At 39.2% G+C, this 288,358-nt stretch overlaps 4 protein-coding genes across 8 annotated transcripts in view; 2 read left to right on the top strand and 2 right to left on the bottom strand.

The window, feature by feature from the left end:
- The window catches only part of pola1 (polymerase (DNA directed), alpha 1), a 430,119-nt gene extending 369,741 nt beyond the window's left edge, over positions 1–60,378 (bottom strand). The window contains exons 1-19 of the mRNA XM_039745606.1: positions 60,222–60,378; positions 51,192–51,304; positions 50,042–50,138; positions 48,540–48,620; positions 45,728–45,846; positions 45,375–45,437; positions 42,284–42,388; positions 38,408–38,582; positions 36,728–36,896; positions 36,110–36,288; positions 34,668–34,780; positions 26,636–26,752; positions 15,045–15,119; positions 9,410–9,548; positions 6,387–6,541; positions 2,567–2,651; positions 1,384–1,445; positions 1,026–1,115; positions 548–664 (exon numbers count right to left, since the gene is read on the bottom strand). Of these exons, the coding sequence (XP_039601540.1) occupies positions 548–664; positions 1,026–1,115; positions 1,384–1,445; positions 2,567–2,651; positions 6,387–6,541; positions 9,410–9,548; positions 15,045–15,119; positions 26,636–26,752; positions 34,668–34,780; positions 36,110–36,288; positions 36,728–36,896; positions 38,408–38,582; positions 42,284–42,388; positions 45,375–45,437; positions 45,728–45,846; positions 48,540–48,620; positions 50,042–50,138; positions 51,192–51,304; positions 60,222–60,276 (2,109 nt within the window). The 5' untranslated portion in view covers positions 60,277–60,378. The remainder of the gene's footprint in view (positions 1–547; positions 665–1,025; positions 1,116–1,383; positions 1,446–2,566; positions 2,652–6,386; positions 6,542–9,409; positions 9,549–15,044; positions 15,120–26,635; positions 26,753–34,667; positions 34,781–36,109; positions 36,289–36,727; positions 36,897–38,407; positions 38,583–42,283; positions 42,389–45,374; positions 45,438–45,727; positions 45,847–48,539; positions 48,621–50,041; positions 50,139–51,191; positions 51,305–60,221) is intronic.
- A 35,552-nt stretch (positions 60,379–95,930) lies between these two features.
- On the top strand, positions 95,931–194,693 carry pcyt1bb (phosphate cytidylyltransferase 1, choline, beta b). 2 transcript variants are annotated; one of them, XM_039745605.1, is made up of 8 exons: positions 95,931–96,522; positions 141,028–141,127; positions 143,187–143,303; positions 148,343–148,494; positions 168,204–168,282; positions 174,045–174,187; positions 181,843–182,031; positions 192,281–194,693. In XM_039745605.1, exons 1-8 carry the CDS (start codon positions 96,460–96,462, stop codon positions 192,494–192,496), a joined length of 1,059 nt encoding a protein of 352 aa, XP_039601539.1. In that variant the 5' UTR covers positions 95,931–96,459; the 3' UTR covers positions 192,497–194,693. The 2 variants fall into 2 exon arrangements, with proteins under 2 accessions (XP_039601539.1, XP_039601538.1); XM_039745604.1 differs by lacking the exon at positions 95,931–96,522 and adding an exon at positions 104,015–108,052.
- Positions 194,694–199,869: 5,176 nt separating this feature from the next.
- Positions 199,870–248,911, bottom strand: pdk3b (pyruvate dehydrogenase kinase, isozyme 3b). The gene is made up of 11 exons (XM_039745599.1): positions 248,571–248,911; positions 227,800–227,941; positions 223,343–223,414; positions 222,665–222,849; positions 219,106–219,195; positions 214,139–214,216; positions 210,660–210,736; positions 207,339–207,440; positions 205,732–205,842; positions 204,896–205,009; positions 199,870–202,626 (listed from the first exon to the last, which is right to left on the bottom strand). The coding sequence occupies exons 1-11, from the start codon at positions 248,674–248,676 to the stop codon at positions 202,483–202,485; spliced, it is 1,221 nt and encodes a 406-aa protein (XP_039601533.1). The 5' UTR covers positions 248,677–248,911; the 3' UTR covers positions 199,870–202,482.
- LOC120523900 (protein ALP1-like) lies at positions 247,944–255,194 on the top strand. 4 transcript variants are annotated; one of them, XM_039745603.1, is made up of 3 exons: positions 247,944–248,272; positions 250,111–250,402; positions 253,552–255,194. In XM_039745603.1, the coding sequence occupies exons 2-3, from the start codon at positions 250,179–250,181 to the stop codon at positions 254,441–254,443; spliced, it is 1,116 nt and encodes a 371-aa protein (XP_039601537.1). In that variant the 5' UTR covers positions 247,944–248,272; positions 250,111–250,178; the 3' UTR covers positions 254,444–255,194. The 4 variants fall into 4 exon arrangements, with proteins under 4 accessions (XP_039601537.1, XP_039601536.1, XP_039601535.1 ...); XM_039745602.1 differs by lacking the exon at positions 247,944–248,272 and adding an exon at positions 249,033–249,113; XM_039745601.1 differs by lacking the exon at positions 247,944–248,272 and adding an exon at positions 249,110–249,148.
- The last annotated feature ends 33,164 nt before the right edge of the window (positions 255,195–288,358 follow it).

The following is a 288,358-nucleotide window of genomic DNA, read 5'->3' as shown; positions in this document are numbered from 1 at the left end:
TATAGCATAGTGGAACAAAAGACAATTTAACACTGTGATTAACGCTAATTAGCATTAAAAGAAGATACATTTCTTTGTATTTACTTTTATGGCATTTTTATTTTATTCATCATCATGTTTTTGTCACATTGTTTTGTTGGATATTCTGCCTGTGCTGTATTTACACAATAGTGTGCCCTAGAAAAATAAACTGAGTTAAGGTCCATCCACTACTAACATACAGCATCCACTCACCTGTTCAACTATACATTGCCCAGTACTTCTCCCATTCTTGTTTCTCCGATACAGCCAGAATTGTCAGAAACTTTTATTACAAACATTAGCAGCATATATGCAACACACATTTTTAAACTTACCGTTTACAAAATAAAAAGTCAAGAAAAAATATCACATTTACACCAAAAGCAAAGACACTCAGGCTTAACATGTAATGTTTTCTTTTCTTCTGTTATAGAGCGGTAATTGAGTTCTGATTTAGAGAAAAAGACCAAATAATTAACCTAAACTCTCAATGTATACAAACAAACATTTGAAATACGTGACTTACCCCAAGTTTAGGCATAATGGATCTTCTTAAGCGGCCTATTTTAGACCAGTGGGGTACTTTGCAAGCAGTGATTCTCTGAAGAATAACTTCTAAATCAAAGCCATATATGTCATGGCCCTACATAAACCAAAAAAATAAAAGGGTATATATTAGAGATAGCATACTATGACCTGTTCCTTTTAATGAATGGCTAGTATACATCACCACTTGTCTGAAAACTAACAAATACATCAAGTCAGAATGGGTAAAAAATAAAGTGAAAAACAGACAAAACATTACACAACTCTAAGTATATTTGATGAGAGATCATTGTCCATGTATACATTTCTTATAACTATCAAATATATAAATATTCACAAACACATATGCCTATGTTCTGTTGCAGAACTTAAAACTACAGGAGTGTATTCTAATACAATAATCCACCAGAATTGCATTATTCAATAACACATGAACAAGTTAGATTTATGGTACTTACTACAATGACATCTGGGTCAATCTTGTGTATTTTTGCTAATAGCAGACCAAGCAATGTTCTTTCTGTTGCAGCAATCTCAATTTTAGCATTCTGAAATATGTAAAATGTGTAATTGAGAAATTGTAATATTATAAGTTCTTACCATATTACATGTATTCCAACATGTTGTGACTTTTTTTTAATCATTGACTGCAATATAAATTTAAAATTCCATAATATTGTGTTTTTTCTAGCCTTAATGACAATACATATCGAATGAGAGTTAAAAAAATAATTTTCACCAAAACATGAACAGATTTAACTCATGTAAGAATCTATTCACATAATCAAGCTTTAATAAAATATTTAAAAAACTGACCTTTTTTGCAACAGCATCCTTGAAATCATAAGGAAAGATACAGTCATTTGGCTTGCTGATCACTGGAAAGAATAATCAAGTTATTATTTCAATAATCTACACAAATAATATCTAAACATAAAGCAATAAAACTGCAAATTAAATAAGATTAAATCAACTTTATTAATCCCATGGGGAAATTCAAATGCATACAGTAGCAGAAACATAAAAAACAAAGATACAAAAACTCCAAACCACAGTAGACAATTAAAATATAAATGTTGCTCTCAATTGGTGTAGCAATATATAACAATGGCTTAGACTGATTGATTGATTGATTGGATTGATTAGATAGATAGATACTTTATTAATCTCAAGGGGAAATTCATATAATCCAGCAGCCGTATACTGATACAAAAAACAATATTAAATTAAATAGTAATAAAAATGCATGTAAAAGCAGACAATAACTTTGAGTAATGTTAGCATTTACTCCCCCGGGTGGAATTGAACAGTCGCATAGTGTGGGGGAGGAACGATCTCCTCAGTCTGTCAGTGGAGCAAGACAGTGACAAAAGTCTGTCACTGAAGCTACTCCTCTGCCTGGAAATGACACTGTTCAGTGGATGCAGTGGATTCTTCATGATTGACAGGAGTTTGCTTAATGCCCGTCGCTCTGCCACAGATGTTAAACTTTACTCCTACAATAGAGCCTGCCTTCTTAACAAGTATGTCCAGGCGTAAGGTGTTTCATCTTTATGCTGCCTCCCCAGTACACCACCGTGTAGAAGAGGGCACTTGCCAGAACCATCTGGTAGAACATCTGCAGCATCTTATTGCAGATGTTGAAGGACACCAACCTTCTAAGAAAGTATAGTCGGCTCTGACCTTTCTTACATAGAGCATCAGTATTGGCAATCCAGTCCAATTTGTCATCCAGCTGCACTCCCAGGTATTTATAGGTCTGTACCCTCTGCACACAGTCACCTCTGATGATCACAGGGTCCATGAGGGGCCTGGGCCTCCTAAAATCCACCACCAGCTCCTTGGTCTTGCTGGTGTTAAGGTCTAAGTGGTTTGAGTCGCACCATTTAACAAAGTCTTTGATTAGCTTCCTGTACTCCTCCTCCTGCCCACTCCTGATGCAGCCCACAATAGTAGTATCTATTTAATAGTGTTTAATAGCTATGTAAACTTAACTTACCACAGAAGTAGTTCTGAAAAGGAGGCTGAGGTGGTGCTTTATCCAGTGGAAATTTGTGATGAACAAGGGCTGCTAGAGACACAATCTATATAAATAAAAACAAGATTCTTATAATGAACGAAGTATGAATGCATTCTGCACACTAGTGAACTTTAAAAGCTTATTTGTGAAATGCATTATATGCTGCCTCAGCCAAAGATTAAAAAAAGATCACTTATGTTTGATCACTATAACACCTCAAACACATTTAGTAGGGCAAAATAACCAATATTCATCCATCCATTTTCTAAACCCGCATATCCAAGGCAGGGTCATTGGGAAGCTGGAGCCTATGGCTGACATATGTTCTTTTAATAGCTAAGGAGTAGCAATTAAAATATTAATTCAATCACAAATGTTCAATAATGTTTTCAATAGAATTTAAACTGTGCACACAAAAAGCACCAAGTAATAAATGTTTACATTTATTTTCCAACATCTATATATTATTTTTTCCAACTACAGATAATTAATATGATTTTAAACATACAAAAAAATAGAATCAAGAAATGTATTTTAATTAAAAACTGTCTATTCAGTAATGTCAAGCTAACAAATCTTCCACTGGTTTAAAAAAAAAAAAAAAAGAATCATACACTATTAGGCCCAAAGCAGCCACCTAACATGATCTGATGACAAATCAATCAATTAAAGAGTAGGAAGTGGCATTAAATGACTGACAAGTGTCAGGAATTATTTTTGTTTTGAGAGTACTGCATGCTAAATGGTGGTAAAATGTTCAAGATAACAGCACCCTGTTAACTATACTGAGAGTGAGAAAAACACAATATTAATACAGATTGTTTTATTGCAAACATATCAATAAATCATATGATAATCACACAATATAAAATTTGCCACATTGTTATTTTTTACTTACTCTGATGAAGGTCAACGAAACAAAATGCTGAGGAGGGTTGACCTAGCTACCCTATTCTTAAAAATGTCTTTTCAACACCTCTATAACATTCTTATGCTTGCCGAGCTATATTATCCCTGCAGCATGTCCTGGGTCTGAAGATGCATCATTTTCCGGTCAGTCATGCCATTGACTCCTCCCAATCTAAATAAGGAGCTGTTCTATTCCAAGGTCTTTCTGTAATGCTAACCTACTCATTCAATTTCTATACAGATGTACTACAAAATTATCATAAGCACATTATAAAACACAAGGCTACATGTTTTAGAAAATGCAGCAACACTTGAATTTCATAATGTAATATGAATGCTAACACAAGAAAAATGTGTACAAAAAATATTACACTGCATACCATCAAGTTCAATGACATATCTACCAGCTGAAGAAAGTAAGGTGTTGGCAGAAACCTGGATTTCTAGTTTTTAAATTGTTTAAATTCCAGAAACATAGAATTTATGAGCAATGTCGCACAACCCCTCACTGACAAACTAGCATTAAATACTTTTAGCTGACTAATTATTCAACAAAAGCGAGTCAAAAAACACTACTGGGCCTCCTCTATACAGATAGTATGGCAATACACCTTTATAATGCCTCACCGAGACCTCTTTAATTTATTTTATTATGTGTGAGTTTAAAGTTATATTTAAACACATTTTCTATCTAATGTAAGGAGCTAAAACTTTTCAGTACTCAATTGCATAAACAGTTGAGCAACTCCATGTGCTCATAAGCTTCCTGCTGTGCTTCATAGCATCTATTTAGTAGATTACGGCTCATTTGCAGCCCAACAGAAGTACGTCTCGCACAAGAACACATTATCTTTCTTGTAAAAAATGTGGAATTTAAAATGACATTGTAGTTTAATTACACAAACATGCAATGTGCACCGTTTGCATTTATGCAGTCTTTAATTGTGTAAGTAGTCAGTGACACTTTTCTGAAAAATTGTTTAAAAAAAGATCACATTAAATTTTCTTTTTAACTTTAAATATTTAATGTTTGTCTTTCATGTATATGGTTTAGAAATAACTGGAATACTTGCCAATTTAAAATTTAATGACATTTATAACATCTAATTTTACTACCTCAGTAAAAGTATGTTTTTTATCAATGTAAAAAACCAAAAAACTATTGACTGCATTTAAACTTCTTTACTTTTATTGTTTACAGAACTTCACTCTTTTTCACAAAAGACTGTACTACTTCAAGTATTTGCATTTAAAGACTAAAATTTATATTTGTTTCACAAATAAAGATTTTAATGTGTGCAGAATTGCAATTTATTTAAAGAGGTTTTGCAATTTATCCTTTATAACTCAAAGAATACACATATGGAACATGTTAATCACCCTCATACATATGCAATCATGATGACACAGAACTTCATTGACTGGTAGAGCAGCCTCCTACCTGATGCATCAAGACACCACACCCTGCATTCAAGAGTGTTAAAACTGATAGCACAAGATCATGCATGGCATTATAGTGCATTCCCTTGTATTCTGCTGTGTCAGGGAAAGGCACAAGGTGCCAGGTTATTAGCAAGTTGCTGCTACTATCTTGCCGATGTAATGACATGATTGCTGTTACAATGAATAGTACAGGCCATATGGAAAACTCAAGATTCAGCCAGTTACCTTACCAATAAAATCAGACACCGCAAACAGTACCATCGCATCTGTCAAAAGCTAAATGGATCATGGGCTGACCTAGGCCACTGAATCAAGACGTTTTCAATCTTATCTTAGCATCACATATGACTTGTTCATTAACAGAATATCATTGCTCATGGTTAACAAAAGCAGCTTCATTCTCGCTTAAAAAAGTCTGATAATATTAGTTATAAATATACATGTATTTGACTAAGATTTAAGTAAAACTAAATACTTACACCATAGTATTATTTACATATAAAATCAGTCAAGAAAAGGGCATGAGCTACCTACACTTACTGTGTACCCATATTAAACATAGCAAAATCGCCAGAAAAAAAAGTCAGAAAAAGTGCTACTAAAATCTTGCAGAAGGGGGGACTCTGTTTGTTGGGTCTAGGCAGGCAGACAGACAGACATATAACATCATTTAGTCTGTGGAAGCAAGAAAATTGCTTGTCATTAAAAAGGCAAAGATCTTATTGAAAACTAAATAAAGGCATGGACCCAACAATGATCAGGACACTGCAAGCTCACTGTGTACTTAAAGTATTTCAAAATTTATATAAAGAAAAAAATCATAACAACTTCATTCATATAGCATTCTACCTGTCTGAGAAATTATGCCTCTCAAAGTACTTCAAAAACAATTTCTCTTTCTGGCATAGTGACAAGATTTTAACTACATAGCTTTACTGATACTTAGTTTCATTCGCAAGTCAAGAGCTTTGCGGATTTTTTTTTCTTTGGATACATGTTTCTTTGTTGGGTATTTTGTTTTATCTGAAATCTCAGACTATCTACGCAAAAACACTCCAAGCAATTACTTGTTGTGAATCTCATTTCTCTCCAATGGGGAGTTACCATGCTGATATCAAAATGACAGTGCCCATTCAAGTGGAATGCACAGAATGATTGAAACAGATGAGAGACTAACTAATCGTGTTTAAACCTGAAACATATAAAGAAATTACAGTCTCAGCTCAAATGGAAATGTCACTCTAGTATCCACTCTTGTTGGAGGAAATTGCTGATTGAACCGATAGTTCCAAACAAGCAACCTGCTAGCCCCTCATGCACATAAATGACCAGGCAATCACACAAGTTACTTGCTTGATGTAAACAGAAAAGACAGTAGGTCATGAAAAGTGGAAATATTTGCAATAATAATTCAAGTCTATTGACAGGAACAGCATGATTTGCTTACCTCGTTTTGATGGGATTTTGCATTCTGCATAGTCTTCATGCTTAGGGAAAGAACAACTAAAGGAGGTGGTGCAAGGTCTTTTACTACAGTTACTAAATGACTCCTCACTGCAACAGCCTCCACTTTGCACCAGCTTACAGGCTGGCTGGACAGCTCTATTAAAAAAAAAGAAGAAGTGTGTCTATATGAATATAAAATACAAAATGGATTAAATAGTGCTAGATTACACAGATGCTTCGTTGATCCTAAGCCGAGTCTACATTGTCATAGGAAACTACTGTACACATATTAAAAGCAGCAAGATGTATATACACATTCATACAGATGAGAAAGAGGGAGAGAGACAGACATATATAAATTAGTCTCTCTACGCCGTATAGACAGACAAATGTGTGCATGTGTATTTTCATTTATAATACACAAATAACGTATACTGTATAAACACATTATGTTCTCATACACAAACACAAAACAGTAAAATAAACAAGACCACATTCTATTAAAATGTAAATATTAATAAGTCAAGTCAGAGGATATGGAGTAAATTCACACTGATGTACAGTATGTGAAAAAGACCTTCTGTAAAACTTCCTGGAACCCAATGGCATTGTGTGTAAGTTTAAGATGTTAAGTCTATTGCTCTCCCATCATCGCTGAAGAATCCTGATTACTCTCCACAACACTGATAACCTTCTTGATTAACTTGGTAGGTTTAGCTGGCATTTCTGCTTAAAATGTTCAGGTATTTCAGCAAAGAAAGCGAAATTCATTGAAAATCAGTGGAAAAGGAAAAACTGAACTAGGTATGAGTGGATTATATGGGTTCAATTGTCTTTTAATTTTCCCCAAGGACATCTGCCAACTACTTTGGGCATATTATTGTGGCCAAAAATGTGACAGGAGATGGTTAATACTGTTCTTCCTCAAGACCAATATCAATGCACCTTTTAAAAGGCACTGGAGAGCACCGTAAAATATGCTTATCGCATAGCACAGTACCATATAGCAACACATAACATATGACACTAGCAGTGATTTCTAAGGTTGCTAAGGTTTTGCTTCAAAATGTCACTGTAAGCTTTCTTTCGCACTCATCTGAGCAATATATCTGCCCATGAGAGAAGCAGTTTGAACATTTATGTCTAGCTGGAAAGTATGGACTAAAACAGTACTGCAACATAAAATTAGAAAGGGTAATTTAATGGGATAAGAAGAATCTGTGTTATACAGTAAATATAGATTCTTGTTTATCACATCATACAATAATCATGGCCACTCGCTCTGCTAAAGACTCATTCTGATTAAACTGCTTTTCACTTTCAATTAATCTGCTTTAAAATTGGCCCCACACATCATAAAGTTCAGACCCAATAACAGAAACCCAACAATATCAGATTCACCAAGTCCACCCCACGTCTGGACCAAGGTACCTTATTTGTTTTGCAATTTAGCAGGCAGGAAAATATACAGGTGGCTACTCCAAACCTTGCTATAGCTCTTGTGTGAGTTTGTGACAAGGTCTTCAACTTTTGTTAAACTAGCAGTTGAGGTGGTCTGTCAATTGAGTTTCTATATCCCTAAAATGAAAATCTGAGGATTGCCAGTTTCCACTCATACACCTTGACATAAACCATCTTCCAGACAGTTAACTGAAACAGAAAGCTTATTCTGATCTCATGAGTGAACTCTTTTAATCTATAAGAAAAGATTGGCAACAGAGTTTCTCAGTCGATGTCAATGCATTTTGTTAAATTCAGCGAAATTCCTAAACATTTCCACGATTTCACCAATTTCATGGCAAAGCAAACTCCACAAGTTTTGCAAATCACTAGTCTTAACCTAACATGAAAATTAGCAGTCCATATATTAAAATGCATCTACCGTATTACATGGCGAAAGCTTTGATTGTGCATATTCTTGGTGGGATTTACAATGATCAGGCTTCTTTAAATATCCAAAATGAAGAGCAGGAAGACAGAAGAATAAATCATATGGTAACTATGAAAGATGAAAACATTTAAAAGAAAAAGAAAAGCAAGGCCAATGTCTTGTCTTCTTACACATCTACTTGTTGCCAGTGCCTAGCAAATTAGTTTTACCATGATTGTAGAATGGAGAGAGTGATTACAGTTCTTCTTCTTCAAAAATTATTTTTATGGGGCATTGTAAATCTTTATTTTAATTATATTTTTATAGTAGTGCACATTTATGACTCATGATTCCTGACATTCATCTAATGCACTATTTAGAAAAGGTACACAGTCAAGTTAAACAAGCGATATCTTAAATATCGAGCCAAGAACAACAAATAGCATATTTGTTCACCTCTTGATTGAAAGAATTAATTCATTAATGTTAGGAATTAAATAAACTATAAATAGATAAGCATGCCATTTAATAAATGCTGTACATCTTCAAGTGTGAAGAATTATTATATGTAAATAGTACAGTATTACAGTAAGTTATAGTATATTATAGTAAGTAATGCTTAATTGTTAATATAGTTCCTAATATAATAATATCAAGCAGTGCAGAGTATTACTTCAAAAAGTAGTACTTAACATGTAAATTAAATTATGCTGATCAGCTTAAAAGTATCTTTAAATGTAATACTCAAAATCACTATACAAATATATGTTTATTTGGGAAAAGAAAAAGTTCTTAACTTATTAACTAAGTTAATACCAAAATAACGTCACAGCAAGGAGGGCTACACATCTCTCGCCACACATCTGCAGCTGGGGGCTACTACTGCTGTCACAATGGAAATTACTAAATGAAAACATTTGTGAGGCAGATACTCATTTGTGAATAGGCGAGTGAGTAGGACAAAAGCAACCCAGATCAGCAGCATTCCCAGGATACTTTATAAGTGCAATGCTACTATATGATTGGCCTACCTCTCTTGGTGAAGAGAAGGAGTATTCAAATAAAAGGCAACTCTCTTAGCATTCCTGCTCTTTGTGCACCAAAATAGAAATCTGAAGTCCAAAAAAAAAAAAAAAAAAAGAATTCAGGCTTACGTGGGGTTTTCACTTCCAGCCAAGACGGTCCTTTAAACTTTCTGCTCAGGAGTAAGTGTTCCAGCCCAGTTGTATTTGTTCCAAATACATGAGAAAATGTTTCCCCTTTAAGATCTTGGGGAAGTTGTGGTAATTCAGCCTGCAAAAGTATGTAGAGACACAAATAAACGTTTAGGTAAAAAAAGGGGAATCTCTGCTGAAATTTTAAGGAATCTTACTGGATAAAACAAAACATACTAAGAATTGAAAGCTTTTTCTTAGTTTACACCTGCATATCCAATTAGAACATCAGAACAATTATCACCAGAACTGGCCATTCGGACCACATGCTTGCCAATCTTGCTCATTTAGTGTGCAACCATGTCCCTGTCCCTGTGTCCCTGTTGAAAAATTCATTTTAAAATAACAACTGGGACCCACTGTACTATTTTTCTTCATAATTTTCAACACTTCAGTCATGTCACCTCTTACAGTAGTTTCCTTTTACTTAAACTAGCAATATTCAGCTCCTTAATATCAGCCTCTGCATTGCATTCTTACAATAAAAAAAAAACATCTTTTGGAAATACTGTAAATTTACTTTAAAATGAGGGTTATGAGAGATATGAAAGATTTTTAAGTTAAGAAGTCAAGCAGAAATTAACATAGAAAACATAATATCTGTAGTTTTCAGTAGCTATAGAAGCTTCTATCACATACTCCAAATAATCTGCTACATTATAATTTGACAGAAAAAGTTAAACTTACTATTTATTACAGCATGAAATGTGAAATGCTGACTCCGGCACCAGACCTTCTACGTACTTTAAGATGTAAATATAGTTTACTTTCATTTTTACTGCAAAAGCTTTTATTTATTTTTGACAAAATGATACTAAACTTTAACAGGGCTAGAATTTCAGGTTGGTTATATTAAGCCAGGGTGGCATAACAATAATAGCAATAATCAAAATTACCAATGGGGACAGTTATACAGCAGAATGGAGAAGGATTGCAGCAAAATGTTTAACAGTTTAAATGCTTTTAAATTAAAAATGGTACAATTTACATTTTAACAAACTACATTTTTTTAAAAGGTTCAAACATTTTACTAGTAGCCTAAAGAACATGGAGAAGTACAAGGTACTTTTATCCATTTAAACAGTGTCACTCTTCATTTAAACCGAACAATTACATTTAAACAAACATTCAACTGACAGAGGTAGCCTATAAATAACACATAAATAAGTAAAAGGCTACACATTGTAGCTGCTTATAAAAAAACAGCCACAAATGTAATGCCTTAGAGGAAAGCATTCTGGGTATTGTGTTTAAACTGTGACCACTAACTCTTCACACTTGAGAATTTAACAACTACATTTTTTAATGCTAACAAATAACAACATCATTCACCTTGCCTGGCTCTCCTTTATCATTTGGTTTGAAAACAGAATTAATCCAATGCACAGATATCACATTTGGCTTCACTCCTTTCTACTATCATTCTAACAAAAATTCACTAACATAGCAACTTTTCTCTGAGGAAGTTGTCCCAAAGGCACTGTAACCAAGGATAGAAAAAGCCCAATAATCACACTGAAGAACATTACTCAAAGACATCAGTTTTCAGGGCTTTTGAAAGCTTGTAGTGTATGGGGACATGTTTGTTGCAGCCGACTGATCAAATTACAGTGTCTGACACACTTATGGATTGGTTAGTGAGGTAACATTCATTACATACACGTATTTGTTCTTTATAACCCAGCACATTTTTGAAATGAAGATTTAAATTGCTACTGCTTGATTACATTTTACCAATGCAGGGTGCTAGGATCCATTTATATACATTTCTTTTTTATACAAAAGAGAACATTGCTTAGGAACAATTCAGATGTTTTCTTTAATAGTAGATGACATTTACATATACTCTTTGGCAGATATCTTTCCAATGTGTCTTACAACATTTGAGATACAATTGGTAACATTTCTTTGTTTTTTTTCAGCTGGAAAAGAGGCAGGTGAAGTGACTTGCTCATGACCACACAGTGTCAATAGTGGGATTTAAAACCACAACCACAGTTTTTGACATCAAAAGCCTTAACCACTATGCCAAACCTCCCTATGAAACACCAGACATGAGCAACAAGTAGCTCTTTACTTAACTACAGAATATGCACAACAATGTGATTTTTTTCTCTCATTTGAAAAAACTCAGATTGCAGACAGAGGGGCAGAAACTTTTGTACAAGACACGAGTGAAAAAAAAAATATGAAATGCGGGAATAATTCAGTTCAGAATCAAAAGGAGTGTACAACAAAAATTATGCAAGTGATTCATTTTATCTGGACAACAGGGAATTAAATTCCAACTAAACATGAGGGCAATTTTTGGTTTTCCAGAAACTCTGCTGTAAAACAAAGTAACCTTCATGAATTGCAGAAGAACACGTAGTGAAGTTCACCCAGCCACATTGAGTACAGTGGCTATCAATTCAAAGTGAAGTGACAGTAGTACACTAATCCCTGAAAGCCCCAAGAGATGTGCAAGAAAATATAGCTGTAGTTACTTTTCAAATCAAAGTTGTTTCCCAGTCATAGCATACAGTAAATCAATTTGCCATGGGGAAATGTGGGTTCTTAAGTACAGCATTTCTTTAATTTTAAAAATACGGGTTTGTTCTAGCACCTTACAATGGCATCTTTGGGGCAATGCTCTAAACCTGAAAACATTTTTGAAATATATTTGTCCATTTTCAAGCCAAGAATTTTCTCAAATATTGATCTGTATCTTCTCATAAATATTGTAAAACAGTATCTACTGTATGTCATTTTATGCAAAAACATTTTTGTGAGGTCCTGTGAACATATCCAAGCTCTTCACCTCATTGTATTTCTTGCTTTACCCCCATAACAAGATTCCCTGTAACTCATTTAACAAATGCTGCAATTGGTGATCTTTTTGAGATTTAGGGCACAGCCAGTGCTAAACGTTTCTATACTGTACAGTATGTGGGTTAGTTTTCAATGTATGTGTTTATATCATAGCAAATAAATAAAAACTGTTTTATAAAAAAAAAAATGTAAAATGGGGTGCATTTTTGATTACTACAGCTGAGGCAGTTTCAGTTCCCACACTGAAGCCTTAACATAGCAATATCACACATCAGTCTGGGTGCAGTCTTCCTATCTAAAATTAAGTGTATTTTTTAGCTAAATAATAAGCCAACAATGTATCAGCTGTGTTATTTTAATAGTCTCTGTTAGCTGTATGTAATGATGAGCTGTACTACTGAAGAATTAATCTTGAATATTTGGTTTTATTTTATATTCTTCTCTTGCATGACCAGTTTATTCAATGCTGTTTTTTGGGTTTTCTGTATGTGTGACATCATGCACTTACAGCTTCACTCTTACACACGATTAATAGATAGTGTTTGTTTGGCTTTAGGCTTATTGAGTAATATTGCTACACTGCAGCACTGCATTATGCAGGATGAAGTTCTGTTTGCTCTAGTCTGTTGCATATACATATTCTAAGGCATATCTATTGTGAATCAAAAAATACTGTGGCTTTTATTTTAATCCCAAATCATCCCCCTCTAAAAAAATATAATCCCACCCTATCTTAATTTGTTGTGGCACTAACCATTCCTTTGGGTAAGATTCTTCTCAGGATTTAGACAACTAGACAGAATTTAGACAACTAAGCTGTTGTTTTATACCCACTCAAACTACACACCTAGTCAGTTTTATTTGGCATCAGCAGTTCACCTAACCTGCAAGCCTTCCTTTGAAAAAAGTTAAAATTATACATTTCCAACTTCCTTATAGATGAGACTGAGAGATGACTCCTTTCTGATACAGTAACATACTCTTACTGTTATGTAGCCAAAAAACAGCAGCAGCTGCCCAAAAGTCTAACTAAAACTTCATCTAGTATAGTAATGAGCAACCAGAAACATGTTAAACCTGTTTCTTTTTGAAAGGTTTTGGAAATAAAGTCATAATTAATAATGTTAAAGTATACCATGGTCTCAACTGATATATATACACTTTACCTTATTTAGGTGGGGTATTCACTGAAAAGGAGATCCTTCCATTGTTAAATCAGTTTTAGTGTGTCATACAAATATGGATTCAGTACAAAAATCATGGAATCACCACATAAAGCAAACCTTAATTGCAGAACAAAGGGCTTTGTCATGAACAGTTTGATTGTAACACAACACTTAAAGTGAAAATTAAACAAAAACTGAAGAAAACCTACAAAAATAAAGAAAGACTGAGTTCCAGCAAAAAATGTGTGTGTACAGTATAAAGAGTCACTGATATTGCACAAAGACAATTAATGCGCTTAGTTTACAGGCAAGCTTTAACCAAATACAAGAACATAAAAATGATTAGCCACTAGATGGCAGTAACAAGATAAATCTATTTATGAGAATTAAAAAGTTAAGTTAAAAATTATGCAGTTTAATAATAAACACTTCCCCAGTACAATTTCACTCTCTCACAAATGCCCAACCTCCCCCACGCATATTCTACGTTTTAAAGAAAGGCCGTAGGTTTTGATCCAGTTTAAAAAAATGTATCTGATACCACGCTTAACTTCTATGGAGCTGTGGCTCTCACAAATGGCCTACTGAAATAGATGTGCTGAAACACCATAGCTTTGAAGAGGTCCACAGCAGATGCTGAGAGAGTGCCAAATATAATACATGCAACAGCGCCATGTAGCTTAGCCACGCAGCATGAAGAAATCACCTCTCAAAAATGGCATACATTTAACCAAAATGTGAAACATCTAACTTTGAAACCTCTTTATTAAATATCTGACAACTCTATTTCTCTCTGTAACCAGACATTCTAGCATATAAAAACCATGTTTAAACTGATCTTCTGCTCTGCCTTAATTTTGAAGCTTATCTTTAAATGTTTACAATATGAAAAGTGTCTTGTCTTATATTCATATCATTTTCTGGTTAAAGCGTTTTCTTTGTGTCTATATACATTTCTTCCCATTTCCCTCCTAGATTTTGCCTTTGGGCTAATAAAGTCTACCTAACCTAACCTATGCTGCCAAAGACATGCATTTCAGTTTAATAAGCAATGATAAACTGTTGTAATTTTAGATTTGTGTACAAGAGGGCTTAGTGTACCCTGTCCCCTCTTAATAGTTCTGCTAAACTGGATTAAGCTTGTCTGACAATATGTGCATGTTTGTGTTTTACGTCTTGGTCAAAAGAAATGTATTACCCAGCAAGGGTTTACATTTGGTGTAAATTATGTATTTTCTGTTAATTCGTCCCTTGACTGACATTAAATAAAAAAAAAAAATAAAAAAAAAAAAAGTTTTTTCCCGTTGCTCAGCTAGATTTCCCACTTTGAACAATCTAAGAAGCATTCAAATGCTTATAATAAGCACACACAAGTTAAAAACTCTTTAAATTTAAAAACACAATGCCACCAAAAAAAAAAAAAAAAAAGAAAAAAGTTAGACCCAAGAAAATTAAACAAAAAACTCATTTTTGGCTGTAACACATATAGAGCACATAAGAAAAATTTAAGATTTTTAAATCACCCAGTTGATAGCATTAGAATATATATTTAGGGATAATAGACAGTAATTATAATTACTTTTGATATAATTACTTACAGAGTATCTCACTTCTAAGTACTCAGATTTTGCAGGAACATCAGGAATTTCAAAAGCATAGTTCTTCTCAACTTTCTGAGGAAAAAATAAACAGAATAATGAAACAAAATAAATTCAATTCAATCTTATCAATGACATTATGTTTCTGAATCATTCATCTTGTCTAAAAAAATGGGTGCCAATTCACTGCAATTTAATAAAGAGTAGGAACTGAAACTGAATAAATAACATGTTGTTTAAATAATGTAAACAAAACATAACATACAACTGAATGTATACATTGGACACTTGGGAGAAATACCATAACTATTTTAAGTTTATAAAACCTAACATGTTAATTGGGTGTAACACACGTGCACATGGGAGGCAGCTGAAAGGCCTGAACAAGAGCAATTCCACGAGCCTATGGAGGAGGACCCTCCCAGTTCCGCCCTAGATGACATAATTTCCTTTGCTGGCCTTCAAAGCCGCCATCTATAACATCAGTTCTGTCTTGAACTCCGATCTGTACCATAATTCATAACCTTTCACAGCCAGGGAACAATATATGTATGGATGCCCCAAACCTTTGTATGATTCATTGGTCAACTTTGTGTGACACTGGCGTATCCAGCAGGATGGAGGATTCCCTCAAGTATCAGGACCTTGACCTAAAGCACATCCATGTGAGGAAGTACCATGGCTGAGTTTTCGAGTAGGGGTGCATCCCGCAGTTTGGAAAGACCCAGTGCAGGCTCCACTCCCAAAACACTTGACCGGGCAAAATAAGCAAAATGGGGAGTGCAAGGGAGGGGCTCAAAAGATTGGGCTGGTCCAGCTGGGGAAGGCAAAAGGGGCTTATTATGCTTTCTTGAAGGAGAATGTCCTCCTCCCCACTAAGGCAGAGCCCTTAGCGAAACATGGGGATGCCCCAGACTGGCAAGTAAAGAAAGTGAAAGGGTGGAGATTTGATCCTGAGCGGCCAACCTACCAACAGGGTTTCACCCTGTGGGAAGAAGTAGGGGCAATGGCTAAGGCCGTGGGACAACCATGCCCTACAAATAGTGAAACAGGTGGCTTGCTACCTGTTCCTAACTCAGCTTCCAAAACGGCTTCACCCAGCCGGTCTAGGGACAACAATTTACAAATATGGTCAAGCTCAAAGAAAAATATAGGACAGCCTCACAATCTGGGAGGGCAGAACCATCCCTTACTCAAACGTTTTGGATTACATCCCAAAATTTCAGCCCCTCTATTGCAAACCGGAGCCTGTGCCGAGGTCCTCCGATTTGCGGGGGAACAGTTTGGGGACAAGGAGGAATGCAGGAGGAGTGGGATAAAGGGTTGGAGTGCACCGATTAACTTTTTGGCGATTCCTCATACAAGAGTGGCGATTTTAAATGGGTATAACACTGAGGCATGTTCGAATTCTGCTATATCGGGTAGTGGAGCATGAGGGGGAGATGTGGAAGCTGCTGCTAGTTCCATGAACCTTCCTGCAACAGGTTTATGAATTAGCACATGATCATCTCCTAGGAGGCCATTTGGGCACCAAGAAAACTTTGGAGAGGATTCAACTCTGGTTTGATTTGGCCGGGACTTAATGGGGAGGTTCGTCGCTTTTGTACTTCCTGCCCAGAGTGCCAATTGTGACAAATTCCGAGGAGGGACCGTGCTCCTCTCATTCCCATTCCCCTGATTAATGTCCTGTTTGAAAGAATTGGGGTTGACTTAGTAGGACCCCTAGAGCCCTCAGCCCGAGAACAGAAATATATTCTGGTCCTCGTAGATTATGCTACCAGATATCCGGAAGCTGTTCCCTTGTGCTCAGCTACATCCAAAGCCATTACACAGGAATTGGTAGAGGTCTTTGCACAAGCCTGCATCCCTAAAGAAGTCCTGACAGACCAAGGGACGCCCCTCACCTTAGAGGGAAATTCAGGGAAACTGCCAAATTACTGAAAATCAAGCATCTAAAAACTGTGGTTTATCATCCTCATACCAACAGTCTCAGAGAGGTTTAATCAGACTCTCAAACAGATCCTTCCAACCAGGCTGACCACCTAGCGAAGTAACTGGGATCAGCTCCTCCACCTTGTTCGTCTTTGCATATCAAGAAGTCCCACAAGCCTCTACGCGGTTCTCACCATTTGAATTATTGTGCGGAAGACAACCCCAGGACATATTAGATATTTTAAAAGAAGGGTGGGAAGAAGAAGCCCTTCACTCCACAAACATATTACAATATATCATGCAATTAACAGATAGATTTTGAAAATTTCATCCCATCCTAAAACGTCACATGGAAGAGGCTCAAGCAGAACAGGCCCAATACTATGACTGAGGCACATCTCTCTGAGAATTCCACCCGGGGGATCGATTCATGGTCCTAGTTCCTACCTACCATTCTAAATTACTTGCCCATTGGCAAGGTCCAGATGAAGTTATGGAGGGGAAAAGACTCGTCAATTATTTGGTAATCCAATCGTCGACCAAGTGAGTGGGTCTATCCTGTAAATCTGCTGAAGCCATGGAAGGACAGGGATCCCGATCCCTCCTACAGCCAGCCCCGCTCACTCTTTGCTCTCAGGAAGAACCTTAACTCCGGTGCCGATTTAAATCCCAGACAGCGGCAGGAGTTAGAATCAGTTATCCTGTCCATCCCGGAGGTAGTGAGTGAAAAGCCCAAAAGGACCTCTCTGATTGTGCATGATATTGTGACAGAACCCGGGGTTATAGTTCGAGAACTCCCCTATTGTCTTTCAGAGGCAAAAGGAGCTGAAGTGGAATTTGACATCAAGCGTATGTTACAATTAGAAGTAACAGAGGAAAGTTCTAGTCTTAGTCAGTAAGCCATATTGAAGTTGGAGGTTTTGCAATGACTTCCATCGACTTAAACAAGTCTCCTAGTTTGATGCCTATGAGATGCCATGAGTGGACAACCTCCTCGAGAGACTTGGTTGGGCTAGATACTTGACATGACAAAGGGGTATTGGCAGGTTTTTTTTTTTTTTTTTTTTTTTAAACAGCCCCCGCGAAGGTTAAGACTGTGTTTAGTACCTCTAGTGGGCACTGACAGCATTGTGTCCTTCCATTTGGTTAGGACCAAGGGCCCCTGCAACTTTCCAATGTCTGGTGGATAAAGTGCTTCGACCTCATAACTCATATAGTGTTGCCTATGACATTGATATCTATTCCAGCACATGGAAGGAACTCGTACAGCATGTCCGAGCGGCATTGCGAACATTTGGCGAGGCCAGGCTTCAGATTAATCCCAAAAATGCTTCTTTGGATTAAACAAAGCCAAATATTTAGGCTACCTAGTGGGTCGGGGTACCATGAAGCCAGTGTTTTAAAATACAAGCCACTTTAAAATGGCCCTGTCCACAAACCAAGCGGCATGTCCAAGCCTTTGTCGGGTTAGCGCCGCCGTGAGTAGCAGCCTTTCCAGCAGCTCCGTATACGACTTTATCTTTCTACCTTTTTCACTATCTCTCTGATCACTTCTACCACTTTCTTTTATGTGGACTCGTTTTCCTGGACACTTTTTACTATTTGGACATGGATTATTAAACGCCAAGACTAGTCTATTCAGGTAGTCAACTTTTAGCGCGAAGAACAAAGGCCCATGCCGGTGTGGTTCCCTATTTACCTAATGAGGTAAGGAGGTATCACGGCAGCCGAGACGGAGCCAAACGGCTAGCAAGGAAGTGGCGATACAAGCCTTCGGTGCCTTCTGTGATTCCCGGAAATGTGAACTCACTACCAAATAAGATCAACAAGCTGGCTACACTGGTGAAATATGTCAGGACCTACAGAGAATGCAGTTTGTTGTGTTTTGGTGAAACATGGCTAACGACTAGCATTCCAGATGCTACCGTGGAGCTACCCGGGTTTAGCACAGTTAGAGCAGACAGAGACGCAAATACCTGCAGGAAGTGTAAAGGAGGAGGACTTGCTCTATGTGAATACAAGATGGTGCAACCCTGGCCATGTAAATGTCAAAATCTCCACTTGCTGCAGGGACATCGAACTGTTGGCGATAAGTCTGCGTCTGTACTACTTGCCCAGAGACTTTGGACATGTCATTGTTGTTATTGTTTACATCCCGCCACGTAGCCGTGTAGATAGCGTGTGACATCAGCAGCCTGAGGCATTTGTGCTAATCTCTGGAGATTTTAACCATGTGACGCTGGACAAAACATTAACTGCCTTCTCCCAGTATGTGGATTGTAACACCCGGGGAAATAGGATTATTGACCTACTGTATTCAAACGTTAAAGACGCATACAGCGCCAACCCTGCTGCCTTCACTTGGGAAAGCTGATCATAACCTGGTTCTGCTTCAACCTCACTATAAACCAAGAGTGAGTGAGCTACATACAACCACATGCTCATTCAGGAAGTGGTCTCCGGAGGCAGAGCAGGCATTGAGAGATTGCTTTGGAACTATGGACTGGGATATCCTGCAGGGGACACATAATGAGAACGTTGAGGAAGTTGTTGACTACACTACTGATTACATCAACTTCTGTATGGACATTGTAGTTCCAGTAAGAACAGTACGCTGCTATGCTAACAACAAGCCATGGATTACACGTGACATCAAGGGCCTTTTGAACCAGAAGAAAAATGCTTTTAAATGCAGTGATCAGCATGAGTTTAAGGGCGAGCAAAAGGAACTCTGAGTCCAGCTCAGGGCGGCGAAAGAGCAGTACAGGAGAAAACTGGAGCAAAAGTTGCAGAAAAACAGCATGAAGGAAGTGTGGAATGGGATGAAGATCCTCACTGGCTGCAGCTCAAAGCGGGGTGCCTCCATCGAGAGAGACGTGGAGAGAGAAAACCTGATGAACAACTTCTTTAACAGGTTTGACCACATTAACCCGCTCTCACCTCAGAGTACTGCATCCTCCACCCATCCTTCTGCTGATACCAGCATAGGAGAAAGTTTCCCCCTACCCACAATTACACAGTTACAAAGGTATCATGTCCTGGTGAGCTGAATGACTTCAGGCCTGTCGCCCTGACGTCACATGTGATGAAGACCACGGACCGGTTGCTGCTTCATCACCTGAGGCCACAGGTCCGCCACGCCCTCAACCTTCTGCAGTTCGCATGCCAGGAGAAGGTGGGAGCGGAGGGTGCCATCATATATATGCTACACCAATCCCTCTCCCACTTGGACAGAGGCAGTGGTGCAGTAAGAATTATGTTTCTGGACTTCTCCAGCACCTGCAGCATCATCCAACCTCTGCTCCTTAGGGACAAGCTGACAGAGATGGGAGTAGTTTCATACCTGGTGGCATGGATCGTGAACTCTCTTACAGACAGACCTCAGTATGTACATCTTGGGAACTGCAGGTCTGACATTGTGGTCAGCAGCACAGGAGCACCGCAGGGAATTGTGCTTTTTCCCGTCCTGTTCAGCCTATATACATTGGACTTCCAATACAACTCTTGAGTCCTGCCACGTGCAAAATTTTGCTGACAACACTGCTATCGTGGGCTGCATCAGGAGTGGGCAGAAGGAGGAGTATAGGAACCTAATCAAGGACTTCGTTAAATGGTGCGACTCAAACCACCTATAACTGAACACCAGCCAAACCAAAGAGCTGGTGGTGGAGGAGGCCCAGGCCCCTCATGGACCCCATGATCATCAGAGGTGACTGTGTGCAGAGAGTGCAGACCTATTAGTACCTGGGAGTGCAGCTGGATGAAAATTGGACTGCACTGCCAATACTGATGCTCTGTGCAAGAGGGCAAAGCCAACTATACCTCCTTAAGAGGCTGATGTTCTTCAACATCTGCAATAAGATGCTGCAAATGTTCTATCCGAGGGTTGTGGCTAGCGCCCTCTTCTACGTAGTGGTGTGCTGGGGAGGCAGCATAAAGAAGAGGGATGCCTCACCCCTGGACAAACTTGTGAGGAAGGTAGGCTCGATTGTAGGCATGGAGCTGGCTCCTGTCAATCATAAAGAATCCACTGCATCCACTGAACAGTATCATCTCCAGACAGAGGTGCAGCTTCAGTGACAGACTTTTCTCTGCCTTGTATTCTCCTGACAGATGCTTTGGACACAGGCCTGGGAGCTGTGCCGAGTCAGAACATCGATAGTGATGTTATGTTACCGATTTGGAAACCGTTGAAGTGTGAAATCAGGTATGCGGCGGTGGAGGAGTGGGAGGCTTTAGCAATCAAATGGGCGATTGCACAGCTGGGGTACTACTTCTTTGGTCGGGAGTACACCCTTGTCACAGATCATGCACCGTTACAGTGGATGGCCTTGCACAAGAAGTAGAATCCACAAGTCACCAAGTAGTTTCTTGAACTACAGCCTTACAGGTTTTTGCTCGTTCATTGTCAAGGTTCTCTTCACAGACAGACAGACTAAGGCTAGGCAAGTTAATGTGTTATAGCATTAATGCATTAATTAACGGCGACAATTTTATCGAGTGTTAAGTTTTTTTATTATTATTATTTTGAAAGCCTCAGTCTCGCTAGTGCTCTATAGAGATCAGTGATCTTCTTGTTACAGTAATTTTCAATACGCTTTTGCTAGAAGTTAGCTTTGTTGATTTGACCTCGATTCCTTGTGTGTGCATGAGTAGCAAAGAGCAAACAGCTTCTAAATTGGCATGTGGAGAGATACTAAAGTGAATGCTCAAAGCAAAACATTTTTCATATTATCACTGAAATGGACTTTGATTTGTCGGACTCTAAATTTGATGCAAGTGATCTGGAGATATAGATCGAAAACAAAAGTGAGGTACCAGCATCAGCTGATTCCCCAGCTGATCGTGGTGCCGAACACGTTCGTGTAGCTGATGCACCTATGGCAACGTTTGCCTGGGAGGACAGAAAGGAGGTACAAACCATATTGCGTCTCACTGCAATTGCCACACCCGTGCACCTGTTTTACAAAGACAGCCAGCCCACCATGCATTCCTACTGGCTGTCGAGCCGCTACATACTGCAAACAAGCGCCGACAGCAGGCACAACAGATAGCAGCAAACTTATGTTGATTTATGTGTGAAACCATTGCTTTGTGCGCTTCTCAGAAAACTGAGTTTTTTGGAAAACATATTAGCCCTCAAAGAGTTGCTACTGAACATAGACTGTTTATGCTGCTCCCTGATAAAAGAAAATGTTTCTGCTGGTATCTGTTCAGATAAAAAAAGAAAACAGATTTAGAAATGTTAACTTGATCATGGCTCTGGACTCTGAGGGTAACTTGTTTTACTATAGCAAACTAGATAAAATGTTAATGCCCTGGCAGTGGCAAATAGCTTTGGTTTTGTATTTGATTTGATTTGATTACATTAATGTTTAAGTTGAGATTTACAAGAAATATTTTAACTGCTACTATGTAAAGGGAATACTGCTGTTAAAAAGCACCTTATTTGTTTAAAGTGTTTGCAAACCAAATACACGCAATACACTACTTTTGAGTTCATTATTGAATTTTGCATATAGCAATGCAATTGGTGTGATTGTCTAAGATTAACCGCTGCCCAGCACTAATACATATATACACATACAGTGGTGCTTGAAAGTTTGTAAACCCTTTAGAATTTTTTTTATTTCTGCAAAAATATGACCTAAAACATCATCAGATTTTCACTCAAGTCCTAAAAGTAGATGAAGAGAAACCAGTTAAACAAATGAGACAAAAATATTATACTTTGTCATTTATTTATTAAGCAAAATGATCGAATATATATATATATATATATATATATATATATATATATATATATATATATATATATATAATTCACTAAGGCAAGACAACCATGGAAAGCACGCCGGAAGGGGCGTGGACTCACTAAGCCGCCGACAAGCGAGACATCTATGGCGTCCGCAGGAAGGAGCCACGGCCACCAACTCCAAGACCATTGGATACAACGACAACTCTCAGGGCCACACCCACCAACTTGGACGCGACAACACAGAAAAAAATGGCGTCATTTATATTCGTCTGTCGTAGAGGCCACATGCAGTGCAGGTCAGCTTAATGTCATGTGCAAGTCATGCAACTCCGAGCTACGTTGACTGTTCATAGAGGCATGTTTCTCGCAGAAGTGAATCGCCATATGCAGCGTGTGAAACTGTTTGCGAAGGGTATCCCATGGGATCCTTAAAACAATCCTTTACAACTGAGGTTAAAGCACAATGAAGTAAGCAGTCTTTAAAAACCAACGTTTCGGTTACGACACACAACTGCGTGCACCCTAGCAAACTGTTTTACACGCTACATACAGCTATTCGCATTCTGCGACAAACATGCGTCTTCTTGGATGCTCCTGCAGGAACACAAAAGACGTTTTCCTGCCCACCAACACTCCTTTTTCACCGGCCGGCGTCTACCCTTGCTCTCTAGGCATTCACACTGCCTGCCCATTTGCTCAGAAGCAAAAACTCACCGACCACCCAGTCCCTTTCGTCTGTGGCAAGAGTCCACATGCACGCCTGAGCTACGCGGTGTTTGTTATGCCGCGGGTTCACTATTGTGTTGTATTTTGCTCTCTCCAGAGTTCCATCTTTTCATTCGCTTACTGTTGTATTCTCACACCAACCCGTTTTAGACATCCATGTCTTTCCAGAAGGGTTTAGCATTCAATAAATAATTATGCATGAGATTAACCGTGTGTCTACCCAGCGCAGAGAGGCGTGGGTAAGCCGTTGAACCCCATTCGGGCTGCAAGCCGTGGAATTCCCACTAAGTGTGACTCATACGCTCCCACTCTCATACGTCCCTACCCTTTGTACACACCCCCCTCCTACTGTGGTCGGGTATCTTGGTGGATTATACAGTACAGGCCAAAGTTTGGTCATGAAAATAAAGAAAACGCATTGAATGAGGAGGTGTGTCCAAACTTTTGGCCTGTACTGTATATAGAAAAGCAGCCAAAACCGAGGGGTATCCCATGGGGTCCTTAAAATATTCCTTTACAACTGAGGTTAAAAACACAATGAAGTAAGCAGTCTTTAAAAATCGAGTTTTCGGTTACGACACACGACCGCATGCACCATAGCAAACTGTTTTACATGCTACATACAGCAATTCGCATCTGCAAGAAACATGCGTCTTCTTAGATGCTCCTGCACTTTGTTCACACCCACCTCCTACCTCGCTACTACAGTGGCCGGGTGTCTTAGTGGATTATATATAGAAAGGCAGCCAAAACCGCACAGAGCAATGAAAAGTCTACGTCAGTCACAGGTACATCAGGACTGTGTAAAGACGACGACTCAAGTGACGAGTTGGAGGTGGGCACATGAGCGGGCAGTGCATACTGAACGAAATCGGCAGACTAGCCGGACGGAGCTGAATGGACGTCCTTCTCCTCTCCTCCCGTTCCACACTCAACGCCATGCACCCCCATCCCTCCATCTGGCAGGAGAAGGCACAAGGACAGTTCGGCAGTTTTCAGTCACGGACGATTGTGTTGGTTCGTTCCGTACATTGTTACAATGTTGCTTTTCTTGCGGATTTATTACATTACCGATTTTTCAAATGTTAATTTTCTCCCTGTGCTTAAAAATCATTAAAAAACCGGCCTGATTATGCGGCGTATGGTACAGTGAGTAGCAAAACTATGTGAACCTTTGCTTTCAGTATCTGGTGTGACCCCTCCTTTGCAGTAATAACTGCAACTAAACGTTTCTGGTAACTTTTGATCATTCCTGCACACCGGCTTGGAGGAATTTTAGCCCATTCTTCCGTACAGAACAGCTTCAACTCTTGGATGTTGGTGGGTTTCCTCACATTAACTGCTCGCTTCAGGTCCTTCCACAACATTTTGATTGGATTAAGGTCAGGACTTTGACTTGGCCATTCCAAAACATTAACTTTATTCTTCTTTAACCATTCTTTGGTAGAATGACTTGTGTGCTTAGGGTCGTTGTCTTCCTGCATGACCCAACTTCTATTGGGATTCAGTTCATGGACAGATGTCCTGAAATTTTCCTTTAGAATTCTCCGATATAATTCAGAATTCATTCTTCCATCAATGAAGGCAAGCCGTCCTGGCCCAGATGCAGCAAAACAGGCCCAAACCATGATACTACCACCACCACCATGTTTCACAGATGGGATAAGATCCTTATGCTGGAATGCAGCGTTTTCCTTTCTCCAAACATAACGCTTTTCATTTAAACCAAAAAGTTCTATTATGGTCTCATCTGTCCACAAAACATTCTTCTAGTAGCCTTCTGGTTTGTCCACGTGATCTTTAGTTAACTGCAGACGAGCAGCAATGTTTTTTTTGGAGAGCAGTGGCTTTCTCCTTGAAACCCTGCCATGCACACCATTGATGTTCAGTGTTCTCCTGATGGTGGACTCATGAACATGAACATTAGCCAATCTGAGAGGCCTTCAGTTGCTTAGAAGTTACCCTGGGGTCCTTTGTGACCTCGCCGACTATTACACACCTTGCTCTTGGAGTGATCTTTGTTGGTCGACCACTCCTGGGGAGGGTAACAATGGTCTTGAATTTCCTCCATTTGTACACAATCTGTCTGACTGTGGATTGGTGGAGTCCAAACTCTTTAGAGATGGTTTTGTAACCTTTTCCAGCCTGATGAGCATCAACAACTCTTTTTCTGAGGTCCTCAGAAATCTCCTTTGTTTGTGCCATGGTACACTTCCACAAACATGTATTGTGAAGAGCAGACTTTGATAGATCCCTGTTCTTTAAATAACACTGGGTGCCCACACGCACCTGACTGTCATCTCATTGAAAACACCTGACTCTAATTTTACCTTCAAACTAACTGCTAATCCTAGAGGTTCACATACTTTTGCCACTCACAAATATGTAATATTCAATCATTTTCCTCAATAAATAAATGACCAAGTATAATATTTTTGTCTCATTTGCTTAACTGGTTTCTCTTTATCTACTTTTAGGACTGGAGTGAAAATCTGATTATGTTCTAGGTCATATTTATGCAGAAATATAGAAAATTCTAAAGGGTTCATAAACTTTCAAGCACCACTGCTATACCATATATGTGTATATATATATATACACACATACACATACACATACATATACATATATATACACATATACTGTACATATACATACATATACATATATATACACACATCCATAAAATTTATTTTCTTATTTAATAAATATAAAAACGCACACACACACAAAGACTGCTCTTAAAGGAATTTTACAATAATGAACTAATCTTTGAGAAGTTGGAAAATGAAAGCAAAAGTAGTATGTGAGAGAAATTAAGCAGCAAATTCTTTCCTGATAACATGAATCTTATAAAATATCAAAAATTACAAAGTGACTGGTTTTTGTAACAAACCTGATGTTATTATAAAAAAAAAACCAACACTTTAGTTTTTGTAAATTATATTTTGTAAAAGTTAATAATCATGTATTTACTATTTAATGTAATACTCATACACAGCAATGATGTTTGTAATTTGATTTTCTTAATATCGATTTATACAGTACAGTATTTTCAACTAGCAAAAAGAAAAACATCTGTGAATACATTTAGTATGAGCAAATTAAGATAAATGATGCCCATATATTTTTTTTTATAAAAGCCACTGTCTTACAGATTTAATACTTTATATACCTTTGATCTGAACTTCATTATCTTGTATTTTTCTGCAATCTTGTCATTGAATTCCTGGTAGACCTGCATCATGGTAACTGGGTTATCTGTTTCTTCGCCAGTTTTAAGATTTATTTGCTAAAAACAAAGATACATAAAGACAGCAGTTATTTAATAAATTTATAAAGTCAATGAAAACATCAAGTAACATACTAGGTACATTTTGCCATTACAGAAAATTTTGCTAGCCAAGATAAACTTTCTACTTTACTGTGTTATCAAAATGTAGAACAATGTACGTGTAAATGATATTTTACTTTCAGAACAACACAACATATTCCATTCTGCATTTACTTATTTATAAAAAAACTGTATAAAACTCAGGTATGCAGGTATGTTTTCTGGGATATTCACATACATGGATCAATGTATAAGCCTTTCCACAAAAAATCTGGTGCAATAATTTACCTTGACATGATGCTGTGCAGCTTTTAACCACTTTTATAGAATTAATCATTTATAAAGCAAAAAAACTGAAGAGCTATAGTGGCAATGCAATTTTTCTCCTCATAGACTTCTACATCATTTATTTGAAAAAACATACAGTCATGGGCGAAATTATCAGCACTCCTGAAATTTTCCCAGAAAATGCACAATTTCTCCCAGAAAACTGTTGCAATTATGAATGTTTTGGTATACACGTTTATTTCCTTTATGTACATTGGAACAACACAAAAAAAAAAGAGAAAAAAAGCCAAATCTGACATTTCACACAAAACTCAAAAACCAGGCTGGACAAAATTATTGGCACCCTCAACTTAATATTTTGTTGCACGCCCTTTGGAAAAAATAACTGAAATCAAGCGCTTCCTATAACCATCAACAAGCTTGTTACACCTCTCAACTGGAATTTCCGACCACTCTTCTTTTGCAAACTGCTCAAGGTTTCTCAGATTTGAAGGGCGCCTTCTCCCAACAGCAATTTTGAGATCTCTCCATAAGTGTTCAATCGGATTTAGATCTGGACTTATTGCTGGCCACTTCAGAACTCTCCAGTCGTCAACCATTTCTGGGTGCTTTTAGAGGAATGTTTGGGGTCATTGTCCTGCTGGAACACCCATGACCTCTGATGCAGACCCAGCTTTCTGACACTGGGTCCTACATTGCACCCCAATATCTTTTGGTAGTCTTCGGATTTCATGATGTCTTCAATGCCAGAGGCAGCAAAACATCCCCAAAACATCTTAGAACCTCCACCATGTTTGACTGTAGGTACCGTGTTCTTTTCTTCGTAGGCCTCATTCCATTTTCTGTAAACAGTAGAATGATGAGCTTTACCAAAAAGCTCTACCTTGGTCTCATCTGTCCACAAGACGTTCGCCCAGAAGGATTTTGGCTTCCTCAACTACATTTTGGCAAAATCCAGTTTGACAAAATGCAAACTCTCCAGTCAGAACAGCTTGAATATGTTTTGAAGTTGATTGGGGCTGTTTATCCACCATTCAGACTATCCTTCGTTGCAGTCTTTTATCAATTTTTCTCTTCCGTCCACGTCTAGGTAGATTAGCTACAGTGCAGTGTTGTGAACTTCTTGATTATGTTGCGCACAGTGGACAAAGGAACATGAAGATCTCTGGAGATGGACTTGTAGCCTTCAGATTGTTGATATTTTTCCACAATTTTTGTTCTCAAGTCCTCAGACAATTTTCTGCTGTTCTTTCGTTTTAACTTGCTTCAGGTGTGATTGCCAGCACCCGTTTCTTGCCACAGGCGAGTTCTACCTGAGGACTGTCTTTTTAAAATATATATGTTATTTCTTTATATCATTTGAGAAACTGGAGCTGTCCACATTAAAATAATTAGTGATGAGCCTAGAAAGAAAGAAAGAAAGAAAGAAAGAAAGAAAGAAAGAAAGAAAGAAAGAAAGAAAGAAAGAAAGAAAGAAAGAAAGAAAGAAAGAAAGAAAGAAAGAAAGAAAGAGAAAGAAAGAAAGAAAGAAAGAGAAAGAAAGAAAGAAAGAAAGAAAGAAAGAAAGAAAGAAAGAAAGAAAGAAAGAAAGAAAGAAAGAAAGAAAGAACTTCCTGTCAATGTCAATTATAATTTTATTGTGACAAACTAAATACGTGTGCCATGTAGCCTCATAAACCAGTACATCTATAGTATACAAATGTACGGAGACAAACAATCAAAGAAAATATACAGTATATTTGTTTTAGAACAGAACAATGCATGTGCACAATTGTTACTTATAGATTATTATATTGTCACCGATTCTATTCATAACTTTTATGGACAGAATTTCTAGGCACAGCCGGGGTGTTGAGGGGGTCCAGTTTGGTGGGCTCAGGATTGGGGTCACTGCTTTTTGCAGATGATGTTGTCCTGTTTGCTTCATCAGGCCATGATCTTCAGCTCTCTCTGGATCAGTTCGCAGCTGAGTGTGAAGCAGCTGGGATGAGAATCAGCACCTCCAAATCTGAGACCATGGTCCTCAGCCGGAAAAGGGTGGAGTGCCCTCTCAGGGTTGGTGGAGAGATCCTGCCCCAAGTGGAGGAGTTCAAGTATCTCAGGGTCTTGTTCACGAGTGAGGGAAGAATGGAGCGTGATATCGACAGGCGGATCAGTGCGGCATCCGCAGTGATGCGGGTTCTGCACCGGTCTGTCGTGGTAAAAAAAGAGCTAAGCCGTTAGGCAAAGCTCTCAATTTACCAGTCGATCTACGTTCCAACCCTCACCTATGGTCATGAGCTATGGGTAGTGACCAAAAGAACGAGATCGCGAATACAAGCGGCTGAAATTAGTTTCTTCCGCAGGGTGTCTGGGCTTTCCCTTAAAGATAGGGTGAGAAGCTCAGTCATCCGGGAAGGGCTCAGAGTAGAGCCGCTACTCCTCCGCATCGAGAGGAGTCAGATGAGGTGGCTCGGGCATCTGATCAGGATGCCTACCTGGTGAGGCGTTCCGGGCACGTCCAACCAGGAGGAGGCCCCGGGGAAGACCCAGGACACTCTGGAGGGACTGTGTCTCCCGGCTGGCTTGGGAACACCTTGGGATTCTCCCGGAAGAGCTGGAAGAAGTGGCCAGGGATAGGGAAGTCTGGGCCTCTCTGCTGAAGTTGCTGCCCCCGTGACCCGACCCCGGAGAAGCGGAACAGAATGGATGGAGATTATTATATTATGTATAGCACAATGGACCACACATTTTTAAAATTTACATTTATTTACTACACTACATACATTTGGATTTGAACCCAACATGCTGCTTCTAAAAGGATTAAATTACTATATACCAGTATAGAAGGATTATTCCGTACTAATAACATGAACTTACTTTAAATCAGAATGTTGTACTCAACAAAGGTGTCCATTATCACCAATGCCTTTGACGACAGCCATTGGCTATTCGTATCCAGAAGAAACCAGAGATTCAGGGGATTATTAGAGTAGGAGTCAAACAGAAAATATCACTATACACAAGACGGTATGGTGTTTTATATACTGTAACAGTCCATAATAATCTGTATCATTAGTCTTAAATGTGTGAGGAGAATTTCATAAGTTCTTTAGATACTAAATTAACTGGAATAAAAGTGTACTTTTCCAATTATTTCCCATTATTATTATCATAATGGATGGTGGTTCCTTACCTGGCCGTGAGGCTTTTATGCCACAAGGACAGTGGCAGGTGGCCCCCCAAGAGACATGAATTCTCCTTGTATATAGGGTGGTAGCAGCAGCATGGGAACTGTAGTCCTAATGGGCAGCAGAAGGGTATTTCATTGTTCTAGGGAAGTCCCACCTGACCCAAAACTGCTTTTTGGTAGAAATGTTGTTGCCTCAGAAGTACTCCTGAGTGCACGCTGAAAAGGCACTGCTCAACCTCTCCCAGGGGAGTCAGTTTCTGGCAAAGCTCACTTGGGTGTAGGGCTGCAACGATTAGCTGACATAATCAACGACGTTGACTACAAAAAATCGTTGACACGGATTTTATTGTCGACGCGTCAAACGGAACCTTCAGTAGAGGCTCCAGTCACAAAGAACCACATTGGTTTTTGTAATTGCAATGCACTACATGAACGTCTTGGGGCAGTATCGTTTGTTATTGTTTGTCAAGGCTGCACACAGTCCTACCAACAAAGAACGACGTCTGAGGAGAAGAAGAATGTACAGAAAAATAAATGTGGTTGCAATGGCGAGTCAGATAGAGGAGGGGGAAGGAGATGGGAAAAAAATTGGGAAAGAAACTTTCTAAAGTGTGGGAGCACTTCACCGAAAAAGAAAAAAAGTTGAATGCAGATTATGCGAAGTGGAGCTTTCTTTTCTGTGCATATCAAGGTTTCGACAATGATAGTTAACCCTTAAACCGACACATACTTGGGGGTAAATGCACCCCTGGACGGCAAATACTTTTAGCTGCGCTTTTTAAGTAAACTTCACAATTCACAAAGAAATTGTGAAATTTTAATGGAACACGTACTTTTATCATGCAAAGAGTGTCACAATTACTGCAACACTGTTAATTTTACACACTGCAAATAAACTGTAAAAACTATTAAAAAAACTACTGCAACAATCTATTATTATATGTTCAAAGTGCAACTGAAGCCATTGATGAAATTAAGTAAATCTCCGAACCAACTGTGCTTGAAATGGTTTCATGCAAACACACAGAAGTAAACGCTAATGATTGCAGGCTCGTCTAATGCAGCAGCTGAATCCCAGTGACAGTGAGGCTGCAGAGGCCAGCAATGTTCACGAGCTGGCTGCTCAACGAATATACGCAGTGACTGATCAACTCTGGCATGCTGCCAAACTGCACTGAGAAACAACTTTAGCCGGATGCAGAGTTCAATGAATGTATGTCACTGCATATACTCGGCTTCAGCGTTTTTCCAAATTGCACTGGAAACCGACTCTAGCCAGTTGCGGCGGTTTAAAGGTTAAGTGCATATAACTTCAGCTATGTTTGTTAACATGTTTGAAGCTATAGTAAAAGAGTGGTGAATAGGAGTAGCTGAGCCATCCTAGTTTTTTTTTCTTCTTTTTTTTTGTATAATATTCGAGTTCATATGAATAGTAAACCATCTCTAACTAACATTAGGTAATTCGTGTTTTGGAATATATCAGTAATTAGCTTGTTGCATATTTTAGTCCGTTATTTTTTATTTTGCCATAATATGGTACATGATGTGATAAATTACAACACTTTTCCTTCAGAGTGTGATGATTAAAACATCTTTCTCTGTCTGCAAAATCATTCTTGTGTATTCCTGCCACCTCTACTCCCTCAGAGTGTCTCTTCTCATGCAGCTGGGAACATAGTCTCAAAGAAGAGAGGAAGCCTCACACCAGAGCATGTCCAAATGCTCACGTTCCTGCACTGCAATCAGGAATATATTAACTAAATCTTTTATAAACTTTGCATCATTGTTTTATTTTATTTGAATTGAAGCTTTACTTAAAACTTTTGGACTTTAAGACACACCAGTGGCCATTGCTGGTTAAGTTAAATGCACTTTAATTGTTTAAAGACTATGTGCACTTTAGTTTATATTGTTTAATGCATTTCTCTTATTGTGATGGTCACACTAATATAAAACATTGATTATTTTCAAATTCATGTTTCACTGGTTGTTATTTTAATTTGATTACTTTTTATTTTTAATCGTGTTAATGCAGAGACATCAGGGTGACATTCACAGGTGGACATACGTGAGCAAATGAGGTAAGATGTGCACTGGAGCCCAAAACAGGATGTGCAACCACAGGTCACGGGCATCAAAATGGGCAGGCATGAAATAATCGTGACTAATCGGGGGGAAAAAAAAAGTGAATGAGTCGTCGAATACCAAAATAATCTTTAGTTGCAGCCCTAATTGGGTATAGTGAAGGTAAAGGAGAAAAAGGAAAGAACTGTGTGGAGAGCCTATAAAAAGGTATTTTGTCAATTAATTAAATGGTTTATTTGACTTTGAGACACCCTCTAGAGCTCATAATATATACAATCAACAAATCATTCTTTAAGAAACCAAACTAAATTAGAAGATTATTCATCTAGAATTCGAAACAGTCAGATCAAAATAGGATACAATAAGACACTTCTCACCACTTTTTCATAGATTAAGGCAGATTTTCATAACCACAATGTATTTGGATTTTTTGAAAAATACTCTCAAACTAACTTTCTAGCTACAAACTTTTTCCTCATAAAAAAATGAGAAATTTTGTTAAAAAAGAAACCTACCCAACTTTGCACATCTCACACCTATATAAATTACAGACACAATACTGGTTAGTCTTGATGAAGACTCAGACAGCATTAAAAACAATATATAAAAATATTGTAAAGAATCTACCCTTTAATTAGCCTAGGGATTGGTTTGAAATGCACCATTCAATTAGCATCTCAGAAAAGGAGTGGAACTCTGTCACAAATGGAATACAATCTGCTTTACTTTGTGCCAAGCATTCAATGATTCAATTAAAAATCTTTAATCTGTCCTATTTTTCTCATTTAAAAGTATCTAAAACACTCCCTAGTCAAGATCCAACTTGCAAGGATTGCCATTTAGCTCAAGTATCACTAGGCCATATGTTTTGGGAATGCATTAAACTAACAATTTTGGGAAAATCTTGACCTAGTTCTCAGAAAGCTTTGCTTTCACAATCACCCCTAACCCATTACCTGCAATGTTTGGTGTACTCCCAGAAGGCATTAAATGTGCACAGGTAGAAACAGATGGTAATACCATATACCACACTACTGGCACACAGACATATCTTGCTCAAGTTGAAGAAACCCAGCTCACCTTCTATAACTGAAGTTCTCAAATTAGAAAAAAAAAAAAAAAGTATTCTTTTAACTCTTTGAGGGCTGAATATGTTTTCCAAAAAAATTATGGTTTCACACAGAAATCAAAATAAAACTTCTGTTGCTGCATGCTGTGGCTGCCAGTTTGCCAAGAATGAGTGGCAAGCTTGCTGCCAGGCTTTCTTCACATGGCTGGGACAGCGGCAGTGGCAGTCACGGTCGCAGTGCATTACAATCAGGTATCTACCTCTTATCATGGTTAAGTGGCAATCCTCCCTAGTGAATACTGTCAGTACCACGGGGGACCGATCAGCTGAACCTGGAAGCTCACATTCATTTCGATCATTTGTATCAAAATCTGAATCTCGGTCAAACCAATGAATCTAACTTTCCTTCTAGCAATGAGAGTCCAACGTAATGGTTGGTTTTGTCACAGTTAATGGTTGATTACCATTGTCAACTCTTCCTTTTGACAAAAGTTGACATCAGCCCTGAAAGAGTTAAAAGGATATGTCCAAACCTTTGGCTTTATTCAGGTTTATTTTTAGACATAGCAAAAAGGTATCAATATAAATTTATTATATAATCAATATACAGTATATAATATATACACACACACACACACACACACACACACACATACACACATACACACATACACACATACACACATACACACATACACACATACATAATATTCACAATAAAATGTGCCAAAAGTGAAAGGGTCCAAATATGTTTCAATCCACTGTATATAAAGGTTTAATATAAGCTTCAGAAAGCATTGTACTCTGGAGAAATTTCCAAAGAATGAAAGTTAGCAAACATCATCCCATCAAGTAAATAAAGGTAGTCGAGCCAATCAACTCTTATCTATCATCATATATGACATTCTGCAGTACTGGGTCTTGTTAAAAACAATTATAGTGAACCCTGATCTTGTACATGGTCAATTAATAAAAGAACTGGCCAAGAATATAATTCTCAGTGGAAGCAAAAATGTATTTTATCATAATGCTACCATATTACTGAAATAAGACCTCTCCCAGCTAAACCCATCCCTTCTATTTGCCATTATAGTCATACATAATACTTTTTCCCCCAACAGAGACAAAAGTCTCTGAGACAAGGCTGAGACAAAAGTGTGTACATTCCATATTATCTACTTAATATATTACTGCTATTGAAGTAAAGGCTCCTATTACATGACAGGCACTGCTACAATGCAAAAAAAAAAAAAAGGTACCTTTTCCCGTGGAAGCAAATACACTGTTCGTTCAATATTCTTCACAGTAACACAGCAGCTAACGTACATCTCTGCAGATTCAATCCAAACTTTACCAAATAAATATACAACACCTAGGTAAAGATCAGAAAATTGCAAATATTTAGAACCCACAACTAACCAAATGTTAGAGAAGTATTTTCTAATGAAATTCAATGTAAGCATAAAGGTGCCTATTAGTAACTGAAGAGGAAACACCAACTAGTATGCTACCTTATTTTCATTAATGAGGAAAAAATAGTAAACAACTGTTTACTGTAAAATGAAAAATATTAATATGGTTCACATAAATAAGTTTAATAAAGCATCCATCCATGACATGTGCTGACTTTGTCCAACATATGACCACAGAGAATACAGACCTGTCTTGGCAGAAACAGATGTAAGGTGGACACCAAACCCAGATAAAGCATCAATTCATCACATGGCATGGCACATTCTCCCTCTATCACACACACTCGGGATTAATTTACAATCAGAACTTGACACTCATTTTTTTAAATGTGGGAAGGAAACTATGGTACCTACAGAAAAATATGCAGGTTACACAGGCATAGCACCAAAAACAAGATCTGACCCCACAGCTCTAAGGAAATGATATCACTGCAGATCTTTGCATTCACAAAATGAAAAGGGCTTTATAGCTATTTATTGCAAACCCACAAAGAATGCTAAGAGAGAGAAAAAAAAAATCTTAATTTAACAAAAAAGGGATGCTATAATTCATTATATACCACACATACAATGACCAGGCATAGGATTTTAATCTGGATGCTGGATATATAAGATGGCAGTGCTACTCATTATACCACTGTGACATCCTAATAGGGCAGAATGTATATACCTGCTGCCTTACAGCTTTAGTGTTATAGGTGTGCTTTCTCAACCAAACAATTTATATGACCCTTTTCAGGAGGCATTGTTTGCATTACTGCATCAAACATCCTGCATGATGAATTTAAATCTGCATGATCTCTTAATATGTGAATGGATTTTCCCTTGGGTACGATTTTCTTCCTGCATACTGGTTAGATTAACTGCCAATTCCAGTGGCCCCAGTGCGAGTGCAGGTGTGGGTGTGCACTCGCAATCCCTGAAATGGACTGCCACTCTGTCGGGGACCACTTTCTTCCTACTTTACGTCTAGTGCTAACAGGGTAGGCTCCTACCCACCATGACCTTGAACTGGATTAAGCACTTTTAAATGTTACATTAATCTTCCTTCCATATCTCAAAGATGTACAGAACAAGCTAACTTTTAATATGAAACTGCTCTACTATGAATACAAGTATGGGTGTGTGCAAGTTTCTTGTCTTCCACCTATTACTTTTTGGAAATGCTACTACTAAATTCAACCCTGAATATATTATGCAGGTTTGAAAATCTGCATAAGTCATTATACCTGGCTGAGTATATTGGTCCTCAAATGCATCCAGCCAGTAAAATCGGAAGACTTTCTCTCCATCGGCACCAGTAACTAATGGAAGCTGGCTGGAGTCTACTTGTACTTCTGAAACTGCTGAACTACCATCTCCCTCAGCCATACGTTCCCAGCAAGTTGTTTCTGGAGCAGCAGCAGATCTATAAATAAAAAAAACATCTCCCTGTTAAATATGACTTTATAAGCAAAGAAAAAAAAGTCACTAGAATGCAACTTTGTTAACACAAAAAACTCTACATATAATTGAGGCAAAAAATATTTTTTTATAGTAGGTGATATTATTCCATCCCTGTACTGTATACCATGCAAATATATTTTACTTTTTTTATTATTTACAAGGTTATTAATTGATAAACCAGAACCAAAAAGTAGCCAAATACACAACATTTAAGATTCTGAACATTGATTTGAAGATTTTGGATTCTCTTTATGAAGGTTGATTTTAAACACAATAACAATATTTTCTTTACTCATTAGGATCACAACAAACTGAGCACTAAAATTGAAAAATATATCTTCCTCTGAAGTCACCTGCAATACCTGAATCATTACATAAGAGGAAAAAGTTAATCATCTTACTGAATTGCTGTCTCTTTAGTTTCTGGCTTGATGTCAGCCAAGGTATTCACCACGGGTTCACATTTTTCATCCTTGGTATTCTGTGGTACAGCCTCTCCGTCATCTTCTGCTTCCATTGGATCATCAAAGTCACCTTCATCAAATACATGCTCTTCCATTTTTTCAGAAGCTAAAATTAGAAAGCAATTTTCACAAATTACTTTTCAATACCAATTTTGAGTATTGATAAGTTGATTTTAAATAAATATAACTGAACTTGCAGCCTGTTACTTAAAATGACCACTTTATCTGCTTAATTTAATTTATAACCTAAAAAACAAACAACTCTGAAGTACACTAGCAGATACTTCTGGGAGTTTACATACAAGATTATAATGGGTAATTTATTTTTTTTCTTCAGCTTTTGGAGTTTTTTTTTTTTTTTTCTGTCCACCCTGGCCATCGGACCTTACTTATTCTATGTTAATTAATGTTGACTTATGTTTATTTTTTATTGTGTCTTCTATTTTCCTATTCATTTTGTAAAGCACTTTGAGCTACATTTTTTTGTATGAATATGTGCTATATAAATAAATGTTGATTGATTGGGTAATTTCCATGTCATTTAGCATGTAATTGAATTTAGAGAACCTACATTAGGAGTACCACCCATGACAGGTGACTCTGACAGCCAGGAGTAGGATAGTGGTTTAGTTTTTAAATGTATATTCAAGAATAAATTATCTATGATTTTACTTTAGAAAGCATGGCAAAAGGCAATGCCACATTAGATGACTTTTCAGTTATAGACTATCTACAAAACCTGAAGGATCTGGGGCATGTTGTGGCACTTTCCTGCGACTGCCATTCATCTAGTCAGACATATCCAGTGACTCAGCCCAACTAGTCTGGGACTTGCTGTGATAAAAAAAAAATCAAACAGGTTTGATTTTGCCTTAAGGTGTAGGAGCAGGCTTGTGCGCATGACAGCTGATAACCAATGAGCACTAACTCAGAATTGCAATGCAGCAACAAGGATAAAAAATGCAAGTGTTTTGGATATTGCAAACAGAAGAAAGGTTTGTCTCTCTGATGATGTGTGTTTTACGTACCTCAACAGAATCAAAGGGAAAAAAAAAAAAATCATTGTTACAACCTAAACTTTTTTTTTTTTTTACACAATAAAAGTGTGGTAATTTGAAAGATTTCATTATATAAGCTTTCCTGGACAATGACTCACGCCACATATGTGATATTGGCTAAATAGAGGAACACATTTAGAAACCGAATGAGACAATTGCAGTACTTCAAGGAGCATTATGCGAGGTTGTTTCTACTCTCAAGCATCAAGCTGTGTAATGAATAACCTGGGCCAAGGAGGTACTGTTCTACGATTACTGATTTTTACTGAGCTGGTCTAGCAGACGTCTTAACAGTCAATGATGTTATGTGCAAAATGCAGTGCTATCGTGTACTATGAAACTGTAACTTTCAAGTATGCACAATTCTAACCACTTTACACTTAGTACCTACTTTCAATTTGTTAATGTACTTCTAGACAATTCTTGTTATATGTGTATTTGTACCTTGTGAGCATATTTAAGATTATCATAATTCTTATTATATGTATACTTGTGTCTTTCTCTGTCTGCTGCTGTAACCCTGTAATATGTTTTTGGATTAATAAAGCTTCTATCTTACATTGAGATGGATCTTCCTCCTTAATTTTCACGGATTCTTCTGTTGCTACACACTTTACAGTGGTAATCTTTGCTCCATTCTGAGCCCCCCGATTGCTTTCTATTTTCTGAAAGGATGAGCTGGGCGGGTGAATTTGAGAGGGTATGGGTTTCATCACAGTTGAAGATGTGGATGCCTGAGGAAAAATAAAGTGAAAAAGCAGAAGTTTATTTAAAAACCAAGAGTGATAAAAACTCCACAGGCAAGATGCAGTAATTCAGTTAAAAAACACTCCAGTAATAACATAAGAGCAGTGAATGGGCATTTCAAAAAATGTGCACAATATTTTTGGTACTGTATATACCAAAAAACATTTAGCTTTATGTGTTACTTCAAAATATTTTGAAAGTTAATTTTTGCCAGGTTTGTTCGAAACTCTAATTACAATTAAGCACAAATAACACATTTTTTTAAAGGTTCATTAAAATGAAAATGAGTGCCCCAAGTCGTGTTAAGTACATGAGGGAAGTGAGCACAATTTGTAGCCACATTATTTATTAAAAAAAATAAATAAATAAAAAAAAATAATGCTTCAAAAGTATTAAAAACCTTTAGTTAGGAACAACCTAGTTTGAAGTCAGAAATGGCTTTATTTCAGGTTTTGGTATTGCTGTGCATGAAAGTTGTAACTATTTTAAATTATTAATGTAAAGATATTCTGCGTTTTATGTTCAGTTGTACTTAGAGTATTTTCTTGATAGTACTTCCAGCATCTTACAGTCTATAAAAATTTTAGTAAACTTTGTTTGAATATTATAGAACGAGCAGCATAAATAATTTGCTGTTGTTGTAAATGCCAATGCTTATAGCAAGTTTAATTATTACGTCATCCATTTAAAGAAAGAAGATGCCCGGTGAGGACGCCCAAGCCTGGCCACGACGTCCAGTGTCGGCTCCATCTCTTTCATACAAGAAAGATTCAGAGAGCTCTGTGGTTTTGTTTTTTTTGGTTTGTTTACTTAAATGAGGAAACCTGGATTGTACCTAATGATTTCTGCTGCCTTTCTCTAGTCTCTCCACCAGTCACAACTGAAATAATTTAACTATCAGAGCCAAAAGAAGACTAAGACTGCTCATATTACAAAGAAGATATACAGTGCATCCAGAAAGTATTCATAGCGCATCACTTTTTCCACATTTTGTTATGTTACAGCCTTATTCCAAAATGGATTAAATTCATTTTTTTCCTCAGAATTCTACACACAACACACCATAATGACAACGTGAAAAAAGTTTACTTGGTTTTTGTAATTTATTAAAAATAAAAAAAAACTGAGAAATCACATGTACATAAGTATTCACAGCCTTTGCTCAATACTTTGTCGATGCACCTTTGGCAATGATTAAAGCCTCAAATCTTTTTTGAATATGATGCCACAAGCTTGGAACACCTATCCTTGGCCAGTTTCGCTCATTCCTCTTTACAGTACCTCTCAAGCTCCATCAGGTTGGATGGGAAGCGTCGGTGCACAGCCATTTTAAGATCTCTCCAGAGATGTTCAATCGGAATCAAGTCTGGGCTCTGGCTGGGCCACTCAAGGACATTCACAGAGTTGTCCTGAAGACACTCCTTTGATATCTTGGCTGTGTGTTTAGGGTCGTTGTCCTGCCGAAAGATGAACCGTCGCCCCAGTCTGAGGTCAAGAGCGCTCTGGAGCAGGTTTTCATCCAGGATGTCTCTGTACATTGCTGCAGTCATCTTTCCCGTTGTCCTGACTAGTCTCCCAGTTCCTGCCGCTGAAAAACATCCCCACAGCATGATGCTGCCACCACCATGCTTCACTGTAGGGATGGTATTGGCCCGATGATGAGCGGTGCCTGGTTTCCTCCAAATGTGACGCCAGGCATTCACACCAAAGAGTTCAATCTTTGTCTCATCAGACCAGAGAATTTTGTTTCTCATGGTCAGAGAGTCCTTCAGGTGCCTTTTGGCAAACTCCAGGCGGGCTGCCCTGTGCCTTTTACTAAGGAGTGGCTTCCGTCTGGCCACTCTACCATACAGGCCTGATTGGTGGATTGCTGCAGAGATGGTTGTCCTTCTGGAAGGTTCTCCTCTCTCCACAGAGGACCTCTGGAGCTCTGACAGAGTTACCATCGGGTTCTTGGCCACCTCCCTGACTAAGGCCCTTTTCCCCCGATCACTCAGTTTAGATGGCCAGCCAGCTCTAGGAAGATTCCTGGTGGTTTCGAACTTCTTCCACTTACGGATGATGGAGGCCACTGTGCTCATTGGGACCTTCAAAGCAGCAGAAATTTTTCTGTAACCTTCCCAAGACTTATGCCTCGAAACAATCCTGTCTCGGAGGTCTACAGACAATTCCTTTGACTTCATGCTTGGTTTGTGCTCTGACATGAACGGTCAACGGTGGGACCTTATATAGAAAGGTGTGTGCCTTTCCAAATCATGTCAAATCAACTGAATTTACCACAGGTGGACTCCAATTAAGCTTCAGAAACATCTCAAGGATGATCGGGGAAACAGGATGCACCTGAGCTCAATTTTGAGCTTCATGGCAAAGGCTGTGAATACTTGTGTACATATGCCTTCAATTTTTTTATTTTTAATAAATTTGCAAAAATCTCAAGTAAACTTTTTTCGCGTTGTCATTATGGGGTGTTGTGTGTAGAATTCTGAGAAAAAAAATGAATTGAATCCATTTTGGAATAAAGCTGTAACAAACAAAATGTGGAAAAAGTGATGCGCTGGGAATACTTTCTGGATGCACTGTACATGCCTTAAAGAATGAACATTAAATACCAGAGGAAAGTTATTCCAAGAAGTTTACAGAATGTAGCTGCAAAATGTGATTTCTGATTAGAATACAAATACATGCAAGGTCAAGACAATCAGAAAATAAGTGACAAATTGGAAAAGGAAAAACACCATTCTTCTACTGTACTGCTTTAACCTTATCCTAAAAAATGTTCACAGACAATTAGAGTTAAACTCAGTAGAACTGGAAAACAATCGCTGCGGATGGAGAGAAAAAAAATCTAATGACAAACGACACAAAAAACAAACACACTTAATGCAGCCTAGAAATAGTCACATTCACCGTATTGCTTAAACCTGAAAGGCTTTCCTTCTGAAGAAGCAAAGAAACTGCAAAATAGTTTGACCACTTTAAATTACGACACATTGTTATCTCAATAAAGTCGCACATTTACTTAACCACAAATCATATCTGTGCATGTTTCAACAATGCTTGATTGCAGAACACATTAGAAGCAGAAGAAACTGACAAACACTTGGAAAATCTCAGTCTTTCTTTGGAGCTTTTAGCTACTACTTACCATGAGTCAAACCTAATCTCCTGGCACTTCCCATAAAAGTTGCTTTTTATGCCAATGATGTCTTGCTTTTTTTCTCTGCGATATTCCTTCTATACCATGTTCTTAAATTATTTGGTGCATTACAAATCTATGCCCGGTTACAAAATCAACTGGTTCAAGTTAACTCTATTTCCCCTTAATTTTTCCAGTAGTTAGCCCTGTTCCTCCTCAGCCACATTCCTGGGTATTAATATCTCCTGTTCCCTTCCCTACCTTTCAATAAGATATAATCACATCCTCAAAAATGCCAAAGGCTCTCTCTCCACCTGTCTTAGGGGGTTTCATTGTCCTAGTATAATGTACTTCATTGAGGTCCGTTAGGATTATTCGTGATTTTCACTTACTTAATAAAAACCATCAAAAAAATCTGAATTCCATGTACATGTCAACACCTTTCTGGTTCTTTACACAGAACTTATTCAAAACCTAATTCAAAAGAAGGTAAACCAATAGCTTGTTAAAAGCACAATCTTTGAATAAGGAGAGGGGAAAAAAAGGAGAAACCTTCACAGTTGATGTTTTCACAGAAAATGGATTTAAAGGCACTCCTACTGGCTTCTTCTTCTTCTTCAAAGTCATCACTGGTGGTGGAGTTAGCAGTGAAGAATTCTAAAATAAATAATGTTAAATTAGTCAATTATTCTGAAAATCATAACCGCAGAAATACTATATTGTTTATTGCTCACTGAAAGCAAACTAAAAAAATGTAAAGATGACTAGTGGCAAAAATATTGCTAAAAGGTAAGAATCGTTTAATTACATGGACGTAGACTACACTGAAATAAATTAAAATTAACATTCTAAATGAATAATGAAATACAAATAGCTAACTTTGTATATCCATCCTTAACAGAAGAGAAACAACTGTAAACCAAACTTCATTATCAACAAACAATTGCAGGTGGACATACATTTCAACCTAGCGTTTACTGCTGGTGAAATGTTTCAGTAAATGTGTTTTACTCAAATCATTATCCCCACTCAGATAAGATTATTTTTGCATAAACAGATTTACAAAAATAAAAATTAAAATTCTGTTGCTGCAAAGCTACTTCAAAAGCCTGCAACACATTATCTACTGTATATACACTGATTACTTATCCTCAAACCTGACCTATGCATCACAAACCCAGTGTATCTGAAAGCTAGGAATGATCTAGTGATGAGTGAGGCTGATGCAGTGATTGCATAAGTAGCATAATCTGGACATTAGACCACTATAAAAACTTGAAAAATTTTTAGTTTCAAAAGTGTTTATTTACATTAGTGTTTTATTATTTTTGTTTTTATTCCAAAGTTTCTTTTTTGGCTACAACTTATTTTAATTAAACTCAATACTAAAAAAATGGGCATAAGCATAGCATTAATATGCACCTTTAGTGAAAAGGGCTACGTAACATTCACAAGCCTATTCAACCCAATTGAGGGTCACATGGGAAGCACAGTCTTTCCAGGTGGGACTGGACGTGATGTAGAAACCAACTCTGAACATGACACCAAGTCCATCACAGAACCTACTAATACAAACATCCACATTCACATGAGACCAATATAGAGCAAACAATTAACTTATTATACACATCCAAAAGACTGTCATATTTACATTCTAACCTTTATAGGACTAACGGGGCATGACCCACTTTGGGAGGCTTTTAGTGGCACATAAGGTCTGTTAAGACAGCAGATTTAACAGGGATATAGACATTTAGCAGCACCCCCTGCATTCATAAGTTAACACTAAACCGAACAGGCATCCAGGCTTTAGGCTTCTAACCACAAAATTAACTCTGGATGTGATGGACAAAATAAGGCACCTATATACCTATACTGTATCTATAATTGATTCCAATCACCAGAAGTTGCACCTTTCATCTAAAACTAGCTGTATTTATCATTTGTTCTCTTTTGGGGACTGAAAGCTGACAAGTCACTCACCTTGGGCGAGAAGCCTCCCACTATCTGCCAAGAAAAAGGTCACAAACTTTTTCTGGCCTAGAAGATACTCTCTATAGAGACTTGAAGATGAACACCCTGAACTAGCTCCAAGATCCACTCTGCCACTGGTATTGAATGAGAAGACTGAAAAGCAGCCTTACTTCGAGAAGGGTAGTAAACATAAAAACAGCAGAATGAAAATCCAGCCATGTCATAGGATTGAGCAAAGCCTGATCAGTTCCATTTGTAAACAGCAAAGAACAGTGACTGCATGGAATCCCCCACTAGATCTTACAGAGATATAGACAGTAGACGTCTGGATTGGTTAAACAGCATAAGAATCACTTATGAACAGTTTGAAATTACGTTGGCTATGCAATTGCACCCTGCAATGAACCAGTATACTGCGTTTGCTTCTTGCCTTACACTCCGTGTTTCTTTGATAACCACTGCTTCCCTGTGACCCTAAACTGGTTTGATTAAGTTTATCCCTCAGAACTGGCATGATTAAAAGTATACCTAAGACTTTTATTGGGTTCTTTTTACTGTATTTGACTGCACACTATGCTATTATTTAACTTGACTCGCTACCTGTAACCAAACAGCTGGAGCACTCAAATGCACAATGTTATACAGTAGCAGGCAATATCTTAAAAAAGTAATACTTGTGTGAAGTAACACAGTATTTTTTATATGAACTTTCACAGTAACTTTTTTTTAAGTAACAGGTGTATTTTTATTTCAATAAAATAAGTTGTGTTAAGTTACCCAATATTTTAAAATGAATATTTTCCAGAAAAGATTGTTTTAAATGTTCACATTCCACTTATCTGTGGGTGATGCATTTTACACGGTATTTTGGTTAAAAATACAAGAGATGGCATATCTGCGAATGGGCTTATCCAGGAGCATATACGGTATTTATTTATGCCGTCCTTAAGCATATGGAGCTTCCGATTGCTTTTAGGATACCACTGTATCTTTCTATGATTGCTTCATTCCAGCTAGTAATTAAAGGAGTGTCTTTATTGTGTTGCATGATTATCTTTCATTGTTCCCTGCAAACCTGAAATTGACTGGCAATCATTAATCATGCAACTATTGCAAATATAATGGAACATGAAAAAATAGAACACACACACACAAAAAATACATAATTTTTGCACCTTAATTGGCCTCTTCCAGTTTTCATGTACAATCTATATCCACAAAGCATATTAAAATATTATACCCTAAATGGTTTATAGTTTTTTTTGCAATTTCTTATTAGATTATACAGAAAAAAAATCTTAACATAAAACATACCCTGGGGTGCATGTCACTTTTAAGCAAATACTTTTTTTCATAATCCTTACTTTAAATAGAGACTAAACAAAACACAGAATAACATACAAGCACAAATACTACAATGCGTCTCATCTCACCAGCTCAAAGTAGTTTCAACAAAATACAATACAGCTAACCTGTTGCAAGAAAAAGATAAAATTTTAAATTACCAGCAAATAAACTCCTACTATAAATAGCTAAAAGGTCAGTATAAGCACAGAAACTAAAAATATCCACCGTAACAACTGATATACAACTATTAATCTGTAGGAATCATTAAAAAAAAATGTTAAACTCAATTATAAATCCATACATAAAATAAGAAAAACTGTACCTCAGAATGGAGATCCTGCAGTATGTCACCCAGAAGGTCATCCTTTGACAAATCAATATCTTTCTGCAGTAAAAATAAAAATTGTTTCAAACACAGTCAAAGGAAACAATGAAAAAAAAATTAAGATCAATCATTAAAATTTCCCCTTGGGATTAATAAAGTATCTATCTATCTATCTAACTAAAACTCTTTGCAGTCTTTTTTACATTATAAAATAAAGCAAATCAAATTGTTTGAAGTTTCTTTTTTAAAATTTTTTAACTGCAACTATATAGCAAATATATACATTAATATAACGTAACTGTATTAAAAAACACACTTTCATTTACAAATGTAAATTTCAAAAAGCTGACCTCTGAACTCTTTACTGTGCTGGCCAGAAACATTGATTTGATGCTATTGGGCTTTGAAACAGATGTCTTCTTTACATTTTTGGAGTCCTTCTTCTTATTCCCTTTGTCATTTCCTTTTCCTACATGGAATGAAAGTAAAACAGCTATTTGCTAAGTATTATAAATAATTCAGTGGAAGCCTAGCAATAGTGTAGTTAGCAGGAGGCAGATATAATTGGTACATTGGTGTCCAGTAACGTTCAAGGTGGGTATCCATGGATCAGTCTTGTTTTTCTAGTACATTCCTCAGATGCTCGATCACATTGACATCTGGGAATTAGAGGCCAAATCAACACCTTGAAATCTTTGTCATGTTCATCAAAACATTCCTAAACAATTTCTGCAGTGTGGAAGGGCACATTACCCTGATGGAAAAAATGCCATCAGGGAGTGCAAGAGGTCTGCAACAATCTGGGTGGACAAATCAGTAGTCTGGACGCCAAAGACTATCAGTTTTTAACCAAACTACAAACTCGCTAAGCCCAGAAGACTACCAGATATTTAGGATTAGTGTGAATTCACGAAATTAGCCAATGCGCTTTTCGCACAAAATATATGGTGTTCAGTCTCTCACCTTGTTCCTAGAATATTTTCCTGGAAATTCGACTTGCGGCAGGCTTACAGAAAGATTTTCTCCCCAGCATGCAATTATGTTTTGGAAGGCCAGTGCGACATCACCGAGCTGTAGCAGTCATGCACAGAACTTTCTGGTGTACTGCAATGAGAGGTCACCCAATCTGCTTTATAGATGATGCATAATAAAAAAAAATTTAATACCCTTTGGTAATGCAATCGCAGCTCCCAAAACAGTATTTTAATATGAAGGGTCCATTAGCTGATTATAATGAAAATATTAAGAGTACTGTCACCATATCCTGTGAGATCCCACAGTCTTTTACACAGAACCACTATGTCCTGTAGGACATCCCGAGGGTTCACAGGATCCCCTTGAAGTTGCTGGATTTCATGGCCGGCCTATACACTGGTACTGTGAGTGCTGTGCAGAGTGGAGGCAGAACCTCTTGTGTTTTTCCCAGTTGATTCTGGAGTTTGTCAGGGGTGTGTTCTTGCTCCTACTCTGTTCAATGCTTGTATGGACTGAATGTTGGGCAAGGTCATGGGGTCCAGCAGCTGTGGGGTAGCTGTTGGTAAAGAAACATTCACGGATCTTGACTTTGCTGACAATGCTGTGATATTCGCGGAGTTAATGGAGGCTCTGATCGGGGAGCTTGAGAGACTGAATGAGCAGTCAGAGTGTCTGGCCTTGCAAGTGTCCTGATAAAAACCAAGATCCAGGCCTTTAATGACCTCTTGGGCACAGCCATCAGCAGTGTGTCTGTCTGCAGAGAGAGTGTCGACCTTGTCGAGAGGTTTACTTACCTCGGCAGTGACATTCATGTCTCGGGTGACTCTTCTTACAAGCAGTATTGATACAAGAAATGAGCATAATAACCTTTTTCAGGAAATGTTTCAAGCAGTCAACAATTTAAAAATAAATTTGAATTCATATGTGAACAATAGTGTAAAGTAGTCCGGGAGAAGTCTTGTGTTGATCGGTAATTGAAAAAGGTCATAAAAAAGTCCATGATTAAAAATGTACTGAAGTGTACAAACCCTGTACAAGCCAATTTGTCCACCCCTATTTAGAAAGGTTGTAAATGTCAAAGTAATAATCACATGAATGGCAGGATCCAAAGTTTCCCAGCCGAACATTTCCTAGAGCACTACACTGCCTTCACCAACTTGCCTTCTTCCTATAGTGCATTCTGCTGCCATCTCCTTCTAAAGCAAACAATGCACACACACCCGGTAACCACATGTTCTAAAAGAAATAGCGATTCATCAGACAAGGCCATTTTCTTGCATTATTCTATGGTCCAGTACTGATGCTCACATACCAACTGTAGGTGCTTTCAGCAGTGGACAGAAGTTAGCATGGGCAGTCTGCAGCTATACAAGCCTATATAATACAAAGCAAGCAGTGATGTACTGTGCATGCTGACACTTTTCTCTCTTTGCATTCTTTAAGTTTTTCTGCAGTTTGTGCTACAGTAACTCTTTTGTGAGATAGGACCAGATATGCTAGCCTTCTCTCTACACATGCATCAAAATAAGCCTTGCGAGAAAATGACCCTGTCATCTCTTTACCAGTTGTCCTTCCTTAGACCACTTTAGGTCGGTACTAACCATTGCATGCCTATTTTGGAGATGCTCTGATCTAGCCATCACAATCTAGCCCTTTTCAAAGTTACCCACATTGTTACACTTGCACATTTTTCTTGCTTCAAACATGTCACCTTCAGAAACTGTTTTTTCACTTGCCGCCTAATATATCCCACCCTTTGATAGGTCACACTGTAACAAGATAATCAATGTTATGCACTTCATCAGTTATTGCTTTTAATTATGTGCCTGATCAGTCACACACAAACATACTTTATTCATGTTTTTTCAATTAAAATGTTGTAAATAGAAACCAATTAAAACAGCCCTCTACAAGTATAACAATGGATGTTTTAATAGCAGGAGTAACAACAATGTCAAAGTCATTTTAATAGACCAATTTTAAAAAAAAAAAAAAAAAGAGAGAGAAGGTAAGGCTAAACTGGTGGATGCATCACTTAGATTTACAACATTGACTGCATGCCAAGTTACTAGAAGGTACAATTTTATATTTTAATAATGTAAAAACTAAGTACTTCATAATTAAATGGTTTAAAGTAATTTTAATCTACAATCACTTGACATAAAAGAAATAAAACGTGTAACACACCTTTTGAATTTGTGTCTAATGCATCTTCATCAAGTTCTTCATCAAAGATCTCTCTACCATCTTCTACATAGCCAGTTCCATCTTACATTTAAAGAACAAAAAAATGGTTAAAGATGCTTTCATCTCATGACAAATTATTTTAAACTGCAGAGGGAATTTAACATTCAGTATATTTAGATACCTTCACAAACCACAGTAAAGACAATTAATACAATTATAATCTATATTAAAAGTAGATGGTTTCTTAACAATATATAAGGAACTATTCATGTGCATATTGGGACAGAAATACTTAATGTGAAGTATGTTACAGTAACAAAAAGTCTACTCCTTTTACACATAAACACCTTTTTCTAAGACAATATGTTGACCCTCCTCATGGACTTTGATATTTTATTTCAGTACAAATGCCAATGTATCCAAGTTATCTTTTGACTTCTATTAACATACTATATATTGATCTTTTATAAAATATCCATATGCAAGCAATTAAGTAAGTAAATAAATAATAAATAAATATTTATTCAGCTTATAAATACACACCTACAGCTGGGGAAAGAACCAATGATCTTTAGAAGCTATGGGTATTAGATGAACAGACTGAATTTAACCATTCAATTTATAAACACAAATGATAACAGAAAATGAACAGGACAACAGTTAATGAAGAGGTACACTGTGCCTGCATCCTTTTATTTGGAGACAGTTAAAAGTCACTTGAAGGATAATTTAAAAAAATTACCAATTAGCCTAACATGAATTTCAGTGGATTTAATTTTGCTAACCAGTTAAAGTGAATGAGTATGTAAGTAACTTGGATGAGTGATTACTTGGATCAGAGAACAGAAAAGACACAAATACTGTTTGGTGAGCATTACACAGACAAAGACCTGCCAATTTAACCTAGCAGCTCTAAATCCAAGTGTCACTGAATCAGCACTCAATTCATTCAGTATCTATTACAGCACTCTCTTTAACAACAAACATTATAACAATGTTTAATACTTTCTCTTTTTTTAAAAGCTTAAAAACATTTTCAAAATACGGAGAACATAATTTTGTCATGCACTTCGTTCTGGCAGAACTAAAGTACAAATAGAATTACCGATGTTAACCAGGGCTATCCAGGATTAGTATAAAATCTCCACTCCCCTTGTAGGACATAAATGGTGACTAATTGCAAAGTTCTGCTCCAATACCCCCAATGACGACAACCCAATGATGCAAGTTACAGAGCAGCTCAAACAACACAAGGACACCTCATCTACCTATGCCAAACAGAAAATCAAGTGTCTTGGACAAACCATAAACATGGGAAAGCTGATTTATTATGGTTGGTGGGGCAGTGTTTGATGGCAGGAGATATGAGAGTGAAGAATATACACGTAAATGCCATTTCAATATACCAATCACTCCCTTTCCACTATTACTCAAGGTTTGGCTGAATAAGCAATGTAATCACATTTGTCAATCAAATTTAATTTAAAAATAAAATCATTTACCATCATCAATGATCCAGTCATCATCCTGTCGCTCACGAACTAGCCTTGAATACTGCTCCTCATCCACTTCCTCATAAACACTGCTAAAATCTTCCACCTGAAAACACAAGCAACGTGAAAGCACTCTCATGGTAATTTTTAAATAAGAAAATATGAAGCTCACCCTAATTAATGCACAACATCAGCATAGGTAATCAGTGGGCAATGCCCTACAATCAGTTGACTTAAGGCTTTGTAAGGATTATCTGACTCTCAGAAGCGTCTGAAAGATGAACACTTCATTTCTTTCAAACAAAAATCAGTATGGAGCATCATATAATTAATCGAAATATCGTAAAATTAAAAACTGTTACTTTTGTTTTACACAATTTGATATTCAGTATAGTTTGCATGTTCTCCCCGTGTCTGCGTGGGTTTCCTCCGGGCGCTCCGGTTTCCTCCCACAATCCAAAGACATGCAGGTTAGGTGGATTGGCGATTCTAAATTGGCCCTAGTGTGTGTGGGTGTGTTTGTGTGTGTACTGCGGTGGGTTGGCACCCTGCCCTGGATTGGTTCCTGCCGTGTGCCCTGTGTTGGCTGGGATTGGCTCCAGCAGACCCCCGTGACCCTGTATTTGGATTCAGCGGGTTAGAAAATGAATGGATGGATGGATGGATATTCAGTATATCCATAATAAAGGCAAAATAAAAAAGACAAAGGTCATTTAAGTAAGTTACATTTTAAATTATCATAAGGTTAATGGTGACTTGAAGTAAAAAAATTTGATATCTTGAAAATGTAGGCTTTAGTTTTTGGATAAAAAATTATAATATCATGGTTTAGAGCTTGCAAAACATGCATGTCTTAAAAACACTTGACCTAAAGCAGAGCTGATGATAAAATGAAAACTTAACACATAAATATTACAAATTACTAATCAAGACAGGCTATGCTAACAGACACATTTACCAAATGAGATCCAGTATACTAGTTAACGCTGCTTATAAATTATCATAACCTGTAAGATATGCAGTTCCATTTGGCACAGAATACCTAATGAATAACAGCATCTCCTCATCCTTCAAAGGTTTGTGAAAGATTTGCAGCAGTTGCAACACATGATTTAATAAGCCTGCAGTCTGGAATCTGTTCTTATTATGTACAATTTACCTCATATTTGATCTTTTCCCCAGCTTTGGCTTTCTTCAATAAGTCAAGAGCAGACTTTCGACCAGTTTTTTCCTTCTTCTCCCGTCTTGATCGAGATGTGGCCAGGCCAATGTCTGACAAATTTTAATACAAGAAAAGCATTACAAAAGTGAATAACTGATATAATGCAACAACAACAACATTTATTTATATAGCACATTTTCATACAAAAAGTAGCTCAAAGTGCTTTACATAATGAAGAACAGAAAAATAAGACACTGTAAGAAAATAAAATAAGTCAACATTAATTAACATAGAATAAGAGTAAAGTCCGATGGCCAGGGTGGACAGAAGAAAAAAAAAAAAAACTCCAAAAAAATAAAATCTGCAGGGATTCCAGACCATTAGACTGCCCAGTCCCTCTTATTTATATGCAAACGCATAAGTAAATAAAGAATCTCATGCATAAAACACAAGTTATTATTTAATGAACTAAAGTATGTTGTGCGGGGAAACTAAAATAAGCATGAAACTTAGGCACATATAAGTGTCTAATACACACATGAACCACATGTCAGATTTTAGATATAAAGAACACAAAACACACAAAGGCTCGTAACATATATTGCTGCACAACTGCATTTTCCCCATCTATTTTGTTGACACTTGACCTACAAATAACTAATATACACAATAGTACTCCTTCCAAAAATCAAGGTTGTCAAAGCTTAACGCTGCCTTGTGGAAATAGCGATCAGTCTAAACAAAAAAGAAGGTAAAAAACAAGGTGATCAAATTGATATACTTAAAAAGGTACTGTCCTGTTAACTGAAATTTTTTTTTTTAACTGGGAACTTTTTTTTTTTATATTAACTTTAACAGCATTCAAAAGATAGTTATAACTAATATGTTGTGTTCACTGATTATGTAACTATTTCATAAAAAGTGGTCAACCATGTTTTTAATAAAATAAATCAAGAAGTTAACTTTAATCAGTGCATTAACAGAGATGTGAAAAACTAAAGGACAGTAAACTTGTTAATATAACAATTTGCAAATCATTTTTGCTATACATAATGTCATTTAAGCAACAACAGTGAAACACTGAATTCTGCAATTATTCTATGTCAAAAAATCACCATTAATGCAGTATCCTACAGTAGAAAAATGAACTGCAACATCAAATTAATCAACCTGAAATCAATGACAGCTTGCATAAAGTGCAAATAAATATGGAATCAGTTACTTGAAGGGCCAGGTTCATTATTAGCATTATTATTTGGTGGATGCCTTATCCAAGGCAACTTACAACATTTGTGATACAGGAGGCAGTTGAAGAGACAGGCTAATGGTCGCACAGTGCTGCTAGTGGGATTTGAACTTGGTCACAAATTCTGTTCAGATTCTGTCACAGAGGTGAAAATAAATCTTGCGATATTAAACCTCAAACCAAAAAAGGCAGAAACACAAAATGGCTAGGGCAAGCCCTGGATCTTAATGTTATTGAACTTGAGCTATACATGCAAGAAGGCCCTGAAGCAACACACAGTTAAATCAGTGGTCTGTTGTGTATCTGGCTAAGAATTTTCCCCAATAAATGCAAGTGACTGACATGTAAAGAACAAGAAATGCTTAGGTGAACTTCTTTTAAACTTCCTAGTGCCAAAGTACTGAATCCACAGATGCACAGTTGATTGATTGAGCAATACATGGAATAAGCATTCATAGGTTTTGAGGAAACTAATGACGAAAGGAAAAAAACAGATTTGTCACTGCAACTGCTTTATGCTAATTCAGAAGCTACAAAAGGTATAGTTTAGCTTACATTCTCAAAACCACTTAATCTAATTCTAGGTCAAGGGTGTGGACATCTAGTAGAAAGGCAAGACAAATTCCTGGACAGGGAGCAAGTTATATCACAGGGTCCACTCACACAGAAGCAATATAGAGGAGTAAATTAGGGGAAGTCTAAAAGAATATGGGAGAAAACCCCATGCAGAAACAAAGAGGAATGGAATCACCAAACAAACAACCAAGGGGGACAGTGGACATGATGAAGCATTGGTCATCGCCACCTTCTCACATGATGTCACATTAATGTAGACATTCAATAGCAAAAAAAATTTGCAAAACTGATCAAGACATCCTAAATTGACTGGAGCTGCTTAGACAATGTCTTGTGGAACATATTCAATGTCAACGTCAATTTATTTATATAGCACATTTAAAACAACATAGGAATGCTGTGGCCAAACTGCTGATATTTGTAACCTAATTTTGTATGCCAAGTCAGAGCTTGCACTGAAAATATCCATTAATAGAATTACTGGCAAAAAGGCATAATGCTTCATTACTTATTTGAAACGAAAACGCTTTAAACTTATTAATGAAATGACAGCAAAGTAATATTATAGTACTTTACATCGCAAAATACAAATAATTTAATTCAAAATGAACCACAGGTATGTACAGCATGGTAAAAGTATGCCTTAACACTATACTGCTTTTCATAATGACACAGTACCTTGTAGAGTTGGAAAGTATATACATTAATCCCTCCTCGATCGTGGGGGTTGCGTTCCAGAACCCCCCGCGATAGATGAAAATCCGTGAAGTAGAAACCATATGTTTGTATGGTTATTTTTATATATTTTAAGCCCTTATTAACTCTCCCACACTGTTAACATTATTAGAGCCTTCTAGACATGAAATAACACCCTTTAGTCAAAAGTTTAAACTGTGCTCCATGACAAGACAGAGATGACAGTTCTTTCTCACAATTAAAAGAATGTTAACATATCTTCCTCTTCAAAGAATGTGTGTCAGGAGCAGAGAATGTCAGAGAGAGCGAGAGAGAGAGCGAGAGAGAGAAAAGCAAACAATCAAAAAATCAAATACGTGCTTTTGGGTTTTAAGTATGCCGAAGCACCGTGATAAAGCGGCACTTTTTAAAGGAGCGTCCGTATCCTCTAGGCAAACAGCCCCACTGCTCACACCCCCTCCGTCAGACAGAGAAAGCGAGAGAGACAGAGAAAAGCAAACAATCAAACACCACACGGGAAGCATATCCTATATCATTGAGGAGTTTTATTTAATATGTAATACATGCTCTGATTGGGTAGCTTCTAAGCCATCCGCCAATAGCGTCCTTTGTATGAAATCAACTGGGCAAACAAACTGAGGAAGCATGTACCATAAATTAAAAGACACATTGTCCGCAGAAATCCGCGAACCAGCGAAAAATCCATGATATATATTTAGATATGCTTACATTTAAAATCCGCGATGGAGTGAAGCCGCGAAAGTCGAAGTGCGATATAGCGAGGGATCACTGTAATGAGGGCACAAAATCCAAACACTAACTGACAAGTGATCCTTCAGTAGAAACATTCTATGATTGTCAAGGGATCGCTAAAAGTGTCACTCCAAGACCTTATCCAATCCCTGAATGGTCTGAAAACCTGCTTTCTTCCATTATCACATTAAATAAATTGTATTTCCAGCTAAGGACTTAATTGTTATCAGCTCCCCGCACAGATACACACCTACCACTGTAACTTAAAACAAAATTAAAAACTTTCAATTTTGCTGGCGAGAGTCACAGGTGACTGACGTTTAATGAAGTCTGCCACAAATGCCCTCAACGCAGACAATAAGATTATCTATACCTGGAAAAGTCATGTAGTATGACAGGGACTTAAGTGTCCCACTCCCCTTCCAAAATCTATACTCTTTAAAATGAGAAACATGAGATGCACACTTAGGATACTGGGAATTACAGGCAGCTGCTGATTGAGCTGCTTACCTAAATTTACTGCCAGTTACATTTGGCGTCACATACGTACAGCAGCACAAAATGACTTAAAGTGGCCACAAAGTCAATAGGGTGCAGTAATATTTCTCACCTTTAGTGATAGCTGCTATGAATTTCTCCAAGCCAAAATTAGTTTGCTTTGCTTGTAAGCAAAAACTTAAAGTTACTAGATGAAAAACTCAAACGGGAAAAAAAACCTGAGGTTTTATCTGATTATTCGCAACTGCAGAGAGGGGTTGAGAGCATGCGCCGATAGCTCATTCCTGCACCCACCGCACGCCGAACCACCTGAATTGGGACCCAAGTGAAGCAGGCGACACCTCAGCACCACACTGAACAGTGTGAGGTTTTTACAGTGGCTGGAGTGCCAATCCTGGCATCAACCCCCAAGTTTCCCTGCGAGATGGAGGACCTGCTTGTAGGGCTGGATGCAGATTAATATCATACCCAGAATGAGCGCCTACAGAATCACCGTAATCTAGGGCTTGTTTGTTTCGTGAAACATGTACACATATTGGCAACTGCTGTAATAAAATAAAAAAACAAACACTTAAAAAGATGATTAATTTGTGGACCAAAGCTTTGGACATTGAGAAAATTGAACAATTAACATCCCATCATACTTCATGCCATGTATAAAAAAAAAAAAAAGCTGACAAGGGCTAGTTGTGCATTACATTGGCAACCTTGGCATAAAAAAAATAAACAGTCTAAGCAACTTCAAAAGAGGGCTGATTTTTGGGGCACACTGGGAGTGTTTCCTGAGACATGCCCATTAAAGTGATGTTTGCATTGAGGTTAAAAGGTAAAGTCTCATCTACTAGGAGCAACTGTGGATGAAAATGCAAAATATTGACAGTACTGTACACTGAAGTGCAAAGAAAACAAGCTGAAAAATATCATTTGGTCAGATAAGTCATGCTTCACACTGTTCTCAGCGCACATATTACAATTGTGCCGCATGCTAAAAAGTCATCTGCAGGTCCAATGTTGGATGTCCACAGGGTTCATGTAGCTCTGTTACAGTGTGGCATGCATTTTATTGACACTGGTTAGACAAACAGTGTATGCAACAAAAACAACATTTATTTATATAGCACATAGTGCTGGGAGGTATACCGGTTTGTACCAAATACCGTTTTTCAATTTTGCTATGATATGGATTTGTCTTATACCGCAACACTGATTTAAATTGCCTAAACAATGCTCGGAACGTTGCACAGCGGGAAACTGTTTAAGGGGGACCTTTTTCACTGCTACATCACTAAACACGCATACAACGGAGTACATGCGTTAGTGGAGGTATTGCGCAGTGAAAATGGACAGAGAACATTCCAAAACTGAAGCTGTAACAGACGATAAAGTAGAACATGATGACACTGAAGAACTTTTACCGAAAAAAGGAGCCTTGTTTGCTGTCTGGAGATACTTTGGTTTTAAAAGGTCAGATGTGGACCAGACAATATTTACTTGCAAATACTGTCGAGCTAAAGTTGTCAACACGAGCAATTTGCTGCACAACCTTAGCAGCAAACATACTTTGGAGTACCATGAATGTATGGAACTACGATTGGCACCCTCTACGTCCTCAGGTAAAACTGAAAAAGCTAGAGGACACTCGAGCCAGACGTCACTTGTAGACGGGTTTGCTAGAGGTACTGTTTACGACAAAAAAAGCAAGCAGTGGATCGAGATAACCAACGCCATTACAATCAATACAGCTAACACGTCAGTGGACACAGATTAGCATTAACATAAAGTGTACAGTAATCCCTCGCTATATCGCGCTTTGACTTTCGCGGTTTCGCTCTATCGCGGATTTTATATGAAAGCATAACTAAATATATAACGCGGATTTTTCTCTGTTTCGCGGGTTCTGCGGACAATGTGTCTTTTTACTTCCTGTACATGCTTCCTCAGTTGGTTTGCCCAGTTGATTTCATACAAGGGATGCTATTGGCGGATGACTGAGAAGCTAACCAATCAGAGCACGCAGTTAAGTTCACCTGACTGAGAAGCTAACCAATCAGAGCACGCAGTTATGTTCCTGCTTGCTGAATGCAGTGGTAACCAGGAAGTCTCGTCTCGGTCATTCAGCATCAACATGTTTCGCTGTGTAAAGAGTTAACTTTTGTGCTCTTTTGTGTTTATCTTTGTGCATAGTCAAGCCCTTCATTATGGCTCCAAAACAATCTGCTCCTGCTACTGCTTCAGGGGCCGTGCCCAAGCGCCAATGGAAGATGTTACCGATTGCCGAAAAGGTAAACGTTTTGGATTTGTTGAAGGCTACGATTCTTTTTATTTAAAAAGTAGGAAAGGAATATAAGATCTACGGCCGCAGTGTCCTTTTAACCAGGGTGCAAAACAAGTTGTAAGTGGATGTAATAAGGCAGTAGTCTGGATGGAATCTGCTTTAGGGATTTGGATTGAAGACTGCCAGAAGAAGAACAACGGCAGTGCTACACAATCACCTTAAGTGGCTCCTTTAAGAACTGTAACGCTCTCCTTTGTTGTGCAGTAAAATAAAACTCATTGTTATCGGACAAGTCATCGTGTCATTGTTGGTGAGTAACCATAATTTTCTACTTACAGTACTTAGCACATGTACGTACGTTTAGTGTCACTGTACACACACATTTACTGTATACTATTTTTGTTGCATTGTACGTATTTATTGCTGGTGGAATGTCTATCGTAATGGCTGTAACATGTGATATCGGAGACACTCAATATCTTTAAAATAATATTTAGGTTTTACTGTATATAAACAGTGTGTTTATATACATAATTTCAATGAATCTTACCTAATATCTAAGAGAATACAAAGGGATTTGCTGTATAACTCTGCGGGGAATATTTATAAACAGTGTGGGAGAGTTTATAAGGGCTTAAAATATATAAAAACAACAATAGAAACATATGGTTTCTACTTCGCGGATTTTCTCCTATCGCGGGGGGGTCTGGAACGCAACCCCCACGATCGAGGAGGGATTACTGTAGTTGGTTTACAAAGAATATTTATTATTTGTTCAGTGCAATGCAACTTTTGACAAGCACCTCTAAATGCCTCTTTGGATGGTTGAAAATATGTTCTCAAAATTATACTTTAAGTTGCTTGCAAAATTTGTTCAATTAAAGGTTCTGTATTCTGACCGCAACTGTCATGCAATGTGATTCCTCCTCTTCATTAGTGCCACCTCCTTGAAAACTATCACTTTATGGGGCCATGCAACCCTGTAATAATACTTGTGTGCACATTAAAATGTTTTTTGTACAATTTTCAATTCTCATGACATTGGAATTGGTCATTCTTAGCCAGTCTACTGCAGTAATTTCAGTGGAAAATGGGGTTAACATCCACTCATGCATGGGGAAAAAAATACCATAGAATACTGTGAAACCGGTATAATTTTGAAAAATACTGTAATATAGAATTTTGGTCATACCGCCCAGCACTAATAGCACATCTTCATGCAAAAAGCATAGCTCAAAGTGCTTTACATGAAGTACAAGGAAATATTTACATTTGCAGAATTCATACATACATCCATTTTCTAAACCTGCTTTATCCTGAACAGGGCTGCAAGGAATCTGGAGCCTATAGCAGCATGCATATGTCCAAAGGCAGGAACAATCCGTGGACATGGTGCCAGCCTATCATAGGATGAACATACAGAGACACACATGTGCCAATTTAACACTGCCAGTCCACCTAACCTGCATGTCTTTGGGCAGGTACAGGAAACCCAGAAGGAATTCAGGAGAACAATTAAAACTCCATGCAGGGTGGATATGGCTTCCGTTTTCCAAGGCAACAGCGCCTCCAGTGTGCCACCCCTACATATGTACACATATGCACACACACACAGACACAATACAAATAAGTAAGTAGTATAAATGAGAATCCCAAGGCATTGCCTAAATCATTATTAATAATCAATCAGTCTTTAAATCTTAATATTGGAACATATTTAAACCAGACACATTTTGCAGAATCTATGCAAGTCACACCAAAATAAAAGCATTAGATTAACACGATTTTACTCCTAAAATATAATTAGATTAATTGAAATGCAAGTACAAATAAAAAGGAACAAACACTACATCTTTCAAAGAATGAGGTAGGCCACATTTAATTAAATGTTCTTGGACAGCATAAAAAGGTACTCAGTAGACCTTTGCGCAAAGCTTTAAAGTAAAATGAAATGTAAAATGACTCAAGTATTTGCCACTCCTTGTGTGCTAAATTAGTTTAAACTATTAAAAGACATTACTATTCAGCATCAAGTCTAAACACTGGCAAACAAGAAAAAAAAGAACATTAACAGAAACATAATGAACAGATCTTTACATTTATATGGTGATCAAATTGTACTGTTGCCAGCTATTCACCCTTTTATGAAGTAGAAAGAAAACAAAGCGTACCTCACTGTGTCAGCCTGAAAAAAGTTACATACCGTAAACCCTGCAGTGTAAACGTGTTATCATAATAAAAAATGTCATCTTGGATCATTAATATAATTTGAATTAGAAAATTAAAACTTATTTACAGCTTTGAACTTTTTGTTTATCACCAAATCATCATTTTAATATTTACGAAAGGCACAGTTGTGAAGAAGCAAGTGCTCTTATCCCAAAGATGTGCATGGGAGATAACAACAACGCTAACAACAGTAAAAACTGCCCCACTAGAACAGACTTTGTCCTTTAGCAGACTGACATCCCATTCTGGGTATGCCCAAAGCGACTGGGTCAGATATCGGATGCCCATGACTCAAAACAGGGTAAGTAGGAAGCTACTGCATACAATGAAACATTCGATAGTTCATGTTCAACAGAACAAACTCATAGCAATGGCTTAAATATACTTCCAACTTTGCAGCTCCTGAAGACACACATAGCTATCAGGAAAAATGGGTAGCTTTCGGTGCTACACTTGCCCCGAGACGCCAAAAAAAACACCCAGTTACACCGATAACAGAACAATACACTAATGTACAAATAACTCCACGTCCAGTTAGACGTTATATTAAGTTAGTGCAGAAATATAAACGTGTTTAAAATCAGCTTCTTCTCCCCGTTCTATTCCATCCTACACCTGCCGCTTTTTACAATATGCGAAAAGCTGAATAGGCGAAAAACTCAAAATACACACGTGCCATGCGAAAAGCATTCCTCGCTGTCAAAATATAAACCTTCCCTCCATAATAACTGCGCACTCGTCACTCTACACTTACCCTTATCCTTATCCTGGTTATCAGCATCCGTATCCGAATTCGACACAGGCGCCATACTATTTAGCGTTTGTGATGAAGTATGCTGTGATTTCTTATTTCAAGGTCTGACAAAACTTTACACTTGCACTCCGAGACAGCATAGGCTAGGCGCGGGAAACTTGCACTGCGGAAGTGACGATCTTTGCTATTCCACCAATAAGCTTCATGTATTGCCTCGTCACGTGGATGCTCCGGTGCTGCGCAAGGACGCTTCGAGGCGATTGGTCAGTTGGTAAACGGCAGCAAATCGACCGTCTTCCGTATCGTGTAGGTGTAGAAAGTGCATGCGCGGTGTTTTCTTTCGTCGTTGCGAGCTTTATTCTATTTAATGTTTGAGAACACGATTCTTTAGAAAGTCCATTACAGGCTGTAGCCATCTAGGACAGAGAAGTTTCTTTGCTCGCCTGTTATATCAGATTAGCACTCGCGACACTGGCTACAAGGACTGTTTTATGCAAAGGTCATAAGGTTACTCATCACTCCGTCATATTCATAGTCTTACTTTTACAGTACGGTATATTTGTTTGCGGGTGGGTGTTCATTTTGCATTGTTGTATAAGTTGTATTTTTATCTAATGCTGATTTAATATTGCTCTTCTCGATCTATTACTAGATTTACGGTTTATGCAATTAAGCATTTCATTGAAATATACACATAGCCCTACCAATAAACTTAAAATGAACTTTGGTTCCCGTCGTCTTTCTTTAAAAAACATTCCCTTACCTAGATAATTGATCATTTAGCGCCGGAGTTCTTAAACTTTTTAATCTGAGTACCCAAATAAGAAAATCAATGCCATTCTGGAACAATACAGGCAATAAATTAATTATTACAATAATGCCAGAGAGCCAAAAACAGACAAAATAAAGATGGCCATATAATAATATGAATAAAAGTAATGTTTTTATTTCTTTTTTAGCATATTTCTCACATAAAATTACAAAATAAGGAAAGTGGAAGGTAAATTTTCTTTTTAAAGAAACTAATTATTCTCAACAGGGAAATGATTCCTAAACTATAACACAGCCAGCATAAGGGCTTAGTGTAAGCTTTTGACAATAGACAGATAGAAATTTATATGACACCAGGAAGAAATAATCAGAAGATCTTTAAATAGATAAATAAATATATATACAATGTATACACACACAATATGGTCTGAACCTATATCAGAGGGACTAAAAAGTAAGAAAATATAAAAAAAAAGAAAACTTCTGATTTTGCAATCCCAGTCACAGTGAGGCATTATGCAGGCGTTTTGCTGTTGGTATTAAGGAGCCCCAATAGAGTTTCTTGCCTCACTTTTGCTGAATGTACTCAGTGTTAGCGTGTCAGAAAGAGGATATGCAGCATTGTTCATAAAGGCACTCAGTTTTGTTTTCATTCTCTCCTTTGCTACTACAGTGTGCACCACATAACTGAGCCTGCCATTTTAATTAGCTTGTTGATTCGATGGCCCTCTCTTGAAGTGATGTTACCAGCCTAGAACAGCACAGCGTAGAAAATTTCTTATAGGGCAAAACCAGAAATTAAAGTTGAGGAATAAAGGGGCTGCTACATGTACAAATGTTAATTTGGAAAATTAGCAAAGCAACAATAAAGAAACTAAATAAATAGTAGATTTCTACAAAACCAGACACGGAAAAATATTCAGAATGAGTCAAAACAATATTTAGTTTACAATGAATCTTTCTATTTCTTTTGATATACTGTACTTTGTCAATTTATTCTTATTGAACACTTTTAAGTCACTTTTGATTTGATTATCAGCATATTTTAGTTCTATTTATCAGGTAAATAGCACTTTATTTCTCCTGCCACCATTTACAATTGTACCAAGGGTGTTGTGAAAAATATGTTTGTACAGTTTGAGTATACATGCTGATCCTCTGGCACGGGCCTATGTTTTGAAATATGCAAAGAATGCAACTAGATGTGCTTTTTTAAAGAATTTATCAGTTTATCCTCACTGATCTGGCAGTTGAAACAGTCTTACAGTACTTGCTTCTGTCATTTTGCCTTTGGACTATTGTAATGTGGTTTTTGTAGCATCTAACAATGAAAAAAATCAGGTTACTGTGTTTTTAAAAAATTAGCAGTTCATAGCATTGTAAACTTAACTAAACTGGAGCCCTAAGCAGAATCTTCTTGGGGGACCCCACCCCGTCCCTGCATCTCCCTGAATCCACTACATTATTAGTATCTCTTATAACAGCTTTAATTTAAACAATAAATATATAAATAAATAATAAATAAACAAAGAAGTACACATGGCAAACTTTACTATAACTTTTAATGTCAAATACAAATATTTTTTCAAAATAATCAAAACTTGAAAGCGAATGTTTAGGGGTTTTTTCAGTCTCACATCTATACTTTCTGGAGGTAAAGGTCTCTATGAGGTCGTCACACAACAGCTTCTGTCCAAGGTCTGAGTGATGCTGATGATCGCCAAACCAATCTGTTGTTGCACCATGGATGACCTCAATTATGTCATGATGAGCTGACGTTTTGAAAAACTGGTAATTGGGAGGGTTCCTGCAATCAGGAGTGCAGCCCATAGATTTAGACTTCAGTGGTATTTAATGGCAATGACATATCAATTAATTTGTTTCCTTTATAAATGAAGGTCTGATCTTCTTCTGTAATATGTTACCATGGCTGTCCGTTTTTTCTGTCACCTGTAGCTCGCAAACCGTTTGACCTATTGACCTGAAATTTGGTACACATGTACTACGTGACGCCTACTGTCCACTTTCGGGGTGATGATTTTTATTACTCTTTTTATTTGTATTTTATTTTATTGTAGAATCAACACTCGGCAGCAGGCAACAGGGCGGCTGCGTGGCGCTTCCCTACCACCTTCGCCGTCACTTCCCCTACCTCTTCATATCTTAAATCATTCTTGAGGTATATTGAAGACTTAAGTGCCAGCTTAAATGAAAAACGAAAACGTACTAAGTAATTGCAACACAAACACTGACTTAATCAGTTTTAATGCGAAAAGAAGCCAACGAAAGAAGAAAAGCAGCGGGCCGCTAGGCTGGAGAAAAGAAGAGCTGCTCAGGAAGCAGCAAGCGCATCAACCTCTGAGCAAACGAATGGTAAACAGAGACAGAGAAAGAGGATGTGTATTCACTGAACGATATTGTGCAGTCCGCCATTAATGGTTAGTAATAATAATAATAATAACAATGGTTTAGGCTTTCAATATTCTAACTCTTTGTTACTTGATGTATCCAAAAGAATAACTTGTGACATGTGATAGACAATAATATTGTATATTAATATAAAGTACAACTACTACCACTTCTACTAATATATAAAATACTACTAATAATAATAAAAAATACTACTACTGAACATGCTTAATAAACTTAATACAGTAACTACAAGGCCAAAATAAAGCTGAATATTTAGATATTTAAGAAATCAGCACTGCAGTGGGTTGGCACCCTGCCCAGGATTGGTTCCTGCCTTGTGCCCTGTGTTGGCTGGGATTGGCTCCAGCAGACCCCCGTGACCCTGTGTTCAGATTCAGCGGGTTGGAAAATGGATGGATGAAAGAAATCAACATGTGAATATGTCACTTATACTTTTGAATGTATCTAAACTTCATTTTGTCCATGAAAAGACAGCAAATAGCATTACAGCATTAACTGAATCAGTAATGTTAGCTGCCAATAAAATTAACAAATGGTTTTAGTTAATCTGAGCTCATTGCTCTTCTTGTATGTCAGAGTTGCTCGCCTGGTACTTTTCCACAATTCAGCCTTTACTTACCTAGTAACTAAGAGAGTTGCCTGTATGTTAATGAAATTTTCAAATGTGACTTCACTGCAATAACACTCAAAGCACTTCATAAGTTGACTAATGTTAGCAGGCTTGAACAACGTGTAGCACGACCTGCTTCTGCAAGCTTTCATTTTTTTTTCTTTTCTATGCCTCTGAGTGGTATTGACCTAAAGCCATCTCTGTGCTCACTAATGTAAAATTATCATAACAGGTGACTATCAACAACGTTAATTTGATGAATCTGGAAACAGCAGTAACCCCAACAGAGCCTAGCTGCAGACCTCCAGAGCTCAGCTCCATTGAGGAAGTACGCGATTCACCTGGTTACACTATGGTTAGGATTAGAGTTGTGGGAGAAGTTATCTGACTCAAGTCGAGACAAGAGACAAAAGCATGCAATCCAACTGGCTGTCCAGCAGAACTCCTGAACTGTGCATGTCTGCACACCCCCAAATCAGTCTTCCAATCACGGGCACCATGCACAGTGCGTGATCTGTGTATAGGGAAGGGCAGCTCTTTAACACTGAAAAGATACAGTACTAATTATTTCCCATTGGTTAAAAATTGTCATATTTCTTACAAAACTATACAGTATGTGGCCTGGATGACACCAAGTAATACATGCAGAGTTTGATATACGTCAGCTCTGGGAAGGAAGAATCTGACCAACTTAGTAACGCATCAGTATTAAGTGAAGTGAATCTATCCTTCCTGTAGGTTGTGTTCAGGAAGAGGTGAAGTTATTAATACTTTTTTATTGTGTTAAATTATTATTTGCATTATATAGGAAGACTAGCCATCCCCTGTGGCTTTGCCCACGTAGAAGTGAAACAGGACAGCGAAGAGGGCCCTGCCCGGTTCCCTACACTTTACGTCACGCTTCCCCCTCCCTTCGACCCGCAGCCTCTGTCTCGGATTAGCACAAATACAGGTACATCACTCCTGTAAGTGAACTATGATTTAGTCGCAAAATCAATGGGAATCTTCAAGCAAATTCTAGACAAAAGCCCGATCTAAATCCGTTAAGTATTTCTTAACTAGGAGGTCATTTATGTTAGGTAGAATGCCTAGAGGGAGCTAGGCGGGCTCATGGCCTGGATCCCCTACAGATTTTTTTTTATTTTTTCTCCAAGCATCAGGGGTCTCATGTATAACTCCGTAGAGCTCGCACTATAACACGGCGTAAGCACAAAAGCCAAAATGTGCTTACGCACAGAAAAATCCAGATGCAGGAATCTGTGCGTACTCCAACTTCCACGTTCTTCCGCTACATAAATCACGATGAGCGTGAAAACTAACGCTCGTGCACACGCTTTATGTAACAACTCCAACTCCTCCCAGAATTACGCCTCTTTGAAAATGCAAATCAATATAAATCGCCCTTAAACTCAGCCTTCTGTGAAAAGACAATGAGAAAAGCACGGGGGAAAATATAAGAATTTCAGCGAATACCAAGTGGAGGCAAAGGAAAAACATACTATTTGTTCAAATAAACCGTGAAATAATCAACAAAATGAAGTTGATCGAGTGACATAGCGTGTTGGAGAAACTTGAAAGCTCACGTTCACAAAATCGCACAGTGACAGAAATAAAAAAGAAGTCACATATCAAAGTCGCCGTGAAAAGCCGAGTTGTAGCCCACTGTCTGAGTGTCATATGAAAGCTTATTAGGGTACAGAGAAAAAAAAGGCACACAGTGGGGAAAAAGCACGAAATGTCAACTTCAATCTCGACATTTCCACTTTAATCACGTAGTTTATTTTGTCATTAAAGCAGAACATCATAAACTTCATCTTAAAGTCGTTTAATTAACCAGTTCCTCGAATCACATCCTAATTAAAGTAGCACGATAAAATGCTTTGTGTTGTATTTGATCTTCTATGTGCTCTATGTGTGTGAATCACTACTTGCTTCTTAAACCGGCTCTCTTCCTCCAACTGGACACAGAATCCATTACATTCGTGATATTACAGCTCTCTGAATAACTAAAATACTGAGATGTATGAATCAGCTCTGTAATAGAAGTTAAGCCATCTGTAAGCTTAGCGCAGATTCTTCAAAATGTTTAAAGAACATTGAAATATCTTCGTAGTACATGTTTAATTATTCTATCCTTCACGACACTCCCAGTGAAGAATATAGATTACTAGCAAAATACCAGCCATGGCGGAGAAGTAGTGTGTTAAAGAAGCAATGAAAAAGAAAAGGAAACATTTTGAAAATAACGTAACATGATTGTCAATGTAATTGTTTTGTCACTGTTGTGAGTGATGAGTGTTGTTGTCATATATATATATATATATATTTACACACACATACATAAACATATATATATGTATATACATATCTATACATATACACATATATATACATATATATATCTACATATATACACATACATATACACACACACATAAATACATACACACATACATACATATACACACAAATACATATATATATATATATATACATACACACACACATATATAAACATATATATACATATACATACATATCTACATATATACACACACAGCTATTTCAGTATCAGTGCAATACGCTGCTTGTTAAAACGGATAACTCCCGCTCTTACGTGCAAGTCTGCGTGGATATTATGAACTATCGTATTTGTTCAAGTTCTATTTAAATTTTAAATAGAAGGAATTTTTATTTAGTCAACAGAAATATCTTTGGTAGGAATGGTAAAAACAGACAGGAATATTATTCGTGAATAAATCAACTCAAACCTTAAACAACTTATAATATTTTGCTCTCCATAAAAATTTATCCTGTCTAAATTATACAAGTTAGAAATAAAGTAAACGTTAAAAGAACAAACATTCACATTTCTTTACTCTTATGTAATTTTATATAAAAATAAACTTAGATTTTAAATATCCCAAAAGATTTTGCTCTCCATAAAAATATATCCTGTCAAAATGATACAAATTCAAATATGAACATGCTGCATAACAAAACCTAGAAATATAAATGAAATGTGTTCTTTTCAGCAATAACAAATCAAATCATTCAGTTGTCTTTGCTCATATGTCATTTTAGAGCTGGACGCCTGGCATCTTTTTTTGGCCACAAGTTCGTTTCTGTTTGGTGTGAGGTTCTGTGTTGTGGAGATTCTCAGGATGGATTGCAGGTGCTCATCAGTGAGGCGACTCCTGTGTGCTGTTTTGTTAGTCTTTATCACTGAGAAGAGCTTCTCACACAGATATGTGCTACCAAACATGCACAAGGTTCGAGCCGCATGTAGACGGACTTTTTGTGTTCTTCAAAGTCACCAAAGCGCCGTGCAAACTCAGTGCGCCAGTTTATCAGCAAAGTGCGATTTGGGAACACCGTAGTGACGACTTGGTTTAACATTACTTGGCAACAGGGAAAGTGGGGCAAGGTGCACTGGTGCATTTGTGTCTCCCATAAAAGCAGCTTCACTTGAAATCACTTTGTGATTGTGCACGGGTTAAAACGTCCGCTGAAGTGTCAGATTCTTATTTAATTATGCTGCTTTCTGTATCTTCTGCATTGCATTCAGGTTAACCTGATGTTTTGTCTCATAGTGCCGTCTTAGATTAAATTCTGTAATTACAGCCACATTAGCTCCACAAATGAGACACACGGGTTCAGTAAACATATACTCAGCCTCCCATCGGTTTTTAAAGGCTCTATTTTCAGAATCAACTTTTCTCTTCAGCATCGTGTGAGCTAGCTTCGCAATAACTTGATTAACTCGGTAAGTGTTCGGCAAGGCAGCTGAAGCGCTGCATTATGGGATCTGTAGTTTATTGTGTTACCAGCGCTTCATATACCCGGCTTTAATAACAATAATACAGTATATAAAATGATCTCGGGCGGATATAATTACACGCCGGGCGGATGTGGCCCGCCCCTTGAGTTTGACACATATGGACTAAATAGAACTTGAAAAGATATATTTTTCAAATGTGATCGCGCAATTCAGATAGAGTTGACGCAAGACTACAGCCTGCATGCCTCAATAAGTCATCCTCCCTCGCTCTTACTTTTTACCGCTCATCTAATGAATACACTGAGTATGGCTTTACCAAAACAATCATTGATGGCGAATAAAGTATCCATTATTCGAGTATGTAGATCGGGTTATATATATATACATATATATATATATATATACCCGTATCGCAGCGAGAAGTAGTGTGTTAAAAAGCTAGAAAAGAAAAGGGAACATTTTAAAAATAACGTAACATGACTGTCAATATACAGTATTTGTTTTGTGAGTGTTACTGAGTGTTGCTGTCATCAAGGATTTGATTATCATTATTTCTTTCAATCAGGTTCGTATTTGTAGGATGTGTTGTGTTCAAGTTACATTCCGTGTTTGTCAATCGTTGTAAAGATGACAGGTTTCATTCATCGATTCGCTTCTTACTGCATCAATAAACAGCTCGTCTTCTTCTTTATCTGAGACCTGACACACTGCATGCACGGTTTTTTACACTGTCTTCCTTTAGCGGACATTGACTTTTTCCAACGTGTGCTTTGTTTTGGATTTATGAATATGCTTGTATGTATGAGACGCTTCATATTTTTGCTGCCTTTTCAATTGTGTAATTCGGTTTTGTTCAGCGCTTTGGAACTGTTGCTTTTATCTGTGCACTGCGCAGTTCACGTGAGCCGCTCGTGTACATGCATCGAAGTTTCCCAGCTGTGCTGGTGCCATCTCGTGCTATGTCCATGGCTGTATTTAATGTTACCTTAGTCCTGGCACTTAAAACTTTCTCTCGCAGTTTCGCTGAGTTTGTACCAAACACCACCCTGACCATCTCATCTTCCTCTCCATAAGCACAGTCCTTCACCCGTGAATATTTAGTGGAGTTTGCTATTGGATTGCCGCTGACGGACGGCCTTATATGGGCAGGCACTAAATTACAAACGCCAGCGCAGCCTGTCTATGAACTTAATTTAAAGTGTAGGTTTACATCGTGCTTTGTTTCAAGTAGCAGAACTCATGAATATGGTTGTATATGTCACTCGCTCGCTTCTTATTGTTTCGCTGCCTTCTCAATTATATAATGCATGTTTTCTTCAGCGCTTTTTGAGGTCTTCCTGGTTTTCTATGTACTGCGTGATTACGTGGGAGGCGTGATGATGTCACACGAAACTCCCCCCGGCGTTGAAGCTCATCTCCATTACAGTAAATGGAGAAAAACTGCTTCCAGTTATGACCATTACGCGTAGAATTTCGATATAAAACCTGCCCAACTTTTGTAAGGAAGCTGTAAGGAATGAACCTGCCAAATTTCAGCCTTCCACCCACACGGGAAGTTGGAGAATTAGTGATGAGTCAGTGAGTGAGTGAGTGAGTGAGTCAGTGAGTGAGTCAGTGAGTGAGTCAGTGAGTGAGTGAGGGCTTTGCCTTTTATTAGTATAGATTTAAATGAAGTTAAAGTTTTATGTGTATAATTTAACAAACATATTTTGCTGCATTTCACCTTAAAAATGATATCGTCATCATATGTAAATACAAGCTTTATAAAGTGGCCCAGGTTGTGAGATATTATAACTGTAGTGCAAGTTTACAGTGAGGTGATTGTATTTATAAGTACAAACCGTTCTACGAGGTGCATTTGATTGAGTGCGTTTGTAGTTCTTGGGATGAAACTGTTTCTGAACCGCGAGGTCCGTACAGGAAAGGCTTTGAAACATTTTGCTGTGGCTGAGGTAGCGTGTGCCTGATGCTGTATACCGATAATTCTCTTTCCGATCAGCTGCTGCTGTGATTCACACTCAGATACAGTGATATCAATACTCCGAGTCGTGCAGTGAGAGTAATACGGAAAAAGATGATCCGCTGTGGCAACTCCTAACGGGAGGACCTGAAAGAAGAAGAAGAAGAAGAAGAAGAAGGAGAAGTGAGAGTAACAACGATAAAGCAGTTATGGTATTTGGAATACTATGGCTGTTCCCTGGACCATTATATTGTTACGAGTTAATTACAATCAGATGTATTACACTAATAAACAATATGCGGTTAGTTTCAGTGTATTTATAAACCTGCGTCAGGAAAATAAGGTGTAACCACACAAGAACAGTACCATTGCTTTGACGCTGGGTGCCGCCAGTTTGCAAAACCGAGCAGAGAACTTGCGTACGACAAGGTATAAGGTACCGTGGAAAAGTGCGTGGCTTTACGCCAAGTGTAGGTTTTATACATCGCGATTTGAACGTGGAAAAGTTCTTACGCAACATTTCTGTGCGTACACACCATTTATACATGTGTCTTTGTATTGCTTTTGGTGTCACAGTTGTCCACACTGTCAGCGTCCTCATTACTAATGAGAACCACAGCCGTATGAAATATTGAAATTTATGTCCTAATTCTGAATGCTGAATTATCACAGGTGTCATGTTCATTTTCTGATTCATGGTGACCGATGATGAGGTTTAACTTTTTTTTTTTTTGCGCAGTTTAATGACGTTGGAGTGTTTTGACAAAAGAGAACTCCAGATGTTTACTTGCACATGTAAACACAGATAATTAAGAAATCAGGTTTCATGTTAACCCAATTATGTGTGTCCTTGTAAACGCACTGATGGTGGAGACTCAAAAAAGTATCATTTTTATATCGCAGGTATATGCACTTTTCTGATGTGTCTGAATCGACATTCAGGCACATTCTACGCTTTGATGTGGACATAACTGTTAAGTTTCACGTTTCCTCTGGTGCCCCACAGTTTGTCTTTGTAAGCAGCTGCAGGAGACACTTTTTTAAAAAACATATAAATAATGCTTCGTTTAAGAATCAAGGAAACTATAAAATCAAAGTCTATTCTGTACAACTCTGTCTTCTGGAACCCATAAGCATTGGAATAAGGTAAGTCTAAGTCCGTTTCACCAAGACAAACTTGCTGTATGTAGAGCACTCTGCCATGTGGTATGTTGTACAGAAACACCAACAACACAACTTCAGTAATCCTTCATATTATCCTAAAATACTTTACAGTATTCCACAAAGTGCAACATGTTTCCCATGACAGCAAAATGCTGGTGACGTACACAAAAATAGTGCATATCACTGTTACCACCACGATATGCTCCAGTTTTCATTGTGAATCAAACTAATGAATGGTTGGATGGAATCTCAGTGGTGTCTTCATTGTCTACTTGGTTCAGGCCATTAACTCTTTTTCAGTGTTGAACGTTTTATATTTTCAACCAGCAATTCCATAGTCCATGTGGTGTAACACTTCGGTCTGCTTTGAAAGAGCCTGAATTACTGCAGACAAAAATGACACATCATCTGTGTAAAATCACACATGCTCACAAGCTTTATCTTCACAGTCATATTATCAAACAATTAGCACATAAGGCGCGGCAGTGTCTCCTGGGTCATAAATAATTACAAACTTAGCGGGAGGTTAATTACATCTGAATTTCCACAAAGATGGTTAATATGGAGAGAAAATAAATAAGTACAAGATCGTAGGATGAATTCTACACACCAAAAAGAACAGTCAACTGACATTATTTTAAAATGAGAAAACAATTAGCAGAGTAGTAAGGAGTTGCAAGCATTAACATGACATGTCTCCTGGGGCTTCATGTTTAATGCTGTGTGTAGAATTCACACTAAAATGTGGTGTGCGGACAAAAGTGAAAATGAGTGTATGCACAAAAAAAATCCTGATGCACAAAAAGCCAACTTCCATGCACTTCCACTCCTTAAATCCCGGAGAACATAAAATGCAACGCATGTGCACACGCCTGCCGTCCCACCCAGAATTTTGCCTATTTTAATCAATATAAATATCATCTTCTGTTCAGTTCTTGGTTAAAAGACAATGGCAAAAGCATGTGGAAAGAAAGAATTTCAGCGATTGTGAAGAGGCGAGGAAAATGTGCTATTTGTTGGCTTAAGCAGTGGTGTAAACAACAAAAGGAAGTTGATCGAAGGCAGATACACTCAAAACAAGTTCAGACAGTCGCACAGCACCCGAAATAAAAAGAAGTGGTCGTGAAAGGGCAAGTTGTAGCCCACCATCTGAGTGTCATAAAAAAATGTACTATGGTACAGAGGAAAAAAAAATCTCAAAATTTAGTTTTTATGCACCGTTTTATACATGAGGCCCCTGGTGTCTGTGTTTAAATATGGACTAAAAAGCCACCTTGCCCATGAGGAAATTATAAAATGCTTTCAGCTGCCAAATGTGCCTAGCAAATACCATGCATAGGAACTCTCCTCTCAGTTCGTGTCATATTTGTTTTAACACTCTGAAGCAATCTTCCAGTTTATTGCTATATAAGGAGTCAATCTGTTTTTTTCTTCTTCTCCTCTTGTTTTCGTCTATTCTTCCATACTGAGGTGGCAACCACTGAAGGTTTATCACATGGTTCTTAGTCTTTTTATGTGGTATATTGACAAGGAGAAAAAAAAATCAATACATACTGCAACACTTTATGGCTGTAATACTAATCTGAAAGAAGAAAAATCTGAAAACAAAAAATTCAATTAGTCCGCCAGGTACTTCAATCACTTGTCAGACCCTGCACATGTCTATGTAATTAGCCACCAAAGACAAATAAAACATCACCACACTGAAAACACAAAAGAGACACAAGTGAACACAAATAAAAACAAAGGAATGGAGCACAAAGTGTGTAGGAACAGACACTGTGAAGTTAGCCATCTCTCTGCCTCAGTGTGAGAAGACCAGTGTTATGAATAAGTAGCCATCCTCTCCACTGTATTGTGATTGAAATGAAGGCATTTACCAACTGTAATATTTCAATAATGTATATAATGCCCTGCCAAAAAATCTTATAGCCCAAAGGTGAAATACTGTACTTGGACTGTCCAAATTGGACAGAGAATATTGAATGACTGAGTGATAAAGAGCTAAAGTGATAAGCAAGAGAATAATCAAAACCAAATTGGAGTCTTAGCCAAAAATGAAAACAAGCCAGAGACAAAAAACGACACATTAATCATAAATTAATAGTCAAAACAAGTCAATGCAGAGGGCCTATTACTAGAGTAGCCTGAATTGAATTTGTGATTGATTGTCAAAGAGGATTTTTATTCAAAAGCTTGAGCTTTAACGATAAGAATGTATTGATGTCAAAGAACAATGTGGTGGCATACATTCAGAAATAACCCAAAATGTGGTAAGTGCACATTTGAGCAAAAACTACATCAAAAACGTAGAACAGGATCCCAAACAGATTATGACAAATACCAGGTCTATATTGGAGATATACCTAATAATTTATACATTTACTGTCCCCATATACAAGCACTGCACACATACAATAACATAAACAGTATGTTTTAATTGGAGACTACAGTACAGTACAGTAATGATCTCAGCTTCTTAATATATTGTTCTCTACACATTTATTTAATCAGGAGTTAAATAATTCTTACTTAGGTGTGGCATATGCCATTTGTGTATTGTTAAAATAAGCATATTGTGATAGATAGATAGATAGATAGATAGATAGATAGATAGATAGATAGATAGATAGATAGATAGATAGATAGATAGATAGATAGATACAACATGGGCTGGATGGGCATCCCATTAAAAAGAGAAGACATTGATGGAGGTTTTTTATGCCCCCAGCACGCTAGATGGCAGCAGCCCCAGAGGTTGGTGCACATTAGGAAAACAGCAGGGCATGCCAGGATAAGTAGTCTGGCAGAGCAGCCCTGCTGGAGTCACTGGGTGCCATGAGAGGGTGCTGTAGGGAAAAATGCTCCTTATTATGGACTTCCCTGCGACCCGGAAGTGCTCCATTGGGCAGTCACCCTGGCACCGGAAGTACTCCAGGGTCTGTAATAAAAGGGACCGCACCCCCTTATTCAGGCAAGTTGGACCTGGGAGGTAGTGGAGCAACACTTGAGTGGAGGAGGGTAGTGCGGTAGGAAGAAAACAGGTATTGTGAGAGGAAGACCTGTGATTCTGCTTGTGTCACATTTGGAGGTATTTTAAATAAAAACCTTCGATTACTTGAATCCGGGACTGTAAAAGTGTGTTTGTGTTGTGTTGACACTTTGGGATTATCACAATAGATAGATAGATAGATAGATAGATAGATAGATAGATAGATAGATAGATAGATAGATAGATAGAAAAGGTATGATAGATGATAGATAGAACCCCTGTCCACGACTCCAGACACCAGGTAAAAGTCCAATACTTGACTTTATTTAATTGCCACAGTGCACAAAGCACCCTCTTCTCCACGATACTCATACAAATTACAATAACTATTACAATAAACAATCCTCCGACTCCCAGACGCGTTGCCACCCTTCCACCCAGCTCAGCTCGCCGTCTGGGAGCTCTCGTAGTCCTTTTATTTATCCTGACCCGGAAGTGTTCTCAATCCCCAGTCCATGTGATCCTGATAGATAGATAGATAGATAGATAGATAGATAGATAGATAGATAGATAGATAGATAGATAGATAGATAGATAGATAGATAGATAGATAGATAGATAGATAGATAGATAGATAGATAGATAGATAGATAGATAGATAGATAGATAGATCTTTATTTGTCCCCAGGGGGAATTTTGGATTTTCTATAACAAAAGGGACGTGAACCTGGGGCCCTTGAATGGCAGGTGGTAGCAGTTGTTCACCGCCATGGAGAAGGACAGAGTGGTGGCTCTGAGGCTGGGGATCTCCACTAGCAATCGAAAGGCTGCCGGTTTGAATCCCATAAACGCCAGAAGTGACTCTACTCCGTTGGGCCCTTAAGTAAGACTCTTAACCTGCAATTGCTTCCTCCTGGGTATGACGTTAATCTGCATCCAGCACAGCAAGCAGGTCCTTCCACTTATTGGGAAAATGTGGTGGTTAGTGGCAGAATTGGCACTCCAGCCACTGTAAAAACCTCACACCAGTGTGGTGCTGAGGTGTCATCTGCTGCATTCAGATACCAATCTGGGTGGTTTGTCGTGTGGTGAGTGCGGCAACATGCTATCAGCACATGCTCCTAACTCCCCCCAAATAATAAACAAACCCCATCTCTAATACACACCAGAATGATCAAAAGCAAAGAAAACTGAGAACAACAAAACTTCCAACTTGGTTTAAGATAAAAAACCAGCCACAGTCACACCATCAAAGAGCTGTAGAAGATGAATAGATGTCACTGCCTACAATGAAGTGGCACAGTCTTCTGAGCAAAAAAAAGAGTCTGCTCTTCCCTTTCTCATTAGTTCCTCTATGAGACCAGTCCACCCTGTCACCAATGTAGACCCCCAAGTACTGGTAGTAATTCATCATCCCCATATTCACTCCACGTGTAGAGACCAGACATAGAGGCTCACTGGTTCATAGCCAGTTCCTTGGTTTTGCTAATGTTAAGTTGCAGAAAGGTTCTCTATGTGACTTCTCTCCTCTGTCTCATTCCCTTTATCAATACACCTCATCAGTGTATCATCTGTGAATTTCTGCAAGTGACAAGACCTGGTGTTATATTTATAGATAATAATAATAATACTATTAGTAATATCCATCCATTCTCCAACCCGCTGAATCCGAACACAGGGTCACGGGGGTCTGCTGGAGCCAATCCCAGCCAACACAGGGCACAAGGCAGGAACCAATCCTGGGCAGGGTGCCAACCCACCGCAGACTATTAGTAATAATAATAATTTATTTATAGCCGCCTTCCAGAACACATTAATAACAACAGTCACAACATAAAATTAATAAAATATTACAGTACAATAAAACCAGAATAAATACAATAATAAAATTGAATTTAAATTTATCAGCTAAAATTATCAGACAGAGTAAGCCAACTTAAAAAGAGTCAATATTACGAATGTCTTGTGGAAGAGAGTTCCAGAGGCGAGGGGCTACTTGACTGAAATCTCTAAACCCCATGGTAGTCAAGTGAGCAGGAGGTATAATAAGACCGATAGAGGAAGAAGATCTAAGGATATGAGAAGGAACTGCGATGTGAAGAAGATCAGAAAGATAAGGAGGTGCCAGATTATGAAGGGTCTTGTAAGTAATAAGCAGAATCTTAAAATCAATGCGATATTTAACAGGTAGGCAGTGAAGCTGCTGAAGGACTGGAGTAATGTGATCTGTGGAAGGGTTTCTGGTAATAATACGAGCTGCAGCATTCTGAATCAATTGAAGTTTGTAAAGGAGTTTGTGAGGAAGACCAGAAAGGATAGAATTACAACAATCAATATGAGATGTAACTAGAGCATGAACAAGAATAGCAGTGCTGGTAGCTGAAAGAGATGGACATAAACGGCTGATATATAGTCAATGAAATATTATCACATTTATCCTAAACAGATTTAGTTCCTACCAGAAGAATGTCTATTTTATCACTATTTAATTTAAGAAAATTAGCAGACAGCCATGATTTAACTTCCTGCAGGCAGTCAGAGAGAGAAGAAGGTGGAAGAATGGAATCAGGGTTAGTAGACAGATAGAGCTGGGTGTCATCAGCATAACAGTGAAAATAAATATCAAACTTCCTAAAGATATGACCAAGGGGCAGAAGATAAATAATAAATAGAAGGGGACCCAAGTCACAGTCCGGGGGAACACCACTAACAACTGGGCAAACTTGTGATCTGACATTTTTTAGTTGTACAAATTGTGTACAATCAGAGAGATAAGATTTAAACCAGGCATGTGGAGTGCCAATAATGCCAATCAATTTGAATCTCTCAAGAAGAATATCATGAGTGATTATATCGAAGGCAGAGCTCAGATCAAAGGAGCACAAGTATGGGTAACAGCCCAGAGTCAGCGGCCATCAGCAGGTCATTGGTGATTTTAACCAGGGCTATCTCTGTACTGTGAAATGGACTGAAAATGTTCAAACAAATGACTGTCAGTAAGGTAAGAGTGAACCTGCTCAGCAACAGTTTTTTGAAGTGTTTTTGAAAGGAAAGGTAAATTTCAGATTGGACGATAATTATTTAGGTTGTAGGATTTCGCACCAGATTTCTTGAGAATTTGAGTTATTACAGCTGTTTTAAAAGATAAAGGAACAAGTCCAGAGATAAGGGAAGAATGTATGATGTTAGTTATTAGAGAGGAAGGAGAAGACAAACAGAATTTAATCAAATAAGTAGGAATTGGGATCCAGCTGACAGGCTTGGATTTTTTAATAATACCAAATATTTCCTCCACAGTTGGGAGTCTAAAACTGGTAAGAAAAAAAGAAGGGAGATCATAAAATACTCCATGTACGGAATTTCCAAAACTAGTCAACTGCAGGTGGATATTTCCAATTTTCATTTTAAAAACGGTCATAAAAGAGTTACATTAAGCAGTACAGTACAATTGAGATGGAAGACTGTCAGATGGCAGGAGGATTTGGTTCACAATTGAGAATGAAGCTCTTCAGCTGACCCAATTAGTGTTGCATAATATGTCGTCTTTGCTGCAGACAAAGCATCCTGTGTTTATCATACATATTCTTATAAGGCGTTCCAAATGTCGGCCCTTAGCTTTAAGTTGGTGAAGTTCTGTGGTGAACCAGTCTGGGTTTTCAGAGGAGCAAGATTGTCTGAAAGGCTGCATAGTCAGTCCATTGTTATAGTGGGAAACCAGTTCATCTGTGGTAAATAAGTTATCACTACTGGGCAGACTGTCAACACCATTGGCAAGGGCAATTAAATCAGTATTCTTAATATTGCGAAATGAGATAGAGCGGAAAATATTTGATTTAGATAATATTAAGTCAACATTAAAGGACACCGGTTTGTGATCGGATATCAGGTCAGAGGCTGTACAATTATAAAGAGTAACACCAGAGGAACAAATAAGATGAAGAATAAAGTCTATAAATTGCTGCTGACCAATACTATTGAGGCATGTTATAAAATCCCTCGTAAGATTATCAGTAACAGTGTCGATAAGTATATTAAAATTACCCAACAAAATAACATTAGATGACATAGAAGAAAGAGAAATTACAAACTCGGATAGTTCATTTAAAAAGTCCTTATTCAACTTAGCCGGTCGATAAATAGTGGCAAGTGAATGTGAGTAGGTCCACTGATTTGCAAGACAACGGATTCAAACGAGGCATACTGAGGCACACTTTTACAGGATACTTTCAGCTCCATGCTGTAGATTATTGTAAGACCTCCACCACGACCAGAGGCACGGGGCTGGCAAATGTAACCAAACCTGGGGGAACAGCTTGATTAAGCTACGAAAAATCACTGGGTTGCTGCCTGGTCTCAGTTAAGCAAAAAAAAAAAAAAATCAAACTTACAGTCAGTTAACAGATCGTAGAGTATAAGTCCCTTACCGGTGAATGGATGGACACTGAATAGCCCAATGGCAAGTTTGATTTTCCCATGTGTTGCTATAGCTGACCTTGTTAAGTTAGCTAGCACACTAAGGTCAGCAGTCCATCCAGATGTCCATGCAGTTCGAGGAAAAATAGACTAAAAAGACCATACTGGCCTGTGGTCAAAATAGCTGAAGTTCCATTGAGACCCACGGTGAATGTATTTCCGACGGGAAAGATGGAGAATATCCCAGTAATGGCGCAATGCCGAAGGTGTTTCAGACAGGCGACACCGAAGTTGAAGAAGCTCCGCTGCCATATACATGTAAATCAATGTCACTGGATAAAGCATTAAAAACAGGACAATCCAGGCAAACACACTGAAAAAGAAGCAGCTCGTCAATCCGTACCATGGATTCCAGCTGGAGAAAGCAGATTGCCAGCAACCAGGTAACCACTGCACAAACACTCAAATGAAACTCCGGCTGATAACAACAAAATAAAAAATACAGTGGCTACCATCACCTAGACAAAGACAGAAGATTAGCTAATAAAACGTAACTAATAGAAGCATAACTACAAAATAAAAGTAAGTCACCAGCAGAGCAGCATTAGCCAGTAGCGCCTGTGTTCGCTCGTTTATCCTGTAACATCACAGAGTGTACAGAGTGAAGAGCAGTCAGACCTGTTCCTTGTAGTTCTCCACATAGTCCTGGAGCCTCAAACACTGCGGTCCTTATAGCCTATTGCAGGGGTGCCAAATGCGTTGATCGCAATCGACCGGTAGATCGCAAAGGTAATGCAGGTAGATCATATTGCATTCAAAAAAATTTTTTTTTTTAATGTTAGTCTATCATATATCCTCCGTATGGCATTTGCCACTTGATTGACATACAGGCCAGTCTGAGATCTCTTTTCATCAAACACACTGGTCATCCCACACGCACGATCAAACGCGCGAGCTACTGCAAAACTCCAGCTGTGATCTAGTTATTCTTCCAATTTATATCGACTAAAGAAGGGATTTAAAAAAAAAATTGTTTGGGGAGGGTATGGGCTGGATGTGGAACTGGAAAAGGATTTTTTTTTTTCACAATGTCACAATCGAAGTGCGTTTGTCTGATCTGTCAATCTGTCATTACCATTATTTCCAAAAAATGAAAATATGGAAAGGCATTTTTGAACTGTTCATAAAAACTACGAAACTGACCTCCTTCCGAAAAGTGATGAGAGAAAGAGAAAGAAGAGGGAACTAAAATCGCAATTAATCGGACAGCCGTCATTTTTCACTCGGCTGAATTCAAACACTCCTTGACTGCATTATTCGGCTCTACTTATTTATGCGAGTCAGCCTTTTCCCACATGAAGATTATTAAATCCAAATACTGTAGTGACCATAAATGTATTGAATTGTTATTGTGCCATAAAGGTTATTCAGTTATGCGAGGTACGACAACATACATTTTATGTATAAAGTATACTCAGTATATATATATATATATATATATACTGTATATATATGTATATATATATACTGTATATATATATATATATATTTATATATATATATATATTGTAATAAATTCAGAAGCAGACAACAAAAAGGTTTGGGGTTTTCCGGCCCCTTATATTGTTGACACTCCAGATTTCCAAAAAATAAACAGTTGGGTCAGACATAAACATTCATGCGACGCCATACTAGGCGTCGCGGCCATTTTTATATGGGAGGAGCCGGAAGTGCAGGAATGCTGGGAAGAAGTGATGGTTAATGGGAGACAATGACGTCATCAAAGATGGCGGAGGGAGGGCGGAAGTAGACGTAGTGCGGGCAGGTCTTATGGCGGAGTGTCTTTGGGTCTGGAAAACAAAGAAACAAGGTTAGTACCCCGCCATTCCCCGCCGGCGAACATCCTTCGATGTGTTTTAAGATCCGTCCGCGATCTCCTACTCGCGCATGCGTGACATGACCCCCCCCTCAGACCGAACCGAGAGGTCGTGGATACGGGAGAGAGCATCGGCGTTGGCCTGAAGGCCGCCACGGCGATAAGTGACCGTGAACTTATAAGGTTGTAAGTCCAAGAACCACCTAGTAACCCGCGGGTTCGACTCTTTATGTAAGGACATCCACTGCAACGCGGCGTGGTCAGTCAGGGTCAGTTAGGGCCTTCTTTAAGTCACTGAATGCATGTTCTGCCACATCGGTCCATACCACGTGGAGGGGAGCACCTTTCTTTGTTAGTCAAGGGTGCTGCTCTTTCGAAGAAACAGGGTACGAACCGGCGGTAATACCCAGCTAGCCCCAAGAAAGCCTGCACCTGTTTCTTGGTACTCAGACGGGGCCATTCCAGGATGTCTTTAACTTTAGAGCATTGTGGTCTCACCTGTCCTCGCCCCACTAAGTACCCTAAATACTTGGCCTCCTGTAAGCCAAAGAAACATTTGCGAGGATTAATGCGGAGGCCGGCGTTAGCCAATGTCGCGAGGACAGCTGAGAGCTGCGACAAATGTTCCTCCCAGGTGCCGGAATAGATAACTACGTCATCGAGGTAGGCGGCACTATAGGACTGGTGGGGCTTCAACACTCTATCCACCAGACGTTGAAAGGTAGCCGGTGCCCCGTGCAGCCCAAATGGGAGGACCTTGTACTGCCAATGCCCGCTAGGGGTGCTAAAGGCTGTTTTTTCTTTCACGGATGCCGTTAAAGGAATCTGCCAATACCCTTTTGTCATGTCAAGGGTAGTCAAGTATCGGGCGGCACCTAGCCGCTCCAGAAGGTCATCAATGCGGGGCATCGGGTAAGCATCGAATTTGGAGATCTGATTCAGACATCTAAAGTCATTACAGAACCTCCATGAGCCGTCAGGCTTGGAAACAAGGACATTTGGACTAGACCAAGGGCTGTTACTTTCCTCGATTATGTCCATATCCAACATCCGTTGCACCTCCAGTTCCACTTCGGCGCGTTTTGCCTCGGGGAGTCGATAGGGCCTCTCCTGAACGATCATCCCGGGTTCCGTGATTATGTCGTGCGCAATCAGGGTGGTTCGGCCCGGTGTCTCGCTCACCACTTCAGGGATGGCGTGGACAGTTTTAATAATCTCCTGCCATTGTGAGGGGGTAAGCTCTTTACCGAGGTTAAGGGCGTTCCCGCCAGCGAATAAGGAGAGGGACCTACTAGCATTGGGAGACTCTTCCCGGTCTTTCCAAGGCTTTAATAAATTAACATGGTAGATCCTCTCGGTTGGTCGACGATTAGGTTGGAGAACCAAATAGTCGACCAATCCTTTTCTCTCCTTAACCTCGTATGGCCCTTGCCAGTGAGCTAACAATTTAGAATGGGAAGTGGGAACAAGTACCATCACTCGATCCTCCAGACGGAACTCTCGGAGGACCGAGTTACGGTTGTAACACCGGACATGAGCTGCCTGCGCACGAGTCACGTGATCTTTTAGGATTGGTTTAATTTTTTCGAGCTTGTCACGCAGTTGCGCAACATACTCGAGCACATTTGAGGAGGGCAGAGGTTTGGCCTCCCAGCCCTCTTTTAGGATATCCAAATGTCCCCGGGGCTGTCGCCCATACAATAATTCAAAAGGGGAGAAACCCGTGGACGCTTGGGGTACTACCCTATAGGCAAAAAGGACGAGCGGTAGGAGCTGGTCCCAATTCCTGCCATCGGCGCTGACTACCTTACGGAGCATCTGTTTGAGCGTCTGGTTAAAGCGTTCAACCAACCCGTCTGTTTGGGGGTGATAGACAGACGTCTTCAGGTGCTTTATCCTGAGTAATCTGGCAACTTCCTTTAACGTATCCGAAGTGAATGGTGTACCCTGGTCCGTGAGGACTTCTTTGGGAATACCCACTCTTGAAAATAAATTAACCAATTCCCGTGCGATATTTTTTGTAGTAGCGGAGCGCAGGGGAACCGCCTCTGGGTATCGGGTCGCATAATCAACCATGACTAATATATATTTAAAGCCACGGTTTGAGGGTTCCAGGGGTCCCACTAAATCTACCCCTATTCTATCAAACGGGACGTCTATTAAAGGAATAGGGACGAGAGGAGCACGGTCCCTCCTCGGAATCTGGCGAATCTGACATTCCGGACAGGACTGACAGAAACGCCGGACCTCCTCATTTATCCCAGGCCAATAAAAGCGGAGTTTAACTCTCTCCAATGTTTTTTCAGCCCCAAGATGGGCGCCTAAGAGGTGAGCGTGTGCTAGTTCACACACCTCCCGCCGGAAGGTACGTGGCACTAACAACAGTTTCCGCACCTCACCCTCGTGAGTTGCCACCCGATACAACAGATCATTTTCTAACACAAAGAAGGGCTCGCGTGGCATGGAGCCATCAGCCTGTGTGCTACCAGGAAGAACAACTGCCTTCCGGGCAAACCGTAGGGAATCATCATTCCACTGTTCTCTTTTAAAAGACGCAGGCGTAGACCGAAATTGATGATCCAGGTTGCTTAACGGATCATGAGATGGGTTTGGCGGAAGTGTCCCCCGGCTTGTCCCTTCCCCGGCGGATACTTCCGGGTCAGAGGATGTCGCTCAGGAATCCACTCCCAACACGCCTGCGCCATCTTGGCTTGCCCCTGTGCATGGCGTGGAGATCGCGGGAAGGGCACCTCGTCCCCTCATGGCTAGACCCAAGGAGGCTCTGGGAGCGGCGTTCATCCTACCGCTGCTAATTTTGGACCAGTCTTGCCCCAAGATTACCGGATAGGGGGGTTCAGGCAACACCGCGACCATCAAATTGGACACCTGCCCCTTCCAGGTAACGTAAAACTGGGCGGATCGATATGTTCTGGTCTCCCCGTGTACACAAGTGACTTGTAAATGTTTCGTGAGCCACTGTCACGGTAAGACAAAACGGCGAGAAACAATGGTAATGTTACTGCCGGAGTCGAACAAAGCCACCACCGAGTGCCCATTTAACAACACCACTCCCGTATTCGGACTTGCCAGCGGGTGAGACGGAGTACAGTACCTTTCCTTAGTAACCCAGGTGCAGTCCATCGGCTCCGATGATGTGTTGAGGGGGCAGGTTGGCAGTAGATGGCCGGTCTCTCCACACTTGTAACAGCGTGGGGAGGCCGGCTTTTCTTTGAATTTCTGCGGCGCTTCCGCAGCGTCGAGAGGGCTCGGGGTGGGCTACCCGTCCCTGTCGGTTCCCACGCGCTTACCGTTCCGATCCCCCGGATCGGTAGACCGCCAGTTGACGTTCCAATACCTCCAGGAGACCTGACATTTCCTTATAAGGATGTGACCGGACCTGCTGGGCGAGAGAACTAGGTAGGGCGTTAACCAGGCCTTCACAGGCCACTTGTTCTACCACTTTCCTGGCTTGGGGGCCTTCTGGCCGTAGCCACCTCCCGATCTTACTCCAGAACTCGAATGCCTGCGCTCGGGCCGGCTTCTCTGGGTCAAACTGCCAGGTTCTCCATTCCGCCGCCTGCTGGCCCGGTGTTATGCCATAGCGGGCCAGTATCTCCTTCTTAAGGACGTCGTATTTGGCGGCCTCTTCCTCGGGGAGGTCGTAATAAGCGCGCTGCGCGGGACCCTTCAGGTAGGGCGCCAAGATGGACGCCCACTCGGACCGCTGCCACTCGTTCCGGGTGGCCGTCCTTTCAAAGATCCCCAGGTAGGATTCCACATCATCGGATTCCGTCATAGGTACCAGGGGTGGCGGTGTATGGCGCGGACGCTATGCTATAGCTCTCTGGGCTTCAGCCAGCTGGGCCCTTGTTAAATCCAACTCCCGGTTGGTCGCGGCCTGGGATTGCTGCAGTACCGCGGGTTGGGCGCTCATCCCCTGTAACACCGCATTCAGGTCTTGTCCTTCCGACATTTCTCTCGGACAACGATCCTGCCGGCTACGCCAATGTAATAAATTCAGAAGCAGACAACAAAAAGGTTTGGGGTTTTCCGGCCCCTTATATTGTCGACACTCCAGATTTACAAAAAATAAACAGTTGGGTCAGACATAAACAATTCATGCGCGACGCCATAATAGGCGTCGCGGCCATTTTTATATGGGAGGAGCCGGAAGTGCAGGAATGCTGGGAAGAAGTGATGGTTGATGGGAGACAATGACGTCATCAAAGATGGCGGAGGGAGGGCGGAAGTAGACGTAGTGCGGGCAGGGCTTATGGCGGAGTGTCTTTGGGTCTGGAAAACAAAGAAACAAGGTTAGTACCCCGCCATTCCCCGCCGGCGAACATCCTTCGATGTGTTTTAAGATCCGTCCACGATCTCCTACTCGCGCATGCGTAACAATATATATATTGTGGAGCCGACCCGAACACAGACAGGCAGACAGACATGTTTCTCAACCACCACACGTTTATTTACAATATTTACAAATATTAAATTGGTCACACAGACCCAGTTCACTGCACAAAAAACCCCAACACACTCAGTCCTGGCCACAAATGCCTTCTTCGGGCCGCCTCCACACCTCCTCTGTGCTTCGTCCTTCCTCCTCCCGACTCCAGCCCCAAATGAATGGAGATGACCCCTTTTATTCAGTCCCCGGATGAGCACCAGATGTTCCCGGCATTCCTCCCTTGGCCTCGCCCCAGCATGGCGGAAGTGCCGGCTGTCCTCCCGGCAGCTCTCCGGGTGCCGTCCTAAATCTTCCCCCCAGCACTTCCTGGTGTGGCGGAAGTGCTGGGGTAACAGGTCCCCAAGGCATTAGGGCGCCTCCTGGCGGCGACCACGGGCCCCTACAGGGTGGAGCTTATATGCCCTGTACCCGTGGCCCCCAGAGTAACCAGGAAGGTGGCCCACCTGTGATCCAGGGTGGGCTTTAACCCTCTTCCGGTCCCTCACGGCGTCCCAGCAGGGTCGTTGCCCCTGGCATCCCTGACAATATATATATATATAATTTTTAATGTAGGTAGATCATTTCGACCTGTTCATTTTAAAAGTAGCTTGCAAGCCGAAAAACTGTGGGCACCCCTGGCCTACTTCTTCTCCCGTACTTTCATCTTGGCATCACAAATTCATTAGCTGTTTACTTTACTTCAGCAGTAACTGCCTGTTGTTCTCCATTTACTACTGCAAGTTGATGACCATGTGCGAGTTTTTCACTCTTGCCATTGGGTTGCCTGCAGCCTGCCATTGTTCAGTTTCCAGAACATCAACAGTTATGAAACCGAGATGGATTAGTGCAATGAGGACACACAAGAAGACAGGTGCAAACAGTGCTCAGTATATTCTATTCCAACAAGCATTGTCTAAATAAATAAATAATATAAATAAATCTTCTTTAAATAAATAATTCAATAAACAATCCATAAAATCCAAACACAAATCAATAAATAAATCCAAAAAGAACGTTACAATCAAGGTAAAAATTGCAATATCCTTTCTCTTCTTCTGTAAGCCCAGTGCATCTCACTGGCCTCCCCAGCTCACCCATCAGGACTTCTCAGAGGGGCTGAGACACCAGCAAGTGTGAGTCAAACACTAAACAGCATGTGTTTCAGCCACCTCAGTTGGTCATCCCTGGGACACTCAAAACCCGGCAGCCATCATCTCACCACCATTCCTAGGCATGTGTGTGATGATCTGTGAAGGCAATCATGCTGCTTCTGCTCCATGGATGAGTAGCAGGAGTGATTCACCCTTGGAGTGCCATTCCTCTCATTCAACATGATGCCTCCTGTCAACTGCAGTGGCTTGTTCTCTCCATCTTACTCTCTCTTTCCCCATCACATCGTGTCCAACAGAATGTCATCCTTGATTTTCTTCCTTTCTTTTTCTTTCCTCTCTTTGTTGACCCCACGTCTACTCTGCTCAGACTCCTTTCATCCCCAGTGAGTACAGGTGCACCAAATGACCCACAGAGCTCCAAGGAGGAACAGCTGAGCTAACTGCTCTTGGTCACATTAAGCTCAATTAGCACATTCCCTCATCAAATTCTCCGCAGTTGCACAGCTTTTCACCGGCATGCACTCACACCCACCACGTCGGAGCCATACTGCCTTTATTACTTAAAACCCTGCACCACCATGGATCTCTAACGCGCTACTCTATCCAATACTTTCCCATCCACTTGCCTACGAGAATTTTCCAAATCTTTAGCTCTGCGTTCAAGGAGGCAAAATGCTCAAAATGCTCAGACTCAATCCTTTCTTTCCTTTGTACTTTGCCCCTATTCTTAACTTTTATCATTTTTACAGTTTTTTTTTTCTTGTATGCATATTGTTACACACGTGCGCCTAGGAGACAGTCGGTAAGTTCAGAGGTGAGTGAAACATCGCGAGATGAAGGGTTTATATGTGGTAACGGTGCCTCTCTTTCTTTCTTTCCGTCAGAAAAAAAGAAGAGAAATAAACATGCACGGACGGACTCTAGAGATGGCCGCCGAAAACATCACATCTGTCCAACACAGATGACATATCTTCTGGCCCCTTCACATGACTTCAATTCCAGCTCCTCCTGATGACATCGCTCCCCATGCCACATCACTTCCGTTCCATCCTTGATGACGTTGCTTCTGTCCCACAGCTTTAACGTCATCTCCTGCCAACTCACTTCCCGTTTACATTTTGTTTTTCACTGTATAAAAACGCCATTTTGTTATAATACGAATGTTAAATACTTATTGTTTTGCTCCACTCAGGGCCGGATTTTCCTATAGGCTAACTAGGCTTCAGCCTATGGCCTTAAGATCAAGAGGGGCCTATATTCAAATTGTTAGCAAAATTAAAATTACACTATTCTAAAAACAGTGAACACTAAAACACTGAACCGAAAATAAGGAGAAATTCTACGCATATGACTAATAAACAAACATAAAAATGTATTGGTTAAGATCAACGCGTTCGGCTCATTGGGTCTGTTCTTTTGTATATACTAGATTGCACCAAAGTATAGTTCATACGTTCACTGATTGCTGTGGCAAATATTGACGTGCCTTATGCTACTAAGCTCTGGTTTGTTCTTGCATAAATAAAGTGCAGATTGGTGTAGATTGGAACAGACAAACGAACAGACCTATTGATATCCCGACGTTCGGTTATATTCGTGTTACTTCGATAATATGAAACACGTGTTATGTTATTAGAAAAGATTCTTATTTTAGGATTGCGTACACGATCATTTGATTCTCACCTTTTGAGTTCAGTAGGTTCAATACTTTAGTTTATAGACTATTGAAAAATTTTTTGTGACAATATCTTCATTTCGCGGAATTCTAGGTAAGTTCTTAACATATGTTTTAATTTGTATATTTTAAAATGTATATTACATGCTTTATTTTATATTTTCATGATTATATATATATATATATTAATTATTATTCATAATTGCTATTTTTTTCAATGAGACAAAATAACAGTTCCATACAATCTTGATTGAAAAATGCTAATTTAGTTTCATTATTGAATTAAAGATATTTTGGAAATATTTTTTAAATTGATTAGTGTTTGAAATTCAGAAATTATGAAATTAACATTTATTATTTTATAAACAATGACTATTATAAGAGACGCACTATTCATGGAAATGAGTTTTTGTTTTACTTCAATTTATTATTCGAAAATGAATTGTTTATTGAAAATTTCGATAAACAAAAGAAAACTTACCACAGTTCAAATACGTAAAATGTTATTTTTTGTATTAATAATAAATAATTTACTTTTATTTATGCACAATAATTAATAAATAATGATTAGTTATTGTTACAAGTACTATATATGGTGCTGAGAATAAATGTCCAAATAAGTGTTCTCGACTTTTTTTTATTTATTATCCGTGCCACATTTTTTATAAAGGTTAGTACCAATCACAACATGTTTCATTTAACATATTGACATATATCACAGTAATGATGTATTTTATTATCTCTCATGTAATTTACAAACTTAAAAATGGGAGGTGAAAGGGCCTCATAAGTGGAATAGCCTAGAGCCTCTTTTCATCTAAATCCGGCCCTGGCTCCACTACAACATTTTTGTCTTTTTTTTGTCCTTTGGATGGTCCCCAAACTTTTATGCTTTGTGAGAGACTCTTATTTAAAGAAAATTATCACAATACAGTAATCCCTCGCTACATCGTGCTTCAACTTTCGCGGCTTCACTCTATCGCGGATTTTAAATGTAAGCATATCTAAATATATATCACGGATTTTTCGCTGGTTCGCGGATTTCTGCGGACAATGGGTCTTTTAATTTATGGTACTTGCTTCCTCAGTTTGTTTGCCCAGTTGATTTCATACAAGGGACGCTACTGGCGGATGGCTTAGAAGCTACCCAATCGGAGCATGTATTACGTATTAAATAAAACTCCTCAATGATATACAATGTGCTTCCCGCGCGGTGAGCAGAGGGGCTGTTTGCACAGAGGCTGTTTGCCTAGAGGATACGGACACTCCTCTAAAAAATGCCGATTTATCGCAGTGCTTCGGCATACTTAAAAGCACAAAAGCACGTATTGATTTTTTGATTGTTTGCTTTTCTTAGTGAGTGCTCTCTCTCTCTCTGAAATTCTCTGTTCCTGACGCGCAAACTCCTTTGAAGAGAAGATATATTTGCATTCTTTTAATTGTGAGAAAGAACTGTCATCTCTGTCTTGTCATGGAGCACAGTTTAAACTTTTGACTAAAGGGTGTTATTTCATGTCTAGAGGGCTCTAATAATGTTAACAGTGTGGGAGAGTTTATAAGGGCTTAAAATATATAAAAATAACCATACAAACATATGGTTTCTACTTCGCGGATTTTCATCTATCGCGGGGGGTTCTGGAACGCAACCCCCGCGATTGAGGAGGGATTACTGTATACATAATCAGACGTACTCAAAATGGGAAATGAAGCCAAACCAGCTAATGACAACTCGTGTGTATAATTATTCTTATCATCGAGCTGTTATGATAATGTGCACTGACATGACAAACATATTAAACTTCAATAGTGATGAATATGATGTGCAGATGCTTGTACTTTAGTTTCCTTTTAAGGGGGCCAAAGCTGTGTATTTGCTCAAAAGAAACTTTTTTGGTATTTCGCTAGTTTATATCTGCTACCTGTTGTGACTTCTCAACCAACCTTCACTGCATCCCACTCACTGTGTTGAAAGCCTTTAACTTACAAATAAGAATCAACATTCAGGTTTCATACGGTGTGGCTGCCATATATAAATCGCAACATGTTTTGTTAACATAAAAAAATTGACAACATAAATAGTCAATTTGCAGCAGAGTTCCATTTTCCTTATATAATCGGGGAAGTAACAGCATCTAGCGAGAATGAAGCTGCTTTTGTTAACCGTAAACAGTTACATATTACATTAACGCATCAGTCATCTGAAATGTCAATGTGAGTTTTGAGGTGCATTCACGTATGCACATTTACAAGATGATTGTGATTTATAAAGGTAAATTTCGTAGGTTTTATAAATCTTATATTTTTTGCCAAATGCATATTTTCACGCTCAAATTCAAGCAAGCGTATAAATGAGACCCGTAGTCTCATTTTACTGGACCATGCAGAACTTTTGAACTGTCACACAGGTGTTATTGTTTTGCTTATATTGAAACTGCTGCACAGCACCTGTCCTACGTTGTGGCACTGGAGCAAATCCCAGCCAACACAGGGCACAAGGTAGGAATCCAATCCCGGGCAGGGTAAAATTCAACCTTCAATGACATTTTTTGTGTGCAACTGACAGGATGCAGGACTTTGGCATGCGCCCCAACATTTGCACGAGTGATGACTTTAGAATATTATGGGAATCTTGTAAACCTGGAAAAGAGTTGGAAAATGTTAATTAGCCAAAGTAAGTATGTAAAAGTAAAAATATTACTTAAAACAACACAAAACACGTTTAGGCAATAACACATTCAGAGTTGCAATACCGTGTGCTTGAATTGAAGACAAGATTCTTGACCAATGAATTTGAATTGAAACATGTAGGTAGACGGAATAATGGAAATTTTGGGTTTAATATAATTTCACCTTCATCTTGTAAAAATCAGATGTGAATGTAATACTTTGATCTGTAACCTTGTACCATTACAAAGCTTTGGAGGGTTAAGATCAGAAGCAATATACTCTGAATCATGTTATGCTTTATATACTTTAACTTATTACATGCCACATGCAATGTATTGAATGTTATAACCACTTTAAAGAAAAGAACAGATGAAAAGAAACAATGAACAATGCCACCTCATTAAATTCTGTCTGTGGGATATCCCTAACATTTTAACTGACCAAGGCACACTTGTGCTGTACCCGGGGCTTGACCTGGGCTGGTATGCTGTACTGGCACTTCACTTTTTCTGCTTTGTGAACTGGAGCGTAGCGTCTGACCTTCAAGGGGTCACCACAGTTTTCCACAATCCCACCAAGGGCCTGTGTCACTCTGTACAAACAGGAAAAGATTTAGGCACCTGATTGTGAACCTGTATATTGCTGGTTGCAAAAATTTAAAAAAATAAAAACAAAGGGCAAACATTCCCTGAGGCTGGGGGAACGTCTTTGCAGACACGAGTCAATTGACTGAATCAATTTAGGTGGCTCCAAGTTTTAACGGCATCTTCATAGGAAGAGACATGAGATATGTCATACCATATTGCAAGGAGAAAGAATAGGATGACAGAACAAGGAGTGTTGTGTGTACACAATGGTGCAACTTGCTAAGAATGACTTCTTTGAGCTTCGTGGAATTTTCCTCCTTCCACTTTCAACTTCATTTACTTAAACTGGCAGCCTCATTTGTCTATACAATTTCTACCCATTTCTTAGTGACAACAGACACCATGCCTAAGAATAGCCAACTCTGTTTAGCAGTATTATCAACAAATAACAATTCAAAAAATGTGGGTCCACTAATTTGTTTTTTCTATAATATCACCAAGTTTCAATCAAATCAGTCAAAGCATTTTTGAGATTTTGGTGTATTTAGATTTTCTATGGGGAGGAGTTACCCCTAAATATTAATATAACAAAATGTCCTTTCTTAGCAGATACCTACAGTCCTGGATGTACCATTCTGCCAAATTTCAGCTTTGGCACTGAATCTGGGGAAGCAGACATGGGCTGCACACTACGTTCCCTGAAACACTTGGTGGCAGCCCCCCGGGTTGCATCGGGGCCACAATCATGGAACACAGGAGCTCGGTCCTGTTGGGCTCCGAAGCCACCACCAGGTGGAGCTACACAGCTTCCTGAGCCTGTGTGGGCTGTGATGCAGCCACACCCGGAAATGCAGCCTGAAGTAGGTCAATGAGCACCTGGAGCACTTCCAGGGGTGCCATAAGAGGAGCCAGCAGCCACTACTCTAGGCGCCAGAGTCAGGAGGAGGAGGACGAGTATGACGACAACAACAACAAAGCTGCCTGGGAGGAGTGGAGGAAGAAGTGTATGTTGTTGGGTGTTTTTCTTTTGGTGTGTATTTGGGACTGTGTAGGGCCACTGGGACATAGGGAAGATGTGTCCCACGGCTGAAGAAAATAAAGTCTTTTTTGTTTATTTTACCCTTGTCTCCACTGTGAGTCTGTGTCGGGTAGGCGCCTATAAAGCTCTATATCCCACAATGTATATATGTCCTGGGTATGATGTTAAATTGCATCTGCCCTGCACATGGTTTTCCAACTTTCAGGTTAAACTTGTCGGTTGGTGGCAGGATTGGCACTGCAGCCACTGTAAAAACCTCACGCAGCTCCGAAATGACAGATTGGACTCCTACTCTCCGCAGGACAGCTGCACTCGGGTCTCAATTTAAGATGGCTCATTCGGGTAGGCACATGGAATGTCTTGTCTCTCCGGCATGATGATCATCTTCCTCTGCTGTCAGAGAACCTTCATAAACTCCACATTTCAATAGCGCCACTCTCTGAGGTGGGACTGGTCAGGTCTCTGTAGGTGGATACACCTTTTATTGGTCTGGTCGTTCTGATGGCTCTCATGATCAGGGAGTAGCTGTTGCTGTGACAGATTGGCTCCTTCCAATGGTGTCCGATGTCACTCCTTTCAATGAACATATTATGGGACTCAGATTAGGGCACTCTCTGGGTGCCTTGTCTGTTGTCTCAGTGTATGTTCCGACCACAGTGAATGATATCTTGGTGAGGGAGACATTTTATTCGCAACTTCACTTACTAGTTGATGGGTACTCACAAGGTGCCACTCCTTTGGTCATGGGTGATTTCAATGTGACCACTGGCATTGACAGGGTTATGAAGATTGTGTTGGTCCTTATTGGTCTGGTGACTGTGATGAAATTGGCTCCATGTTCCTTGACTTTGCAAAAGGTTAGGGGCTACAGATCGATGGATCCTGGTTCCAGTGCACTGAGCCGCATCGTTGGACTTGGTACTCCAATACTGGTGGTGTGGTGAAAGAGATCAATCACATCCTCATGGGCAGACGCTGGGGGCTCTTGCAAAACTTCAGGGTCTACAGAAGTGCCCAGTTTGTGAATTCTAACCACAGACTTTTTGATGCTACTCTGAAGATTCAGCTTAGGACCAGTAGGCTACCACCTACTAGGAGAATGAGGTGGGACCTGGTCAGACTCCAAGATCAGGCAGTTTCTGAGTTTGCACGCAGTTTGTGTGGGGAACTTACAGACTTGGGTGCGACTATTGATCCTAATGTGATGTGGGAGACCTTCCATGACAAGACCCTGAAGGTTGTTGAGTGTTGTGTTGGTGATATCAGTATTCCCAGAAGGAGATGTTTCATCTATCTGGGCACCCTGGATATCATTGAGAGGAGTCGTAGTATACAGCATGAAGGCAACTCCAAGCTGTACTGGGAACTGAGAAGAACAGCCACGAGGGTTCTGAAGGCAGATAAGGAGGCATTTGTTGGAGGAATCTGTAAGCAAGTGACACATCACCTATGGTCTAGTGACCCACATCCTGCTTACAGAGGAATCAAAGTATTACACATATCCAAATCTGTTCCTCGGAGAGATGCAGTTAGGGTGGGGGATAGAACGGTCCTTATGGATGATGCTGCAATTGTGACCTGCTGGTCTGGCTACTTTGAGCAGCTGTTTAAAGCTGATCCTCTGGCTAGGACGTTGGACGCGTGTCCATGGTTCTTGAGACTGATCCTCCAATTATCTGTGAATCACCCAGTCTTGCCAAGACTGCACAGGTGGTGAAACAGCTGAGGGTAGGGAAGGCAGCAGAGATCTGTGGTATACGGGTGAACTTCTCCAGGCTGGTGGTAAGGCTGTCCTCCTTCCATTGCAAGCAATCTTTGCTACCATGTGAGAAATGGGCATCATCCCAACTAACTGGAAAATTGGACTTATCATCCCTACCTGGATGGAAGGGAAGGGCTTGGATTGCAGCAACTACAGGGAGATAACACTGCTTTAGGTGCCAGGTAAGGTCCTTGCTAGGGTCATTCTCAATAGGATCCATGATCACTTGTTCACTTACCAGCGACTGGAGCAATCTGGTTTTATGCCTAAGACGTCTACCATCAATCGCATCCTGGCACTGAGGGTTCTCATAGAGTTCATTTGCAGCCTTTGTTTATTTTCTTACAGCGTTTGACTCAGTTGTTCAAGCTGCTCTGGGGGACATCCTTAGACTTCACGGTATCTCCCCAAAGCTGCTGGATATCATGGCTGGACTGTACACTGGTACTGCAAGTGCTGTGCATAGTGGAGGCAGAACCTCTGTGTTTTTCCCAGTTGATTCTAGGGTTCGTCAGGAGGGTGTTCTTGCTCCTTCTTAATTCAATACTTACATGGACTGGGTGTTGGACAGCATCATGGTGTCCAGTGGCTGTGGTGCATTTGTTGGTGAAGAAAGATTCACTGATCTTGACTTTGCAGATGATGCTGTGATCTTTGTGGTGTTAATGGATGCTCTGATCGAAGCTCTCGAGAGACTGAGCAAGGAGTCTGGGTGTCTGAGCTTGTGAATATCCTGGATAAACACCAAGATCCAGGCCTCTAATGATTTCTTGGGCAAAGCCAACAGCAGTGTTTCTGTCTGCAGGGAGAGTGTCAATCTTGTCGAGAGGTTTACTTACCTGGGCAGTGACATTCATGTCTCTGATGACTCTTCCTAAGAAGTCAGTAGATGGACTGGGTGAGCATGGGGGTTCATGAGGTCACTGGAAAGGGGTGTGTGGCGCTCCTGATATCTATGCAAAAGGACGAAGGTCCAAGTCTTTAGAATCCTGGTGCTTCCTGTCTTGCTATATGGTTGCGAGACATGGATGCTGTCCAGTGAACTGAGACGAAGACTGGACTCCTTCAGTATTGTGTTGAAGAATCCTTGGGTACCACTGGTTTGAATTTTTGTTAAACAAGCGGTTGCTGACGGAGTCCCAAATGAGGCACATTACCTACACTGTGACGGAGTTTCATTTACAGCACTACAGCCATGTGGCGCGATTCCCAGAAGGTGATCCTGCTCTCACAATCCTACTGCTGATGACCCGAGCTGCTGGACCAGGCAAAAGGGACACCCACGTAACACCTGGCTGAGGCAGATAGATGGTCATTTCCAAGGGATGGGACTGGACCACATGTCTGCCTTGGAGGATGCCAACGAGGATCCCGAGCTGTTTCACTGTGTGGTGGGTGTGGCAATGCACTGTACCAGTGTATGCTCCCCAAACTGGCCTGAACTGACCTGGCTTGACATGATATAAATGAGCTGGCATTCCAGCCAGGATGGTTCAAGGATTTTTACCTGGCTGGGATGCCAGTTTAATGGAAAGGTGGGGAAGACTAATTGCATGGACTATTTTTTCCCCTGATACAATAGTTGGCAGTTTTCCTGGGCTTCAGTGCCTGCATGGACACCCACAGGGGCAGGCTGGGAACTGCAGTCCCATGAGACAGCCTGTGGTCAGAGTCAGGAGGAAAGTGGATGAGACTACGTAGGAGGTGTGGAAGGAGACATTTTTTACAATTGTGGAAAGTATTTGGAGGTACTGTAAAATAAAAAAGTATTGTTTGTTTGAAGCCAGGACTGTGTTGTGTAGTTGGTTTGGAGTGCTGCTACACCCCCTACTAGTAACAATAGATAGATAGATAGATAGATAGATAGATAGATAGATAGATAGATAGATAGATAGATAGATAGATAGATAGATAGACTTGCGTTCACACAATATGAAAATATACACAGTTCTAAGTCAGTTCATTTACCTAATATCTGTAGTAATCTACAAGATTTCTTTAGACATTGTACAATTCATAAAAACAACACATACTGTATATACATGTAGTCCACATAATATGCATGTATGAATATGAACATCCAAATTAGTTCATAATCCACTTATAAACAAAATATTAAAGAGGTAATACATCAACAATCCAACATTCTATGACATAAGAGTTTTGGAAAAGGGTCATATGATCGGCCAGTGGACGGAGGGAGCCATTTACAGATACATTTCTATCTAATATACTGAGTTGTTACAACAACGTTGTTCAGTACATAAAGCAAATTTGGCATTTTTTTTTTAACTTTATGTAAAATGTCTGTTCAATTACTTTCCAAACTACACGCTAGGGAAATGTTTTACTGAGTAAATTCCCCGTTGCGCCCCAATTTATAAATTTAAAACAGTCGCCCCCATACTTGCGCCCACTCACCCCCGGCTCCTTCTGGCGGGTGGTAGCGACTGGCGTTGCCCGGCCGAACCTGGGTCAGCTCAATGAGCCCGTTTGTGAAGAGAAGCCGTTTCCATGGTGGCTCCGCGGGGGGCCTTTTGTCTCCACTTATAACGACCTCTTTCAGCTCCAATGGGAAATGAAGTGAGAACTGCCATTCTCGCGCGTCTCCATCCCTTCGTCTGGCCTGGCTGAGCAGCTTCATTATAATTTGAATGGGGGGGCTATCCTTCTAATCACGCGAGACGCTGACAATGGCCTTGGCGATGTCGCTTAACGGGTTACTCCGGGCCACTGGGGCTGACGGTGGGGGCTTCTGCCTGCGTGTCAACAGCTAATACCCACTGAATAAACAGGAGCCGCCTGAGATTGGAGCGCAACTTGGCAGGAACTTTGCCCAGTCGTGCCTCGTCACTGGGGCGTTAAGCAACGGGGAACAGGAAAGAGCAAGGTGCAGCGCAAGTCAGTCGCGATAAGGCTGGCGACTCGGGCGGCCACGGAGGAGCGATGGTGGGCAGGAAAAGGCGCTCGGAGTTCAGCAGCGGGCTTGTCCTCAAAGAAGCGCGCAAGGTAAGCGAGGCGGGGGACTCACTGCGCCCTGGGACTGACAGTTTGATCAGATAACTGCGGACCGACACGAACAGCTTGACTGAGAGGCTCCCACCGCAGCCGCCTATGAACCGAGGGCTTGAAAGCCAAGGTCCCGTGTGCACCTAAAGAATGTACTTAATTTAAAGTTATTCTGCAATTTAACTGTCTGTCATAAAAGTGTGCCGATGTACGATTCACGTAACAGAAAGTTGCCGTTAGTAATGTCAAGAAAGTCACTTTACGAACTTATCCGTGCGTAACACTATAGTAATAATGCAGCGTTTTCTGCAATGAGATGGTCTTCCATTTTCGAACCCATTTAATCAAGTTTTGGGAGCCTTTCAATGGTGTCATCAGGAGCCAAGCCTGAACTGGACAACAATCTACCTCAAGGCACACTCACTGCAAGTTACAGTTTACAGTTAAACTAAGGGTCGTGCTGAGAAACTGGAGTATCTGGGGGAAAAACTCTCAAGAAACCCAACGAGAACGTGTAAACCTCCCACAGAAAGTGACTGGGTCAGGATACCAATTGAGTTGTCTGGAACTGGGAGATTTCAATCAGAGCTGTTGCTTTGGTTAGTCTTTAATCAGCCTCCTGAACAGCTACTTGTTCGAATGGCATTGCCTGTCACACTCACACATACTGTACCATGCCACACTCACACATACTGTACCATGCCATGTTTGAGTCTCCAATTTGCTTTCTTATTCTCCGTGGCCATCTGATCATAGCACACCAGCAGGAGCGGACTGGGTCTCAAAAGCAGCCTGGGCATCCTTCAACAAGTGAGGTGACGAGGTTGACCCACTCGGCCCATTATTCATTGTACTTTTCTTAAAATTTGTGACGAGTATGCGGCTCGCTACTTGCTATGAGTCTATGATATGAACTCTATCTAAACTGTTGCCAAACTTAATCTGTACACTGTTGTTTAGACACAACTTAAAATTTGACAAAATGCTTAGAAATAAAATTTAATGAAAAATAAAAATTTAGTAACACGACTTACATGTTATTAGAGTACATGTCAAATGTCAATGTCATGTCCAAGTGCCAGTACTCTAGTAGGCTAGTAGCTTACGCAGTTCGCTGCTTTTAGCTGCCACATCATCATCAATAATGAGTGTCAAGTCTGGCTAGTAGACTTTTCTCCACCAACATCAACATGAACGCCTCAAGATGTTTTTGCGTCATTGTGCTTCTCAGGCGGCTTCTGGTTCTCTTTCACACTGCACTTATGACACAGCCGTCTGAGCCCCACCTTTTCTCCTCATCTATTTTGCCTCATCCATATTTGGCAACAGACACTGAATGACTGAAATGAACAACAATGATACGAGGTCAAATGAGGACGAGGTCATGAGTGGGTGTTATAGAACTTTACTTAATTCAGTGCCAAATAATTACCCATATAGGCGGTTAGATGGTCTTAAAGCAAAGTAAGTGATTGCAGGTATGAAAAAATTATTTTCAACTCGATAATCAAACTGCTCATTTACAATGGAATAAATTATAACCGAGGTTATAATGAAAACCTCACATGATTGAATGAAATGTTCCATTAACTTAACGATAAACTATAAATGTTCCGTCCTATTATAAAAATTCCTATCCTGTGCTTTATAACTTTATTTCATCATACTAATAATCGCAGCTGAAAACCACTAATTATCGCTCGCGCAGACGACCAGAGAACAATAAAATGCATAATACATAATCTAAACTGATTATTAGTACCGAAAAATTTAAATACTAGATATGAGATAAAATAAATAGCAATAATGTATATGCTAACCGAAATGTAGCGGTATCAAAACAGAAATCGGCAAAAGGCAGTTTTGACCAAATTTCTCGCAGCAATATTGTGCACTGACAACTAAAACACCTTGATGATGTAATACGGTATATTATATAGGACTATATAAATCGCAGTACCAGACAGATAATGTTTAGTAGTTTAGAAAATTCATTTTAATGTCAAACAGTAACCAGTACATAAAATGTATTTCATGAAGCGGCCGGCCCATGACCAGACCAGAGTCTGCAGCCAACCAGGCATTGCCCAAATGCCCTAATGGCCAGTCTGCCCCATGCACACCAGACTTATTTCCCCCAAAAACTGAGACCTAACAGCTTTACAACTGAGTTTGGTTAAGAGTAATTTAGAGCATGCTTAGGAACTCATCCATTTCTTATTCTTTTATTTGTATTGTGCATTCATAAGAATCACTTTGAAATCTCTTCAGTTTTTTTTGTTCAGCACTGCCTGACTCACCAATACAAAAAAAAAACTCCCACATATGGTATACTGTTCAATGCATCTTGATATCTAGTTATAAAGGATGTTAACCCTTTTGGTATTCCCCCTTATTTTTGGTCCTCCCAAAAACAGTCATTTTAGGCAATTTTTGGACTGTACTTCATTCAGAAAATGACACCGTTAGATAAAAAGTAAACCAATAGGTAGGTGCCTTTAGCAAAATGGATCAGAAGGGCTTGAAGTTGTGCATGTCATATCAACTGATCCCAGGGCTCTCCTCCTAATAGCACAAGTGGGTTCCAAGTTACACCTTTTCACAAAAACTTGAGAAAAAATAAAGGATTGGTAACATAGGCATCTGGACAAAGATGCTGGAAGGAGGGTGCTGAGGGTACTGCAGCAACTTTTTATATTGGCATAATAACTGTGTATTAGCATGGCCAGACTTCCAGCTAACCTGGGCTAACCTGAGTTGGTTGGTAGCATGCACTGATAAAGTGCCTTGCTGCACCACCACATGACAAACCACCTCAGGATCCCAAATTAGGACCCAAGCGCAGCCATGCAATGGGTGACCCCTCAGCACCACACTGGAACAGTGTAAGTTTTTTTTTACGGTGGCTGGAGTGCCAATCCTACCACCAACCCCTGAGTTTTCCCTGCAAGTTGGAGGACCTGCTTGCAGGGTTGGATGCAGATTAACGCCATACCCAGGATTGGGCAATTTCAGGTTAAGGGCTTTGCTCAAGGGTCCAGCGGAGTGGAATCCAAATTTACTCACATGTTTTCTCAGAAATATTCCTGCCTCTACATTGACCGATTGTTTTCTCTTTAAGTTCATTATTCATGATACAAGGGGTCCAAATTATTCCTTTCACAAAACTTTATAAGCACATGGGGTGTCATTTTATGTTACTTTGAGGTTGATGATCATAAATATGATAATGTTTTTCTATATTGATTTTCTACCAGTGGTCCAAGCCCTCTACCAGCCATTCCTAGAAAGCTAAAAACGAGACATTTCAAACATAAGCATGTGGGGTCTTGTTTTAGGCTATTTCTCGGACAGTGATTGCAAATATGATGCTACATTTAATTTTTGATCTTCTACCAGGGATCTAGCCCACTAGATGAGGGTGAAAAATGGCAAAGTTCTATTACAACTGAGAATATTTAGACTTTAAACATTTAAATTGAAGTATACATTATAATAATTCAAATATTTGACACAGCTATTCTAGTTAATTATATACTTCTACCTTACAAAGTAAATTGTTACATTTCTTATGAACACCTGAATCAGAATGGCTTACGCTAATTCAGACTTCTTTCTTTGTTATTGCTATTCTGTTTTTTTCTGTATGTAAGGCATCTTTGAGCTACACTTTTTGCATGAAAATTAGATTAGTAAACTTTAGTAATACCAAGGGACAATTCAAATGCATACAGCAGCAGAAGAATAAAAACATACATACACACTCACAGGAGAAATAATACAGCCAATCAATCAATCGATATGTAAATAAAAATAAATAATCAAATATATATTGTTTAGATATTTCAAAATGGTATGTTAAAACAAATTTAACAAGTGCCCCAGGGGGAAACATTGAAATGCCCGATAGAAGTGGGCAGAAAAGACCCCCAGATGCACCTCTTAGCACACTGTGGTGGAATGAGCCTGTGGTTAAAAGTGCTCAAAGACAGCGACTCCTGGAGGGCATTTTTCATGATGGCATCCAATTTTGCCACCATCCTCTTTTCCACACCAGTTTCCATTGTGTCCAGGGTTCACCCTGTCATGGCGCAGGCTTTCCTGCTAAGGTTATTCAGGCATTGTGCTTCTTTTGAGCTCAAGTCGCTTCCCCAAGAGACCACAGCATGTGTGCTATATTCTGTAAATAAATGTTGTTAGCGTTGTTGCTCTAATTAAACTAACAGGTGTGTTTTTGGCATGTTGGTCAAAAGCCTGAGGGCGCTGGGGAATAACCAACATTAAGTTATTGAGAACATGCAAATTCTCCACACAAAGTGATCTATCCAAGGTTCAAATCCAGTTCTTTTGAATTGTGCGATTCAATTCGATATTATTGTCTTTTTTAGTTTCAAATGGAAAGTTTTTTTTTCTATGAATCATAAGAGATACCTTTTTTAACTACAGTACGTGAATTGCCCTGTACAGATGCCAGGCAGGATTGCCTTGCTTAGCACATTTGTGTTAAACAGTCTTCAGACGCCTCTCTGTCTCTCTCTTTCTTGGTTTCTTTGAGAAAGGTTTCAATATGGCCAAATAGTTCAATGGAAGTGGGATGTCATTGGCAGAATTTGAGTGTGCTGTCAGTCGAGGGTCACTTCTGTTGCTGAATCTGATATCATTGGGCTTTTGTTATTCCCGAAACCACATCAAAGATGTACTGAATTTGACATCACTGATATACAGTTTTGTCCAATATTACTGGCACCCTTGCATTTTAGGTCTATCATATACAGCATCTTCAAAAATAATGTTGCCTCAGAGAAATTATTCACCATCAACCAATCAGCTTTAAATCCTGACTCTGATGTCATAAACCAGGAACTGCAAGAAGAAGAACTCCATATGTAAAATATCATTAAATCTTATTTTATGAAAAGTTGCAGAGTCCAAATAGCTAAATAACCCATGGTTTTGTAATTACTAAAAAATGTGAAATTTTTCCTCTGAGCACAAAGTCCCTCTTTTCTGAGGCCAGAGGCTAACTTTAAAGCTTAATATTTAAAGATGAATGACAGCCTTGGCTGCAGTGGGCTGGCGCCCTGCCCAGGGTTTAGGATATAGTGGGTTGGATAGATGGATAGATGACAGCCTTAGAACAACAAATTGGTTGATGTTGTTCAGAAACCAAACCATATCAGATTGACCTGCAGCTATCCTTTTCAGTTGCCGATAATGAGAACAGGTAAAGTATCCATCTGACCCTTTGTCTATGTAATTATTTTCTTGAACCTATGTAGCCAATTTTAGGGCAGCCGAGACATTAAGTCTAGTCCAGCAGCATTGGGTGCAAGACAAGAACCAACCTTGGAGGGCCCACTTTCTCATAAGACCAAATTGATGGATACAGGGCCAAATCCTGAAGCACAAACCAATTATCCTGCACTTGTTTATGATTTAGATAAAAAAACAGGAGAACTCCATACGGACAGTGTACGAACTGCACAACGTCGGTCACTGGGCTGGTATTCAAATTTCACCGCATTGTTGTGTAGTTGTGAGGGAGCATCTCTAACAACAATAACAACAACCTTTATTTATACTGTATAGCACATTTTCATACAAAAAGTAGCTCAAAGTGCTTTACATAATGAAGAAAAGAAAAATAAAAGACAAAATAAGAAATTAAAATAAGACAACATTATTTAACATAGAAAAGGAGTAAGGTCCGATGGCCAGGGTGGACAGAAAAAACAAAAAAAAAACTCCAAACGGCTGAAAAAAAAAATCTGCAGGGGTTCCAGGCCACGGGACCGCCCAGTCCCCTCTGGGCATTCTACCTAACATAAATGAAATAGTCCTCTTTGTATTTAGGGTTCTCACGGAGTCACTTGATGTTGATGGTCATACAGACTTCTGGCTTTTAATCCATCCATCATTGTTGGAACATCACAGTGCTTTCAGTAGATGGTGGTGGCACAAGCCACCACCAAAAGGACACCGGAAAAGGAAACAGAAGAGAGAGTAGAGGTTAGTACAGATTTTAGAGCCACCATGAATAGTTATTATAATGAGTTGGATATACAGAGCATCAGGATTTTGATTACAGTGAAGTTATGACAAGGCCATGTTAAAGTAATGTGTTTTTAGCAGTGTTTTAAAGTGCTCTACTGTATTAGCCTGGCAAATTCCTATTGGCAGGCTATTCCAGATTTTAGGTGCATAACAGCAGAAGGCCGCCTCACCACTTTTGTAGTACAGCATCTTCTTAAAGGCAAAAAGTATGATATTAAAAAGCTGACATTTAGAGGAAGTATCTGCTGATCAATAATATAAAACCCATGTTAAAATATATCATACATATCATGCTAATCATACTGTCACATGTAAATCAAAAAAAGTAAATATTAACCTTAAACTTAATTAACCAAGGAAATGTATTTTGTGTGTCCATAAATGAACACATTTGTTACAATAAGCAATAATGTTACAATTAAATTAAAAGTGGCAATTCCACTTAGCTTTTCTCTGTGCATTGCTGCTAACCTGATGTTAGAATGGAAACTGACAGACTTTAATGACCCAATGAGAAAAACTTGAAAGGAAGATGACATTGCCATACTGCCATAAAGACCTTTCATTATTGTGATAATAATATCAAATAATGTGTCAGTTTCATGAAGGAGATGGTAGCTTGAGTTCACACAAACAGCTGCAGCCATTCCATTCACTTTTTAAAACTGCACTGGTGTCAGAACTGGACACTTTTCCACTGATTTGATTGCTGTAAGTTGAAAGAAAACACAACTGCATTTCCACTTGTGTGATATGTGATTGTTACCCAACTCTAATGTGTCTTCTGTGTGATATGTCCCCAGTGTAAAGTGACATCTGATCGTGATGCGTGGTAAAGCGGGTGTAAAGGGACGCATACTCCTAGTCAACTGATGTAATTTTATTCACTTAATGCTGATTTCGATCCCATTGAGGCAGGTGGCTTTCTTAACTCGCTGCAGTTTCCAAGAAAAGATACACTAATATAGAAGGGTGTATATGAGAGACCCAAGGACGAATATACGATTGCGATGAGTAGAGAGATGCCTGTGTGTCATGTTTATAAAGAAATGTGGTGGTAATATTGCAGCCTGTTTTGATTATCACATTAAGTTTTATTTTTGGCCCTCAATAAAACTGAACTTGACGTCACTGATATACAGTTTTGTCTAACATTATTGGCACCCTTGCATTTTAGGTCTATCATATACAGCATCTTCAGAAATAATTGGAAATGTACCAACTCTTGCTTATTAGAATATTTTAAGAGGATGTCCAGAGTTATATCACAAATAGATATTTGTTCAACTTCCATGTAGTTTTTTCAAAGGGAAAAAAAATGAACATAAGACCCTGAGTGTACAGGGTGAGACAAAATTATGTTAACACTAATGGTGCTGCTATGTATATACTTATATACAATTTTTGTGGACAATTTATGAGACCTTCCTGTAAATCATCTTGCACCCATGAAGTATGTTTTGTGAATAATTTGTTTCCGCCATTCAAATGTTAACATAATTTTGACTCACTCTGTATTAAAGGCACCCTTCCCTAATAATTGGTTGCAGAATCCTTGGCAATAATGACAGCATTCAAACATTTCTTATAGCCGTCTATAAACATCTGGAACTGTTCTGCTGATATGTTATATGATAATCTTCAGCTGCAGTTTGTTCTAGCTGTTGAACGTCTGCAGGATTTCTTTTACTAATAGCAAATTTCCCCTCTTTTCAAAGGTGGTCAATTGGATTCAAATTAGGACTCATTGCTGCCCAGTTTAATAAGTCCAGTTTTTGTTTTTTAACCATTCTCTTGTCCTTTTGAATGTGTGTTTTGGGTCACTCTCCTGCTGGAGGACTCATGATCTTTGACCTATACCTAATTATCTGACACTGGTTAGCACATTCTACCCTGGTAACCCTCTTATGGTTTCCTTAATATAATGGAGATCTCCAGTACCAGACAAAGCAAAGTAAAGCAGCCCAACAGCATTATGGGATCTCCACCATATTAAACCATAGGTAAGCTGTTCTTTTCAGTATAAGCTTCATTCCACTGCCTAGAAATAAGTCACTGGTCTGCATTAACACAGAGCTCTATTTAGTTTAATCAATCCAAAGAACACTTTTCCAGAATGTTTTTTTGTTTCTCTTGGAACCATGCCTTTCCGTGTTGTCATCCTGTTTAGCCTTTAACAATTTGCACTAACCTTTAAAGCATTGTTTGATCAGTTTTCCTCATTCTACCACATCTAAGGAAGTTCTTGACAGATCCATGAGCAGCAAACATCTTAATAACATCACAGGTTCTACAAGCAGGAATGAAAATATTTCTGGAGATGGACTTGTACCCTTTTGCATTTTTATGTTTGGTGACGAGTTTTTCAGATGATCTCTTGTTCTTAGCATTGTTGATAAGAAATAGGGAGTGAAAGTGACTTTTTTTGAGGTATGAAAGCTATCATTATTGGTTAATTCAATTCATGTGAGCACTAACAATGTGTCGCAGTCGCAGAGTGGAATTTCACTGTAGTAAGAATGTAGCTCTAGGCAGGCAGTGTGGGGTTAAGGCATTTGGACTTCACATGCTGAGGGTGTGGGCTCAATCCTGCTACTGACACTGTCTGACCATGAGCAAGTCGCTTGACTGGCCAGTGCTTCAACTGGAAAACCAAACGAAATTTAACAAATTCTATTGTAAATGATGTAAGTGGATAAAGGTGTCAGCCAAATATGTAGATGTAGCTCTAATCAAAATGAAGACATATCCACTTGTCCTTTTTAATTGTTTGATCCTGTGTTGATCTATATCAAACACATCAGTGTATATAGACCAAAGCTGTTTTAATGCCAGCTTTTTTCAGGAGATACTATAATTTTATGTACCTAAAAGCCAATGGCGCCAATAATGACACACTTTCCACTTAGTATCTTTTATGTCTATTTCAAAATATATTGGGACGTGCTGGGCAGACAAAGAACTTGTACAACCTAAAAGACCCAAAAAATGTCAGCATGCCTACCGAGAGTTCCCCTGACAAGCCCATCAGTTTCCCTGCTCGCTTATACCAGTGCAGGCTGTATGTTCTTAGTTCCACTGCAGTATTCCATCCCTTTATGTCAGAGTCTTTGCCAAGTTGTCTGTCTTGTTCCTCAGTGGTGCCTTTTCAGTCTAAGACCACATCAGATGTTCCAAGTCTAATATATAGCCTTGCTGTTTCCTTATTGTCTTAGCTACAAAGTTCTCTCTGATTCAGATTTATTTACTTGGGGTAGAGACTAGATCACCCAGTGCCAGTTATAAAACACCTACCCAATTAAATGTCCCAACTGTAACAATACCTGGAAAGTTATTAAATCGTTTAAAAGGATAGAAGATGCATCATCAACAGTCTGACTCTTACTAGCCTGGGTAGTCATTGGCTTTAATCTTTAGTCATTTCCATCCTCCCAATGGTATTTGAAAGTCATAGCTTCTTTAAAGAGAGGGACCACAATTTCAGTTTCCAAGATGTCTTCTTGAATATTACAGTAAGTAACAGTTAAACATGGACTTTCTCCATGCCAGGTAGGCATACTGCAGGTGAAAAAATATGTCCCTGGTAATGCAAGTGGCAGCCTGTGAACTTAAGAGACTTTATCTTTAAACCCTTCTCCAAACTTATGTTAAAAACATGTACTAAAATACTGTTGGCTTGTATAGATAATGTACAGTAAAATGCTTCTCTCTTATATTATATTGAATAAATTAAGTTTAGAAAATGATAGATTGATGTTATTTAAAATGGCTATTTAGACGACTTATCCAGAGAAAATATTTATTTACTTTGGTAAAGGCTTAGGTTTAATCTTTGTGTAGCTCTATATGAACCCTGTACAAATAATAGTAGCTATAATAAGAATTAGAATTTTCTTTTTTTTTTTTTTGCTTAATACAATTTAAGGTCATTGAGGGTGGGTTCTATTCCAGTAGTATCGGGGTGCTAAGTAGGAAACAGCTGAGGACAGCCCATAACAGGGCACACCCAAGTCTACTCCCGCGCTCACTCCTATTCATTCTTTAGCTCAATTTAAGTGTGGGAGAAAAAGCAGAGTACTGAGAGAAAAACCTCATGCAGACACTGGGGGCAGGAATATGTAAACCCCACACAGCTGTGGAATTCAAAATCGGGATGCTGGATCCATAAGGCAGAAGTGCTAATGCCGCTATATCATCATCATCATCATCATCAACAACATAATACCATGTGATCCCAAACTGAATCAAGTAGATTTTATAATAATAATAATATATTATTATTATTATTATTGTTGTTATTATTATGTATTGATAATCTTTAAATAATTTATTTTAAAGCATTTATTATATAGAAAGCCTAACTACATATTTTAATTTTTTTATTTGGTGTTACAATAGGTGTGTTTCCTCTTCTTCTAAGCAACTGGTATGTGAGAAATATGAAAGAACCACTTGAAATGAAAATATTTATTTAAAACACATGCAACACTATGTTTTTATTTTTGGCTGATTAAGCAATTATTTTGTTCTGCATTTTTGTCTCAGAAAAAAAAAACAAAAACTGCAAACTGCTATCTGTGCTGTCCAAAGCTGGATTAATACATGCAGGCTGATTTGAGCTGACAGAACAGATGGTGGGTGCCGAGGGAGGCTGGGGTATTACAGTGCAAATTCAATGCATTTTTAAAGAAATAAACATATGTAATGTTTCAGACAAAAAAATATTACTTGAGTGTTTACATTTGCATTTTTTTTTTCAAAATTAATTCATTTTCTTTCTGGGGTGATTAATCAGTATTAGTTGTTCAGAAAATGACAAAAGAAAATCTTAATAATTGCTATATTTAAAAGAAGATTCACTCTCACCTCCTTTTTTATTATTCATATGTTCTTTGTTCCATAAGCAGACAAAAAAAGCACAAAGACGGTGACAAACTCTGTAATTCCTTTTTTTTTTTTTTTTTTGCAAGGACCTCAGCATCAGTAAATTGTTAGGTACAGGAAGATTAATTCCCTCATTGGTGTTCCCTGTGGAACCTGACACATGACAAGACTTTCTTCTAGTGGTGCTATGACTACAGCAGCCAACCAGTAAACCTCATGTAAATGAGAGTACAGTATCATGTACCACAAGAATCCACCTCTTTCTTTTTAGGTTATCATTTTATTGACAGCTGAAGGGCACTGCCTTTTGCTCATATATTATTGTGTAGCACACAGAGCACGTCCTGATTGGATCGTTACTAAGGGGTGGGTGATGGTGTCTGGGAAACACGGAGACACAGAGTAGGCAATTTCATTAGAAAACAGCCTTCTGCTTTGAGGGAGCATGCCGATTTAATTGCTGCTTTTTCTAGTCATGCTAGTGTTCAACTCTGATGCTGAGTCAGAGACAGGTATCCCAACATCCCCTTCTTATAAGCCTCCTTCAGGAATCATGGAGGAATTAGAACATACATGCCCTCTGCCTCGGACGGTGAGTATTTTTTTCCCCTCTCCTTCTCTAGTGACTTCCTTTGTTATGTTACGCACAGGCAATCCTTCGTGAGGGTCATGTGTTTTATTCAGCTTTGTATTAGTCTGAAGCAATCAAGAGAAGTGCTGCTCAAACAGCGTCTGCAATACCTTCAATCAGCTGCATACCAAACAAAGGAAAACTCTTAGTGTAACACGGAGAAAAAGGAAGCACAGAGTGAATTTATTATGAAGATGCTGAGTTTTCATTCACTTCTCGTATTACATTGATGCTCGGGTTTAGCAGCAGCTGCATGCTTTATGTAGCTTTAAAATGACTGGAAATGCTTCTCAGTTTTGTTTTATTGTTAACGGAATTATCCTGTTTATTGAATAAATTGACCCAAGTTTTAGTTGCTTCCCAGTGTTTTCTGAAGTATTAGTCTCAAATATCCTGCTTAAAGGAGCTCCCCTAAATATAATTACTAATTTGAAATTGAGGTTGGAATATTCACCTGCTAATAACAAAACTATCCATAAAGCAACAAATAGGATGAACACATCTTTTCATTTATACTAGACATTTTAATAATACCTGGCCTGTGATAAAATACATGACTTCCTCCTTGGTCGTTGCATTCTCAGGAATCTTTAATTTTGCAAGATGGATGAAAAAAAAGAATAACCTGAACTATATATCTTTAATTATTGGACCTTTATTAGCTTCTTGAAAGATTTTTTTATCTGCTACATCAAAAACACCATATTATTTTTATCTTGATTGTACAGACAATATTTTGTTAAAAAAATAATGTTAATAAAATAATATTTCAGACAGTATAATAATATATGATACTAATCTTTGATTTGGTGTTGGTGTCATTATCAGGGGTTTTGCTGTTTTCATTATTTTGTGGCTTTTCCAGTTACTAATTTGAGGTGTTATTTAATATTTATTTTTACATAATTGTTGTGTATTGTAAATATTAAATCTTCTGCTTTTTATTGTATTAATTTCTCTTTTAGTATTGTTTCTTTGACTTGTATTGTATGGCACATCCTAGAGAATGGCAGGTGGAGTGTTACAGTTGGGGAGTTAAATAATACTTCAGGTTTATTCATATTAAGGAAATGGACAGGTTAGGGTCTACATACAAGAAATGAAAATACATCTTTGTGTCTTTTAGATCATGTGTGTATATTTATTTTTTCTTTATATATCTACCTATTTATGTATTTATTTAAAGAGCTGTAAAAAGTTTATCTATCTATCTATCTATCTATCTATCTATCTATCTATCTATCTATCATTAATCACACATTATCTATTATATATTACTATTCATATCTATCTATCTATAATCAATCTATCATTAGTCACACCTTATCTATTATACTGTATATTACTGTTCATATCTATCTATCTATCTATCATCTATCTATCTATCTATCATTAATCACACCTTATCTATTATACTGTATATTACTGTTCATTTCTATCTAACTATCTATCTGTCATTAATCACACTTTATCTATTATCTATATGTATATAATTCACTAAGGCAAGACACCCATGGAAAGCACGGCGGAAGGGGCGTGGATTCACTAAGTCGCCGACAAGTAAGACGCCCATGGCGCACGCAGTAAGGAGCCACGCTCACCAACTCTAAGACCATTGGATACGACGACAACTCGCAGAACCACGCCCACCAACTCGGACGCGATGACACAGGAAAACCGGCGTCATTTATGTTCATCTGTCATAGAGTCCACATGCAACTCTGTGCCACGTTGACTGTTCATAGAGGCATGTTTCTCGCGGAAGTGAATCGCTATATGCAGCGTGTAAAACAGTTTGCGAGGGGTATCCCATGGGATCCTTAAAATAATCCTTTAAAACTGAGGTTAAAACACAATAAAGGAAGCAGTCTTTAAAAACCAATAAGCCCTGTGCCTCTGTTTCATTACTGTCTCACCTGCTTCACCAATGCAGGCCCTGCAACAGTCGAGACGCTCTCTCAGCAGCTGACCGGCAGCGCAAGAGAAAGCCGTGCACACACACACGCAGCGCCAGAGACAGACAGAGGCGCGCACACACACAGGCAGCTGGTGGGCGGCTCTCCGTGAGTTTCTCTTGCGAGCGGGCACATGAACAGGTGGTGTGTATGCTTCGAGAACGAGGGTGGACGCGACTTGTGACCAGGCACATGACCAGGCAATGTGTAGGGTGGATGCGATAGGACCATCTAGGAAAAATCATGTCGCGGATGTGAATCGCTGTATGCAGTGTGTTAAACAGTTTGTTTGTCGCAGATGTGAATCGCTGTATGCGGCGTGTAGAACAGTTTGCGAGGGGTGTCCCTGTGTCTTTCAAGAAGTGTTCAACCATCAATAAATAATTATGCGGCGTTTGTTATGCCACGGGTTCACTATTGTGTTGTATTTTGCTCTCTCCAGAGTTCCATTTATTCATTCACTTACTGTTGTATTCTCACTCCAAACCGTTTTAGACAACCGTGTCTTTCAAGAAGTGTTTAGCATTCAATACATAATTATGCATGAGATTGAGCGTGTGTCTACCCGGCGCAGAGAGGCGTGGGTAAGCCGTTGAACCCCATTCGGGCTGCAATCCGTGCAATTCCCACTAAGTGCGACTCATACGCTCCCACTGGTTACATCCCTACCCTTTGTACACACCCCCCTCCCACCTCGCTACTACCGTGGTCGGGTGTCTTAGTGGATTATATATAGAAAAGCAGCCAAAACCAACAGAGCAATGAAAAGTCTACGTGAGTCACAGGTGCATCTGGACTGTGCAAAGACGACAACGACTCAAGTGACGAGTTGGAGGTGGGCACATGAGCGGGCAGTGCATACTGAACGAGAGATCAGCAGACTAGCATGACGGAGGAAGCGGAATAGACTCCTTCTCCTCCCGTTCCACCCTCCGTGCCTGAGCTACTGTACGTCCAGCCCCATCCCACTGTCTGGCAGGAGAAGGCGCGATGCCGGTCCGCCAGTTTTCAGTCACTGACGATTGTGTGTTGGTTCGTTCCGTGCATTGTTACAATGTTGCTTTTCTTGCTGATTTATTACATTACCGAATTTTCAAATGTTAATTTTCTCCCTGTGCTTAAAAATCATTAAAAAACCAGCCTGATTATGCGGCGTATGGTATGCCGTGGGTTGGCTAGTACTGTATATTACTGTTCATATCTATCTATCTATCTATCTATCTATCTATCTATCTATCTATCTATCTATCTATCATTAATCACACATTATCTAATATATATTACTATTCATATTTATCTATCTATCTATCATTAATCACACCTTATCTATTATACTGTATATTACTGTTCATATCTATCTATCTATCAATCTATTTATCATTAATCACACATTATCTATTATATATTACTATTCATATCAATCTATCTATCATTAATCACACATTATCTAATATTGGACTGGACTGCCAATACTGATGCTCTATGTAAGAAAGCTCAGAGCAGAATATACTTTCTGAGAAGGTTGGCATCCTTCAACATCTGCAGTAAGATGCTGCAGATGTTCTACCAGACGGTTGTGGCGAGTGCCCTCTTCTACACGGTGGTGTGCTGGGGTGGCAGCATAAAGATGAAAGACGCCTCACGCCTGGACAAACTTGTTAAGAAGGCAGGCTCTATTGTAGGATTAAAGTTGGACAGTTTAACATCTGTGGCAGAGCGACGGGCACTAAGAAAACTACTGTCAATCATGAAGAATCCACTGCATCCACTTAACAGTGTCATCTCCAGACAGAGGAGTAGCTTCAGTGACAGACTTTTGTCACTGTCCTGTTCCACTGACAGACTAAAGAGATCGAACATTAATTTTATTTTAATTCTTTTCATTTTTATTACTATTTAATTTAATATTGTTTCTTTGTATCAGTATACTGCTGCTGGATTATGTGAATTTCCCCTTGGGATTAATAAAGTATCTATCTATCTATCTATCTATCACTATTCATATCTATCTATCTATCTATCATTAATCACACCTTATCTATTATACTGTATATTACTATTCATATCTATCTATCTATCATTAATCACACCTTATCTATTATACTGTATATTACTGTTCATGTCTATCTATCTGTCTATCCAGCTGAAGAATTCTTTACATGTGAAAAATGATTGCAGCTGATTTATTTGTTTTCTACAATTTATATAATACTGTCAGTTGCTGTGTTGTCACCATCGCTTTATAAGTTCACATCTGATATGCCAGAATTCAGAACAAAACACAATCAATTGTTTAAAAAGTTTTGATTATTTCTAATTATGAAATAAGCATACTGCTTATTGATAAAATAAATTCCAATATGACCTTCTCCTACTTACTGCATTAATAAATTAATGAGTTTGCCACATTTTGCCAAGCATTTCTTAAAAAAATTATGGTTACGTAGTTGCATATAATATTGTCAGTCACAAAAAATGTGCTGATCTATCGCCTCTTCTCCATTCCCAGGCAGCCTAGAGGCCCGTTAAGTGCGGCCCTATTTCATGTCATGCTCCAGTACAGTATGGTCGGGATTTAAAACTCACATACAGTATGTGACTCATGCTGCTTTGCAGTGTAACAACAGCTGAGCAGGGTGAGCTGTGAATAATATCGTTTACTTTAAAAAGAGCTCTTAAATGATAATTGACAGCTAGAGTAATACAGCTTTCAGGTTTTCTAGAAGAGTTCTACCTTAGGTTTGCTAGGAGATGAGAAAGAAAAGTAAAACTGAACGAATTGTGAAGGAAGTTTCTTCGTACGACTTGGTGATACATAAAGCCACAATATCTGCACTCTGACTGTTCACCAAGTGCGTTTGTGAATGAAAATATAGACCTTAAAAAAAGCTTTGACATATACAGAAATCTACCTTTACTTCAGTCAGCTGACAAAGGCCATAATGATTCATGTTATTTTTAAAGTCCCTTTCAAAGTTAGAGAATTAACTGAAGAATCTTTGCATTGCATACAAATAAGCAAAACTGTACAGTATACATATAAAAAAACAGCATGCAGCCACATAAAAGCTTCTGTTGCAATTAATAGATGTAATAGTATTATTAATAGCTTTTTGTTGTACTTCACTGCTTTCAACAGAACATACTGTGTTCAAGGTGGCTTTATAAAAGAAATCCCAGACATAATATTTTCTATGCCAGGATATAGTAAAACAGTTTTTTACGTCACACATCTGATGTTTTTGTTCACTTCCTGTTATTTGCACTTACAGTATTATACTGTCTTTATTTAAAATGTATGGAGAAACTGAAGTAGAGACAGTTAATTTATTACCCATCCGTTAACAGTTCATATTAACCAGCACAGCAAGCTGAAATGGGGAGCACCTAAAGGATGCAGTAAATTACATTCCGTTTAGCAGAATGCTCTCGAAAAGATAAAGAACATGAGAAGGTCAAATGAAGAAGAAGGCTCTGCTGAGAGCTTCGCAGGTATCCCTATTACAGACATTTGTCATGGGACCTACAGAATTACAGGAAAGAGCCTTAGAATTATAGCTAGCTAGTGTCTGAATTTTTAGCATTTTAAATAATATACTAAATAATATCTTTTATCAGAAAGAGCATTTGCTCAGCAGAACTCCGTAACAAAAAAACTAACCCAGTGTTTTACACTTTCCTGCAGTGTCCCACCCTAAGACCTGACAGTTCACTTAATACAGCAGTTCATAGTGAATGAACTCCTCAAATATCCTTTGTAGTGGGACAGCTCCACACTGGGAGGACCGGGGGAACAAGTGGTGCCAGAGCTGTACCTCCCCAGGGATGCTAGATGGAAACCCCCCTGGGTTGCAGCGGTGCCGCAGGGCTTCATGGGAGTTGGTGTTTGGTGCAGCCTTGTTGGGATCTGCAGGCGCCGGCAGGGGGTGCTGCAGCAGGAGCTGCTGAGCCCTTATGGGCAGTTCTTCCACCACACTGGGAAGTGCTGCCGGAAATGAATCATCAAGCACCTGGAGCACTTCCGGGTGCGTTATAAAAGGAGCCAGCAGCCACTACTCGGGGAGCCAGAGTGGGGAGGAGGAGCAACGAAGCTTGGCTGGAGTAGTGGAAAGGAGAAGTGAAAGAGAAAAGGAAGACTGTTGTGTTGGTGTTGTGTCTGTGAGAAACGGGAAAGGTGTTTCCCACGAGGAAAAAAGAAAAATAAACTGTGTGTGCCTTGAACTTGTGTCCCACGCTTGTCTGTGTCGGGTTCAGCTGGCCGTGCCAGCCTGGTGGGCCACACCTTATACAGAAGTAGTACATTTCAAATAAGCTGGGCAAAGGACACGTATATGAAGGACAGTTAGTTTACCAAATGTTGCGCTTGACAGTGGGGATCGTATTTTGGAACGATAAATTGCCTTTTTTTATTTAAAGCTCACAAGTACATTTTCACACCAAGTTATTGCTCTATGTGTTTAATTGCATTTTCTAGAAGTATTTCAGAATATTTCCATCTTTGTTCATGTTTAAATACTCCTCCACACCCATCTTCCTGATTTCTCCTAACTGCTGGTCTGTATACAGCTATCCAAGTCATCCAAGTGTTTCACATTATGGGAAAATCAATGAAATATTTTTAATTATATTTATGTTGTCAAATTTCTTAGAAACAAATGTAAAAGCTGTTTTACTACACAACAGAAAAAATATGACAGTCTACAGATTATTCAGAATAACTTTTGTATCCATGTTGTCTCTAAAATGCACAGGATTATTCAATAAGAATGTTCTTATTTAAAATGAGCTCAATTCATGTTGTTGTCTGATGTGACCTGTACGGGGACGCCACTGAGCCCCTAAACCCTCCAACACACCAACACAGTCACAGGTTCAAATAACAATTTATCTTAGCAGATACCTGCACAGATTATTCATAAATGTAGCACAGTCACAATTCCTTTTATACTTTCTTTCTTCCTCTTTTTCTTCCTTTCCTTTCACTCCTCCAGACGAGTGTTGTCCAGCTGCTCTCCCGACATCAACTCGCCTGGATGAAACTGAGAAGCTTCCTTTATGCCAGATTCAGGAGTACTTCTGGTGTTACTGCACTACAGGTTGGAAGCACTTCTGGGTCAGGCAGAAGTTCTTTAACACTAGAATCCCTAAAGCCTCGTCATCACTGCGTTAATTGCACACCGTAATGCAGTGATGAGGAGTTGCGGGTAAAATTAAGGAGCCCCGGCATTATGAATGTCTTCACAGGCTTCAGGGATTCTAGTGTTATAGTGGGGATGGTCCGTCCCTAACACTCTCCATGGTGGCACCCATGAAACACAATAGGGCTGTCTAATGGCACTGCAGGTATCCATGCAGGCACTGCAGCCCAGGAAGACTGCCACCTATTGTATCAGGGGAGCAAATAGTCCATGCATTTGGTCTCCGCTTGTCCTTGTGTTAAACTGGCCTCCCAGCTGGGTAAGGAGCCTTGAACCATCCTGGCCAGAACGCTAGCCCATGCCTTGAGTCCATGACACTGAGTTAAATCTGTGAGTAGGAAAGTGTTTCTCTCTTGTCAAGCAGCACAGAAAATGACAAGGCAGCGACACTGAGACCTTTTTTTTTTAATTACCTTTTATAGGGCGTCATTGTGGTGCAATGGGTAGCGCTGCTGCCTCGCCGTTAGGATACCCGGGGTAGCTTCCTGGGTCCTCCCTGCCAGGGTTTGTTTCCTGCCTTGTGCCCTGTGTTGGCTGGGATTGGCACCAGCAGACCCCTGTGACCCTGTAGTTAGGATATAGTGGGTTGGGTAATGGATGGATGACCTTTTATATTTTATTTTATTGTAACAAGTTACAAAATGGCACTGGAATCTGTGCTGAGGACAGGTTATAAAGCTAAAACTATTAAAAATAGAACATTATCCATGGGGTCTTGATGTGGGGAAAGGATGAAAATACTGTCATTGGTGACACCTCAGGCCCCTAAATGATGCTAGTGAAGCCTCACTAAATATAGACACGATGGATAATCAGACTTTTGCTAATCTGGGTTGCTTGTTTCCAGTTTGGAAGAGAGCTTTACTGAGACACTGGAGACAACACAGGGAATTTGTCAATGAATATTAAAGGCAGGAAGACAACTTCTCCTGCTAAGCAAGTATGTACTGTAAGTAATACCATCACACAGAAAGTAGTAGAGGAGTCAAGTTCAAGGGAGTTTACACATCCCCAATCAATGAGAAATGTCAGAGCTCAACAAGTGCTTTATCATACCAGATCTTCAAGGTGCCCAACACACCAAAAGTGGTGTTATGCCAAGGCTGGTTTTATAAAGGTAGCTGGGATGAAAAAAATAGAGTACAAAACCAAACCAAAGCTGCCATAAGGTTGTAGTGGCTTTGTCTAATAAAATGTGTACCCAGAAAGCAAAAAGTGCTGTCAATTGCCACAACTACGTTTGGAAAACCTTTTTATGTCGATAGTTACACCCACACCATATGGAAGCTGTATGTAGCACTTCGTCAGCTGATGTATATCTTGCAGCACAGCAGGCATGACTGAGCTCAAGTTGGCCGAGATATTCCTATCCTGTCAGACAGTTCTCAACTGTTGTTAAGACCTCCACATGAACAGATAGAGCCCAATTTCGGGCAGTGTGTCCTTCTAATGCCAGGGACAACTCGGCCCACTTGTCATTCCCCAGCTTCTCCAAAATGTTGCACATGGGTGGGCCAGTCCTTTCCTGTCAAGTTTTCATTAATAAATCCCAACTTTTGCGTGGAATGCTGCATACACACCCTCTTTTCAACCCTCTTTTTCTGTGTATAGAAGTTTTATAAATCTGACCCTGGGAGTATGAATTTCTCTCGTGGAGAGAGGAGAACCTTCCAGAAGGACAACCATCTCTGCAGCAATCCACAAATCAGGCCTGTATGGTAGAGTGGACAGACGGAAGCCACTCCTTAGTAAAAGGCACATGGCAGCCTGCCTGGAGTTTGCCAAAAGGCACCTGAAGGACTCTCAGACCATGAGAAACAAAATTCTCTGGTCTGATGAGACAAAGATTGAACTCTTTGGTGTGAATGCCAGGCGTCACGTTTGGAGGAAACCAGGCACCGCTCATCACCAGGCCAATACCATCCCTACAGTGAAGCATGGTGGTGGCAGCATCATGCTATGGGGATGTTTTTCAGTGGCAGGAACTGGAAGACTAGTCAGAATAAAGGGAAAGATGACTGCAGCAATGTACAGAGACATCCTGGATGAAAACCTGCTCCAGAGCACTCTTGACCTCAGACTGGGCAACGACCCTAAACACACAGCCAAGATATCAAAGGAGTGGATTCAGGACAACTCTGTGAATGTCCTTGAGTGGCCCAGCCAGAGCCCAGACTTGAATCCGATTGAACATCTCTGGAGAGATCTTAAAATGGCTGTGCACCGACGCTTCCCATCCAACCTGATGGACCTTGAGAGGTACTGCAAAGAGGAATGGGCGAAACTGGCCAAGGATAGGTGTGCCAAGCTTGTGGCATCATATTCAAAAAGACTTGAGGCTGTAATTGCTGCCAAAGGTGCATCGACAAAGTATTGAGCAAAGGCTGTGAATACTTATGTACATGTGATTTCTCAGTTTTTTATTTTTAATAAATTTGCCAAAACCTCAAGTAAACTTTTTTCACGTTGTCATTATGGGGTGTTGTGTGTAGAATTCTGAGGAAAAAAAATGAATTTAATCCATTTTGGAATAAGGCTGCAACATAACAAAATGTGGAAAAAGTGATGTGCTGTGAATACTTTCCAGATGCACTGTATGTAGTCTGCAGTTTAGTGGAATTATAATTTGACGCAGCATGCACTGTATAACATAAAAGAACATTTTTTCAAGTTAACACAACAGAATAAAAAGCTCCCTTTGTTTCCTTGTTACGCTTCTCTTTGCCTTTTCAGCTATTCGGTTTTTCTATGGAGCTTCTTCAGCCTCAGATTGTTGTGAACTAGAAGTTTCAAAACATGTGATTCCCTAAAAAGTTGCAAAAGCTCTTCCAGTAATGCCCACTAGAGGGGAATATACTGTCAAACCCCAGATAGAAAAAAATGAGCAAACTCAGAAACTTTACAAAAATTAAAAGGTTTGATCTCAACAAAAGATGGACTGTGATGCTGTCAAGTTCCAAAGAGTATAATAGCAAAATGGAGTTGCCTAAAACACAAGACAACCTAAGCAAAGTCAGAAAACACAGAATCACAAAAAAATAACAAAAGCACAGTAAAACACAAGAACTCACCAAAACTCCCTAATGCATTCCAAATGAACAGCCAGAAACTGTGGAAGACCCTCTGAATTTATAGGGTGGAGTGCAGTTTCCTGGTGGTGATGGGCAGGTGGCCCTGCTTCTTGGGGACCAAACACAAGAGACAGGGGACATAACACAGGTAGCTTAAAGAAAAGATCAAAAACAAAGAACAATGCATATAATCAACAAAAGCAAAATTAATGTAGATATATGGCACAAAAATTAACAACAACAAATAAAGACATGAAACAAGAGCCAGGGGAGGGGTGGTGGCTCTGAGGCTAAGGATTTGAAGTGGCATTCAGAAGGTTGCCAGTTTGAATCTTGAAAATGCCAAAAGTTACTTTAGCAAGGCCTTCAACCTGCAACTGCTCATTCCTGAGTACGACGTTAACCCAGATCCAGCCCTGCATGTAGGCCCTCCAACCTGCAGGGAAAAACCTGGGGGCTGGTGGCAGAACTGGCACTCCAGCCACCATTCCATGTGAACTAGTGTGGTGCTGAGGTGTCACCCATTGCATGGCTGCACTCTGATCCTAATCTGGGATCCTGAGGTGGTTTGTCATGTGGTGGGTGCTGCAATGCCCCATATCAGCGCATGCTCCTAACTTTTCCTCTTCTCTCAGGAGAAGAATCTGGCTTAAACATGACACTGGGCATCTTTTGTGCCTGCTGCTGAAAGAGCCTTCTAACTTGGTAAATCTGTTGGGACAATGGGCTGGCAAGAAAGGCAATCTGAAACATGTTGACTATTAAAATAATCATATGTACCTGAATCCATTTTTTTGGTGATGTGCTGCATGTTGGTCCAACATACAATTCAGAATACTGTCTAATTCAGGTTTTCAAAAGTCTGAGACGTTTCGAAAACCTGGACTTTACCAGCTGAGTAATGGAACTTGTATCTGAGAAACCATCATTATGTTTTGTTTCAAATACTATCCGAGATGTATTCTGAATGTTGTGTAAGTCGCAATTAAGGGAAGAACACAAGCTCTTTTAGTCTAAAAAATATTCTGTCAAATTCAAGTAGTTGGTGCTTCTCTGGCCTCACGTTTCCATGACTAATTTTTGCTTGTGACTTTCTGTTTGTTTTGCCCCGTTGAATTCTGGGTTTACTAGATGGTATGCCAGTCCAGGCTGATTCTGATCTTGTTCTTGTCCCTTGTTACTACATAAGCACATGCTGCTAGGACCCTGGCTGAGGTCCCAGCTGAATGCAGTTCCTATTGTTTTTATGCCGAAGATTTTGCACACATTCATCAGGACTAATGAAGTGATAAATGATTAATTAAGGAGAATCGCATTCAAGACAGAAACAAGAATTATTTTGTCCCAGAAATAGTCGTGGGAATCCAAAATTATCTTTCTGAGTCACATAATGAATATGCAATTCCTGATGGCTTTTCAGAACTGGGGTACATGCTCAGAATTTCTTATGTTCTAACAATTATTTGCTGTTATATAAAGAAAAGTTAGTACTTCTGTTCATTCTTATTTTTTATGCTTTGTCTAGTTTGAAACACCTTTGGATTAGACAAATTTATTAGATATCCGATACAGTCAAATGTGCAATTTGAAAATCAATTATTGCTTTTAAGTATTGAATGTTGAAAGAAGGGGTGGCACGGTGGCGGTGGTAGCGCTGCTGCCTCGCAGTAAGGAGACCCGGGTTTGCTTCCCAGGTCCTCCCTGCGTGGAGTTTGCATGTTCTCCCCTTGTCTGCATGGGTTTCCTCCCACAGTCCAAAGACATGCAGGTTAGGTACACTGGCAATCCTAAATTGTCCCTGGTGTGTGTGTATGTGTGTGTGTGTGTGTGTGCGTGCCCTGCAGTGGGCTGGTGCCCTGCCTGGGATTTGTTCCTGCCCCCCTGTGTTGGCTGGGATTGGCTCCAGCAGACCCCTGTGACCCTGTGTTAGGATATAGCGGGTTGGATAATGGATGGATGGATGGATGTTGAAAGCAGTAACAGTTACCGCATACTGTCAATTTTAGAACGACACTTCTTTAACCACCACCCTAATTGGTAGCTTATGTATATCTATGTTTCTCTGCGTAAAAAACATCTCCTAATGTTTGTGCAAAAATTACCCTGAACAGGTTTCCAACTGTGTTCCCGTGTTGTTGCTGAACTCATTTAAAAATAACAGTCTCGATCCACTGCACTATAGTTCCCTTCATAATTTTAACACTTCATTCATGTCTCTTCTTAGTCTTCTTTTGCTTAAACTGAAGCTCTTTTAATCTTTCCTCATAACTCAGCATTGCTCTAATTTGAAAATACTAAACACACACACACACACACACACACAAAGGGTGTCTTCAGGTTTTTTTTTTAACTTGTAAATCAGCTTTTATCATACTTCCTATACGTTTGTCTAAGAATTTGAATCCTTAAAACACTGAATTGCGACTTGCTTTATGGAATTTTTCTATATGTGTGTTGTTAATCATTTGACAGAAGGGGACACTCTAGCACAGTTTCTACATTCAGAAAAAACACAGAAGGCCAGAGGTGAGGAGAACTTGGTTTGGTATTGATTTTAGAACTCAAAGTATACAGGAGGAGTGAAGAGAAGCAGTAAAGACCATACACATAATATAACAACATACAGTAAGAAAGGCTCTGGGGCATCCTGAACCCTTCCAGTTTAGCTAACAGACATTGGACAGCTTGTTAGTTTCTTCCTACCTCCTAGTATTTCTTTATTTTGCCTTTGCTTCACTGCAGACTACAGGCTCTTTTAACTTGGCAGGAGGAGACTCCCATAAGCCCAGATTCAGTAGTGTTTCCAGTGCCTTACCATTCTAATGAAAGCACTTCCACTCATTTCAGAGCTCACAGAGATTCCTGCAGACCATACTGTCAACCCCTTAGCAGAGTATCTGTTAACCTGGGGTCTGGCGAGGTGTTGCTGTCCTCTCCATAATCAGTGTCCAGCTTGCCATTACAATTTATTGAATATATTGAGTGTGCAGGTGCAGTTTGCAGTTTGTTTTGGCGGTGCACGTAGAAACTGGTGCTGAGTTGTTGCAGCTGATGAAGATGAAGACTTGTAAAGAGGCATGTGCGATTGAGAGATCAGCATAGCTGATTAATGGAATCAATGGGAGTACGAAAGAGAAGAGGTCAGATTTGAGTGTTTGGGATGGCTGCAGAGAAGTCAGTTCCAGTGGTAGCATTACTTTTTCTTGGGTGTCACGAAGCCTCAAGCCTGCAATAGAACTGTTGAGGCAGAGATGATGGCAGAACCAGATTATGCTCATTGGGTACTGATCCCTAGTGGATCTATGGGAGGTTGCAGTGAATGATCATTTGGAGAGCTAAGGGTGTCAGAACAGCAGAGATGGGTCAAGTCGCCCAGTGAGGAGCTGTGGTCAGTGTAGCCATAGAAGGTAGAGCTCTAGAATGGAGTAAGTGGGATGAACAAGTCTTCACTTGGGGTTTTCTCAGGAAGGTGGTGAATGAAGTGATGTGATCACTGTTTACGGATCAAGTGTGTGTGTATGTTTCTTTGGAGGCTGGGGTCAAAGGGGACATTTTTAGATATACTACCAAAGGGATTTGAACTGCTTTTTAACCATTTTATGATATTTATGTTTCCTTTTTGTGCCCTGTTTTTATTAACATCTATTTATTGAACATTTGTCACCTGCACTTTGGATGCTTTTGATTTAATAAATGTGCACTTTTGGCCAATTTGAACCACTCACTCATTGTCAATCCATCCTCGATTACGAGCTACTAGAGGGGCAATAGGACAGTTGGCTGCCAGGTTTATATCCCAGTGACCCCTGCCACTGGAAATTTTCAATATGAGGAATCTCAGAAATGTTAAAATTATTTTAATTTGACTTAGTAAAATCGAGTCTCTCTATTGAGTTAGTCAAAATGATTTTCAAAAATAATACAGGCAGAGGATGCATGACTCACGGGGATAGCTTTATTATTCATAACCAATGCTAAAGATTTCTTTCTTTCACCGTCCACCCTTATGGTGCCTCATGTGCTACTGGAGTAAACTGCATTTTGCTCATTATTTTTAATGCTGGCGTACATTCCTAGAAACAAACAGCAGTTGTGTACCACAGCAACAGCTCCTTCTGTCTTCAGTGAAGGCACGAGTAGGCAGACTTTGAAAGGAATTGTTCTTTTACAGGCAACTGTGCATATTCGCTGTGCTGTTGAGCACTCGTTGTCAGGATACATGATGGTTGGTATGTGTTTGTCTTCGGGGGTCGCGATCTGAGCACTGCAATACAAAAGATATAAAAGGTTTTCTGGGCCAATCTTTCCCTGTCCAAGCTGCAGATAAAGTAAAAAAAAAAACCTAACAATTATATCACTTGTGTGAGTATCAACCTTTTGCTTACATCCTTGACTTTGTTTTGGTTTTGACACAGTTTTGTTTGATCTGTCCATTTTGACCCGTTTCTGATTTCATGACCTTTTTCTGTTTATTCCAAGTCTTGTCTGCTGTGCAGACATAACAGATGTGTGATACTAACATTTTCTCAGTCAGTCATAAGGTAGTTTGCTACTACTACAAAATGTCAACATTTCTTATTGGTTACAGATAAATGCGGTTCTATGTCAGAACTTTCAGATCAGGTCAGGTCAGGTTGGAGAGCATGCACTGGTACAGCGTATTGTCGCACCCACCAAACGACAAAACACCTCGAGATCCTGCTTGGCAACCCCCCCAGGCAGACACACGGTCCAGTCCCACCCTCCAGAAATGGCCCTCTATCTGCCACAGCCAGGTGTTGCGTGGGTGTTCCCTTGGCCTGGTCCAGCCACTCAGGTCCTCACCCTCGGGGAATCACACCACATGGCCGTTGTGCCGTAACTGACGCACCCTCACAATGCAGGTAATGTGCCTCACTCGGGACTTCATTCGACACAAAGTCAAACCAGTCATACCCTAGAATTCTCCAAAGAGACTCATTACCGAAAAAGTCCAGTCTTCGTCTCAGGTCACTGGATAACGTCCATGTCTCACAACCATATACTGTAGCAAAACAACAAGCACCAGGACTCTAAAGACTTGGACCTTCGTCCTTTTGCACAGATATCAGGAGTGCAACACATAACTTTCCAGCGACCTCATGATCCCCCATGCTCTCCCAATCCGTCTACTGACTTCATAGGAAGAGTCACCAGACACATGAATTTCACTGCCGAGGTAAGTAAACCTCTCGACAAGGTCAACACTCTCTGCAGACAGACACACTGCTGATGGCTGTGCCCAAGAGGTCTAAAGGCCTTAGAACTTTCCAGATAAAGAAAAGTTTTATAACTGTTTTAGGTCTGGCTCTTTTGTCTTCTTTCCTAATGATGTTTACCTTCGGTGCCTTTAGCATCAATAGCAAAAAACTACAAATGTCATTCTTACTTCTAGAAGATTTAGTGCTATTTATATACACCAATCAGCCACAACATTAAAACCACTGACAGGTGAATTGAATAACATTCATTACCTCACTACATGGGCACCTCACTACATGTGTTGGAAGCAGGAAAAATGGGCAAGTGGAAGGATCTGAACGACTTTGGGGAGGTCCAAACTGTGATGGCTACTCGATTGGGTCAGAACATCTCCAAAACAGCAGGTCTTGTGGAGTGTTCTCTGTACGCAGTGGTTAGCACCTACCAAAAGTGGTCCAAATAAGGACAATCAGTGAACCAGTGATAGGAGGCACCCAAGGCTTATTGATGCTTATGGGGAGTAAAGGTTAGCTTGTCTGGTCCGACCACACAAGAATTTCTGTTGAACAGACTGCTAAAAAAACAATCCTGGCCGTGAGAGAAAGGTGTCAGAACACATAGTTTGCAGCATATGGGACTGCATAGCTGCTGACCAGTCAGATTGCCCATGTGAGCGTCAAAACTGGACCATGGAGTAGTGGAAGAATGTGGCCTGGTCTGATGAATCACATTTTCTGTTTGATCATGTGGATGGATGGGTGCATGTGTGTCATTTACCTGGAGAAGAGATTGCAGTAGGGTACACTATGGGAAGAAGAGAAGCTGGGAAACTTTGGGTCCTGGCATTGAATGTGATGTTACTTTGACATGTACCACCTACCTAAAGATTGTTCCAGACCACTCATTAGAAACGGCATTTAATGATGGCAATGGCCTTCTTCAGCAGGATAATGTGCCTTGACACACTACAAAAATTGTTCTAGAATGGTTTGAGGAACATGACAAAGAGATCTAGGAGTTGACGTGGCCTCCAAATTTCCCCGGACTCAGCCTGATAAAGCATCAGTAGGATGTGCTAGAAAAACAACTCTGATCCATGGAGGTCCCATTCGTAACTTACGGGACTTAAAGGATCTGTTGCTAATGCCTTGGTGCCAGATGCCAGAGAACACCTTCACAAGTCTTGTGGAGTCCATGCCTCCACCTCCACTAGGCAGCACAAGGGGAGCCTATACAAAATTAGGCAGCTGTTTTTAATTTTGTGGCTGATCAGTGTATATTGTAATCTATAAGAATTAATTGTCAAACCATAAAATGTAACTCCAGAATAAATGTTTAAGCCCAGTCATGCCAATAGTGTTTTTTTTTTTCAATTGTCCAGACCAGACCTTTTGCCTTGAAGTTGTTTTCAGTTTTCCAGGGATGCCTGGAGCTGCCACTTGGCAGAGTTTCTACTTGTGTACAGAACACCTCTGAATTAAACTTCTCTTTGCCTGTCTTCCTTCTTCTATACCCCAATGTGTATATCCACGAGAAGGGATTTCCTGACCTTACAGGAACCAGAGATGGTCCCTGGATCTCTGCTCTTCTTCAGTAGCATTTCCTTCATTATGGACTTTCAGCAGAGCAGGTTTTGAAGTTCTCATGCCTATTTTAAGTAGTTCCTTCTTGTGTTCCCTTAGTATGAAGTGACACAGTAGACTGTGACAATAATTTTTAAAGCTTTACCCACTGTACTGTGGCATCGCTGTATTTGACCAACCTCCTCCATTCTTATCTGTTGTACAATTCCTTGCTCAATACCCCTTTTTTCTTTTGATTCTCCTTCACAAAATCCAAACCACTTTCTATTTGGTCATCCTCTTCTTCTCCATCCCAACACTTTCATATCCATGATTCTTCTCCGCACACTGTTTACTTCTCTTCTCAAGACATGCCCATACAACTTTAACCTTCTTTCTTGCATTTTCTTTGAACTTTTCCCAACTTTAACTGTATCTCTGATTTTCTCATTCCTGATAGTTTGAAGCTTTTTACTCCACACATCCATCTCAACATCATCATTTCTGTACCATCCCGGGTTCCTTCCATGTACCTTTTTTTAACTGCCCATACAACAATGCTGGTCTGACCACAGTTTTATACACTTTACCCTTGACTCTTGCCCTGATTCTTTGGTCACATAAAACATTTTGATATCTTTTTCCAGTTTTACCAACATGATTGCATTCTGTAGTTTCTTTCTAAATCAAACTCTCTGTCCACTGTTACTGTTGATCGGTCTTGTTGTCCCTTAAATCTTAGATACTGTCTATTTCCTGCTAATCTTAAGGCCTCTATCCTCCATATCTCTTGCCCACTACTCCAGTTTCCATTGCACAATATTTTTAGTTGTGCCACATTGCACAGTGTCTTCTGCAAATAGCATGCACCATGGGGCCTGACCTACTAGTAATAACATCCACAAACAGAGTGAAAAGATACAGGTGTAATAACGATCTTTGATGCAGCCTTACAATATTATTCCTCCACTACTTCTCAGTTGTGTGTAGGCACCCATATACTTTCATAATTATGAACCTGTCATGGAGTTAGTGGATAAACTGGAACTGCAGCAAATATGAAGGACAATAGAAGTGCTTAATATTTATCCAGAGCAGTAATTTCAGTCATGTGGCAATTTATGACTGATTGAGTTGAGGCCATTCGTATATAAAGCCAAGGGCCATAAGAAATTATCACTATATGTGAAGCAACAAGACTCCTAGCATCCATGCCCTTGCCTAGGTGAAATGTCATCTGGTATCCTATCCACAAGAGGGCAGAAATGTCCAATGAGCAAAGGCAAGTGGCTTTGATATTAAACCACGTGGAGTACATCCGCGTGTCACATAACCATAGAGCTGGAATGTCTGATGAAAAAAGGCCACAGAAAGAATGCCGGCCAAAACACAACACATACAGCCAAATGGCGGATCTCAGGTGTAGCCACAAGTCTACACATGACTGTGCTTGGGTATTAAATTGTTTAATTATGTCCTATACTCTGTACACATTAGTTTTCTTCTAGTGTTGTCAGCTCCAGCAGTTTGTACATCAAGGAAAATACAACAGTTTTTCAATCTGAGCACAGACTCAGATATGGAGATCCACTTTTTATATATGTTGGTTATTTCTCTGTGTTTGTGTTTCTGAGCAATCCTGTTCATGCACAAATTGAGTGAACGCTGGCGGGACTGGTCGCCGCTGCTCGCCGGTAACTAGAATATTGATTTTGTTAAGACTAGTGATTTTGATGGTATTTCTTTTGCCATATTGCTGACATCTCTGCGTGGCTATATGCTATATACTATATGCTGTGTCTGCATTTAGCTTCAGCCTAACCTCCGTTTCGTTTGAAACTTACCGGTTTATTCTCTGCACGTCTGAGCTACTTGCGGCCTCCTCGCCTACAATGTGGACTGGTAGGATTTTTGCTTGGTTGTTTGTTTGGAGTCTTCTGTCGCAGGTTATTCAACCTGCGACTGGCCTCCTCCAGTACCCAGCTGCTGAGCTGCTTCGACTGCGTCTTCTCCAGTCTGTGCCTTTGCTGTCGGTGCTATATTTCGACCCAGACGTCATACTTCTCCCTCGTCGGAGATACATCCATCGTGGGTCCCGCCGGAGATTCCGAACGGACGCCTCGAAAGGAATTAACTCTTTTTGGTCTGATTTTCGGCACCCTCCACATAACACAGATATGAACGCTGACCATAGCGTGTTGGCCAGCTTAGCTCGGTCGACTAACACCACTGTCAAATGTGACAGCAACATTGTCAGCTTTGGTCTATTGAACATCCGCTCACTTACGAGCAAGGGACATCTCATTCAGGATCTCCTCATTGACCGTAAGTTTGACTTTCTCTGTTTAACTGAGACTTGGCAGCAACCTCAAGACTTTTCACAACTTAATGAATGCACCCCCCCGGGGTTTGTTTACACTTGTCAACCCCGTGCATCTGGCCGTGGAGGAGGTGTCGCGATAATTTATCGCGAGAAGTGGAAAGTCCTGCCATTGCCTGCTCCTGCTGTTAGCTCTTTTGAATCGACTGTGTGTCAACTGTCTGGGCCAGTTCCAACCATCATTGCAACTGTCTACCGTCCTCCTAAGTCTAACAACAAATTTTTGAACGATCTTGCTACCTTCCTTACCAATCTATCTGTAATTACTCCAAATATAATTCTGCTGGGGGATTTTAATATACATCTGGACAATATCAATAGCCCTCTCACTAGAGACTTTTTATCTTGCCTGGAGAGTTTTGGATACCAGCAGCACACTGATGTTCCTACCCATTGTAAAGGACATATCCTGGACCTGATTTGCTGCTCTGGAGTTGTTCCTTTTGATCTTACAGCAGATGAACTCACTATAACCGACCACTTTCTCCTCTCATTCAACGCTAAACTTACCTTTTCTGTTCCTAAGCTTCCACGCCTCATAGCCTTCGTAACATTAAGAATATCAACTTGAATTTGCTGTCTTCTAGAATTGATTCGCAAATGGACTTTTATAATTTATCCTCTCCCATAGAACTGGTCTCATATTATGACACTTGTCTTAATGGTATTCTTAATTCTCTGGCTCCGCTAAAAACAGATCTGTTTCTTTTTCCTTTTCTGCCCCCTGGTTTACGCCTGAACTTTGGCTTCTGAAAGCTAAAGGCAGGCAACTTGAAAGGTTGTTTAAAAAAAACAGACTCTTTGTCCACAAAGAGATGTATAAAAATCATCTATTCTACTACAAGGATCGTATAGCTCAAACCAAATCTAATTATTACACTCAGTTAATTACTAGTAATACAGGTAACACCAAGTCTTTGTTTTCTTTACTTAATAATGTTACACAACCTCCAGACTCTTTACCATCTCACCTTCACTCAACTGCCTTCTGTAATTCTCTTATGTCTTTTTCAATGAGAAAATCCAAAAGATACATCAGCACCTTGGTCCAGATCCTTTCTGTATTTCTTCTGAACTACACTCACCTATTCACTCTTTCTCTTCTTTCCAGCTTCCCACTTCCTCTGAAATCTCAGATCTCATCTGCAAATCCAAGTCATCTACTTGTCAGCTGGACCCCTGCCTACAGTTTTGGTTAAAGCCTGCCTCCCCTCTCTAGTCCCTCTTATTTCTGCCATCATTCACTCTTCTCTTACTACTGGTATTATTCCTTCATCTTTCAAAACTGCTGCTATAACCCCAATACTAAAAAAACCTGGTTGTGATCCTACTAATTTCAATAATTTTCGCCATTTCTAACTTGCCCTTTATCTCCAAAATTCTTGAAAAATAGTAGCTATCCAACTTCACACCCACTTGTCTCACAATAATCTATATGAGAAGTTCCAGTCTGGTTTTCGCCCCCTTCATAGTACAGAAACAGCACTTGTTAAAATTACTAATGACCTCCTTATGGCTGCTGATTCTGGTCTAATCACTATTCTCATCCTTCTTGATCTGAGTGCGGCCTTTGATACTATTTGTCATACCACTCTCCTTAATAGATTATCTTTGATTGGCATTACTCACACTCCACTTGATTGGTTTAGATCTTACCTTTCAGGCCGCACTTAGTTCATACAGCTTAAAACTTTCACATCCCAACCCGCTGCTTTTACTTCTGGTGTGCCCCAAGGTTCTGTCCTGGGGCCTCTTCTTTTTATTATTTACCTTCTTCCCCTTGGCAATATTTTTCGCAAATATAACATTAATTTTCACTGTTATGCTGATGACACCCAGCTCTACCTTGCTGGTAAACCCACCTCCTCTTTTCCACCACCCTCACTTATTGATTGCATTTCTGAAATTAAATCCTGGTTCTCTTCAAATTTTCTTAAATTAAACAGTGACAAAACTGAGGTTCTCCTCATTGGTTCAAAATCATCATTATCCAAAACCAATAATCTTTCTTTTATTATTGATAACTCTGTTGTTTCCCCATCATCTCAGGTCAAGAGTCTGGGTGTCATCCTCGACAGTACTCTATCTTTCCAATGTCACATTAATAACATCACCCGGTCTGCTTACTTCCACTTACGTAATATTAATCGCATTCGTCCCTCCCTCACTCCACATACTACTGCCATTCTTGTTCATAGTCTTGTCACTTCTCGGCTGGACTACTGCAATTCACTCCTTTTTGGTCTCCCTAATAAATCTCTTCACAAGCTTCAGTTAGTCCAGAATTCTGCAGCACGTATCATCACTGGAATCCCATCTTTTCACCATATTACTCCGGTCTTGCAGCAGCTTCATTGGCTCCCGATCAAGTTTCGTATTGATTTTAAGATTCTGCTACTAACTTTTAAGGCCATCCATAACCTCGCACCTCCATATCTGTCTGACCTTCTACATGTTGCCATTCCATCCCGTAACCTTAGATCCTCTTCCTCCACCCATCTGACCGTTCCTCCCTCCGTCTAACCACCATGGGGAGCAGAGCTTTCAGCCGTTCTGCTCCCAAGCACTGGAACTCATTACCTGCGGATCTCCGAAATATCAAATCATATTCATCTTTCAAATGTAAACTTAAAACACATTTGTTTAAAATGGCTTTTCTTCTTCCTCCTAATTATAGTGGTTTTGTTTGGTTTTAATTTTTAGATTTTCTGATGTTTTAAGTTGTTTATAATTGTGTTTTGTATTTATTTATTTATTTATCTGTTTGTTCGGTGTCCTTGAGTTCTCTGAAAGGCGCCTTGTATAAATAAAATGTATTATTATTATTATTAAATTATAATGCAATGCCATCAAGAGAAACAACCAGTAAGACCTTTTAAATGCAAGTTCTGACCTTAAAATATTCCCTAATGAGCATATGGATAAAACCTTAGAGTCACAAGTTAACCTAATCTGTACATCTTTTGGGAATGTGGAAGAAAAATACTAGGATATCTAAGAAGAAAATCCAGACATAGGGAGGACAGAGAGAATGGACTCATGAGGTGGTGACGTTACCCACCCACAACAAGTAATGCATTTCTGTTTTCCAGAAACCTTCATCTGGACTATTAGTACAATTCCCCCAAAACACCATGACCCAAGGTTTGTTCCTCCTGCTTGTCCACTGTCTCAGCTGCTACCTCTGTAATGTAAAGATGGCACTTGATGTAACCCCTGGATTCTCCTTTCATTCAGGACAACTTTTTCTGTTACATTAATGATTGTCATAATGTCACATGTGTTTTAGTTCAGTCATAATCAGCTTACAGAACCCTCAATATTGACTGTACTGCTGGTTATCTTCTGAGAGGAACAGCAATTCAATGTTCAGGCAGTTAATTGGAGATAATTCTTTATAGTCTTCGGCCCTGTTGTTTCCTAGTGGACAATTACTCCAACAATTAATCTTTCCCCTGCTTCCACCGTGTTGCTGTAATTTTGGTTTGTTGTGTGTTTCTAGTTTTCAACCCAGTCCCTTACCCTGACGTGTGTAGTGCCTGAGGGATGAGCGCTCTTCTAATAGAAACAGCCTGCCTTGAAGGCAAAAATAAAAGGACTGCGAAATAAAGGTTTTTCTTGGGTTTGAGGTGAATGAACGCTCGAGAGTTGCCCTTAGGTTGCAAGACCCGTGCCTTGTCTGATGGTGAGACAAAAGGACATCTGCTGTACAGGCTTTTAAATGATTGACGTGCAGCGCGACAAGCAGAACACACAGCTCGGCAGCACCAAGCCAGCAGCTGATCTGTCCGCATCTCCTTACCGTGCGTTCAACCCACTCCCTTCACAACGTGAGTAGTAGAGACGCGAAGTGGCTGGTGTGTAGCGGTCTTTGGGTGGGCTAGTGAAGCGAGGATAGCTACTGTACAGGCTTTTAAAGGATCAATGCACAGTGCGACAAGCAGAACACATAGCTCGGCAGCAGGAGCAGCACGCCAGCAACTGATCCTTCCGCATCTCCTTAGTGTACGTTCAACCCACCCCATTTACAACGCGAGCAGCAGAGACACGAAGTGGCTGGCGCGTAGCGCACCCCGGGGGGAGAGGGGGTGGGTGAGTGAAGTGAGTAGGGGGCAACACCCCCTAGTATAAATATATACATATATATATAGTGACAGATAGGGGGCGCTATCGCTCCCTTGACCCCTCCAATCAAACATCAGGCACCAAGTAAAAGTCCAAGTATTGACTTTATTTATACACAACAGTGCACAGTAATAACTCAATAATCACAATCCAACACTCCCAGACGCGTTGCCACCCTTCCACCCAGCTCAGCACCCCATCTGGGAGCTCCCACAATCCTTTTATATTCCTTGACCAGGAAGTGTTCCAATCCCCAGTCCATGTGATTCCTTATCACTTCTGGGTCAGATAAAAAGTCCTTTTCTTCACCTCGGAAGCACGTCATCCCTCTTGTCCATGTGACTCAGACGTACTTCCGGGGCATAGAGTAAATAAGCATTGTTCCTCCCTGCAGCGTCTCCAAGTGGCCCCCATGGTATCCAGCAGGGCTGTGGATACAGACTCCAATGTCCATGATGCCCTGCTGCTCTTCGGGGCACCTCCATGCTGCAGGGAGAGCTCCACCTGGCGGCTTGGGGGTATTGGCCGGGATACACCACAATATATCTATATATCCAGTGCATCCGAAAAGTATTCACAGCGCATCACTTTTTCCACATTTTGTTATGTTACAGCCTTATTCCAAAATGGATTAATTTCATTTTTTCCTCAGCATTCTACACACAACACCGCATAATGACAACTTGAAAAAAGTTTACTTGAGGTTTTTGCAAATTTATTAAAAATTGAGAAAGCACATGTACATAAGTATTCACAGCCTTTGCCATGAAGCTCAAAATTGAACTCAGGTGCATCTGGTTTCCCCTGATCATCCTTGAGATGTTTCTGCAGCTTAATTGGAGTCCACCTGTGGTAAATTCAGTTGATTGGACCTGATTTGGAAAGGCACACACCTGTCTATATAAGGTCGCACAGTTGACAGTTCATGTCAGAGCACAAACCAAGCATGAAGTCAAAGGAATTGTCTGTAGACCTCTGAGACAGGATTGTCTCGAGGCACAAATCTGGGGAAGGTTACAGAAAACTTTCTGCTGCTTTGAAGGTCCCAATGAGCACAGTGGTCTCCATCACCCGTAAGTGGAAGAAGTTCGAAACCACCGAGACTCTTCCTAGAGCTAGCCGGCCATCTAAACTGAGCGATCGGGGGAGAAGGGCCTTAGTCAGGGAGGTGACCAAGAATCCGATGGTCACTCTGTCAGAGCTCCAGAGGTCCTGTGTGGAGAGAGGAGAACCTTCCACAAGGACAACCATCTCTGCAGCAATCCACCAATCAGGCCTGTATGGTAGAGTGGCCAGACGGAAGCCACTCCTTAGTAAAAGGCACATGGCAGCCCACCTGGAGTTTGCCAAAAGGCACCTGAAGGTCTTTCAGACCATGAGAAACAAAATTCTCTGGTCTGATGAGACTAAGATTGAACTCTTTGGTGTGAATGCCAGGCGTCACGTTTGGAGGAAACCAGGCACCACTCATCACCAGGCCAATACCATCCCTACAGTGAAGCATGGTGGTGGCAGCATCATGCTGTGGGGATGTTTTTCAGCGGCAGTAACTGGGAGTCTACTCAGGATAAAGGGAAAGATGACTGCAGCAATGTACAGAGACATCCTGGATGAAAACCTGCTCCAGAGCGCTCTTGACCTCAGACTGAGGTGACGGTTTATCTTTCAGCAGGACAACGACCCTAAGCACACAGCCAAGATATCAAAGGAGTGGCTTCAGGACAACTCTGTGAATGTCCTTGAGTGGCCCAGCCGGAGCCCAGACTTGAATCCGATTGAACATCTCTGGACAGTTTTTAAAATGGCTGTGCCCCGATGCTTCCCATCCAACCTGATGGAGCTTGAGAGGTGCTGCAAAGAGGAATGGGCGAAACTGGCCAAGATAGGTGTTTCAAACTTGTGGCATCATAGTCAAAAAGACTTGAGGCTGTAATTGCTGCCAAAGGTGCAGCGACAAAGTATTGAGCAAAGGCTGTGAATACTTATGTACATGTGATTTCTCAGTTTTTTTATTTTTAATAAATTTGCAAAAACCTCAAGTAAACTTTTTTCACGTTGTCATTATGGGGTGTTGTGTGTAGAATTCTGAAGAAAAAATTAATTTAATCCATTTTGGAATAAGGCAGTAACATAACAAAATGTGGAAAAAGTGATGCGCTGTGAATACTTTCCGGATGCACTGTGTGTATGTATATATATATATATATATATATATATAGTGGAACCTCGGTTCACGACCATAATTCGTTCCAGAACTTTGGTCGTAAACCGAGTTGGTCGTGAACCGAAGCAGTTTCACCCATAGGATTGTATGTAAATACAATTAATCCATTCCAGACCGTATGAACTGTATGTAAATATGTAAATATATGTAAAGATTAAGCACAAATATAGTTAATATACACCATAGAATCCACAGTGTAATAGTAAACTAATGTAAAAACATTGAATAACACTGACACAAAACACCCAGGCTCCCTGCTCAGCTACACAAGCTGGCTCGCTCTCTCTCTCTCTCTCTCTCTCTCTCTGTAGCACACACACACACACACCACCCACCCCCTATCCTTCCCCCTCCCTTCCCTGTTAGCTGCCCCCGCTCTCTCTCTCTCTCTGCACTTGCTCGCTCACGCTCTCTAATCTCTCTGTAGCACACCCCCCCTGTCAGCACCATGTGCAGCATTTTTTTAAAAATGAGTTTTAAGCACAGCGGAAAAAAAAGGAAGATTAGAACAAATCCGAAGTGCATGTAAAAACCAACCACAAGCAACCAAAAAAGTAACAAGATCACGCTATTTTAGCTTTACATTCAGATCGCTGTAAACACTTTATATAAAATGAGTTTTAAGCACAGCGGAAAAAAAGGAACATTTGAAAAAAGAGAAAAGTAACATTGCAACAATTCACGCTATGAACTGAAAAAATTAACTTTTGAAAAATCCGTAATACAAAAACCACCAAGAAAACTAACCTTGCATGAGTCGAGTTCTGGCATGAAGTGTTTTCCTTCAGGGGTTTACTCTCTTGTGATTTCTTGGGTTTCTGGTGTTTTTAGCTGTTTAGCTGGTGGGAGAGAAAGCCTCATGCAGCCATTCCAAAAAGAAAGTCTTTTGTGACCCAACCCTTCGTGTTTGCCCTCCACATTACTGGCATTCTGGCTTTGTTTACATTGTGCTGCTTGAAAACACGAGGGTTCTCAAATTGGTAAATGAGTAAACTGGTAAACGGTTTTTCCACCTCTTCCAGCACTTGAAGCCTCTGCCTGGTTAACGCTGTAACTCCTTTTGCAATATCACCTGCTTTAATAGATTCTTTCTGCTTTAGAATAGTCAAAATCGTAGATTTTGACTTCTTGTACTCGGCGGCAAGATCAGTAACACGAACGCCACACTCAAACTTTTCAATAATTTCTTTCTTTACTTCGATTTCAATTTTCTTCAAAACTTTCTTCTCACCACTCTTCACTTGCTTAGAAGCCATAGTTAACTGCAAAAGCACACAAAATACAGTAGAGCACAAAGAGAGCGCAGGTAAAGCACGCACGTCTGACTGAGAACAATGAACCAGCCAGGCAGGCAGGCACGTGGCTCCTTTCTCTCTGCTGTACCCCCCTCCCTCCTGTCAGTAGCAATGCAGGCAGGCACGTGCACGCAAACCTCCCCTTCCCCTGTCAGTAGCAGGCAGGCACGCGGCTCGCTCTCTCTCTGCTGTACCCCCCCCCCTGTCAGTAGCAGGCAGGCAGGCACGTGGCTAGCTCTATTTCTCTCTCTCTCTCTCTCTTAGCAGCAGGAAGGCACGTCTGACTGAGAACAATGCAACACGTGCAGAAATCATAGGCGCGCACAAACCAAAAGGGAAACCGACTTTGTTCGTATACCGAGTGTGTGGTCGTGAAATGAGGCAAAAGTTTGGTGAACTTTTTGGTCATGAACTGAGTTGTACGTGAATAGAGACGTTCGTGAACCGAGGCTCCACTGTATATATATATATATATATATATAAATAGAAACATCAGTACAAAGCATGGATACCAGTAACACTGTGGCAGCATTCCAAAACGCTGTTGCACAATAAGGACAACTGATACACCGCTAGCTGGTAAGATGTATGACAAAGGGAACGGTTACTAACAACAGCATCAAAATGGCTACAACTATAGAATAAAATACATAAAATGGTGTCATATAAAACTCAAATAAAATAATAATCGAAGATGATGGCAAAAATTTTATAAGAAATAATTTGCCTTAGGGAAAAATAAAGTATAATCTAATCTAATTAATAACTGAAATGTAATAATAACAAACAAAATCTTTATGTGCATAAACGCTCTCATCTCATCTCGTTGGTAACAAAGAATCTCTTGTGCTGCAGTCACTTGAGCTGCAGTTACCTGAGAGGATTACACAAGGCTCTTTCACTCTCCTAGGATGTATTTTGGCACTAGCTGCTGTTTGCTGCTGTGTTCTTTGTAGCCTTTCTTGTGCTGTCCTCTTTGTAACTAATACAAGTATTAGTGGCCGAGGCTGTTTTGGATTCTTGGCTTTTTGATTTATGTAACTTTGAATTTTAGGATCAGAGTTTTAGATTTTCTTGAATGTTTTCTGTTGGTAACTGTTTTGTTAATTTACCTCATTTTTTTCCTTCATTTCTCTCCTATTCATGGTCAGATCTACCATCAGGGTATTCTGGGTGAACTCCCAGGGGCCTGTGACAGCAAGAGGGCCTTTTTACCAATACTCCCCTGCTCAATGAAACTGTTGATTAATAGCAAGTCAAAATGACCAAGGGGCTGCCCCTCAATTAAATGGTCAAGAGTCCATGTGGCAAAATGTCACAGGGGGACACCCCCGCTCCATGCAATGAGTCGACTGAGTATCTGCACATCAAAATGACCAAGTGGAGTGAGGGGGATGAAGCGATCTAGGCTAGTGCATAAATCACGAGGAAGAAATGCCTCACTGCATTAAACAACCTGGTGTTTACACACTGCATTTTTAAATGTTTGATCAGCACTCACTTAAGGAGGTAAGCCACCCATGGGCCTATGAGGGTCTCAACCCAGCCTTGCTCCTGTTAGCTTCCTTCTTTAATATTTAGCCTATTTTCTAGTTTAGTTATTTTTTTATAATTTATCTAACATGACTTACAAAGCAAGTTATAATATATACAAGAATGATTTTAAGGTGTAAACATCAAAAGCAACAGAGAACAAGTTAATAAACCAAGAAAAAGAGAATAGTACTACTACTATATAATTCTACCTTCAATGTTTAATGAAAATTTACCTTTTTAAAACACACCTAAACACAAGTAAATTGGGTGCAGTTTGAATAGCCAAATGGAGATCATTCATCAGTGGAGAAGAATTGTCCAGTCTCGGCACATCTGGCAAAAGGAGGGACAGTCAGCAGACAGGCAAAGGGGATATATGGAGAAACCAAAGACTGTTGATAATGACGGTTGCTGATTAAATATATTCAATGAATAAAAGTGAAAAGTCCAGAATCATACCAAGACTCCTAACCATGACTGATGGTGAAAGGGTGACATCTTCAAGGACAATGCTTAGAGACAAATCCGACAAAGGAGAATCAGAAGGCAAGTACAGGATATTTTAAGGTGATGAGCATTTGTCCAGGATAAGATAACATGGAGACAGCTGGAGATCTTGGTTGAAACCGCTGGGTTGTAACAGTGAAAAGAGAAGAAGCTCTGTGCATTGTCAGCATAGAGGTGGTAGGTGAAGCAGAGGAGGAAATGCAGAAAGAAAAGAGAAGTGACCCTTGAGGCACACCTATGAAGAAGACAAACAGTTAGACCAGGAGACAAAGGAAGGATGTATTGAAAAGTTAGAACTTGAACCAGTCCAAAGCAGAACCACGGATTACGAGTTTATCAAGAGAAGAGATAAGCAAGATGTAGTCAACAGTATCAAAAGACAATGAAAGGTCAAAGAAGGATAAGGACAGAGGAGTGAAAAGCAGCTCAAGCAGATCTTGGAGCATTTGTGACCAAACACAGTGCAATCTCAGTAGAGGGACACATGCGGAATCCATGCAGATTGAAGAGGATCTAGTAGATTGCTGTCAGAGAGATATTTATTTTTAGATGCTTAAATTTCTTTTGATTCTTCAATTTACTGTTACATTTTGAAGTCTTTAGTTGTTATAATTTATTAAACATGTTTAATAATTAACATTTGAGTTGGGAAAAATGTGTTGATGGTTTTGGCCCTTCCGTATTAGAATTGTCAATAACAGAGGCATAGAGCACACAGATCCTGTGAGGGACAATCTGTCACTCCACTTGAAACTTATTGAAATGACTACCAGTGTAAAATTATCAAATGTTGGACCTCCACTTCAGTCTTTATTGTTTACTGTACCATAACATTTCCTAATGTTACTCCTAACAATACACTGACTATTAACAAGAACACTGACAATACACTGACTATAGCGCTATTGTATGCCCTGATTATTCATTCCGTAATGACAATGACTTAATCACATTGACTGACAGCTTTCTAAATTCTGAACAGAATTTTTGTGCTTTTCAAATTTCCATTTGGACACGTGAGTTTTCCTTTGTTTGTCTGAGGGAAAAACCTGAAATAAGAAAAAGAGCAGCATCTTATTTAAAGGGTAATCCATCTGATAGATCTGTCCAGAAAGCCGATGCTAATACACACCTAGTTAGGAGTTGGTTGATGATGCAGAAGAGTTTTCTTTTCAGAGTAATCAGTCACCTTCATGTGTTGTGCAGACATTGGAGATTATCCACTACAAAATCCCTCTGTGTATAATCTGGCATTTAAATTGTAAAAGTACATTAAGGTGAAATTTAGTCGTTCTAATAAGCAATTCAGAATTTTGGGATTATTAATCCCATATGAAAGAATTACTCTCAGTTTTAACCCTGAGTCGCTCTAAGGCTTGAAATTCTATGTAAATACAGTTAACCTCAAATGTCTCTCAGGATAAGATGTTATGATCCAATATAAAGTGCTAAGCCTGAATAACCCTTGGGACAGTATTCTACTGCCATCTAGAGGAAAAGATAACATAAAAAAGCAGCAGTATTTGTATTCACTAATAGTCATGACTGGGGTGGAGCCTTCAACCAAAACACACAATGGAAAGTAAATAAAAAGCTATAAATCCAGTTTTACAACAAACTGAAACTGAACCATTAGCTGAATCAAGTAATATTGATGACAATATGAATTGCTCATCATATGTTGACATGGGTAATGAAACTGATGCATATGCCCAATAACTTTGTTCATTTGAAGGTTCACTGTGCTGAAGGTAGGTGTGTAGCATGAAGGCAAACTGATTGTGATCAAGTGGAAAGACATTTAAAAATATGTTAGCCCTCTCAATGTTCGTGTCAGGGGAAATGTGGAACTCACAACTTAGTGCTGTGGTAACCTATAATGACACAATGGGGATGCCGATCATGTGGATCAGGCACTAACATTTTAACCTCTTATACATTTGCCACAGAAAAAATATTATAAGAAAAGTGTGGTCCTCATTGCAACTATGAGCTGTGCATTGATGACTGTTTCAAGACATATCACACAAAAACAGACAGAAGAGGTTGGGTGCATGCACTGATAAGCACCTTGCCGCACCCACCACATGACGAACCACCTGGATTGGAACCCGAGTGCAGTGGGTGACACCTCAGCACCACACTGGAACAGTGTGAGGTTTTTTTTTACGGTAGCTGGAGTGCCAATCCTGACACCAATCCAAGTTTTCCCTGTAGGTTGGTGGACCTCCTTGCAGGGCTGGATGCAGATTAATGTCACAGCCAGGATGAAGCAATTGCAGGTTAAGGGCCTTATTCAAGATGCTAAATCTGCATCTGTACTATAGTGGATGCTAGACATACTGTACCCTTCCTACTATATTTATGTTGACATTTTGGTATTTACATGTTTCTGTAACACATAATCAACTGCCAGACAATGTTCAGAAGCCATTAAGAAGGCTAACAATATGTAAGGTTATATAGCACGATCTGTGGAGTACAAGTCCAAGGAGGTTCTGCTCAACCTTTATAATGCACTGGTGAGGCCTCATCTTGAGTCCTGTGTGCAGTTTTGGTCTCCAGGCTACAAAAAGGACATAGCAGTGCTAGAAAAGGTCCAGAGAAGAGCGACTAGGCTGATTCCAGGTCTACAGGGAATGAGTTATGAGGAAAGATTTAAAATAGCTGAGCTTTTTCAGTTTAAGCAAAAGAAGATTAAGAGAAGGAAATGAGTTCACCAAGAACATGAGGACACAGTTGGAAACTTGTTATGGGTTATTTCATACAAATATTAGGAAGTTCTTCTTCACACAAAGAACCACAGACTCATGGAATAAGCTACCAAGTAGTATGGTAGACAGTAAGACTCTTGGGACTTTCAAAACTTGACTTGATGTTATTTTGGAAGAATTAAATGGATCAGGCTGGTGAGCTTTGTTCAGCTAAATAGCTTGTTCTCGTCTAGATTTTTCTAATGTTCTAATAATATTTTTTCTTGTTGGATAAAAAAATTAACATTTTTGGATGATTATTAACTTTGAATAGATGTATATGCTAAATATATAAATATTTGTGTCAAAACAGATTTTCAGTAACTTTAGTGCAACAATTACTATTGTAATATAAGTAATAAGTAGTAAGTTGTTTGTGAGCAAACAGCTTAGACTTTCTGTTTGCAAGCATACTATGTCAAACCAATTGAAAATATTAAATATGGGATGATTTTCTTCTTAGTATACTATAGCAGACACGAGGCATACCTTTCCTAATGTATTTATGTTGACCTTTTGGTATTTCCATGTTTTTATTACAAATAACATTTTTTTGGCAAAAAATTTACATTTTGGGCTCATTTTGAAACAGAATGCTAAGTAGGCTACCAGCAGAAGACCAAAAGATATTTCATTCTGTTTTTTTATGTAAATGTGTAATACCAACAAAAGGGACACTTGTCAACTGGGAATGAGAGTCTAAAGTACAATTGCTAGGAGTGAATTGTTTTTGTTTTTTCGTCCGTGAACATGAGCTGTGCCAAGTATTGTCCAAATTTGCAAATCGCACCACTGAAGTCCATTGATCATGTGTACCTTTAATGGTTCTCCATGTCAGCTTTTTTATGTGCGTTTTAATGACTTGCTAAAGTCTTTTAATGGCCAACATCAATATACATGTACATATAACTAATGCACAATGTGAATGCAAATAAAAATTTACTGGGGAATTAATTTTAAAATTTTCCTTCTTAGGAGTCTGTGACAAGATTTATGTAATAAAATGCACATGGATTGATACAGAGACGTTTAGAAGGAAGTAACCCATTATTTAAGGGCGTCTAAGTGCGTTCAGTGCTTAATTTTACAATTTGCTGTCCTTTCTTGCAGACACTGACAGAGCCTGCCCCATTTGCTGACGAAACGAGCTGCCAGTGTCGCGCGCCTCATGAAAAGTTAACAGTTGCTCAGGCACGTCTTGGGACTCCAGGTTTGTTTCTGATTTATCTCCTTACAGGGGATGTCTGACCGACGTCTTTCCTTGAAAAGAGTGTCACCAATGAACAATTTTATTTGTTTCACTGGGGGCATGGGCAAAAAGACAAACATGGGAATCATAACTGTAAAATGATCAGGGGAGGGTCAATAGGCCAGGCTTTGTTATATTGGGCAAATCATAAATCAGTGTCAAAGTAACAAAGAATTAATACCAAACAAAATGATTTGTTTGAGTTCTTTTAGAATCAGAGAGTCTCATGTATTTTTTTTATATAACGTACACCCCAAGAATTCCTGTAACCCCTTGCTCTTGAATACAACAGCATTTGATATATCATCAACTGACACCTGTATGGCGACTGTGCTGCAACAGGGACACAAAAAGTAAAATGAGTACCGAGTGACTTCATCAACAACACTATGAAAAGGAGTACTAATGGAATTAATCCTTAAGAAAACTCCACATACAAATAACCCATAAGAAAGAAAATGAACTGTAATCTGCTGACAGTATGGCTTACAAGAAACAGCAGAAGAAACCCTGCTTTATATGGTAAGCAAGGAAAGAAAGACGTTTTGAGGTTTAGAAATGCTGAGCGTTTCTGTCACCAACATATTCATTCTTCATTTGCATTCAGCTAGTGTAGCAATACACGCCAGAGGTTCAATTCTTACAAACATAAAAGTCTGCTGCTGCCGTCAAGTGAGGGCCTCCATAACACTTCTTATCCTGGCTTCTCCTCACTCTCAGGTGTTGTCCTTCTAAACATTTAAAAGAAACAACAACAAAAGCTGTAACAATCTCTGCACGGTCACTTAATGGAGACAAAACCAAGTTTTAGAGGCAAAGCAGTGATCATAAAACAAACGTTTAACAGAAACACAAACTGAACAACAAACAGGCACTTGACACACTACCAGAGGAAAGTCAGATCTCCTCCAGCAATGCACAAGCCCTCAACAGGTACAGGCAACAGAACATATTTTATCATTACGTCACTTTGAATAAATGCGCCTGCTAAATAAATAAAGATGTGTGTAAAAACTGATTTTCGATGTTCTTATTTGAGTGCACTAAAGTAATTCACTGTTGTTCCCAGCAGAAATAGCCTTGTAAACATCAGACCTTTCAGACTCCCTTATCTTCATACATATTTCTGTTAGCAGGAATACTAAGTAAACACTTGAAAATTTCATAACATCTACAATGATGTGTGAATCAAATATTGAGCTACAGTATGTAGCCTTGCCACCACTTCTTCTGTTCCTAGATTCACGACTCTGAGAAGATAATGATGTTTCTTGGAGCAAGATATTGGAGAATTGCAAGTTTGTGATATGCTGTAAATGAGCATGAAATCACCTCTGTTATTATTTAATAAGGACTGATTTTAAAATGTCTTGTATATTAAATACGATTAGGGGTACCTTGTGCTGCCCGGGTTGGGGGCACCCACTAGATTTGAGAAGATCTACAGTACATGCCAGAGACACAGTATCATCAACCAGTCTCATATATTATCATTTATATCCATTGTAAAACAAGACACAGACACAGAAAAAGGTTTGCAGCACATCTATGACCCCATATAATGGAAATAAATCACAAAGGAAATAACATTTTCACTAAGATAAAGTTGATGTCTTTTCAGACAGGAGTCTGAAAGTGAACGGACTCAATGATGGCCAAACTTCTGGTCATGTTGGGTCCAAGCAGGAAAGGGCAGGTCCAAAAGAGAGGGCGACAGAAGTGACATCAGAGGTGGAATGGCCATCAATCTTCTGTTCTGCAGAAGGGGGAAGAGAGAAGGTATTAGCATACAGCGGCAGCCCCTGGTTCAACGGGTAACTGTCATCACCAGAGCCCTTAAGATATCTGCCAAGTGCATGCATGTGACACCATATGCTAGAATTAAAACAAGCAGCAAATGATAAAAGGAAGTGTTAAAGAAGTTGAAAAAATAATTATATACTTTAAATATGGGCTACAAAACAATTATGATTTGCATATTTTTAACCAGTTCATTTGTTTTTTTCTTTATGTCTTGCAGTGGACCGACCAGTGAGAGTATATGCTGATGGAATCTTTGACCTCTTCCATGCTGGCCATGCAAGAGCGCTCATGCAAGCCAAAAACCTTTTTCCCAATGGCTACTTGATTGTAGGAGGTATGGCTTTAATTTCACTGGTGTTTCTGTCCAAAGCAGCTTTACACTGTACTACTGCGTTCATATTTCTGTAATACATAACTTGACCAGAGCCACAAAGAACTTCAGTGGGTGTGTGTGTCTTGCAGGGAGCAGTAGCTCTTTGGATGGACCAGATTCAGTACTGGGAGACAAAATGGGAAGAGACCGCTCCGCTTACAGTGCCACAGCAAAGCTACAGCAGTGACAAAAAGAAACCATAAAAACAACACAGATTAATTACAACACACACAATGCGTTTATACTTAGTTGTACTAACTCACAAACAGGCTCTTTTGGAAGACCCAAGATAATGGCGGACAGAGATGAACTCAGCAGTCAGCTGAGGTGCTCTTGGTTCTCAAGATGTAGCAGAAGTGTGTAAAAGTTTGAAGGTGGGCAGTTAGGGAGTGGAACAGATAAGCAGCTCTGGTGCTCCAGCATGTCTAAAATTCAGTGGTGGTGGGCTCTTAATATGCCAAGGTGTGGCCTATTTTTTTTATTAGACCAATCATTGTTTGACTAGGGGTTTTATATATATATACTGTTTATATATATATAAATATATATATATTACAAAAAAAAATCTTGAGACAAGACTATTGTCATATTGACGAAAGGTTAATTCAAAAAATTGTTTTTACTGAAATTTTACAGTAAAAGTGTAAGTTTAAGGGTGGCACGGTGGCGCAGTGGTAGCGCTGCTGCCTCGCAGTTAGGAGACCTGGGTTCACTTCTCCGGTCCTCCCTGCGTGGAGTTTGCATGTTCTCCCCGTGTCTGTGTGGGTTTTCTCCGGGCGTTCCGGTTTCCTCCCACAGTCCAAAGACATGCAGGTTAAGTGGATTGGCGATTCTAAATTGGCCCTAGTGTGTGCTTGGTGGGTGTGGTCCTGGCACCCTGCCCTGTGTTGGCTGGGATTGGCTCCAGCAGACCCCCATGACCCTGTGTTCGGATATAGCGGGTTGGAAAATGGATGGATGGATGGGTGTAAGTTTAAAAAGTATTTGCGTGTTAATTTCAAAGCCAAACAAAATGAAAACGTATAACGCAACGAATACCTTTAATGCAACGTGAAACATCATTTTCTTTCAATTTATTACATTTTACTGTTTTTTTACTATGGTTAATTACTCGTAATGTAAAATAGTTAGTTCTACTATTACTATGTAACAATTCCAATGAAAATGACAATCTGTTTAAACTGTACATCCGCTTTCCCATACACGAGCGGAAGAACCATGATGTGGCTAGCGAGTAGCGCCCGCCCAGGGCTTGTCAAACGAAGTGAACAGGGAGCAGAACCCCCTAGGTTTATATATATATATATATATATATATATATATGTACAGAACATATAAAGCAGGCTGTCTATATGAGAGAAGTCTTAGTAAATACACATACTACAGTGTATTTAATATTTTAATCTTCACTACTGCCTGCAGGGTGAAACTGAACTGGCAGGCCTGTTGTCTCCTCAGCCGCTGCTACAGCTTCATGCTCTTATGTTTAGGCTTGAATGTTTGTATGTTTTTTATGCTTAGACTTGTCTGCAAGTACTTATCTGTCCATCTACTGTTACCAGCTATTCATTTTTATACATTTCCTGAGCTGATAATTTGATTCTCATAGCTCTGAACAGTCATGAAATCTGTTATCTGTAAGTTATTGTAAAGTGGAGCACCCAAACAGTAATTACAAACTTCTACTTAATAATTAAGAAAGAAAACTAATTAGGAGTGCTAAAGAGGTGACCTAAAATGCTTTAGTATTGAACTCACAGACATTATATTATAATTGCAGCTGTAGAATACTAGATCTCGTTTATTTAAAGTTCATTTATCTGTGTAATCTACAGAATGTTCACTGAATGTGAAAGCTTACTTTAACTTTTTTGTGTTACGCTTGATTAACACAAAAGTAAATAGATCACACAATTTCTGTTCAAGCCTTTTCCAGCTGAGGGTCACGGATTCCAGCATCATCAGACACAGGAAAAATACACTAACTTAAAATAAAATAATCTGCTATACCAGAAGGCCAACAAATATGAGAAGAACATGCAAACCCTCCTTAGTCAGTGACTGGGCCAGGATTTGTACTCCATCAGCTGAAGATGTGAGGCAGCGGCACCGACTACTCTGTTACTCTAAACTGTGTCTGTAGTGAAGGGTAAAGGGTGACACAAAACAAGAACGTGCCACAAAAAACGAGAAAAGTTGCTATTCAGCTACTGGTGATTCACATACCTGTGCTAAAGAAAACCATGGAGCTCTATGCCATGTTGATTTAATGAATGTCCTGAAAGCAGTTACTTTTGTGTGCTTGGGGATAAAAAAAATGTCAGAAGGACAAAAAAGCCCTCCAGAAATACAAAACAGCAGGATGTTACTGCTGGCAACATGTGGAACACCTGCTGTCTGTGAGTTAATAAGGGTACTGACCTTTTAATGGTTAACTGAGACTCAGGAGTGCAGACATTTGAGGTCAGCAGAGGAAGTACTTGGATTATGGTCCAAGGACCTTCATCTTGGAGGTAACCCCTAAGGTTGGTTCAAAGGACAGCCAATCCAGGAGGCTGTTGAGTACACAGCAAGGTGGTGCATCCTTCAACATCTGCAATAAGATGCTGCAGATGTTCTACCAGACGGTTGTGGCGAGTGCCCTCTTCTACGCGGTGGTGTGCTGGGGAGGCAGCATAAAGATGAGACACCTTACGCCTGGACAAACTTGTTAAGAAGGCAGGCTCTATTGTAGGAGTAAAGTTGGAAAGTTTAACATCTGTGGCAGAGCGACGGGCATTAAGCAAACTCCTGTCAATCATGAAGAATCCACTGCATCCACTGAACAGTGTCATTTCCAGGCAGAGGAGTAGCTTCAGTGACAGACTGAGGAGATTGTTCATCCCCCACACTATGCGACTCTTCAATTCCATCCGGGGGAGTAAATGCTAACATTACTCAAAGTTATTGTCTGCTTTTTTATTTTTATTTTTTTTTTTCATTTTTCATTTTTATTACTTTTTAATTTAATATTGTTTTTTTGTATCAGTATACTGCTGCTGGATTATGTGAATTTCCCCTTGGGATTAATAAAGTATCTATCTATCTATCTATCTATCTATCTATCTATCTATCTATCTATCTATCTATCTAACTGCTAAAAGGAAGAAAGGTCAAATTAGAGCGTTATTGGAAGTAACGGGAGTACTTTAGGTGGGCAAGTGAACAGGCTGTCTACCTTAATAGCGAGGATTAAGACCTGTAAGGCTACAGAGTTTGCTATTTTCTTTTGGTTACACATTTCAGTGGAAGCTCGGTTTGCGAGTAACTTGATTTACGAGTGTTTTGCAAGATGAGCTAAATTTTTTAATAAATTTTGACTTGATAAACGAGCGATGTCTTGCAATACGAGTAGTATGGATACACTTTGTCTGCTGAGCGTCATGTGATCACAACTGAGCTGATGGTTCTCTCTCTTGCGTGCCTCTCTCTCTCCTTATCTCTCTCTTTATCTCTCTCACTTGCCTCTCTCTCTCTCCTCTTGAGGGCAATCGTTTCCTATTCTCCGTCTGAGTGCCTCATTTATATAGTCAGCATCCATACGAGCGTATACTGTTTACTACAGCATTGTGACTGTGTGTGTGTGTGTGCTGTGAAGTGCGAGTCCCCATCTTGCGCCCCAAAACACAAAGCTGAGTCTCAGTACTTTAACAACACCAGCTTTATTCAGCTTAAAACAGCAACAGCGCGGTTATTTATTGTAGCGGGATCTTTATAATGTTCCTTGTATCACCCATCGACGGCATGCGCTTATAGCATGTCCGCAATCTTGTTGGATACGCTTATACGGCGAACTGCTACAGCGCTGGGAGACTGCGATTGCTTTGGGACGCTCTTCCGCGTGTCGTCCCGTTGGGTGGAATCCCACAAGAGTTTAGAAATTCACTCACACCAGCCATGATTCTTTTTAAAGGTAAAGTGCAGGTTAATTTGTTTTATGCATTTATATGAATAGTTTTGGGTTGTGAAACGAATCATCTCTGAGTTTCCATTATTTCTTATGGGGAAATTCACTTTGATATACGAGTGCTTTGGACTGCAAGCACGTTTCTGGAACGAATTATGCTCGCAAACCGTGGTTCCACTGTATTTTGTTCTTGCTGTGCTATCTGTATATTGGTCTCGTTTTGGTTGTGGAGGGCTGCTCCCCTGTTCACATTTACCAGTTATCCATTAATGTCTTCAAATGTATAATGTGATGCTACAGAAAGGTTATGTTTATTTTGTAAGATGTGCAATGTGCTCTCTGCACACACGACACATGTTTAAATGTCTAAAAGCGTTTTTTTAGGAGTCTTTTCGACTCTTCATCATTAACAGGAGCTTGTTGTCTGTCGGGCCAGGTTAACGAGATCACTTCTAATCTTCGCAGTTTAAAATCACCGCCCCTACTTTAAGCTCCGCCTTCATGAGGCATTGGATTGGTTTAGAGATGTGACACTCAGTGAGTCGTCTAATTGTTCCCTCCCAGTTTTAAGCACGATTCACTTGTGGTTGTCTCTAGACGTATAAATGATATATATGTATGGTTTCAGTGAGACTACTCTTGACCAAACTGAAACAATTTAAAGTCATCATTTATCCAAACTGAATGCTTGGCAATTCAAAAGAAAATGTAAATAAGCACTTGGAGAATTTATGAACTTGTTACGTGGGCCAGGATTTGAACACCAGAGCTGAGAGGCAGCAGCAGCAGTGCAAACCATCAAGGTGCCCACATATTATTTGTGATATTATGTAAAGCTCATTACATTAAGATTCATTTTAAGACTAGCTAACCCTTTTTTTATGATGAACCACCAATGGTCATGTGATTGTTCTGAAATCTGGAATTAGGCAAACAATGTTAAAATGTCAATAAAGATGCACTGGTTCTGTTGAGGTTGAGTGAAGCCTTGCATTATTTTGTACTGCTGGCCAGCCGTTTCTGTACTGTGTAAATCTGAGGTGTGTTTGCTTAGTTTGCAGTGATGACTTGACCCACAAATACAAGGGCTTTACAGTGATGAATGAAGATGAACGATACGAAGCCCTCCGGCACTGCCGATATGTTGATGAGGTGGTCAGGGATGCACCGTGGACACTTACTCCGGAGTTCTTAGAAAAACACAAGGTAAGAATTTTAGGCTTATTTCTGGACATGTGATTTCAGTAAACGTAAACTTTTGGCCGGTTTAACAACAGCTGAACGGACACAGAAAATATAGATAGATAAACAGAGGGACGTGGAGGGCAAGCGGGGTGTTGAAGAACTCATTTGAAGGCTTCATCCATTATAAACCCAAAGGGAGTGATGCTGACCTACAGGAAGCAACCTCAGAAAAGGATTTAGAGGTTTAGATTGACACATCCTTGAATGAGCGCAGAAAAGAATAGAATTTAAAAAGAGAAGTAATAGCCGTGTTTTTCACAGTGAATGCCATTCTGGAGAAATTTTTGCTATGACACCATTTTGCTATACTTGTGGTATCCATGCTGCATGACTTAATGGAATGGCAGCCATCATACATTGATGGCTAATCCTTTGTTAACTTTATCTTTGAATTCTAGTTATAACTTTGATTTTGTTTCACGTATTCATCTCCTAATAATTTAGATGAATGATGTCTGTCTCCATTGACTTTCTGTCTGTAACACCCTTAAAATCATTTACATTTATTTGCTTAGCAGATGCTCTTATCCAAAGCGACTTAAATCACTGCCACTCAATCGATTAAATGAAATGAGTTTTTGTGAACTTTTTATTGAATGTGTCCTGTGGTCATAACTGGTGGAAATTAAGTGAAGTTACATTTATGACTGAAGCCAAGAAGCAATTTCTTTACAAAAAGACTTGTGGAAGTCTGGAACAGACTACTAGGTCGTGCAGTTTATGTGGCCACCTTGACAAATTTTATAAAGTACCCCAGTGAAACCCACACAACTTAACTACTATGGGCTTGGAGGACAAAATGGTTTCCTCTTGCTTTTATATTTTAGTTTGAAGGTCACCTCCTCAGTCTAATAGTTGTCTTACATCTATATAACAGTTTTCTTGCCCATTCTTTGATGAGCGTATGGGTATTCTTTATTCCATTAACCTTTTTCAGGGTCTTTTCTGCATGCATCTTGTTGTGAGCGTACAGTACTTTTATGTGCACCTTTTTCATTACTTCATTCAATTCAGGGTTGGTGAAGGTGGGTCTTTTGCTGACTGGTCAGGTGGGCCCCCCACATACACACCCACACTCGCTCACATGGGGCCAGTGTAGAAGGACAAATCAAAGTGACATGCATGTGTCTGGGGATGTGGGAGGAAGGCTCACACAGACACAGAGAGGAAATACAAAATTCATGTCCAGGGGCCTCATTTATAAAGCTTTTGAGCACAGAAATATGTGTACACCAAAAAAGTCAGATTTAAAAAAACCTGGCATACATCCATTTCAACACAATTTACTGTTTACAAATCACAGTCCCCTTGTAAATATGCATATGTGAGCGCATCTCCAACATTGCCCTCAAACATCCATATATGGAGCATGCTAATCAGCATCATGCCTCTCTTTTGCGCTCTGGGGATCCAGGACAGGAGTAAGGCACCATCATCCGAGTGCGTGGCCACAGTCATCTGACACAGGTTGCTGATACATTGAATAGTACAGGCCATATGAAAACTGGTTCCAGCCAGTTACTTACCAACAAGCCAGCCACCAAACACACCATCATGCCTGGCAAAGCTACTTTGCCTCAGAATAAATGAATCACAGGTTGACTCAGGCCGTGTTTGTCAGTCTTATCTCGGCATCGCAGATGACTTGTGCATTACTGGAATGTAACTTCTTATGGTTAACAAAAGCAGCTTCATTCTCGCTAGGTGCTCTTATTGCAGTACGAGTGCAGTAAAGTGATCCAGTTACATTAGGTTGCCTTTTTATGTTGACAAAAAAATGTTATGTTTTATGTATTTGCACCCACAACATATGAAAACTGGATGTAGTGCCTCATCGGTCAGTTAATGGCTTCCAGCCCAGCAAACATGACAGAGCGAAGCTTTGCTGAGATATTCCTGACCTACTGGCCAGTATCTGTGTGGCCGATGTAAATGGACAAAAACCAAAAAAGGTCTTTGGTGTGTGGACCACCAGGGGGTCCACTAGCCGCCCCAACCTCGACACAGACAGACATGGGACACAAGTACAAACACATACCTATATTTTTCTCGTAGGAAACACCTGCCCCCATTTCCCACCTGTACACCACAGTTCCAATACAAGCATTAAACACTTTCTTTTCTTTCACATTTCTTCCCTATCCAAATTTACTCCTTCTGGCAAGTTTCATCCTCTTCCACCAGACTCTGGTTCCCAGAGTAGTGGCTGCTGGCTCCTTCTATAAGGCACTCAGAAGTGCTCCAGGTGCTCATTGACCTACATCTGGCAGTACTACCAGGGTGACTTTGCTCTGCACACCTCTCTCCTGTACATTACCGGCATTCACCTACCTGTACCACTGCATCAAGTCGACTGGAGAGTCCCGTGCCTCATCCACTCATGTGCTGCCTTCAGGGCACCTCTCTTTTGTGCACTGGGGGTCCAGGAAAGGTGTAAGGCACCATCATCTGAGTGGGAGGCCACAATCACCTGACACAGGTAATGACCGATACTATGAATAGTACAAGCCATATGAAAAACTGGGGGTCCAGCCAGTTACCTTACCAGCAAGCCAGCTACCAAGCCACCATACACACCATCATGCCTGGCAAAGCTACTTTGCCTCACAATAAATGAATCACAGGTTAACTTGGGCCATGTTTGTCAGTCTTGGCAGCCGTCCTCTCTAGCCCCTCGATTGTCTGCCTCAGCAAACTCAGTACAGTACCTGTAAGACTGACTGCACGAGCTGGAGCATCCTCTCCAGCTTGCGTACAGCTGACATCAGCTTAAACACTTCAGTGGACTCGGGCTTTGCTTGTACATCTTCACCAGCCGAGAGCCATTGAGGCTGTGCACCTCCCACGCGAGCCCTGTTGGGTTTCATCTGGGATCGCAGTTGAGGTTCACCGTCCCTGCCTCTACCCCTTTAGTGGCGGGATCCCGGCACACACCCTCATCCCATGGATTGACATGCTTTGGCCACCAATTTGGATCCAGAACTTCACTGGCTAGGAGGTAGTGCTCCAGGTGCTTGTTGACCTACGCCACACCCAAAAGTGCTGCAATCAAGGGCTTAGTAGCAGCTGCAGCACCCCTTGGAAGTGCCCACGGAACCCAACAGGGCTGCACCAAACTCCAGCTGCCTGCCACCTAGCGCTCCGGGGGAGGTACTGCTCTGGATACACTCCCTTCTACAGTCCTTCCAGTGTAGAGGCGTCCCAGCTGTATGCCACAGGTCCAAATATGCCACATCTGCGCTACCACCACCTAATCAAAGCATGATGATGTTCCTACATTGATGGATTAAAAGCCAGAAGTCTACATGACCATCATCATCAAGTCCTTCCATGAGAACCCTAAATACAAAGAGGACTGTTTCATTTATGTTAGGTAGAATGCCCAGTGGGGGCTGGGCGGTCTCGTGGCCCAAGAACCCCTACAGATTTTATTTTTACTCTCCAGCCGTCTAGAGTTTTTTTTTTGTTTGTTTTTTCTGTCCTCCCTGGCCATCGGACCTTACTCTTATTCTATGTTAATTAGTGTTGTCTTATTTTAACTCTTACTGTCTTTTTTTTCTTTTTTCTTCATCATATAAAGCTACATTATTTGTATGAAAATGTGCTATATAAATAAATGTTGTTGTTGATATTACATTATATTCATCACTTTTGAGGTGTAATATGTTTTTCATGTCAATGCACATTATAATAACAGCTCAGTGAAATTAATTGTTATATACGTTAGTCATCATTTAGCTGTTGTGGCTACATTACCCCACTCAAGGGTGCGGTCACCACCTGGTTTCTCCTATACACATGGGTCAAAGTTGCTGTGAATAAAAACTTATTTCCCTCATCAAGTTTTCTTTTATAAACTTCGATGTTTGTATGGAAAGTTGCATACACACACTTCAAGCATCTTTTTGCGCATAGGCAAGCTTTATAAATGAGACCCAGGGCCCCTGGGCTGTGAGGCAGCAGAACTACTTAGGAGCTAAACATGTATTTGTGAATAAAAAAAAATACAAAATTGTACCATCATAGCTTTTTTAACCTGTGCACCAGCGTTCTTTTGAGTGGCATCATCTGAGTAGCAATGCTGATGATAAACAAATGATTCAAATGTACAATAAATGAACTCAAAACGTAGCACACCTAGGGCATGTCTCACTCAAATCCATGTGATTGTTGTGTTCGCTCTCCACATTAGGATGGAGATGGATACAGGCAAAGGGTTATGTTGTGATTAGGCAGTCACAAGGGGTATCACTCAGGGATCAGTTTTGGACTGCTACTCTTTTTAATATATTGAAGTGATCTGGATATGAATATAAATGACAAGCTGGTTATATCTGACTAGACATTATGCCTGTTACAATAACGGGTGCTAGAACAGTAGTGCATGAACATTAGTAGGAAAAGTCTATATTAAATGGCAAGGGACTTTGTATGTGGCTGTAATATGCGTCACTGTATTGTGTGCCTTTAATTTTCTCTCTCAGTAATACTGGTTTGTATTTTCGTAAAATGCCTGTAATTTTGTTGGACAGTAATACAGTGGAACCTCGGTGGAACCGAAGTAATTTCCCCCATAGGATTGTATGTAAATACAATTAATCCATTCCAGACTGTATGAACTGTATGTAAATATATATTTTTTAAGATTTTAAGCACAAATATAGTTAATTATACCTGTAGCCGCCTTTGCATAAGGTGAAGTCAGGCACGGGTAAGACACGTGTCAAAGAAATCTCTCAGTCCAAAAGTTCGTTTTAAAAATATTTAGTGAAAGTTAAAGGCAAATAATCCATACAAGAATAAAAAGAAAAATAGTTACACACAAAGAATAAAGGCAAAAAAAAAGGAAAAATGTATCTTCTATAAACTTAGTTTTTCTTATGAAGTTTTGGTTACTTCTGTACTTAAAGGTTATTTATTTCTTCTTCTGTATGCTTTAAACATACGGTTCAAAACTTAGATCTTTTAATTTATGAGTTACTTTACAATCAAAAGACCCTTAGGCCGTTGGCACTTAGATATGCGCCAGGCTCAGTGACGTGCATAAGCACGAACGCGAGCACAAAAAAGAATTCTTTCAAGGACACTGTTAAAAAACCGTATGCCTCTGTACCTTACACAAGGCAAGGCAAAACACTTACTAAAGAACATTGTTTACTCAAAAACTTTTAAGAAATGACAGGAAAATACCAACTCAATTCTATTCATGGGGGTTTTAGGAACCTCCCATATTTTATGCATTATCATCTAGTAAATATTCATATATTTTATAGAACTAGGAAAATGGCTCTTACAATACCATTGAATGCACAGCGTAATAGTAAACTAAATGTAAAAACATTGAATAACACTAAGAAAACCTTGAACAACAGAGAAAACTAACACTGCAAGAGTTCGCTATAGCCTTACGACCTTCGCTAAAAACACCTTTTTTAATGAGTTTTAAGCACAGGGAAAAAAATGAACATTTGAAAAATCCGTAATCTAATAAACAACCAAGTAAAGTAACATTGCAACAATGCACGCGTGCGCCTGTGTGTGTCTGTCTGTCTGTCTATCTCTGTGGCAGGCCTGCATGCATGCGTGTGTGTGTGTGCGTGCGTGCGTGTCTGTCTCTCTTGCGGGCCTGCGTGCGCGTCTGTCCCCTATGTAGGCCTGCCTGTGTATGTGTGTGTGAGTGTGTCTGTCTGTCTCTCACGTGCATGCACCTGTGTGTGTCTCCCTCTCTCTCTCTCTCTCTGCACACACAGGGAATGCACAGGAAGAGACTGAACATGTGCCGTGTGGCACCCGCATGCGCACTTCACCAGAAGACACACACACGGACACCTGGACGCACACAGGGGTTTTATTAAAGAGGATTATAATAGAGACAACACTGGTTGTTGGCCTTTCTCTCTCATTGGTGAGGTTTGATTTGTATTTAGTTTTGTGAAGTTTGACTTGATTGTATGGAATGTTATATGCTTTTAATAAATTCAGTAAATGATAAAAAAAGATAACACCATTTTTTACATTAATTAAAATTAATACTCCACAATTAATACTCCACAAATTCTGTCCAGGTCACTCCGCAATGCCTCAGCTTATTCTACACCGTCTGTCATTCTACATAGTCTGGCATCATTTTCTTTTGGCACTATTCACTGATGAAATGTATTTATTTTTTTGAGCAAAGCCACACTGGCCTCTAATATTGATAAAGTGTGGAGTGCAGGATCAAATTATAGCAGCAAGCACATACTCTATCTAATTCTTCCTGAGACTAAAGGAATGTATGGAGCCATTCGAGTGACGGTGAGCTTACTCAGCTGGAGCTGCATAACATCTTGTCTAATTAACTTGAACTCAGCAGCTCTCAGCTTTGAATTTAATAAAATCAATACTGGGATGTCCAAAAACTAAAGTAAATGTCAGTCATTTTCAAACCCGCTATATCCTAACACAGGATCACGGGGGTCTGCTGGAGCCAGTCCCAGCCAGCACAGGGCGCAAGGCAGGAACAAATTCCCTGGCAGGGCGCCAGCCCACCGCAGGGCACACACACTGACACATAAGAACACACTAGGGACAATTTAGGATCACCAATGCACCTAACCTGCATGGCTTTGGACCGTGGGAGGAAACCCACGCAGACACGGGGAGAACATGCAAACTCCACGGAGGGGAGCAAACCCAGGTCTCCTTACTGCGAGGCAGCAGTGCTACCACTGCGCCACAGTGCCGACTGAAAGTAAATGTTCTTATATTAAGTGAAGTGTCAGATAATCAAATATCAGAAGTTGCTGTTGTTTGTGGTGTTTGTCCACATTTCATTTGATGAGCTTAGGTAACAAGCACGAATGTTTCCAGTTTGATTATTCTGGTTATGCAATTAGTCTTTGTTAAATTTAAAGGTCATTGGACATGGCCAGGAATTGTGGTGCAGTAGTTTTAACACCCAATGTGGCTTGTTGAGCTTCCATATGTGGCTTACTGCATGGCCCCAAGTAATTAATTCGGCCTGCTTAGGGCTCTGTAAAATGCACGAGTCGACAGTTACAACGTAACCTACTTGTGTCTTGGATAAAACTGTCAACCAAATATACAATAAAAAACACAATAATACAGTCTTATAATTTGAAAATGGACCAGAGTGACAGCTTTAACAATATACATTAAGCATAGTCCCAATATTTGAATATTTGACATCTCCCAATTTTAAGAAGAACCTTACTGACTTTAGATATGGTTTGTTACTACTTCATTAACACTTCTACTTGTCTAGAACTTATGATTCTACTTCACAGATCATAATAAGCAACCACTACAATCACTAAGGACCAGGAGAACACAAATATAGCTTTATGTCTTTTGAAATACATATATTATGGGAGATCATGGGGAAGACTCATACAGCAGACAAAGTATCAATTTTGTCAATGAGCAAAGCACTGCGGTCTTTTAAGATATTATTTTAAGAAAAAACTAATAGTTGTTACATGTGGAGACACCTTAGTCAAAACGGCCGAGAAGAAAACCAAGTTCAGTGTTCTTAATTCTGAGGTACATGCTTAATATTTCGTCAAGAGCTGCTTGGTGTTTTCTTAACCTCCTTAGTGTGTTACATTTTTTGGCTTGAAAACTTACATATTTATTAAAGCTGTAAAGTTTCTACTGTAAAACGTGCAGAAGTGTAGAAAATGTATTAACGATACAAGTAATAATGATGAATAATAATAAAAATAATGCTAATACGGTATGTACTGTCAGAATGTATCGTTTGTGTTGTTTATCTTGCAGCACTGTGAAATGCACAGTCCAATATCACAGTCAGGACAATATTAGTGCGATTCTTTGTGGATTTTCTTTCCAGACTGATCAGCTTTTGAACAACGCGCTGCACATTTGCGATTGAAACGAGCATCACATATGGTTTTACTATCCGTTTTCACTTTCACTGCCTGAAGGCAGATTCACTTTGTCATCACTGCTCATATCACTGTCAAGAGTGTGTAAGACCTGGGCTGATGAAAAACATTTCTTACGAGACGCCATTATGAGGCTAGGAGAAGACGTGTCTGCACCATTGCCTGGGTAACACTCGGGCCTCTGGTTTACGCAAGACATGTCTATATTGTTTCCCGAGCAACACATGACACTAATGCTGTTGGAACTTTTACAGTCCGAGTAATCCTCGGGTTTAACGGTTACGTGAAACACGTCTATACAGTTGCCCAAGTGGCACTCAGGTCTAACGCTAAGGAGGTTAGTTCCTATTTGCCAATACTCAAAAATAAAATGAAGCCAATTATTGAATTGGTGTACATTCAAAATAGATAAAAACATACATCCCATAATCCAATCCAGGGTTCCCAAGACCCATTCTGATAGCAGCATTGCACATATGGGAGGTAGCGACTCTGGACTGAGTGCCACTCATGCAAACACCTACTTGAGGCGCTACACAAAAACAAGTTGTATATTATTTGTGCATGTTTCTTTTTTCTCTTATGATGGAAATATGCCTCATGGGTTCAGTTATTATCGAGATCACTGTGTTTGTGGGGTCTGCACATTTTCTCTGTATCTCTGCCAGCATCCTCTTGTTACTAAATTGGTTCCAAATGAAGGACAGTCTCTTTAATCTGTACGGAAGTTAATGACAGAGTGTGGCACTTTAAATGTATGAAGACACTGCAAAGTCACTTGTGACCATTTATATACAAATCTCATAAACACAGAGCACTATGGGAATTGAGATACTTTCATTTCAATGCATGCCGAGCTTCAATCCCATGTCTCGCTACTGCTTATTTGGAGATGTGACGTTCTCGCTGTTTCGTCATTGGGCTTTCCTCTCACACATAAAACATGTGAGTCGCGGGTTATCTGGCGATTAAAAATTGGTGATTGCTGCACTGATTGCAGCGCTGTGAACATATTCTCAGGTTAAATGCAAGTCTAGATTGTACTAATCTGCTCTGTATATATAAAATCCTAAACCTAAAAGAGCAACGATTTTGTTCAACGATTGAAGTTTTTATGTCACGTTTTTTATCACGCTTTAAATCGGGCTTATTTTAAAACCTACACATATATGTTTTGTATCATTCTTTTTAGGATTTATTGAACATTAATGTGATGTTGTTAGATTTTCAGATTCCTATTCCAGTTTTTAAATTATAAAGTAAAATATCAAGAAAGTCATGTTTTTTAATATCAAGAAAGTTGTGGTTTTTAATTTCAATAAATCATTATTATTTCAATAATTTATTTTAATAATTTAATTCAATAAATTATATTATTTTTGATCGAGTAAACTTTCTTTCACAGGAACAAGCTATTAAAAAAAAATCTATTCATAACACCAATGTTTGTATTTAGGTAATTTAGTTAGCTGAAGGTTGAGTACAATGGCCCATTGCATACCATTTTAGTTGTCACGTGATTTTTCCTGTTATTTAAATGAGTCATATTTTTTTTTTAAGTTTTTTATCTATAAGAATGTCAGTTAAAACAAATGCATTGTTTATTTAGTCTCTTATAAATACTCATTGAGCATAGTGGACCTCAGTTTAACGGGAGTACTCCAGTCGGTAAGACAGTAAATATTTTATTCTCACTTCATGATTTTTACTCTGTTAAATGATAATTAATTTTTCTTTTACATATTTATAGAATTATAATGATTTTCAATCTAATAAATAATTTTTCTTTTGTACATTTACAAATTTTACTAATATAATGGCTGTAACTGGGGCTTGGCCCCACTAGTTACTAAATACAGAATTAAATACAGATTTGTTAAAACACACAGAAAATAAACTAATTACCATAACATCTCCCAGTAATTGCATAAGGAAGTCTGTCAGTCTTTGGCCGACGTAAGCACAGAGTACTATACTGCAGCCAAACATGAAATACTGCAGATGCTCTATCAGCGTGGGTCAAACGTTCAAGTACCCGTGTGCACGTCAGCCAACTTCAAGCGCTACGTACATCTCCAGCAGCGTCAGTGGGAGGCCAGTATACTTTGTGAGGCTCAAAAGACACAGGGATTACACAAGCTGTGTGTGTCAGTCACTTCAACTGTCTGCATTGAGTACAACTGTAACTGTGCAAACATCAGGTCCACTAACGCATTTGGGACCCCTAAGTCTCCTCCTATATAAAGTAAAGAAATGAACTGTAAACCGGATCATCATTTTAAAGAAGTCAAGTCAGCTTTTTGCCTAAAGAGAACCTTTCTTGATGAATATCGCAGGATTTCCCCTTGGAAGTGCCAGCCAGCACTGTTTGTTTGTTTTACATAACAGTTCGTGGCAGAGGAGCACAGTGGTATGTCTACTGGAAGCTTTTCAAATGTACTTGCTGAGATTTTTTTTTTCACAATTACCTCCTGGGCTGAAGTAAAAAAAAATAAAAAATTGCTGAAAGCAGTAGACCCCCCGTCACGAACTGCATTTTGAGGATGTGCTGGCCATATATGAAGGTTCTGTTGATTTAAACTGCTCGCTGTTATGGAACAGCTAGGGTTTTATTCATGACTCAAGTTTCTTTTCTTTTATTTCTTTCTTTTGTTGGGTTCTAAATATCATTTTGTAAAATCTGTTACTGTGTTTTTTTTCTGTTTATATTTAATGAACACCATTTTGTTTATTTGTAGTTGTATTCCGTTGATTATATATCTATTTTTTTGTCTTTTGTATGTAAACCTAAGGTCATGGGACCCCCCCAGCCCATTTAAAGGTTCCAGTATGCCTGCCATTTACTCATGAGTGTAAACTTCTGTTTAGCTCCCTGTTATTTCTGTATTTGTGAATTTTTGACAGTTGTAAGTGTTTTTGTCTGTCTGAGCTTTGTTTATGAATTCTGATTACTGGATCTAGGACTCTGTGTCAGTTGCTTTTGGTTTGCCTTTAGTGTAGTCTTTTGAGCCACCCCTTTTTGAATTTCTGTCATATAAACTATTAACTATAAAGGAAAATTGTTTACATTATTGTAGACCAGAGGTTTTCATAATTCCATTCTCTTTTGAGTTTTTTCAGCTTCGACTTGCCCACAATAAAGCCTGCTTCAAGTTTGCTGACAGAGTGGCTTTTGGTTCTCGGTCTAACATGGAGACTTGAGGCCAAGTGTTCTGATAAAAGCTTGTTTTTGAGTTTTGTGAACCTTGCATCGTCCTAACACTTTCTGTGCGTTGCACACTGCATAGCACATTTAATGCTCTGTTTTCATCACACCCCAGTATTTCCATGCTTATGTAAAAGAGCCCAATTCATTTGTCCCAGAGAGGCTACCTGGACACGAATGATAGAAGTCAGTAGCTGCAATTGCGGTGAGGCTCAACAATCCTCAAGATGTTACACAAAAAGGGCCTTTATGGAAGAGTGGCAGAAGGAAGCTCTGATTTAAAAAAGTCTTTGTCCATAAAGAATATACAAAACATCACTTGAGGGATACTGCAATGATATGGTGGAAAGTCTTGTGGTTTGATGATTAGATTTGATAAAATGTATAAATCCCATGGGGAAATGCAAATTCATACAGCAGCAGAAACATAAAAAAACAAGAATACACAGGACATACAGTATAATACAGCCAATAGGTCCATCAATACAAAAATAAAAATAAACTTAAGGAGTACATGAAATGCCTGATAGCATTTGTCAAAAAGACCCCCAGAGGCACTTGTTAGCACAGTGTGGTGGACTAAAGTGGATCTTTTTGGCTTGAATCCTTAGTGTTACGTGTAGCATAGCAGCCACTGTGAATTGTGGTGGTGGCAGCATCATGGTGGAGGGGTACTTTCCAGCAGTAGGGACTGGCAGTCTGGCCAGGATTGATATGAAGAAGAACACTGAACAAGATGGACAGATCCTGGAGGACAATCTGCCCCTCTGCCAGAAAGCTGAAATTGGGTGGGCAGATTGTCTCCCACCAGGACAATGACCCAAAGCACACTGACAGAGCAACAATGGATGGCTTAAAATGCAACAAATCGACTTCTTTGAGTGGCTCAGTCAGAGTCCTGACTCTGACACTGTCAAACAGCTGTAGTGAGACCAAACAATTGTCTACCATCTCTTCCCAACCCATCTGGCACAGCTTTAGCAGTTCTAAAAAGAGCAATGACTAAACTTTTCTTCATCACATTGGGTAAAATGAATATACCACACTGGCTCCCTGTAGCAGTGTCTATTAAGTTCAAATCCTTGATGCTTGCCTGCAGAGTAGTCAGTGGATCAGCACCTATGCAAATGGAGATGTATCTGAGATCCTGTGCTCCTTCTCGCCCACTCAGGTCTGCTGTTGAATGGCGTCTAGTGATGTCATCTCTTTGTGGCTTCAAATCTCAATCCTGAATCTTGGCAGTGTAGCTGGTGGAACGAGCTGCCCACCTCCATCCAAACTGCTGTATTCAAAGTGCTCTGCTGCATCTGCCTAATGGTGTTGTGTGATCAAATTTTTTTTGAGTTCAGTAAGCATGAAAAACACATTTAGGAATCATTGCAAAAAGAGCAGATTGTAACCATAGAAAGTAACAACAACCGACAACTGAGTCGAACAAACTGCCCTGTAAAATGGGTTCCATATACAACTAAAACTACTAATGCCTGTACAGAGAGGTAAAGAAGGGGCCAGAAAGGCACTGCAAGCCCCAGAAGAGAAATAGAATAAGAAAAGGTGAAAACTAAGGATTAAAGGTAGTTTCATGACACAGACCCCATGCTAGCCAACTCTGAACCAAATGTGCAGCAGGTTGCCTCTTCCCTTATATTGGAGCTGAATGATTCATTGATCCGTGCCGCCAAAAGGTCAAGTAAGGTTAGGTTAAAGAAAGATTCCCAGGAGTTTACAGAGAGGAGTCAGATTTCCAGCAAGAAATTAAAATGAGTTTAGTAGAGATGGCAGCCAGACAGAATAACCTCCGCTGGAAAGAAGTCAAGGTGAGAGAAGAGAGGTTCAGGAGGAGAAATATATGAGGCAAAAGGGGAATAATAACAACAAAAAAATGTGAATATGCATTTGGAAGCAATGTCCAAACTGGAGAGCAGTCCAAAAACATATGAAAAAAGTGCCAGGGACATTTAAAGGAGACAGGTGACAGATAGGATCAGCAGCCAAATGCATAGCATAAAGTTTTTGAGCGCTGAAGCGCAAGCAATAACCACTTTTTTTTTCCATTTGGTACACTGTATTGATCCACAAGGAGAAATTGTATTTTTGCATGACTTTTGGAAGTTAATCTATACTAATAAACGGCAAAGCCCTCACTGACTCACTCACTGACTGACTGACTGACTCATCACTAATTCTCCAACTTCCCGTGTAGGTAGAAGGCTGAAATTTGGTAGGGTTATTCCTTACAGCTTATTTACAAAAGTTGGGCAGGTTTCATATCGAAATTCTACGCGTAATGGTCATAACTGGAAGCTGTTTTTCTCAATTTACTGTAATGGAGATGAGCTTGAAACCCGTGGGGGCGGAGTTTCGTGTGACATCATCACGCCTCCCACGTAATCACGCAGTACGTAGAAAACCAGGAAAGGCCCAAAAAGCGCTGAAGAAAACATGCATTATATAATTGAGATGGCAGCGAAACAATAAGAAGCGAGCGAGTGACATATACAACCATATTCATGAGTTCTGCTACTTCGGAAACAAAGCACGATGTAAACCTAAACTTTAAATTAAGTTCATAGACAGGCTGCCGCTGGCGTTTGTAATTTAGTGCCTACCCATATAAGGCCGTCCGTCAGCGGCAATCCAATAGCAAACTGCCACGGGTAAATATTCACGGGTGAAGGACTGTCCTTATGCAGAGGAAAATGAGATGGTCAGGGTGGTGTTTGGCACAAACTCAGCGAAACTGCGAGAGAAAGTTTTAAGTTAACATTAGATACAGCCATGGACATAGCAGGACATGGCACCAGCACAGCTGGGAAACTTCGATGCATGTACACCGAGCGGCTCACGTGAACTGACGCAGTGCACAGACAAAAAGCAACAGTTCCAAAGAGCGCTGAACAAAAACAAATTACACAATTGAAAAGGCAGCAAAAAATATGAAGCGTCTGATACATACAAGCATATTCATAAATCCAGCTACTGTGGAAACAAAGCACACGGTGGAAAAAGTCAATGTCCCGCTAAAGGAAGACAGTGTAAAAAAACCCATGCATGCAGTGTGTCGGGTCTCAGATAAAGAAGAAGACGAGCTGTTTATTGATGCAGTAAGAAACAAATCGATGAATGAAACCTGTCATCTTTACAACGATTGACAAACACGGAATGTAACTTGAACACAACACATCCTACAAATACGAACCTGATTGAAAGAAATAATGATAATCAAATCCTTGATGACAGCAACACTCAGTAAAACTCACAAAACAATTACTGTATATTGACAGTCATGTTACGTTATTTTTAAAATGTTCCCTTTTCTTTTTCATAGCTTCTTTAACACACTACGTTTCCGCTGCGATACGCGGGTATATATATATGTATATATATATACCCCGATCTACATACTCGAATAATGGATACTTTATTCGCCATCAATGATTGTTTTGGTAAAGCCATACTCAGTGTATTCATTAGATGAACGGTAAAAAGTAAGAGCGAGGGAGGATGACTTATTGAGGCATGCAAGCAAAACCACAATACACGGGCACGCTCGATGTACGAAAAATATATCTTTTCAAGTTTTCAAGTGTGTCAAACTCAAGGCTTGCATATCTTTTCAAGTTATATCCGCCCGCAGATCATGTGTCAAACTCAAGGCCGGGATATGAAGCAGGCAACATCTAAACCCGATCCCAATTATATCCGCCCGCACTTACAGATCATTTTATATACTGTATTATTACTTATTAATGGCCAGGGGATATGAAGCACTGGTAACACAATAAACTACAGATCCCATAATGCAGCGCTTCAGCTGCCATTGTTCATTTATTACGATTTTTATAGTTATTGTGTAGGTTTTATTTAATCCAGTCTCTTCAGTCGTTGTCCTTACTTTGCCAAGGAAGCAGCTTTCTCACAGCTTCTGCACTGTTTTATAAACGAACAATATATAAGAAAGTCCTTTTTCCTTGCTTCACCAACGAAGCAACCTTTTTATTTAATTCACGGGTTCTCTTCTATTTTATTGTTCATTTGTTACGATTGTTACAGTTATTGTGTAGGTTTTATTTAATCCACGGGTTCTCTTCTGTGTTCACTGCGGTGTCTTCTTTCGTTTATGACCTTCGCCAAGGAAGCAGAAACTTGCAACCACCGAAACTTTGTAACGGCACAAGACTTCAGGTCACATCTCTACAAAACAACCTAATTGAAGCAACTATATTTACTGGCGGTGCCTCAGGTGACACAGTTTTTATTCCTCGCATCCCCGTTATACCATCTAATCTCCCATTTCAATTCAAACGCGTTCAATTTCCAGTAAGGCTCTGCTTCGCAATGACAATTAACAATTCTCAGGGACAAACACTACAAAAGGTTGGTATTGATTTGAGGCGGGATTGCTCTTCACATGGCCAACTGTATGTTGCATGCTCAAGAGTGAGCTCAGCACACAGCTTAGTCATATTACAACCAGAGGGCCCAACTGACAACGTGGTATACAGAGAGATCCTTAACAATTAATTTTTTACATATTTTCGTTCAGTCTAAAATGTTTACTTTTTTATTAATAAAAATATTCAGACAGTATTTCACCGCTGCGAAGCGCGGGTATTTTGCTAGTTTAAGGATAAATGGGGTTTTGGAGGATGCAGAAATATTGTTCAGTCTATCTTTCCACAGCATGAGAGTAGAAGAAAGGAGGCCAGTCTACCAAACTTAAAATAAAGGCAGAGGTCTGGCAGATGGTTTATGCAGACTTGCAAACAGAGCTGATACTGAAAGTTTGGAGATACAGTAAACCCGCGATTATCCATCACTCGATTCACCATCAGTCTCTTACTGTAACTGTAAGGGCCAAACAAAAAAAACTGGCCACACCAGTGCCTACCTATTACCGTACTACTGCTGCTGCGCGGTACACTGTGAGCTCTGCACAGCAGATCAGCTCTCCCCAGCACCACGTCATGCCACATTTTGAAATCACAGTGTCAGTTACGTACTTTCATTTTTAATTGCGTTTTGTAGCTTTTCTTTTTGTTATAATAAATCTACTATACTGTACATTGTTATAGCTGATAAACATAAGCATGTGGTGTTGAATTGTCACAAAACATTGAAATATTTGTTTATGAAACAGCAAAAGTGCTTCATGTACTGCTTCAGTTTACAGTGTGGGTAGAACAACAGTGAACGATATAAAGTGAGATGAGAAATATATCAATAATGGAAACCACTGATGGTAATGTTATTCTGCATTCATGTTAAAGTATTAATGTTAACTAGCCGATGCCCGCTGTAGCATGCAGCGGTGTAAGAATAGGAACGGAAAATGGTGAGAAATTAATTCAGAAATCAAGAAGAAAGAAATACTTCTTGAAAGACGTAGTTGTGAATAGGTGTTTATATATAGATAGACGCCGCATTCACTGTGTTGCCCAGTTGACATGATACGTCAGCGTGTCTGCCCTATTGCAAGTGGCAAAAGTGCCATTTAAACTAATACAGGTAGATATGGAAACCGGGTTTTCTGATGAAAAAACAATAACGTTTAAAAGAGTATCATTTACATACAACTGATTCTGGTGAATCGTTTACATGCAATTACTTATATCCATTTATACACCACTAATGACAATTATTAAATAATAATAATTATTATTAAATAATTCCTCCCATATAAGTAACATTTCTTGGACTGCCTTCTTCCATCTCCGAAAGATTTCTAGACTTCGTCCTGTTCTTACGCAACACAATACTGCAGTATCGGTTAATGCCCGAGTCACCTCACGTATAGATTACTGTAATGCTATGCTATCTGGCATCCCACAAAAATGTATCCATCGCTTACAAGTTCTTCAAAATTCTGCTGCCAGGATAATAACCTGCTGTTCTAACTCCACTGAACATATTACACCTACTCTCTCTCAACTTCACTGGCTCCCTGTTAACTACAGAATGCAATACAAAATACCGCTCTGAACATTTAAAGCTCTCCACAACCTCACTGAACTCCTACAGACCGACACTCCCTCTCGCTCACTCAGATCCTCATCTGCAGCTCTACTTTCTGTACCACACATCAGACTCAGTGCTATGGGAGCTCGAGCGTCTCTCCTTGTGCTCCTCAACTCGGGAATTCTCTTCCCTCTCATATACATCAGCTTGATTTAATAACACATTTTAAAACTGCAATCAAAAACTTATCTTTTCAAACTGGCATACCAATTGTGAATTTTGCACTGTTACTGCCAATTATCTTTGTTTGTTTGCTAATTATTGCTTTTTGATTTATCATCCTCTTGTTTTAATTTTACTAATGTTGTTTAATTTTATTGTAAGGTGATCTTGAGTGCTAAGATTATAAAACTGGATTTTCTAATGGCTAAATATAACCAAAACAGCCTTAACTATGAAATGTAATCCCCCGGGATCTGGTTTAGAGCGCACAGTGGTTTGTACAAGCCCAAGCAGCACATGTACGAGGCATCTTTATCCATTACTTCACTCCACAACAGTGCCACTCGCAATATGGCGGCGACGTTGACATACAATGCTGCTGGTCATGCCGCGTCTAGTAATTTTATGTCTATGGGTGTGGGGGATTCCCAGTAGGAATCGAGAAATGCCCTGTCGGCTGCGTGTGGGCAGGACCGGTTTTGAAGAAGAAGCAGGACGAACCAGAAGAGAAATATATATGAGAGATGTTCTTCTGTGTTGTAACTTTTTTTAAAAATTCTGTTAGATTATTTTTTCTAAATATATTGTGACATGCAGGCAGCTGGTGATGGGCAGTGGGAGAGCAGAAAGGGTGCAATGATGTGTAAGTGATGGGACTGGGTGGGGGTGGACACAATTCTTAGGAGATGAGTGACAGGAAAAGTTAGGAGAAAAAGGAAAGTGCGGAAGTCAGGAGACACTAAGCAGCAGTGTTTTACGGTATAGAGAAAGAAACAATGTGAGTGGCAGGAGATAAACTGACTGGTAGGGAAAGTTTTCTTTTATTGCTTTGAAGATGTGCTCTGTAACTCAGATAATGGAGTATATGACTGGGCGCTGTTTGTTACGGAACAAAGACTCCAAGAAACACGTAGAAAACTCTTAATACCTCTGAGTTGTATTTGCTTATTATGATAGTCGTTACAATATTACATGAATTAATGTGTTAATGCTATATTATATTTTGTTAATATAGTTGTTCTGTAAATGAAGGTAAATGAAGAAAGAGGAAGGAGGAACAGAAAACCTGGACCTGAATAATTGGAAATTTTTGGGTCTATAGTCCTAAATGTCACCAAGTCCCTTAATGCCCTAGCCAGCCCACAGCGTAAAATACAAAGGGTAAGATTCTGGGGGTAAGCCTGTGCTAAACTGGAGTTGTGCCAAGATGTTTCTTCACTTTCCTCCAAATCTGCAGTGCATAAAAGACTAAGGGACTCAAAGTAGGGAGGCCTGACTTTAACTTCAAGGCAAAGAAGGGAAGAACAGAGAGGGATCTAAGGGGCTCCATGTTGTTTGCATTCAGTATGCAACTACAGATTTTATTTTTTTTATTTTTTTCTCCAGCCTTTGGAGTTTTTTTTTTTTTGGTTTTTCTGTCCACCCTGGCCATCGGACCTTACTCTTATTCTATGTTAATTAATGTTGACTTATGTTTATTTTTTATTGTGTCCTCTATTTCTCTATTCACTTTGTAAAGCACTTTGAGCTAAATTTTTTTGTATGAATATGTCCTATATAAATAAATGTTGATTGATTGATTGAGTATGGGACCAGGATGGTGGATTTGTGGGAGCGTTGAAGCAGCTCCATATTGGTCAAAGAGTAAACTCCACTTTGGTGACAGGTTCTTGTAACTATGGGAAGATGAACTAGATTTGTGTTCCATTTGGTTTAGAGCTCTTCACCTGTGATGATCAATTTTGTAACTGTGTCCTGTAACCCCTTATCCCTTAAAAAGTCCCCTAGGCTGATGTTTACTCAATTATACAGGCCTCACTTGTAACTCACTTTGGACAAAAGCATCTGCTAAGCAAATAAATGTAAATATTGAGATTTAACCAAAAAGACAACTTGATGTAATATCTGCAATAGTTAGATCAACCAAGTCTTTCACAAATGGATAAATATTTAAAAACTGCAGACATTTCCATCTTTGGAATTCAGTTTTTTTTACAGTTTATAATTATCCATTTTTGGGCAGCTCACTGAAAAAGAGTGGTTGATTTACAATTAAAAATCCCCAGTCAAACTGATTAAAATTCCAGCCGGAATGTTTTATGTGGAAAAAATGGGTTGGGGGCTGAATAATTTTTCAGGGCAATGTACTTTAAAAACAGAACACCAATCATTTGGAAGGAAGTTGAAAGCTACATATGAACATATTTCTCTATTAACATACCTTGTGCCTTGGTTTGCTTGCTTAACAAGTCCGTTTCTTTTGGTGCCATTTTCTTTGGTGATGTGGAGCCCCTGCTCCAAATTGTTTCTGTGTATGTTCGCCTGTGACACTAATGCTAGAATTGTCCTCACCTACTGTCATTCTCCTTCCCCAGATTGACTTTGTTGCACACGATGACATTCCGTATTCTTCTGCTGGCTCAGAAGATGTCTACAAGCACATCAAAGAAGCAGGTAAACAACACGCTTTCTACTGTGTTGATGATTTTACGCTTAGAAATATATGGCAGAAATTCCATGGTGTCCACTTCATTGTAAGCATTATGGAGTCTTCAAAATAGCTGAAGAATATTACCTCACATGAATGCATATTAACACAAAAACATGTTCAAATAATACTGTAGTGGCCAGCTTATCACCCTATGATAGGCCGGGCTGGACAGGTGATTGACAGCAAAAGGTTCACAGGTATGCTGAGCTATGCATCCCAGGAACACCTGGAACTTTCTCATGGCACCTTACAAGCCTGGGAAGGCTTGAAAGAAGGTAGGTGCAGACTGCAGGGGCCTAGCAGATAATCATGGAGAGGAACACAGTATGTAACACTGGACGACGTTCAGGGACACAGAGTAAAATGGTCTGGCTAGTTTAACTAACTGTCATTTTTATGAGCCGTTTCCTGCGGCTTTAACAGTGGGAAGGTAATTTTGCTGCAAGTATGACTGTGAAACATTTGTTGGTAAATAAACTCACTCACTCTGTGTCTCGGTCTTTCCATCTCGGTGCTTGTGCTGTAGGACTATATCTTGGGCAGATTAACCTAGATTTTTATTTTACAACACTGTTTGTGTCATAACTGAATAAAGGCAAGTGCTCCACTACATTAATGTATCCATTTTTTTAAAACTTCAATCTTGTCTCCTTTTGCTTCAGCATTCCACCGAAAGCCCAAAGACACTGTTGTTGAGTTGTCATTCTAAATTGGACCAGTAAAGCGAGAGTAGGAAGCAGGTTAAGGAGACCCTGGAGAGGTGGAGATATGCTCTAGAGAGGAAAGGAATGGAAGTCAGTAGAAACAAGACAGAATACATGTGTGTAAATGAGAGGGAGGTTATTGGAATGGTGAGGATGCAGGGAGTAGAGTTGGCGAAGGTGGATGAGTTTAAATACTTGGATCAACAGTACAGAGTAATGGGGATTGTGGAAGAGAGGTAAAAAAGAGAGTGCAGGCAGGGTGGAGAAGAGTGTCAGGATTGATTTGTGACAGGCGGGTATTAGCAAGAGTGAAAGGGAAGGTCTACAGGATGGTAGTGACACCAGCTATGTTATATGGGTTGGAGACGGTGGCACTGACCAAATAACAGGAAACAGAGATGGAGGTGGCAGAGTCACAGACTTTAAGATTTGCATTGGATGTGATGAGGATGGATAGGATTAGAAATGAGGACATTAGAGGGTCGTCAGCTAAGCTAAGCTGTCATTTCTTCCAGTATCCCAAACAAGTGTACCCAAACTGAAATCAAACAAATCATCAGAACCAGATAATATTTACCTTCGAGGTCTTAAGGAGTTTAGCAAGTATGCATATGAACCCTCAATGCATATTTTTAGGAAATCACTGTGCACTAGGGAAAATGTGAGGGACTGGAAATTCCATCCATCCATTATCCAACCTGCTATATCCTAAATACAGGGTCACGTGGGTCTGCTGGAGCCAATCAGGGTGCAAGGCGCCAGCCCACTGCTGGACACACACGCACGCGCATATTCACACACACCAAGCACACTCTAGGGACAATTTAGAATCGCCAATGCACCTAGCCTGCATGACTTTGGACTGTGGGAGAAAACCGGAGCACCCGAAGGAAACCCACGCAGACACGGGGAGAACATGCAAACTCCACGCAGTGCCGCCCAGGACTGGAAAATGACAAACATTATCCCATTATTAAAAAAGGGTAACTGGGCAGATCCAAGCAGCTATAGACCAGTAAGCTCAACTTGCATCATAATAAGGATAAGATTGAGCAACACGTGGCATGAATAGGAGTTTTATTGAAGTCAGCATGGGTTCAGAAGAGGGAGGTCGTGTTTTACTAACGTGCTGGAATTCTATGAGGAGGCAAAAAAAGAATACAATCAAAGTGGCGCATATGATATTATTTATCTGGACTTTCAGAAAGCACTGCATAAAGTGCCACATGAGCGGTTGGGCATCAAACTAAAAGAACTGGGAGTTCAGGGTGATATTTTTAATAATAATACATTTTATTTATATAGCGCCTTGGCCTAGACACAGGAAGCAGAGGGTGATGGTGTGAGGAACCTCATCAGAACTGGCCAATGTTAAGTTTGGTGTTCCCCAGGGGTCAGTGCTTGGGCTGCTGCTATTCTTAAAATATATACATGTAAATGATTTGAATAGCAATATAAGTAACAAGTTCATTAATTTGCAGATGATACCAAGATAAGTGGATTGTCAGATAATCTGGAATCTGTTTAATCATTAGGATCTGGACAGCATACAGGCTTGGACAGATTTGTGGCAGATGAGGTTTAATGTCAGTAAATGTAAAGTATTACCATGTAACAAGTAAAAATGTTAGGTTTGAATACACAATGAGAGGTCTGAAAATCGAGTGTCCACTTTATGAGAAGGATTTAGGAGTCATAGTGAACTGAACGCTATCAACATCCAGACAGTGTTCAGAAGCCATTAAGAAGGCTAACAGAATGTTAGGTTATATAGCACAATGTGTGGAGTACAAGTCCAAGGAGATTCTGCTCAAGCTTTATAATATACTGGTGAGACCTCATCTGGAGTACTGTGTGCAGTTTTGGTCTCTAGGCTACAAACAGGCCATGGCAGCTCTAGAAAAAGTTCAGAGAAAAGCAACTAGACTCAGTCCAGGGCTACAGGGTATGAGTAATGAAGAAGGATTTAAAGAGCTGAGCCTTTTCAGTTTAAGCAAAAGAAGATTAAGAGGTGACTTGACTGACGTGTTTAAAATTATGAAGGGAATTAGTACAGTGGATCGAGACTGTTATTTTAAAATGAGGTCATCAAGAACACAGGGACACAGTTGGAAACTTTTTAAAGGTAAATTTCGCACATTGGGAAGTTTTTCTTTACACTGAAAATCATAGACACAAGGAATAAGCTACCAAGTAGTGTGGTAGACAGTAAGACTTGAGGAACTTTTAAAACTCAACTTGATGTTTTTTTAGAAGAATTAAGCAGATAGGACTGGCAAATCAAGCTTTGTTGGCCTGTTCTCATCTAAACCTTTCTAATGTTCTGAAGTGTGCATTAAATTAACTAAGTAGTCCTGTTAACCATGTGTGCTTATATCCAAGTCTGACTTTAAATGGACTGATGTCTCATGTTGATTAATTCATATCTTGAGCTAGACATCCTAGAATATAGTAGGCAGCAACTACTCGTGAAGACTTGCATGAAATACTCAAGTTAATGATGGAGGCCTCTTCCTTCATATTGCTCTGGAAATCCTAACATGTTCTGAAAACTCAAGGTTATTAGACCTGACGTCCCTGCATGGCAGAATTCTCATGTAATTTACCAGTGGACTTAACTGCAGAATTTAGTGGTATAGAAATCATAAGGTGATGTTACATTCCCAATTTGTAATCTTATGTAATTTGGAAAAAAAAGTGGGTGAAGAAAAACTGGATGTATGGACAGTTGGTTAATGAAGGCAGTTGTCCTCTCCATTATAATAAAAATGCATTACCACAATAACTCTTATGCATGTATAAGGATACAGGCAAAAATCATGTGTTCAGTAGTCTTAAAAGCTACTGTGAAAAAAAGGAATAAGAGAACAAAGCAGATGATTGTTTGGGAAAACCTTGTTTAATGGCTGGTTGGAGCCACAGGGCACCACCAATACACCTGGCAGCAAGAGATTCTACATGAGGTATCTCCATGTGGTCATCAGTTGGCAGAGGGTCTTGGGTGTTAACATAGTCTGGTGGGCATATGAGACAGACCAATAGTTGGAGATTATCAGGGTCATGGATCTTCTTCTGGATTAGCTGCTTTCAGCTTGTGGTGAAGAACCAGACATGACTTCCTTAGCTACCTGTCCCCCTGCGCTCACATTAAATCGATCTTCATGCAAGTGGCAGAATAGTCACATGTTGGACACTATATATAAAGTATTAAACCAATTTAAGGGTAGCACAGTGGTACATTTAATTGCCCAGGGTGTAAGGTTCTGTCTGCACTACTATACTTTTGTTTAAAATTTCGCCTTTTACCCACACTACCCTGGTGTTTTCAATTTCCAAAAGCCAAGATTTTTGAAAACGCAATCCTGAGCCATAAACTACTGAAACTGCAGCCTCACTGTTAATGGTTTGGAGAACAAAAAACAGTTTTTTGAAAATGCATGCTCTAATCGAGCTCTGGTTTGTTCATGCTTATTATGGTTCCCTTTCTCTTTCCTTGGATTCTGCTCATTGATTGGTCACGTATCAAAGAAGAGAACCATGTTCCAACATAGTGAACATAGACCCTTCTAAGCCTGGTATTTTGGAATATGGTTTTCTTCTTCCATGAAGAGTTGCTTTCCTTGGCGCTTGTTGTGTTGCTCATCTGTGTGGATCTAAATTGTGTTTTGTGTAGTTTGACTGCTGCATATCTGTCACTACAGTTACCGTTACCACACTTTCAAGGATGTTTCTGCCAATTTGCGCATGCCTAGTGTAGACGAACATCCACATCATGTGCATTGCGAAGTGTCCTGCGTTCGAATCCTGGCCCAGAAGGTTAGCAGGTTTTCGGTTTGTGAGTGTGATTTTTCTTCTCACATTCTAAAGACATGCAATTCTAAATTGGCCTTATATGAGGGAGTGTGGCAGTCCATCCTACGTTGGAGTGCTGACCCTGCAGCCCTGAACTAAATTAAGCAAGGGCTGCAATAGATGGATGAATAGATTAAAGCCATTTGATGAGCTTACTTATTGCCGTGAGCCTAGGAGGCAGAGCTTTATAACACCAACTGCATCTTTACACAGAAAGAGCTCTTCAGTAAAACACATTTTATGGTTTAAGAAACACAAAAAACAAAACCATTGCAAGAAAATAAAGAAAAAGATATGATTCCTCACACTTCACAGGCAGCCAAAGCAGCAGTGCTGTGATAATAATGATCTGCAGTCTTCTTCCAAAAAAGATTTTGGCTGAGGTGCCATTTTTTAAAGACCATGACTAATTGGTATTTTCTTGGCTACAGAAGCACCCGCCAACTGTCTGTCAGCTCCCAGCTCACATGCTGTGTCTAAAGGTCAAGGAGAAGCAGGGCAGCACCAGTCGTGCTTCATCTCTACAAATGTGTCAGCAAATCTAAGTGGTGACTGTTCTATAGAGAGATAACTATCACTTTTCATAACCTTTCCACCATTTACTTTAATCTTTAAATATGTGTTCCACAACAAAATAACAGATACATGATCGTTATTTTGGAAAAAAAGCAGCCAAGCGGTGCCGAGGCAAAGATTTGATTCTGGGTTTGCATGCCTTCTGTGTTAAGCTCCATATGCATGGGTTGCCATCCTTCTGTCAGGTCAGTGTGCAAGCCTGGTGCCCCCTGCTGGAGTATTCAGTCTCTAGTGTATAGGCTCAGATACTCTAGGACCCTGAACTGGTAAGAAAGTACACATAAAAATGCTCTGTACCCACATTCTATAGCAGACATCACATCAAGGGGCTTACAATTAATTAGAGTCTATTTGTACCATAATTTGAGTATAGGCAGGAAAAGTGTTTGCTTAGGGACCCAGAGATGTCAGAGGTGAGGACTGGACTGAACTGGCAACCTTGGAGTCCAACACCTTAACAACAGCAGTACAATGTCTGCCAAATCAGAAATGAAACAAAAAAATGAAATGGGTGAAAAGTGCCATTGTTTGTTTTCTTGCAGGAAATCTTTCACAAGAATGTGATAACCAGTTTAAATTTTGCTATCATCCAGGTATGTTTGTGCCGACTCAAAGAACTGAAGGCATCTCTACATCTGATATAATAACAAGAATCGTAAGGGACTATGATGTGTATGCTCGTCGCAATCTACAACGGGGATACACAGCAAAGGAGCTAAACGTGAGCTTTATAAATGTAAGTAACTGCAGAAGCAAAGTATCACCATTGCTTTATCTTACTTCTTTATATAAGTAATTGATGTTTATGTCTCTTTATTTTATGACTTGGAAACGTACTGTAAATGCCATAATGAACAATGCACTTGGAATTTCATATTTTTCCATATACTTTGGAAATTGTTGTGATATTTGGACATACTAGTCAAGTTGGGGAGCATGCACCCACTACACAATGAAACAACTCGGGATCCCAGTTGGTAACCCCCCAGGCAGACGAGTGGTCCAGTCCCACCCTCCAGAAATGACCCTTTATTTGCTGCAGCCACGTGTTACATGGGCGAACCCTTGGCCTGGACCAGCCACTCAGGTCCCCAACAATGAGGATCTTACGAGCTGGATCATCCTCGGGAAACGCGCCACATGGCCGTAGTGCCGTAACTGACGCTCCCTCACAATGCAGGTAATGTGCCTCATTTGGGACTCCATGAGCAACCGCTCATTCAGTACAAAGTCAAGGACTCTCTGAAGTATCAAAGTACCAAAGGAGTCCAGATGTTGTCTCAGGTCACTGGATAGCGTCCATGTATGTCTCGCAACCATATAGAAAGACAGAAAGCACCAGTACACTAAAGACTTGGACCTTCATCCTTTTGCATAGATATCGGGAGCGCCACACACCCCTTTCCAGTGACCTCATGACCCTCCATGCTCTCCCAATCTGTCTACATGACTTTGGACATACAAACTCAAAAAATTCTACAAAATCAAAACTTGCCCTTTAAACTCAAACTAGACCAAGAACCATGTTATGATGAGCATCACACCAAATGGTGAAATGGTGTGATATCTTTAAACAGATAAACAAGGCATGGAATTCCCTAGCATGCCCAGAAGTAGGGCTCACGTGCATGTGTCTACAGCCCCACTCCAATTCCTCTCCAAATTTTGCATATTTGAATATGCAAATCAATATAACTAGCCTCTTGTTAAGTGTTTTGTTAAAAGACAATGGCAAAGGAACACGGGGAAAAAAGAAGAACTTCAGCAAATGTGAAGTCGAGGCAAGAAAAAATTTACTATTTGTTGTCTTAAGCAGGGGTAACATGAATTGTGTGCAGCTGCCATTGTTATAGGCTCTCCTGCTATAGATGTAATGCCAGCTCATTCTTTTGGTGATACATCCCTGGCTCATATAACTTATCCAGCACCATTACAATAGCAATGTGCATGCATTTGGCCATTCCGATTATATTTGGAAAACTGGATGTTGTCTTTTTTTCCCAGTTCAGCCACAGTGTAAGAAAATTTTATCTATCTGGATGACAAGTGGATAATACCATCAGCTGGCACGGTGCGCCTCAGTGATTTTTCTGAAATACCTGATTGGTCAGCAGGTTTACACTGAAAAGCTCCTGTGGCTAAAAACCCAGATTGGGCAGAACTAAAATTGGTAGAGTATAATTCTTCAAAGTCTGCCTTTGTAAAGATGGTGCCAGTTCAGGACACAGCTCCTAGAGGACAGCTCTTGGAAATTGAAATCAAATTAGAAGCCACTCATCATCATATAAATTCGCACTCTCATCTAATTCTTCCATTTGCAATGTTTTCTAACATTGCTAAAGCAGCTATGGTAGTTGGAATAGTTTGGCCATTCTGTGCACTATTATATATCGTTACAGAATGATTACAATCAAGTGAATTAAATTTGGAAATGATAGCACAATTAATTTTGGTGTACCAGTGTCACTGATGTGACTCTGAAAAAAAGAAGACCACACAGAAAGTGGCACTGCTTTGATGCTGGGTGCCGCCAGTTTACAAAACCAAGCAGAAACATGCATACGCATGGTGTGAGGCTGCCATGAAAATGTGTGCGGCTTTACTCCAAGTTTAACTTTCATACATCTCAAGGTGAACAAGGAAATGGGCACACACAACAGATTTGTGTGCATACACCATTTAAACCTGAGGCCAAAGGAGCGGTTTATACTTCTTATGTTTTTTTTAATTATTTTTTAAAAATATTCTCTTGACCCCATTAACATATCAGGTGACCGCCTTATTCAGAATATGTGACATGGAAAGAAGGGTGATGGGGTGCAAAGTGCAGCACTCCATCTTCACCAATAACTATCCAAAGTACAAACTACTAACATATTTGGAAGATGGAATCAGAGCTTGTGATCATCCAATCAGGACAATTCATCCCCTGAGCCCCACCCACAATAGTTCCTGTATGAAAGAAAAACAGATATATTGGAGTAAAAGCTAACAAAGATACCAGGAACCACAAATTGGCCAAGTTCCTGTGGTGGAACTGCTTCATAATTTCAAGAGTCTCTAAAAGGTCTCTGGTTCCTGAAAAAAGTTCCTGCAGTGGGAAGCGCCCAACGTATTTTATTGCTTCTAGTGACTCATCTAGAGTAAGTAGAACTTTTTGGGCAACACATACTTGTGTTTTCAACTTTTATTAAGTAGTGGTCTTCAAAGAAACATTGATAAAAGGATGTAAACGCAAATGCTTATGTATGGTCAGAAGGTTTGACTATTTGACGATCCTCTGGATTGTCGCCGTGCACATGTGTCCCTGGGGCATTCTTACATTCAGTATCCTGGACTTCTTGCCCAATACTGACATGATGAGCTGTAGCTGCCCGTAACCTTGTACAAGCAGATGTAGAAAATGAATGAAAAAGCATAATAAAAAATAATAAAATCACTTGACATTTTTAACCTTCCCAATCTAGTTCACAGAGGTGGTTGGCCCACACACTTGCACTAACACTGGTGCCAATTCAGTATCACCAGTTTATGTAAAAGCATGTAGACAAGGAAGGAATGTGCAAACTCCACAAAGATATTATGTGGGCCCAGGATAAGAAACCAGGACACAGAGTCTATGTGTGCAAACAAAGTTAGAGGAAGGTCTATGCTAAATTGGGGAGAATGTGCACACTCAACACAGGCACAGCCTCATTAAATTTTGAAAATGTGGGACAGCAGTGCTAACCAGTATGATCCTGTGCTGCCTGACACCAGTTCTGCGCTTATAGAAAGGGACAACAACCTCCCTGATCTAAAACAGGACACCCCTACCCCCTCTAGCTGCAGGGTTTGGTTTCACCTGTAGAAAATGGAGACAACCATGACTGAATTTTGCTTGAAAGTGGGTGGAAAAATTAGCCGGCTCATTGAGTGTCACCTTTCTAAACCAAACCAACTGCAAAGGTCACAGGTACTCTTGTTAAGCTGGTCTGACAGACAGTAAGCGTCTTATTACATAAATACAAAGAGGACTGTTTGATTTATGTTAGGTAGATTGCCCAGAGGGGACTGGGCGGTCTCGTGGTCTGGAGCCCCTACAGATTTTATTTTTTTTCTCCAGCTTTGGAGTTTTTTTTGTTTTTTCTGTCCACCCTGGCCATCGGACCTTACTTATTCTATGTTAATTAATGTTGACTTATGTTTATTTTTTATTGTGTCTTCTATTTTTCTATTCATTTTGTAAAGCACTTGGAGCTACATTTTTTTGGATGAATATGTGCTATATAAATAAATGTTGATTGATTGATTGATTGATTATTACGATGAACAGTCAAAAAGTCTCCTAAAAAAACTCTATCAGACATATACAGTAAATGTGTGTTGCCTGTGCAGGTGTTTTAAAAATAAACATAACTTGTTGCAAAGGAACATCAATGGGTAAGTGGTAGAGGTGAATGAAATGTTGTTGCAGGTGCTGTGTGCACTCTTTTGTTCAGCATTACAATAGTGTAGGAGTCAGTTTAAGCTTGAAAGAACTGGCAGCTATAGTCGTGAAAATATGAAGTACAAAATATGCACTTGAAATAAACGGTGTGTCACACTCAGTCAAAAACTACTGCTGTTAAAAGAACTGATAATGAAGAGCTACATGGAGTGCAGATATCAGTGCTCAAAACACCAGAATCAACAAATCTGCCCAGCGACACCAGCAAATGCACAGATGAGGCTGCACCACATCCAACTTCAGACTGCACATCTAAACTAATAACTAAAGAAATGTAACCTTACAGTCTAAATGGAAATACAAACATGCCATGCTAGCATATAGCCGCAGTGTTTTAACATGTTGTATATTCATAGATCACAATGCTTATCTAAACTCGGTTTGCTGTTATGTCATGTAGTGATGGAATTGTTAAAATGACAGAAACACATCATAGCAGACAGAGGCACTTCTTAAATATGTGGAGCCAGGTAACTGTCTGTCTGTCTCCACTATGGCAGCTCTCATCACAACATGCAGATTATTAACTTATTATTCAGTTAACTTGTGCTACTGAGCTCCATAATGCATAACAGCAATTTTAGGTTCTAATTTTCTCTCAGTGTCAAGTCTTTTGTTTAGTAACTTTTGCTCTCTCCCTGAAACCCCAGTGGTGGTCTATAACGCATGGACTGGAGAAACTGTAGGCAGGTGTTTTAGGAACAACAGCACAGTATTTCACCGCCATTCACTACACACTTTTTAACGGGTTATCCCCAGATGTGTGAAAATCACTTCAGGTCCCGCGAGAGTACAGTGCATCCGGAAAGTATTCACAGCGCATCGCTTTTTCCACATTTTGTTATGTTACAGCCTTATTCCAAAATGGATTAAATTCGTTTTTTTCCTCAGAATTCTACACACAACATCCCATATTGAAAACGTGAAAAAAGTTTACTTGAGGTTTTGGCATTTTTATTAAAAATAAAAAAACTGAGAAAGCACATGTACATAAGTATTCACAGCCTTTGCCATGAAGCTCAAAATTGAGCTCAGGTGCATCCTGTTTCCCCTGATCATCCTTGAGATGTTTCTGCAGCTTAATTGGAGTCCACCTGTGGTAAATTCAGTTGATTGGACGTGATTTGGAAAGGCACACACCTGTCTATATAAGGTCCCACAGTTGACAGTTCATGTCAAAGTCAAAGGAATTGTCTGTAGACCTCCGAGACAGGATTGTCTCGAGGCACAAATCTGGGGAAGGTTACAGAAAAATTTCTGCTGCTTTGAAGGTCCCAACAAGCACAGTGGCCTCCATCATCCGTAAGAGGAAGAAGTTCGAAACCACCAGAACTCTTCCTAGAGCTGGCCGGCCATCTAAACTGAGCGATCGGGGGAGAAGGGCCTTAGTCAGGGAGGTGACCAAGAACGCGATGGTCACTCTGTCACAGCTCCAGAGGTCCTCTGTGGAGAGAGGAGAACCTTCCAGAAGGACAACCATCTCTGCAGCAATCCGCCAATCAGGCCTGTATGGTAGAGTGTCCGGATGGAAGCCACTCCTTAGTAAAAGGCACATGGCAGCCGGTCTGGAGTTTCCCAAAAGGCACCTGAAGGACTCTCAGACCATGAGAAACAAAATTCTCTGGTCTGATTAGACAAAGATTGAACTGTTTGGTGTGAATGCCAGGCGTCACATTTGGAGGAAACCAGGCACCGTTCACCACCAGGCCAATACCATCCCTACAGTGAAACATGGTGGTGGCAGCATCAGGCCGTGGGGATGTTTTTCAGCGGCAGGAACTGGGAGACTAGTCAGGATAAAGGGAAAGATGACTGCAGCAATGTACAGAGACATCCTGGATGAAAACCTGCTTCAGAGTGCTCTTGACCTCAGACTGGGGCGACAGTTCATCTTTCAGCAGGACAACAACCCTAAGCACACAGCTAAGATATCAAAGAAGTGGCTTCAGGACAACTCTGTGAATGTCCTTGAGTGGCCCAGCCAGAGCCCAGACTTGATTCCGATTGAACATCTCTGGAGAGATCTTAAAATGGCTGTGCACTGATGCTTCCCATCCAACCTGATGGAGCTTAAGAGGTGCTGCAAAGAGGAATGGGCGAAACTGGCCAAGGATAGGTGTGCCAAGCTTGTGGCATCATATTCAAAAAGACTTGAGGCTGTAATTGCTGCCAAAGGTGCAGCGACAAAGTATTGAGCAAAGGCTGTGAATACTTATGTACGTGTGATTTCTCAGTTTTTTTTTATTTTTAATAAATTTGCAAAAACCTCAAGTAAACTTTTTTTACATTGTCATTATGGGGTGTTGTGTGTAGAATTCTGAGGAAAAAAATGAATTTAATCCATTTTAGAATAAGGCTGTAACATAACAAAATGTGGAAAAAGTGATGCGCTGTGAATACTTTCCAGAACCTCCAGTTTCCAAATCTGTGAGTCATTCTACCACTCATTAACCTAATTTAATTAACTACTGTAGGTGGTCACTTTTTCTCTTCTTGTACTCTACATTCAAAAAAGCACTGCAGTGTCAGGGTTTCTTTTTTATGAGACATTTAGAAATATTTGTATTTTTGCTATACTTTAATAATGAAATTCCACATCCACTAACATAAATTAACGAAAACAAATTAACATAAATTATTAAATTAGTTAAGTAATGTTATTAGTGGGGCGGCACGGTGGTGCAGTGGTAGCTCTGTCGCCTCACAGTAAGGAGACCCAGGTTCACTTCCCGGGTCCTCACTGCGTGGAGTTTGCATGTTCTCCCCATGTCTGCGTGGGTTTCCTCTGGTTTCCTCCCACAGTCCAAAGACATGCAGGTTAGGTGCACTGGCAATTCTAAATTGTCCCTGGTGTGTGTGTGTGTGTGTGTGTGTGTGTGTGCCCTGTGGTGGGCTGGCACCCTGCCCGGGGTTTGTTTTGTTGCCTTACGCCCTGTGTTGGCTGGGATTTGCTCCAGCAGACCCCCGTGACCCTGTAGTCAGGATATAGTCGGCTGGATAATGGATGGATGGATGTTATTAGTAAATAATGACTGAAACAATTGGAAAAGCAGAATGAAAATCTTAATGATGATTAAAATCTTAAAAGAAAAAGTACAAAATTTATTCTCAGTCACATACCTAAATGTTTAGCATATTCTAAAATAAATTTAACAAATTTAGATTTGTAATTTCTACATTAAATGAAAAACAAAGAAAGAGGGAAATAATAACTTGTTGAATCAGGCTATGAATCCACTTAAAAACAAGTGGGTGGGAAACATAAACCCACTGTCACCCAGGGTCCTCAAAACTGATATTGAAAGTCTCTGTTCTACAGAATATGGAAATTAGCATTTATGGGGAAGTGGGCATTTCAGCTTAATAAATGTTGCTTCTCATTTATTAATTTTTTTTTGATTCTTGGGTGTCAGTAGTTAGCACTGCTGCCTCGTAGCTCCTCGGCTCACCTTCTGGCTCGGTCGATGTCTCTCTGTAGCACTTCTTGACACATTCTAAGGTAAAACATGTGATGCTGACTGGCAAGTTTAAGTATGTGAGTGCGTCCCGTGACAAACTGGCACCCCATCCAGGAATAGCTCCTACATTGAACCAGTACTGTAGGGATAGGCTGCATCTCCCCATAGCCTGCTAAAGAAAAACTAGAAGATGTGAAAACAGACAGATGTTAGATGCTGAATTACTTACCTTACCAATGACTACAGCAATAATAACTGAAGAACAGAAGAAGATAATTGTATTAAACATGTACTTTTTTTCTTTGTAGAGCTAGATTTGCATGATCTGCATGGCCATAAAACTGGATTAAGCATTCTCAAAAATGGACAGGTGGATAGATTGGATGGGATATGCCTGTTAACAATGACTAAAGTAGGTAAATATCTTCCTCTCTCTTTTTTTAGGAAAAGAAATACCGTTTGCAAAACCAAGTGGACAAAATGAAAGAAAAAGTGAAGAATGTAGAAGAAAAATCAAAGCACTTTGTTTATAAAGTAGAAGAGAAAAGCCATGATCTCATTCAGAAATGGGAGGAAAAATCAAGAGAATTTATTGGAAACTTCTTGGAGCTCTTTGGCCCTGATGGCACGTGGGTGAGTATGTGATCTGTCACAGATTGATTAGACAGACAGACAGATACAAACATAATATATAATAGATAAGGAACAACAGAGAGATAGATAGAATATTAAATCTATCTATCTAAAGAAAAACAAAGCCCTCATCAAGAAATAAATATTTTTAACAAAAGCACATGTGGCTCAATTGTTGGCACCCCTACATTTAATACTTTGTACAATTAACCTTTGCCAATATAACAGCACCAAGTCTTCTCCTGTAACATTTTATAAGGTTGGAGAATACAGAGCATGGCATATGAGACCATTCTTCTTTACATAATCTCTCCAACCAGTAATAGTGGAGGGCATTCTAGCTATTTATCTGTAGCATTCTGTTACAGCAAATGTTTACGCAGACCTCGAACCCTCAACTAACATTAGTTCATGACTGTTTAGGAAGGCACCTTCAGAATGCAAAGTATGGCTAACTTTTGTCTAGGAACAGAGAGATGACAGAAACATGGGGAGCACCTCCACTAAGGCCCAGTGACTTCTCAAACCTTGGGTTTGGGGTCTTAGAAACCGGAAATCTTTGGGGGACCACTATAAATAAAGCCATTTAGTGATTACAGCATTTGCTATTACAAATGTTATTCATGATTATATCATGAATGACAGATGACTTATTCCCTTTATTTCACATACTGTTTTAAGTTTCAGCCATTTCACTGTCTCTCAGACCATCATATGGCTGTATTTTATTTGTTTATTGTTATTTTATCCTTATCATGTAAAACATTTTGAATTGCCTATTGGTAGAAAATGTGCTATATAAATAAACTTGCTTTGTTTGCTTGTGCTGTTTTAGGGAACCTGGGGATTTTAATAGTCAGGCTTTAAAGCCAATATGATTCTCACCAGGTGGCAGTTTTGAGTAACATCACAAAATATATGAACAGAACTTTAAGCTGTGCTGTGATAACCAGAGCTGTAGTGACACATGATGGTGGAAAATTGGAGTTAATCCCAAGCTTCTCTTGGCTCAGAATTCTTTGTGAAGTGGTTAACCCCAAGTGTCTCTCAGGTTTATCTGTTGTGACCCGATGTAAAGTGTTAAGCATCTTGGAAGAGTACTGTACTGATATCTAGGGGATAAAATAAAATCATGCTGCCAAAAAAAAAAGATTATTTTATTGTGTTTTGCCATTTTGTGGTAACTCATCAGTATTCATGAGTGAGGCAGAGCCTTCAACCAAAACATGCAGTGGCATGAACTGAAAAGCTGTAAAGCCAGTTTTACAACAAACTGGCTAAATATGGAGCATTAGAAGAATCAAGCAGTAGTGATGACAATGTGGGTCGGTCATCATACGTTGACACAGATAGTGAAACTGATGCATACAGCACTGTACAACTAAACCACCGTTATATGCATATCGACTTTAGTTGGAGAAAGCTACAGTATCTGTGTTTTACAAAAGCAAAAGTGGAAAGACAAGAAAGATGTTAGCTCCCTAAGCACTGTTCACAATGCAGCAATAATCAATGTTCATGACAGGTAAAATGTGGAGGTCACTAAGCTTTGCGCTGTAGTACCCTTCTAGAACACAAGAGGTGCACTGACATTCTACCCTCTCAAGTGCAAGAACAGAGCAGATATTACAAGAAAAGTATGCAAAGAGACATCAGGTTGTGTATTGATGATAGGTTTAAAACACGTCACACAAACAGCATGTAACAAATCAGCAGCAGCAGCACAGCGGTGGAGACTCGATGCACCTTTCCTATTGCATTTATGCTAACATTTTGGCATTTACATGTTTCATTATATGTAATCAAAAAATTTTTTTTTGTTGAGAAGACTGCAACTTTTTCGGCTTATATGTGTGGTGGTTGGACATCATGTTAGACAGGCTACTGTTAGCCAACTTAAGAGAACCGCTGATCAGCTTCTTCTGTCTAAGTCATCATTTGCAAACAATATTTTTCTGAAGGAACAAAATTATATATACACTATTTCCCCCCTTCCTAAAAGTATGTTCCGGCATATTTTACAAAATGAATGGCCTCAGACCTTCAAACAGAACACAATATTAGAGAACTTGAATGAACACAGTTCTGTTTTTCAATAATTATCAGTTTATCAATAATTATAACCTTATCACCCATATGAAACAGCAACTGCCCCTATACTTTCAATACTCGGGTTGTTGCATCTTTAACAGCAATAATCTAAACACCCCTAATAATTTCATATCAAACTTTCACTTCATTGAAGTGAAGTAAAAGTGGATTAAAGTACATACAAACATTTTACTAATATGCAGAAAGAACTTCTGAAAGGGACTACATGAAGCACTGGTAAGATTTGTTAATTGACCATGTGCAGCTCAGTTAACTTGCGTGTGCCGAGTAAGCAAAATATCCACCAAAGATCAGCAGGCAGTCACCACAACAACCGCCTAAACATGACAGAATAACACCACTAGATGGCATCAAAGTTAATCAATTTAAAGATGTTATTTAACCTGCTGGGCCAGAGAACACAGGTCCTATCATAGCATCTTTTCTGGGTTCAATTCAGGAGTTTGATAAGATCCTGTCAGGTTGGGGAGAATGCACTGGTACAGCGTATTTCCACACCCACCACATGATAAAACGGATTGCGATCCCTGTCGACACCCCCTAGGCAGACAAGCGGTCCAGTCCCATTCTCTGGAAATTACCATCTATCTGCTGCAGCCAGATGTTACGTGGGTGTACCCTTGGCCTGGTCCAGCCGTTCAGGTTCTTTGCGAGCTGCATCACCTTCAGGGAATTGCACCACATGGCCATGGTGTCATAACAGATGTTCCTTCACAATACAGGTAATGTGTCTCATTCAGGACTCCATGAGTCAAACCAGTGGTACCCCAATGATTCCAAAGGGGTCCAGTCTTTGTCTCAGGTCACTGGATAGCATCCATGTCTCACAATCATATAGCAAAACAGGAAGCACCAGGACTCTAAAGACTTGGAAAATAATACCTTTAGCAGAGGGCGCCACACACCCATTTCCAACGACCTCATGACCCTACATGCTCTCCCAATTTGTCAACTGACGTCATAGGAAAAGTCACCAGACACATGAATGTCTCTATCAAGATAAGTAAACCTCTCGACAAAGTAGACATTCTCTCTATAGACAGACAGACTGCTGATGACTGTGTCTAAGAAGCCATTAAAGGCCTAGCTCTTGATTTTTATCCAGGACACTGATAAGCCCAGACACTCGGGACTCCTTTCTCAGTCTCTCGAGAGCCCCGATCAGAGTCTCCATTGACTCCGCGAAGATCACAGCATCTCTGGCAGTCAAGATCAGTGTATCTTTCTTCACTAACAGATGCCTCATAGGCACTGGACCCCATGGCCCTATCAAACACCCAGTCCATGCAAGCTTTGAACAGAGTAGGAGCAAGAACACACCCCTGACAAACACCAGAATCAACTGGAAAACACAGAGGTTCTGCTTCCACTCTGCACAGCACTCATAGTACCAGTGTAGAGTCCGGCCATGATATCCAGAAACTTTTGACAAGGCCACTCCAAAACTTACATTTTGTTTCGATTGCTGCATTAATTTGCAGACATGCATTTGTGGTTTGGGTCATTGTCCTGCTGCATAGAACAATTTTGCTTCAGCTTCGGGTCACGGAAAGATATTTGAATATTCTTGAAGAGAATGTCTAGACAAGGTTCAGAACTCATGGTTATTACAGTCGTGGCAAGTCTTCAGGTCCTGAAGCAGCAAAGCATTCCCCACACCTTGTGTACTGTTGTAGATATGATATTCTTACTGCTGAATTCTGTTTTAGCTTAACACCAGGCATTGTGGGACTTGTGTCACCCAAACAGTTGACAGAAATTGATATGCAAAGGTTTGGAGATTATCCAGGTGTTTCTTTGCAAATGTGAGGCAAGTGCTGGTGTTACTCTTGGATACCAGAGGATTCTGTCTTAATTCTCTCCCATGAATCCCACATTTACTCAGTCTCTTTCTCATCCTTGAATCATGATCACTAGACTTAATTGAGGATGGAGTGGGTTGCAGTTTTTTGGATGTTCTTTTGGGGTCCTTAGTGACTTCTTGAATGAGTCGTCGCTGTACCCTTGGGTTAATTTTTGGCAGGCCAGCCTTTTCTCTGAAGATTCACCACTATTCTAAATGTCCTACATTTGTTCTGTCACTGTTGTGCAGCTGAGTCACAGAGCCTGGGCTTTATAACCCTTTTCTGGTCGGTAGATTCAGGCTAAATGTTCTTCTAGAAATATTTTGATGACTACTCCACTGCCACGGTGAGGTTTAGATTCAAAAATGGTTGTGTTCAGTGGGCCAGGTCTAGATATCAATTAAGTTTGGTCAACCGCTTGAGACATTAACAAAGAGGGCAATTATCTTTTCACATAAGCACTGCAGACATTGGATATCTTCAGTACTTAAATATACTATTAGGTAGCAATTTAAAAACAATGTTACATGTTTACTCTGTCTCCCTTAATCTAATCCTACATTTTGTCTAAATATCTGAAGCCATTCAGACAGAGAAGTCAGGAAGGAGTCAAATACAGTTTCAGGGCACAATAAAATACCTCGGAACAGGTCAATCGTCTCGCCCATTCTAGTGTTTGGTCAGACACCTAAGTCTGCTTGGCTGTGGAGGAGATGGCTGTTAAAGTTAATTAGTAGATGAGGTCATTAAAGTGGCCACTGATTGTCCATCATATACAGTGGTGTGAAAAACTATTTGCCCCCTTCCTGATTTCTTATTCTTTTGCATGTTTGTCACACAAAATGTTTCTGATCATCAAACACATTTAACCATTAGTCAAATATAACACAAGTAAACACAAAATGCAGTTTTTAGATGATGGTTTTTATTATTTAGAGAGAAAAAAAATCCAAACCTGTGTGAAAAAGTAACTGCCCCCTGAACCTAATAACTGGTTCAAGCGTTTGCGATAACTTGCAATGAGTCTTTTACAGCGCTCTGGAGGAATTTTGGCCCACTCATCTTTGCAGAATTGTTGTAATTCAGCTTTATTTGAGGGTTTTCTAGCATGAACCACCTTTTTAAGGTCATGCCATAGCATCTCAATTGGATTCAGGTCAGGACTTTGACTAGGCCACTCCAAAGTCTTCATTTTGTTTTTCTTCAGCCATTCAGAGGTGGATTTGCTGGTGTGTTTTGAGTCATTGTCCTGTTGCAGCACCCAAGATCGCTTCAGCTTGAGTTGACGAACAGATGGCCGGACATTCTCCTTCAGGATTTTTTGGTAGACAGTAGAATTCATGGCTCCATCTATCACAGCAAGCTTTCCAGGTCCTGAAGCAGCAAAAAAAACCCAGACCATCACACTACCACCACCATATTTTACTGTTGGTATGATGTTCTTTTTCTGAAATGCTGTGTTCCTTTTACGCCAGATGTAATGGGACATTTGCCTTCCAAAAGTTCAACTTTTGTCTCATCAGTCCACAAGGTATTTTCCCAAAAGTCTTGGCAATCATTGAGATGTTTCTTAGCAAAATTGAGACGAGCCCTAATGTTCTTTTGCTTAACAGTGGTTTGCGTCTTGGAAATCTGCCATGCAGGCCATTTTTGCCGAGTCTCTTTCTTATGGTGGAGTCGTGAACACTGACCTTAATTGAGGCAAGTGAGGCCTGCAGTTCTTTAGACGTTGTCCTGGGGTCTTTGGTGACCTCTCAGATGAGTCGTCTCTGCGCTCTTGGGGTAATTTTGGTCGGCCGGCCACTCCTGGGAAGGTTCACCACTGTTCCATGTTTTTGCTATTTGTGGATAATGGCTCTCACTGTGGTTCGCTGGAGTCCCAAAGCTTTAGAAATGGCTTTATAACCTTTACCAGACTGATAGATCTCAGTTACTTCTGTTCTCATTTGTTCCTGAATTTCTTTGGATCTTGGCATGATGTCTAGCTTTTGAGGTGCTTTTGGTCTACTTCTCTGTGTCAGGCAGCTCCTATTTAAGTGATTTCTTGATTGAAACAGGGGTGGCAGTAATCAGGCCTGGGGGGGGCTACGGAAATTTAACTCAGGTGTGATACAACACAGTTAGGTTATTTTTTAACAAGGGGGCAATTACTTTTTCACACAGGGCCATGTAGGTTTGGATTTTTTTCTCCCTAAATAATTAAAACCATCATTTAAAAACTGCATTTTGTGTTTACTTGTGTTATATTTGACTAATGGTTAAATGTGTTTGATGATCAGAAACATTTTGTGTGACAAACATGCAAAAGAATAAGAAATCAGGAAGGGGGCAAATAGTTTTTCACACCACTGTAAATAAGTTGTTCTAACCTACCTTGCTCTTGTGTAATGAATGTTATTTAATAAGTAGGCAGGTCACTAAATTGCCCTCCTTTATTATCAAAACAAGAAAACTCACAATGAATTGTTCTGTGTTAAGGTTGCAATTTGGAAAGCAGCAGCTTTGTAAGCAAAGCTTTCAAAGAGAGAGAAATATTTTTTTTTACTGTAGTTGAATATTCTTAGTCTTGTAAATAATAACAGCAATGCTAAAAATCAATAGAAAACATTTGTGCTCAGAAGAAAAAAACATCAACCACGTGTACTTCTCTAGGCACAGCGTCCACAAAGAGTTTTTGTGTGTGTGGTTTTTGAGGGCTGAATTATTTTTCCAAAAAACAAAACGTTTTCTGTAAAGCACACAAAGCAATGATTTCACACATAAATCAACATAGAACTGCTGCTATGTGTTGTGGCTGTTGGTGGCACATGTTCGGCATCACATCAGGAGGGCAGCAGTAGTGGCCTCAGTGTGATGCAATATGGTTTGTACCTCTAGTCATCATGAGTGGTGGCCCCCCCTGGCAAATGCTGCCGTAGGTGCATCAGTTACACGTAAGTGTTCAGCACCACGATCAGCTGGGGACCGCTCAGATGATGCCGGTACCTCACTTTCGTTTTTGATATCCATCTCCCGATCACTTGCATCAAGCTCGGAGTCTGACAAGTAAGAGTCCTATTCAACAAAATTACATAAAACATCCATGGAGTATTTTGATTTGCACACTCACTTTGGTCTCTTGCCAGATGTTGATGCCATTTTAGAGGTTTTTGCTCTTCGGTAATCAAGGTTAAATCAACAAGGCTATGTAACTTTCCTGCTAGCAAAGAGAATCACACTAAAATGTAAGGGTGAGTTTTGTCATAGTTTTACAGCTGTTTACCGTCCTCTACCCCTGAATTTTGATGAAAGTCGACATCTACCCTAAAAGAGTTAAACAAAGCTAAGGGGTCTTCCTAACATTAAATTAAGAAAACATTCAAACAGCAAAGAAATAAAAAAAGCACTTTGTATCATCAATGAGCTTTGCCATTTAGTGTGATCGTAAGCATGAAGGCTATAATGATGGCTACCCCAGTTATTTGTGTCTGATGTTCCATTGGAAAATGCAGAGGGCTGACATGACTCCTCAACGCATCCCATTACAAGAAGTGTGCTTAAATAAAACTCCCATTTGGATCTACAACATTCAAAAGGGTGGAGTTTTCCAATCGATAAGGTGCAATTCTGAACCATGTTTGAAATCAGAGTATGGTGGATACATAATATGGTTTATTCTTTTAACATTTTTTAAACCACTGGTAGGTTATTGGCCGATTGATTAGAGCCTGCAAACTTTAACATTGTCATATCCTAATTTATATCACCTTCACTTAATGCTCTAATTTGACAAATAAGAGTACATTTTAAAAATGTGTGTGGGAACACTAAGTACTGCCAATATTCATGTTTACTGTACACTTTAGAAGCCATAACTTGAACTGACACACTTTTTGTGCTTTTTCTTCAGCTCTGGCCTTTTTACGGTCTTAACGTTCCAAGCTACATTGGCTTGAATGTTTTGGGTTACGATCCTGTAACGTTTCTCACTGGTAGTGGAGCTTGAAGCTGTCAACACAGATGTTATGTTTTCTGTTAGAATAACCTCAGCTACCATTTTAGGAATTAGTAGATTTTTTCCCATTCCCATACATTAGTGTAATCTATTAATTTCTAGGGTTAAGGATGTTGATACAACGCAATCCTAAGTGGACAGAAACTTTGAAAGTTGCCCAAAACAACTAATAATTCCAGTGGTTTCAGTTGTTTTTGTGTAAATAATATTCACTATTTTTTTTTTTATTAACAGTTTTTCATAAAGAATATTTTACCTGTTGTACATGAAGACTAAAATGAGGAAACTATGGATGACAAATTTAAAAAGAGCAGAAGCAGGAAAGATCAGATTTTTACTGATATTTTTGTCCTTGACAGCAGCATACAGCCAGCTTAAGCTGTACAAACTCGTCGTGCCATTGATTTTTCTGCTGCTCTTTTTCTGCCTCTCTCTTTGCTCCTTCTGTGCTCATTTACTCGCTTTGATGTAAAGGTCGCACAACTGTGTCTGGTGGTAATAAGGCTTAACCATTTTCTGGATTGCACAGGTGATGGAAAGTTCTGGTTCAGGTCCTAAATAATTTCAAATAGCTTTTGTCTTTGTAAAATCAACAAAAAGACGACTCTGTTGCAGAACCCATTCTGATTGGTTCACTTAGTTTAATGAGGATTAAGGTTGTCCTGACAGTCTGCATGCTACTTCTACCAATTGTACTGGTAAGATCACATGCAAGAAGAGATGGGGATGTTTACCCTGCCTTTCTTCACATCCTTAACCTGGAGGTTTAGTGGTATATTCTTTGGGCAACCTGTAAAGGGTCAAGGAGAACAACGTACTGTATCCTTGTACTGAGACAGCAATGACAACCAAAGTGCACCAGTACTACACTTAATACGAGGGGAGTTCAAAAAGTTTCCACACTTTTTTTTTTAACTCTATTTATTAAGAATTTTAAAAACAAATCACATCACTTTTCTACATAGTCACCTTTGTTTGCGATGCGATTTTCCCAGCATTGTACCAAATTTTTAATGCCATCAGCAAAAAATGTTTTTGGTTGAGCGCGTGATGCAATGCTGTTTTCACATCACAGTCTTTCTTCATTCCTCGTGGTCATGGCTGTAGTGTAGACGACTCTACGAGACAGAACTTTATCCCTATACTGAGCACACCTGTGGAGATGAGTTTGTGCTCTCAGCACACCTCCTGCCCATAAAATGCGTACGACAGAACACTATTCCTCTTTGGTGCAGTTTATCAATTTCGTAGCCATCTCAACCACAGGGTGACAACTCTTACACTAAACTGCAATGACTGCCAGCTTGCCAGACAGAACTAGTCACATGACACTCAGACACGGCCAATTACTACTCCTCCCGCCTTTACCATTTCCAACGAAAATATAGAGGTGCAGAAACTTTTTGAACAACCCCCATAGTTAAATATCGGACTGCTTCTGGTCAAAGACATTTGCTTTTTATAAAATGCACTATATTAACTTTTATCTACTGTACTTTTATGACATTGAGAAAACTAGGTGAAGGATAAATTAAATCATAAAATTGTACCTGTTCTTCAATTAAGCAGCCTTCAATCTACACAACTGTTCCAACCATTTTTGGTCGTGGCCTTCATTTTTGTCCTCATAGCAGGTCATGGACAGTTGTGGCTCATGCCCCTGACTATCAGCCATTTAGCGATTCATGTCAAGTCACAAGGCATATCCCAAGTTGTTGTGGTTCAATCCGATTTGTGTGAAAGTGGACAACCATATAGTGGCCACAAAAACAGATGGGCTCAATTAAATCTACAAGAAAAAGGCATAACAGGAACAAGTAATGGCAGCCTTAAGTAACAAATGAAAACGTGGCCTTGCAAACAGAGGAGAGGAGTAGTCCGCACAAATGTCTCTTTGACGGCTCACCTTTGTTGTATCACAATGGAGAAAGAAATGAGATGCTCCATGTTAATTGTCTGTCAAAATGTGACACGTTTGTAATACTCTGGAAATCTGAAACTGTGATAAGACATCGCGAGAGAGCCATGTAATCCATCATTCCCTGAAATTCCTAGACATGTACTTCTGACAACCTCAAGATATCCAACATCAGCTGTCATGAAGAGCAAAATGATCTCCGAATCAAAGTCGAGTAGTGTGACGTTAGCCTAAGTGTTTTGAACACATCAAATATTAAAAACGTGTTTATGATAATTGTCTGTGTGTGACTTCTGGAATACTGTATTTATAAATACAATATGTCATTTGTATTGAATGGGCTCAACCTAAATGTATGTATGTTTTTTTTTTTTTTAATAGAAGCAAATGTTTCAGGAGAGAAGTGGAAGAATGTTGCAAGCACTGTCCCCACGACAGAGTCCAACCGGCAGTCCAACCAGAGAGTTGTGTACTTCACGCTCACCATCGCCTACTTTCCAATGGCCTTTTAATAATAAGACTACACCTCCATCTTCCCCCAAGGCAGCGTCTGCGTCCATCAGCAGCATGAGCGAGGGGGATGAAGACGAGAAATAGAGGACCATCTAGCTTATGAGCTGAATTACTGTCAATGTCTCAGGAAGGACAGCTTCAGCTCTCCAGTTTTTTTCCCCATTTCAAAATCTTAAGATATGATGCACTGAACAAACCCTGGTGTGTGCGTGTTGCATTTGAATCCGTGCTTAGGTCTTTAAGCACTAGTGATCTGAGTTTCCCCCACTTGCTGAGGCATTGGATTAGTTAGGTTGTATTTTATTTAGGGAAGAAGGGCTGATTGTAAAGGTTTACTTGAGCTGCTAGGCATTTGTGTTCTTGCAGATAATGTACAGCATATGACTGACCTCATGCAGTATGACTTGTAGTAAAGTTAATAGAAACGTGTAGACTATATGTCTGTTTTATATTAGATTTTAAATAAATGTGGGCAGCCTCAATTACTTTCCATCTATTTTAAGCAATTGCACTACGCTGATCCCAAACACAGGGTTAAACACCATCAAGTCCTTAACAGCAGAAGTCAGTGTCAGGTTAGTACACCTTAGAAGCTATTGCATGCCATTATTGCCATAAATTTTATTAATCCAGTTCCAATACAAATTGGATTTGGAAAGACATACTTGATACAAACAGCTTTTTAATATGAACCAATTTGAGGCAAGCTGAAGATTCATAATTTTAAGCCTCTTTACAAATAGGATGACTTAGATCGGATGTTGCTAGACCATTTGCAGGATTTGAACTCTGCAACACCTTTATACCTCTCATTCTCAGAAAAGGTTCAGCCATCTGACTGGGAAATTAGCAACTTTATACAAATTTTACACAGTTTTTCACCTCTTCTGTAATTTGAGTCCTGAGTGATCATACAAAGGACCCAAGTCTCAACATCCAGTCTTCATAGCCTTGAAGTAATTAGTGTTATTTACACAGAAGAGCTACATGATCAAACTCGGCGTAATTATGGTAAATTGGTATCTAATTGATAAGTAACAGTCTCTCGTAATCCAATCACTTCAGAGATACGCGTACACACCATCATCTTAGCTCCCGACTAGGAGCCTTGACAGCTTTAAACGCCGCACTCATGAACACATCCTCTGGGATTTCAGTCTGCTCATTATTTGCAACATTACACTCGATTCCTTCTCTAGTCCTAAGGGCATTTATTAGATTTGCTTAAACAATATTTCCATCACTGCAGAATTCTTAGAACCTTTGGCAATTTTGACATTCCTGCATTCTCCACTGTTGTTTACATGTAATAGTTTTAAAATTCAAATTAATGCTCTTGCATCACACCTGTAAGACCTTAAGACATTCTGAGGTCTGCCACAGGTCAATTTTAAACATACCAGTGGAAGACAATCCACCAAACTGGATGTTGCTATGGAATTCAATTTTGAGAATGTTTCAAAACTAGAAGACAAATTTATCAGGCACAACCTTTGCTCATATGAAACAGAACTACAGATCGTCCTTCCCTAAATTCTGTGGCCTGCCTGCACATTCCAGCGTGCTCTCTGGCATGTTCGGAGTTTGCATGTATCCTTTTCAGTTTTTTATCCCCCTTATCCCAAAGATGTTCAGGCCCAGTTGCTTAGTGAGAGTGTGCCCGAGTAAGGGTCAGAGTGTGCCCATGGGATGGACTGGCGCCCCATCCTGGGCTGGCTCCCTCATGGAACTCAATTCTTCATCCTACAAGACAATAAACAAGTTTACACAAAAGGAATGACAAGCTGAGGAGCACTCAATGGGCGAGAGAGGAAACTGAAAACTCTCCTTAGCTGGGGCTCAGTTTCTGTATGCATTTCCATGAAACATGCAATGACTTTGATTTTCAGACAGTTTGCTCAGCCTGGTGTTTGTTAGAATTGAAATGTAGACACACAGATATTACTGAAATTGAATGAATGATACCGTTACAAACTTCAGAATGTTCCTCGGAGCTAACTTAGCCACGATGTTCTAACAATGCCCAAGTCGGCTCTGCTAGAGTAAAGCACTCTCTGCAAGAGCAGGACCAGACGCCACTCGCAGACCATTTTTAGAAATTAAAAATACAATAATATATATACTCAAATGCACTGTTTTTAAAGTCTGCTTTATAAATATGTTTTGTTTAAATTATTTTAACAAATAATATGTAAATAATTCATTTACAAATGTAATGTTCTGTTGGTTTCTATAATTGTTTGCTTGTTAAAAAATAAACACTGAAGCTTGATAAATAATATTTAAATGGCAACAATCTGTACTTTTGTTATGCACACAAGTCATAGGGGTTTAACACTCCTCACACTGCAGACACTATGCACGTGTGTGTGTGTGTGTGTGTGTGCACACCAACTACAAACTGACAAATCAAAAAACAAAGGGAAAATAATTTTAATGCTTTCTTTATACGGATGTGATTAATTTAGGAAATATATAACACTTGTGGATACTAGGGGTGTACCAGCACCCCTAAACCCCCAGATACAGTCCCTTATTTTAAAGAGCGTACCTTTTATAGGCCTCCTTCCTTCAGTGTCATAGTAGCTCTCACACAAGCCAGTGCAGTCCGATAATACCAATAGCCACTCTCTTTGCTCCTTTCGTTTTCCCCCACTTCTCCCAGGGGAGTGTCGTCTAGCTCCTCTCCCAAATCGGACTCCCTGAGCCAACTGGAGGACTCTCTTAACTCTGGACCAAGGAATACTTTTGGGGCTCAATCAGCTGCCTGCAGGAAGCACTTCAGGACCAGGTAGGATTACAGTGGTCCTTGTATCATTACTGTCTGACAGCTCCCCCTGATGGCCCCCAATGAACCTGACAGGGCAACCCAAGGGGACCACCACTCCCATGCTGCCCTATATGAATCCATAATGCAGCTTGCCAGACAGGATTGTGTGACCCAGTGTACAGAGAGATGCTCATAGTTGGTGGTTTCCCACTGAGCTGGCCATCCCTCAGTGGATGTTGGGAAGACAGCCTCGCTGTAACATCCTTCCACATCCAGGTCCTGGCAAAGAAAGGATATATTGCTATTCCCTCTCTGACCAGGTTATCCCTCACACACTTCAGAAGGTCCATTAAAACAATACACAATATAATTTTTTTTTTTTTATTTACTCACAGCCGTTTGTAGTGACTGCCAAAAGAAACCCTGGTAGCACTTTAGCATAGGTGCTACAAAGATGTCTCTCTTACTCATTTACTCTTATTTAACAAGACCTTAACAAAGTCTTTTTTAGTCTTCTTAACACTTGTAAAAGCATCAGTAGATGGGTAATTTCTCTCTGTGAAGTGTGGCACATCGGCATTACAGTAAAATGATTTAATATGAAGGACTCACGGGTCTTGTACCACATATCTAATATCAAGACAAATGTGTCTCAGTTAAGCCACCACAGACCACTCAATGTGAAAGTTTGTTAGTAGGTAACATTGCAGAGATGAATAAACACTACTGATGTTTTATAAATGTTACGACAACCCAACAAAGTCTTTGTTAAGGTCTTGTTACATAGTAGTAAATGAGTAACAGATGTGTTTTTGTAGAACCTGAATTGTTAGCAAAATCCTGGGTTTTCTTGGAGAATGGAGATCACGTTTCCTGATACAATGGACTTTAGTGAAGACTTCAGCTTCAACAACAGCAAACAATACCAAAAGGTTCAGGGGAGAGAAAAAAAAAAAAAAAAGCAATTATTTGTATTGCATAATCGACATTGCAGGTCTCCAGTCGTATCCAAACAATGTTGCAAATGTTGGTGGAAACACATTGAATACACAACTTCCAGAATATGCTCTCATTCACAAGAGGACAGGGTGTTCACACAAGCGTGAGCTTTTGAATTGAAGACCTGGCTCCTCATCATTCACAGGACAGGAGACCTGCCCAACAATTACTCACTCATTGGCTACTATGAACTCCACAGGATACCAAAAAGTGCAGGGCATGCACTGAGAGATCTGTCCAGTTAGTTATTAAAAGTTTAACCAACAGCATCATCAGGTGGAATGTACAGTATGCCTCATACTTGGGTGTACCCGAGGTGCTTCGACAAGGAGAAGGTCAACTCATCAGTCCTGATTCACAAACTATTCAAGAAAAATCCAGAAGGACTGCAGCTCAGACTTAACCACCAATGAATGGGGGAGAGTCAGGTCTTCAGTTCAGTGAAGTGAATGCGCTCATCTTACATTACATCATGGTTTAATTAAAAATCATAGCCAAATAAATACACATGCTGGAGACATTTAACTGGACACGTGACATTGGAATTGGGCATTTTTCTTCTCCATCAGTACAATGTAGAACACCTAACGGATAAAAAAATAAATAACATTTTTGGTCTGGGTATTCCTTTAATGTTACTCTAGGCAAGTGCCATCGTTTTTCTATTTAAGTATGTCAACAAGTACAGCAAGAATAGAACTGAACATATATTGTTATATTAGTAGTTACAGCTTAAAAGACAACAGTAGGACACTGGCGACTTACATCTCGGGTTGTGAATCCCTGTGGCCCATGAAGCAGCATTGTTTGCCATCCACTGAGACTAAAAAGAAGGTTTAAATGAATGTCAGGAATATAAATGAAGGAGTGAAACAGTAACAAGTCATATATGATGGGCACTGCTACCTTTAGAAAGAAGAATACCAGAGTGTTTGGTTAAAGCGACCATGAATTTGAAGACAGGTGTCCCCACCTCATTTATTGGTCATAAGCCCAGACCAGTAACCACTTATTCATTGGCTCGGACTGTGCTTCATGTGATATCAACAGTGCAACGTTCACCAAGAGATGTATACACCCAACGATTCAAACTTAAAAGCAGAAGGTCAACAACCCCATGCAATTTCACAGACTGCTGCAGAATAATCACAAAGTACTCCAGTTGTGGATATTAATATAAACACAACAACAGAAGACGAGGCTACAATTCAAATGCATGTTCACATCTGAGTGAATTAAATTTTCATTCACGAGACTGGTTTCTGCAAAGTGATTTACTTGGTAAAATTTTTGTAGAAATATACATCTGGGACATAACATTGATCTTAGTAGTGGGCGGTATACCAGATTAAATTCTTACTAAATCCAACCTGGAAGAAAAAATGTTTTCCGGTATGTTAAAAATTTTGTTGAGTACTTACCAATATAGTCAATCCTCAACATTCGTGCATTTAACTTCTGCTCCATTTCCCCTTTCATTTTGGCAACCTCGCACATTCATGGGCTTCATGACTATGCACAGTAGAAAAAGAAAAAAAAAAAAAAAAAAGACAGGAGCGATGTGCACCAGTTTGGTGAGTGGCTAGTATCCTAGTAGACAACTTCACCGGCCTTGCTATTGTACAGTTGCAGGTTTTCATTCTTTTGCTTAACAGAATTAAGTTTTGTGTTGCATTTATAGTGCAAGTCCTTTAGGCTGTAAAAGCAAGCGTGCAAAGTCAGTTATGTGGCTTAGTGAGAAAATAAAAGTAGTTCAATAAATTTCATGCTGGAACATTGACTTCGACCAGCAAATAGACACCGAGGCTGCCGATCCCACCAGCTACGCTCCCATATGTGGAGACCCTTGAGGATCTCAAGTGGTGCATGCCACTGGTGGCTTCTTTCAAGCCAGTGTGTTCTTCAGAATCACCAATGACATCTGCCAGTTGTAAAGGACAAAGTGTCAGAGGCGACGTTGAGACCTACACAGTCTCAGCAACTTCCAACAGCAGGCACTATTTTTATTTATTTGTTTGTTTGTTTCGAGAGAGGCGTGTACTTGCTATTGAATCTGTGGCATTCAGGCATCAGTGAATTCATGCTTCCTGTCTGTCACTGTTTTCAAGGAACATTACTGTTCGTTTATTTAATTCTATTAATTTTATCTCAGAGAGGCATGATTAGCACTGCTGCCTCACAGCTCAGGTAAATTCTGTGCACAATAATCGGACCAGCATAGTTGGCAGCTGCTTCTTTAGCCCTCAGTCACACACAGAGACCACTGAAATATTATAATCCAATACATTAGTTCAGTTTCTCCTTCCCCATTGACTTTTACCAAGTCCATTTAAATTCCCTAACATTTTCATGTTTTCACCAAACTTAAACACAGCAAATTTAGCAGGGTTCAGTATATATGACTACTTTATCAGAAACTTTATTCTCTTGTAAAATGGAGATAACTTTTTTCTTCTTTGCCATTAATAAAAACAATTAAATGGGTAAGTAATGCACAAAAATATAATTGTGTAGAGTATTAAATTAAAAAGCAGATGTATATTTGAAATCATTATACAGCTTTTGCTGTTATGCATTAAATAATAAATGACACAATGTTAACTGTGGCTATAAATTTATGGAAGAGGAAGTGCTTAACATTTCAAATTGAAGTGCTAGCTACTTCGAAATCATACCAGATAATATAAGTGGATCTCAGATCCTGGCCTTTGCATATCCTTTCTGTACATGTGATTTTTCTCTGTGTACAGCATCGGATTGAGGCCTTTCAATGGGGGTCTCAGACCACGCACTAAAATGAGCTCTCCATAAATATTCTCATACTCTGTGTAACACGGGCTAATCCGGCTCAAAAAACAGGAGCGTGCACACATCCTTTTCTATCCTCACTAAAAAAAGTACATGTAAAAAAATCCTAAAGGTGAGTGATGTCATAAGGCAGCAGCTTCACTGGGTCAGGTTTCGGGAATGTCCTTTGCTTAGACCTTACTGGAATAAATTCTTTGCTTACATATCATACAGTCCTGGAATAATAACCTAGTTACAGCATTGCTGGAGTATAAAAACAGGTTTAGACTTTGTGTAAGTCCCTCAAACCCAACTTACAAAATACCACTAACTGCTTCAATAACCTTTACTTGAACATACTTAATTTAAAATGTGAATTTCTTCCACTCCACATGCTGCAGTTCCTGTGCTCACTACAACTGAAATTCTAACTTTGAAGACACTTTTTTTTTTTTTTTGAAACCAGTAACAAAAATGGACCTACAGGTCCATAAAGACTAAATATGTGCATTTGAAAATGTTAACAAATTGTATACAATCGTATGTGACTATGAAGGTAATGTTCACTCATTCATATAGAGATAGAGATATAGACAGAGATGGATATAGATAGATATAGAGAGAGATATATATATAGAAATAGAGATAGATATAGATAGAGAGATATAGACAGATAGATACTTTATTAATCCCAAGGCGAAATTCAGCTTGTGTGAAAATTAAGAAAAAAAAAATCTGCAACCCCAGTAGTTTTATGAGCCAGAAGCACTCAGACATCTACAGTGCGACATTTGGAACAGCTCCAGTACAAGCAGGCCCTTTCATTCTTCCATCACACACCTATCAGTACCCCATTGCTGAAGTGTTGACCTAAAAAAAAGGGTTGAGCAGTAAACTTGAAGACATTTATAATTTTGGTCCCAATTTATTTAAAAGAGAATAGTGACACAAACAAGCAGCCCTGAACAAGTTCACAAATTGTCACTGTGTAGGAAGCAAAAGGCCAAAACATATGATAGTCCATGCAATGGAAAAGATAGCAATACAGGCAGCGCACTGGACTATACAACATAAAACAATTTACTGAGAAGCATTCAATACAGTATGTTAGAAGTTCTGCGAAACCTATTTCCATCCATTGCCATACACATATCTTAACAAATAAAAATGTCCCAGAGGAAAAAAAAAAAAAATCTCAGCAGTCTAACTTTATGATACAATGAGAAAAGGCATTTAGAAAAGGGGTGGTGGTGTGCTGAATAATCAGCGATACTTCAAGCTGCCAAAGTCTGTTGACGTTTAGGAAGAGAGGAGAAAAAAAAAACACACAACAGAGCCATGTACCCCAGTTGAGTCAAGGGAAATGAATTCCTGCCAATATAATCAGAAACCGTTCCTTTTTATTTATTGATAGGCTGACATAGATGACACAGCAGGAAGCCTTCCCCAGTTTTTAACCCATTACATTACAGCAACAGACCAAGGATTTGCAGTAGCTAACCTGGTATGTCAGTCATACATGACAGAAATGACTTAGGCTGTTTCAGGATTAATGTCTCACTAGCTCCATGGTCTGTAGTCGATCAGTCGCCTACGCTGCCTCACTCAAGAAGCAGCTGTGCTACACTGGTGCAGGCCAAGGAATCCACTGAGTCTTACCATTTACAGAATCCCAAGGCATGTCCTACAGACATTTTGTGCACCTCAGTGAGTAGAAGTGTCACAGATTAGGACATGGCCATTCTGAATCAAAGAATCTTAGGGTTTGTTTCAATTTTTATAAGCATCTTCATATTTACTTGCAAATTCAAGCAAACCTTTTTTTTTTTAATAAATACACAACCTATGTACATACAATTCATAACCTTATCCCTTTTTAAAACTCCATCAAGTATGTCTAACCATGCCTGTGGTTACACAAATGAAGACAGCCTTATGGAGGGAGAACTGTGAAGCAGAAGCATCTCATACTATAATGTTAGGCATCAGACATTTTGATCAGCAGCATTCTTTGCTGCTTTCACCTGTTCACTACATTTGCACTACAGCACTTCCTTTAAGGATGCCAACATACTGATTCAACGTTTCTAACCAAAAAAAGAAGAAATTCCTAATTTCATTTTCTTGAAAAACAAATGTATGCATTCTTGTCTGCTGACATGCAACAGCATTTTAAAATATTGAGTAAAATGGAGCGTGTAACTGGAACAAAGAATACACCACAGGAAAAAAAAAACAACAAAACACACCAGGACACAGTTAAGAAGGTTAAATTCAGATTATTGCACTTTTCCTCAATGACTATTCATCTTCAATCAGTCCAGCCATTTGTCTAATAAAATAATGTCAAATTCACATAACTTTAGTATAATATATAAAGGAGTGTTCAAAAAGTGTACTGCAAGTAAACATATAAATCTATCTGGGATACTGAACTCCACGGTTTATGTTTTCATTTCCACTGAAAGACTTGGAAGGTATGAAAATTAGAGGGTTACCAAAAACTGCAATAAAGCATCAGCCTGGTACAAACACAAACCTCCTCAGTACCAGACTCATCCTCTTTCCACACACACACACACAATTTCTAAATCCAATGCAAAAAAAAAAAGTTTGTTTTTTTTTGTTTAAATAGATATTTACAACCTACTAAAGCAGTGCAAAAATGGCCAGTAACCACATAATTCCTTCAATGAAGATATCAATGTCATATTGATTAGAAAATTATTAATTTTGTTTACAAAATATTTTGTAAATAAATAAACTTCCACAATATCAATAAAATGAAATAAACAAACCTTAAGGTGCTTTTTAAAGAGTACAATCCAAACACTCAGAAAAACATTAACACATATATATATATATATATATATATATATATATATATATATATATTTATATTGGTGGAATATGCAAGAGTACCTTTTCTGACACATTTGTACAGATGGACAGTAGATCAGCTACTTTAATAAATCCAATTAAATAAGATTAAAGCATTATGCTTATAGAATTATCACTTTAGGGACCATCCTTTTGAAGCACCAGTGCATATACTCTCTTTAAATCACACACACACACACACACAAACAGCGAATGTACATCAGTATGTGTACATGTGTCAACGATATATGATACATATGCACAAACTGAAGACAAACAAATATGTAAACATCATTCATCCACTTTCCTACAATCATTTAAAACATTGCAGCATCAGTTTTTACACTTGCCTGAGATATCCTTCTGCAGTGCTCCTTTCTTTCCAGCTCTTAACCGTTTTGCAGCATAGAACCAATCCAGTGTAAGCAACCATAAAATGTCTCCCTACTAGTCTTTTAAATTTCCAATGATAACTTGTGTATAAAGCCATCTAAAACTTTTCTTAATGGACACTTCAAACGTAATGTAATGAATGCTACTGTTATTGTTTCTTTAAAACACTTGGATGGATTCAGTGCTCAGCTGCTGGATTCTACGGTGAAGAATAACTGCCTGCATCGTGTTGCTCATGAAGTTATCGGCTAGCCTTGTATTTTGAAGCATCTCTTGGCTCACTGCTAGGATTGCTCCAGTCATCAGCTTCTGGGGTGGTCTGGTAATGTCGCCATGCTGACTTATTAAACACCGGAAGGCGTTCAAAGGATTCACTAGATAAGGCCTAAAATGTGCAAAACAGAATAATCAAGTCTTAAACACTTTGTATTCTTGCACAAACCTTTAAAAACCATTTACATTTCTTGCTAAAAACAAATACGACAGTTCATGTCCCAACATTGTACTTGCATGCAGTGCTCTCAAAACTACTATGATAGATTATACACTTCTTAAAAAAATCCTCAATGTCAAATTACATTTACTTTACAATCATTCCTGTTTTATTAAATCACACTTGCTGGGATCTTCATCATTTTTGGACTGACATTTTAGCCCAATTTCACAAATTTCTGCTGCACACAGAGCAACCCACACCACGTCCAGGCTGCTGCTCAGAAACACAGAAAAATAATAATAAACTGTAGCATATATATACGACTATACTTTCTGAGAAGGTTAGCATCCTTCAACATCTGCAATAAGATGCTGCAGATGTTCTACCAGACGGTTGTGGCAAGTGCCCTCTTCTACGCGGTGGTGTGCTGGGGAGGCAGCATAAAAATGAAAGACGCCTCACGCCTGGACAAACTTGTTAAGAAGGCAGGCTCTATTGTAGGATTAAAGTTAGACAGTTTAACATCTGTGGCAGAGCGACGGGCACTAAGCAAACTCCCAACAATCATGAATAATCCACTGCATCCACTTAACAGTGTCATCTCCAGACAGAGGAGTAGCTTCAGTGACAGACTTTTGTCACTGTCTTGCTCCACTGACAGAATGAGGAGATCGTTCCTCCCCCACACTATGTGACTCTTCAATTCCACCCGGGGGAGTAAATGCTAACATTACTCAAAGTTATTGTCTGCTTTTTTATTTCTTTTTAAATTTTTCATTTTTATTACTATTTAATTTAATATTGTTTCTTTGTATCAGTATACTGCTGCTGGATTATGTGAATTTCCCCTTGGGATTAATAAAGTATCTATCTATCTCATCTCTCTTTACAGAGTTTTTTTTTTTTTTTTTTTAAACCCTCACACATAACACACAGCTCAAATTTAAATTTCTAAAACTTTTATGAAGTATATTAAATCAAAATGAAAACTTTTATGCAACACCACATCTACGTGTGGAAGTGTGTGTGTCTGTCCTCACTCATGCGCCAGCCTCAGGGCATTCCTTACCTCCACTTAGCTAGTAAATGAGATAACTACCTAACGCATTTAGATTGGGTTTTTTTGTATAATATGCTTGAACATTCCTGTCGATTTTGTGACTTCTCTCATCGCACTAAGAATCATAGTTCGCTTGCAGGATCAATATATTCTCACTAATCCGAGACAGAGGCTGTGGGCTGAGGGGAGCTGGAAGTATTTTTTTATATGTTACTTACTCAATGTACTTAATCTCCTGTTTTCATGAAGAATTGAGAGGAAAAAAAAAAAGTTTGATGATACAAGACAATGAAATGTCCATTGATAAAAAGGAAAAAAAATTCATATATTACTTGTGTTGCACAATCCACGTCAGTTTTCCAGTTGTATACTTAAAATGTGAAAAACACAATCTTTTTGTTAACATATTGGGGATTGCCGTTTTGACTGGAGACAGGTCTCTTGACCAATGAATGAATAGGAGAGGCGGATCTTCAATACAAAAACACGGGGGGGGATGGGGGATTCTTTCTTGCTTTTGGCAATTCCCCATGCCACAATAGTTCAAGAGAACAAAAAAGCAGGCAATGTATCACAAATAAAAATTTTTTTTAAAAATTCTGGGACGAGACGAGACTTTATCAGAGAGATACTATCAAGACGAGACTTTGTGCCAAGAGATTTAACCATGCCCGGGGCCAGAAATAAAAAAAAGAGTAGATGGCAGAGTGGAACGTTGTAAAAAATTCAAAAACTTTGGCGCGATACACATGCACAGCAGAATAGAGATAATTAAAATTACTAAAATTCGAAAGTTTTAAAATATGATGGTAAAGATCGCATTAGCGCAAACGGATTATTATTACTTGGTGAAATAACAGAACAGCAAAAAGAGATCAAATATATTTTTCGGACTTAAATTTTAAGTCGGAGACTTGTAGATCATCTAATTTGTGCGTTTCTTCCCAATGAAGAGGCGTATTTGCGAGATTTCTTGTTCGGTGAAAATGAAATCCACATACGCAAGCAGCAGAAATGCTAAGTGACTGGCGTGTAGCACAGGCTGGGGGGTTGGCAAGTGAAGCCCCCTAGTTATAAAAAAAAATTAAAATAAAAATGGAAGCAGAGGATGAGACAGTTGTTAGGTTAAATTTGACAGTAAATATGAAAACTTTTTACCTTGAGATAGATCACAGCATCTGTTCCAACACCTTCCATTGAATAAAGTTTAAGGTCTCCTTGGAAATATCTTGCATACAGTCGTGAAATTGGTAAACCATATCCAAAACCAGCCTATATAAAAATAATAAAGACAAACCACATTTTGACATCAAGTATTATGTTGTAACTTTAGAAACTACAGACATTAGTTTTTCCATTCCATTTTAGAACAATGCATTTTTGGGAGGTGTCTAAAAATGATTTAACAGATTTTAGAATTCTGTTAACAGATTAAAGCTTTTGATAAAAATGTGAAATTATTGATATATCTTTCTCCCCTTGTACATTAAAGCACTTTATAATGTTGCTAATTAAAAACTTGATTGTTATGTAATAAAGCAATTTTATTTATTTTTTCAAGCACAAAATCTGTTGGACATCTGGCTAATACCCAAACACCATTCACTTATTTGACGCTTCTTATGATGGTAATGACACCACAGAGTGGCAACCTTTTTACATGTTGATTGGAAAGGCAAGTATGAATTTCACTGCACTCTCTATATATGACAATACTACTACGTTAAACTACTTTTACAGTATATATTGTATTTTGAATGAAGTGCTCACAAACCTGTAAATCAGGCTTGTCAGAATTATTAAACCAGACTATTTAAAAAATTGTAAGCTTTCCAAAAACAAAGGAAAACAGTTAAATAAGATATAAAAATTACTTAAATAAGACTAATTAGGTGGGAAAATACCTTCCATATGTTGAGATAAAAATATGTTATGCCCGTTTCATTTTCATAAAGCCTATCATCACTCCTGGGGAAAATGTAAGACAAACTTACCAGTGGTGCAGCTCTAGAGGGTTCTAAGCTAGGGCTTGGGGCAGTAGAATACATATAGTTAAAGAGACGATCAATCTTTCTAAGTGGAACACCTCCTCCTTTATCACCAATCTGCACAAATGAAAAGATAAAAGAAAGCAATACTTAAATAAAGTGTACCAAATGGCTGAAACTGTTTAAAGTAAAAGTTTGTAACATATTTTGCTGCTTTACTTTCTGTGATTTAACTGTACATTCTCAGGATATAGACACTTAGCACTTGGGATGGGTATCATTAGGAGTTTATTGATATCAATGCTGATACTGATTATTGATACTGATACTTAATTGATACTCTTCTCAATACTGCTCTCCATAATATGTCTCCATAAAATAAAGACTCGACAGGATGTGAAGAGATTCAACAGTTATTTTAATTCAACTTTTTTGCAAAAATTCCTGGATTCCTGTCGTGCTGCTTCACTATCAGAAGATAAACTAAAATATTACAGCCCTTGAGCTTCTGAGAAGCTAACAAACACAGATTACAGAGAATATAAACAATGTTCATAAACATTAAAGATTTGGAAGCAGAGCACTGTAGAGGATAACATTTCTACTATATTATTTGGCCCTCCAAAAAAAAAAAAATATAAACAGTTTCTGATTAAGAAAATGAGCATGTTGACTTTCACACTGAGAATCCGATATCTCTCTTTAAACCCTTGAAGGGGTAGGTAACTGAGGTGAAAGGCGATTATCAACCCCCTACTGTTGGGGAAAAAAAACTAATAATTTTGAGATAAAACTGAGATAACTAATTTTTTTCTGGTTGTCAGGAAAGCTCAGTTCAAACTTAAGGTAACTACCCAGCAGTTGGTGACAAGTGTAAATCGCCACAGGTTGTCCAGTACAGTCAGAAAGAGAAGATGTCCAAATAATTATTTATTAAAATACAAATCTATGTCACTCATATCTTCAAGAAGTGGTTTACACCAGTGTGTTTATGTTTATATATAGAAACATATAGAACTATAGAAAACTCCACAAGAGATGATGTGAGTTAGCCATTCCTCTGTAACTCACTGATGCAGTAACTCTGCAATAGTTCTACTTTTTACTTCACTTTACATTTTAATATAGGATTTGTAAAAACTAACCAAAATATTTTCATTCAGCAAAAATATTAAAAGAAAAATAAATATCAAACATTTACAGACAGTTCCTTTAACTTACCTTAAACAGTTCAGTGTGGCATTTTTATCATTATAATACTATATATTTATGACTATGGCTCACATTAAATACATTTTACAAACATCAGTGAAATATTTAATCTGAGGACAATGTATTTAAAGTATATTTAAAAGACTAGTTTACAATAAGTGTTTTAATGGAATGGTGCCTGGATAGTGTATTCTAAGATCTGTGGAGAGAAAGGACTCCCCACATAAACACACACTTGAACATAATCAAGTTTTCAAAAAAATGACAGACAATTTCACATTATTCCCACCGTAATATCTAGTATTGTTATGACTGACTTATTTTTTTCAACAAAAAATCTTTTTTTGTATAAATCATACTTGTTGGTTTTTATTTCAAGAACATTTAAGAAATGGCTTAACCTTTATGGATAAATCTTCATTTCCAAGAGTAACCAAGGTTTTGATTGGGGGGAAACCATCGTTGTTGCCTTCATGAAGCTCTACTGTAGCCCTCATTGAGTTCTGTAAATAAATTCAAAAACCATCAAAAACAGGTAACAATACACCAATAAAAATCTAATTAACATATTAATGTACTTGTACTTTACTCAAAAAAAATGAATATGAAGAAAAAGTTAATTTCATATTAATGTACAAATATACATATAACCTAAAAACCACTGCTGACAAACAATGGTCACAGTGATCACACAGGGGAGAGATTCTTCTGGACCAACCCAGATCTAAAACTAAAATTTAGTTTTGTTCAGTTTCTACAAAAGATGTTCAGTCTAGATTTTGCATGAGAACCCACTGTGATACTTACAGTACATCCGGAAAGTATTTACAGCGCATCAATTTTTCCAGATTTTGTTATGTTACAGCCTTATTCCAAAATAGACTAAATTCATTTTTTTCCTCAGAATTCTACACACAACACCACATAATGATAACGTGAAAAAAGTTTACTTGAGGTTTTGGAAAATTTATTAAAAATAAAAAAAAACTGAGAAATCACATCTACATAAGTATTCACAGCATATGCCATGAAGCTCAAAATTGAGCTCAGGTGCATCCCGTTTCCCCTGATCATACTTGATATGTTTCTGCAGCTTAATTGGAGTCCACCTGTGGTAAATTCAGTTGATTGGACATGATTGGGAAAGGCACACGCCTGTCTATATAAGGTCCCACAGATAACAGTTCATGTCAGAGCACAAACCAAGCATGAAGTCAAAGGAATTTTCTGTAGACCTCCGAGACAGGATTGTCTCGAGGACCAAATCTGGGGAAGGTTACAGAAAAATTTCTGCTGCTTTGAAAGTCCCAATGAGCACAGTGGCCTCCATCATCCGTAAGTGGAAGAAGTTCAAAACCACCAGGACTCTTCCTAAAGCTGGCCGGCCATGTAAACTGAGCAATCGGGGGAGAAGGGCCTTAGTCAGGGAGGTGACCAAGAACTCCATGGTCACTCTGTCAGAGCTCCAGAGGTCCTCTGTGGAAAGAGGAGAACCTTCCAGATGGACAACCATCTCTGCAGCAATCCACCAATCAGTACTGTATGGTAGAGTGGCCAGACGGAAACCATTCCTTAGTAAAAGGCACATGGCAGCCCGCCTGGAGTTTGCCAAAAAGGCACCTGAAGGACTTTCAGACCATGAGACACAAAATTCTCTGGTCTGATGAGACAAAGATTGAACTCTTTGGTGTGAACGCCAGGCGTTACGTCTGGTGGAAACCAGGCACTGCTCATCACCAGGCCAATACCATCCCTACAATGAAGCATGGTGGTGGCAGCATCATGCTGTGGGGATGTTTTTCAGCGGCAGGAACTCGGAGACTAGTCAGGATAAAGGGAAAGATGACTGCAGCAATGTACAGAGACATCCTGGATGAAAACCTGCTCCAGAGCACTCTTGACCTCAGACTGGGGTGACGGTTTATCTTTCAGCAGGACAACGGCCCTAAGCATGCAGCCAAGATATCAAAGGAGTGGCTTCAGGACAACTCTGTGAATGTCCTTGAGTGGCCCAGCCAGAGCCCAGACTTGAATCCGATTGAACATCTCTGGAGAGATCTTAAAATGGCTGTGCACCGACGCTTCCCATCCAACCTGATGGAGCTTGAGAGGTGCGGCAAAGAGGAATGGGCGAAACTGGCCACGGATAGGTGTGCCAAGCTTGTGGCATCATATTCAAAAAGACTTGAGGCTGTAATTGCTGCCAAAGGTGCATCGACAAAGTATTGAGCAAAGGCTGTGAATACTTATGTACATGTGATTTCTCAGTTTTTTTATTTTTAATAAATTTGCCAAAACCTCAAGTAAACTTTTTTCACGTTGTCATTATGGGATGTTGTGTGTAGAATTCTGAGGAAAAAAATGAATTTAATCCATTTTAGAATAAGGCTGTAACATAACAAAATGTGAAAAAAGTGATGCGCTGTGAATACTTTCCGGATGCACTGTATGTGTAGCTCATAATGATTAGTGTGCAAAACCTCTAGTTCCAGAAGCCTGCATTCAATTTCCACGCAGAATACTTGTCAGCATGGACTCTGCACTTTCTCCTCATTTTTGTGGAGGTAACTTATGGCAAGTCTAAAAATTGTCTTAGAATGTAAAGTGTCCTGCTTATGATGCAAGTTGCTGCTAGGAAGCTGCTGCTTTTATAGAATTCAACAAGGCACATGGTTTTAATTAGCAGCATGAATGGCAGATTTGTATGTGATTGCAGTTGTTTGATTTTTCTGAACATTGGCCATGGCTCAACTTCTATACAATGCATTAGAATTTCTACAGTAAATCTAATCCCACATATGTGAAAGTTGACATGAAAATACAGAAAACACAGATGGATTGTCCTTTTATAACTGAAGGTTTTAAAAGGCAAAATTAATATGATACATTTAGATGTAGCCAATACCATGATATGCAGACAGCAATGTCTTTTTCAGCTTTCCTCACCTGATAACTAAAAGTACAGTATGAACATTTCACACAGAAGAATTAGATACTTTTAAATTCACAGTAAATAAATATATTTTAATGTGAAACAAAAGGAGCCACAAACTGAAGTAGTACAATTTTCCAAATATTCTATAACCTAAAATATCTTATAATTTGCACAGAAAGTAAACTAATTTTTAAAGTGCATAATTAATAATGCATATACATTCAATATATGTGTTAAATTAAAAGAACATTTGTTAACCAAATATCATCTCCAATTTGTGGAATGGAAAAGTGACAAAAACAATGACTTATCCACTCATCCTTTTTTTTTTTTAACCTATTATAGTCAGTTGAGGTTTGTGGGAAGCTACCACTAATTCCAGCAGCAATGGGTAAAAGGCAGGAAACAATCTTGGGATTTGACATCAGTCCACTGCATGGCACAATCACACACATTTTACCCAAATTTAAAGATACCAATCAACCTAAAATTCTTCATGTGAAAAAAACACTGGAATACCAAGCAAGTCTCAAAATAGAAAGCGCCTCGGTCGCAAACACAGGACTATGAAGGTGTAGGGTGGAAGTGCTAACCACTGCATATATATTTTTTTCATATATGTATGTGACTGGTTTAAGGAACAAAGATGAGTCCTAAACCTAAGCCTATATTACAAAACAAATGTTATCTTTCACATAACAACAAGCATTATCTAAACATGCACTTTACATTTAATCATGTATGAGAAAAACCTTTTACACGACAATTAGTCTTCAGTAGTACTTGCCTTAAATAGTTCAAACAGCATGTGGAACAGATGTGATGGCACATAGACTACTTGGATGGGCTTGTTGGGAGATTTTGCTTTATATAAAATAAAAAAAAGAAAGGTTCAATACTTGAGTTTTAAAATAATAATATAAAACTACAAATCAAATTAACATAATTAACAAATTGCAAATGATACTTACATACCTTATTCTAATCTGTATTTCTATTCCAAAGTCAAAATGCAAGAAGGGAAAAAATCTGATTGAAATAGTTTCTCAATACTGATGTGAGAAGCATATATGTGTTAATATTTTGTTCAGCTACATTTGCCACATAAACACGGTATCTTGATTGGTTTAAAGTCCGGTCCAAGAGTCGGCAACTCAAGGATATTATGTTTTTCACTCTAATCACTCCAATAATATTCTGGAACAGAGTTTGGGATCAATGTTCTGTTGAATAGTGAATCTTTTCTCAAGACTGAAAAAGCTCCCCTGCAACATCTTCCAGTACTGTGATCCATTCACTTTAATCTTCACGTAAACAAACAGTGCAGAGAGAAGCATCACCACAACAGAATGCTGCTTCCACAATACTTCACTTCAATGTCAGTTTCATATGCACCCCAGAACTGCAATCCAAGTTTAGCCAAAAATTTAAACTTGGTCTCTCTGACATGCTTTCTGGCAAACTGCAGATGGTCTTAAAAGGTTTCTTTCAGAATTCTATTTCGGTAAATTCCTTCTGCTTATCATAGACCACTGTTGAGAATACCTCTTGGCTTAGATGACTGCTGCACTTTCAGTCTCAGCCGATGACTTGAGTGTCCTTCAAATTGTGCTCTCTGTGGCTTTCCTCATATGTCTTGTTCTTATTCAGGTACTGACGTTTTGCAGGTGTCTTTTTCTGGTAATTTTCAACTTTTGAAATTTTTGAGGCAGCAGTGCTTACAGGTCGATCCAAATCTACGGATATAAACTTGTATACTTTTCTGCTTTTTGTACTTTTATCACTTAACTATCAATGCTTTAGTGTGCTCCCTAATAACCATTTCCATACCTTACTTTTATATTTGTTGTGTTTTTTTGCCATTTGAGAAAGAGAAAAAAAAAATATCTATATCTATATCTATATATATATATATATATATATCTATATATATATATATATCTATATATATATATCTATATATATATATATATATATATATATATATATATATATATATCACACTTACCAGTGCAGGGAAACTTACTACTGTAAGCAGAAGAAAGTACTTTCTCCTGTATCAATCTATGGCTAACACGGTACAATACTCTACTGCTACTGTAAGCAGCAAATTTTAGTTTAAGATATTTACTGACTTTTTAAATAAAGACTGAGTTTACAATAAATAATTCAGACTGGAGTATGTTGTGCATTTGTAATACAGTTACAGTGGGTACGGAAAGTATTCAGACCCCCTTCAATTTTTCACTCTGTTATATTGCAGCCATTTGCCAAAATCATTTAAATTAATTTCTTTCCTCATTAATGTACACACAGCACCCCATATTGACAGACAAAAAAAAAAAATTTAATTGTTGCAGATTTATTAAAAAAGAAAAACTGAAATATCACATGGTCCTAAGTATTCAGACCCTTTGCTCAGTATTTAGTAGAAGCACCCTTTTGAGCTAATACAGCCATGAGTCTTCTTGGGAAAGATGCAACAAGTTTTTCACACCTGGATTTGGGGATCCTCTGCCATTCCTCCTTGCAGATCCTCTCCAGTTCTGTCAGGTTGGATGGTAAACGTTGGTGGACAGCCATTTTTAGGTCTCTCCAGAGATGCTCAGTTGGGTTTAAGTCAGGGCTCTGGCTGGGCCATTCAAGAACAGTCACAGAGTTGTTGTGAAGCCACTCCTTCGTTGTTTTAGCTGTGTGCTTAGGGTCATTGTCTTGTTGGAAGGTAAACCTTCGGCCCAGTCTGAGGTCCTTAGCACTGTGGAGAAGGTTTTGTCCAGGATATCCCTGAAATTGGCCGCATTCATCTTTCCCTCGATTGCAACCAGTTGTCCTGTCCCTGCAGCTGAAAAACACCCCCACAGCATGATGCTGCCACCGGCATGCTTCACTGTGGGGACTGTATTGGACAAGTGATGAGCAGTGCCTGGTTGTCTCCACACATACCGCTTAGAATTAAGGCCAAAAGTTCTATCTTGGTCTCATCAGACCAGAGAATCTTATTTCTCACCATCTCAGAGTCCTTCAGGTGTCTTTTAGCAAACTCCATGCGGGCTGTCATGTGTCTTGCACTGAGGAGAGGCTTCCGACAGACCACTCTGCCATTAAGCCCTGACTGGTGGAGGGCTGCAGTGATGGTTGACTTTCTACAACTTTCTCCCATCTCCTGACTGCATTTCTGGAGCTCAGCCAAAGTGATCTTTGGGTTCTTCTTTACCTCTCTCACCAAGGCTCTTCTTCCCCGGTAGCTCAGGTTCTGGTCATCCCAAACATCTTCCATTTAAGGATTATGGAGGCCACTGTGCTCTTGGGAACCTTAAATGCAGCAGAAATGTTTTTGTAACCTTGGCCAGATCTGTGCCTTGCCACAATTCTGTCTCTGAGCTCTTCAGGCAGTTCCTTTGACCTCATGATTCTCATTTGCTCTGACATGCATTGTGAGCTGTAAGGTCTTATATAGACAGGTGTGTGGCTTTCCTAATCAAGTCCAATCAGTATAATCAAACACAGCTGGACTCAAATGAAGGCGATCTCAAGGATGATCAGAAGAAATTGAAAGCACCCGAGTTAAATACGAGTGTCACAGCAAAGGGGCTGAATACTTAGGACCATGTGATATTTCAGTTTTTCTTTTTTAATAAATCTGCAACAATTTCAAAAATTCTTTTTTTTGTCTGTCAATATGGGGTGCTGTGTGTACATTAATCAGAAAAAAATGAATATAAATGATTTTAGCAAATGGCTGCAATATAACAAAGAGTGAAAAATTGAAGGGGGTCTGAATGCTTTCCGTACCCACTGTATATTTAAAAGTATAAAACATTAATTTTCAGTTGTTAAACACCTATAATGTAGTAACTGATCTTTCTTATAATCAGTAAGAAGATGTCATAATCAAAGCACTAAGTTATTATCAGCATCTTCATTTCTTTTAATCCAAGATGGAAAAACAACTTACTAACAAAAGTTAGCTTTAATTTAATTAAAAAGAAGTTTGCCATCTATTTTCTTGTGCAAAGCATTAAAGAAAATTTGAGAGAAGTTAAAACATTCAAATTACAAAGGCTATTTAGTAGGGTAACAAAAAGGCAAGAGCAGGTTAAAGAAACTGAATTACAGAGTTTAGAATTCTTACCGAAAGTCTTTTTCTGAAAATAAAAAGAATCTGTTTTTAAACAAGAGTTAAAACTTGAAGGAACAGGCATCACATTTTCTTTTCTTTGAAAGGAAAGCTGTTTTAAGCACTGCAAACAATTAACATTGTCTTACCATTAAATTCTTCAATTTCTAGTTCAGGTGCAGCCAAGTAATATTGCTCACAAAGCATCTTAGCAGTTTCATAGGCATCTGAATAATCAAATTAAAATATTTAATAAATATATAATGGACACACAAAACTGAAAACATAAAAGTAAACTGTACAATTTTCAAGCATTATCATCCTGATTATTTAACACTATTATTAAATAACACTATTTAACACATTATGTTAACACTAGAATCCCTGAAGCCTACGAAAAAACTCATAATCCCGGCCAACCTTAAATTCCTTCGCAAGAATAATACAGTATATCCTTATTTCGAATACATGCATTTCATGTGTGATCTGCGTCTACAAAGATCTGAGTAAGTGTAGGATGAAAGGTAATGCGAGGCAAGAAATGCTGAACACATGTACTAATAATGACGTGAAGTGTATAATGTGTGAAGAATTTAATCCTAATATCAAATAAACATGTGCGCTTTTATTCGAGAATATAACCAAAGTTAAAATAAAAAAAAAAACAAAAAAAAAACAGTCAATGTACATGTTGCAATGAGTTGTTAACCCAAGCTCAAATGTTATTCAACAGAAACCTAATACGTATTCAATATGTATTCCTGGATGGTGCAGAGGTATGAGCTGTTGCCTTATAACCGAAAGGTTGGTGGATCGAGCCCCAGCACTCAGTGTTTTGAGTAGTGAGCTGCTATTATTATTACTATAATTGAGTCTGTAATACATGGTATAAATTTTGGCTACTTGCAAAAGTTATTTTTATAATTAACCTATAGACCACAGGTGTTATTCTTTTTTATTAACAAAATTAAAATCTGTAGGCTTATTGTTCAGTAACCATAAAAATACTAAAATAAATACAATTTCCTTAGAATAAAAACAAATACGTACAAAATTATTTATCCATAATACATATGGCATAAAAGCAAATGTTTCTCATAATTACAAGCAGTCAAATTGTCGCCCCCGTAATGTACCTGAAATAACAATTAATTGATATTGGCAGTTAAACACTGCTTAAATGTAAATATACATGGGTATACATAGTTTTTAATCATTTTAGATCATTAATTGCACTACAGCTTTTTGCTTTTAAAACATACATTTACTACATTTATAGAGGTGTTTTTTTTCCAGTGTATCAGACTTTTGTAATTGTTGAGGCATAATTATAATAAGAATTACCGTTTTATTTATGTAGTACTTTTTTCTTATTAAAACTTACGCTGTATGACACATAGCAACAAAGAATAAACAGTACAAATCAAGCCTACTGTTTACTAAGCAATAACTTCAAATTCGTCTTTTTCTTTTCTTTTTCTAACTAACAATGTAAGCTGCTGCACCAAGTTCGCTGTCCAAATTCAGATGGTGTCTGTTTTAATTTACGGTAAAGGACAAAATAAAAAGTCCTGAATTCATTAAAGCCTACTTTCTTGTTGTTTGTCTAATTGCAAAGGATGACTTCTCAAATTCATTTTTTTCAGTTTATTACTCCATTTTCTTTAACATAGAGGCTAAACTTCCAATCGTCTCTCACACTCTGATAAAACAAACCTGCAATTGCTGCTCTTTGTGTACACTGCAGGAAGTTTGCGCTGGTTCAAACTTCCATAATACTTTGCATAAAGGAGCACAGCAACTAAATTACCCTAAAGCTTAGAAAAGCAGGGGCAGTCTTTTTTGTGAAAACTTAACTTTATTCCGTCCAAAACAAAAATTATAGTCCTAAAACAAGAAAACCTATTTAAAGAGACTGAAAATAACTTCATGTTTTTTTTATTATTCTAGTAGTGTACAAAACAAATGCTTGGACTAATCAAAAATCCATGCTTTAGTGATTCAAAGCATTTCTCTCTCTTCTACATCAACTGCCTTCAGAGATCAACTACCTATCAGTCTACAAGTAGGTGCAGCTTTCCCATTATCAATTAAATATCAAAAATAACTGATTCTTCGTCTATTATAGCTAATAGTATAATAAAGTTATGTACATAAGCAATCACTGCACAATGTGCAATTAAACCCTCTATTCTTCCATTGATATCAGGAACTGAAACAACAGTGATGATCTGGATACAATTATTTTTCTAACACAAACATGAACTCTAAAAAGGAGGTTCTAGTTACACAATGATTAAAAAGTAATAAATGATATTAGAGTAAATACCAACATAAGAGGTTAGATTTATCTAATTTTAGAACTTTAAGGAGTGACAACTAGATGGTTATTAGTAATGTTGCAATATTCAAAACATTAATTAAAATAAGTAATGTGTCCCTTTAAATAACTAAAATGAAATTATGACAGAAGGCCAACTCAAACCTATTCATAATCACTTTTGAAAACTTTGTGCATTTAAAAGAAAGCAAGTGTGCAGGGGAAAAACAGAATGTAGTTTAAAAAAAAACAGTAGGCACTGTTTCTGGGGAGATACCTGCCTCTGTCATTTTACATATGCCTGACTGAATGTTCCATTTGATTTTATTTTTTTCAAATACTAAGGGGCTTTGCCTCCTGCTCGCTTCGCTCGACAACCCCTTCCCCTCCCCCAGCCAGTGCTACACACTGCTGTGACAAGAGGGGCTGAACGCATCCTAAGGAGATGCGGCCGCTCCTCCGAAACCCCTCTTAAAATGGTATTACAATGGGGAAACCCATTACCTCCTCTTTGCTCAATCAGCTGCTGGCTTGCTGCTGCTGCCGTGCCGCATGATCTGCACTTTACTCGCCTACCCCTTCCCCCGCCAGTGCTACGCGGCATTGTGAAAACGGGGCTGAACACACCCAAAGGAGACACGGTCGCTCCTCCAAAACCCCTCTTAAACGGTGATACAATAGGAAACAAATAACATTTGTTTTTTTTTGCCTCCTCTTTGCTCGATCAGCTACTACCTTGCTGCTGCTCCCGTGCCGTGTTTCGAACATTTAAAAGCCTGTACAGCAGATGTCCTTTTATCTCACTGCCTTGTCTCTCTTCACCCACAGACATCCTCAAACACAATTCAATCTCTTTTCACTGTTCCGTTATTTCACCGAGTAATATTTTCCATTTGTTTAAACTAATGCAATCTTTACTCTCATTTTTTGAGACTTTTGAATTTTCCTACTTCCATTATCTCTAACCTGCACTGCATGTGTATCACGGGACTTTAAAATACAGCTTATGGTTTATAAAGCCTTAAATAATCTCGCTCCATCTTATATATCGGAATGCCTGACACGTTATATTCCAAATCGTAACCTTAGATCTTCAAATGAGTGTCTCCTTATAATTCCAAAAGCTAAACTTAAAAGAAGTGGTGAGGCGGCCTTCTGCTGTTATGCACCCAAAATCTGGAATAGCCTGCCAATAGGAATTCGCCAGGCAAATACAGTAGAGCACTTTAAAACACTGCTGAAAACACATTACTTTAACATGGCCTTTTTATAACTTCACTTTAACTTAATACTGATACTCTGTATGTTCAATTCTTCATAATAACTATTCATGGTGGCTCTAAAACTGCACTGACCCCTACTCTCTCTTCTGTTTCTTTTTCCGGTTTCTTTGTGGTGGCGGCCTGCACCACCACCACCTACTCAAAGCATCATGATGCACCAACATTGATGGACTGAAAGCCAGAAGTCTACGTGACCATCATCATCAGGTCCTTCTATGAAAACGCTAAATACAAAGAGGACTGTTTGATTTATGTTAGGTAGATTGCCCAGAGGGGACTGGGCGGTCTCTTGGTCTGGAACCCCTACAGATTTTATTTTTTTCTCCAGCCTTTGGAGTTTTTTTTTGTCCACCCTGGCCATCGGACCTTACTCTTATTCTATGTTAATTAATGTTGACTTATGTTTATCTTTTATTGTGTCTTCTATTTCTCTATTCATTTTGTAAAGCACTTTGAGCTACATTTTTTGTATGAATATGTGCTATATAAATAAATGTTGATTGATTGATTGATTGACTTGGTTCCTAAGGTTGTAAGTATGACATGACTTGACCGTCTCGTGGGACGTGAAAGTGTCTTTGTCTCTCTTCAAAAGATCAGGTCTCATCGCAGGAAAAAAGTCTCTTCTTGTCCCAAGTTTATTTTTTTTTATAATAGGGAGATAGTCTAATTGTCTAGAGTACTGGAAAACTCTCTAAATTCCTTAAATGCTTCCCCAAACCAAAACATCTACTCTTATTCCTTTCAAATTGTTTGCAAAGCTCCTTGCTTTTTTGTGATCTGTAAATGGCACAATATAACAAACTCTGACATATTGTGTGGTGGAGATTTGCCATAACAGTAGAACTACTTGCTTGTACTGTAACAATGCAACTGCAGACACATGATTATTCAAGAATTTTTTTTAAAAAAGTACGGATTTCTTCCAGAGACATTGATTTTTCTATACAAGTTAAGAGATCAGAATAACAGATGATTCTAATAAATGTCCAAATATGACAGACAATGGGTATATGCAAAAAATATCCAGGGACAGTTCCTGGCCTTTTGTTTCTTACAGTCAAGGAAACAAATGTGTATTAGAGGTTGCTTATTAAATAAACTGACCATATCATAATGAAAGTATAATTAAGCAAGAAATGAACTAAAAGGGCCAGATGTATAAGGACACAAAATTATGATGTAACCATTTATTTATTGACTATATAGATGCAAACATGGTATAAAGAACCATGTGACAGTTAACTACCATACCCTGTTGTTAGTTGAAATGCTCAACACGTAATATTTCAGAGGTTATTAAAGGGAAGCTTTAAGTCTTTAAACAAAAATAGATCATCTACATTAAGCAAGACAATATATACTGAATTATGGTTGACAGTTCGAACCAGAACTCCAATGCCTGCCTTGACCATTTAATTAAAAGAAATAAATACATCAAACTTAATAATGAGTTGTAAAAATATATTAAATAGAGAGATTCAACTTATTTTAAAAAAGAAAAACAGAATACCTTTTACAACTTCAGCCACATTACAGTTAGGATCAATGCTTCCAATATGTTTAGGATGTGCGGGATTGGTATCATTACCAAATAGTAAGGCTAAAAAACAAAGAAATAACAGATGTGGCACATTTTAAAATATGTACTTTCATTTACAGTAAAAAAGTAATTAATAGATTTTTGACTTATAATTCAAATAAGTCTTGTTTTTAAAAAAACTTATTCTTCATAACAATAGACTACTTAGAGAGTTACCTTCAATTGTTAAGAAAATACAATAACTATTGAATAACAATGTATAAAAATGTAAAATAAACCCGATTATATTGTTTATAAAACACTAAGTAAAAATAGAATACTGTCAAAGGTTAAAATTACCACTTAGTTTTCAAAGATTGTGAAAAATATTGCCACTTTTATGTTTTCTCATATGCAGCTCCAGTTTATAAACTTCAACTAACAAAAGTAGAGAACAATTTCAAAAGGGCAGAGGGAGCAAATAAACCTAATTTAAAAGAAATATCCATTGTTCAGAACTTTGCACAGACATGGCAAACAAGTCAGTTGTCCTTACAGGGCCTTTCTTTGGAAGGTGGTTTCTGGGTGTCATCTGATAAGACTGATCAATAATAGGTAAATGACAACCAGAGATGCCTCAGCATAAAAACATTTACTCCACTTGCTCAGTGACCAGTGAGCCACAACTGAACAGTTTCTTAACCTTGATGGACAAAGCTTTGCACCAATTGTCAACCAAAATGGTGAGCTTATGAGCACACATAAATCAATGGCAAAACATCCACTTTCTCTAGGACAGCAGGATGTAGAGGTAAGAGACTGCAAGTAAACTAACAGGTTGGTCTGGCTGAAAAAGGGATTTAACTATCACAGAATATCTAGACAATTTCTTAGCAAATGAGTACCAATGTTCATGAAACCTTAGACTATAAACTGCAGTATATTCCACAAACAATGTGCAACCAAAGCAGAGAGAGAAAAACAGCTGGATAAATTAAAACAACATTCAATAAACACACTTCCATGTGTTCCAGATACAGCTCTCTGCAGATCTTACAGTAATAAGAACAAGATATCACCTCAACAACATGGATAAGAATCAAACTATAAGTGCAGTGCGTTATAATTTTGATTCCAAGAACTGTATGGTTTGTAACTCTCTTCATAATAGGGGTGTCTCAGAGTGTAAATGCCTTGTTTTTATTTGGCAAATTATGATTGGGACATTAGCAGATATTTCTTAAATTTCTCTCTCATGCTTTAAGTAGTAGCCGTTTTATGTGAGGTTAATATTAAAAGAGATCAGCATAAATTACATCACTTAAATTTTTGGAAAATGATTTAGTCATATGTTACAAATAAATGTAAAAATGCCAGACAATATGTAATAGTAAAAGTTTTACAATAAGATACTGAATCTTCATTTATTTTGATATACATACAACATTTAAAGTGTAAATTATTGTTTAAGTGACTATTGCTGAAATAAAACTTGACTACTGAACAACAGTTGCTGAGAATAACTTTTTAGCATCTTTTAGCATCTTACATCAATTCTTGCTTATTTAATACAGTTAGAAAAACCTCACAAGTCCAAGAGATGCCACTGAGTTAAACTTATTCCTGAAAGAATGCCATAAGTTTACAATATAACAAAGACACTTTATACTAACGTTTGTCTATCTACAGTACTTTAAAAGTATGCAGATGCGTCTCCAGGAAGCAGTTTCTGACACTGAGTCTCAACACCATGAATATATTTCATTACTGATATTCTGAGAAACCTAACGTACCTTTCAAAGTAAATGTACTTGGTGTTAATTTACTATTGTACTGTGCTACTGTATATGCTAAAGATGCTCTTGTATATTAATATTATATATATTATATATAAAAGCTTTGTGTGAACGAAGATTACCATATCTGTGATTACAGAGCCACAAAAAAAAAAAAAAAAAATCTTGATTGGTATGTTCCTTAATCTTTTGTTAAATAAATTTCTTGTATATTTGCTGGAGTCCTGAGAGCCTTTGTATTCTCACGTTATTTCACTGAGTAATATTTTCTGGAATTTGGGATCTAGAATTTTTCCCCCTAGGAGAATCCTGTTGAACACACAAAGATTATAAATTGCTGAATGCCATATATGCACACGTGGAGTGTGAACTACTGTGGAACCTCACAGAACTTTAACAAGCATGTTCCAGAATTAGCAACACATAAAATTTTCAACTCTGGAATGAAAATACACCATTCAGCTACAACATTAAAACCACAGACAGGTGAAGTGAACAACATTGATTATCTCACTAAAATGGCACCTGTCAAATAGTCAGTACATAAAGGTAATGTGATGAAAGCAGGAAAAATGGACAATTGTAAGCAATTTTGAAAACAACCAAATTGAGGTGGCTAACCGACTGGGCCACTGCATCTCAAATGGCTGGTCTTGTTGGGGCATTCCTGGTATGCATTGGTTAGCATCTACCGTATGTGGTAGGAGGAAGGGCAACCAGTGAACAGGGTCATGGGTTTCCAAGGCTCACGGATGTGGGTGGAGAGCGAAGACAAATCCGTCCAGTCTGGTCCAATACAAGAGCTACTGTACCACAAATTGCTAAAAAAACTAAATGCTAGCCAGGAGAGAATGGTGTCTGCACATAACAGCTTGCTGCATATGATGCTGCATAGCTGCAGACTGGTCAGAGTGCTCATGCTGACACATGTCCACCACTAAAAATACCTACAATGAGCATGTCAACATCAGAACTGGACCATGGAGCAATAGAAGAAGGTGGCCTGGTCTGAATCACGTTTTCTTTAAGAGCATGTAGACTGTCAGGTGTGTGTAGGATATGACACACTGTAAAATTTGCTCAAGAGAGGTCTAAAGAACATGATAAAGAGTTCAAGTGTTGATCTGGCCTCCAAATTCCCCACATCTCAATCCAATCAAGCATCTGTGGGATTTGCTGGAAAAGCTACCTGATCCATGTATGGCCCTACCTTGTAATAAGACTTCAAGAATCTGCTGCTAATCTCTTGGTGCCAGATACCCCAGGACAGCTTTAGACGGTCTTGTGGAGTCCATGCCTTGATGGGTCCAAGACGTTTTGGTGACACAAAGGGAACTTAATTCATTTTGGGTGATAGGGAGTAGTGTGTTAGACTGCCCTAATTAAATTTCTAGCATCTTGGTTGTTTTGGCCTTTATTTATCAGTGCTAAAAACTGTCAAAGAAACTAATCTTAACAGGAATCTTATGTTGTGTTACTCTAATAAGTGATAATACATTTTCCTGCAGGGAGATAGTTTCATTGTAATTAAACTTCTATAGTGCTATGACAATAAAGTTAAAATAAAATGAACTACTAAATTTGTGATTTATAGTTATCTATATTTTGGAGTAGATAACCTTATAACACCTTAAAAATGCAGTAGCACAAAACTCTCTCAGACAAAAACAATTAAGACCTAAACTCCTGTGGTATATTATTTATGTTTTAAAAATACCCTAGTATTCATTAATATTGACTTAGTGCATACTTACTGTGCTGATTAATCAACATGCGAAAGGAGATTCGATTAGTGTAGAAGCGATCTAGAAAATACTGGATATTGCTGCTGACGAAAGGATCAAAACCATATTTCTCCTTGTATTCAATTACTCCTTTTGCCATGGTAGGAACAACATCATTGTGTCGATTTCTGATTTTTATAAGAATGTCCAGAAAACTAAAATGGAAAAAAAAAATCAAATTATTGAAATATACAGTTATAAACAAAATAAATTAAAATCTTTCCAGTTTTTCTTTTCAAATAACTGTCTTTACAATATATAGACATTGAAAAAAATTGCTGTTGAGGTGTGAATTTTAATACAATGTACTATACAGTGCATTTAAAAGAATGATTATCTGAAGTAACAAAATCAATAAAGTGAGCTATTAAGTCCCTTTCTCACACACAATCCGTTTGGTCTATCCCAATATCCCAAAAAAGTATCAAGTGAGGTAGCACACAGACAGAGAGATAAAAATATGGACAAGTGTTACGATTTAGAGTATTGTGTAACAGCCATTATCTTACATAAATTAAACTGACTTGAATCATTATTTTATATGTCAAAGTACCATAAAATAATTATTTCATAACTTCTCTATAACTATTATAGTCAATAAATTACAATTACTCATATATCTTTGCAAAATGCAAAAGTAACACATACTCATTCAAAACATGAGGGTCTTCAGGGCTCTTGCTTTCATATTCCAGAAGTTCCAAAAAGCTCTGCATATACCTAGAAGAAAAAATATATATTGAAAATAAATATTTTATTTTATTGTTTTTGGCATACAGAAACTGACAAAATGGATAGAAACAAGGTGTCTTTTTCTCATGTCTTTTTGATTTTGAGTGTTCTATAATAGCAAATTAATTTATAAAAGGCATTGAAAAGAACAGCAAAACTCAACATCAATTACCACTGTATATGTTTTTAAAACAAACTACATCATAGACAACTTTAGACAAAGAATCAAAGAATACAATTACCTATTGTAGACAATCATCCTAAGACACCACTTAGTTTAGATCAGTGCCTTAGAAAGCAGTTAAAGTAATACTTTTACACATGGCACATGACAGGAAATCAAATACATAATCCATTAATTGAAAATGCTTCATTATTGTTGCATGATCGAATGTGATCAACTTTAATAACGATCTCATTTCAATGTGATACTTTTTTCAAATACAATCCTGTGTTTAAAATTCTGGACTGAAATTTAAGATTTACTTTGTGAGGTTTACAATTTTTATTCAATATTAGTCTCATCTGTTGTTTTTCAGGCAACCACTAGGTATAACTGGATTAGATACACAAGGGTATATGTGAATTTTAGATATAGGGTAGGCTAATAAGGCCAAAAATGATCATGATAAAAATATTATTTTGGACAATAATGATCATTATTGTAATATATACATAACACAGTTATTAAGCTTCATGTATAATACAATGATATTTTCAATTAAAATACAAGACAGGTACTGAAGAAGGGGCCCGAGTTGCCTTGAAAGCTTGCATATTGTAATCTTTTTAGTTAGCCAATAAATGTAACCAGTAGTAATGCAGTAAAATTTTCACATATCGTCCCGTATTTTCAAAGATCTATAACTCAGACCAGAGGGCAACCATTCAAACTAGTGCTGACCAGGGTGTGAAGCATCCCTAATGATGTCCTAATGATGTAAGTAGGTACAGTAATCCCTCGCTTCGACTATCGCCAATTTTATATGTAAGCATATCTAAATATATAACGCGGATTTTTCACTGCTTCGCGGGTTGCTGCAGACAATGGGTCTTTTTACTTAGCTGTACATGCATCCTCAGTTGGTTTGCCCACGGCTTCTCTGCCGTTTTATTGTTCATTTATTACGATTGTAGTTATTGTGTAGGTATTCTAGAGAATTACTTTACATTGTTCAGGTACCCATTTCCTTTATCATTCCAACCGTACCCCCATTAACATGTCTATCGAGGTGATCACCATCGATCAAAGAACTGTCACTTACCGAGTGGTTTCCATTCCCAGAGATGGCACCTACTTTTTCCATTCTCTTTGTTACATATTGCACGGCCATATCAGGCCCACTCTTGATATCCGGAGGAACATTGTGTCTTATGTATTGAATGACTGGGACAGGTTCAAGGTGTGGACTGATGACGGTAAAGAAGATAATTATACTACACAGGAGGACTATAAGAGTGAAATGCTTAAGCCCTTCACCTATGATTCTACATGTGAGTTGATGGCTGCTGCTGAATTGTTCGGTTGTCGCTTTCAAGTGTACCGAAATGGCCAAATATTTTACACCTTTCGACAACCGCCTTGCCTCTTAAACATCTTAGATTCACAGGTGACAATTTCAGTAGTGGACACTTTGATGTTTATGAATGTTTAAACTCTCAAAAGCTGGATGTGAAGATATCGATGAAACCAGTTGTATGCTTACAACACTTGACAGATGCCGAATGTAACTTCAACACAAGTCCTGCAAATACTGTCGTAATTGAAACAAACCATGAAACTCAAACCGATTATGACAACAGCAATCCAAGCTGTGAGATTTGAGACAAGATTACTTTTCACATGGCCAACTGTACGTTGCATGCTCAAGAGTAAGCTCAGCGTACAGCTTGGTCATAATACAACCGGAGGGCCGAACTGATAACGTGGTATATATAAAGAGATCCTTAAATAATTATTGGTATATTTTCCCTCAGTTTAAAAAGGTTTAATTTTCTTCTTAATAAAAATTTTAAGGCAGTACTTTGCCACTGCGAAGCGTGGATATTTTGCTAGTTTTACATAAAAAGTAATACCATGAATCGCTAATGTTGTTAAGCCCTAAAATATCAATGTAAAAGTAAATGTTTAAATAAATAGTAATTAAATAACATTTAATATGTATATTCTACAGCATAAAATGTTATTAAAATACAATTCTTTTATTTTATACTTAATATGCACTAAATAAACTAAATTTGTCAGGATTGCTTGCAAGAGTCACTGCACATTAAAGGACCGAAACATTAAGTGATTTTGTAAGATATCTACCATATTAGTAAAAACAAAAGAATATGCATTAAAGTATTTTTCTATCACTTAACACATTTTTAGTGTACTTTTACACAACAAAGCCATGTTTAAATCTGGAAACTTTATTAAATGCATTCGGTTATAAAGCTACAATGTATATAAATAATCAATGCTCCATTTTTTTTTTTTTTTTGCTTTTCAAGATGAACCATAAAGCAATGCACAACAAAAATCCAACATTATCTATAGAATGACTGCAAAATTGCAGAGTTACAGAAGATAACAAGAAACACTAAATATACTCTGCCATTTTCTACATGCTTAGTCCAAGCATATCTCAGAAAAATGACAACAAACATAAATGTAATATGCACATCAAAGTTTGTTTAAAGGTCATTTTATGAGGTTAACTAAGTTGTCATCAGGCTAAAGGATGGCATATTACAATCTGTAAATATGTTAAAATATATTTTTTTCTTTTGTAAATGGCCACAGTTTAACAAAACATGTCAATACCCTTGAGAATTATGATTGCCTAACCTGGGGTTTAGCTTTTGTCAAGACTCAATGTATAGATAAGTGTGTGTTTTTTATTTTCTTTGTTTAAAAAAAAAAAAATCTGAGATGGTCTGGCATCCTGCCTGGGAATTGTTACTGTCTTATGTCAAGCTTCCCTGTAACCCTGCTCAGGCTATAGCTGGTTGAACTTTCCAATGGCCTAATAAGGCTTCAGTATATTTTTTATGAAAGAATTCTCAATGTTAAACAGAAAACAGGATTAATGCGCCCATCTTCAAAGAGGAAAGCCTTCAATTTTTTAAAGAATGCATATGGAAATCTGTTTTGTACTACACTATTCAATTAGTTCAGCAGTGTGTATGTAGGGGGTTATTTTCATCCTGGAATATGAGAATATCATGACAGGACAGTGTTTGAATTATAGTGTACACCTGGTGCAGCAAAATGGCCTCATATTCCATTGCTGTCATAAGTCCATGTGGAGCAATCATTGTACCACACAACACTGACAAGGTGCATGGTCATGTCATTAAAGAGCTGTCTCCTTGGTTATTAGACATTTTACATTGTTGATATCCTTTGGCTTTCTCCAAACATTAACCTATCTGGATATAGGACATTGGGTGTAAGAGGACTTATGATATTTTTTCCCATTGCTCAGGGTCCAGGTTTTGTACTGCTTACACCAGGTTCGGCATTTGTGAAATGGCCTTGGATATATGCAATCTCTGAACAGGCATAAACTATCTTTGTGATATTCACAACATACAGAATTTGTTTCTGTCGGATCACACAGGTATGGATTTAACTGTGGTTACTTTTAAGCCTGCATTTCTCTGTCTTCATGTAGTAACTATTCTGCAAAGGTATTTTTTTCTCTATCCCCATGAGTTAGCCTGGACATGACACAACAGTTTCTCTGGGCCAGTGTAGTTTACTCCTGCATGGCACATGGATAGTCTTATTTCAGCCTGTTCCCCTTAACATAACAAGTAATTTTGCAGTTTGAGACCAATGCACATGCATTTCAGATCCTGACTATTTCAACTTTCTGGAACTGTTAGTTGCCTCATAATACTTTGAAAACAAACACCAGTAAAGTGCCAAGTTTTAATGACCTTTTTTGTAGCTGATACATATTAATTGTCAGTCAGCCTACATTTACATTTGCAATTCTGATTTATTTACTTGTCACCTTCGTTAAACTCCTTTTCTATGTGCTGTTAACATTATTCTGTGTACCTTGTTCGGCTCTGTAGCTTTCATGTTAATACCAGAAATCACATTATCATTTGCTTAGTAAAACAATCCAAAAGACAATAACCAACATGCCATGGCACTACAAAGGAAATGTCTAGAGTGATCTTTTATTAAGTGAAAATGCTTAATAAAAATCTCCTGTATTTAGAATAATGAACATTTAAAACATATGGTCCTAGAACAGTTTAAGGAAATATAATCACTTGGATAATACTTTTGGACACAGAATGTTTCTATACAATACATAAGCTACAAAAACATTGCAATTTACAACTTAAAAAAGAAACACGCACGAACATACCATGTCTGCACTAGCTTTACTGAGGGTCTACTCAGAAGATTGTCTGGGAGTAGGTTGACCTCTCGCATGGTGTTGGCTAGTCGCACTGGTAGTTCCTTGCGCAAGAACATGTATGACGTTTTCTCACAAGCATTATCTCTGCCTACAGAAAATAAAGAATGCAACATTTTAACATACAAGAAAAGTTAAGACTGAGGTAAAAGAAAAAATAATATTTTATATATGTATTCATTCATTTTTCTAATAGATTTTGCATTAATATATATTAACTGCCTCGCTGCAAATGTGTGACTTCAACAACTACAGAACTTTCAAAATCAGTTTAGTCTAATTCAGGTTTCGGAGGTGAGGCTATACCAGGAGCACAGGCCTTCACGCCGGAAACAACTCTCATCGATACACCTGCTGACTTTGAGGATGTGGAAAGAAAAAAAAAGCACCCAGAGAAATACCCATTTGTAAATATGGAAACTATGCAAGAAATAGGGCTGTTAAATTAGATAAAAATAAGCCTTGAATAGTCAAATAAAAATAATTAAATATTCAAACATAATTGAACTTAGGTTAACCATTCTGGTTGTTAAATGTCTGTATGACCTTTCTTGTACTTTATTCCTGATGTGGCGACCAGTATAGTAATTTCCGTAATAATAAAACGCAAACACCAAAAATCGTAGAAGTTATTGAATATGAGCGCTATCAAAGTCGCAAGCATCTGCACCACTATCTTATTTTTAGTATAGTACTGATAGCTGAGTGCAAAAGCCTTTCTCAGGACAGTGAGCCATAAAAACAGTCACAAAAAGGAGCCAAACTCTATATGAGCCATACACACGGTTACTGTACTTCCCTACATTATTAGTAATATATATGTATTTTTTAAAATACTCATGCATGTGCAAATCAGAATGGGACAGTGTTGCGTGGGTCCTGCTTGCAACACTTGGCTGAATGTGTCTTGCCACCACCAAACAAGCATAGGCTGAGTGGTTTAAGATCAGGAGGAATACCAATTGGTTACTAAGACAGTGACAGGGCAGGAACAGCAAGAAAGTAAAGAAGCAGGCAATAGGCAAGCAAGTTGAAGGTGGACTTGTGTTATTAAATTGCAAGCAACCAAAAGGCACTGACTATTGTAGAAATAAAAATAAAAACTGAATAAGAAATAAACATATATTGTACATATCATTAGAAAGACGTGAAATCTTAAAAAATTTACACTGCATGGTTTATACCGAACAAAAATTAAGACAATAAAAAAAAAAAACTATTCAAACAGCTATTCTTCTCCGTTCCATTGGTTCTCCATTGAACAAAAACAAGAAAGCCTAACTAGACTATAAAATTGCCTTTCAAAAAATATTTATTAACATGAAGAAATATTGAAAACAAAAAAACTAAGAAAATTTAGATCTCCATTAACTAAATACTGCCTTAACAGAGGCTATCATACCAAGCCCTGCTATCAGGCCATAGTAAAGAAAGCTTTCACACATGTAACATGTCTAATTTTCAAAATCCTCTTTCTACAGAAACTGATGTTGGTGTAAAAACAATTAAAAAGATTTTCTAATCAAGAGACCATTAATTACATGAAACTAAACTGACCATTCCATTGCTTTCTAACTTTAACGAAATACAGCATTTGACTATACATGGATCATGGATGGATGTAAAGATTGTAGCTTTATTTATATTTAAACGTTTTCTCCTACTTAAAGGACTCTGTAGTTCTCAGTTTCCCTTAGTGCCATAAGTATGTTATTATTTTGTTTAATGGTTAATCCAGGACAACCTTGAAACACCGATAATAAAAAAATAACCATAAGGTGAGATGATACTGATAAATAACTGCAACCTGGCTTCAACTATCACCTTACAAAACCCAAAGACACAATCAAACCAATTTCATAGAGCGAAAGGTGATGGCAGAGGTCTGTCTTCTTCAAAGTCCAAAGACAAAGTCACAAAGAGTGGAGGATGGGGTTTGTGAGTAGTGCCAGGTGTGTCAGAAAGTAATGGAACATACAATGGATACGCAAAGTATTCAGACCCCTTTCAATTTTTCACTCTTTGTTATATTGCAGCCATTTGTTAAAATCATTTAAATTAATTTTTTTCCTCATTAATGTACACACAGCACCCCATATTGACAGACAAAAAAAGAATTTTTGAAATTGTTGCAGATTTAATAAAAAAGAAAAACTGAAATATCACATGGTCCTAAGTATTCAGACCCTTTGCTCAGTATTTAGTAGAAGCACCCTTTTGAGCTAATACAGCCATGAGTCTTCTTGGGAAAGATGCAACAAGTTTTTCACACCTGGATTTGGGGATCCTCTGCCATTCCTCCTTGCAGATCCTCTCCAGTTCGGTCAGGTTAGATGGTAAACGCTGGTAGACAGCCATTTTTAGGTCTCTCCAAAGATGCTCAATTGGGTTTAAGTCAGGGCTCTGACTGGGCCATTCAAGAACAGTCACAGAGTTGTTGTGAAGCCACTCCTTCGTTATTTTAGCTGTGTGCTTAGGGTCATTGTCTCGTACGAAGGCAATAGTGATGAGCAGTGCCTGGTTGTCTCCACACATACCGTTTAGAATTAAGGCCATAAAGTTCTCTCTTGGTCTCATCAGACCAGAGAATCTTATTTCTCACCATCTTAGAGTCCTTCAGGTGTCTTTTAGCAAACTCCATGCGGGCTGTCATGTGTCTTACCTCTCCTCAGTGTGTGGAGACAACCAGGCACTGCTCATCACTTGTCCAATACAGTCCCCACAGTTAAGCATGGCAGTGGCAGCATCATGCTATGGGGGTATTTTTCAGCTGCAGGGACAGGACGACAGGTTGCAATCGAGGGAAACATGAATGCGGCCAAGTACAGGGATATCCTGGACAAAAACCTTCTCCACAGTACTAAGGACCTCAGACTGGGCCGAAGGTTTACCTTCCAACAAGACAATGACCCTAAGCACACAGCTAAAATAACGAAGGAGTGGCTTCACAACAACTCTGTGACTGTTCTTGAATGGCCCAGCCAGAGCCCTGACTTAAACCCAACTGAGCATCTCTGGAGAGACCTAAAAATGGCTGTCCACCAACGTTTACCATCCAACCTGACAGAACTGGAGGATCTGCAAGGAGGAATGGCAGAGGATCCCCAAATCCAGGTGTGAAAAACTTGTTGCATCTTTCCCAAGAAGACTCATGGCTGTATTAGCTCAAAAGGGTGCTTCTACTAAATACTGAGCAAAGGGTCTGAATACTTAGGACTATGTGATATTTCAGTTTTTCTTTTTTAATAAATCTGCAACAATTTCAAAAATTCTTTTTTTTGTCTGTCAATATGGGGTGCTGTGTGTACATTAATGAGGAAAAAAATTAATTTAAATGATTTTAGCAAATGGCTGCAATATAACAAAGAGTGAAAAATTGAAGGGGGTCTGAATACTTTCCGTACCCACTGTAAACTCCATACCACACACCATCTCTTTTGAATATAAAACAAGGGTGACTTCCCCATATACGATTGTGATAAAAATAATATATTTCTAAGTGCCTTCATTTCCACCAGTATAATGTGCATTCCTAGTACTCAGTTTACAAAAGTCTGGGTTGGACTGGTGTAAACCCCAAGTCACATGGCACTAGGAATTCAAATTACAAAAATAAGACAACTGGCCTATTATGCTAAAAACTGAGGCATCTTGAGAGAGCAAGTGGCACATTTGTATTTGCCTCAGAGTTATAAACCAAGCATCAACTGTGTAATCTGTAACTCAAAACATTAACTTTAATGTATAATTCATAATTAACCGTGATCCTGTATTTACAATATTTACTAACGATGCAAAGGAAATAAGGGCGAGTTCACAATTCTTGAATAAATTAACTTAAATGGGCCACATAAAAAACACCACACACTAAAACAAGTTTAACAAAACACAAGAAAAACCTTTACTTTACTGAATAATACCAATGACATATTTCACAAATATGCTTGTATCATATGGGTTGCTAAGCTGTGCAAGTGTACAAAGCAGCTGTGCATTAGAATTCCTTCTTGTATTCATTGCTATTTTGTGCAAGTGTAACAGAAATATACATATGGTGGATAAAGACAGATTGATGTTCCAATGTGTAATGAACACAGATAATAGCATACTGAAATATAACTCATAACAACCACATAGAATAGAAAAAACTGTATCTCCAGTCATTAAGGCAGCGTACCTGTCCATGACGTATGCAGTTGCTGTGCTTATTATTTGCATTTCCTTAGTATATACCATGGTCATAAAGAATAACTACTACTGCAAAGTTTAATGACAGCAGTCAAAAAACATTTCACAACAGATGCAACAAAATATATTAAGAAAACTGTACTAGTTAAGCTGGTGAGACATAATTGAAAAATGTATACTCACACTGGCATCTTACCACTTCATTAGTCACCAGGACTGAATGGAATTGGATTACATTGTGAACACCATAATAAAATCTGAACTCTATTGCGACACAGAGTTTGAGGTTTTCACAGCTAGGCTTATGTAGGACATAACCAAACATCTGATTTGAAGGTTAGTGTGGCTATCCACATAATTATAGAAATGTACAATTATCCAAAAGGCCTATTATGCAAGACCAAGACTATGGCAGTAAAGTAAAAACCTACCCTTGTTAATCAAGCAATATCCAGGTAGCTCAAAAACACATTATGTGCATATAGATTTTCTGACATCAAAAGAACAGCCATTTGCTTTTGAGCTTTGTGGCAATTTTTATGTGAACACTATTTAATAAGTTAGGTTAACCAAGAACCAATTCCCGTCTGACCTGATTTAAAAAAAAAAAAAAAAAAACCAGGAACATACGTTAATTTAAGATTATTCCTCACAAAATTAAAACTTAAAAGCTTAACTGTCATTTGTAATTTCTGCCATCTATCAATAACACATGACCTCAAAGTTATGGATATTGCTTTATCCAGGATTCCATGGGTTAAAACTTTACCTCCAAAAAAATCTTATTTGTATACTTATAAAATCTCTCAGATTGTTTCGATGTCCAAAGTACCTGTACAAAAAGGAATAATTTATTCTGGGGAGATGAAACTCACAAGTAGTGTACCTTAAAAACAGTGGGACCACCCAGAGGACAACAGCAGCTGCTGAAGTATTAATAACAGTGGTGCTATGCAAACAGACTTCAGATTCATGTCAGTTCAAGGAAAATTTAAAAGATGGCCAAATCCAACTTAAACAAGCAGATAAGAACAACCATATCTGCCGTGTAAAATACCATTAGAATTTCCATTGCTTTGTTGCCATATTTCTGCAATTAATAACTATTTTGTTAATGTACTGGTTTATTGACCATTATTACAATAAATTTACTAATCAGGGACATAAAAAAAATCTTTGCACAAAAGCACAAGCATTTTACACAAAAAATAAAAGGTATATGTGCACATTAAACAAGCTGTTACTTGTAAAGTTTAGTATAATATTTTCAAAGTGGAAGAAAGCTGAAGCTTTTCTTATGCCTAGACAGTGTACTGTTCAACTTTAATCATTAGATGGCAGCAAAGACTGCAAGATGAACCGAGTTGTTATTAAAGTTATCAAAAAAAATATTCGGCAAAGGAAGTTCTATGCCCCGACGAGTCAAATTTTGAACTTTCTAGACAATATAAGCCCCACTGTATCTCATCCAAAGCTAATACAACGTTCACTGTGTAAGGATATTATACCTACAATAAAACGCTGTGGTAGCAGGATGGTGTGAGGATGCTTTGCTTCTAGTTCTGCATTTTACCAGAATGTTCTTAAGGATAATGTCCAATCAATTTCCATGGCCTGATACTGATGCAAAGTTTGGTTATACAGTAGCACAATGAGCTAAAACACAAATACAAGCCTAAAAGTAAAAAGGTTAAATTTTTGGAGGGCCCTAGTTAAATTACTGACTTCAACCCAAGTAGAGACTCTATGGGATTTACCTGCCATAAGCCTACCAATGTGTCTGAATGAAAGTCACAATGCAAAAAAAAAAAGTGAGCTAAAATTTCTCAGCATCATAACAAAAATGTGAAAGATGGATATCAAATTATAGGAAACATTTAGTTGCAATTATTGCTGCAACAAAGTACTGAAAACCTAGGGGAAATTACATTTTCACATGGATATCAGGGGTGCTGAATAACCCTTTTCCCTTAAACAAAGGAAGTAACAATTTGAAAACTGTTGGGTATTTAGTAAATCTCCACATCTTTAATATTGGATCTTGTCTAATGGCCCAAGGGCAATCATTATGTAAAATGTGCTAAAACCAGATATTAGGTTGGGACATATACTTTTTCACAGCACTGTGAATGCAAAGGAGATCAAATTAGCTGGTTAGCAATCAGTGTCTGGATTTTGTGCATGTCAACTACCAACTGGTTATTAAAATATTAAATAATGGGCTTACAAAAACTATAGGACTATAATGAACAGCTGCAGCCAAGAACGGTCCGATATCCCTATGACACGCTCCTCAGGACTCGAGAACTAAAAAATAAAAATGATCAAATCTTAAGGTAATAATTCCAACCCAGAGCGACTAGAGATGGAGGATGGCCCCAAGATAAAAAAAGGCCCCTTTCTTCACAAATGAAAAATAAACTGAACAGGTCACCGACTGGCATATCGGATTCCACTGTTTTGATTTACTATTTCACTTTCACTATAAGCATGATACTTACATCTTAACACTGGCAACCAAATAGTTCTCTTACTAAATACAGAGGTTACTGATATACTTGACATCTCATGCACATCCCTTAGGCAGTATCAAGTTTTGTAAAAACAATACATAGTAACATTTATTGTTTATACAGGGATTAGGTTTCAAAACACTTTTACTCCATTTCAACAACAGTAGTAATGAAACTCTGTAGCTTGAATTTACTTGTGTTTTTTGAACAAATGGTTCTGAGACTCAGTGTCTAGCCATCTATCCATCCTCTTCCGCTTATCCGGGGTCGAGTCACGGGAGCAGCAGCTTGAGCAGAGAGGCCCCGACTTCCCTCTCCCTGGCCACTTCTTCCAGCTCTTCTGGGAGAATCCCAAGGCGTTCCCAGGCCATCCAGGAGACATAGTCCATCCAGCGTGTCCTGGGTCTTCCCCAGGGCCTCCTCCCAGTTGGACGTGCCCGGAACACCTCACCAGGGAGGCGTCCGGGAGGCATCCTGATCAGATGCCCGAGCCACCTCATCTGACTCCTCTCGATGCTGAGGAGTAGCGGCTCTACTCCGAGCCCCTCCCGGATGACTGAGCTTCTCACCCTATCTTTAAGGGAAAACCAAGACACCCTGCGGAGTAAACCCATTTCAGCCGCTTGTATTTGCGATCTCGTTTTTTCGGTCACTACCCATAGCTCATGACCATAGGTGAGGGTAGGAACGTAGATCGACTGGTAAATTGAGAGTCTTTTGCCTTACGACTCAGCTCTTTTTTCACTACGACAGACCGATGCAGAGCCTGCATCACTGCGGATGCTGCACCGATCCGCCCGTCGACCTCACGGTCCATTCTTCCCTCACTCATGAACAAGACCCCGAGATACTTGAACTCCTCCACTTGGGGCAGGATCTCTCCCCCAACCCTGAGAGGGCACTCCACCCTTTTCCGGCTGAGGACCATGGTCTCGGAGTCCCCAGGCTCTGCTTCCTCATTGGAAGGCATGTTAGTGGGATTGAGGAGGTCTTCAAAGTACTCCCCCCACCGACCCACAACGTCCCGAGTCGAAGTCAGCAGCGCACCATCCCCACCATATACAGTGTTGACACTGCACTGCTTTCCCCTCCCAAGACGCCGGACGGTGGACCAGAATCTCCTCGAAGCCGTCCGAAAGTCGTTCTCCATGGCCTCTCCAAACGTCTCACATGCCCAAGTTTTTGCCTCAGCAACTACCGAAGCTGAAATCCGCTTGGCCTGCCGGTACCTATTAGCTGCCTCCAGAGACCCACAGGACAAAAAGGTCCTATAGGACTCCTTCTTCAGCTTGATGGCATCCCTCACCGCCGGTGTCCACCAAAAGGTTCTGGGATTGCCACCACGACAGGCACACATTACAGCCACAGCACCGGTCAGCCGCCTCAACAATAGAGGCACGGAACATGGCTCATTCGGACTCGATCTCCCCCACCTCCCTCGGCATGTGGTTGAAGTTCTGCCGAATGTGAGAGTTGAAGCTACTTCGGACAGGGGACTCTGCCAGCCGTTCCAGCAGACCCTCACAACACGTTTGGGCCTACCAGGCCTGACCGGCATTTTCCCCCACCATCGAAGCCAACTCACCACCAGGTGGTGATCAGTTGACAGCTCCGCCCTATCTTCACCCGAGTGTCCAAGACATGTGGCTGCAAGTCCAATGACACGACCACAAAGTCGATCATCGAACTGAGACCTTGGGTGTCCTGGTGCCAAGTGCACATATGAACAACCCTATGATTGAACATGGTGTTCATTATGGACAATCCGTGACGAGCACAGAAGTCCAGTAACAAAACACCGCTCAGGTTCAGATCGGGAGGGCCATTCCTCCCAATCACGCCCTTCCAGGTCTCACTGTCATTGCCCACGTGAGCATTGAAGTCTCCCAGCAGAACGAGGGAGTCCCCAGAAGGTATGCTGTCTAGCACCCCCTCCAGAGACTCCAAAAAGGGTGGATACTCCAAACTGCTGTTCGGCGCATACGCACAAACAACAGTCAGGAACCGTTCCCCCCACCCGAAGGCGGAGGGAGGCCACCCTCTTGTCCACCGGGGTAAACCCCAATGCAAGTCGGGGGGAAGAAAGTATATCCACACCTGCTCGGCGCCTCTCACTGGGGGCAACTCCAGAGTGATAGAGAGTCCAGCACCTCTCAAGGAGATTGGTTCCAGAGTCCAAGCTGTGCGTCGAGGTGATTCCGACTATATCTAGCTGGAACCACTCGACCTCGCACACTAGCTCAGGCTCCTTCCCCTTCAGAGAGGTGACATTCCACGTCCCAAGAGCCAGTTTCTGTAGCCGAGGATCAGACCGCCAAGGTCCCCACCTTCGGCCACCACCCAACTCACACTGCACCCAACCTCCTTGGCCCTTTCCATAGGTGGTGAGCCCATGGGAAGGACTCAGTGTCTAGGGGGGAAAAAAAAAAAAGACACAGGGTCCAGATGAGTAAGCAGAACATTTACTTGGAAAGAGTTATGCACACATGTGGAGTGACCAATTAATTCATCGGTTTTTATACTTTTCTAATTTTATCACCTCATCTAATACATCAAATCATTTGACACTTACTATGCAGAACTTTATTACCTCAACTAACACCACCAGTAATTTGTAAGTCATGCTGATTCTCCCATTATTCTGAACACTGTTTTGTTAAGGGTGTGTTTTGCAAATTGCTCTATTGATCTCAGCACTATTTCAAAGGATTTATTATACAGTGGTGTGCAAAAGTAATCAATCCCCTTGAAAGACATCCTAATTCTAAATTTTGTACATGATAAAAATGATCTGTAAACACATTTATCCATTCAGTATTTTAAATGTGAACTCTTATTCGGTCATACTACAGTTCTAAATTTAAAAACCATTTTCTGTAGATACTTCACTGAAGAAGCAAAACTCAAAAGTTACTGTTTGCATAAGTATTGAAGACCTGCACATTAATACTTTGTCAATAATTCTTTTGCTGCAAAAACAGCCTCAATTATTTTGGGGTATGCATGTACCGGTTTTCATACTTTTGCATGACACTGTATATTAACTAAAAATCACACATTAAGTGCTGCATCTAGCTGAATTTTTGACTTTTTTTTTGTTTCTTATGCCATTTTGTTTGGCTGGCTAGGATCTAAAGTGGCCACATCCTAACAAGCTTTGTATTATTCCGAGTGAAAGCTTTGTAAGCTTTCTTCCAATCATTCTGCTTTTTCTTCAGCACTCGTTGTATACCATTTAGAGGCACTTTGTCACCAGAACCGAATGTTTCTTCTTCTCATTCAGGAGCTCCTTAGTAATGCAGGACTTGCTGTTTGGAAAGCTGTGCATTCTTTTTGTGGATACAATACTTTTCACACAAAAAATTAATACAGTCTGTAATGCAGTGACAGTGTTACTCAATATCATTCAAATTTGACTTCTTCATCATTTCCCAGCCTGTCTCTAGGACATAGTCACTCACAGCCATTTCAGCTTCACTATCTTGATGGTGACAGGTTGTCATCTAATAACATGCCTATAGCTGAAGATACGATGGATCAGATTGTGGTCAGATCTCCCCAAAGGTGCCATAGGTTTACATTTAAAGACATTTTAATATCTGAATACAGCAGGTACAGCTTCTTTTTCCCTCAAGTGGAACACAACACATACTAATGGAAGTTCATCATCATTTCTTCTAAAGTCACATGGCTGAAGTCACCACATACAACTGCAAGTTCAATGATTCATCATCAGAGTGTTGGGGGAAAAAAATAAAAGAGTAAATTGTTTCTATTGCTGTAACCCCATTCACAGAGAGGAATAAACATTAATAAGGATGATGTAATTTTTCTTCCTCAGTAGACAACATGGACAAATTCTAAAAGCCAGTATTTCAATGACTGGATTACAAATATTAGTTTTAATTGTTTTAACTTCTTCCATTTACACCATTCTTCATTCATATAGACAACCAGGCATCCTACTGCCTTCATTCCCCATACCAGGTCTCTGCTCAAACATGATGCAACCCATCCAGCATTAAAATAGCATCAGGTGTATTAGGTTTCAGCCAACTTCAACACAACAACAACTCCAACACAAAATGCCCCAATGCCTGTATGCATAGTGACTGCATCTGAGTGGAAAGTTCAGACTTACTTGAGAGAAATCAAATTTCCCATTACAATGGATAGCAGATTAGTTCTAAATCCTTTCTGCCTAGCTTTTATTCTTGCTCCTGCTTCACTCTCTCCATCTGTCGCGGAGCATCTCCAGCAGTACGATGAGATGGAGCTGCTAAGATGCTCGCGCTTGCAGTGCTAGCAGCTGATAACCTGAATATCTAATACACCACACTTTTTTTTGTGCCTTGGCTTTTTGATACAAAATGTACCTATTCTTTTATTTAATAGCTTTAGGGCCTATCAGGTATTTTTCAACCATGTTGTGTCTTTTAGGTTTCCCTGTCACTGCTTAAAACCTAGTGACTCAGCAACAAACCTTAGTGACTCTGAGGATATATTTTTTTAAATAAGTTAACGGAGGGCGACAACTGAGAACTAATTCTTTGAAAACTGCTGCTGAATGAGTAATTATGTGACCATTCCCATTCATGGACTGAAAAACACTAAAGGTTGTTGCTGCTCAACACTGCCATGATGCATTCATTCTCTTTACTGGCCACAAACGGAAAAAAATTGTTTCAGAGTATGAATAAACTGGTGTTAATTTTGGCTTCCTTTAATAATTCACCAGCAATGTATAGCACTTACAAAAATAAATGTAGTTTATTATTCACAAATGTCCTTAAGTTCCGATTTTATATATTTAGATCTTAGATAAAACATTACAAGCTAATATGATGTAAAAGTTGTCTAAATATTAGGGTTTTTGTTGTTATGCTAGGCTGCCTTGACATAAGAAAGTATGCTCTTCTGACAATTCACCATATTTGGTTACAACATTTTCATTTCCCCTGCTGCAGTGAACATATACATATAAGGTTAAAAAAAAAAAAGGAAACAAATTTCTTTCCCAAGATATCATACAAATAATCTGTAGCCTTACTTTTTTTTTAAGTCTCTTCCATTTTTTTCCCCCCCAAATACTTTAATAAAGCAGATACTCCATGAACACACACACACACAATTTAGCCAAGACACAGAATGAATTGTTGATTGGTAGCTAGTTAAGAAAAGAATTAATTAAAAACAGCATTAAGCTGCATAACACTACAATAAGCAAATGACAATTAAATGAACCATAAAAGTGTTGTTTGGGCAATAATTGCTTTGGCAGCAAAGGTTGGCTTCTAAATAAGAAACAGGAGCCATGTTTATACTACCAAGTCTCGAAGCTCAAATCAGAATTGACGAAGAGACTGAATACAGTTTCTGCGGTATTTAGATATTGTTTGAGTATTTACATGCACATTCACCTTTTGTGAAATTTATGGCAACGAGTATACATTGTGGTAATGGCGCACTGCATGAAAATATGCAGTGAATACACTTGACTTGAGCATTCATAGTTTTCATACTCTCGATTGCTCAGAGGTTGATGCGCTTGCTGCTTCCTGAGCAGCTCTTTTTTTTCTCCACCGTAGCGGCCTGCTTCTTCTCGTCTTTCGTCGGCATCTTTTCGTGTTGAAACTGATTAAGTCAGTGTTTGTGTTGCAATTACTTAGTACGTTTTCCTTAATTTTTCACTTACACTGTCACTTAAGTGTTCAATCTGCCTCAAGAATGATTTAAGATATGAAGATGTAGTAGAAGTGACAGTGAAGGTGGTAGGGATGAGAGCGGTGACGAGAGTTGATTCTACAATAAAATAAAAAAATAAAAAGAGGAATAACCTTGGTGGTCAATCACCTGAAAGTGGACAGTAGACATCACTTAGTGTAGGTGTACCAAATTTCAGGTCAACAGTTCAAACGGTTTGTGAGCTACAGGTGATTTAAAATCCTGGACAGACAAATGGACAGCCACAGTAGTGTATTATATATAAGATTATTATATTTTTTGCCATGACTTCCTTCACATCCATTCAGAGATTTTTCTGAAACATACAGTAACTGTTTTACAATGCTGTATGATGCACACCCAAAAAAAAAAAAACACCTAAAGCCACTTCCTTGACCATGAACGCATTCCAGTTTAACAGTATTTGGAACCATATATGCATTATATAACTCTTCAAAAGTTCAGTGTTTGTTTCTGGTTTATAGCCTTACAATGTAAAATTATATCTTTTGACACAACAATTTTAGAGTATACTATATAAAACAATTTCAAGATAAAGGTACAGACACCAGAAAAATCACAAACTGAGACTCCCTGGATAAACAGCAAGTACAATATACAAGTCTTGACAATAATCCATATCAGAGATGACACTGCCATATTTATAAAACATGTATTATTCATTGAAAATTTTACTTAAGCACCAGATAACTATTATTAAGTATCAGTGCAGGGTATTGGAGAAGTGAAAGAAGGAAAAACGAGTGTTCACGAGTGAGGGAAGAATGGATCGTGAGATTGACAGGCGAATCGGTGCGGCATCCGGAGTGATGCGGGCTCTGCATCGGTCTGTCGTGGTGAAAAAAGAGCTGAGCCGTAAGGCAAAGCTCTCAATTTACAGGTCGATCTACGTTCCTACCCTCACCTATGGTCATGAGCTATGGGTAGTGACCGAAAGAACGAGATTGCGAATACAAGCAGCTGAAATGAGTTTCCTTCGCAGGGTGTCTGGGCTTTCCCTTAAGGATAGGGTGAGGAGCTCAGTCATCTGGGAGGGGCTCCGAGTAGAGCCGCTGCTCCTCCATATCGAGAGGAGTCAGATGAGGTGGCTCGGGCATCTGATCAGGATGCCTCCTGGACGCCTCCCTGGTGAGGTGTTCCGGGCACGTCCAACCGGGAGGAGGCCCCGGGGAAGACCCAGGACACACTGGAAGGGACTATGTCTCCCGGCTGGTCTGGGAACCCTTTGGGATTCTCCCGGAAGAGCTGGAAGAAGTGGCCGGGGAGAGGGAAGTCTGGGCTTCTCTACTTAAGCTGCTACCCCCGCGACCCGACCTTGGATAAGCGGAAGAGGATGGATGGATGGATGGAAAGAAGGAAAAACAATGAATGATGCTTTGGTAGAGTGCCCTTCATATTGATGCTGTACATAAGTTCTAATTTGTAATAAAACTCACAAAGCATTCTTATTAAAAACTGCAAGGGAGACAACTGATTTCATTAAAATATGAAGGGTGGCACTTACTGTTAGGAAATATCAATCAGACACAAACACTTTCTCAAATAGACTGCAAAACACTACGAACTTATAGAAATAAAACACTGATTGGACATTGCTCTTCACACCCACAAGAAGTGTAAAGTTACTACTTAATACAGTACGGCAGCTAAACTAAACAGAGAATGCTGCCAAGTTGACATGATCAGCAGTCTATTTTTAAACAGCTACACAAACTGACCACAAATTAATGTGCATAACGGCATAAACAACTTTATATATTATGATTATGTCACAGCTAATACCTGAAAGACCCTCTAACCACCTAGAATTGTCATTTACAAATTCCATGATGCTTACTGCATGGCCTTACCATTTTGCTTATGTGCCAGATTTATTTTGAAAGAAATGGAAAGTACTGAAGGAAGAAAAGGCACAGAGAGGCAGTAGCTAAAATGCTTTATGTTAGCTTCAGTTTTAAAGTAAAACATTATGCACATTTGACAGGACATTATCACTGCAGATCAGAATTAAGTGCTTTGTTATATTTGATTGCAGTTCAATTTTATTTTCACCTGAACCACAATAAACTCCAAAAAGTTGTCAAAGTAGTATGTAATAGAATTAAAAACCAAACGTTGCCGTAGGGAGTGTGGACTAGTAGTTAAGGTAGCACTGTCAGCTACAATGCTTTCTCATCACTGATTTCACTGTCCAGCTTCAGCCATTCAATACATGCAGAACAACTATAGCTGGTAAACACTACTGAAAGGTGTTGTACGCAGGCAGGTCTCGTATTATGACAGTCTCAACTCATGGCAATTGCAAAGAAACCGCAATAAAGTTTGCTTCAAATTAATTTTAATTCATTCTCATCAAGCTACGTCATTTTTATATGTTATCAACAAAACAAATTATCTTTGACATTGCTAAATACAATGGAGCCGTAACTAATGACAAGCCATAGTACAATACAGTATGTACTTTTGCACAAAAGCACACAGTGAAAACGGTGACTGTGCAATCAAATGTAACCAGTGGCGTACACAATGATGTTGACAAGCTCAGTCACATGTAAGCAGATAGATCAGCAGCTATCCATTAAACTAAGTAGTGGAGTCCACTGGCTGTAATTTCTAGAACCCAAAGTATGCACCTTACTCTATGCCATCTCATTGAGTACAACTACTGCAAAGGGAACTGGGTACTGTAACACTCTGATCTAAATTCCTCAGCAAAGACACCATGTGTTTTGTAATTGTCAGTTAGTGGTGGATTTCTGGGACAGCACACTGCACAAACCTTTAGTTTACATTTAGTATATTAGGATTTAAAGTACAGAAATATTGCTTCACTGACATTTTTTTAATGAATTTGAAACATCACTCTGTAAAATAAGCACTTAAGCATTATGAATCATTGCCGATTTTCTGTAAATAGACATTTTCAGTTCCAGTTCTGACTTGCACACAAACAAAACTGGGTTACAAATGTCCATAGGAATGGACTCAGTTGTGACATGGTACCACCATTCTGAAAAATAAATAATGAATTTTCTTTTTAGTTTGGAGCTTTTACAATTCCAAAAATAATAAAAATTTAAAAAGTATCTTGCCAGTGGTAAACGAGACATTTAAAAGAAGTTAAATACGTACATTGTTTCGACAACTTTAACAAATTACAGAAATAGATAACTATAGTGACTGGCTAATCATATGGAAGAAAGTCAACATTAAAATTTAAAAAACGGCCAGATTCACTCAGAACTCCTTACTGGTTCTGTCCTAACTAACATACATAAAAAAATACTGGCTTCAAATAAAAATAAATTATCACTTAGTTCACAGAATGAAAAAAACAAATTAGCTCAAGAATGAGACATTTTCTTGTTTTCATTTAAAACTAACCCTTTTATTTCTTTAACACATTTAATAAAATATCAGGAACATTTCAATTAAAAGCATATTAATGAAAATTCAAAGAAAAACACGGCACAAAGTATACTGGACCATACATTAACATCATTCAAACCTTTATATGGGCTACTAATAATTGAACAGTCACTTTAAATGCACATACTTGCTTATAATAGCCCCACATAAGGGAAGGCTTTTCAATGGTCATTTGAATGTTGGATAATATGAGCACGGTTTCATCTTTGAGGGCCTAGAGAAAAAACGGAATGCTTTCTCAACTGAAAATAGCACTGAAGTCTACAATCTGGGCAGCAAACAAATTACTGTAGCTGTAAAAAATTAGTTTTACATACATGAATTTGCTTTGGTACTGCATAATTTACTTAGATGTATTAACTTAAATAAAATTAGCAGATACTGATTCTCCTAGTTTAGTTTAGGGCTGGACAATATATTAAATTTTCGATTTGATGTTTCAGAAAAAAAAAAAATCAGTATGCAAAAGCCAATATTGTGATTTTCAGCACCTTCATTTTCCACAGCTTCCTCTGAACAATAAATAAAATCCACACAATTTCCATCGCTCTAAGCATCTCTACATCAGTTTCACCTATGTAGCCAGGAAGTTGTGAGCACTAAACAAACACGAGGGAGTACAGTTAGAGGAAGGGTTTAGAACAAGTAGGGTTACAGTTGCTGTTTGCAAATGGCTTGGGTTTTCCCAGGGCAACAGTTCAAGCAGTACAACATCTAAATATAAAACATGTTAATGCACATGCAAAAGCAATACCTGGAATTTGGTCTCCTGCATCCCTTGCGAAACAGGTCCCTGTTAAGCAAAGTTTAATGAAATGTTTGCTGTTCCGATGCATAGCAAAGAAGCAGGCAAGCATCAGGGGGCAAGGGTGCAAGAACTGCAGTTACTACTATATTTCAGAACACATTCCTGCCTACCTGACTTGCGCCCAGAAAATACTTGTACTTTGTCAGTGCCAAATAACTGCACTAGCCAGTATTTCAAATCAGAGCAGAAGCAAGATAGCCACAAAGCATGTAAGCCCTCATCCCTTGATTTCATGCACTCTCTGCTACTGAAACATTACAAGCAGGAATAAAAAGGGCAACCTTTAATTTTGTACATCAGTTATGGGGTACAACTGCATCACTGGTCACTTTTCTTAGCAGGATTTATTGAGCTCACTTTTCTAGCAAGCATTCATTCACATATTTAAACATGGTATGAGGCAATTTCTTCATATACCTTTGTAGACTAATGCAAACTATTTTACTATAAGTAAATAATTTGATATCTTTTTCAAAACTGTTTTAACTTGAGCTGTCAGAAGCACTGTCAAGATATTTTATTCATCATTTGCAGTAGTTTTGTTTCATTATTTGTTTTTTATCACTCATACAAATACATGTCAACAGACTGAAAAAATTGATTTATGTTTAGAAAATAGGCAAGAAAAGGATAAGATATACTGTCATCCTCAGTGCTCTATTCTTTGATTCTCTGACCAAAGACAAAAAATGCAAGTACAGTATATACAAATATTAATCATAAAAAATATATGCAATTATGATCTGTGATGTGAGAGGTAATGAATTTAAAGCTTTATCAAAAGAGGTGGTGGGAGAGAGAGAGAGAGAGAGTTCAGTGTTTACTGACTGACAGATCATAAAGTCAGCAAAGTCAGGCAAAGTTTTGAATAAAATAAATACAATGAAACACATAATTCAAAGTTAAGGTTACATAAAATAAATATGGTTTAAAAATTCCGTTGAGGCATGGCTAAAATGGTTACATTTAGCGTAAAAAAACAGCTTACTAGGTGTATGGTATTTATGGTGCTAGTCTTTAATCTATAAGGTGCTCTGAGAACATGTGGAGATATTTCAGATTTTGTTTTCCAAAATAATCACAATATTGATATGTTCAATATTGTCCAGGCCTAGCTTAGTTTGATATCCAGGAAAATATACATATTCAAAAATAATTTTGACAATGTAACAGGAACAACATGATGGCAAACATCAGAAATGATCACTCAAATACAGAAAGGTTTATATTTGATCAAAAGGAAAAAGTCATAATGCCAAGGGAAGTGTATAGATATTCATGTGGGAACTACAACTGTTTCAATAGTTAACAAATTTACTGTTTTTCTTTATGAATAACTGAATGCATGTCTGATTAATTATAAATGCTACTTTTAGAGCCAAGTATCGACTTGAATTCATTGCAAAGTTTAAAGTCTAAAATGCTTAAATGAGATTGCACTTAAAATGTCTCCAAATAATCTTTCTGATTACACTGTATACTACATTTCTAATCATGTTTTGACACAGAAACCTTTACTACAATCAGTTGGAAATCAAAGTCCGCAAGTACAGTACATTGTTAAAGTACAGCAGTGGCATTTGCTTGAACAGCACTTCACCCTTTGGCATCTCCTAACCACTTATGGAACTTAATCACATTTTCTTTTTCAAGGCAAATAAGATTTGTTCTGTAATTGGCAGTGGCCAATAACCCAATTGTCTTGTAGATCTTGCCTTAAATGAAAAAAAGGTCCATCTGATAGGTTACATTCTTAATATATAATAGGGCAAAGCATTACAATTAAATTAATTTTAAGGATTTAAAACCATGGCTTCAAAGGTTTCTTTAATTATAATTCCTGTGAGCACTGCAGAAGAACAAATTTCAGGAAAAACACAGAGCAGGTGAAGAAACTTTAAAAATTGTTTGAATATCATTTATTACAAAGTCTTCTCAACAAGGAAAGCAGATGTGTATAATATATATATGCTTCAAGTAATTTCAAAGACCATAACAATCTTTCAAGAAATCATGCCTTTAAAAGTTACCGAAAACTTGTTTCAGAAGTAAGGCTCATGATGAGTAAACTCCAAAAATACTATCATGTGAATTACACATACATTACTGGCCTGTTTTCAGGCTACTACAAAAAAGTACTAAAGGAGTATAAAACTATTTGCTTGAAAAGAATGCTATGTAATGTTTATATCACTTTTCATAATTGAAAACTAAATTAACATTGGCAATTTACTTTTAGGTTGTTCAGATACTACAACTGCACAATAATCAACAGTGAGCCATTCAAGCCTGGGAAAAGGTACACACTTTTCACACTTCTTTCATCATAGTTGTGTCCTTTTATCCCCCCCATGTTGACCTTCAGAACGGCACATTCACATGAAATGGCTTAATCCTTTGAGAGCTTTGTTGTTTAGGAGGCTTAAATTTCTTGTAGGCCAAAAGTGTCCTATAAATGTCACGCCTCTCCCTCTCTGGGCACATACAGAACTGAATATGGTTTGAGAGGAAGGAACTGCGAATAGGAATACAGCACTCTCCACAGTGCTGAAGCGACCCATATAGGCCTCTTCTTTAATTGCAGGAAACTGCAACATTTGCTCTGCTGTTCCACACATCTCAGCTGTAGTCCTTTTTAAAGAAGAAAAAAAAATGACGCCAGATATGAACAGATTTCCTTCAGGCTTTTTCAATCAGTTTATTTCTTAAGAAAACGGAAGGTGATTAAGGATTAATTAATCATATTTGCCAATGAGTTTCAGATCATTTATCTAAAAATTAACCATTCAGTCTTTCATGTGCTCACTAACACCCATAATTAACACTGATACACTTCCACATATTAAAAAGTGGTACTATTACATTGATAATAATCAAGTGCCAGCATGTTCTGCTTATTCACCTTTAAAAATAAAAATGTAACTACAATTTGCATTGTACAGTGTGAGTAACACTTTCAAGCTTGAAACACCCTGTATTTCCAGAGAGATATATAATATTATAATAGCTTAATATGAAAACAGGTAGGATTACAAAGAGAAGTCAAACCCAGTGTATGGCTGTTTACAAACATGAAAAAAATCTGACAGAGCTTTGCAAAAACATAAGTTTTGGAAAAGTAATGATAACTAAGGGATATTAACACAATACTTAAGTTATGCAAGTTTTCTAACAACCTTACTGTGCGGAGGAAATCATCACACGTCTTCAATTACTATGGGGGTTCTTAGCGACACAAAGCCCAAATTAAATGGTCAAATTTGAACCTTTAAAAGCCTTATTTATTCAATACATCTTTCTTTAAGTACTCATTATTAACCTTATTGCTATTTGCTAATCGTTCTGTAAGGCTTTCTGTTTTCAAACTGCCGTATTTGCACTTGCACCAGCATAAAACTGAAGTGGAAAAAAACTATCGGCAGTCCTTAACGTTTCAAGGAATCAATGAAATGTTCATATTTATTAAAAAGGAAACTGCGCGCTTAATATGTTATAGGTGGAATAGATTACTTTCATATTATTTCATGTACAGTACCTGACAATGAAATACTAAAATCTGCCCTGTAAAGTTAACATGGCGCTGCGAAAATATGCAAAACCTAAATAAGAAGACGAAAGCCAACCAGAATAACCCTCATCAAACGCGGGCCACAACAGGCTAGGACGTACAATTGCTGTGGAAGTAAACAAGCAATTCACCAACACAAAGATGTCAAACTGCTTGTCAAAACAGCCACAGGTAACTATAACGTATAATGCATACCTAAACACTTAACATTTTTATGCTGCATTGGTTGAAACATTCAAAACAAAGGTAACAGAATGAAACATTTCATCATGATACGTAACGTATGGTCATTTCTTCAAAATTTCATCATGATACGTAACGTATGGTCATTTCTTCTATAGACTTGACAACTGACACATTAACTGATAAACAAGACTGCATAAGAAATACAAATACGAAGAACTTGGCCAAACGTCAACCAAAATGAGCACACATATAGATACGTGTACACAGAGAATCGTGTACTTACCAAAATCCAAAAACTGCTTTATGGACAAAGGCGAAGGGGAAAAACGAGAGTAGTACTCGATTTGTTTTGGTGTTGTATTTTTCAGCAAACGTATAAAAAGCTTCATAGTGGACGATGCATGTAATTTCCTGGGCAACTTCAATAACCGAAAAAAATAACCGCAACTACCCTAGGCCATTTCACAATGGTTACCTCTTACAGCAAGAAAGGAAGGGGGGGAAAAAAGTTGCACAAGATAACCTTAGCAGCCGTATTGGCTGTACGAATGTCCAGCACGTTAATTATCTCGTTAACAAAATAACTCACGTCTTCAAGCCGGTACAACCAACCTCAAAGAAATGCCCGCCTCCGCTGCCTGTTAATTGGTGTTATTTGTTAGTCGGGCAGACATAGATACAGGAAGTGGAAATACTGTTTTTTTATTGGGTAATCCTATTGTCTATACTCACAATAGCCAATAGAGTTTTTGGGAGTGTAAGTCGAACGTTGGTTGACTGCACCTTTAAGAAAAAGAGGCAAGAACGAATTAGTTCGGCGAATTAGGTAAAAGTTGTTGTGGAAGAAGTCCTGACTGCATGGTTAGCTTTTGTTGAACAGTAATCATATTGCATTGTTATTATTTGAAAATTCTTCATGCTTTACGAATTCTTTAAAGTTCTATAACGTTATTATTGTAGTATTTTATCTGACGTTCTAACCTGAATTGCGTAAAAAATATTGGATGAATGGATTAGTGTCTGCCCAGCAAAATGAAAAACCGATTTGACACAGTATTTCAGGATACGTTTGTGCTGCTCGGGACCCGACGCTAGCTCCGGGCGCTTTAAATCAAATACAGCGGTTCGGCTTCATGTGTACTTAAATCTAATCTCGGAATCTTCACATCCCAGTCGGTTTATCTTTAATAGAAATTTATCAATTTTGGAAAAACACTATAATTTTAAAAACGTAGTTTTGAGCTGGGATGTTTATCATATTAATGGATAAAGTAATGTTCTACTCGCCTCCGATTAGGATACAGTAATTAAATGCTAACTGTTTTTATGGAAATAAAGTATGGATTTCGTCATGTTTTGTAAGGTTCTTTTTTAACACTAATTTACATTTGTTATTTTACAAATGATATTTCAGAAGGGATTTTATCATGGTGTCAAGGTACTGTACAATTAAGTGTTTTTCTTCAATTACAATAAAACTGTGGCTAGACTTCGCATTTTACATTCAGAATGGTGCACTATACAAACAAGTCATAATGGTAAATTTAAACTCGAACAGACAAGTTTGGAGAACAGACGTGGCATGAACCAATTTCAAAAAAATAAATTAGGAAAACACATTACATTAGGAAAATAGACAATGGAGCTCAAATGGACCCTTCACATGATTTGCTAATTGAATGTAAAATCAGAAATAAATGTTTTTTGGGACTAAGAAGTATTTTCTATGGGTGAGTTAAAGAAAAGTAGTAATTTTTCTAATGCAAAAATAATATCTCAACTATTGAAGAATTTATTTGAAATCTATATTTTGTTTTTACCAGAGCACATACTAGCAGACAAAAAGAAGACCGCAGCTCTACTTCTTTACTTGAAACGGCGGCGACGCAGGATGATATGGGTGAATCCACAGAACCAAAGGCGAAAACAGGAAGGAGACTATTATATCTTGATGTCTGAGTTACATTTAGATAGAGACCGTCATCGTGCCTATTTTCGCATGAGTGCAGAACAGATGGAAGATCTACTATGTTTAATTGGGCCAGATATTACAAAGATGTCAACAAATTACAGAGCTCCTATTGAACCAAAGCAAAGGTTAGCAGTCACACTCAGGTAATTCTACAATCTTTACTTGGGTTATGATAATAAGGGCATTTACAGTGGTGCTCAGTCTGCTGCTGTGTGCCCGAAGTGGGGCTAACATTTTAAAGCTTTGCAGTTTCAGTACTTAATGATATTTTTTATTAAAGAAAGTAAATGACTATCCATCCATTTTCCAAACCCTCTGTCACAGAGAGCAAATAAAAAGCAAGTGCAAAAGTTTTAATGTACTCAAGTGTGTGTGTGTATGTGTGTGTATATATATATATATATATATATATATATATATATATATATATATACACACTCACCTAAAGGATTATTAGGAACACCATACTAATACGGTGTTTGACCCCCTTTCGCCTTCAGAACTACCTAAATTCTACGTGGCATTGATTCAACAAGGTGCTGAAAGCATTCTTTAGAAATGTTGGCCCATATTGATAGGATAGCATCTTGCAGTTGATGGAGATTTGTGGGATGCACATCCAGGGCACGAAGCTCCCGTTCCACCACATCCCAAAGATGCTCTATTGGGTTGAGATCTGGTGACTGTGGGGGCCATTTTAGTACAGTGAACTCATTGTCATGTTTAAGAAACCAATTTGAAACGATTAGAGCTTTGTGACATGGTGCATTATCCTGCTGGATGTAGCCATCAGAGGATGGGCACATGGTGGTCATGAAGGAATGGACATGGTCAGAAACAATGCTCAGGTAGCCCGTGGCATTTAACGATGCCCAATTGGCACTAAGGGGCCTAAAGTGTGCCAAGAAAACATCCCCCACACCATTACACCACCACCACCAGCCTGCACAGTGGTAACAAGGCATGATGGATCCATGTTCTCATTCTGTTTACGCCAAATTCTGATGCTACCATTTGAATGTCTCAACAGAAATCGAGACTCATCAGACCAGGCAACATTTTTCCAGTCTTCAACTGTCCAATTTTGGTGAGCTCGTGCAAATTGTAGCCTCTTTTTCCTATTTGTAGTGGAGATGAGTGGTACCCGGTGGGGTCTTCTACTGTTGTAGCCCATCCGCCTCAAGGTTGTGCGTGTTGTGGCTTCACAAATGCTTTGCTGCATACCTCGGTTGTAACGAGTGGTTATTTCAGTCAAAGTTGCTCTTCTATCAGTTTGAATCAGTCGGCCCATTCTCCTCTGACCTCTAGCATCAGCAAGGCATTTTCGCCACAGGACTGCCACATACTGGATGTTTTTCCCTTTTCACACCATTCTTTGTAAACCCTAGAAATGGTTGTGCGTGAAAATCCCAGTAACTGAGCAGATTGTGAAATACTCAGACCGCCCGTCTGGTACCAAGAACCATGCCATGCTCAAAATTGCTTAAATCACCTTTCTTTCCCATTCTGACATTCAGTTTGGAGTTCAGGAGATTGTCTTGACTAGGACCACACCCCTAAATGCATAGAAGCAACTGCCATGTGATTAGTTGATTAGATAATTGCATTAATGAGAAATTGAACAGGTGTTCCTAATAATCCTTTAGGTAAGTGTGTGTATATATATGTGTGTGTATGTATGTATGTATGTATGTTTGTATGTTTGCGTATTGTGACCACTGGGGCTGTTGCAGCATCCCAAACACCCAACACAACGGCTCAGACAAAAGTTCTAATGAGGACAAAGGGTTTTATAGTATGAAACTAAAACACACACTTGTTTCCATGAATCACAAAATATAAATCAAACTCTCAGTAATCATTCTGTCTCTCGTCCACTCCTCCAGGTAAGCTTTTTCTTCTTCCTCCTCCCAACTCTTGCTCTCCAAATGAAAGCAGGCTGCAAAACCGTGGAGTACTTCTGGTGTCCTGAAATTTTGACTCGGGAGTGCTCCCGGGTATGCTTGAAACCCCACAAAATAGGACTGTCTAGTCCCTTCAGTGCCCCCTTGCAGCACCCACAGAACCCAACAGAATGACCCAAAGAACTACAATTCCCATGATGCCCCATGTGTATCCGCAGGGGTAGTGTAGCCCAGGGGCGCTGCCACCTAGTAAATACATTGCCTTCCCCTGTCCTTCCATGATAATGGTGTCCTTTTCAGGTAAGGATCTCAGGTCAACTCCATCTGGGATGCCAGTACCAGTGTGCCATCACTCACAATATATATGTATGTATGTATGCATGTATGTGTTTTTGTGCATAACTGAAGACTAGGATGGATTGGTATACCAATAATTATTGATGGTCATTGTGGATGGATGAGCATCCCATCTGGAATGATTGCTTTTTCCAATTTTGTTGAAGGATAGTGGGAAACTGCCTCTCGGAGCCATATCTTTTTTCTCACCAGTACACTGGATTGGCAGTATCTCTTTGGCATAGCTCCCATTTGGACACCCACAGCAATGCATAGCATTTGTAGTTCTGGTGTGCCCTTTTGGAGTCCTTTGGAACTGCTGAAGGGGGGCGGCAGGTAGTGGGGTCCTCTGTCCTGAAGAGGGTCTGCCTGACACATAAGGGCTTCCTAGAGACAATATCATGGCATGGGTAATATTCCCAGGTCTATCTTAAAAAGGGAGCTCTCTGCCTCACCCATGAGAGTCATAAGTCAGGAGTGGAGGAGGATAATGAAGCTCACCTATGTGAGGCAAAAGAGAAGAGAGAAGTAAAAGGAATATTATTATTATGTGAAGAGGTCCCTGGAAAAGTTATGCCTCCTAAAAAGTTGTTTTTTTTTTTAACGCTGGACTTGTATATTTAAGAAATTAAATTAGTACTCGAGCAGCATGGTGACACAGTGGTAGCACTGCTGCCTGCCTTGCTGTAATGAGACCTGGGTTTGTGTCCTGGGTCCTCTCTTACTGGAGTTTGCTGGTTGTCCCCTTGTCTGCATGGGTTTCCTCACATTGTCAAAAGACATGCATGTTAGGTGAGTTGGAGATACTAAATTGGTCTTAGTGTGTATGTATGTATGTATGTATGTATGTATGTATGTATGTATGTGTGTGTTTGCCCTACAATGGACTGGCTTCTTGTCCAGAGTTTGTTCTTGCCTTGTACCCTATGCTAGCTGGGATAGGCTTTAGCCCCCAAACTGCAACCCTGGTTTGAATTAAGAGGGTTAGAAAATGACATGACCTGAAATTAGTACAAGATCAATGATTAGTATTTTTATTTTTTATTTTCTAGGTATCTGGGATCAGGTGAATCATTTACCAGTCTTGCCCTGAGTTATCGACTTGGCATTTCAACTGTATCAGCTTGCGTAGATGACACTTGCAAAGCAATTATTAAAAGAATGTTACAATCTCACATGCCTCTTCCCAGTGAGGATGAGTGGAAAGCTATTTCCCAGAATTTTGGACAAAAGTGGAATTTTCCCAACTGCCTTGGGGCAATAGATGTAAAACGCATTCACATTAAGGTTCCCACACATATTGGAAGCCAGTATTTTCACTATGAAAAAGAAACCTCAGTTTTTCTGCTGGCTTTAGTTGATGCAGATTATCGGTTTAGAATGATAAATGTTTCTGAATTTAAAGGAGATGAAGGACTTTATGCAAACTCTTCAATTGGAAAAGGATTAGAAAACAAGTCTCTAAACATTCCTGAAGATTATGTTTTACCAGGTCTAAGTTATGTTGATAAGTTGCCATTCACTATTGTGGGTACTGCAGCTTTCCCACTTAAAACATATTTAATGAGGGTGTACCCTGGCCAAAGACTTTCAAAAGAGAAGCGTATTTTCAACTACCGTTTGTTAAGGGCAACAGATGTAGCAGAAAATGCCTTTGGAATTCTTATTTCAAGATGGAGGATCTTTTATAGGAGAATTAAACTTCATCCCAAAAAGGTTGAACAACTGATAACAGCTGCATGTATTCTACATAATTATGTACTAAATCCCAGTGAATGTGAGGGATGGCTTTATGAAGGTGAAACAACTGGTGGCAGTCTAGAGTCTGTGCACAACGTGGGTAGTAATCGAGCAAATTGGGATGCCGTTTGCGTCAGAAAAATGTTCTGCCAATATTTCTGCTCGCCAGAAGGAAGCTTACCATGGCAGGATAAAATGGTGTGAGAGCTACAAAGAGGGACATTAGTCAGTAGTGTACCTTATACATCTTTAAGGCATCACTGAAGCATAGTTGCTTTACTAAGTATTCAGTGTCTTTTTCACCAGTAGGTATCAAATCGTAATGTTGGTCTATTTGCAATGTCAGCCCAACAATGGAAGTCTATCCTAGGCTCATTTTTACTTTTCTCTCCTATGGCTGGGATAGGCACTGGTTCTCCATGACTGAAAATTGGATTAAGAGGTTGGAAATGACTATAACATGTGTCACGGGTGGCTGGGTGCCATAACCACCCGGGACCGGGAGAAGACAGCTGCCCTGGTTGCTATGGGGGTCATGGGAACCGAGCTGGGAAGCTCAACCCTATAGGGGCCCGTGGCCACCGCCAGGGGGCGTGTATTGGATTCTAGAGCCCTGGAAGCCAGCCCTTCCGCCACACCAGGAGGTGCTGGCGGAAGGAATTCTAGGGTCACCCAGAGTGCTTCCGGGTGCTCGTATGGCACTTCCGCCACACCAGGAAGTGTTGGAGGAGGTTCGCCAAGGAGCACCTGGAGCCCATCCTGGTGAGCATAAAAAGGGCCACCGTCTAACAGTCGGGGAACTGGTGTTGGGTGGAAAAAGGCAAGGCTTTGGAGAGTGGAAAGAAGATGGCCCGAAGAGGACCATTGTGAGGCCCAGAGAGAAGGGTGATTGGTGCTGGAGCACGGTGTATGGTGCAGGACTTTTTATAGACTTGTAAATAGTTTAATAAATGTATGTGGCATTCAACATCCGGTGTCTGTCTGTCTGTGCTCGGGCTGTCAATCACACATGCTATTTAGTATTTCTAGTAACACTATTGGCCTACTAAATAGATAGATCGATAGATAGATACTTTCTTAATCCCAAGGGGAAATTCACATACAGTACTCCAAATATTATATATTCAAACTGAAAATAAAATTAGATGTATTTTAAGTTAAGTAGCTAATGAAATTTTGTATATGATTAAAAAGTTTCATTGTCTCCTCTCTTAAATGACACACGCAATTTTTATGTATACAGTTTTTACTACAGAATTACATTATCCTGCTATATGGGATTAGTCACATTAAGGAAATTGATGTATAATTGATTACAATGCATGCATATTAAAATAAGGAAACTGTGGCATTAATTAAATTAGTTTTAATATTACAGCACAGAAAAATAACTTTTGCACCTGGAGAAAAATATGAAATACCCCTTAAAATATTAAAGTGCAATTTTCTAATAAAGATGAACACCAAAAATATTTTCAGTACTATGCTCTCAGCAATTTTAAACACCTCTTTATTTTTAAAGACTTATGTGCAAAATATAGTACAGTATACAAGTAAAGATTTGAGATGTTTAAGATGCCAGTATTCAAGAAAACTACATTCCATGTAACATTTAAGTTTCTTTTATTCTTCTACTTTATACCTTTTGGGTCATACAGATTTACATTGACACTGGACATAAGTAGCTATTTTAATTTTGTTCTTGGACAATAATTTTTATTTCACAGAGTGTTTTTTCCCCACTTGCATTCTGTACATCATCTATCTATATACAACACTGGTTTTGTATAAAATGCTATAGAATATAAAAAGTTTAATTTTCTCTATACTGTAAATCGATTTGAATTCTCCCACATCAAAGCCTCATAAAGTTCATGCACACTGTTGTACCTTTAATGCAATATTAGATGGAAATGAAGAGGAAAATAAAAGGGAGAAAATCTGAGTCTATGATATAACTCCACCTAAAACCAATAGGCGTTATTAATGCAGAAAGTTGAATAGATGAGAGCCTGGTGACTTAAGTTATGAATTAATGCAGGACAGTAGTAGCTGTGGCATTTCGCTTTCTGCCTATGAATAAGTATCTGTGTTATATACACTACAGCAAAAGGACCAGCCTCAGGCCTGTCTCTGCAATCTGAATATCTACCATTCTCTAAAAGTGTAATAATAAAGCTACTATCAAATGGACCTAAATTTGTAATTTCAGTGTAGACGTTTGATTTTCACGTATCAAAGTTATAACGGTCTCAGTGAAACAATAAGGTACAAAGGTATGGGGATTTCCTAGTATGGTAGTAACCTGTGTGTCATATGCGCAGGTGATTAAATATTTAATATAAAACGTCCAGTATAAGGCTTGGTTAATTCTTATATTGTCTTTTCTTTGAAGGTTTATTAGCTTGTGTTTATAATGAAATACTGTTTGTTGGGGAAGCATGATTGCTATGTGGATGTATACAGTGGAACCTCGGTTTGCGAGCATAATTTGTTCCGGAAACGTGCTCGCAGTCCAAAGCACTCGTATATCAAAGTGAATTTCCCCATAAGAAATAATGGAAACTCAGATGATTTGTTCCACAACCCAAAACTATTCATATAAAAATGATTTATACAAAATATAAAGTAAAAATACATAAAACAAATTAACCTGCACTTTACCTTTGAAAAGAATCATGGCTGGTGTGAGTTTCTAAACTCTTGTGGGATTCCACCCAACGGGACGACACACGGAAGAGTGTCCCAAAGCAATCACAGTCTCCCAGCGCTGTAGCAGTTCGCCGTATAAGCGTATCCAAAAGGTTCGCGGACATGCTATAAGTGCATGCCGTCGATGGGTGATACAAGGAACATTATAAAGATCCCGCTACAATAAATAACAGCTCTGTTGCTGTTTCAAGCTGAATAAAGCTGGTGTTAAAGTACTGAGACTCAGCTTCGTGTTTTGGGGCGCAAGATGGGGACTCGCACTTCACAGCACACACGTGCGCATGCACACATACACACACACACAGTCACAATGCTGTAGTAAACAGTATACGCTTGTACGGATGTTGACTATATGAGTGAGGCAATCAGACTCAGACAGAGAATAGGAGACGATTGCCCTCAAGAGAAGAGAGTGAGAGAAAGAGAGAGAGAGAAGAACCATCAGCTCAGTTGTGATCACATGACGCTCAGCAGACAGTGTATCCATACTACTCGTATTGCAAGACATCGCTCATTTATCAAGTCAAAATTTATTAAAAAATGTAGCTTGTCTTCCAAAACACTTGTAAACCAAGTTACTCGAAAACCGAGGATCCACTGTATGTAACTTTTTTAATATGTAAAAAGAAAAACTCTCTGGGAGTTCACACTACATATTGGGGCATGATTTGGTAGAGTGTTTTCTCTGCCATTTGAGATTGTCAAATTCTGGTCTAGCAGAATTGCATCATGTGGATGCTATTTACAAAAAAAAAATATATATATATATATATATATATTCTGAGTCTGTATGAACATAGTCCATTGAAAATGCTGTTGAATGCACCATTGGAGCATTGCCTTCCAGATATTGTTCCTCTACAGTGGCTGTAGTCTGAGGTCCTCCCAGATTGTTGAACTCCTCACAGTGTTAAGAAGGGAACTTTATTTTGGCTGTTTTCTACAAGAATGTCTTTCTTTAGGCCACTACTCAAAGTTCATGACTACAAGAATTGATCAGTTAGTTCATCAACAGATTTGGCCATGGATGTAACTCCCAGTTCACCATTTCCTTCTGGTTCTTTTTCCAGTGTACTGATTCAAAGGTATATCTCACATTCAACCCTACGCACAATCACTTGCTTTTCCTCCGACCTTAAATGAGCAATCCAACCTTTCCTGAGAAGAACCATCACCTAAGGTTTAAATGTGCTAATCATCATTCAGACTGAAAGACTCCACTGCATGTTTGATGATCAGTGTACCAAGGCCAGAAAAACAGTACCATCTACCTAAAGAAGAGATGATACCTGTAGTTGCTCGTGCTAAAAAATCCCAAGTCTGACTCTTGCTATCTTGTAAATGCCAATGACAAACAGGAAAGGGGATGAAGTGATCCCTTGGTAGACTTTTCTGCTTAGTTTTAGCCAATTTGGTTAGTGAAGAAATCCAGTTATAGCTCTATGCTCAGATTTTTCACAGGCAGTATTCTCCCTTTAATCATGTCCATTCATTTTTCTTAATCATTCCCAAGTTCACACTGAATTGAGTACCTGGCAGGTACAGGTGCTAACAAAATTCTAGATTTATTCCTTATTTGAACAGTTTGCATTTATTTGCCTCTAGGAGACTCTGTGATATTTGTCTACAGTGTGTTATTCCTTACAATGAATCCTGTCATCTGTACTGGGGTCTACATTTTTTTTTTAGAAGGCTCATATTTGGACAGCATTTAGTCTGGTGACCCCGTATAGTATGAATTGCTGCCTAGCCTGTGCCTCAGGAAAAAGTAGGAAATGTTATTATAATTAATGCATGCATTTATTTGCTACAAAAATCCAGCCAGGGGGAATGCACAAACCAGTGTTGTTCTTCGTGCTGGTCCCAAGCCTGGATAAATGGGGAGGGTTACATTAGGAAGGTCATCCGGTGTAAATTTTTTGCCCTATCAATATGCAGACAATACAGAGTTCCACACCAGATTGGTCAATGCCCGTGTTAATAATGGTTGCCACAAGTACTGCTAGCCAATAGGGTGCAGGGGGAAATTGGGCTACTGTTGACCAAAGAAGAAGAAAAGGGGAAGGCATGTCCTAAGGCAGAAGGAGATGAGGATGGTTAGGAGAGTGTAAGTGTAAATGTTGGTTGTATGACTAGTAAAGAGAGAGAGTTAGCCAATATGATAGAGAGAAGGAAGGGTGATAAATAGGAGAAATAGGACCTATTCCTATTATTGCAACTCTTTACCGGTCCCCTAAACCAAATAATGACTTTCTGAATGACTTTGCTGTTTTCCTTACACACTTATCTACTGTTTTATCAAACATAATACTTCTGGGGGATTTCAATAGACAAATGGATAATATCATTGTCCTTATTACTAGAGACTTTACATCCTGCCTTGAGAGTTTTGGATTCCAGCAGCATACTGATGTTCCTACCATTTCCAAAGGACATATATTGGACTTGATTTGTTGTTCAGGAGTTACCCCGCTTGATTGTACTGCAGATGAACTCCCCATAACTGATCACTTTCTTATTTCATTCAATGTTAATCTTGCACTTTCCAACACTAAGCTTTCCTGTCTCATGTCTTTCCGTAATATTAAGAATACTAGCAAAATACCCGCACTTCGCAGCGGCAAATTACTGCCTTAAAATTTTTATTAAGAAGAAAATTAAACCTTTTTTAACTGAGGGAAAATATACCAATAATTATTTGTTAAGGATCTCTTTGTATACCACATTGTCATTTTGGCCCTCCGTTGTAATATGACCAAGCTGTGCGCTGAGCTTACTCTTGAGCATGCAACGTACAGTTGTCCATGTGAAAAGTAATCTTGTTTCAAATCTCACAGCTTGGATTGCTGCTGTCATAATCGGTTTGAGTTTCATGGTTTGTTTCAATTACGACAGTATTTGCAGGACTTGTGTTGAAGTGACATTCAGCATCTGTCAAGCGTTGTAAGCATACAACCGGTTTCATCGATAACTTCACATCCAGCTTTTGAGAGTTTAAACATTCATAAACATCAAAGTGTCCACTACTGAAATCGTCACCTTTGAATCTAAGATGCTTAAGAGGCATTGTCGGTTGTGGAAAGGTGTAAAATATTTGGCCATTTCTGTACACTTGAAAGCGACAACCGAACAATTCAGTGGCAACCATCAACTCATATGCAGAGCCATAGGTGAAGGGCTTAAGCATTTCACTCTTATACTGCTCCTGTGTAGTATAATTATCTCCTGTACCGTCATCAGTCGACCACCTTGAACCCATCCCAGTCGTTCAATACATAAGACACAATGTTACCCCGGATATCAAGAGTGAGCCTGATATGGCCGTGCAATATGTAACAAAGAGAATGGAAAAGGCAGGTGCCATCTCCGGGCATGGAAACCACTCGGTAAGTGACAGTTCTTTGATCGATGGTGATTACCTCGATGGACATGTTAATAGAGATATGGTTGTAACGATAAAGGAAATGGGTATCTGAACAATGTAAAGTAAGTCTAAAATACCTACACAATAACTATAATCGTAATAAACGAACAATAAAACAGTGGAGAAGCCGTGGATTAAAAAGGCTGTAGTTATCTGTAGGGAGACGTGAATCCCGTGGCGAAGCAAGGAAGGGAATGTAGAGACCGGAGCGACGGATGGCCTTATATAGGCAGGCAGCCAACAACGTGGGAGGCGTTGGGATGGGGACCCAACAGCGCTTCACACAGTGACCGAGCTGCAGGCTATGGACGTATATATGTACGTAAGCAGGATTCAGTTAGCTTTGGGAACCCGCGTACCAAATTTCTTGAAGATGGGCCCATAAGTAACAAAGACTGTTGGAAAGTTCAATATGGCGGCCGACAGTGGCGTCATACCACCGAAATAAGTACGTAAATTGGTTTTGGTTAGCGCGGGGAAGCCGCCTACCAAATTTAGTGAAGATGAGGCCATAAATAAGAAAGTTCAACATGGTGGAAGTTGTCGACCGTTATGACCATTATGCGTAGAATTTTGAAATGAAACCTGCTTAACTTTTGTAAGTAATCTGTAAGGAATGAGCCTGCCAAATTTCAACCTTCTACCTACACGGGAAAATGAGCCTGCCAAATTTCAGCCTTCTACCTACATGGGAAGTTGGAGAATTAGTGACGTTGGAAAGTTCAATATGGTGGCCGACAGTGGCGTCATACCACCGAAATAAATAGGTACATCGGTTTCGGTTAGCGCAGGGAAGCCACCTACCAAATTTCGTGAAGATGGATTCAACCTTCTACCTACACGAGAAGTTAGAGAATTAGTGACGTTGGAAAGTTCAATATGGCGGCCGACAGTGGCGTCATACCACCGAAATAAGTACGTACATTGGTTTCGGTTAGCGCAGGGAAGCCGCCTACCAAATTTCATGACGATGGGGCCATAAATAAGAAAGTTCAACATGGCAGACATTGTCGACCATTATGACCGTTACGTGTAGAATGTCAAAATAAAACCTGCTTAACTCTTGTAAGTAAGCTGTAAGGAATAAGGCTGCCAAATTTCAGCCTTCTACCTACACAGGAAGTTGAAGAATTAGTGATGAGTGAGTCAGTGAGTGAGTGAGTCAGTCAGTGACGGCTTTGCCTTTTATTAGTATAGATTAACTTAGATTCTCTTTCCTCTAGTATTGATTCCCTTATGGACATTGATAATTTATCCACTCCTGAAGAACTGGTCTCACACTATAACTATAACCCCCAGATTCTTTACCTTCTCACCTTTACTCAACTAAATTTTGCAATTCTCTTATGTCCTTTTTTAATGAGAAAATCCAGAAGATTCATCAGTCTCTCTGTACGGATTCCTCAAGTACTTTATTTGAATTTTATCCACCAACTCACTCATTTTCCTCTTTTCAGCTTCCTTTTTTTCTCAGAAATCTCAGATCTTGTCTGTAAGTCTAAGCCATCCACCTGTCAACTGGATCCCCTCCCTACAGTTCTAGTCAAAGCCTGCCTCCCCTCTCTGGTCCCCCTTATCTCTGGTATAATCCACTCTTCTCTCAATACTGGTACTGTTCCTTCATCTTTTAAAACTGCTGCAATAACCCCAATACTGAAAAAACCTGGTGCCAATCCGACTAATTTCAGTAATTTTCGTCCTATTTCTAATCTACCCTTCATTTCCAAAATTCTTCAAAAAATAGTGGCTATTCAACTTCATTCACATTTATCTCAAAATAATCTGTATGAACAGTCTGGTTTTCATCCCCTCCACAGTACAGAAATGGCATTTATAAAAATGATTAATGACCTCCTTATGGCAGCTGATCCTGGTTTAATTACTATTCTCATCCTCTTTGATCTGAGTGCAGCCTCTGACACTATTTGTCACACTACTCTTCTCTATAGATTATCTTCGATTGGCATTACCCACACTCCACTAGATTGGTTCAGATCCTACCTCTCAGGCTGCACTCAGTTTGTTCAGCTTAAAACTTTCACATCCCAACCCACCGCTGTTACTTCAGGTGGACTCTGTCCTGGGGCCCTTCCTTTTCATTATTTCCCTCCTTCCCTGTGGCAATATCTTTCGTAAATATAACATTAGCTTCCACTGTTATGCTGATGACACCCAGCTCTATCTCACTAGCAAACGTACTACTTCCTTTCCACCCTACTCACTTACTAATTGCATAGCAGAAATCAAATCCTGGTTTTCTTTACATTTTTTAAATTAAATAGTGACAAAACTGAGGTTCTCCTCATTGGTACAAAATCAACATTATCCAAAACTGATAATTTTTCATTTGTTATTGATAATTCCTCTGTCTCCCCTTCCCCACAGGTTAAGAGTCTGGGTGTCATCCTTGATGGTACTTTATCCTTTCAGTCCCACATCAATAACATCTCCCGGTCTGTATATTTCCACTTGCGTAACATTAATCGTATTAGCCCCTCCCTCACTCCCCACACCACTGCTATCCTTGTTTATAGCCTTATCACTTCTCTTTTGGAATTTTGCAATTCCCTTTTCTTTGGTCTTTCTCGCAAATCTCTTCATAAGCTTCAACTGGTCTAAAATTCAGCTGCCCGCATCATTACTAGAACCCCCTCTATTCACCATATCACTCCCATTTTCACTCCCTTCATTGACTTCCAGTTCAGTTCCAAATTCAATTCAAAATTCTCCTACTAACTTTTAAGGCTATCCACAACCTTGCCCCTCCATATCTGTCTGACCTACTCCATGTTGCCATTCCCTCCCGTACGCTTAGATCCTCTTCCTCCATCCACTTGACTGTCCCCTTCGTCAGTCTTACCACTATGGGGAGCAGAGCATTTAGTTACTCTGCTCCCCAGTTTTGGAACTCACTACCACCTGAGCTTAGAAATATTGAATCATTTTCACTTTTCAAATCTAAACTTAAAACTCATTTGTTTAAGACTGCTTTTTCTCTTTGATTACAATTGCTGTGTCTGATTTTAACTTTTGTATTTTACTTTTGTTTATAATCTGTGTTTTGTCTATTGTTCGGTGTCCTTGAGTATTTAGAAAGGCCTACGAATAAATAAAATGTATTATTATTATTATTATTATTATTATAGTGCATGCAAGAGACAAGATGTAAGAGAAATAAGGCCAGGTTTATTGGAGGTGGGTTCAAATTGTTCTGTCATGGTGTGGATGGGAGGAGAAATGGGGTTGGGGTTAACCTGAAGAAACAGTATGTCAAGAGTGTTTTGGAGCTGAAAAGTGTGTCAGTCAGAGTGTTGATTTTGAAGCTGGAAGTTGAAAATGTGATGATGATTGTTACTAGTGTATATGCAAGTTAGGTGTGTGATTGATGAAAAAGAAGACTTCTGGTGTGTGTTGGATGAAGCGGAGGAGAGTGTACCCAAGAGAGAGAGAGTGGTGATTGGAGCAGATTTCAATGGACATGTTGCTGAAGGGAAGAGAGAGGAATCAAGAGATGATGAGTAGGTATGGTGTCAAGGAGAGGAATGAAGAAGGTCAGATGGTAGTGGATTTTGTGAAAAGGATGGAAATGGCTGTGGTGAGTATGTATTTTAAGAAGAGGGAAGAACATAGGGTGACATACAAGAGTGGAGGAAGATGCACATAGGTGTATTATATCCTATGCAGGTGGGTTAGTCTGAAGGAGACTGCCAAGTGGTGTCTGGGGAAAGCGTAGTTAAGCAGCATAGGATGGTGATCTGCAGGATGACATTGAAGATCAAGAAGATGAAGAGAGTGAGGGCAGAGCCAAGAATCAAATGGTGGAATTTGAAAAAGGAAGACTGCAAAGTGCTGTTCAAGGAGGAGGTAAGACAGGCACTACGTGGTAGTGAAGAGTTACCAGATAGCTGGGCAACTACAGCAGAAGTGGTAAGGGACATGGCTAGAAGGGTGCTTGGTATGACATCTGACACGAGGAAGGAGGACAAAGAAACCTGGTGGTCAAGTGGTGAAGTTACAGGAGAGTATACAGAGAAACAGGTTGGCAAAGAAGAAGTGGGAAAGTCAGAGAGATAAAAAAAGTAGACAAGAGGGCAAGGAGATAAGGCATAAAGTGAAGAAAGAGGTAGTGAAGGACAAAGAAAAGGTTTATGATGAGTTGTAATAGAGGCTGGACACTAAGGAGAGAGAAAAAAACCTGTTGGCTAGACAGAGCGACCGAGCTGGGAAAGATGAGCAGCACGTTAGGTTGATAAAGGATAATGATAGAAACGTACTCACAAGCGAGGAGAATGTGTTGAGCAGATGCATAGAGTACTTTGAGATGTTGATGAATATAAAGAATAAGAAAGAGAGAGGTTTGATAAAGTGGAGATAGTGAACCAGAAAGTACAAGAGATTAGCAAGAAATAAGGACAGCTATGAAAAGGATGATGATTGGGAAGGCTGTTGGCCCAGATGACATACTTGTGGAAGCATACAGCTGTTTAGGAGAGTTTTTAACCAGATTGTTTAATGCAATATTGGAAATTGAGAGGATGCCCGAGAAATGGAGAAGTTTACTGGTACTGATGTTTAAGAATAAGGGTGATGTGCAGAACTGTAGTAAGTACAGTGGGATAAAATTGATCAGCCACAGCATGAAGTTATGGCAAAGAATAGTGGAAGCTAGGTTAAGAAGGGAGGTGATGATTAGTGAGTAGTATTTATAGTTTCATGCCAGGAAAGAGCACCAAAGATGTGATGTTTGCTCTGATGTTGCTGATGGAGAAGCATGGAGAATGCCAAAAGGAGTTGCAATTGTGTCTTTGTGGACAGCTATGAAAAGGATGACGATTGGGAAGGCTGTTGTGTCTTTGTGGACTTAGTGAAAGGATATGATGGGGTGCTTAGAGAGGAGTTGTGGTATTGTATGAGGAAGTCAGGTGTGGCAGAGAAGTATGTAGGAGTGGTACAGAATGTGTACGAGGGAAGTGCAACATTGGTGAGGTCTGTAGTAGGAGTGCCATATGTGTTTAAGGTGGAGTTGGGATTACATCAGGGATCGGCTCTGAGCCCTTTCTTATTTGAAATGCTGATGGACAGGTTGACGGAGGAGATTAGGCAGGAGTCCCCGAGGACTATGATGTTTGAGGATGACATTGTGATCTGTAACAAGAGTAGGGAGTAGGTTGAGGAGACCCTGGAGAGGTAGGGACGACAGGAATGAAGGTTAGTAGGACTATGACAGAATACATGTGTGTGAAAGAGAGAGGTCAAAAGGAATGGTGATGATGCAAGGAGTAGATTTGGCGAAGGTGGATAAGTTTAAATACTTGGGATCAACAGTACAGCGTAATAGGGAGTGGTGAAGAAGAGAGTGCAGGCAGAGTGGAATGGGTGGAGAAGAGTGTCAGCAGTGATTTATGACAGATGGGTATCAGCAAGAATAAAAGGGAAGGTATACAAGATGGTAGTGAGACCAGCTATATTATATGGGTTGGAGACAGTGGCGCTGACAAAAAGACAGGAGACAGAGCTGTAAGTGGCAGAGTTAAAGATGGTAAGATTTGCATTGTGTGTGATGAGAATGGACAGGATTAGGAACAGGTACATTAGAGGGCCAGTTCAGGTTGAAGGGTTTGAAGACAAAGCCAGAGATCCAAGATTGCATTGGTTTGGACATGTGCAGAGGAGAGATGCTGGGGAGGATGTTAAGGATGGAGCTGACAGGCAAGAGGAAAAAAACGAAGGCCTAAGAGGAGGTGTGTGGATGTAGTAAAAGAGGACATGCAGGTGGTTGAGTTAGCACTCAAACAACTGCCAGCCTTTGACAGAAATGCCAAATGGAAGGGGGGATACAGAAAACACTCCCAACTCAGGGGCAGCTGTACCATTTTGGCAAACAAAGACATCACCTAGGGCAGCAAAATTTGAAGGGGCAGCATTTTTTAAACAATTCATACCCTGATTTAAAAACACCCAGACTCAATACAACTGTCTGAATCTGACTAACCCTATTTTAGTGTTTTGTAGTATTTTTGCGTAGTAGAAATGTTTGGTCTTAATGTCTGAATACATAATAAAGCCCGTTATAGGTGGTCTTCCAAATTCCAGGATGCATCACACCCAGTTTTACACCAAACTTCCTTGTTTATTTATTTTCTTCTGGTGCAAGTTTGTACTTTTACATTTGTTTTTGTACCTTTTCAGCAAGCTTTCTCTTTATCATATTTTCATGCTTATTTTAACATTGGGTTGGCACAGATTTTGGATAGATCCCTATAGTGTTCCTTCCATTTCTTTCTTTATTTTGCAAGCACAGTGAATTGCCATTATGAGCAGTTTTAGACAAATCACCTATATCTTATAAATCCATCCATCCATCCATCCTGTTATCCAAGGTCGGGTCACAGGGGCAGCAGCCTAAGCAGGGAAGCCCAGACCTCCCTCTCCCCGGCCACCTCCTCCAGCTCCGCTGGGAGGACCTCAATGCATTCCCAGGCCAGCTGGGAGATATAATCCCTCCAGCGTGTCCTGGGTCTGGCCCGTGGCATCCAGGGGGCATCCTAACCAGATGCCCGAACCACCTCAACTGACCCCTTTCAATGCGGAGGAGCAGCAACTCCTAGTCTCTCCCGGATAACTGAACTCCTCACCCTATCTCTCACGGAATTTCCAGCCACCCTGCGGAGAAAACTCATTTCGGCCGCTTGTATCCGCGATCTTGCTTTTTCAGTCACTACCCAAAGCTCGTGGCCATAAGTGAGGATAGGAATGTAGATCAACTGGTAAGTCGTTAGTCTTGCCTTTTGGCTCAGCTCTCTCTTCACCACGATGGACCGTTGCAGAGCTCACATTACTGCGGATGCCGCACCGATCTATCTGACAACCTCCCGCTCCATTCTTCACTCACTTGTGAACAAGACTCTGAGATATTTGAACTCCTCCACTTGAGGCAGTAATGTGTTCCCAACCCGGAGAGAGTATTCCACCCTTTTCCAGCTGAGAACCATGGCCTCGGATTTAGAGGTGCTGACTCTCATTCCCGCTGCTTCACACTTGGCTGCGAACTGCTCCAGTGAGAGCTGGAGGTCACAGTCCGATGAAGCCAACAGAACCATGTCATCCGCAAATAGCAGAGACGAGATTCTGAAGTCATCAAACCGGACCCCTTCCACTCCTTGACTGCGCCTAGATATTCTGTCCATATAACTTATGAACAGAATCGGTGACAAAGGGCAGCCCTGACGGAGTCCAACCTCAACAGGAAACGAGTCAGACTTTTTACCGGCAATGCGGACCAAGCTCCTGCTCCTCCTGTACAGGAACTAAATGGCTCGTAACAACGAGCCTCGTACCCCGTACTCTTGGAGCACACCCCACAGGATGCTTCGAGGGACACAGTTGAATGCCTTCTCCAAATCAACAAAACTCATGTGGACTGGTTGGGCAAACACCCATGCTCCCTCCAGGATCCTGGCCATGGTGTAGAGCTGGTCCAGTGTTCCACGGACAGGACGGAATCCACATTGTTCCTCTTGAAATTCGAGATTCGACCATCGACCGAACTCTCTTCTCCAGCATACCTGAATAGACCTTACTGGGGAGGCTGAGGAGTTTGAAGCCCCTATAGTTGGAGCACATCCTCCGGTCACCCTATTTAAAAAGGGGGACCACCACCCCGGTTTGCCAATCCAGAGGCTCTGCCCTTAATGTTCATGTGATGTTGCAGAGACGTGTCAACCAGGACATCCTCACAACATCCAGAGCCTTGAGGAACCCAGGGTAAACCTCGTCCACTCCAGGGGCCCCGCCACCTCAGAGCTTTTTAACTACCTCGGCGACCTCAGCTCCTGTTATGGACGGGCCTCCCCGCAGTCCTCCAACTCTGCTTCCTCTAAAGAAGATATGCTGGTGGGTTTGAGAAGATCCTCGAAGTATTCCTTCCACCGGTTAAATAACGTCTGCAGTTGAAGTCAGCAGGGCCCCATTCTCACTGTACACAGTGTTGGTCGAGAACCGCTTTCCCCTCCTGAGGCACCTGACGGTTTGCCAGAACCTTCTTGGTGCCGACCGAAAGTCGTTTTCCATGGCTTCCCCAAACTCCTCCCATGCCCGAGTTTTTGTCTCTGCAACAGCTGATGCCGCCACACGCTTGGCCTGCCGGTACCCCTCAGCTGCCTCTGGAGTCCCACTGGTCAACCAGACCCGATAGGACTCTTTCTTAAGCTTGACAGCCTCTTGAACCTTAGGTGTCCACCAACGGGTTTGTGGATTGCCACCAAAGGAGGCACAAACAGCCTTGCAGCCACAGCTCTGTACTGCTGCTTCAACAATGGAGGCTCAGAAAATGGCCCATTCAGACTCAATGTCCTTCGCCTCCCTTGGAGTGAGATTGAAGTTCTGCCAGAGGTGGCAGTTAAAGATCTTTCTGACCAGTTCCTCCGCCAGACATTCCCAGCAGACCCTCATTATACGTTTGGGTCTGCCTGGTCTGTCCGGCAGCCTCTCCCGCCATCTGATCCAACTTACCACCAGGTGGTGATCAGTTGACAGCTCAGCCCCTCTCTTCACCTAAGACATAAGGTTGCAGATCCAATGACACGATTACATAGTCAATCGTCGAGCTGCGACCTTGGGCATCCTGGCACCAAGTGTACTTATGGACACCCTTATGCTTGAACATGGTGTTCATTATGGACAATCCATGGCCAGCACAGAAGTCCAACAACTGAACACCACTCGAGTTTAGATCGGAAGGCTGTTCCTCCCAATCACACCTCTCCAGGTTTCACTGTTGTTGCCGACGTGAGCGGTTAAATCTCCTAGCAGGACAATAGAGTACCCAGGAGCTGCGCCTCGTAGCGCCTTTTCCAGGGACTCCAAGAAGGCTGAGTACTCTGAACTGCTGTTCGACACATAAGCACAAACAACAGTCAGAGTCCTTCCCCCAACTCAAAGGCATAGGGAAACAACCCTCCCGTCCAACGGGGAGAACCCCAATGTGCAGGCCTCGAGTCGGGGGGCCATAAACAAGCCCACCCCTGCCCGACGCCTCTCACCCACAGCAACTCAAGAATGGAACAAAGTCTAGCCTCTCTCAAGAGGAATGGTTCCAGAGCCCAGACCGTACGTAGAGGTGAGCCAGAATATATCTAGCTAGTACCTCTCAACCTCTCACAATAGTTCAGACTCCTTCCCCGCCAGAGAGATACTGTAACATTCCATGTCCCAAGAGCCAGTTTTGGCAACTGAGGGTCGGAACACCAGAGTTCCCGCCTTCGGCTAACACACATATCGCATTGAACCCGACCACTATGGCCTCTCTTGCAGGTGGTGGGCCCACAAGAGAGGAGGAGTAGGTATGGTGGAGTATGGAAAGCCAGAAAAGGATGCTGGGAAGTTGTACTGTATGGGTGTAGTGTGGGGAGTCAGTGCAAGACACTGGACATCTACATGGGAGTGCTTCATGGGTAGATGTTGCAGACATGCATATGTAAATGTGACAGGCCTCTGTGGGTGGTGCTGACACTCTGGTGGGAGAAAAGCAACAAGTAAGGTGTTGGTTAGTAGAAGCCTTACGGGGGCCCAGAGAGAGTTCAGGTGAGGTTTTACCCGAGTGATGTTCAGGAAAGAAGAATGGACTGTGGATTCATTCCACATGAGCGCATGTCCACGTGTGTGGGTTTGGTACTCCATGAATATAGAAGCTGTAGTTATAAAAGATTGCATGAAGTGGTGTGCAAGCCTATGAGTGAGTTTGGAAAGTTGTACTACCAGGATTAGCTGCAGACATCCCACAAGCATATTTAAAACACTGCAAGGTTTATCTAGAGCAGGGGTCCTCCATCACGGTCCTGGAGGGCCGCAGTGACTGCAGGTTTTTGCTCCAACCCAGTTGCTTAATAAGAAGCACTTATTGCTCAAGTAACACTTTTGCTTCACTAAAGTTGTCTCGCTCGTTAAGATTTTGAACCCTTATTGCGTATTTTATTTTTAAACAGCTGCATTCTTGGTTTTAATTGCTCCTAATTAGCAATAACATGCAAATGACAAAAGAAACCAGCATTTCTCCATTTAGCTTGTTACCATTTACACCTGTGTATTTACCATGCACTATTGGGTTTAATTAAATACTTGGAAGGAAAGTGAAGGACTGAGAATTGCTCGTCCATTGTAGCCTTAAAATCATTTGGTTGATATGCTTAGAAAGGGGAAGAAAATCTAAGATATGAGAATGACTTGACATGGCAGAGTTAAAGCAGTAACAAGCCATGAAATTAAATTATTGGCAAGAATTGCTTTCTAATTAAGCAGCTGTGTTAGAACAAAAACCTGCGGCCCTCCAGGACTGTGATTGAGGACCCCTGATCTAGAAGATCATCTGTTGGTGTGGTGTTTTATTGGTGATGCATAACAACCATCTGCAAACTCCATGATAGAGGAAGAAGGTGATTTAGAATGTGCATTGGAATGGACACATGCTGCAAGTGCTATATGGAATCAATTGGTTTTGCTAATATGCTTCTGACAGTCCAAAGATGGGAAAGAAGATATGGAAGTGCCTGACAACTGAAGTCTTCCAAAAGTCCTGAGAAGAAGAGGCAGTATTGTGAGCTGATGGTATTAGTCTGTCACCTGTTGAGAAGCTAAGTGAAGTCTTTTTGCCCTGAGTAATATGGGGGAGGATAAAGATTTATTTATTTATATTTGCACTTTACTTTTGATTGTATCATTGCACAAGGACTGATTTTATTAATAATTTATTAATTGGCACAAGACTGTGAATCATCACGCATATAGACAGTTTTTGTATTTTTTTTATGAAACTCTCTCTTCACTTGGATATGACTATAGATGCCTACAGTCTCAGCTATGTGCATAGGCGCCATTGCATGGGGCATCACACACAAAACACAAAGTCAAATAGTGTTTTATTATTTAGATTACTATATTTCGGGTTTCACATTTCGTAAGTAAAATATACATTTATTTACCTAATATCTGCAGTAAACTGATATTTTTTTACTATTACGTACCACAAATTGTGAAATTGATCAAAACAAATATACATGAATATATTTTAGTTCACATAAAATACATACATGAATGTGAATATATAAATAAATTCATAATTCATTTAAACTACCAAATTAAAAACACAATGTCATTCAGGTAATACTACATCAAATGGTGAAACAGCAATAATCCTACATTTATGAAACTCTTAAGACCTAGAAAGAGTCACATGACTCACCAAAGGCAGCCAAAATTCTAAAACTGACCTTGTGAGATCAGGCAGCAAGATGAAAAGTCAAGTTAGTTGGGAAATAAAGTAACCAGAATGTTAACTTTCATTGTAGTTGGACATTATCTTACCTTATCACTACCATAAACTGAAATTCTTCAATCTATGCCCACTCCTTTATCTTTTACCCGTGTGTGTTACAAGAGGCGGTACAAAGGAGAAACTTCAAATACCTTTTTATTAGGATGGCTATTACACATGGTGTCATTCTTAACATTTTATTGTACTTAAACCCGTCAAGTATTCTTAGAATGCCACATGAGAGACAACAGTCCAAAGAGTGTGAAAAGCTTCGATGTTCCTGTATGGTAAAAGGTAATTGAGAACATAAGCCCTGTTATCTCAATAAACATACAGAAAGCTATATTTAGAACTGAAAATAAAGTTAACTTCTGTGAGTGCTACAGTAAGAAGTGGACCCAAATAAACACAGAAATACCAAAAAAATAAAAATAAAACTACAAACCTACTCTCCTTCTGAGCTGACCTGTCTCTTGGTTAATCATGTGGGATGCCTAAAGCACTTGGCTACTTTCGAACCCATATTATTTCTACATCCTCAGCTCCTTGATCCTTCACCACTTCTGGCCTTTATCCTTCCTCATTAAGAACTTAGTAATTACATGTACTTTGTATCTCACTCCAAGCTACTGAACATTTGGCTGAATGGAGTTTTCTAGCTCCAGAATGAAACTACTTCCAGATACAAACACTGAATCGTTTCTGGGTACAAAAATACTATGGTAGAATTCTTGGGACTATCTACTGTATATGGAGTTTCCCTTGGCGGCCCAACTCCAGTTTATATCATAAGCTTGACATCCACATAAAGGCCTATATAATTGTAGGAGCAGATAAGTTAGTAAGAAGTTAACTAGCAGCAGATATTCACTAGGCATGTTTTATTTATTTATGTATTTATTTTAGATTGAACAGTTTTTAGCAGTCTGGAGGTAGAACATTTAAGTGGGCAACAGTGTAAGGTTTCATTAATATGGTGGAATACAAAAAATGCGAGTAGAAAGCTTTTAAGTAAGGAAGAAGAGGAGTGCAAAGTTAGAAAAACAGGCAAAGAAAAGTAAAGTTAACCTGATAGAAGGACAAACAGCAAGCAGTTGAGTGGGAGAATATTACAGGAGCTTCAGGGGACAGAATGTGTAAAATAGCTGTACCAGTTCTATAATCTATTTTATTTGGCTTTATTTTTTTATTTTTACCATTTAAGTTAAATAATTTGATTTTAATTAAAAAAAAAAGTTTAAGGCAGTTTTAGTAATCCTAAATCAAATATTAATAATGAGGTCAATGCAATTCAAGTCCTGTAGGATGTTGGACTTTTTAGATGATGGCCTGGAGAAGCCAGTTGTCTGTGAGGGCTGCATCTGCAGGAGATGTCAGCTAATGCAGCACCTCAAGGTCAGGGTTGCTGAACTGGATGAGGAGTTGGCTGGTCTGTGTTGTAGTAGAGAATTGATGGACTTGGCGGAGGTGTTCTTCAGAAAGATGTGTGCACCCCTAAGGTGGAGTGGGAGGTGATTCCAGACCAGAAAGGTAGGTCAGAGCCCACATGGCAAAATGTAAAGGGTGCACACTGTCCAGGGGCAATAACCCCAGAATTAGAAGTGTCAAACTGATAGTAGGTCCTTGCGGAGCTGGACGGTGTTTCTGATGATTCTGAGGTGGTAGGCAGGGATGAGGAGCCCCAACGGGCCACCCCAAAACCAGTTACAATAAAGAGAGAGCTAGTGATAATCAGGGACTGAATTAGGGGGACTGAAGCACAGGTTTTTCTCCAGAGACACAGAGTCTCACACGGTGTGTTGCCTTCTGAGTGCACAGGTGAAGGACCTCCCTGGAAGGGTGGATAGGCTCTTGGTCAGAGCGGGGTGAATCCGGTTGTCATTGTCTATTTTGAAGCAAATGATATACATACAGTAAGGGTAGTCTGACACTTCTGCAATCCAAATTCAAAGAATTAGGTGCCAGACTGAAGAAGCAGAACTGACAAGGTAGTCTTCTCTGCATAAGGGTAGTCTGTACGACCTGCGATCCTAGTTCAAAGAGGTAGGTGCCAGACTGAGGAGCAGAACTGACAAGGTAGTCTTCTCTGAAGTTGTACCTGAGCTACACGCCAGTCCAGGTAAGACTGAGATTAAAAGGTTTAAAACATGGCTCAATTACTGGTGCAGAGTAGAAGGGCATAGGTTTATGGGGCATTGGGACTCCTTTTGGGACAGATAGGACCTGTTCTGCCGTGATGGGTTACATCTGAAGTGGAGGGGCACCAATGTATTGGGGAGACATATAAGTAGGCTAGTCGAGGATTGTTTAAACTAGGGAATTTTGGGGCAAGAAGTCTAGGACAGGCCAGGTTTAAAACTATACATGGAGGAACAAACAACAGTGTGGAAATAAAAATGCATAGTAATGTAAATTCTAACCCAACATTTAAATGTAGAAGGAGTAACACATTAAAAATAGCTTGCTTTAATGCTAGAAGTATCAAAAATAAGGCAAGTAAGTTGGAGTTGTATGTAGCAGAGTATAATTTTGATATTATAGCAATAATTGAAAAATGGCTAAATAACAAAGATGGGGATGTGTATAACACAGAGGGATACACATTTTTTTAGGAAGGACAGACAGAACAGAAAAGGAGGTGGAGTTGTGGTTTATGTCAAACAAAATTTAAATGCAAGTGCTCTTCAGCTGGATGATGAGCCCCATCTTAGTGAGGAAATTTGGCTTCGCCTGGAAAGCATTAGGGGAAAAAGGTCTTATTTTAGGAGTGTGTTATAGACCACCCAATAAAGACATCTTTTTATTAATATTAAAATGGCAAGTTTACAGGGGAATATTATAGTCATGGGGTGGACTTTAATTATCCAAGTATTAAATGGGATAACCTTGCAAATGGCACGGCACAAGAGCAGGAGTTTTTAGAAGTAATCAGTGACTATTTTTTAACACAGTCTGTTAAAGCACCAACATGGGATGAATCCTGTCTGGATTTAGTATTTTTTAATGATCAGGATAAAAATGAAGGTGTACAAGTGTTTGAACCACTAGGGTTAAGTGACCATATTATAATACAGTTCTTGCTTTTAAGAGTGTTGATGCAGAGACTAAAATTGTTTAGCTTTGGTAGGGCAAAGTTTGTGCAGATGCGGCAAACTCTAAGGACTGGGGTAAGCTTTTAAGTATGGAGACTGTTGAGGACCAGTAGTACAAGTTTTACATTTTTGTACATGTAATGCAGGACAGTTACATACCTAAAACTGGAATTAACAGGACTTTTAAAAAAAGAACTCCACAGTGGGTTAATAGAGTTAAAAAAGAAGCTGCAAAGGAAAAAAAACAGTTGTATAAGGCATATAAGACTAATAACTCCTAAGTGAATCATAGGGCATATGAGAACATGAGGGCAACCATTAAGAAGGATGTTAGAGAGGCTAAAAGACAACTGGAGAGGAATATAGCAGATAAGGTGAAAGACGACCCAAAGAGATTCTTTCAGTATTTCAGTAGTAAAAGAACAGTCAAAGAGGAGGTGAAGTGCATTGGGAATAGTAAAGGAGAATTAAAAGATACAGACAGTGAAATAGTGGATGCTCTAAATTTGCATTTTCTTGAGGTCTTCACAAGTGAGGAAGTGGATAACCTCCTAGCAGTAAATGGAACTACTAAAGAGGTACTGAAGGATTTGGAAATTGTAGAGGGAGAAGTACTACTCAGATTAAATAGGCTGAAATCAAACAAACCTCCAGGACCAGATAATATTTCCCCTCAAGTTCTTGAGGAGGCTAGTGAGCACATATATAAATCCTTGACACATATTATTAGGAAGTCACTGCGCACTGGGGAGATTCCGAAAGACTGGGGAATGGCAAATATTATCCTGTTATATAAAAAGGGTTACTGGGCAGATCCCAACCAACTATAGGCCAGTAAGCTTAACATGCGTCAAAGGAAAATTAATGGAAGGAATTATTAAAGATAAGACTGAGCAGCACACGGCAAGCACAGGAGTTTTTCTGAACTGTCAGCATGGGTTCAGAAGAGGAAGGTCATGTTTTACCAACATGCTGGAATTCTATGAGGAAGCAACAAAAGGATACAATCAAAGTGGAGCATATGATATTATTTATCTTGACCTTCAGAAAGCATTTGATAAGGTGCCACATGAAAAATTGGGCATCACACTAAAAGAAGTGGGTGTTCAGGGTGATGTTTTTAGATGGGTGTGGAATTGGCTCAGACACAGGAAGCAGAAGGTGATGGTGCAAGGAACCTTATCAGAACTGACTGATATTAAGAGTGGTGTTCCCCAGGGGTCAGTGCTATGGCCGCTGCTAATTTTAATATATATATATATATATATATATTCATTGCATTCATAGTCTGAGTCCCGACCTGATTGTATGGGTGGTTACCTACCAGGTAACACATGTGGTTGGCCTGCCATTCGGCAAAAATGTGCCACGGGGCCCTCTTCAGTTGTGAGAAGCTGATCATGGAATGCTGCATAGTTTACTGTCAAAAGTCCCAGACTACAAATGCAATGAATGTAATTACTCCGATCTACAGGCTGTCAAATAAACGAACTATACGCCATGGCGCAGCGTGAAGGGACTTTGTCTCTGACGCTGACGTCCGAGGTTTGATCCCCGGAAGGGGAGAAATGGAGTGTGTATGCATGATGAGCCCAAATAAGGGCAAAACACGTGTCGCATGCTCTTATTCATTATTTGACAGTAAACTATACAAAAAAAATATATATATACACATATCATCCTCTTTAATAAAACCCTTGTGTGCGTCCAGTGTCCGTGTGTGTGTCTTCTGGTGAAGTGCGCATGCGCGGGGCCACACGGCACATGTTCAGTCTCTTCCTGTGCATTCCCTGTGTGTGCAGAGAGAGAGAGACACACACAGGTGCGTGCGGCGACAGACAGACACGCAGGCCCGCCCAAGAGACGGACAGACACGCACGCACACACACACACACACACACACACACGCGGGCAGGCAGGCCCACGCGAGAGACAGAACAGACACGTACGCCCGCCCGCCCGACAGAAAGACACACTCACACACACACAGGCACGCCCGCATGGGGGACAGACACTCACGCACACACACACAGGCCCGCTACAGAGACAGACACGCACGCACGCACAAACAAGCCCACGCGTGCATTGTTGTAATGTTACTTTTCTTGGTTGTTTATTAGATTACGTATTTTTCAAATGTTCATTTTTTTCCCTGTGCTTAAAACTCATTAAAAAAGGTGTTTTTAGCGAGCGGGTCGTAAGGCTATAGCGTGAACTCTTGCAGTGTTAGTTTTCTCTGTTGTTCAAGGTTTTCTCAGTGTTATTTAATGTTTTTACATTTAGTTTACTATTACGCTGTGCATTCAATAGTATAATTAACTATATTTGTGCTTAAAATCTTAAAAAATATATATTTACATACAGTTCATATGATCTGGAACGGATTAATTGTATTTACATACAATCCTATGGGGGAAATTACTTCGGTTCCACTGTATTACTTTCTGACAAAATTACAGGCATTATACGGAAATACAAACCAGTATTACTGAGAGAGAAAATTAAAGGCACACAATACAGTGACGCATATTACAGCCACATACAAAGTCCCTTGCCATTTAATATAGACTGTTCCTACTAATGTTTATGCACTACTGTTCTAGCGCCCGTTATTGTAACAGGCTTAATGTCTAGTATATAAAGATTTAGCTAGGAATATAAGTAACAAGCTGGTAAAGTTTGCAGATGATACCAAGATAGGTGGATTGGCAGATAATTTGGAATTTGTTAAATAAACAACATACAGGCTTCGGCAGATTTATGGCAGATGAAATTTAATGTCAATAAATGTAAAGTGTTACACATAGGGAGTAAAAATGTTAGGTCTGAATAAACAATGGGAGGTCTGAAAACTGAGAGTACACCTTATGAGAAGGATTTAGGAGTCATTGTGGACTCTATGCTATGAACTTCCCGACAGTGCTAAGAAGGCAAATAGAATGTTAGGTTACATAGCACGATCTGTGGAGTACAAGTCCAAGGAGGTTATGCTCAGGCTTTATAATGCACTGGCGAGGCCTCATCTTGAGTACTGTGTGCAATTTTGGTCTCCAGGCTACTAAAAGAACATAGCAGCACTAGAACAGGTCCAGAGAAGAGCGACTAGGCTGATTCCAGGGCTACAGGGGATGAATTATGAAGAAAGATTTAAAGAGCTGAGCCTTTTCAGTTTAAGCAAAAGAAGATCAATAGGTGACATGATTGAAGTGTTTAAAATTATGAAGGGAATTAGTACAGTGGACTGAGAATGTTATTTTAAAATGAGTTCATCAAGAACATAGGGACAAAGTTGGAAACTTGTTAAGCTACGAAGTAGTGTGGTAGACAGTAAGACTTTAGGAACTTTCAAAACTAGACTTGATATTTTTTAGAAGAATCAAGTGGGTAGGACTTGTGAGCTTTGTTGGGTTAAATGGCCTGTTCTCATCTAGATTGTTCTAATATTTAAAGTTCTAATTAAATATGCGGCAGGGTCCAAGCATAAGGGCATATTCTCACCTCCTGCTGTCTATAGGCTTGGAGGACTACTAGCTTTTATTATTTATAGACATCTTTTGCCCTGGCCATGCTCAACTTTACAACATGGCAGTATGCTAACAATTTCAGGCAGCCAGCTTTTTTATGCTTAGTGTTAGCTTGCTCTATTTAGACAGACATCAGTATATTGTAATATAGAAAAATGTATGCATGGCATAACATTTAGATATGTACAAGGAATTAGTTAACAATATGAAAGTTAGTGCATTTTACATTTTAGCTGGTTTTTTTTACATTTTAGTTACTTCATCAAATAGTTGTTACATTTTTCTTTATTAAATATTTTTGCAACAATAGTTATATTCCAAAATAAGAGTGATAATAAAATATAATTATACCGGTTAGCAGATCTGCTATTTAATAACACTTTACAATGTCATGTAGTTAAAACCAGAGCAAAAATAGGTGTGTAGTAGCTCAATACCTTTTATACACAGAATATTACAATTCAAGTGACATGAAAATTGCATTGATATACTGTTACTAGTTGTGGAAGGTCTGTGTTTAATTGTTTTTTATTGAATTATTTAAAATCAAAATACATTCCATACAAGCAAGTCAAATTTTATAAAACTAGGTTTGAATCAACAAAAGGGATCCCAAAAAGATAAAAACCTCAATAACCACCCAAAAGCTATTTAGTGCAGTAAATACAATGCCCATTTTCTAAACCTTAATAATAACACTACACCACTCAGTTAAACAAATTAAATGCCAGCTCATACTGTGTGAACAATAAAGGGAGGCTACCCAAAGAAAAACTATAAAATGAAAATAAACAATACTACCACAAAATCACAATCAATATTACTCCATTAAAAAAGAAAAGCACCTGAAATAAGTTCTCCTTTTAGCTATTAATATTAGTTAAAACACAATCATTAATTAAAATTATCTAAATAACTAAGATTTTGGAAAACAATTGATTTATTGTTAAACAGGAATACCGAAGCTGGCACTTATCTTAAACATTTAAAAAAAAATCTGTCAAAAAATACACAACAGGAAATGGCTTTTCAGGCTGTAACCCCAAGACTTTGTCAAACATTATACTGCTAAGCAACTGTTTCAGCACAAGCACAAGCTGGAGTTCTGCTTTGTCCTTGCTAATTGTGCTACTGTGGAGCCAGTCTAAGTACTTAAGAACTGGAGTTATGTGTTCATACTTTCTGGTTCTTGTAATAAATCTTGCAGCAGCATTTTGAATTAACTGAAGGCTGCATAAAGAACAATTTGAACAGCCAGTGAAAACTGTATTGCAGTAGTCAGTCCTACTAGAAATAAATGCATGAATTAATTTCTCAGTATTCTGCAAATGTGATGATGTCAAATGCTTTCTATAGGTTGATGAAGGCAAAGTTGATGTCTTGCTCGTGTTTCCAAGCCTTCTCTAGGAGTTGGTGGATGATTAAGATCAATTCAATTATGCTGTGTTTGGGATGAAAACCAGCTTACGGCTCCAGACGCACTCTGTCTGCAATGTGATGTAACATCCAGAGTAACATAACACAGGTGAGGACATTCCCAGCAATATCCAGCAGTGAAATACCAGTGCTGTTGCCACAGTTCCATCTGTCCCCATTCTTGTAGATGGCGATAGTGGTAGCATGCTTCCATAAGTCCAGAATTTTGCCAAGCTTCCAGAACAGAGTGAAGAAATCAGTCAAATTGACAAGAAGATTAAGTTCCCCATATTTGTATATTTTAGCAGATACAGTGTTTTCACCAGGAGTCTTCTTGTTCCTCAGGGCTTGGGTGGCAGTTTGCACTTGGTGGAGAGTTGGCCATTCATCCACTTCGGGGACCTGGGGGAGTGTGGGGATCTTCTCGAGGACTGAAGAATTTGCTGGGTTCATTTGATTCAGCAGTTCTTGAATGAGCTCTGTCCAACGACTCAAGATCTGTTGCTTGTCCTTGGGTAGAGTTGCACCATATATAGTCCAGACTGGAGCTACAGTATGTAGAGAATTTGCTTTCATAGCATTATAGAACTCATAGGTATTGTTCCCACCTGCATATCATTGGATTTCAGCAGGCCTGTTAATCCACCAGTTGTTCTGGATTTCACAAAATCTGTGTTGCGTAATTGATCTAGTTTTTTTCAGTTCTGTATGAGGGAAACAAATGACAGATTCACAAGATCAGCTTGAAATTCTGCATTCTTGACCTTCAGGAGGAGGAGAATATTACATGTGTTATCCTCAAACCAGTCTGGATTCTTCCTCTTGGAGAATCCAAAGGCTTTCTTGGAGGATGAATGGAGGCCTGTGAGCAGTGAGGTCCACAATTTATCACCATCAGGATTGGTACTCAAGATGTCACCATCTGTGGGTTGAGATCAGGATGTGTTCAAGCCGAGTGTGAGTTGTGTCAACTGTTGCAAGGGATGCAACACTGAGGCGTCGCTTAGGGGATTGTATTCTAGAAGGTGGTCCAAGCAGAACAAGGGGGATGGACCAGACAAGTCTATGGTATGCCCAGCATTCTGCTCCTCACATCACTCATGTGATCAGGGCATCCTAGAGATTGCACCAGGAAGTGCCAGTTCTTTGATCAAGGATGTATCCATATCGTCTTGTATTTGTTGGGGAGCTGAAATATTGTGTTGGTAATACACAGTTGGCATTCCACGCAGAAGGACATGAGACACAGCCCATTAGTATTCATGTTTTTAGTTTCAAGTTTCCTACTCACTTCATTCCAGACTTCAGAGCTTCTCCCAACTCGTGCACTGCAGTCTCCAACTAAGGGAATCTTATCCGAAGCAAGAACATTCCAGACTGCTTTTTAAGTTGTCATTTTCTTTCCTCTGTTGAATCCAGCATAGGAGCTCATGATTGTCATATGTGATCCTTTCTCCAGAGGAATGCCCAGGTTCATTAAGTGTGAGCTGATGTTAACAGAGCACTCTAGGCTTTTCTGAACAAGTTCATTCTTGGCAGTGAGGCCCATTCCAAGAATCCACACCCCTGACTGTGGTTAGTCTTTCTAGAAGAATGTATATCCTGCTGTGGTTTCAGTGATAGATCCTTCATCAGAGAAATGTGGCTCACTGAGGGCACAGATGTCCACCTTTACCTCTTTGTCTGTTGCCCATCACTATAGTACTTTGATGCTGTAGAAAGAATGATTAAGATAGATGGAAGGAATAGCATGCACAAAGGAGTTGTTGATATCAGTGGAAGCGAGGGTGTACAATCTTCAATCACACCACTTCCCTTCCTGTTGGGAATCCACATGGCAAGCCAAATGCAAGACGACAAGTATGGCAGGAAGTTGCAACACTTTAGATGGACCCTTGGTGGGACAGGGGGTGGTAGTGGTTGAGTCAGTCTTAGTCAGGACCTCACCTCTGACCTTACTGCCAATGGGTGGCCCTTCCAACAGTACACAATTCCCGATGGCAATGTGATTAATGTGGTTTGAGGGAAACACTATTGAGAATTTAGATTAAGGATCAATGTGCCTTATTATTAGTTCTAGTGCTATTAGTTATTAAAAACCTACACCTGAGACAGCTTAAACAGTCATTTATTTTAGTATAAGGCCTGCCTGTCTTTTCACTTACTTTGTTTTGAAAATCTATGAGTCAAGGACATTGTGTTCTTTGAAGGAACTGAGCAAGCAGACTTTTGTTTTGTGAACACAGCTGGCAAAACATCTAACTTACAGAAGACTAAGCTTCCACAAGCGTTCACCGGCTCCCATGTTAGCGCATAAACATACAGTATAAACATTTTCGATTGCACTTAAATTTATATATTAAGGCTATAAAAAGGTTTAAGAGTTAATTATTAAAGGCTAGGGTTTTTTCTCTCTTAATCAGATACCTGTGAGCCTAAGGCTGCCTGTTTCAATTCCCAGCAGCTCAGTCCCTGTGCTAGCAAGTCAGAGACAGTGTGCAGCTGCATGGCACTGCCTAATGGCACAGCTGCCTGTGTTTGTAGGTTTCACATCAGCACGCATATATATTTCAGACAACATCTAAGCTCATATGTCAATGCTTCTTTTTGAATCAGTATAATAATAACAGATCAAGTTACAGCAACATGTATTAAACTAGCTAGCTTTAAGCTTTATAAGAGTAACTGTGAAAAGACTTGTATTTTTTCCTTTCTTCCATTCATGAAGCACCTTGCTTGTCTGCTCAAGGTTGTCTGCAGCTCAGCCCTTAGCTGCGCATTGTCGCTTACCAACACAACTGCCTATGCCAACAAATAATTATTAAATGAGCTGTACAGTTTTCACACATGAGTTCCTGTTATACCAACTTAATGATAAGAATTGATTAACCAAAAAGCCATCATCTTTAAAAGCCCAGGATGAGAATAAAGGGAGGGGTAATTGGGTGAGGCTCACCTCCAGGTGGCAAATATGTCCTTCAAGGAAAAGTGGCTTTTATGAGAAGGTGTAAATAAGTAAGGAAATTGTTATGAAAAGGTCTACTGGGATGAAGATTGTTATCGGGAAGTCTACAAGGCAAGGTTATTGCTATGATACTTATGGTGAAGTCTATGAGGCAAGGTTATTAATATGATAAAGTCTACAAGACTGGGTGTTTGTTATGAGGAAAGGTATGGAGCAAGGTCATTATCATGAGAAACCATGTGAAACTCATGTGAAGCAGATGATAAGAAACGGTGTGAGGTGGGAATATTCTGAGATAGCAATTATAATAAATATGAGGATCACCCTGAGCACAAGGCTCACTTCATTGAACTGAGACAGGCTTTATGTGCTCTGCAATGGTTATCTATGCTCTGCAATAAAGTCTATTCTGACTGCCTACCCGGATACTCTGATGTTTTCTCCACAACAACACCATCTTAAAAAGTGTAAATGAATACCTAAAACACCCTCCAACTTGCCTCCCGATTTTGACGCAATTCACTTCCTGATGTCTAAGATTATGGATAAACTTCTTCAAAACATAATATTTTTTGATTAGCATTTCCTAGTATAAGAGCTTAAGCTTCATCTTAAATTAAGTTTATGATTTTTTGATTTGGATATTGCGTTTGACTTTCTGGTTTTGTACCTTGTCTGTGTTATATCTTTTGTGATTTCTAGATATTTACAACCTGTAGTTTGTTTTTTGAATTTGCTTTAGATATTGCATTCAGATTTTGCCTGGGATTGCCTTTGCTGGCAACTCCTTTAGACCTTCATGCTCTTCATACCTTCATTGCGTAACAATGCATTTTTTTATGAATTCCTGTAGCTTGTACTTATATCTAGCTGGGTTTGACAAGAAACCTCACCTGCCAGTGCGCAATTTTAGGAGTTATTTTTGGGACTCATTGTTCATAAAAGTCTGTTTATATTGAACACATTTCATCCTCTGGTTCCTACCCATTTAAAAATCTGCCATTTCCATCTATACCAGCATACACATTTTTTCTACATAATGGGAGTCTCACACACATGCCTCCTTCAGAAAATATCTTTCCCACCACAATACTCTTCATCTCGTTATTTCTCAACTTTTTCATTACAAATTGTTGATGTTTGTACCACCTGCCAATTAAGCCTTTCTACTAAAGTCATAATCCAATTCCACAATCAAAACTGCTTAAAAAATCCCATCCTGGGATTATACCCAGGACCTTACACCAGTTGTACTGTGGCCAGAAATGTTTTTGCTTGATTCCAGAGAAGCCTTTGGTGCTTCTGCGTACATCTCTAATTCAAAGGGACAGGAAACAATGGAAATTGTAGACTGCCTCCCATTTTTCAATTTATACGATAGGCCCTACTGGTGCTATTCAGTTCCTTGATGAATAATGACTTCTTCCCAGTCTGCTGAAATATTTTCTCTGTATTACTCTGATGCTCCCATTACTTATAGAGAATATAATACTATGTGATGGTAATGGGATCTAAACATCATCAGCAATGTTATTGTGTTATTATTTAATATTCAAGCCATTTCATAGTTGCTAAAGGTGATGTCACTGCAATTACAGAATTCAGAATTGTTGTTAATATGACATTATGTTCTAAGAAGAAGTTTCTTTGCACTGTGTATGAAGTCAATCCCCTTTTCTTAGTTCAGATCAAGTTATGGTTTTAAAACCAATCGGAACTTTGATATTGTTATGGTAGAGCCAAATTAGCAAAATGAGGATAGGCTTTGAGACCAGGAAATGAAGGCAGGACAGAAAACAAAACGGGAGTCATTACTGGGAGGACAGAAATATCATATGGCCACTCTCTTTAATAAGTTCATTCTTTAATGTTACTTTTGTATATTTTTGCTTTGCGCCCACCCCACCATAACCTATCGTCTATGGGGGAGGTGAGAAAGGTTTAGATTCATCAAAAATTTTGATCTCTGTTTTTCGACAAATCTTAATGTTTTAGGGTACCCCGATACCGAAAATATTGATATCTTGATGATGCGTGTGTGACTGTGTCACAATTTTGTGAGAACAGTATAAAGCTAAAACAGCTAGATGGAAAACTACCAACCTCGAAATTGAAGCCTGCTATGAGATGACAATGTGCTGATTAGTTTTTGAGCAAAATCTTGCATGAGAAAGTGGAACCCTCAAATACTGTAATTCAGCAATTAATTATGAATTCTCATCAATTGCTATTGTAATGACCTTTTATGATCAGAAAGGTCAGCATCAGAGAGATAAATAATTACCGAAATATTATAGAATAGTTTGGGAAAGTTGGTTCCTGGGCGGCACAGTGGCTCAGTGGTAGCGCTGCTGCCTCGCAGTAAGGAGACATGGATTTGCTTCCCGGGTCTTCCCTGCGTGGAGTTTGCATGTTCTCCCTGTGTCTGTGTGGGTTTGTTCCTGCCTTGCGCCTTGTACTGGCTGGGATTGGCTCCAGCAGACCCCCGTGATCCTGTGTTAGGATATAACGGGTTGGACGCTGATTGACTGACTGACTCATGTCCATATTATTATATATAATAAAAATAATGAGAGCAAGAGGGTCAGTGCATACAGATGGCATATCTCCCTGGTAAACCTTATTTAATGATGGAGTATGAAAATGAAAAAGAAAAGTGTACAGCAAGGGTGCAGTAATCAGAGCTCCATCTTCCCCAGTCACACTTCTGTAATGAAAACTCTCTTCCTGTGACCTTCGGGGTTTTATACCGGTCTCCTGAATGGGGCAGGGTTCCTTGATGCAGAACTGAGGTCACTAATCTCCTGGCCAAGTTCCCTCTTAACTCTGGATGTAAAAGGAGATTGCCCTCTCTCACTTGGAGTAACCATGAGTCAAAGAATAATTGTGGAACAACAACCATAATCAAGACACAGAATGAGAGGACTAGAAACCATACCAGAGCCCATACACACATAAGGGTTTTCTCTATGATCATCTATGCTATTCTGAATTTTGTATGATTCACTGGATTTCTTTCCATTGTGATGGAGTTGTTCCCCTTGCAGGTTTCCATATATTTTTATACAGTTATTTATTATTTAATTTAACACTGGTAATTGTGCAGTGTTTATTAAGAACAGTGGCAGAAAATGTTTAAGATTAGTCAAACATCTCTGTACTGTACAACACGCACCTGTCAAATCATAACGTTTTTATATAATAGAGAAAATGTGTTTCTTATCAGTCAGTTATTTTCCACGCTCCAGACTTAGGGATAAGCTGACTCTCTATTATAAAAACTGTTTTTTTTGTTTACCCATGAGCTGCTTTTCAAACAATAGGTTAATGATTTACAAGTTCATCCTGTGTGATGCTGCCACAATTGTCTATAATTTCCTCTCATCAGGATTTATATGTTTAACATAAGTAAATAATATGTTATCATTTTAATTTTTTCCATTTCTTGTTCTTGTTTTTTATCCTTATTGTTTCATTAGCTATATGTTTTTTTTTTGTCCTTACACAATGAAATTTTGGAAAACGTTTCCTAGGATAGCATGAGTCTCTAGAGGGCAGCCATCTCTAAAAGACCATGATGTGTCTTCAGAGAGCATCTGTTCCTTGTTTCTAAAAGAAAAGTCCAAATCAGCAAGAGAAGAACAATTTATCAAAAATTTTCTTTTCTGTTTTAGGTATTAGATTTGCCCTTTTGTCTGATTTCTGATTTCAGGTTCAATCTGGCCTTTTGTTTTGGTTACCTATCATTTACCTTTACAATGAAGGGACTCCAGCTACTTCAGACCAGCATTTGTCATTTTCCATTAAAAAAAGATTCTTAGCCATTCATATCAAAAGAAAAAAGATTATTTCTTTTATTTTAGATCACATTGGTGATCACTCTGTCCCCAAATGGAATAAAGCAGCTGGGAACTGAAAGTTAACAGGTATATAAAGATATTTGCTGAAGCTTTAACACTTGAAAAACACTTGCACTCTATAAACGGTATATGCTTGTTTATTCCATTGTAGGGGCACTAGAAGCTGGGGTCTCTCTCGTAAATACTAGATGGGAACTGAGTAGTGAGAAAAAGTAGAACACACAGGACCAGCAAATGAATCATAACCAAAGTTCAAAACAAGGGTCAATGCAAAGAAATAGAGATTACATATACAATACAATACAATACAATTTATTTTTGTATAGCTCAAAATCACACAGGAAGTGCTGCAATGGACTTTAACAGGCCCTGCCTCTTGACAGCCCCCCAGCCTTGACTCTCTGAGAAGACAAGGAAAAACTCCCAAAAAACCTTGTAGGGAAAAATGGAAGAAACCTTGGGAAAGGCAGTTCAAAGAGAGACCCCTTTCCAGGTAAGTTGGGTGTGCAGTGGGTGTCAAAAGAAGGGGGTCAATGCAATACACAGAACAGAACAAATCCTTAACACAGCATAAAAATAAAAAGTTTAGAAGTACGGAGCAGAATTTAACAGTAGATGATATCACATATTAAGATTTGGATATTTTTAGAGTCCTGCGGACCTCATCCATCAAGCTGCTTCCCCTAAAACAGTGCTGGGCCAGCCAATCTGATGAAAGAACCCCTCTTTCCCATGATTCCTGCGATCCTCCATCAGGGATGACTTTACCATAGGCAGGCAAACAACTTGGCAGGTGGGCCGTGGCACCAATTGCCACATTTAAGTACTGAGAACAGAAACAGAATAGGTGAGGGTTAGTATTCAATTATAACTATCATGTTACTTATGATACTTACATATACATCAAAGCATAATTCCAGGTCAGAACCACTACAAAGATATGCACAGATAACATGAGAAACATTATGCTTATTTAAATTGGCACATAAATGGCATATGATATTGTGACACACAGAATTGTGCCCCCAGCAACAGATTCCATGAAATGGCAGTGTCCATGAAGAGCAAGATACCATCTCAGTATTGTAATAAAAATAAAAATACTGCTTTCTTCCAGAGTGCACTAACAAACAGAAAAATCGGCTAGAATCAACCATAAGTCACAAAACAAATATTTCCATGGGAAAACCTTGGACAAAACTTGCATATCATAACAGATTCCAAGCAGAAGCCTTTCCTGGATGGGATCTTGGTCCAAAGAAACTCACAATCATTCACATATCCACAGAAAATGAACAGTTGGCATTCAGTTGAACCTGCTGTGACTGAGGGCACCATGACACAAACTCTTTTTGATTGGTTTCCATCACAAGCCATGGGATTTGTTTAAAAATTAATAATGTCTGTCCAATTTGTGGTATCACCAACAGAAGAAGCAAGAAGTTAATGAAGTTGCTTTTTAGTGAAAAACAGCATGACAACATACCCATTCATTTGTTTTCAGCATTCAGTATCTTAGTGTATCACGGTAAACCTGGGCGGGAAACCCGGGTAGCCTAGACTATCCACCAATGCTGGCCAATCCAAGGTTACATTTCTCTTTTCAATTGATGCAGGGTGTGAACAAATATACACTGTATATAAAATATTGTCACACATGCACACAAGAGGATTGCATTCCATGTTGACGTCGCTTACTGTCATCTCCTTTTTTTTCCTTAACAGTAAAGAGAAGATGCCAAGTGAGGGCAACTAAGCCACATTAGCCCTTAACCCCCTTCCATTTTAGATGGTATAAAAACAGATGTCCCTGGAAGG

Source organism: Polypterus senegalus, chromosome 2 (genome assembly GCF_016835505.1).
Source record: "Polypterus senegalus isolate Bchr_013 chromosome 2, ASM1683550v1, whole genome shotgun sequence".
Lineage (NCBI taxonomy): Eukaryota > Metazoa > Chordata > Cladistia > Polypteriformes > Polypteridae > Polypterus > Polypterus senegalus.
The sequence above is the reverse complement of the archived record's forward strand: the minus strand, read 5'-3'. Positions and strand labels throughout refer to the sequence as shown.

Coding starts and splice junctions, on each gene's coding strand:
- pcyt1bb (XM_039745604.1), top strand. CDS start 107,936: ATGCTAGTGTTCAACTCTGATGCTGAGTCAGAGACAGGTATCCCAACA. Junction 168,283..174,044: donor CAAGCACATCAAAGAAGCAG/GTAAACAACACG, acceptor GCTATCATCCAG/GTATGTTTGTGCCGACTCAA. Junction 182,032..192,280: donor TTGGCCCTGATGGCACGTGG/GTGAGTATGTGA, acceptor TTTTTTTAATAG/AAGCAAATGTTTCAGGAGAG.
- pdk3b (XM_039745599.1), bottom strand. CDS start 248,676: ATGAAGCTTTTTATACGTTTGCTGAAAAATACAACACCAAAACAAATC. Junction 210,737..214,138: donor AGAAATTGAAGAATTTAATG/GTAAGACAATGT, acceptor TTTTATATAAAG/CAAAATCTCCCAACAAGCCC. Junction 205,010..205,731: donor CCTCTAGAGCTGCACCACTG/GTAAGTTTGTCT, acceptor ATTTTTATATAG/GCTGGTTTTGGATATGGTTT.
- LOC120523900 (XM_039745600.1), top strand. Junction 250,403..253,551: donor AGGTTAGCAGTCACACTCAG/GTAATTCTACAA, acceptor TTTATTTTCTAG/GTATCTGGGATCAGGTGAAT.